Source organism: Mus musculus, chromosome 11, assembly GCF_000001635.26.
Source record: "Mus musculus strain C57BL/6J chromosome 11, GRCm38.p6 C57BL/6J".
NCBI lineage: Eukaryota > Metazoa > Chordata > Mammalia > Rodentia > Muridae > Mus > Mus musculus.
In genome coordinates this window covers 14042380-14330737 of record NC_000077.6, presented here as the reverse complement: position 1 = coordinate 14330737, position 288358 = coordinate 14042380, and the positions used below count along the sequence as shown (strand labels likewise).

The 288358-nt window shown below is 37.3% G+C and overlaps 1 long non-coding RNA gene across 1 annotated transcript; it reads left to right on the top strand.

The window, feature by feature from the left end:
* The first annotated feature begins 151696 nt into the window (after positions 1–151696).
* Positions 151697–258635, top strand: 4930554G24Rik (RIKEN cDNA 4930554G24 gene). The gene is made up of 4 exons (NR_131011.1): positions 151697–151829; positions 183089–183268; positions 253937–254097; positions 257507–258635. It is a non-coding gene; the product is annotated as an RIKEN cDNA 4930554G24 gene (long non-coding RNA).
* Positions 258636–288358: the final 29723 nt, after the last annotated feature.

Here is a 288358-nt window from a genome sequence, read left to right as displayed (position 1 = left end):
TCCCTCCATGACATTCCCCTATACTGGAGCATTGAATACTCTCAGGCCCAAGGGCCTCTCCTCCCACTGATGTGCAACAAGGCCATCCAGTGCCCCATATGTGGCCAGCGGCATGGGTCGCTCCATGTGTATTGTTTGGTTGCTCTGGTAGAGCTTCTCAAGAGACAGACAGATCAAGCTTCCACCAGCAAGCACTTCCAGGCATCCACAATAATGTGCAGGTTTGGTGGCTCTTTATGTGATGGATCCCCAGGTGGGGCAGTCTCTTATTGGCTTTTCCTTCAGTCTATGTTCTATTACATATTTCCTTCTGTGAGTAATTTGTTCACCTTTTTAAAAAGCACTGAAGCATCCATATTTTGATCTTCCTTCTTCTTAGGCTTTATTCATACAGTCTGTGAATTGAATCTTGGGATTTCCAAACTCCTGGACTAATAACCACTTATCTATCAATGAGTACGTACTGTGTTTGTCCCTTTGTGACTGAGTCACCTCACTCAGGTTAATATTCTCAAGTTCCATCCATTTGCCTAAGAAGTTCATGAAGCCATTGTTTTTAATATCTGAGTAGTTCTCCATTGTGTAAATGTACCACATTTTCTGTATCCATTCCTCTGTTGAGGAATATCTGGACTGTTTCCAACTTCTGGTTATTATAAGTGTGGCTGCTATGAACATAGTGAAGCATGTGTCCTTATTACATGTTGAGTCATCTTCTAGGTATATACCCAGGAGTATTATAGCTTGTCCTTAGGTAGTACTATTTCCAGTTTTCTGAGGAACTGTCAAACTGGTTTCCACAGTGGATGTACTAGTTTACAATCCCACCAGCAATGGAGGAGTGACCCTCTTTCTCCACATACTCAACAGCATCTGCTGTCACTTCAGTTTTTTTATCTTAGCCATTCTGACTAGTGTGAGATGGAATCTCAGGATCTTTTTGATTTGCATTTCCCTGATGACTAAGGGTGTTGAACATTTCTTTAGGTGTTTACTAGCTCTTTGTATTTCTTTCTTGAGAATTCTCTGTTAAGCACTGTTCCCCATTTTTAGTAGGGTTATTTGGTTCTCCTGAGTATATCTCCTTGAGTTCTTTTTATTTATTGGGTATTAGCCCTCTATCAGATGTAGGATTGGTAAAGATCCTTTCCTAATCTCTTGGTTGCCTTTTTGTCCTATTGACAGTGTCCTTTGCCTTACAGAAACTGCAATTTTATCAGGTCCCATTTGTCAATTCTTGATCTTAGAGCATAAGCCATTGTTGTTTTATCAGGAACTTTTCCCCTGGGTCTATTTTTTGAGACTTTTCTCTTCTATTAGATTCACTGTCTCTGGTTTTTTTTTAAGGACCTTAATCCACTTGGACTACAGCTTTGTACAGGGAGATAAGAATGAATTAATTTGCATTCTTCTACATGTTGACTGCCAGTTGAAGCAGCACCATTTGTTTAAAATGCTGTCTTTTTTTCACCTGACAGCTTTAGCTCCTTTGTCAGAGATCAAGTGACCATAGATGTGTGGGTTCATTTCTGGGTTTTCAATTCTATTCCATTGATTTTAATGTGTGTCACTGTACCAATAACATGCAGTTTTTAATCTCCATGCTCTAAAGTATATTGAGGCAAGGATGTTGATTCCCCCAGAAGTTCTTTTATTGTTGAGAATAGTTTTTGCTGTCCTGTTTTTTTTTTTTTATTCCAAATGAATTTGAAAATTGCTCTTTCTAACTCTATGAAGAACTGAGTTGGAATTTTAATAGGGATTGCATTGAATATTCAGATTGCTTTTGGCAAGATGACCATTTTTACTATATTAATCCTGCCAATCCACGAGCATGGGAGATATTTCCATCTTCTGAGGTCTTCTTTGATTTCTATTTTCAGAGACTTGAAGTTCTTGTCATACCGTTCATTCACTTGTTTGGTTAGAATCAAAGCAATATATTTTATATTGTTTGTGACTATTGTGAAGGGTTTCATTTTACTAATTTCCTTCTCAGAATGTTTATCCTTTGAGTATAGGAATGGTACTGATTTCCTTGGGTTAATTTTATATCCAGCCACTTTGCTGAAGTTGTTTACCAGCAGTAGGAGTTTTGGGATCATTTAATTATACTATCCTAGCTTCTGCCAATAGTGATACTTTGACTTCTTCCTTTCCAATTTGTATCCCTTTGACCTTCTTTTCTTGTCCAATTGCTCTGGCTAGAACTTCAAGAATTATACTGAATAGATAGGGAGAAAGTGGGCAGTCTTGTCTAGTCCCTGATTTTAGTGGGACTGATTCAAGTTTCCCTTTTAGTTTTATGTTGACTACTGGTTTGCTGTATATTGCTTTTACTATGTTTAGGTATGGACCTTGAATTTCTAAGCTTTTCAATACTTTTTACATGAAGGGATATTGAATTTTGTCAAATTATTTTTCAGCATCTAATGAAATGATAATGCTTTTTCCTTTGAGTTTGTTTATGTTGTGGATGACACTAATGGCTTTCTGTATATTGAACTATCCCTGCATCCCTGGGATGTATCTTACTTGATTGTGGTAAGTGATCATTTTTATGTTGTTTTGGATTTGGTTTGTGAAAATTTTGTTGAATATTTTTTCATTGATATTCATAAGGGAAATTTGTATGAAGTTCTCTTTGTTGTGTACTTGTGAGGTTTTGCTATCAACATAACTGTGGCTTCAGAGAAAGAATTGGGTAGTATTCCTTTTGTTTCTATTTTGTGGAATATTTTAAAGAGTATTGGTATTAGGTGTTCTTTGAAAGTGTGATAGAATTCTGATAGACTAAACCCATATTAATATTCTGAAATTCTATAATTCTGATAGATTAAACCCATCTGGTCCTCGGCAGTTTTTGGTTAGAATTTTAATGTCTGCTTCTATTTCTTTAGTGGTTATGGAACTGTTTAGATGATTTATCTAATCCCGATTCAACTTTTGTATTTGGTATCTGTATAGAAAATTGTTTATTTTATCCAGATTTTGCAGTTGTGATAGGCTTTTGTACTAGGATCTGATGATTTATTTTTTAGTTTCCTCCATTTCTTTTGTTATGGCTACCTTTTCTTTTCTGATTTTATCAATTTGGATACTGTCTCTGTGCCCTCTGGTTAGTGTGGATAAGAATCAACAAAACCAAGATCTGGTTCTTTGAGAAAAACAGTAAGATAAACAAAACCTTAGTCAAACTATCTAAAAGGCAGAGACAAGATATCCAAATTAACAATAACAGAAAGGAAAAGGCAGACATAACAACAGATCCTGAGGAAATCCAAAGAATTACTATGTCTTACTTCAAAAGCCTATCACCCACAAAATTGTAAAATCTAAATAAAAAGGATGATGTTAAGAAAATCTAAACCCACTATCACCTGCATTCCCAAATCCTTAATGTCCCACAAAACACTATATACCTGAAGTGATTCATGAACTAGAGCCTCTTATTCTAGCATTCCCCACTTACTTCATTTTTAAACCCCCCAAAACTCGTTTATTAAAAATTCATCATAAAAGGAGAGCTAAAGAAATGGCTCAGCAGTTCAGAGTTTTGGCTGCTCTTTCAGAAGACCTTTTTATTCCCAAGATCCACGTGGTGGCTCTCAACAGCCTGTAAATCTTGATCCATGGTATATGACACCATCTTCTGGCCTCTGTGGGCACCAAGCATGTAAGTGGTGAAGAGACATACATGCATGTCAAACACCCATACATGTAAAGTAAAAATTCAAATAATTAAAAAGGGTGGGCAATGCTTACAGTTTTCCCTTACCAGAGTTAAAGCAAGTTCATGCAAACAATCTAAACAACACTATAACCCCTAAGGAAATAGAAACAGTCACTAAAAGTCTCCCAAACAACAATAATAACAACAACAACAACAACAACAAAAAGCCAACAACCAGATGGTTTTAGTGCAGAATTCTACCACACTTCAATGAAGAGTTAATACCAATACTACTCAAACAAATTCCACAAAATACAAACAGAAGAAACATCGCCAAACTCATTCTATGATGTCACAGTCATGCTGATACCTAAAGAGCACAAAGGCTCAACAAAGAACAAGCATTTCAAGCCAATTTTTCTTATGAACATTGATCCAAAAATACTCTATAAAATACTCCCAAACAGAATCCAAAAAAACAGCAAAAACATCATTCACCATGATCAAGCAGGGTTCGTTCCAAGGACTCAGGGATAGTTCAATACATGAAAATCTGTCAACATAATCCACCATATAAAACAACTGAAAGAAAAAAAATATCACATTATCACCTTATTAGATACTGAGGAAGCCTTTGACAAAAATCTAACACCTATTCATGTTAAAGGTCTTAGAGAGATCAGGGATACAAGGCACAAAGTAAACATACTAAACACAATGAACAGCGAACCAATGGACAACATCAAATTAGATGGAGACAAACTTAAAGCAATTCCATTAAAACCAGGAATAGGACAAGGCTATCCATTCTCTCCCTATCTCATCAATATAGTACTTGAAGCTCTGGATAGAGCAATAAGACAACTATAGGAGACCAAGAGGAATCAAACTGGAAAAGAAGTCAGAGTATTGCTACTTATGAGGATATAATAGTATACATAAGTGACCCAAAAAATTTTACCAGAGCACTTCTACAGCTTGAAAACACATTCTTCAAAGTGGCTAAATACAAAGTCAACTAAAAATAAAAATCAGTAGCCCTTCTTTATGAAAAAAAGGTAAATGGGCTGGAAAAGAAGCTAGGCAGAAAATACCTTTCACAATAGACACAAATAATATAAAATGTCTTATGCAACTCTTACCAAGCAAGTAAAAACCTTTATGAGAAGAATGTCAAGTCTCTACAGGAAGACTTAAAGAAGCTATCAGGAGATGGAGTGGTCACCCATGATCATGGATCTGTAGGATTAACATAGTGTAAATCGACATCTTGCCAAAAGCAATTCACATATTCAATGTAATTCCTATCAAAATTCTAACAAAACTCTTTACAGACTGTGAAAAGCAATTCTCAACTTCATATGGAAAAACAAAATCTCAGGATAGCTAAAATAATCCCTTATAATAGAAGAACTTCTGGAATTATCACCATCCCTGATTTCAAGCTACGCTACAAAGCAATAGTAATAAAAACTGTATGGTACTGCTATAAAAGCAGACAGGTTGATCAATATAAATGAATCAACAACCCATAAATATACCCACAAACCTATGGACATCTGATTTTTGACAAAGAAACCAAAACCATAGATAGAAAAAAGGAAAGCATTTTCAACAATGGTGCTGGTCTAACTGGATGTCTGCAGGAAGAAGAATGCAAATAGATCCATGTTTGCAAATGGAACAAAGTCCAAGTGGATCAAAGACCTTAATATAAATCCATAATATTAATTCTAATGAATGAGAAAGTAGGGAATAGGCCTAATCAATTGGTGTCAGATACCACTTCCTGAATATATCGCTTAGATCAACAATTAATAAATGAAACATCATGTAACTGAAAAGTTTCTGCATGACAAAGGACACCTTTAATAGAAAACAAACAAACAAACAAACAAACAAACAAACAATAGCTTAAGAATGGATAAAGATCTTCACCAACCCTACATCTGACAGAGGGTCAAAATCCAAAATATATAAAAGACTTAAGAAGCTAGACAACAACAAATGATATAACCAAATTTTTAAAATGGGGTACAGAGCTAAACAGAGAATTCTCAACACAGGAATTTCAAACGGCAAAGAAGCACACAAAGAAATGTTCAAAGTCTTTAGTCATAAGAGAAAGGCAGTCAATGACTCTGAGGTTCTAACTTCCAATATGGTTAAGATTAAAAACAAACAAACAAACAAAAACTAAAACTAAAACCATGGAACGGCACATGCTGGTGAGGATGTAGAGCAAGGGAACACTCCTCCATTGCTAGTGGTAGGGCAGACTGCTACAGTTACTCTGGAAGTCAATCTGGCATTTCTCAGAAAAGTATGAATAGTTCTAGCTGAAGACCTGATATACTACTCCTGGGTATATACCGAAAAGATGCTCCACCAATCCACAAGGACACTTGTTCAACTATGTTCATTGCAACTTTATTTATAATATCCAGAAACTGGAAACAACACAGATGTCCCTGAAACAAATAATGGAAAAAAAGGCCGAAAAGCATGCAATTCATTTGCAAAATAGAACACTACCTAGCTATTAAAAAACAAAAAGCTGGGCGATGGTGGTACACACCTTTAATCCCAGCACTTGGAAGGCAGAGGCAGGCAGATTTCTGAGTTGCTACACAGAGAAATCCTGTCTCAAAAAAAACCAAAAAACAAAAAAACAAACAAAAAACAAACAAAACAAAACAAACAAACAAACAAAAAACCCCAAAACAAAAACATAAAAACAAGAGGGGGATCATGAAACTTGTAGGCAAATGGAAAGAACAAAAATATCATCCTGAGACAGGTAACTTAGACCCAAAAGGACATGCATGGTATATACTCATAAGTGGATATTAGCCATGAAGTACTACAACAGACCCAAAGAAGCTAAGTAGCAAGAAAAGTACAAATGACAATGCTTGAATCTCATGCAGAAAAGGAAAATAAAGTAGGCATTAGATGTGTTAGGCTGAATGGAACAGTGGTAGAGAGGGGATGATGAGGGGAACAAAGGAGGAGATCAGGTATAGGCAGAGCTTGGAAGAGAGTGATGGGAGAGTGACTGGATATCAACTGTGGACTTGAGGGGAGTGCATAGAAGTGCGTATATCTATGACATGCCAGAAACCTGTGATTGGGGAGGCTCCAGGGAGTCTATGACCATGACTCTAGCAAATACTCTTAGCAGTAGGTGATATGGAGTCTGAAATGGCCACCTCCTGTAGCCAGGGAGGACTCCATATGGAAGGATAAGGACAGAACCCCCGTTGCAAACTTTCTATGAAAAATATGTCCTGAGTACAAGAAGGACAAACCCAGATGGTGCAGAGACTGAGTAAATGGCCAACCAATGACTTGCCCAACTTGAGACTCATGATCAGGCATCAATCTCTGACATTTTTAATAATACTTTATTATGCCTGAAAATATGAATCTAGCATAACTGAATTCTGAGAGGCTTTACACAGCAGCCGAATGAAACAGATGCAGAAACGCACAACCAATCATTTAAAGAAAATTGGGAAGAGCTGGTGGAAGGATTGAAGGACTAGGATGAAGTATGGGTGCTACAAGATGACCAACAGAGTCAAATAATCTGGACACTTGTGGACTCCCAGAAACTGATCCACCAGGAAAATAGGCTGAACCTATGCTGCCCACACATATACAGCAGATGTGTAGCTTGGACTTCATCCCGGTCCTCCAAATACTAGACTGAGTATTTACCCTTAATCTGTTGTCTGCATGTAGATCCAGTTCCCCTAACTGGGCTGCCTTATCTGGCCTCAATGGGAGAGTATTTCCAAGTCCTGCCATGACTTGAGGTGCCAGAGTGGGTTAGAACCCAGAGGGACCTCCCTCTTCTCAGAGGAGAAAGGGAGGAGAGATGAGGGAAGTGACTGTATAAAGAAAGTACTAGGAGGAGAGGGTACTGCAATCTGGATGAAAAGTGAATACATACAGTAGTGGAAGAAAACTGTAGTGTAACTCTTTTCTTCTCAGTGATGCAGAGCTGGTATCCCAGCTTCCAATGGAAACAAGGATTCAATAGTGCATTCATTACAGTTCTTTCTCAAGCATACCATTTAATGGATTATGTTTAAAATACTGAAGACAAGTCAAGATGGATGTCTTTTGTCGATCCATACTCTTTTGCACAAACAAACTTCAATTTGCCACCCAATTAACTTCTTTCATGTACACAGCTTCTCCTGTGTTTCTTATAATAAATTATCTGTCCCATGCCTATATAGTTGTCTATGTATTTAAACATCTATTGTTTTATAAATACATGAATGTCAAAACATTACAGTGCACGTTAATCTATGTGAAAAGAATGAGAACATTCTTGAAAACTATATATATATATTATATTATTAATTAATAATGCAAATTGTAGTTATACTTTGGCAATTGTAGGTGAATTGGTTTAATAACCTTTGGATGCTAAAATCTATAAATGTTCAGTTGGCTTGTATAAAATTGTGTAATGTTTGCACAGAGCCTGAAAATATCATCTCTCATATTTAAACTCATTGCTATAATCTTACAATTCTTAATATATACAACATGTACATTTTTCTTATCACTATATTGTTGAGAGCATATTAAAAGTAAAATTATAATTCTCTTTAATATAACTATTTTTTTTAAGTATCTTCCTCTTGACGAGGTTGGATTTGCAGATGTGTAACCTACAGATCCGAAGTTTAGCAAGGTTCACACCATCAGCCTGATCCTCACCTCTCTCCTGCAATGCAATACTCTACATGTCCCTGGGTTCTTAGGGATATATCTTTTTCAAAACATACATCTTTATCTGTCTCAGTTTTCTCTTTTCATCATAATGTCCTCAATAAAACTCTGGCACATGAATTTCCCACAGATGCTGGTGAATTCTCACAATTTTTTTCTCTATTATTTCTTTCAAAATTACCTAGCAAGTGTTGATTTTAACAAAACATTAAAAATAAAACACAGAAAAGTAGAAGAGGGTGGACTTCATTAAAGGAGGTTGTGTAGCAATGGCTGGTTAACAGAGACTGTTCTGTAGCTTCTGAGGACAGAGATCTGTGTAACATTGAGGTAAGTGAAGCCAGCAAGGCATGAAGCCCATAGTACACAAGAAAGCAGAGTGATTTAGATAAATGTTTTAGGTACAATTGCAGTCAAGTGATATATAGTCAACAAGAAATATTTGAATATTCATAGAAGGAATAGGTCACTTTAAAGGACAGAATAATGTCCTGGAAGAAAAATAAATAAATAAATTCTAGAAGCACCAAAATGATTTTGAGCTGGGATCCAAGAGGAATAAACAGAAGAAAGTACTTTGCTAATAAATAAACAGCTGGTGGAGCACATAAGAAATAGAAAAGGGCCATTCTGCATATGACATAATGAGGAAGAAACATGTTGACAGTCCAAGATGAGTTTCCAGTGGAGAGTCTACACTTTAGGCTGAGAAAACACTCTGCATTTGTCAGCATAGAGGGACAGAAGCCTTTGAAGATGAGGGTAACATGGGCAGAGTAGTGTTATAGTTCTCCAGACTATGTTAGAGCTTCACAATGTGTGTGAAAATATTGAGTGCAATATGCCAAATGCTGCCTCCATAGTAAATTCAAGTTAAAAATTTCACAACATACCAGTGACAAAGAGAATAGAAAAGAAACCAACTGGTACTTTTCCATGAAACTTTGATTTTATGACACTCAAAATAATTTATAGGCATTAATATGCATTATGAACACAGGTACATAGAATGCCCTCAGTAGAATTATTCTCAAGTAAATCTAAACTTAATGACAAAATTTCCAGAAAAAATATCCTTTGTGTATTTCCTCTTGCAGACAGAGAAAATAGCAAATTGTAGCCATTGATCACCACAGAACAAGTGCTGAAAAATGAATTGGCTTTTTGAGGAGCTATTTATTCCTTGACAAATATGGGACATAGAAAGAAAGAATAAGTTTCCACAATGACTCCAAAAGTTAAGATTCTCATTATATTCCACAAGAGGAATAGTAGAAATGGGCATAATGTTATCTTTTCGAATTGTAGAGCCACAATAACAAAAGACACCCGCCTCCACACCCCCCCCCGCAAAAATTCTTGTATGTTTTTTGTTAGATTTTCAGAGATGACTAAAACCTTAACTTTTGTGTAGAACATCATTAAAATAGAAGAAATTAAAAAGTGGCATAACCTTAGTAGATACCAGTTTGTTGTATGTGCTTTTTCCTCTTCTGTATATATGAGAATGAAATTGGGATGAAGTTGTATCATGCACATACTTGTGTAGGCTTATTCACTTTTACATACATTTGCAGGCCACAGGTTGATGGCTAGTGTCTTCTTCAATTGATTCTCCACCTTATCTTCTGAAATAGGCCCTCCCAATGAACCTGGAGCTCATCCAGTTGTCAGGACTGACTCTCAGCCTGCCGAAAATCCTCCTGTCTCTGCTTCTCCAGTATGGGGTTACAGATTACACAGTCTTTCCCAGCATTTTTTCATGGTTATTGGGGATCTATAACCTCATGTTCTCTTTTCCCACTGAGCCATCTTTTTAGCTGTATTTTTCCTGTTCATAGTTGTTAGAACAATATGGTGTCATTTTCTTTGCAAGTAAGAGCAATAGGAGGTCAGAAATGTCTCTTCTCATTTTTTGATACAAAACTCTCTTAGTTGTTTTTTATTGAGCAAGTTTGAAATTTGAGCCAGAGGGCCTGAGGATATCATATGGAAGTGTCCCACAGAATAAACTAAGCGGGGTTTGTATGGCTCACAGAGACTGAAACAACATCCATAGCACCTATATGGGTTTCAGTTAGGTCTCTGCATACATGTTATGGTTGTATAGCTTGGTCTTCTTATAGGACTCCTAAAAGTGGTAGTAGAGGCTGTCTTTGACTCTTTTGCCTTGTCTTGGGACTCTTTCCTTACTATTCAGTTACCTTGTCCAGCCTTGATATAAGGATATGTGTTTACTCTTACTGTAACTTGTGCTGTGTTCAGTATATATCCCTGGAAGCTTGCTCTTTTCAGAATGGAAACTGAGGAGGAGGAGAAGGAAGAGGAAAAGGAGGAAGAGAAGGAGGATAAGGAGAGAATCTGGGGGAGAGGGAAAGTTGAGGAAAACTATGACAAGTGAAGGGAGGAGAAACTGTTTCAGTATGAGAGAAAAAAAAGGAAAAAAAGCTTTTTAAAGTACTTTTTAATACTTTGAGAAATTCATACAGTCTGTTTAATTATATTTACACACACACTGCAACTCCTCTCAAACCCACTCTTTCTACTTTAACTCTCCTACCCATCAAGATTTGGGTTTTCTTTCTTTCCTTTTTCTTTTCCTTTTTCTTTTTCTTTTTTCTTTTTTTTCTTTTTCTTTTTCTTTTTCTTTTTCTTGTTTTCTTTTTCTTTTTTCTTTTTCTTTTCATTTTTTCTTTTTCTTCTTTTTCTTTTTTTCATTTTCTTTTTATTTTTCTTTTTTTCTTCACATTAAGTATAATATGGGTTGTGCAAATATTCTTGGGAGAGGGGCCTGTCTTCTAGAGTAGTTGACCTGTTAGGGAGCTATTCATGAAACTTCATGCTCATATTTCCAACTCCTTCATGCAGATATTTTGTCTGGCTTCATATTCTCATTGTATGTGTTTTCCAGTCTGTGTGATTTCAAGTGTTTAGTTGTTTATCTTGTCTATCTTGAAGTCAACCTCCATTTCTTGATCTCCCAGGCTTTCTTCCAAGTCAAATACGAAAGCACATGCACATCAGAATAAAAGTTCTCAATAGAAACCTTGAAACCCAGAAGGCTCTGGATTAATATTTTATAAGTTCTGAATGACCACAGGCACCAGGCCAAAACTAGTATACCCAACAAAACTATCACTAAGGGAAAGAACAAGATTCAATTATTAAAAAAAGGAAGAATTCGTGCCCACAAAGCCAACTCTACACAGGAGAGTAAACAATCCTGTAGGTCTCATGTTGTCACACAGCCAAAGGAATGACACCTAGTGAACAATGCCTTGGGGAACGAAGTGCTTTACATCAAGTGCATTTTGTTCCTTGGATTATTTTTGGAAGTGATTATGTGACTCCTGTGTTAAACATTTACATTCAAATTATATGCTATGTTTATTCTTATTGGATATCAGAACATAGCTATAACAAAACACCCATGGAAGGAGGTACAGAGACAAAATTTGGAGCTGTGACGAAAGGATGGACCATCTTGTGATTGCCATATCCAGGCATCCATCTCATAATCAGCTTCCAAACGCTGACACCATTGCATACACTAGCAAGATTTTGCTGAAAGGACCCAGATAGAGCTGTCTCTTGTGAGACTATATCAGGGCCTAGCAAGAAGTGGATGCTCACAGTCAGCTATTGGATGGATCACAGGACCCCCAATGGAGGAGCTAGAGAAAGTACCCAAGGAGCTGAAGAGATCTGCAACCCTATAGGTGGAACAACATTATGAACTAACCAGTACCCCAGAGCTCTTGTCTCTAGCTGCATATGTATCAAAAGATGGCCTAGTTGGCCATCACTGGAAAGAGAGGCCCATTGGACTTGCAAACTTTATATGCCCCAGGACAGGGGAACACCATGGCCAAAAAGGGGGAGTGGGTGGGTATGGGGGACTTTTGGGATAGCATTGGGAAATGTAATGAGGAAAATACCTAATTAAAAAAAGAACTCAATCTGATGAAAGAATATTCTAAATACTGTCCAAATTGTAACCTAAAATTGGATATGACCTTCTGCCTTGCTTTTATACTTTCTCAGATATATTTTATAGTATGTTCCATGAAATATTGTTGAAATTGGTCTGTCTTGTGAATGTTCTGTTTAATAGATGTTTACTGTTGTTTATCTGATCTTTTTTTTTCTGAAATCAAGAAACCTTCCTTGGATCATTGCTTTATTTGTTTAATTTACATATAACTATAAGACATAAAAAATTATGTAAAATTATCTACTGCATTTACACTTTAGTCTACCTCTTTCTTTAAGGTATTCAAATGCAAGGTCTCACAGGTATATCTGCCTAGGTTGATGAAAATCAATAGACTCAAAACAATGTAAAATTTCACCCCCTAAAGGTATAGGGGAAAGGGTAAGGATCTTTTACTTCTGTGGTTTCAGACTTTGTATGGGAGGAAGCACCTAACCAGTTGCTTCTGAATTACCCAAAGCCAGGTTATCCATGGGAAACTACACTTTCAAGTGAGTCTTTACCCCATTAATCATTTTCACTTTACTTCCTGATAACAACACCCTTTTCCTCCCAGTCCCCCCTCACTTAGACTCCCCCTTACCCCCTATTCCTACCCTTTCTCCTCTGAGATCAGGTAGTCACACACTGGGAATAAACCCACCTTGGCACCTCAAGTCACTGCAGGACCAGGCATATTCTCCCCCACTGAGGCCAGACAACGCAGTTTGGTTAGGGAAATGGGATCCCCAGGCAGGCAACAGAGTTAGGGACAGCCACTCCAGTTGTTAGGTAACCAACTTAAAGACCAAAATGAAAAGATATCTCTTTCCATTGGTTAGTGAGTGGTCACTTTCAGAGGACGGTGATGCTAGGGTCTTGCCTGCAAGCATAGCAGAGTATCATTGATAGTGTAAGGGTTTAGTTCTTGGGCATGTGATGTTTCTCAAGTTGGGACAATCATCCGTTGGACATTTGTCTATACTTCAGCTTTGTCTCTGAATTTCTGATAGGCAAGACAAATTTTGGGTAAAAGCATGGGTTGTTTTCCTTATCCTCTAGTGGGAGTCATGCCTGGCTACAGAAGGTAGCCACTTCAGAATCCATAACTCCCACTAATAGAAGTATCAGTTACAGTCATCCTCACAGACTCCCTGGGGCCTCTTTCATCCCAGGTCTCTGAATATTTATCTTAAAAATAAATTTACTCTTTTCCTCAGGTCTGAAACTTAATGTAGCAGAGGTTCTCTGTTTCTACCTTAAAGAATCTCATATGCTCTAGAGCCAAAAGAATTAATTCTGCCAAACTTACATAAAGTTGGAAACAGTTCCTGAGGCACAACAAAGGTTGTAACCCCTCTATTGTCCTTCATAATATTCCAATAAGCCTTATTTAGATGACTGTGAAAGCAAGGTATTCTCTGGTCCTGATACAATAAAAGAAACATAATGTAAGTATCTTTTATATCTTTTGTTTAAACCTCTAAGCTATCAAAATTAGTTTCCTGGGAGAAAAAAAAAAAAAAAAAAACAGAAGAGTTTCTCCTGTTTCTTCCAAATTAAGAATTCTTAGTAGAATTAAATTTCTTAGAATTGAAATGATAAGAGATATTTTACAGGAGCAGAAATGAATGGGTAATTATTAGCACAAGATTTCATTAATTCCAAAATACTTTCTCTACTGATGAAACTGTCTTCTTTGACTCTTTTACTTGATGGAATATATGTTCTACTGCAGAGTAACATCACCTGAAGCCCATGTTTCCTTTTAACAATACCATGTACTGGCAGGCTGGCCACACTATTCGCTCACAGAGCAGCCAGGAAAAGCTTTCTACTTTGGAAACCCAACAATTAGACAGGTATAAGAAACAAATGTCAATCGCTGTAGCTTATCGAATTTGCATATGCCATGAGGTAAGGGTTCATACTCTTTTCCTTAATTGACAGGAAATGGCTGGAGAGGAATTCACAAGTTCCCTGTTTTAGATCCTCTGGACACAGCAAAATTTGTTATTTGTGTTATGTATACTAGGCCTGTCGGAATCAAACATTTCATAGAAATAATTTTATTTCTGAAAAGGCACATACTGATAGGTCTAAAAAAAAAAGATTTTACCCCATTTTTCTTTAAAGCATCATATTAAAGCATATTTTTATCTAAGTGACATTTTAAATCACATGCCCTCTAATCACTTTTTATGCTTTTTTATTTCTTATGTTTCTTAAATATTCTAAGGGTGTGCTATCTCTTGTCATTTGCCTCATTGTAGTTGAAATTTTTCTGCCAACATACATTTCATTCTAATCTTATCTTTTCAAAATAAACTACCATTAGGAACAGAGTGCATCTCCTATTTTCCATTTGGAGATGTGTTCTTGCTGGGAAAGCAGTAATAAAATAATTTGCTGCCAAGCAGAACTGTGTTTGACTCCTGCAGGGCTTGACACTTAACCAGAGACTTGACTCTCAGCATATAATCCTATTCCTCAGTCTAACTTTTATCCTGTCTAAAGTGAGATAACAACTATCCTGCAGTGTGGATGCAGGATGAAAAGACATTAATGTAAGATTCATCTGGTTCTGTTGATGCTTCATTTGTTCAAATGGAAATTTTGAAAGATACTGTCCTATCATCATTTTCAGTGCCCAGTGTTCAAAGGCTATTGCATAAATAAATGGGGAAATGACAAGTCTTAGGATGTCAAGCTTCTTTTCCAGCACATTTAGGTAAATTGCAATAAGAAACATCTCTGCCTTCATTATGCCATAGTCCAAACATGCTCTCCCTGGCCTATACTTTTACATTTCACAAATTCTTCTCAGGTGTTTTGTAAGTATTATCTCATATGTATCGTGAATAAGAATTCCTGCACTTTCCCTATCACTGGGCATTATGACTGTGGACTTTGTCACCCCTGCCTGCACATGAGGGCTAGGCAGCAATTTCTACTGTTCTGTTGTCCATTTCTTCTGTGAATACAGCCCAGAGAGTACTACTTCAATAACTGAACATATTCAATTTCTTTCTGTTGTGAGGCTACTCAGCACTGAAAAATGGAACATAAATGAAAAGTAGTTTAATTGTAAGTGCATAACTAATGGATGAAATCCTTTAAAGAAAGTAATTGTTGTGTAATGATCCCCTTTTCCATTTTAAATATACATTTTTGTTTTATTAATTAAATTTATTTGATAAATGTAAACATGTTAAGTATTAACATATCGTTCAAAATGTACTCACAGATTATACTATTGAATTAGAGAAATTAAAGCCATCTCCTCAAACATCATTCTTTAACCTGAAGCCTGAAGCCTTCAACCTTGCTTTTGCAATAGCCATCACTCACTGCTGTCCTCTATGTCATATTTACACTCCCTGTGTAAAGCACAGCATAACTTCTCACTGTCGTTTAATGGAGCTTTACTACCTACTGTTCCACTTTACCCATCTCTATCTTCTTGTCTCTCCCTTCCACTACAAGTCTAATCTCAATTTCTATGAGACGATTTCTTTCTGCATTATTCAATGAGATCATATGCTTGACTATATCATTCCATTTTACGTATTAATCTCTAGTTTCATCCTTGTTACCACAAATGACAGGATGGTATCCTTTGATATGGTTGGAAAATGTTGTATCATGTATCTATTCCACTATTTTAATTCATTCATCAGTAGATACAAAGTAGACTTCATGCCTTTGCCAATGTGAATTGCTATACTACAGTATGCATGAAGTATGCATGGAAGTGCAGATAGTTTTTAAAGTGTCAGTATTTATATTGGGCATGCATATGGAGGTCAGAGGAAAACTCTGAAGACTCCGTTTTTTCTTTCATCCATGTTGATTTTAGGAATCAAATACAGATCATTGGGTTTACTTATGATCACATTATCCACTGAACCGTATGGGCAGCCCCAGAGACATTTTGACTGATTTCAATTCCTTTCATGTTTTTAAATTTAATTCAATTTTATTTTTGACTGAAATTGCATTTGTTCATATAATATATTCTGATTTGTTCCCTCCTCCAACTCTTCCAAATTTTCCCCACTTACAAATCCACCCAAATCCACATCATCTCCCCTCTCTCTCATAGAACAAAATCTAAATAATAATAATAGTTATTATTATTATCTAAAAAAAAGAAAAAAGATCTGGCTCAAAAACCACATACAGGCATTTAGTCACCCACATTCACACAAAGAAAAAAAAAAGCCCAAAGACATATTTGAAATTCATACTATATAAGGAAAAGATCTGCAACATGAAGGCTGAGGGGGAAAGAAGTAGGAGAAGGGAAAGGAGAAGAAAGGGGAGGAGGAAGAGAATAAGAAGAGGAGAAGGAGGAGGAAATGCTCAAATCATTATAAGCATTATGTCCTTACAAAGTATTATAAGACAAATATTTCTCCCCAAATACCAAGGAGATTGTTTTATGTTGACCATCTACTATTAGGCATGAAACCTGGCCTTCAGTGTGGTTTACATACCCAATAAGACTATTTTGCAGCTGATTTTCCATTTGTTAGCAGATATCAACTGGGAATAGCTTCTTGATTAGAAATGGAAGCTTGTATCTACTTCCCCTCTCACCACTGAGACCCCATCTGATGTAGACCTGTGCAGCTACTGTACAGGACCTGTGGATGATGCCACAGCCTTTTTGATTTCACAAATGTATCATTCATGTTGTGTCTAAAAGTCCTTAATGTCTTCCATCCCCATGATTCAAACAATCTAACTTCTCTTCTGCTGAGTTGCCAGAGTACTGAGAGGAGAGCTTTGATGAAGGCATCCCTTTACTGCCGAGTATTATAAGGCAGTAATACTATTTGTACATTTGTACAGTTGTGTGTTGTTGCTTTTGTTCCCATTCTATTGTTGTGAAATGACAACATGAGCAAGACAACTGTTAAAAATGACAGAATTTCATTGGGAGTTGCTTATAATCTCAGAGGTTTAGTCCATTATTCATAATAGTAGGGAACATGGTGGGAAACAATAAAGAAGAGCTATATGTTGATTCATAGGCAAAGAAATAAAGACAGAGGGCTTGGCATTGGCTTTTAAAACCTACAATAACAAGGCCTTCCTTCAACAAAGCCATACTTTATACTACCAATCCTTTAAAATAGCAAACACCACTTATTGGTGACTAGGTATTCAAGTCTATGAGCCTATGTGGTCCATTCTTACTCAAACCAACAAAATTAGTATAGAAGAATTCTGCTAGGAGCCACAGCAATATTTGTTGTCTCTGAGGTACATGGCTCATCTAGTTTGCGGTTCTTGAACACCTGAGCAGTGCCAGGCATGATTTTCATGTCATTGAGTGGGTTTTAATTCCAACCATATGGTGACTGATTTCTCTCACATCCTTTTTGCTGTGATTTCACCAGTGTTGCTTGTAAGTAGGTCACCATTGAAGATCACAGGTTTTGTAGCTGGGTTTCTTTTTACATTTGTTTTCTGGTAGCAAACAGAGTACCTTCCAGTGCCATGAATGCTCATCTGTAGGGTAAGGGCTCTAGGTAGAAACCAACTACACTTCTCTTGGAGGCTCTGGGTTAAGGGCTCAAAGAAAATTGATTATTAAGGTACTGAAAAGAGAAAGTTGACATTGAGTGATACAATTTTATTTTGTTTCTGATTAATTTGAAAACTGAAAGATCAATTTTTACATATGATGAGTTTAACATATTTATTAGACATAGAAAGTGAGTCCATGAGTTTAGCAAATTGTATCTTATATCTTGGGTATCCTAAGTTTCTGGGCTAATATCCACTTATCAGTGAGTACATATTGTGCGAGTTCCTTTGTGATTGGGTTACATCACTCAGGATGATGCCCTCCAGGTCCATCCATTTGCCTAGGAATTTCCTAAATTCATTTTTTTAATAGCTGAGTAGTACTCCATTGTGTAAATGTACCACATTTTCTGTATCCATTCCTCTGTTGAGGGGCATCTGGGTTCTTTCCAGCTTCTGACTATTATAAATAAGGCTGCTATGAACATAGTGGAGCATGTGTCCTTCTTACTGGTTGGGACATCTTCTGGCTATATGCCCAGGAGAGGTATTGCGGGATCCTCCAGTAGTACTATGTCCAATTTTCTGAGGAAATGCCAGACTGATTTCCAGAGTGGTTGTACAAGCTTGCAATCCCACCAACAATGGAGGAGTGTTCTTCTTTCTCCACATCCTCGCCAGTATCTGCTGTCACCTGAATTTTTGATCTTAGCCATTCTGATTGGAGTGAAGTGGAATCTCAGGGTTGTTTTGATTTGCATTTCCCTGATGATTAAGGATGTTGAACATTTTTTCAGTTGCTTCTCAGCCATTCGGTATTCCTCAGGTGAGAATTCTTTGTTCAGCTCTGAGCCCCATTTTTTAACGGGGTTATTTGATTTTCTGGAGTCCACCTTCTTGAGTTCTTTATATATATTGGATATTAGTCCTCGATCTGATTTAGGATAGGTAAAAATCCTTTCCCAATCGGTTGGTGGTCTTTTTGTCTTATTGACGGTGTCTTTTGCTTTGCAGAAGCTTTACATTTTCATGGGTTCCCATTTGTCAATTCTCGATCTTATAGTGCAAGCCATTGCTGTTCTATTCAGGAATTTTTTCCCAGTGCCCATATCTTCGAGTCTTTTCCCCACTTTCTCCTCTATAAATTTCAGTGTCTCTGGTTTTATGTGAAGTTCCTTGATCCACTTAGATTTGACCTTAGTACAAGGAGATAGGAATGGATCCATTCCTATTCTTCTACATGATAACAACCAGTTGTGCCAACACCATTTGTTGAAAATGCTGTCTTTCTTCCACTGAATGGTTTTAGCTCCCTTGTCGAAGATCAAGTGACCATAGGTGTGTGGGTTCATTTCTGAGTCTTCAATTTTATTCCATTGGTCTACTTGTCTGTCACTATACCGGTACCATGCAGTTTTTATCACAGTTGCTCTGTAGTAAAGCTTTAGGTCAGGCATGGTGATTCCACCAGAGGTTCTTTTATCATTTAGAAGAGTTTTTGCTATCCTAGGTTTTTTGTTATTCCAGATGGATTTGGAGATTTCTCTTTCTAATTCATTGAAGAATTGAGTTGGAATTTTGATGGGGATTGCATTGAATCTGTAGATTGCTTTTGGCAAGATAGCCATATTTACAATGTTGATCCTGCCAATCCATGAGCATGGGAGATCTTTCCATCTTCTGAGATCTTCTTTAATTTCTTTCTTCAGAGACTTTAAGTTTTTATCATACAGATCTTTCACTTCCTTAGTTAGAGTCACGCCAAGGTATTTTATATTATTTGTGACTATTGAGAAGGGTGTTGTTTCCCTAATTTCTTTCTCAGCCTGTTTATCCTTTGTGTACAGGAGGGCCATTGACTTGTTTGAGTTAATTTTATATCCAGCTACTTCATTGAAGCTGTTTATCAAGCTTAAGAGTTCTTTGGTGGAATTTTTAGGGTCACTTATATATACTATCATATCATCTGCAAAAAGTGATATTTTGACTTCTTCCTTTCCAATTTGTATTCCCTTGATCTCCTTTTGTTGTCTAATTGCTCTGGCTAGGACTTCAAGTACAATGTTGAATAGGTACGGCGAGAGTGGACAGCCTTGTCTAGTCCCTGATTTTAGTGGGATTGCTTCCAGCTTCTCACCAGATACAATTTGCTAAACGCATGAAATTCAAGAAGAACGAAAACCAAAGTGTGGACACTTTGCCCCTTCTTAGAAATGGGAACAAAACACCCATGGAAGGAGTTACAGAGACAAAATTTGGAGCTGTGACAAAAGGATGGACCATCCATCTAGTGATTGTCATATGCAGGGATCCATCCCATAATCAGCTTCCAAACGCTGACACCATTGCATACACTAGCAAGATTTTGCTGAAAGGACCCAGATATAGCTGTCTCTTGTGAGACTATGCCAGGGCCTAGCAAACACAGAAGTGGATGATCACAGTCAGCTATTGGATGGATCACAAGGCCCCCAATGGAGGAGCTAGAGAAATTACCCAAGGAGCTAAAAGGAACTGCAACCCTATAGGTGGAACAACAATATGAACTAACCAGTACCCGGGAGCTCTTGTCTTTAGCTGCATATATATCAAAAGATGGCCTAGTCGGCCATCACTGCAAAGAGAGGCCCATTGGACTTGCAAACTTTATATGCCCCAGTACAGGGGAACCCCAGGGCCAAAAAGGGGGAGTGGCTGGGTAGGGGATTGGGGGGGTGGGTATGGGGGAATTTTGGGATAGCATTGAAAATGTAAACGAGGAAAATACCTAATAAAAAATAAGTTAAAAAAAAAAAAAGAAAGTGAGTCCAATTTCTATGGAAATGGTCTACTAGACCATTTGATATACAGAATTAGAATTTAGAGACAGAAATATTGCGTCAAGATACAAAAGTAAGAATCATTTTCAAACAAATTGAAGCCATGAGATTAAAGACCAATGAAGTAATATGGAGCTGGGTTCAGAGAGCTCAGATCCTTATAGGTCAGATACAAGCATTCTTAAACCACTGAACCATTTCTCTGTTTCAAAATATGGTACTATAATTGGAAATAATGCAAATCTTTTCACTTTATTTTTATTTCTATTCATAAAATAGCAACAATATTTTATATATTACCTAATTTTAGATTTGAGCAAATGTTTTATGTTTCAAAATTTACTTAAACAGAAAGGGATTTTTAAATTATCAGCAATACTTATGAGAAGAACATGTCTAGTCGTTACATGCAAATTGCATGAAAACACCACCCCTTTTATCTAGTAAGCTATTGAAGCAAGCATAATCAGATATCTATTCAGGAGTAGAATTAGAGGGTCATGTTTGTAGTAGCTCTATTTCTAGTTTTCTGTGTAATGTTTTCTCTACTTGCTCTAGTGGCTGTGTCGGTACATTCCCACTAACTGTGTCTCAGTGTCCTTTTCTGTTCATTCTATCCAGTATTGGTCTCTTGTCTTGGAGTGACTGAATATAACTAAGGGGGTAACTCCCATTCATTTACGAGTAATGTAGTCTCAAGTTTTCCACAGACCATTGCAATTTGAGTGTCTTCCTATTGAAAATATCTTTTCCTTTTGGCTTTTGTTTTGAAACAGGATCTCATGATTGGAGAATGGTCCACTGCCTCAGTTGAACCAGGGCTAGTAACTCTAGCAAAACTGGCAACAAAGTTGATAAAATAAGTACTGCTATAACTTAAACCATAAACTGGACTTCACATGGAGTTAGTGGGTGAATCCAATATACCACTCTCAACAATTCATAGGTCATCCTGGAAAAAAAAAACTAAACAGAGTAAAGTTGGAAGTAGCTGATACCCTTAACCAAATCGACATATCATGTTTACAGAATATTGCACACAAACACAAAAGAAGAAAAGAATACACTTCTGACTTAGTTTGGGTTTTACTTGTGTGAAGAGGTAGCATGCCCAAACCATCTCTTATAAGGACAACATTTAATTTGGGCTGGCTTACAGGTTCAGAGGTTCATTCCATTACCATAATGGCAGGAACATGGCAACATCCAGGCAGGCATGGTGCATAAGGAGTTCTACATCTTCATCTGAATGCTGCTATCAGAGTACTGACTTTCAGGCAGCTAGAACTAGGTTATCAAAGCCAACACCCACAGTGCCACACCTATTCTAACAATGATACACCTCCTAATATTGCCACTCCCTAGGCCAAACATATGTAAACCATCACAACTTTCTTCTCAGCAACTCCTGAAACGTTCTCTAAAATTGACCACATCCTTGAATATAAAGCTAGTCTTAAGAGACACAAGAATATTATAATCAATATGTTGCATCCTATTTGACTTCCATGGATTAAAACTGGATATCAGCAGCAACAGGGACAACAGAAAGCTTATAAAAGTATGGAAAGTGAACAACTTATCACTGATACAAAAATGGATCAAGACAGATATTAGGGAAGAAATTAAATATTTTCTGCAACTGAATTAAAATTAATACATAACATCCCAAATGTATGGGACACAAAGAAGTTAGCTCTAAGAGGTCAGTTCATAACAGCAAGTACCTACATATTATGGACAGGAAGAAGAGAAGGAGGAGGAGGAGGAGGAGGAGGAGGAGGAGGAGAAGGAGGAGGAGGAGGATCTAGCTAGTATTTTAATAGCACACTTGAAATGTCTATTACAAAAAAGATAATAGCATTTAAATTGAGTAGATGACAAGGAATTAATCAAACTCTGGACTTGAGGAAGAGAGAGAGAGAGAGAGAGAGAGAGAGAGAGAGAGAGAGAGAGAGAGAGAAACAAAAATAAAGAAATTAATAAAGGCTTGATTCTCTGAGAAAAATTAACCAGACTGAAAAATCCATAGATAAGATAAAGGACATAGATAGAAGTTCCAAGCTAACAAAATTAGAGGCTCTGAAGACAGACATAACAACAGATACCAAAAAAAATCCATGAAATCATAAGAACAAACTTTTAAAACCTATATTCCACCAAATTAGAAATTATGAAGGAAATGCTATTTTTTCAATATATAACACATACCTATATGTTATATAACACAGATAAGTACGTCAAACATACCTATAACCACTCGGGAATATACCCAAAGGATGTTTCATTCTCCTAAGAGACACTGGCTCAACTATATTCTTTGCTGTGTTTTTTCATTATAGCCAGATACTGGAAGCAACCTTCAATTTTCATCATTTGATGAATGGATAAAGAAAATGTGGTATATTAATACAATGGAATATTACTCAGCCATTAAAAAGAAAAAATTATAAAATTCACACAAAAATAGATAAAACTAGAAAAAAAAAAAAAACAACCCATACACAGTGATGCAACCTAGACCCTGAAGGACTAATTCAGCAAGCATTTTCTTGTGTGAAGTTTAGCTGCTAAGTAATTGATAAATAAAGTACAAATCTGTTTAATCCATAGGTTAGGTAAAGAGTAAGGGACTAGCAGTGATAAATGGATCTTCCTAGAAAGGGAAAAATAAACGTGAGTATCACTGCAAATTGGGAATCAGGTGGCAAAGGAAGGTATAAGGAAAGGGACATCTAAAAGTAAAGCTTGCTTCCTGATAAATGTACATATGTTAAGGCAATCAGACAAAAACTATAAGTAGTCAGGAAGACAGATCCCTAACTGGTCATCTCTCATCACCCAGTGAATAACTTGAAATACTAAGAATGTGTTAACACAAATACGGTTGTATCCAAAGGCCATGGACACCCACAAGCAGTACAGGCTATGACCAAGTGTATAGGTTGCTCTACAGAAATTGACAATAATGCCCTATTGTTAAAGACAACGCCTACAGAACTCACTGAGTGGATGATACATGTGGTACCTTCCTAGATCTTTCACCTATAAAGATGACTGTTCATGGTTTTGTAAGGTACCCTAACAAACAAACAAATAAACAATGTAAACACCAATCTACAATGGTGACCTTACTGCAAGATATACTACTTGCAATAGTGGCACAAAGGCTGTGGGTGGAATGGAACAAGAGCTGATTGGATTTCTGGCCTACTCCATGAGATGGGACTCACACCTGACACTTCTTTTGGGTAAATAAAGCCATTTTAAGTTACACCTTGTCTTAGTTAGGGATTGACTGCTGTGAACAGACACCATGACCAAGGCAACTCTTATAAAAACAACTTTTAATTGGGTCTAGCTTACAGGTTCAGAGGTTCAGTCCATTATCATCATGGCAGTATCCAGGCAGGAATGGCGCAGGCAGAGCTGAGAGTTCCACATCTTCATCCAAAGGCTGCTAGTGGAAGACTGACTTCCAGGCAACTAGGGTGAGGATCTTATGCCCACACCCACAATGACACACCTACTCCAAGAGGTCACACCTATTCCAACAAGGCTACACCTCTAAATGGTGCCACTCCCTGATCCAAGAATATACAAACCATCACACACCTTGATATAGTAGAGCTTAGCCAAAGCCTAAGAATCAATTAATTTGAGAATATAAACATTTAGAATGGCATTAATAATAACTGGTTACTAAAATGAGAGACGAAGTTACAATATCTAGGACCACAGAAACCTTACCTACCGGTGTCTTCTCTGTTACATGAGCGACCTCAGGCTATTGTATCAATGCTCCACAGGGTGGTCCTGCTATGTCACATACACTTGCAGATCTGAACACATCTCTATATCCTTTAGAAACAGCACTTGGCACCAAATTGCCACTCCCACAAACATTACTTCTTTGACTATTTGAAGATGGTGTTCATTTTCTGATCACCTACCATAGGCTAGGTCATTTCACTGTCCAAAAGACAAAGTCACTAGTGGACACAGGCTCATATTACTTAGGACAGAAGTTTCTATCACATTTTTAGTGAGAAGCCTGAGCAAGGATTTAATTAGTCACCTATACCTGTCTGCTGTGTCTTTCCTGTACTCTCGTATGCTCATGGATGCAATATCTTAATCCAACAGACTCTTGCTAGATTCCCAGGCATGACAGACAGTACATTTTAGCTATGGAGAGTGAGTGCCACTTTGTGTAAGTGACTACCACACTTGAAACACTCTTATAAAATACAGCATATACTTGTAAAACAAAATTGGTAGCAACTTTTTATCAGATTAGATGAAGAAAATCACATTTTAAGACATTTTATAGACCCATGCAGTTTTTGGTTAATACTGAAGTTAAAATTTTTATTTTCAGGCTTTAATGACTCCAAGATGATATTTCTCCTGCTGTATGATAGTAATGAGCCTTTTAGAAATCACTCACACATCCAATTAATGTATAAAACTCACAGCACAGCTACTAAAGGAGATAATTCTCACAACTAGAGTATGACTCAATCTTTTTTAACATGATTTCAATTGTTGATCTTAACCCAGAAGCTATACAAATACAAAAGTTGGATTTTATCTCTCTTTGTCCACTCCATCCTCCTGCCTGGATAATTATAAAGCTGTATAGTTTATAAGAACTGGACCAATCAATATATTTACTTTTAGAAATATTAAAATAATCATTTAGTTCACTTTCTTGTCTTTCACAAAACCATTGTTCTACTCAAATTTTCTATGATAGGGCAAAGTAAACAAGAACGCCTCTAAACAAAGACATGTGAATTCCTTTTGTCACAATGAAAAATTACAAGTGGCTCAACTTCCAGGGAATTTATCTGTCAGATTTTTCCTTAGTATTCTATGATTTCATAAAGTCTAAAATGAAACAAACAAATAATTTTTTAGCTTTGGTGGACAGGTTTCTTGTTTACTGACTACATGTAGCACAATGTAAATGCTATTACCCTCTATTGTTGCCTGGGAGTACCTGACCTGACTTTATAGATTTCCTGAAAAGGTTCATTATTTCTGCCTCTAATCATTTTTGCACAGAGAATCTCATTTGTACATCTCAAATTTAGATAAAATGGAGATTGCATTCATTGCTAATTTGAATGAAAGTTCTTTGTATGAGTTGCTACAATATTTAAGTACAATGATTTTATAATGGTATTATAGTTTATTAATGTATACCTGTAATATAATAAGCTCTAAATATTTAATATATTAAGTAGATAGTGTGTTTACATGAATTTTCATTCAGGGAAATAACAAGCATATCTGTTATTTAGAACATTTCCTTATTCCTTTTAACTTGTTTTTTCCTGCTCCATCACATGGTCACTGTATTAGTGATCATGGCTTATAGGTGGTGGTTCAGCTAATCCAAACAATGACTATCAACCAATGCAATGTCCAAGAAACATGTCCACAAGTTTGTATGTCTCAGCTGGTCTTCAATATACATCAGAGTAATAAAAGTGTAAGCTCTAATGCTACTTAAGGAATAAAATTGCCAGAAAGTGTAAGAAAGGCAGGGAAAGAGCTAGCTTCCTTTTTCCATGTTCTTCATATAAGCTGCCAGCAGAAGTTGTGACTAAGACTAAAGGTGGATCTTCCACATTAGAATATTAAAATTTAGGGATGAACTTCCCACTTCATATCATTTAATCAAGAGAAAACCCTCACAAGTGTATCTAGCTGCTTGGGTTTTAGTTAACTGCAGATGTAGCCATACCGATAACCAAAAATAGCTATTACAGTCATCACCAATAAGTTATTTCATCTCTGTTACTATGTTGTTAGCTGGAATTTTCTTGAACATCTTATACATATATTAGTTAAGTACATTTGGTATTCTACTCTGTGTATACTATCTCAATATGTTGTCATGTTTTCATATTAATTATATTTAGTGTTGTTTACATGGTTCCCCAGTGTGCTTAATGCTGATGTGAACACTTTTGTACAAATCAGTTAGCTAATCTGTGCTTTCTTATATCTTGAATGAATATCTAGGAGGCAAATACGTAGATCACTTTCTTTATTAATAAGTAATGTTTTAAGAAATAAACTATTTTCCTAAGCTTTTCAGGTTTCTGCTATATTCACCAATCTGTTTTTAAAATTTTAGTTATTCCATAGGGTGTATGACGTCATTTCTCTGAACCTTTAGTTAACAGTTGCAGAAGAACCAGTGATTATTTCAGGTTCTCAGATGCCATTTTTTTTTCAGATCCTTTGACAACTTTTCTTTTAACTATTTTTGAATTTTGAAAAATTTTCTTTGTGTTTTAAGTACAGTCTCTGTCAAATACTTGGCTTGCAAATTTTTCTCCTTTACGGCAATTTTATTTTCTCCAATTCCTTAATCTATGCTTTTAGAGATCAAAAGATTTTAATTTTGATTCATTCCACATATATATCTATCATCTAGAATCATGCTTCAACTATTATTGCATGCAATTCTTTACTTAATATGTGATTAGAGAGATTTTATTCTTGAAATTTTATAGTTTTAGTTTTTACAATTAAATTTGTGACATTTATTAAGTTAATGTTTCTTCACGGTGCAAAGCATATATCACTTTTTTTCCAAATGCATATGAAATTTTACACATAACTTTTACAAAAAAGATTTTCATCTCTGTAAGAATTTACTTTGTAACTTTGTGAAATATAGTTTTGCCTGTGTACACTTATTTTTGCATTTTCTCTTTCATTGATTTATGTTTATGTTTTTAATGCTATGTAGTTGTATAATTATATTTTGTTTTTTTAATCAAACGAATGTCTTTCTTCAAATTTGCTCATTATTTCACAAGTTTTTCTCATAACTTGAGTTATTTTCCATATCTTTTTATTTATTAATGACTTTTATGTCTTTAATATTTGTATTAATTTTTCTCTAATATATTCCATCCCAACCACAGTTTTCCCTCTGTTCTCTCTTCACAGACTCTCTTACCCTTCCTCACCTACTCCTACTCTGTTTCCCTTTAGAAAAGAGTGGGCCTACCAGGGATATCATTCAAATATGGCATGTCAAGTTGCAATAAGACTAGGCACATTCCCTCATATTAAGGCTGTATAAGTCAGCACGGTAGGCAGACAGGGTTCCCAAGGCAGGTAAAGACATAAGAAAAAGCCCCCCCTTCCTTTATTAGGAGTCTCACAAAAACACCATGCTTCATAACTATAATATATATCCAGAGGGCCTCTGGATAGATCCATGCAAGCTTCCTTGGATTTAGTGCAGTCTCAATCAGTCCATGTTTGTGGATTCTGTGAGTTTTCTTATGATGTCTTGGGCATTTGCGTGGAATTCTGAGAACTAAATTTTGTTGCTTTATGTATTGTGAATGCTTTTAATTCTTTTTGAGGGCATTTATAAGTTAATGGCTCTGAACTTGTAACTTGCCGGCATGAACTTCTGTGTCATTTATGACTTGTCTCCTTCATTGCAGTTATTTCCTTCTTGACTTTTTAGTTTCTGTATTACAGTGCTTGTACATCTCATGTTAGTACTTCTAAGAATTTCATAGTGAAATGAAATATTCAGTAGCCAATTATTAAGCATAAGAGTATAAAGGCCTTTAAAGGAGAAATCTCAAAGACTCCTAGCTCTAGAAAAAGCACTTGATGGAAGTAATAACTACTGAGAGTGATACAATGAATTATTCCAGGAAATTAACCCCTTATTTAGCTCTGTAATATCAGTTTGCCAGCCCTGAAATTATTTACACACAAGTAACACTAAATGAATTCAGGAGGTTGTATAAATATATTTGTGTTTGTGCATAGATATTTGCGTGTGTGCTTGTGTGTAACAATGACAATTTCAAAAAATTAATTTATCGGGAAGAAAGGAGGAAAAAGGAGGAATTTGAAGGGAGAAATCACATATTTATATTTAATTATAAGTATTTTTGTGGACTTTAACATATTTAACTTTAATCATAGAACCTCAGAAGCAATATATCTTTGAAAAACAAAGTTATTTCTCATTTTCCAATAGGGCTAAGGATAAAAAAGGGATATATATGTTTGCATTCCAATTTTCTTACAATGCTAAGATAAATGCAAATTTAAGAACTATCTTTAATCAACCATAAAACAAAATTTTGAAGCCTATTGTTTTAGTTACTTGCAAAACATTCCACCACTCCCTAAAGCTTTTCAATAATTCACTCGACCTTACTGATTTGAGCAGATCAATGTTAGACCTGAGTATGCAATGTTTTAGCTTTGTTTTCAGAGTATTTGAAATATGTCCAAGAGTACCCCTATATATTGCATCTTAGAATTTCCCATCACAAAACCCCAAAGCCATTCACTTATTATCTAGACCCAACATCCTGGATAGGTAACCCAGATGAGCTTGTGCTAGTATGTTCATCCCTCAAATGGGCATTGAGCATTCTCAGTCCTAACTAATAGGTTCCTCTTGAGATTAATATATGATTGAGATAACAACATATAATAACAGTGCTCAATAAGGATCTTCTGTTTCAGGATTTTAAGAGCAGAGAACCTGTGATCAAGAATAAACGTGGACTTTTTTTGTATAGCTAAGGCTAAAGTACAGATTCTCATTTAAATTCAAGGCACAACATTTAGCTACTGCCAAGCATAAAATAATCTTTTAAAAAAGGAAAGAAAAGCATCATAAATATAGCACCAAAAGATTGGTTATTGCCAGCATGAAAAGCTGAAAAGCAGCTCCTGAGAGTCATAAACAAAAGCTCGCATCCAAGGTCGTGAGTACTTCAGGCTGTATTTTGTGTGTACTTGGTGCCACAATTCAGAAGCCGGCAGCCACCCTCACTCCTATTTTTATTATGGCTCCTTTCATCTTCTTGTTCAGTCACTTCTATTTTTTAATACAAGAAGGAAAAGTATCCAGAAACATTGGTAAATTACTTTTACTCTGAGATATCAAGCTAAAACAAAAGTTTGTTTTATCAGCATATATTGATTAGAGTGTCCTTATGTTTAAGTTTTTCACAAGTAAAGTTGTTTACCATTAGTCATACCAAGTCATACTGAAATATTTGTTTTCCTTTGTTTATCTCACACTTCAAGAAAGGACTAAAATAACTAAAGTTAAAAACTACTTTTATTTCTCCCGTTTCCAATGCATCTATAATGTTCAAAAGTAGACTCACAGCATTGTTATTATCCACCACGCAGATTTTTTAGAAAAAAATGTACATTTTGGAATTAAATGTTGTCTAAGTTTACTTTAGAACAAGGCACCTTAAATTAATTTGATAAAATGAAAATATTTTTAGAAATCCCATTTTCAAGACATAGTTATAAAATTACTATAACTAAATGCCTATATGGAAGCACATATATGTGTATAAGCTGATTTGTGTTCATATTAATGTTTGTCACTGCATAATAAGTTAATGGTATTTATAATGTCATCTTATGTTTCATGCATTACATCATTCTGTAGCCATACTATTATATTAACAATGTATATAAAAATGTATTCCATTTACACAATGCCTTAACTTGCTAACAGTTTCTATACAATTTGATATTAGTATAATATTAGTGTAGTTATGAATTATGACTATATATTCTTGATATTTTAAACATAAATCCATTGAGTGTGAAATTATTAGATTATATTACATTTGTTGGCAAATTTAATTTTCAGCTATGTTTGTTTTTATTAATGTCTGTAAGCAAATGAGAGTAATACTATCAGACCTCATAATGACTCATCCTCTGAAGAGCATAGAATAGAAAAATGAATGGAAAGTGCTTATAACCTGTGTCACTGAATTATTCTGACTTATCTGCATGGCATGGTATAGATTAGTAAGCATGGTTTATGACAAAAAATATCATCAACCATGGGACATCAGGAAAAGACTCGAGGCTGAGGAATCACAATGTTAAGTTTCAAATAGCTTCAATTATTGGCAAAGCCTCTTCTGGCTTGCTGACACCAGGAATCTCTTTTCTCAATAATAAAAAAGAAAATTCTCATCCAATTTCATTTTCTGAAGATTCCACTCTTAGAGCTTCATTGATTTTATTTTGTTCTTTGTGTATATGTTGTATATTTTACATTGCATATGGCTATTGGATATAATATAATTTTACACTGATATACTTTGCCATAATTTAGATGGCTTCTAAGAGGCCAGGGACAGCAATTCTTAATATCTCTTAGACTCTTGAAGTAAGATAAATCTTGTATTTTTACTAATCCTGCTAGGAATGGCCTTGAAAAGGTCCATGACCATTAATGTTACAGTGATAGACATCCAATAAATTCACCATTGTTGGCTATCTATATATACCCAAACAAAAACAAAATCAACAAAACAAAACAACAAAAACCTTAACTATTGTTTGGGAAAATATAGCCCTTTCAGAATGAAAAAGATTCTTTTGGCTAAAATGGAACTCCAAAGTCCTACAGAATAGATTTCATTACTCCTAAAAATACATATTCATGTCTTAAAAAAAGAATGTTGCTTTTATGCTAAACAGTTACTCAGTAATAGTAAGAGCAAAGCCAAAATGTTAAAAAAAAAAAGGTTACAGGTACAAAAAAGAGCAATGGAGTAAGATGAAGACAGTATAGCAGGGTTAGTAACTCATTTTTTTTTTATTACGTATTTTCCTCAATTACATTTCCAATATTATCCCAAAAGTCCCCCATACCCTCCCCCCCAATTCCCTACCCACCCATTCCCACCCCTTTTTTTTTTTTTTGGCCCTGGCGTTCCCCTGTACAAGGGCATATAAAGTTTGTGTGTCCAATGGGCCTCTCTTTCCAGTGATGGCCGACTAGGCCATCTTTTGATACATATGCAGCTAGAGTCCAGAGCTCCAGGGTACTGGTTAGTTCATAATGTTGTTCCACCTATAGGGTTATAGATCCCTTTAGCTCCTTGGGTACTTTCTCTAGCTCCTCCATTGGGAGCCTTGTGATCCATCCAATAGCTGACTGTGAGCATTCACTTCTGCGTTTGCTAGGCCCAAGCATAGTCTCACATGAGAAAGCTATATCTGAGTCCTTTCAGCAAAATCTTGCTAGTGTATGCAATGGTGTCAGCATTTGGAAGCTGATTATGGGGTGGATCCCTCTAGTTTGTGTGACAAATTGAATAGCACTTGTAAGACTAGCAAGCATACCCCTTTCTAAATTTAGAAACAAACACAGTGAAATACAGAAAGATCAATGATGTCATTTAATGACACTGTTAAGACCTAGGTATAATGGTAATGCTTAGGTAAAATGTTAAGGCATGAATAAATGTTACCTGTCTAACCTGCCATTTTGTGCTGTTACTAAGAAATCTTTCTCATATGTGGTTACTGCTATTACGATGATGTTCTCTGCTTTGGTATTCTTGGAAAACAATCATGATAGTAGTCAATTAGAACTGCTTTGTACATCTAGAAATAATAAACTTACACCCAATCCAACTTACAGGCAGAACTTCCTCCAACTATGTATGAGCTTTTATGGTTTTTGCTTTCATATGCTGCCGCTAGGATGGACCCCAACATATGAGAGATACCTGCACCAACATAAAAACAGCTATTTTGAATAAGACTTCCATTCTGAGTAGGAGTTGAATAAAGTTTAAATTCCTAAGGCCTCTCTGGGAATTGACATCTTACTTGACAGAAAGAGACAGCTAAATGAGTAACTGGCATCCTGGTTGGCAAATTAAGACAGGAATGTTAGGCAAGACAAGTCCCCTGCCACAGTTGAATAAATCATCAATTGAAACATATTAAGTGTATAATACTGACATGTCCTTAAAGAAATCCCTAATCCCTAAATCATGGTTGGTGGAATAACAACACAGATGTTTGTAGATTTCCATCTTAAAGCCCTATAGGACTCAACATCTTGAATCAATGTCACAATCAACTCCTGCGTCTGGTCTAGGACACTAATCAGTAAGTCCTGAGAAGAATGCTCAACAAACTACCCCTGTCTGAACTGAGATTGGTGATCTTATGGTTTGTGAGACAACTCCAGGACCCCAACATTATCTTTAATGCTACTTAAGGTTTAAACATCATAAATTATTTAAAATATGTTTAAAATAATTAATTTATTTATTTAAATCAGTAATATGTTTGGTAATAGAAGAGAAAATTCTGGATCCTGAGATATAGTTGCCATGTGTAATGTAATCTCTGATTTTAGAGAAGTCTTACCTTAATAGCATGTTGTTTATAGGTTCTCAACAAAAGATGTCAAAGATAATGATGAGGCTTACAGGGGGTAAAATGCTCATATAGAGTTTTTTAGGAAGCTTCATGGAGGATTAACAAAGATTAATATCTTAGTTAAGGTTCTATTGCTGCAAGAAAACATTAGGACCAAAGCAATTTGGGGAGGAAATTGTGTATTTGTCTTACACTACCACAAAACTTTCTTCATTGAAGGAAGCTCAGACAGTAATCCAAACAGTGCAGAAACATAGATGCAGGAGCTGATTCAAAGCCATAAATGTGTACTGCCTACTGTCTTGTTCCCCATGGTTTTTTCAGACTACATTGTTATAGAAGCAAGGACTACCCCAGCTTAAGGTTGTCACTAACATAATAGAATGGACTCTGCCCCATCAATCACCAATTTAAAAAATGCTCTATAGGCTTGCCTACTGCCTGATTTTATGGAGGATTTTTTACTAGGAATTCCCTAATCTTAAGTGACTTTAGCCAGTTCAAGTTAATAAAAATCTATCTAGCATATTTAGAAAGACTCAGAATTGTGTGAGAATTTCTACTACTGACTGACAGGATGTCATGTGGAATGAGAAGTATGTGGGAAAGTTCATGGCCTATGCAGAACTTCTTAAGTCATAAAAAAAATCACAGAGAACTAAAATTAAATTACATACCTAATTCATTTACACTAATCAACATCTTCTGCCAAATACACCACCTAGATGGTATTCATAGTCCTATGGGTCAGCAACAAGGCTCAGCTTGGCAATAGAGCACACCTCTGCACTCCTTGTTAGCTAAAATGCCATCCCTAAACTCCCTAAACTCCCCTTCATCTTTTTCATCTATGGACTACAGACCAGACTAACATTTTGAGGGGACAGTGGAAGAAGCTGAATGCAAGTGTCCACTGGGCTGTTGCCATCAGATGACAGAGCTATTAAAGGAAACAAGACAGAGAAATCCATATCTACAGGCATTTTATGGCTTTCCTAACTCACACTGGATTATTTTTCATTAAGTAAAATAAATCATTTGTCCGAGCCCAGGTGCAGCAAGAAAGGAACCTATTTAAGTTCCAGAGTCATAGGTAGAGATCACAGGAAGGTAGCGGTGAATGTTTTGGTGATTCATATTAATAGTCCAGTGAACTATGTTGACTATGATACATGTGTGATTTCCTTACAATTTCTCATAATCATAATGTCAAGAATAGATTCTCCACTGAGTGTGCACTTGGTAAATTAATAGAAATTATGATAAATTTGCATGAAAGCATTAACTGATTAAAATGTAATATTGCTCATTAGTCCTATTGTTAGTCTCCCTTGGTTTCAGAAGGCAGTAAGAAAGAAGGGACAAAAACAGAAGAGAAGATAAGGGTAGGGCATGAAAGGGAAGGTGAGAAAAAAGAAGAAGGAAGGAGAGATGAGAGCAAGAAAGAGCAGTCAAACTTTCTTGGACTCTATATGATTAGATAGGAAATTGATGTGAAGAAGGTAAAGTCTAATGGTGTCTGGAAATGAACTGATGAACAATAAGTTTGCAGACAGAACAGTGGAATATGACCCTAAATTTTAATTTTTCAAGATGAAAACAGAATATTGTTCTTCAGGTATGCACCTACATTTATACCTGTGGCATATCAGAGAGTCAATTCCCCTACCAAATATCCCTACCTATACCCAGGAGACTGATCTAAACAAGAACACAACAGATTAGCATGCCTGTTCCCACACTCCACAGTCCTGCCTGGCTCTCAGGATGTCTGCTCTAGCCAGGAACACAGGTGAGACTCGCACAACAGACAAGGGTTTCATCCCACCTTGTCATATCCCTAATATCTCCCATGTACTTGGTGCAGTAACCAACCCCCACCTACACTCCACAATTCTGCCTCTACCAGGAGACCTGCTCTAACTAGAGTTATAGGAGGCTTGTTCTAACCAGAGACACAGCACTGCATTCCTCCCAGGAGGCCTGCTTTAACCCTGGACATACCTGCCTATGGGGAGGACTGGTCCAACCCAGGACACCACAGCCAGTTAATACCAGAGAAAAACAGATGGTGAAAAGCAAGCTCAAGAACATAATCAATAGAAGCCAATGCATTCTGACACCATGATAACATTTCTCTTCTTCTACAGTAAGCACCGTATACCCTAATACACCTAAACAGCAAAATTCAGACCTTAAATCTCATCTTATGAAGATGATAGTGGCCTTTAAAGAGGATATAAATAATTCCCATGATAAATACAGAAAAACAGAATCAAATTGGTAGAAGCCTTTAAAGAGTAAACACATGAATCACTTAAAAAATATAGGAAAATTATATGGAATATTAATATGTAGGAATATATAGGGAAAGATCTATGAAACAAATGCAGGGGCAGCTACATTCATAAAAAAAACAAAACAAAAACAAAAACAAAAAGCAAACAAATAAAAAAGCATTACTTCCTGGCCCTGGCATTCCCCTATACTGGGGTATAGAACCTTCATAAGACCAAAGGCCTCTCATTCCATTGATGACCTACTAGGACATTCTCTACTATAGATGAAGCTAGAACTATGAGTCCAACCATGTGTTTTCTTTGGTTGGTAGTTTAGTCCCAAGGAGCTCTGGGGGTACTGGTTAGCTCATATTGTTGTTCCTCCTATGGGGCTGCAAGCTCCTTCAGCTCCTTGAGTACTTTCTCTAGATATTTCATTGAGGACCCTGTGCTCTATCCAATGGATGGGTGTGAGCATCCACTTCTGTAGTTTTCAGGCACTGACAGAACCTCTCAGGAGACAGCTATATCATGCTCCTGTCAGCAAGCTCTTGTTGGCATTCACAATAGTGTCTGGGTTTGGTGGTTGTATGTGGGATGGATCCCCAGGTGTGGCAGTCTCTGGATGGTCCTTCCTTAAGTCTCTCCTCCACACTTTGTCTCTGTATCTCCTCCCATCGGTATTTTGTTCCCCCTTCTAAGAAGGATCAAAGTATTCACACTTTGGTCTTTCTTCTTCTTGAGTTTCATGTATTTTGCAAATTGTATCTTGGGTATTCTAAGCTTCTGGGCTAATATCCTCTTATCAGTGACTGAATATCATGTGTGTTCTTTTGTGGAAGTGGGATTGGGTGTGTTGGTGAGCAGTGGGAGAGGGAAGGGGCCTTTTGGAGGGGAAACCAGGAAATAACATTTGAAATGTAAATAAAGAAAATATCTAATTTTAAAAAAGAAACATTACTAAAGCTCAAATCACACAATGAACCTCACACAATAATAGTTGGAGATTTCAACAGCCTACTCTCACCAGTGGACAGGTCATTGAAACAGAAACTGAAAAGAGACAAACAGAAACTAACAGAAGTAATGAACCAAATGGATTTAACAGATATCTACAGAATCTTCCACCCATATACAAATAATAATAATAATAATAATAATAATAATAATAATAATCAACGTCTTCTCAGCATCTCACAGAATCTTTTCCAAAATTTACAATATAGTTGGACACAAAACACGCCTCAATACCTACAAGAAGATTGAAATAGCCCCTTAATTTTTATTAGATAACCACAAACTAAGGCTGCAGTTCAACAACAAGAGAAACATCAGAAATCCCATGTACTCATGGGAATTAAACAACTCTCTACTCAATGATAACTTGGTCAGGGAAGAAGTAAGAAAAAAATTAAAGACTTTCTAGAATTTAATGAAAATGAAGCTACAACAGACCTAAACTTATGGGACACAATTAAATCACCTTTAAGAGGATAATTCATAACATAGAGTGACACCATAAAGAAATTGGAGATATCCTATACTAGCAACTTAACAGCACACCTGAAAACTCTAAAACAAAAAGAAGTAAACACCTAAGAGGGGTAGAAGCCCAGAAATAGAAAGGCTCATGGCTGAAATCAACCACTTAGAATCAAAGACAAGACAAAAAATATCAATAAAAATGAAAAGATGCTTCTTTGAGAAAATCAACAAGTTAGATAAACATTTAGCCAAACTAATTAAAAGCTTCAGGGATATTATCCAATTTGCAAAATCAGAAATGAATAGGGACGCATAACAACAGAAACTGAGGAAACTCAAAAAGTATCTGGTCTTACTATAAAAGTCTATACTCAAAACAACAGGAAAACCTAGATGAAATGGATGATTTTCTAGAGAGGTACCACTTACAAAAGTTAAGTCAAGATTAGGTAAACTAGGCCTATAACCACTAAAGAAAAAGAAGCAGTCATAAGAAGAAAGAAAGAAAGAGACGGGGGGGAAGAGAAAGAAAGAAAGAAAGAGAGAGAGAGAGAGAGAGAGAGAGAGAGAGAGAGAGAGAGAGAGAGAAAGAAAGAAAGAAAGAAAGAAAGAAAGAAAGAAAGAAAGAAAGAAAGAAAGAAAGAAAGAAAGACAGGGAGGGAGGGAGGGAGAGAGAGAGAGAGAGAGAGAGAGAGAGAGAGAGAGAGAGAGAGAGAGAGAGAGAGAGTCAGGCCAGGTGTTTTAGTATAGAATTCTACCATACTTTCAAAGAAGAAAGGATCCCCACACTCCTCAAACTATTGCACAAAATAGTAACAGAAAGAATAGTATCTAATCCATCTTACGAGACTACAGTTACTCTGATACCTAAACCACACAAAATCCCAACATAGAAAGAGAACTTCAGAATAACTTATGAACATTGATGCAAAAATACTCAATAAAATTCTCTCTAACAAAATCCAAGGCCACTTCAAAACATTATTCACTGCAATCAAGTGATCCAGTAGGTTTTATTCCAGGGATAGAGGGATGGTTCAATATAGGTAAATGTATCAATGTAATTTACTATATAAATAAATTTAAAGAAAAAAAATAACGTAATCATTTCCTTAGGTGTTGAAAACCTTTGACAAAATTCAGCTTACTATCCTCTTACAAGTCTCAGAGATATCAGGAGTTCAAGCAATACCTAAACATAGTAAATCAAAAGACAGCAATGTAATAGCCAAAATCAAATTGAATGGAGAAAAATTTGAATCAATCGCTAAAATCAGGGACATGATAAGGCTGCCCAGTCTCTCTGTATGTTCAATATAGTACCTGAAGTTATAGCTAGAGAAATAAAACAAGAAAAGCAGATCAATTGGATATGAATTGAAAAGGAAGAAGTCAGGGTATCTCTAATAGCAGATGATATGATAGTATACACAAGAAATCCTGAAAAAAATCTACCAGAGAACTCCTATAGATGATAAACAGCTTCCACAACGTGCCTGCTTATAAAATTAACTCAAAGAAATCAGTAGCCCTCCTTTAGAAAAATAATAAATGGACAGAGAAAGAAATTAGGAAAAACAATGCCCTTCACTATAGCCACAAATAATAACAAATAATAATAAAATATCTTGTTGTAACTCTAACCAAAAAGTGAAAGATCTGTATGACAAGAACTTAGAGTCCCTGAAAAAAAGAAATTAAAAAAGACCCCAGAAAATGGAAAGATCTCCCATGCTCATGGATTGGTAGGATTAACATAGTAAAAACTTACCAAAAGCATTCTACAGATTCAATGCAATTCCCATCAAAATTTCAACAAAATTCTTCACAAATATTGAACAGACATTTCTTAAGTTCATATACAAAAACAACAACAATAATGATATTCAAAAAATTCTCAACTATAAAATAATTTTGGGAGGAATTACCATCCCTGACCTCAATCAAGCTGTACTACAGAATAATAGGGATAACAACCTCATGGTGTTGATATAGAGACAGAGAAGTTGATCAATGGACTTGAGTCAAAGACCTAGAACTAAACCCATACACCTATGGACATTTGAACTTTGACAGTGAAGCCAAAACCATACACTGGCAGGGAAACGCATTCAACAAATGACACTGGGAGGACTGGCAGCCTGAATGTAGAAGAACAAAAATAGATCCATAATTGTCACCTTGCACAAAGCTCAAGACAAAGTGGATCAAGGACCTCAACATAATGCCAGATACACTTAATCTAATAGAAGAGAATGTAGGAAATAATCTTGAATAAATAGGCACAGGCAAAAATTGCTTGAACAGAACACCAATAGCTCAGGGTTTAAGCTCAACAATTCATAAATAGGACCCCTTGAAACTGAAAAGCTTCTGTAATGCAAAGGACAAGTTAATAATACAAAATGGCAACCAATAGATTAGGAAAACATCTTCACTAACTGATATATACAAAAAGGGATAATATACAAAATATTAAAACACTCAGGAAGTTAGAGTCCAAAAAAACCAAATAACCAAATTTAAAAATGAGTACAGAGCTAAACAGAGAATTCCCAACAGAAGAATCCCAAAACACCGAGATGCACTTTACAAATGTTCAACATCTTTAGTCATCAGGGAACGGAAATCAAAACGATCTTGAAAATCTACTTTTTGCCAATAAGATTAGCTAAGATTCAAAACTCAAGACACAGAACATGCTGTCAAGGATGTAGAGAAAGGGGAACATTGTTCCTTTGATAGCTGGATTGCAAACTTGTACACACACTCTGGAAATCAATCTGGCAGTTTTTTTCAGAAAACTGGAAATAGTTTTATCTGAAGACCCAGCTACATTGCTCATGGACATATATACAAAAGATTTTATACTATATCCGAATGACACATGTTCCACTATGTTCATAACATGCTAATTCATAATAGCCAGAAACTGGAAGCAACCCAGATGTCCCTCAACATAAGAATGAATACAGAAAATGTGGTTCATTTTCACAATGGAATATTATTCAACTATTAAAAACAAAGACATTATAAATTTTGCAGGCAAATGGATGGAGGTAGAGAATATCATCCCCCCCCCAAAAAAAAAACAAAAAAAAAACAAAAAAAAAAAAACACAGAATGCCCATGATGCATCACAAAGACTGTAAGAAGTTAAACAAGAAGGAAGGTCCAAGTGAGGATTCTAAAAATTTCACTTAGAACTGGAAATAAAGTAATCATGGGAGGCAGAAAGAAGGAGGGACATACTGGTAGAGAGAAGTGGGGGGGGGGTGGAGATGAGGACAGGATCATGTATGGAGGGAGATAGGAGAGAGGCCCAGATGGAAAACCCAGGAGAATGAATGGAAATATGCAGCAGACTGGGTGGAGGGTAGGGGAATCCTCTAGAAAGTCCCAGACATCCAGGATGTGGGAAGCTCCCAGGACTCAATGTAGGTAAGTTTAGCCTAAATACACTTCAGTGGGGAATATAGAATCTGAAGTTGCCACCTCCACTAGTCTAACAGAATCCCCAGTGGAAATTTGGGTATATCAACACACCAGAAAATTGTGGACCCAAAATTGTTCTTGTCTAGAAGAAATACAGTAAGAAAATGGAGCAGAGTCTGATCATACAGTGACAGGCCCAACTTGGGATCAATCCCTTGGGCAGGTACCAATCCCAGATAATATTACTGATGCCATGATATCCAGACAGTAGCCTAGCATGCCTGTCCTCTGAGAGGCTCTACTTGCAGCTGATTTAAAAAGATGAAGATACTCAGAATGAAGGAATCTTTAGCAATCCTAAATCTGATGGAGGGCTAATATCCAATATATACAAAGAACTCAAGAAGTTAGATTCCCAAAAACCAAATAACCCTATTAAAAATGGAGTACGGAGCTAAACAAAGATTTCTTAACTGAGAAATAACAAATGGTTGAGAAGCACCTAAAAAAAAAAAAAAATGTTCAACATCCTTAATCATCAGGGAAATGCAAATCAAAACAACCCTGAGATTCCACCTCACACCAGTCAGAATGGCTCAGATCAAAAACTCAGGTGACAGCAGATGCTGGCAAGAATGTGGACAAAGAGGAACACTTCTCCATTGCTGGTGGTTTTGCAAGGTGGAACAACCACTCTGGAAATCAGTTTGGTGGTTCCTCAGAAAATTGGACATAGTACTACCAGAAGGTCCAGCAATACCACTCCTGGGCATATACCCAAAAGATGCTCCAACTTGTAGTAAGGAGACATGCTCTACTATGTTCATAGAAGCCTTATTTATAATATCCAGAACCTGGAAAGAACCCAGATGTAGGAATGGATATAGAAAATGTGATGCATTTAAACAACGGAGTACTACCCAGCAATTAAAAACAATAAATTTATGAAATTCTTAGACAAATGGATGGATCTGGAGGATGTCATCCTGAGTGAGGTAACCCAATCACAGAAGAACACACATTATATGCACTCACTGATAAGTGGATATTAGCCCAGAAGCTCAGAATACTCAAGATACAATTTGCAAAACATATGAATCTCAAGAAGAAGGAAGACCAAAGTGTGGATACTTCAATACTTCTTAGAATGGGGAACAAAACTCCTACTCATGGAAGGAGATACATAGACAAAGTTCGGAGCAGAGACTGAAGGAATGACCATCCAGAGACTGCTCCACTTTGGGATCTATCCCATAAAGAATCACCAAACCCAGACACTATTGTGGATGCCAACAAGAGCTTGCTGACAGGAGCATGATATAGCTGTGTCCTGAGAGGCTCTGCCAGTGCCTGACAAATAAGTGACAAATAATTGGTACTTACAGTCTTCCATTGGACGGAGATCAGGGTCCCCAATGAAGGAAGTAGAGAAAGTACCCAAGGAGCTGAAGGGGTTTGCAGCCCCATAGGAGGAACAACAATATGTGCCAACCAGTACTCCCAGAATTCCATGGGACTAAACCACCAATCAAAGAAAACACATGGAGGGACTCATGGCTCTAGCTGCATATGTAGCAGAGGATGGCCTCATTGGTAATCAATGGGAGAAGAGGCCCTTGGTCCTGTGAAGGTTCTATGCCCCAGTACTGGGAAATGTCAGGGCCAGGAAGTGGGACTGGTTTGGTTGGGGAGCAGAGGGAGGGAGGGATGGGACAGGGGATTTTCAGAGAAGAAACTAGGAAAGGAGATAACATTTGAAATGTAAATAAAGACAACATCTAGTTTTAAAAAAGAAAAGAAAAAAAAAAGAAAAAAGAAATTATATAGAGACAAAAAATAAAAAAATTAAAAAAAAAAATTAAAAAGGAACTGAAGGGATAGCAAAGCCATAGGAAGCCCAAGAGTGTCAACTAACTTAGATCACTGGGAGCTCCCTGAGGCTGAATCACCAGCCAAAGGGCATACACAGAGTTGTGTGAGGCCAGTCTCCACTCATTGGGAGAGGATGTACCTAGTCCTGTAGAGAGGTGCTTCCTCAGAGTGGAGGGATGCCCACCTGTTCATTGAAGAAGCAGATGGGGAAAGAACTCTGCAAAGGGGGACTGGGATGGACACCATTTAGGATATAAATAAAAAACAATTAATTTTTAAAGAGATTTATTTCCTTGTTACTATTGCCCTCTATTACTTTAAGCTATTTCATACTCATAAAGAAATAAAATAATGCATTTCATGAAAAAAGAAAACAGAATAGAAATCTGTGACCAAAATTTTAAAATCAGTGTTTCACTGATTCCAAATTATATTCACCTTTGTTTCTGTGTGCTAAGTAAATTTAATAACCCTCTTGAAGAGTTGGATTATCAGTGTGTGTATGTGTGTTTGTGTGTGTACTTGTGATAACACACACACCTGTTGAGAGTAATTTCAGTCCAACTCATTTATGCTTCAGATGAGATTGTAAAATGAATACATTGATACATTATCAGAAGCACAGAATGCTTGTTGTATAATTTTCATATAAAGTTGGGAGCTGCTGAGTAGCTACAATTAAAATAGTAAGACCAGAGCAAACAAACCTGAGTTGCCCAATGTATCTTGCAGTGTGCCCAGGATGGCATAATTTCTCACACTGTGTGCTGGGAACTACACATCACATCAGAAAATTTCAACTTCTAATTATCTTTGTCTAAATTATTCAAGAGGAAGAAACAACTTTGCTAAATAATCAGTATGTGTAGATGATACTTATGACACAAAGGACTCAGCAACAAGTGTGAATGTGGAAGTGGTGGGTATGATGATTTATTTGCTAATCATCCATAGTTGATTACTGCCTGTGCCCTAGACAGCTCTTGGGCGAGTTGGCTCATAGTCAAGGACACAGACTGCGGAACAGGTGAGAAATGCTGCAGCAAGCGCATCTGAGCACTGCTGAAAGCTCCTTTCATACCCTCCATCGATGGCCCCCATTGGTTCCAAGAAAATATCTATTCTACACAGCCGTTTCTGATTGCCTGGCATTATTTGCACCAACAATCCTTGTTCTTCCAGGCATTACTCAGTTAGGTCCTTCTACAGGAATTCTGGTGTCACAGGCAGTCCTCAGTTAGGTCCTTCTGCAGTAGATTCTTTTGCAAATGCAAGGCCCCTACCATTTGCATAGTGGGAGCCCCTATGTTCCTGCTACAGTGGTAACACAAGTACAATTTTCCTTCCTCAGAATGAATCCACAGAACACAGCATTGAAGAGGTATCTCCACTCTTGATACCACACGTAGAATGCCAATGGGAAGCATATTGTCTCTAGTTATATCTGCTTTACTTTTAAAAAGTTAAAACCAAGAATTTATCTCACTGTAATAATCGGAAAATTAAATAAGAGATGCTTGGACTGTACAGTGACTTAACATCAGAAAAATCTTATAAAAGCTGGCCAAAATAAATTCAGTTATTTATGTTGTTGTATGAATTTGGAACATGGGCCCTTTGAATAGGTGGGCATTATCAAAAATATTTTAAGTGGCAACATTTACAGAAAAGTCATGCTCATTGTAAGAGCACACTTTCAAAATTCTGCCCTCCAATAAAACCACTGCAGTGCTTTAAGTCAAAGCAAAAGTATCAACTCCTACATACTTTATTGGATACTTTTGGTCCTGCACATAGACAGCCACGTTTGTTACTGTACTGTAGATTTACTTTCTGCCTTTCCCTTTTGTTTGTTTGTTTGCTTGTTTTGCTTTTGTTTGTCTTTTGTTTGTTTATTTTTATTAGATATTTTCTTTATGTTTCAAATGTTATTCTCTTTTCCAGTTTCCCCTCAGAAAATCACCTATCCCCTCCCTCCAACTCCCTGCTCCCCAACCCACTCACTCCCTCTTCCTCCCTCTGGCAGAACCCTATGCTGGGACATAGAACTTTCACAGGACCAAGGGCCTCCCCTCCCTTCCTCTACTACATATGAAGCTAGAGCCATGAGTCCCATCATGTGTTTTCTTTGATTGGTGGTTTAATCCCTGGGAACTCTGGGGGGTACTAGTTAGCTCATATTGTTGTGCCTCTTGGGGGCTGCAAAGTCCTTCAGCAACTTGGGTACATTCTCTACCTCCTTCATTTGGGACCCTGTTCTCTGTCCAATGGATGGCTGTGAGCATCCACCAAGCTGCCGATCTTGGTGTAAGGATTTCAAAATAAAGGAATGCTTCTTCAGATGTTTACATAACTGAGCCTACAAGAAAGCAAGAAACTTGGCCTTGTTCTGTGAATATGCTTTTACAACTAAACTTTTTATGTGGCCTGAATTTGTTTTTCCTTCTTTCTGAGAAGATAAAATTCCATTTGTCTTCCATTTTGAATTACAAACAACACTGCTTTCTTTCACATGCATTTTTGAGTAAAATGAATTACATATCTCAATCAAGTCTGTAAGTTTTATGGGAGTTTTGGCCACACAATATTATATAACCTGTCCTTTAAATATCCACGTGCAGACATTCAAGCCTCAATGATAGGATCTAGAAAAGTGAGTTTTCTTTCTTTCATCTTTCCTTCTCTCCCTTCCCTCCTATAGACATTGTGTAACTATTTATTTAATGCTGTTGGTCTTTCCTCCTATTCTTACAATTTTATGTTGATAATTTGATCAGATTTCCTTTTTCATGCACTTTCATTTGAGTGGTTGTTTCTTTTGAGCCTTAGTTTTAAAAACTACAATAGTGAACCAATATACTGGGAACTCAAACTTAAGCTGTCAAGGTAGTATTTCATGCCATTTTCAGAATGCTTTGGAAACAGGCATACACACACACACACACACACACACACACACACACACACACACACTTCTCACAGATATACTTCTACAATATGATAAAACCAAGCCTCTATTTTATACTTATCACTATGACTGTGAGATAAACTACAGTCTAGAATAGCATCTATGAGCTGGTTCCTTTCTTTCTTCTTCCCTCTACCTATCCTTGCATAGGGCTAATGCTTCTCAGAGAATTATAATGATGTTCAGACAGTGCATTTTGATCAGCATCTCTCTGGGTGGCTAAGGAGACCCGACAACCAGGTCTTGACCCCTAAAAATTGGTAGTTTAGGTCCATCTAATCACCATGCAAAAGAATCTACAGTCTTTTTCTTCTACCTCATTTGCTACCTTAGATTTATATGGAAAACCTGTTTCATTTAAAAGTGTCCTAAAATTCAAGAAAACCTTGGGTATAATTCTAATCACTTGTTTGTTAATGTTATGCAAAGCTATGTGAATTTTGAGCTTGAATTTGAAATACCAAACAAGCACAGTGTTCCATACCTATAATGTCATCATTTGGAAGGTGGAGGCAGAAGTGTCACAAGTTTGAAGGCATCTGGCTCCAGTCTTAAAACTGATACATTTAAGTAAACTAACAAATGAAAATAAAGTTGACATATTTACAGAATACATAGTGATAATTTAGTAACCATAGCAACAGAACACTTATTTGAGGTCAGAATTCAACTAGTAATCTGTATTGTTACTTTACCACAGAAATACCTTGAATTTTCATGCCTTTCCCAGATGACTGATTATAGTATTAACTCACCTTTTTCAAAAATGCTAATGGGCATTAATCAAGTAGTAATATAGTCTGTTAAACTAGTAATCAACTTGATCATCAAAGTAGAATGACCTTTTTTTGATGCTATATTTGACTAACTATAGAGATTTGAAAGAACTTAAAGGCAATAGTCTTTGAAAACCACATGAACAAAATATTATTTAAGAGAATACCCAAGGACCCTCAAATGTAAAGGTACAGAGATTTCCTCAGTTACTAAAGGTTACTCTAAACTCACACAGTGTACTTTAGGTAGTTCCTGATTTTATTGGTTGTACAAACCCAGGAGCCAATTATTCACAGCAGGTTGGTTACCCAAATCACAGGGAAGCTGACCAAGGTGGAAGGTTCTTTGCACAGGAGCAAAAATGAACCTCTGGGACAACATGATATAGGACATCTTATTCAATAATAGACAGGAAGAATTCAGCAAATTCATTTCTGGTCCTCATCATTCTAGCACATTTCATTTCTAGCACATTCTAAAGTTATCCATGAGAACTAAAAATAAGAAGTGAAGAATTGCTCCAGTCAAAGTTGCTCAGGTACCTACTAATTAATACACATACATCTGGTCCTTATTTCTAATGTTCTTTTTCATAGATATTCTTTGTTCTTGTTTGTCATCTTTGAGTTATTTGATATTTATATTGTTTTATTCATTTTATTAATTAACTGTTCTGAATTTTGATGTGATATTTTTGCATAATTTCTAGAATATTTTTTCTTGAGTTACATCATTAGCTACACACACACATACATACATACATACATACATACATACACACACATTCTCAAGAGTTTTGTATAACATTTTTTGACCGTATTCATCTTCTTCCCCAACTCTTCAGAAATCTATCCTCCTACCCTCTATCCATCCATCTTTGTGTACTTTTTCTGAAATTATACTACAATCGCAACATTTCTTGCCTCCAAACACTCCCATGTACACCCTTTTGCCCTCTTTCAAGGTCATGACTTGATTCTCATTTTTATTGCATACATATTCATATATATTACTGCATATTAACCTTTTCAGTCTGTATAAAGTTACTTACATGTGTGTTTTCATGGATGACCATTTGGTAATAGAAAATGAAAGGGTATGCTCTTTCCTATGAAAAACTAGTATTCTGGCTCTCAGCAGTCTTTAGTTTCCTGTAGTTCTTTGTGTAGGGTAGACAACTCATAGACATTCATCCATCTATTTTGACATGGCTATCATTGTTTTTGCTCAACTCATATTTAGGCAATAACACAAATGAGGTGTTATGGGTGTAGATTCAGGTTTTATTAGGAGACACAGCCTCATAATTCCCTTGCTCTATTGTTCTTCCAATTTTTAACCCCCACTTCCACAATATTCCTTGAGCTTTAAGTGTCAGAGAAGTTATTTCAGATGGGCCCATTGGGACTGTTTTTTTTTCAACTCTGCATTTTGATTGATTGTGGGTTTCCTGCAGTTGTCTTTGTATGATGCAGATAGAAGTTGTTTTGACAAAGGATTAGGACTCCATATTTGGACAAATATATTTGGACAAATGTTTAGAATGTAGTCATGGGTTATGTTGATTTAGTAAAATGGTGGTGATTTGGTAAAGAATTTTCCAAGACAATTTTATCTATTCCTTCCTTCATTCAATGTTTTCTCAAAAGTTTTAACCCTTAAACTGTGTTTTCTCAAAATTCATAGATATAGTTTAGTCTATGAATAGTCAATTTTATAATTCTTAAAACTTTAAATTTCAATTAAAATACTCCAAGATTCTTAAGATTATGATTAAATACAACCTCTTAGAAAATATATAATCACAAACAATTTAGTTTAATATTAGATAATCAGTATGCATCTCGAAACAAAGAAATCTGAAATTATTTTAAAAGATTTAAGTAAATTCTTAGAAAAGTATGTTTTAAGAGATGATTATATATGTCATCATATTGTTTCTTGGTTTGCTTTTATTGGAGTCACAACTTCTGCTTTATCCACAGCTATCTTCTTTTATAACTACAAGCTACTTGCCAATTCATTGCTTGGTCACACAAAAATCATGGCCTTCTGAAACTGATGAAAAAAAAAAAAAAACACTGCTAAATATATAACAAGATGAGAGACAGAAATAGTTATTTTTACCCTTTGTCAGTGGAATTCTTACAAAGGTCTATATAAATTATTCAACAGTACAGCTTTTAAAAGATGGAGATGATACTGAAGATGTGGATCACTTTAACATATTCTCATATCATGTAAGGAGCAACGGCTACTATTCATTTTCAGCTCAACTGGATCTAGATTCACTGTAGAGATAGGTCTCTGGACACATCATCCCAGCAGTCAAAATTTTTATTTATATTAATTTTGAGAGAAGGCCTGTAAATTGTGTGTGGCACCATTGCATAAGCAGAGGATTCTTGACTTTCTGAGATTGGAGAAATTAAACTGAGCTCTTTTTTTTTTCCTTTCCATTTTTTATTAGGTATTTAGCTCATTTACATTTCCAATGCTATACCAAAAGTCCCCCATACCCACCCACCCCCACTCCCCTACCCGCCCACCCCCCCTTTTTGGCCCTGGCGTTCCCCTGTTTTGGGGCATATAAAGTTTGTGTGTCCAATGGGCCTCTCTTTCCAGTGATGGCCGACTAGGTCATCTTTTGATACATATGCAGCTAGAGTCAAGAGCTCCGGGGTACTGGTTAGTTCATAATGTTGATCCACCTATAGGGTTGCAGATCCCTTTAGCTCCTTGGGTACTTTCTCTAGCTCCTCCATTGGGAGCCCTGTGATCCATCCATTAGCTGACTGTGAGCATCCACTTCTGTGTTTGCTAGGCCCCGGCATAGTCTCACAAGAGAGAGCTACCTCTGGGTCCTTTCGATAAAATCTTGCTAGTGTATGCAATGGTGTCAGCGTTTGGATGCTGATTATGGGGTGGATCCCTGGATAAGGCAGTCTCTACATGGTCCATCCTTTCATCTCAGCTCCAAACTTTGTCTCTGTAACTCCTTCCAAGGGTGTTTTGTTCCCACTTCTAAGGAGGGGCATAGTGTCCACACTTCAGTCTTCATTTTTCTTGAGTTTCATGTGTTTAGGAAATTGTATCTTATATCTTGGGTATCCTAGGTTTTGGGCTAATATCCACTTATCAGTGAGTACATATTGTGTGAGTTCCTTTGTGAATGTGTTACCTCACTCAGGATGATGCCCTCCAGGTCCATCCATTTGGCTAGGAATTTCATAAATTCATTCTTTTTAATAGCTGAGTAGTACTCCATTGTGTAGATGTACCACATTTTCTGTATCCATTCCTCTGTTGAGGGGCATCTGGGTTCTTTCCAGCTTCTGGCTATTATAAATAAGGCTGCTATGAACATAGTGGAGCATGTGTCCTTCTTACCAATCGGGGCATCTTCTGGATATATGCCCAGGAGAGGTATTGCTGGATCCTCCGGTAGTACTATGTCCAATTTTCTGAGGAACCGCCAGACTGATTTCCAGAGTGGTTGTACAAGCCTGCAATGCCACCAACAATGGAAGAGTGTTCCTCTTTCTCCACATCCTCGCCAGCATCTGCTGTCACCTGAATTTTTGATCTTACACATTCTGACTGGTGTGAGGTAGAATCTCAGGGTTGTTTTGATTTGCATTTCCCTGATGATTAAGGATGTTGAACATTTTTTCAGGTGCTTCTCTGCCATTCGGTATTCCTCAGGTGAGAATTCTTTGTTCAGTTCTGAGCCCCATTTTTTAATGGGGTTATTTGATTTTCTGAAGTCCACCTTCTTGAGTTCTTTATATATGTTGGATATTAGTCCCCTATCTGATTTAGGATAGGTAAAGATCCTTTCCCAATCTGTTGGTGGTCTCTTTGTCTTATTGACGGTGTCTTTTGCCTTGCAGAAACTTTGGAGTTTCATTAGGTCCCATTTGTCAATTCTCGATCTTACAGCACAAGCCATTGCTGTTCTGTTCAGGAATTTTTCCCCTGTGCCCATATCTTCAAGACCCATTGCTGTTCTGTTCAGGAATTTTTCCCCTGTGCCCATATCTTCAAGACCCTTCTCAATAGTCACAAATAATATAAAATATCTCGGCGTGACTCTAACTAAGGAAGTGAAAGATCTGTATGATAAAAACTTCAAGTCTCTGAAGAAAGAAATTAAAGAAGATCTCAGAAGATGGAAAGATCTCCCATGCTCATGGATTGGCAGGATCAACATTGTAAAAATGGCTATCTTGCCAAAAGCAATCTACAGATTCAATGCAATCCCCATCAAAATTCCAACTCAATTCTTCAATGAATTAGAAGGAGCAATTTGCAAATTCATCTGGAATAACAAAAAACGTAGGATAGCAAAAACTCTTCTCAAGGATAAAAGAACCTCTGGTGGAATCACCATGCCTGACCTAAAGCTTTACTACAGAGCAATTGTGGTAAAAACTGCATGGTACTGGTATAGAGACAGACAAGTAGACCAATGGAATAGAATTGAAGACCCAGAAATGAACCCACACACCTATGGTCACTTGATCTTCGACAAGGGAGCTAAAACCATCCAGTGGAAGAAAGACAGCATTTTCAACAATTGGTGCTGGCACAACTGGTTGTTATCATGTAGAAGAATGCGAATTGATCCATACTTATTTCCTTGTACTAAGGTCAAATCTAAATGGATCAAAGAACTTCACATAAAACCAGAGACACTGAAACTTATAGAGGAGAAAGTGGGGAAAAGCCTTAAACTGAGCTCTTGCAGACCCTCAGTTGAGTGCTCTGTGCTCTTCGCAGTAGGTGTAAGGTGGTCAGTATTCTCAAACATCTGTGACTATGCTTTTTCTTCCACTATATAATATGACCTGGAATTATGAGTCAAATAAACCTTTTCTCCCAGTAATTACTTTTTATTTTCTAGAGCATTTTATTTCAGCATCAGAGAGCAGCAGTAACAACAACACAAAACTAGGATACATGGCATTTAGGAATCTAACCTTTACTACTTCAAATTTGACATTCTCAATGATGAGAATTTCTCTTGCCCACACTAAATCATTACATAAAGTCTTTTTTTGGGGGGTGGGGTGCTCAAAACATCTCCAAAATAATGAAAAAGAAAAAAGTAGCCTTTCTACACTATATTTGTCCTCGTAGATATGTTGCTGTAATTGCAGAAACAAGATTAACATGAGGATTTCTAAAACATTTTTTGCTGTTGTTTTTGTTTTTGTTTGTTTGTTTGTTTTTTGACACAAGGTTTCTCTGTATAGCCCTGGCTGTCCTGGAACTCACTATGTAGAACAGGCTGGCCTCAATCTCAGAAATCACCTGCCCCTGCCTCTCAAATGCTGGGATTAAAGACATGTGTCACCACTGCCCAACAAAACCTTTTTTTTTTTTAACCTATCATAAAGGAGAGAATTTTCTCTCTCAGATCTTTCATCCCTTGGCAACTGCTATGGACCATGTGATGTTAGATATAATTTGTCCTTCTTACAACAACCCTCTCTGGTCTCCTTTTTTTTACCTGAAGTTCATGCCTCAGAAAATTCACTGTCTTGAAATCAACCCATGAGGTCATACAACATGTTGTGATTCAGAACTCATGTACTTCTCAGTTCTCAAAATAACTTCTTAAACTTAGTTGCTCATGTTGAAAATAAAAATCCCTGAGACAGTATTAGGTGATTTTGGTAAAGGAATATTTGCAATCTTTTGCCCAGTAGTAGCAAAGCCAACTCAGCTAGTTTTCCTCAACACAGTTTTCTTCACTCCTCTGCTCCTTGGGAGGAAAATAACAAAGTTTTCTAATCAGGAGCATGCAGTTCGTGGAATTGGTTCGTGTTGACACCATGCCAAGCTACGAAGACCTGGGAAAGAACCTTCTCTTTTTATTGGAGGTTCCAGGGTTAGAGATGTACTCTTCAATGATAAAGAATTTGAATGACTTGTATTTATATTTACTTTGATAGAAAAATATTAATACATGTTCAGATTGTAATTTATTGATGATGGTTACCAAATCACTCGTCCCATGGGATTTCAACCTGCTGATTTCCTTTTTTAGCTTGTGTTTCAGTCTGTGAATAAGAAGTGACACCACTCGTGCGATAGAGTCATCTAATGGAAGCTCCAATGACAGCTTCAACATAGGAAAAGGCAGAAGGCTCAAGTCATCCTGTAGCAAATAATTCTAGGCATACATTGCTAACTTGATTTAATAGAAATAATCAATTTTCTATTAGCCACAGTAGGATTCTGAGAGCACATTGAACAGTTTTGAGTATGTGAAATAGGTGATTTTCAATATCAGGTTTTGAAATAAAGAATGAAAACAATCCACATGATACTGGAATTCCAGTACAAAGGTAATTGCTAGCTAAGAATAAAAGAATATTAATAACAATAATGATTTAGCTTCTAATAGTGACAGTAATATTTTTAAAAGTGAAAAGCAAAACATAGAATACATTTGCATTTTTATACTGATAGATAATATCAACATATTACTATCAGAAAACTTAGGAAGCTCCTTAGCTTCAAGGAATTGAGTTCTTATAGGATTGTAAAGACGGAATTATACAATGTTCATCAGCAACCATCATGTTTCCTTCTATAAATCATCCATTTGTGGTCACACCTTAAACTAATTTTAGAAAATCCTTGACCTTGTAAGGCATGGTTTGCTTTATTTTGTTTTGTTTTTATTACTATCCTTATCCAACTATAAATGACAAGAAACACAAAGACAAGATTTCTCACTGAAAATGGGGTGACTTTGAGAGCAGATTTGAATCCATACCACTTTCACTGTAAACTCTGTTTTAGTATCAGTGTGAACTTACTTCATTTCAAGTTCTCCTTTTGGCTAAGGTTTATACTGAAACCATTTCCTACTAAAGCCAGTATGCACATAAAATGACTTAACTATATCACTCATAAATAAAGTGAATTTTCAATTGAAATATAGTATTGCTTTTTATCCTCTTTAATGAGCCTGAACAATAAAATGTTCATTTGCAAAGAAAGTACAATTCTTTTTTGTTTGTTTGTTTCTTTAAAAAATATGCTTTATTTTCCTTTCTAAATGCTTTCTAAAGACTCCACTCCAGTCACGTTCACTATAAGTATTGTCCCACGCTTTTGTAAGTTTTTGTTATCTGGAAATATTTTGTCTTTTTTTACATTTGCATTTTTAAAACAATTTTTGTTAGATATTTTCTTCATTTACATTTCAAATCCTAACCTGAAAGTCCCCTATACCCTTCTCCTGCCCTGCTTGCTAACCCATCCACTCCCATGTCCTGGGCCAGGCATTCCCCTGAACTGGGGCAAATAATGTTTGCCAGACCAAGGACCTCTCCTCCAAATGATGGCGCACTAGGCCATATTCTGTTACATATGCAGCTAGAGACAGGAGCTTATGGGGTACTGGTTAGTTCATATTGTTGTTCATACTATTGGGTTACAGGCCCCTTCAGCTCCTTGGGTACTTTCTCTAGCTCCTTCATTGGGAGCCCTGTGTTCCATCCAATATATGACTGTGAGCATCCACTTCTGTATTTGCCAGGCACTAGCATAGCCTCACAAGAGACCGCTTTATCAGGGTCCTTTCAGCAAAATCTTGCAGGCATATGCAATAGTGTGTGGGTTTGGTTGATGATTATGGGATGGATCGCCATGTGAGGCAGTCTCTGGATGGTCTTTCATTCCACCTCGGCTCCAAACTTTGCCTCTGTAACTCCTTCCCCATTCTAAGGAGGAAAATAAGTATCCACACTTTGGTCTTCCTTCTTCTTGAGTTTCATGTGTTTTGCAAATTGTATCTAGGTTATTCTAAGTTTCTGGGCTAATATCCAATTATCAGTAAGTGCATATCATATGAGTTCTTTTGTGATTGGGTTACCTCACTCAGGATGATATCTCACAGATCCATTCATTTGCTTAGTAACTTCATAAATTCATTGTTTTTAATTGCTGAGTAGTACTCCATTGTGCAAATGTACAACATTTTCTGAATCCATTCCTCTGTTGAGGGACATCTGGGGTTTTTTGTTTGTTTGTTTGTTTTGTTTTTTTTTTTGTTTGTTTTGTTTTGTTTAGCTTCTAGCTATTATAAACATGGCTGCTATGATCATAGTGGAGCATGTGTCCTTATTAAAAGTTGGAACATCCTCTGGGTATATGCCCAGGAGAAGTATTGCTGAATCTTCCAGTATTACTATGTCCAGTTTTCTGAGGAACCACAAGACTGATTTCCAGAGTGGTTGTACCAGCTTGAAATCCTACCAGCAATGGAGGAGTGTTCTTCTTTCTCCACATCATCACCAGCATTGGCTGTAACCTGAATTTTTTATCTTAGCCATTCTGACAGGTATGAGGTGGACTGCCAGGGTTGTTTTGATTTGCATTTCCTGATTAAGGATGTTGAAAATTTTTTCAGATGCTTCTCAGCCATTTGGTATTGCTCAGTTGAGAATTCTTTGTTTAGCTCTGTGCCTGATTTTTTAATGGAGTTATTTGATTTTCTGGAGTCCAGATTTTTGAGTTCTTTCTATACATTGGATATTAGTCCCCTATCAGATTTAGGATTGTAAAAATTCCTTTCCCAATCTGTTAGTGACGTTTTTATCTTATTTACAGTGTCTTACAGAAGCTTTGCAATTTTAAGAGTCCCCGTTTGTCCATTCCAGATCTTAAAGCACAAGCCATTGCTGTTCTGTTCAGGAATATTTCCCCTGTGCCCATATATTCGAGGCTTTTTGCCACTTTATCCTTTATGTGTTTTAGTGGCTCTGGTTTTATGTGACGTTCCTAGATCCACTTTGACTTGAGCTTTGTTCAAGGAGATAAGAATGGAGCAATTCGAATTCTTCTACATGATAACTGCCAGTTAAGCCAGCACCATTTGTTGAAAATGCTGTAGTTTTTCTACTGGTTGGTTCTAGCTCCTTTGTCAAAGATCAAGTGACCATAGGTGTGTGGGTTCATTTCTGGGTCTTCAGTTCTATTCCATTGATCTACTTGTCTGCCATTGTACCAGTACCCTGCAGTTTTTATCACAATTGCTCTGTATTAAAGCTTGAGGTCAGGCATGGTGATTCCACCAGAGGGTTTTTTTTTTATTGCTGAGAATAGCTTTTGCTATTCTAGGTTTTTTGTTATTCCAGATGAATTTGCAAATTGCCCTTTCTAACTAGATGAAGAATTAAGTTAGAATTTTGATGGGGATTGCATTGATTCTGCAGATTGCTTTTGGCAAGATAGCCATTTTGACTATATTAATCCTATCAATCCATGAGCACGAGAGATCTTTCTATCTTCTTAGATCATCTTCAATTTCTTTCTTCAGAGACTTGAAGTTCTTATCATACAGATCTTTCACATCCTTAGTTAGAGTCACACGAAGGTATTTTATATTATTTGTGACTATTGTGAAGGGTGTTGTTTCCCTAATTTCTTTCTCAGACTGTTTATCCTTTGTGTAGATAAAGGCCACTGATTTGTTTGAGTCAATTTAATATCCAGCTACTGCACTGAAGTTTTTATCAGGTTTAGGGGTTCTTTGGTGGAATTTTAGAGTCACTTATATATACTATCATATCATCTACATATGGTGATATTTTGACTTCTTCCTTTCCAATTTGTATCCCCTTTATTTCCTTTTGTTGTCCAAGTGCTCTGGCTAGGGCTTCAAGTACTACATTGAATAGGTAGGGAGAAAGTGTGCATCCTTGTCTGATTTTAGTGGGATTGCTTCAAGTTTCTCTCCATTTAGTTTGATGTTGGATGCTGGTTTGCCTTATACTGCTTTTATTATGTTTAGGTATGGGCCTTGAATTCCTGATGTTTTTCAAGACTTTTATCATGAAGGGGTAATGGATTTTGTCAAATGCTTTCTCAGCATCTAAAGAGATGATCATGTGGTTTTTGTCTTTCAGTTTTTTATGTAGTGGATTACATTGATGAATTTCCATATATTAAACCATCCCTGCCTCCCTGAGATGAAGCCTACTTGATCATTATGGATGATCGTTTTGATGGATTCAGTTAGCGAGAATTTTATTGAATATTTTTGCATTGATATTCATAGGGGACATTGGTCTGAAGTTCTCTTTCTTTGTTGGGTCTTTATGTGGTTTAGGTATCAGAGTAATTGTCGTTTCATAGAATGAATTGGGTAGAGTACCTTCTGCTTTTATTTTGTGGAATACTTTGAGGAGAATTGGAATTAGATCTTCTTTGAAAATCTGATAGAAATCTGCACTAAATCCATCTGGTCCTGGGCTTTTTTGGTTGGGAGACTATTAATGACTTTTGCTATTTATTTAGGGGATATGGGACTGTTTAGATCATTAATCTGATCCTGATTTAACTTTGGTATCTGGTATCTGTCTAGAAAATTGTCCATTTCATCCAGGTTTTGCAGTTTTATTGAGTATAGACTTTTGTAGTAGGATCTGATGATACTTTTGATTTCCTCAGGTTCTGTTGTTATGTTTACTTTTTCACTTCTGATTTTGTTAATTAGGATACTGCCCTGGTGCCCTCTAGTGAATCTGACTAAGGGTTTATCTATCTTGTTGATTTTCTCAAAAATCCAGCTACTGGTTTGGTTGATTCTTTGTATAGTTCTTTTTGTTTCCATTTCAGTCCTATGTTTGATTATATCCTGCTGTCTACACCTCTTGGTTGAAATTTTTCCTTTTGTTCTAGAGCTTTTAGTTGTGCTCTCATGCTGCTAATGTATGCTCTCTCTAGTTTCTTTTTGGAAGCACTCAGAGCTTTTCCTCTTAGGAGTGCTTTCATTGTGTCCCATAAATTTGGGTATGTTGTGGCTTTGTTTTCATGAAACTCTTAAAAAGTCTTTAATTTCTTTCTTTCTTTATTTCTTGACCAAGGTATCATTGAGTAGAGTGTTGTTCAGCTTCCATGTGATTGTTGGCTGTCTATTATTTACATTGTTATTGAAGATCAGTGTTGGTCCACGGTGATCTGATAGGCTGCATGGGATAAGTTCAATATATTTATCTGTTGAGGCCTGTTTTATGACCAATTATATGGTCAATTTTGGAGAAGGTTCCATGAGATGCTGAGAAGAAGGTGCATCCTTTTGTTTTAGGATAAAATGTTTTGTAGATACCTATTAAATCTATTTGTTTCATAACTTCTGTTAGTTTCAATGTGTTTCTCTTTAGTTTCTTTTTCCAGGATATGTCCAATGATGAGAGTGGGGTTTTGAAGTCTCCCACTATGATTGTGTGAGGTGCAATGTGTGCTTTGAGCTTTAGTAACATTTTCTTAATGAATGTGGGTGCTCTTGCATTTGGAGCTTAGATATTCAGAATTGAGAGTTCATAGTGGAAGATTTTACCTTTGTTGAGTATGAAATCTCCCTCCTTTTCTTTTTAGATAGCTCTGGATTGGAAGTTGATATTAGAATGACTACTCCAGCTTGTTTCTTTGGACTGTTTGCTTGGAAAATTATTTTCCAGCCTTTTACTCTGAGGTAGTCTCTGTCTCTGTCCCTTAGGTGTGTTTCCTATATGCAGCAAAATGTTGGGTCCTGTTTGTGTAGCCAGTCTGTGTAATGTCTATGTCATTTTATTGGAGAATTGAGTTCATTGATATTAAAAGATATTAAGGAAAACTAATGATTGCTTCCTGTTATTATTATTTTTTTGTTAGCCTTGGTTTTCTGTTCTTGTGGCTGTCTTCTTAAGTTTGTTGAAGGATTTCTTTCTTGCTTTTTCTAGGGCATAATTTCCATCCTCTTGTTGGAGTTTTCTCTTTATTATCCTTTGAAGGACTTGATTTGTGGAAAGATATTGTGTGAATTTGGTTTTGTCATGGAATACCTTGGTTATTCCATCTATTAGTTTTGCTGGGTATAGTAGCCTGGGCTGACATTTGTGTTTTCTTAGGGTCTATTTGACAGCTGCCCAGGATCTTCTGGCTTTCATAGTCTCTGTGAGAAGTCCAATGTGATTCTAATAGGTCTGCCGTAATATGTTATTTGACCTTTTTCCCTTACTGCTTTTAATATTCTGTCTCTATTTAGTGCATGTGTTGTTCTTATTATTATGTGTCGGGAGGAATTTCTTTTCTGGTCCAGTCTATTTGGGGTTCTGTAGGCATCCTGTAAGTTCATGGTCATCTCTTTCTTTAGGTATGGGAAGTTTTCTTCTATAATTTTATTGAAGATATTTACTGACCCTTTAATTTGAAAATCTTCATTCTCATCTACTCCTATTATCCGTAGGTTTGGTCTTCTCATTGTATCCTGGATTTCCTCGATGTTTTGAGTTTGTATCTTTTTGGATTTTGCATTTTTGATTGTTGTGTCCATGTTTTCTTTGGAATCTTCTGCACCTGAGATTCTCTCTTCCATCTCTTGTATTCTGTTGCTAATGCTTACTTCTATGATTCCTGATTTCTTTTCTAGGATTTCTATCTCCAGAGTTGTTTCTCTTTGGGTTATTTTTATTGTTTTTATTGTTTCTACTTCTATCTTTAGATCTTGGATGGTTTTATTCAATTCCATTATCTGTTTGGCTGTGTTTTCTTGTAATTCTTTAAGAGATTTTTGTGTTTCCTCTTTAAGGACTTCTACCTGTTTAGCAGTGTACTCCTGTATTTCTTTAAGTGAGTTATTAATGCCCTTCTTAAAATCCTCCAACAGCATCATGAGATATGATTTTAAATCCCAGTCTTGCTTTTCAGGTGTGTTGGGGTATCCAGGACTTGTTGTGCTGGGTGTACTGGGGTCTGATGATGCTGACCCTAAGGAGAGATGGTTCCCTAGACCCTGAGATGAGAGATATAATGAAGACATCCCATTTATGGCTGGTTGTTCCAGGTCTAAGAGGCCTTAAAACGGATTAAGATTTTTTTGTATGTTTGCCTTTTGCCATCTGGTAATCTCTGGTGTTAGATGTTCTAGGTGTCTCTTTCTAGAGCTTGTTTCTCCTGTGATTCTGTTAGCTTTTAATAGTACTCCAGGGAGTCCAACTCTCTCCTGAGTCCCAGTGGTCAGAGCACTCTCTGCAGGCAAACTCTCCTCTTTCATGGAAGATCCCCAGAAGTCTGGAGCTCATATGTACCTCCTGAGTCCCGGGGTCAGAGCCCTCCCTGGAGGCCAACTCACCTCTGGTAAGGAAGGTGTCCAGGAGTCTGTGCCTCAGCTCTGCCTCCTGGCTGAGGATGTAGGCCCGAAGGAACCCTGTCTAATAATCTCTGTTGTTTTTGCTGCCCACATGCTCTCCTGAGTAGACTGGTCTCAGGGATCCCAAGATCCTGGGTGTGTTAGGGCCTGTCAATTTGGCTGGACCACCAGAAGGAATTCCAGGCTCTGGTTAGGCAGGTTTCCTTTGTCCCTGTTCCTGATGACCCTCTGCAACTCTTTGGAACAGATGTTGGGTTCCACTCACCAGTGATCTCAAGATCCTGGGAGTGCTAGGGCGCCTGCTGTGTGGAGAATCCTCTGGGGACCTTGGGACCCTCCACAGGGTTCAAGCCGAAGATCGAAAGTACACTTCTTTCAAACCAGATATAACTCAGAGCACAAAGTTGTGAATAACTAGTGAGAATCTGAGCCATAGTTGTGTAGAACAGTTTTGTAGCATTCTTGAAGTGCTTGGATCAATCAGGAAAGAGAGAAAAAGAAAGGAAATTGGGGGAGTAAGAAAGAAAAAGATGAAGAGGACAATGAGGATGAAGAGGGCTGAGAATTGGAATATGGGAGAAATAGGAAAATGTGAAGTAGTATCTCAGGTGACACTGTGAACGTTGATGCAATGGTGCTGCCAAACAAAAGAATGAGAAGTGAGAAAAGAGAAGCTGTTGGCAGAATGGAGGGCCACAGAGGCCAAAAGAGATATCCTTAGAGGACCTTTTGTGTTTGACCATGGCTGGAGCTCAGGAACAAAATTCAGAACTGTTTGTGTTTTTATTAGAACAGAAAAGAATGGGTTGTGACAGATAATTGTGTCAGATATGTGATTAGAAAATAGTTTATGAGTCTTATCAGCATATGTGGAGTGTGGAATGGGACACAGCTCCACACTGCTTCTTGAAGAATAATCAGACATCCACTTAAGCAAGAGAGTTTTTTTTCTTGCTTTGCCACATAAAAGAGTTTCAAAACATATCGGTATGAATCAATTCATTAAAAATGGAATTTATTAAAAAAGGGATTCTATTTAAAAATAATACTACTAATAATAAATAAGAAAAAACAAACCTAACACATTAAAATTAGACAAAACAAAAAAACCACAAGAGAAGGCACAATAATCACAGACCCCCACTCAGGATTCCCATAAAACTAATAAACAAATCCATAACATATATGCAGAGGACCTACTGCATACCCATGAAAACCTAGGCATGCTACCTCAATCTCTGTGAGTTCCTATGAGCTTTGATCATGTTGATTTATAACAGCTTGTTCCTTGGTGTCCTCCATCCCCTCTGGCTCTTTTACTCTCTCTTCTCCATATTCCACAATGTTGGTTGGACCCTAAGGAGAGATGGCTCCCTAGACCCTGAGATGAGAAATATAATGAAGACATCCCATTTATGGCTGGTTGTTCCAGGTCTAAGAGACCTTAAAACAGATTTAGTAACAATATTGAATAGAAAGAAAGCGTCATTTGAGGGAAAGGATAAAGAAGACCCTTAGGTGTAGCTGTCTTTTTCTTATGAAAAAGTTATGTTTAAGTATCTTTATAATAGCTGCATATAGGATTTTAAAGTCTTCTGAATTTGGATCTCAAATGATTGCTAGAAAACCTTTTTATTTTAAGGAATGAAACCATAGCATATTTCTTGGGAGGCATTTGATAAGATCACAGATGATAGCTCATAAGGAAAAACCCTAAGTTAGAAGATTACATGGGGGAAATGAGATGTTTTCATTGTAAACAAAGCTTAATAGGCTTGTTTAGGATACTTCCAAGAATATGTCCAAAAGACTAGGTCCATACTCAACAACATTTGTATTCAAGCTTTAGGAATGTGGTACTGCTGTTCTAAAATTATTATTTGAACTATGTCAGTGTAAACAGAATTTGTGTACATAGTCAACCTTCACAGTAAATGGTAATTGAGATGGAAGTTTTTAGTTTTGACTACTAGCTGATAGAAGATTTCATGCATACCAAAGAAGTTCCTTTGCTGTTCATATCTCCTTAATTTTTCTGATATTTTATACTGCCTCAGTCTTCTGAAACAACTGTTATAGGCATGGCATATTCCCTGGAAAGGATCAAGAACAGGGTGTTTTTTACATGTTTAAGAAGAGCAGAGGCAGAGAAGACATGGTGAAAGGGCATAGAGGAGAATTGGAAATGAGGTCTGAAGTATGTAGGAGTGTAGATTACCTGAGACCTAGTAACTGGTCTTTGGCATCTTTGTTGTTTCTTCTTTCTACTCTCATCTTCAAGCCCGATTCTTCCACCCCTAACACCAAACAGAAAACAAAATCAAGGATAGAAGGCAAAGGGGGTAACCTTATCCTTAGACTACTTCCTACTGATTACTGGTATCCAGTTCCTTGGACCAAGTTTGATCCTCACTGACAGTGTATCTAATTTCTTCTTTCTTCTTTCTTCTTTGTCCATCACTATTTAAAAAAACAGCATCTAGCCAACAACTCACCACCAAGAAACTACCAATGAACCAACCAATCCAACCCACCTCCTGGAACCCTAGCATTTATATACTCCTCTGAAAAGTTTCCAGAATCCCAAATGACACACAATCAAAGAAAATATCTGTATAATCAACATCTGTTAGAGCATGAGACAAGTCATACCCAGCTACCAAAGACAGTTAGAAGCAGCACCATATTCCACACTTGGAATTGAAAAAAAAAATGTGTTCTTATATTTCTGTGTTTTTCAGATACAAAATTCTCACAGAGTCTCCATCTTGCTAAATGTTGCAGGCTGACCTTGAAATCACCAGACATCAAACCTGGATAAATTGTCACTATACTTATGTCAGTGTCTTTCAGAAAATTGATAGGGTTAAGGAACAAATCAGCTACATTCAATAAGCAGTTAGTCAACGTTACAAAAGGCAAGGAAAAAAATGTCTACATGTCCCATAGTCACTTCTTAGAGCACTGAGTGCAGGCAGAAAACTTCAACAACACCGAATCATCAAGCTATCTGCCAAACCTAAACTGTTCTTTTAACTGTATGGCCATATCCCTCCTTGGAATTTATAATTGAGCCTTTTTATTTCTTCAGTGATATTGCGACTGGTAAGAAGTCCACACTTCTGTAAATAATTCCTTACCTAAGACTCTGTAAGAAACCTTTAGCAAAAGAATTTATGTTCACTCATATATACATATATTTGTGTGTGTGTGTGTGTATATATATATATATATATATATATATATATATATGCACCTGTGCATGCCATGGCAAAACTCATAACTGTTCATAATTTACATACAATAATAAAAAATAAATTTGAGATATGTAAACATAATCACTACTGGAAAAACTAAAATTAAACTCATAATCATTAATTCATTATTCATTAACATCAATGGGCTTTCTTAGAACTGTACACTTTCACTTCAGCGACAAACAAGTCAGAATTCCCATATAGTCATCAAAATTTATCTTAATTTCATACCTTTTTCACACTGAGGAGGTATCAGATGAGTCTATTTCCAGGGTAGACCCCACAACTCACTCTTACACACCTACTCTTTAGTCCAGTCTTTGCTCTAGGGGCTGGTTTTTACACCCTAATAAACTTTGTCTCCTTGTCATTCTATTGTCCTCACTCAAACTCATTTCTATCTGGGAGACCAAAAAAAAAAAAAAATCAATTGCAAAGTAACTCATACAAATGAACTTTTACTTTTTGTTAATTCCACTATTATTATTAATGATATCTTTACTATTAGAAAGTTTTATCATGTGTGTAAAATATTTTTGTAAGTCCAGGTCATGAAGAATGCTTCATAGTTATTGATGTCTTTTATTTTTATTTTAAATTTAGTTTCAGTTTGTAGGATAGAAAGTTTAATTTGAAGCTTATTGTTCAGCATATAAATATTCAGTTGAGCCTATGTCATATTAAGAAGAAATGTGTTTCCTCCCATATTTACTTCTGCATATTTGTCAAACAATGTTTGACCATCACTAAGTGAGAGACAGAATCATTAAACATGTAGCTACTAGTAATGAGCCCATGTTCCTATAATAATCACTTATGCAAGACTCTGTAAACAACCTTAGCAAAAGAATTGGTGTTCAGCCAGGGCCAAGAAGTGGGAGTGGGAGGGTAGGGGAGTGGGGGGGGAGGATATGGGGGACTTTTGGGATGGCATTTGAAATGTAAATGAAGAAAATACCTAATTTAAAAAAAAAAGAATTGGTGTTCAGTCTCTCTATCTCTCTCTCCCTCTCTCTCTCTGTTTGTGCGTGAATATATATGTGTGTGTGTGTGTGTGTGTGTATACATATATATATGTATATATATATATATATATATATATATATATACATATATATATATATATATATATATATATATTGCACGCGCTCAACTGGCCAAGAAGAACGACACTGCAACAGGATCCTTCTGCACACGTTTATTGGGAGAGCATTGATTGCATAGGCGAAAGAAGAAGAACAAACAAGGAAAATGATGCTGCTTATATACCCCTTCATGTGACATGTCAGCTCCTGATTAGCTGCTCACTCATCACCCCACAACTACGCCCCGGGATGGGCAGTGACTTGGCACAAATTTACTCTTGCACCTGCACACATTACTTGTTTACCAGTTAGGCACAGCAGAGGCTCATGATGGCAATTGCTCACGGCTCTCCACATCTCCCCCTTTTTATTTTATTAAAACGCAAGCCACTCTTTAATGGATGAAGATAGAGGTCGAATCCCTAGTGTGCAGAAATAGGGGCCATGTACAGGATTAGCTCTTAGGCTCACAGGCTTTTACCCAGAGCAACCCTGACCTGCTCCCGTGCCGTTTTTTCCTAGGGGAGGGACACTTGGACACTCAACCCTCATGCAAATCGACTTGTCTTCTAGGAGTGCCCAAACCTCTGAGCGACTCCTATGCGGTGCTTAGCCCAACAATCCATAAGAGTCAATGACCTACTCACTCGTCCCTGTGCAATGAGTCTAGCCTCTAGGGGTGCAAGAGCTGAGTATGGCCTAAGGCGAGCTTTAATTGTTGAGTCTTTCTCATTTTCCACAGAACCGAGGAGCGCAAGAGCAGAGAACTCAGATGTCAATTAATTCTTAAGCATGGATAGCCAAATTTCAGGGGAGGCCCCTTGTTCAATGGCTGCAAGTGCTTGAGTGTTAACGACCTTGTCACGGTTTTGTTTTGTTTTGGGTTCTGAGCTTGCAGACCAACCAGAGCATGGACACAAGCCCACAGCAGCAAACAAAATTGCCCCCACCCATTACTTAAAGTAAGAAAAAGCAGAGGTAAAATTGCCAACAATGATGGATGCTATTCGAGTTCCATTAAGGCTTAAAATCTGGCGTTAGATGTAAAGAATTGAGGAAACACCCGAATTCGTCAATGGCATAGGTTTCAGGAACACAGAGCTCTTCAGTTTTCACTAGCAGGAGCACCTCCAGCCACAGGAACATCCATGTTCTCACAGCTCCACCTGCCCTGAATTGCTCTGGTCAGCCTCTCTGGGACCTGCAGCTGTTGTCGATGATCCTGAGGAAACACAAACAGACTCTCTCTCCCAAACCAATTGAGAGCGCTCCTCTCTCACCTGATTCAGTGCCTCATTGTCTCTCTGGAGTTCTACAACACTGTCAACACCGGTGGGCATTGATTTCCACACCCTTATGGCAATCTGATTCACCTGCTCAAATACCTGCACTGGATATCCTGTCTGTTGTTGTGAAAATCAACCTTGATCAAGCAGCATATCTCTATCCCATGCAAATTCAGCTTGATCAGTGAAAATAGGACATCCCAGCAAGGAGACTCTAATCTCTCTCCAAATCCCTGAACAGAAGGTCCGTCTATATGCGGCTGCCTGCCCCTTTAAGAGCTCCATTTGCAATCGGCCCTCAGCAGGGCTTTTTCAGCTGTACCTGACTCCCAGCCACAGTGTTTTTATCACTTTCTACTGTGCAAATTGAGGCTGCTTTTCAAACAAGTTAAAGGATGGACAGCCAGCAGATAAAGTTTTAACCAATTATATTTTTCAACATAAAACACAAAACAATAATCATACACCAAAAACAGACAATAGACAGACAGGGAATAAAACTTGGGGTCTCAAAGGGACACAAATATCCTATCCAAAGCTAAAAATATCTCCATAGGAGCCAGAGCAGGACGTCTCCCGTTTTTATTCTGTCCCTCGGAGAGCTCTAAAATAACTTTTTTTTTTTTACTTATTTTTCTGCGCGTGCCTTCTTTTTCATTTCTCTCTGTTTCTGATATGCTTCCCTGGTGCTCCTGCAAAAGTCATTGCCCTTCCTTAACAGCTAGCTCACATTTCTTGTCCTGGATAAAGCATCCTTGAGGTACTCACTTATCTATGTGAGGTTCTTAGCCCCAAGGTCGATCCACAAGTTTATCTACACTTGCTTTATGATCTTATGTGTCTGCCGAGCTACCCCCAGCAGATACACTCGTGGCCAGGGTGATGAAAAATTAAGGCAATAGCATAATATCAAGGCTAAGAAAGAAAGCAAGCAACACAACCCCAACGAAAATTACCGGATACTACTGCATAAGAAAGCATACCTCTCAGAGACTCACATTATTTTCTTTTTACTTACAGGTACCCCTGTTCCCCAGCTGAAGAGTTCTGAATCCACGCAGTTGAATCCTTCTCAACAGTCTGTGTTGTGGGAACACTTCATTACCACCGTTCCCCAGCTGAAGAGTTCTGAATCCACACCGGATCCTTCTCAGCAGTCTGTTTTACAGGAACCTTTATCAACCACTCCTTCCCCGCGATGCAGTTCTGAATCCTCCCTGTAGCAGGGGGTCTTCACTCGTGCCTGAAGATGTTTCTCGTCCCGGGTTTCGGCACCATTTCTTGCACGCGCTCAACTGGCCAGGAAGAACAACGCTGCAACAGGATCCTTCTGCACACGTTTATTGGGAGAGCATTGATTGCATAGGCGAAAGAAGAAGAACGAACAAGGAAAATGATGCTGCTTATATACCCCTCCATGTGACGTGTCAGCTCCTGATTAGCTGCTCACTCATCACCCACTACTACACCCCGGGATGGGCAGTGACTTGGCACGAATTTACTCTTGCACCTGCGCACATTACTTGTTTACCAGTTAGGCACAGAGGAGGCTCATGATGGCAATTGCTCACGGCTCTCCATATATATATATATATATATATATAATTTTATGACATGAGAAATCTCATTATTGTACATAATTTTCATATGCTGATAAAAATAAATTTTAGTATATGAAACCATAGTCATTATTGGACTTAAAATGATTAAAATGATTAATAATATCACTATTATATTTTACTGTTCTATAAATATGCTTTTATTAATAGGATGTTTTCTTAGTTATCATCGTGTTGCCATTCCTTCAATACTCTCTTATCACAGATCTATTTGTTTTTCAAAATAATTTAAGTCTTCTATTTAATTTCTATTTAATAACAAATCTAGAATTAACTTATAAGTATCTATTTTCAATATTAAAATGGGAAAAATGGAATAGATATTGTACCAAACATTTTAATATAGAATTTTGAAGATGAAAAAGTTTTTAGAATCATAAGTCATTTGAAACATGTAAATTAATAACATAAAATCTTTTGTCACACATGAATGGGCATGAAAAGAGACAGAATTAGCAATTAGAAAATGTTTTGGATTTGATTTAATGCTTGTGTTATATTAATTGAGTTCCCCCAAAACTATATGAGAATCCTACATATAAGACATTATGTATCTCTGCCTTCTATTGGTTCTAATTTGAATATAAAATTGCTGGCAGCCAATGGCTGGGCAGGGAGACAGAGGAGGATGTTTAGATTTCTCAGATAAGGGAACCAAAGGAAAAAGAAGGATTTAGTACTGCCATGCTAGGGAAACAGAAAGGTAATTCTTGAGAGCTGCAGAAGAACATGTAAGAGCTGGGGAAGAGCTGCTCCAGCCTCCCCCCCGCCCCCCGCCATTTGGTCTAGGGTAGCACAGATGGAATATATATTTTAGCACGTAATAACTCAGGTGCATCGGAGTCGAGGTATAAGAAACATGGAAGTTTGGGAGTGGCCCAGACATTGAGCTAATTAAGGCATATTAAATATAAGGCTGTATGTATCTGTGTGCATCTTTCATTTGAGAATTCAGACCTATAAGGCAGGTTGTGAGAAACTCATGGCTCAATCACCACCAAGGAGAGTATAACAGATTAACCTCTGCAGCAACAGCATGGGAATCAAACTCACTATTAAGAATTAATTAAAGATTCTTGAATAGAAAACATACTGTGGTGTGAGATTGGGAGGTGAGGAGAATTTGTTTCTTAGCAGAGCTGTGGGTATTGCCCAAACCATGTGGTTCCTCCCCAAGCAGTGCAGGTTTAGGACTAAGACAAAAGACATGCTAAATTGGCACACATAATTCTGGGGGTGATGGCGTGAACTAGGACACAGCTAAGTCCCCCAAGCCAACCCAGACAAAGCTAGTTGGTTGGAATTTATTATGGGGCCTTCTCAAAGGCTTCAAAGCTGTCTTGAGAGTTTGAGCTTAGAGGTGCTGGGAACCACAGCTATAAAAAGAGACACACTATTCTGAATGCAGAGAGAGACAGGTTGTAGAGGTTACTTGCCCCCTAAAGTCAGATAAATAAAAGATAGAGATAAATAAATAAAATTAACTTAATTGTGTTTAAGGATAGAAAGGAGATAAAGTGATAATTGTTAAGTGTTTTTAAGTATACATGGAATTAAGAAATCCAGGTCTTTGATCTCAAATCTAGGGAAAAAAAGGAATGAAGATAGAGAGAAACCCTATCTTAACAAATAATAAAGAGATATAAATCTCCATAGAAAGTAGAATGAATGAAAACTGATTTAATTGTTTGTAAGGATAGAAGGAAGAAGAAGGCTTTAAAGGAAATGTGGAAACATGCTTGCCCTAATAGTTGGAGAAAAGATTTTCATACCAACACTAAATCTATTGTCTCATAGTATAAAGCAATTAAAATATCCACAATATCAGATGGATGAACAAAACGATAAATACAATGAAGATATATATATATATATATATATATATATATATATATATATATCCTTATTTTATTCTATGTGTGGGTGTCTTAAGCTTGTGTGTGCACATTAGAAAATTAACAAACATTCTGAAAGCAAAGAAAGCTAAACAAAATGTTCTGTTTCCCAAAAAAATCATATTTGAAAAGATCATATTTGAAAAACAAACTCAGTTTATCATCATGTGCCATTAACCAAACTATAGAAGGACTGGGCTCCAGAAAAAAATTTGCCAACATCTACCCAAGAAGAGAACTCAAATACCATGACTGGGCACCTGGAACTCATGCTGGTACCCAGTACTACACTGACAAGCTGAACTCTCCAGTGAACTTGGATGATTCGCCCACCCCATCTTTATGTATTTAGAGCTGTTACAGGAAAAATATATCTCCTTTTCCAAAGAAAAGATGAAATAATTCATTGCAGTGTCTAATGTGATAGACAATAATTCTCATTAAGTATTAGCTTTGTGAACTTTTTTCTGTTAGCAACAAAACGCGGGAAGTATAAGTCTGTCAAAATGTTAACATACCATTTCTAAGATTCTGAAGCATTAGCAGAAAATGGTAAAGGCTTACGTCTCAGAAACATGTAAACTTCCAGAGGTGAATTGTCCACACACATACAGTTATGGTTGGTGTCTATTCTGTTCTAGGTCTATGTAAATCTTTCATTAAAGACAAAGACTTTATGGAGGTCATGAAGAACTAAACATAAATGATTTATGTCCATTTATATGTCTTTCACAGAAATGCATTAATTGACATGCATGCTGCCATTTTGAGCAGCCATCTTTGTAACATTCAATTTGCCTTGGAACCAAGAAGTGTTACAATAAAATATGACGCAATATTCCCAAGGTTTTCTGGCAGAACACAAGGGCAATTCATGGTCGTCTGCTATGGAAAGGAAAAGAGGAAAGGGATAATCATTGATATGATTTTCCTACAACCGGGCATTGTGATGAGAGGAAGGGAGGAAGGGAGAGAGAAGGGGAGCAAGGTGAAGATAAAGATCCCAGTGACATTTCACTTTAGAGCCACTGCGTTGAAAACTGCATATACCTCATGACATAACATTTATTTTATTTAATTGGCTATCCTTGTCAAATACGTTGCCAGTGTTCCCTGACTAGACTGAAGATGTATATCTAGATTCTTGGTTCTTGTTTTAAAAGAAGGTTAAAGAAGTACATATAAATAGCAAAATAGTGAAATATTTTATTGAGAAGTAAATGAAAGTACATATAATATACGCTGCAAGAGAGCAATTGGCTCTGGGTGAGAGTTCTTCAAGGGTCCCAGGCTACTCTTTTGATGTTTGTCATGGATGTAAGAGAAGAAGTTGGTTTATAAGCAGAGAGGCATGCCTGGATTTCTGGTGTGTTGATAGGCTTGAGTTCTCTTAGTCTTTTTTCGTGGTGTATATCACTTCCAAGATGCATCTGGTTTTAATGATATGTACACGCAATCATTCATAGGCAGATGGTAGCAAATAAGACTCTTCTCCCTAAAAGATTACTCAGACTTACTTTGTATGCATCCCAAACTGGGGAAAATTGGATCATCCAGTTTTCCTATGTCCTTGGATATATTCTTGGAAATATTTGAATAGAAAGTACAACTATAGGAACTTACTAAGAGTTTCTAAGGGACTGCAGTTAGAAGTAACTATGACCTTTTGTTTGTAGAAGGGTGGTCATCAAGTGAGTGCAGATAGGGTTGCTAGGGTGCTAAGTGATATTTCGGTAACAAGCTGTATAGCTCAGGTCAGTGGAATCCCAGGTGGCTACATGATTCTATGTTTGTGTACCTCAAGAAGGTTGAATAAATGTTTCAACTAGAACTACAATACAGTTTTATTTCAGGTATTGGCTCATGTTTTCATTTTCTTATTTCATTTTTATTAAATTTTATTATCAAAAGAAAACTAATTTACTTCTACCTACCCATTTGATCACATTAAGAAATAGTTTTTAAGGATTTCCCACTTGTAATACTGTGTCACTGTTTTAAGTATACTGTGTATGCATATCTAGGATGCAAATAATAAAACAAAATGGTCACAGAGGTTAAGAATTAAGACCATCAACAGAAACAGTAGAAACAAAGTCATGGAGCAACAAAGATAAATTGGGTAGTGATAAATAATTTCTTCCCATAGGAAAAGAAGGCATGCACATACCGTACCTCATTAGTGACTACAGTGATAAGGGAGAGACTTGAAGTTCACAAGTGAATGACACATGTGCTTTATATATTAGTACAGACATGAAGTTTCTATAGATTGATATTGGAGTTATCTCTATTGAAGTTTTTAAATTGACAAATACTGTTGAATGTTTTATACTACAAAACATTGTTTTGAAGTAGGCATACGTTGTACAATGGCTAAATCAAGCCAACTGACATATTATAATACTCATTCAGTAATTCTTAATTATATAAAGATTATTGCTAGCTTCACTCATTTTACTATGCCATAGTCTCTTAAATTTACTTCTTCAGGACAGTCTCATTATATGGCATAGTCTTTTCTTGAACTACTGTCTTTCTGTTTTAGCTTCTAGAGTACAATATTCACCAGAGTATATGACCACACCACACCCAAATTCTAATGGAAAAATGTATTCTTTTTTTCTCCTTCCTGAATGTGTAATCCACCACAAACCACCACTCTACCCCTAACTTGTGTAAATTAAACCTTTTCAAAATGAATCTGTGGATTGTTTGTATCTGGAATATTTCATTACCTGGAGATTGCTTGTATATGGCATATTTAATGTCATCTGGGGAGATTGTTGTTGTAAATGTCAGGCTTCCCTCCTTTTATGGGAAGAGAATTTCAGACATAAATGATATCCTTACCTTTTGTGTCATGATCACCAAGATACAGACAAGAAACAACTTCATTACTTGGAGTTCATTTTGACTTATGGTTCACCATGAGACAAGGATGACAGTATTCATAACAACAGGAAAATGTAATGGTACTTCCTCACATTGCTGGGAGTCACCACAGTTATCATCTCCTAACTGGTCTGCACGATGAACATTAAAAGATCACTACAAATTGATGAATATGTATTCAAATGATGGCATTATTCAGGAGGACATTTTAGATTCAAACTATTCAAGTACTTTGGGTGTCAGATCAAAAAACTCATATCTTAAGCTAATGCTACAAGTACAGGTTTTATGGTCTTTTCTACTAATTTTGTCCCTTACAAGTTTTAAGTTTTTCCTATTTTTTTTTATTTGAGTTTTCAGTATTGTATGAAGTAATGATCTAATTTTAGTTTACCTATTGATATCCAAATTAAACGCTATTATTTATTTCAGAGACTATCTGAACATTATATATTCTTGGTAGCATTGTTGAAAATCTATTGGCTAGAAGTGTATGTACTTTTGAATGAAATTCTATTTAAACCACCTGTTTCTGGGTTTTATGTTAGTAATATATTGATTAAATATTTGTATTTTCACTACTCACATTTAAAAATTAGTGTTTGAAACACAATGTATTATAATATCATTATTAATTTTGTATGCCTATTATTTTAAAACACATTCACAGAAAACCTGCTCACATATGCTCTTGACAGATTTATTGTAGATTTGCAAGAATCTGCATACACAAATATTCATTACCAGACACCACCACACTCTGGTAATTTCAGAGGAGAGAAAAATATAGATGTAAAGGGTGGAAACGTTAGCATAAATATCCAGGTTAGATGGGTCTCAAAGACTGAATAGATGATTAAAGTCAGTGTTTAAAAAGAGGACATGGTTTATAGTTATTTAAATATTTCTTCATTCAATGTTTGTAGTTTTTATTCAACTAAGATGTCATTTTATACACAGTAGCATGTTTGAGGTGTTATTTATGTCACAGTATATTTTACATATTTATATCTAAGTCATCTGGACTCTAGGTGTGCACTATTTGCTGGCTCATATGTGTGTGTCACCTTTGAAAGACATTCATCATCTACTCAGCTTATGGGACAACTCTTGTTGGTAGTTATTTCTGTCAATTTCTGAGATTTGCTATTCTTCCTTTCAACTAATTTTATTTTTCATATCTAAGATAGATTCAGGCATTTGGTTGAGCTAAGGTTTGCTTCCATTTCTAGAAGCTCCTTTTATCTCCTTATATATAATTATTATAGTATAAAACTTCTTATCATCTATAGACATTCTCATTGAGGTTTTTATTATGTCCTTTTGGCCTATTATCAACTTATCAGTGAGTACGTACCATGTGTGTTCTTTTGTGACTGAGTTACATCACTCAGGATGATATTTTCTAGATTCATCCATTTGCTGTGAATTTCAAGAAGTCTTTGTTTTTAATAGCTGGCTAGTATTCCATTGTGTACCACAATTTTCTGTATCCATTACTCCTTTGAGGAACATCTGAGGTGTTTCAAGCTACTAGCTATTACAAATATGGCTGCTGTGAAGGTAGTGGAGTATGTGTCCTGACTACATGTTGGAGTATCTTCTGAATATATGTTCAGGAGTTGTAGCTGGGTACTCAGGTAGTACTATGTCCAATTTTATAAGGAAATACCTTAGAAATGGTTGTACCAGTTGAAATCTCACCAACAATGGAGGAGTATTCCACTTTCTCCACGTCCTTGTAAGTGTCTGCTGTCATGAGTAATGTATCTGGTTTTATGTGGAGGTCCTTGATCCACTTGGACTTGTGCTTTGTACAAGAGATAAGAGCTAAGAATGGATCACCTGTAGTCCAAGGCCTGTCTGCACTCCTGGGAGGCTCACTCTTTCCCAGCGCTATTTAGGTATGGAGCCCTGTGTTTGTTATATCTAAGTGTTTTCTGGTAACAGATTTAGGATTCTTTAAATATAGAATCATTGCTACCTGAAAGTAGGACTGATTTTAATTTCTTTATTTCATATGTGTGTGTGTGTGTGTGTGTGTGTGTGTGTGTGTGTGTGCAGGGGAGGTGCTGATGCTAATGTCTGGTTCCTTAATAAAATCTGGTTCCCTAATTGGTTCTAGACTGTTAGTAAGGAAGTCTTGAATCCAATTGCAGGGTGGAAGGACAGGTAGGATTTCTGGATTCCAACATGAAAAACAGAAGCAGGGAGAGCGGTGGGTGTTAGGCCTGGGTTTGGAATAAGAAGAGCTCAGCAATCATGAACCATACTTGACTTCTTGTGAGATCTTATGCAATCAGTCACAACAGGTGTGATATTATGCATGCTATCATATAGTCATATGCAGAAAACAAGGTTTCATGTTACTCTTCCCTGGCCCTGTATTTTACAGTTTTTCCATTCTTTCTTGACTGCTCTTGAGTCTTGGAGCTACAATGTGGAGTATAGATGTCCTTGTTACAGCTAGGTCTACAGAAGCTATTCTCTGATCAATAGTTTGCTTCTATTTAACCCCCACCAATTTCACAAAGAAACTTGTGTGATAAGTTCTTAATGTTTCACTAAACTATGGGAATTAAAAATAATAATATAGAAGACAATTGGCCTTGATCTCTACTAAAAAAAAAAAAAAACAAAAAAACAAAAAATAAAAAACAAAAGCCAGAACCATTCAGTGCAAAAAAGGCAGCATATTGAACAAATGATGCTGGTTCAAGTGGTGGTCAGCATGAAGAAGAATGCTAATTGATCCATTCTTATCTCTTTGTACAAAGCTCAAGTCCAAGTGGGTCAAGGACCTTCACATAAAACCAGATACTTTGAATTTAATAGAAGAGAAAATGGGAAAGAACCTCAAAACATTGGCATAAGGGAAAATTTCCTGAACAGAACACTAATTGCTCATGCTCTAAGATGAACAATTGACAAATGGGACCTCATAAAATTGCAAAGCTGTTGTAAGGCAAAGGACAAAACAGCAACTCACAGATTAAAAACAGATTTTTTTTTTACCAACCATACATCCCATAGAGGGTTAATATAAAAAATATACAAAAACTTAAGAAGTTATATTCCAGAGAACCAAAAGCCCTATTAAAAATGGGCTATGGAGCTAAACAAAGAATTCTCAACTGAGGGATATTGAATGGCTGAGAAGCAGTTAAAGAAATGTTCAACATCCTTACTCATCAGGGAAATTCACATCAAAATAACCTGACCTTGAGATTCTACCTCTTAGCAATCAGAATGGATAAGATCAAAAACTCAGGTGACAGTAGATGTTGGTGAGGATGTGGAGAAAGAGGAACATTCCTCCACCGGTGGTAGAACGGCAAGCTGGAAAAACCACTCTGGAAATCAATCTGGCAGTTCCTCAGAAAATTGGAAATAGTACTACCAGCTATTCCAGTCCTGGCCATATACCTAAAATATGCTCCAAAATATAGCAAGACTGCATGCTCCACTATGTTCATGGCAGACTTTATTTATAATAGCCAGAAGCTGGAAAGAACACAGACGTCCCTCAACAGAGGAATGGATACAGAGAATATGGTACATTTACACATTGGAGTACTACTCAGTACAGTGACTTCATGAAATTCTTAGGCAAATGGATAGAAATTGAAAAATGTAATACTGAGTGAGGTAACCCAGTCACAAAAGAACACACATGATATTGTGCTCACTGATAAGTATATATATATATATATATATATATATATATATATATATATATGTATATATATACATATATGTATATGTATATATATATATATGAGATTATCCATGACACAACTCACAGACAATATGAAACTCAAAGAGAAAGAAGATCACACTAAAGTGTGGATGGTACAGTCCTACTCAGAACGAGGAAGAAAATAATCTCGGGAGGTAGTAGGAGAGAGAGATCTGAGTGGGAGAGAGAAGTGGGAGGGAAAAAGAGAGGCCAGTTTACATAGGGGAAGAGATGGGGGAGAAATACAAAGTGTCAGGGATTTGAAAGGTGTGTAACAGTGGGTGATGAGGGGTAACTGGGCATAGCCGCTAGAAAGTTCCAGATGCCAGGGACCCAAGAGGCTCCAGGACCCAACAGAGAGGACATTAGCTGAAATATGCAACAAAGGTGAGATAAAACCTGTAAAGATGGTATCTAGTGGATAGGCACAGCCCAAGATTAAGGGATGAGGCCTCAAAAATAATAATCCAGAATTCCTCCTGTCTAAAGGAAATGCAGGGACAAAGAGTGGAGTAGAGTTGAAGAAAAGGCCATCCAGAGACTGCCCCACCTAAAAAAGCATCACAACTGCAGTTACCAAATCCAGACACTATTGCTGATGCCAAGAAGAATTTGCTGACAGGAGCCTGGTATAGCTGTCCTCTGAGATACTGTCCCAGAGCCTGACCAATACAGATATGTAGTAGAGGATTGCCTTATCTGACATCAGTGTGAGGGGAAGCCCTTGGTCCAGTGTAGGCTGGATAACCTAGAATAGGGAAATGATGCTAGAACTCTGAGGTGAGAGTGGTTTGGCAGGTGGCTGTGCTCCCACACAGATACGGGGCATGGAGGTGGTGATGAGGGTATGTGGAGGGAAACTGGGAAGGGGAATAACATCTGACATGTAAATAAGTAAAATAACCAATAAAAATTTGAAAAACAAATACAGAAAAAAAAGTTGTCATTTGATGAAAATTCTCATTTTGCTAAATAATAGTATTAAGTTTAAACCTAAGACCTATGAGATCACCAGCCACGTTTTTGTTTTTTGTTTTGTGTTCTTTTGATTGGTCATTTTTTATTTATTTTTCCCAGGTCTGTAATACTAGAATGTGTTTGTATGTATGTATTGTACCTTACGTTCAATTAGAAAGTGATTGGCTACTCATGTATCTTTTGTGCTTAATACCCTTGGGCATACTTTGTCATACAAGCCATTACTCTAGAGATTACAAAATCCACAGATGGCTAATAATGTTGAGAACAATTCTTGCCAAATAGTCTACACAGTATCTGTTGCTGTGATGAATACTTGTGAGCAAGGAAGAAGTTTGCTGACTAGTACAAAGTTGATTTCACTGTGTCCTGTGTTTGGTATCTTCAGCAATAGGGTTTCACACTAAGATCTGATCTACAACAAAGAGCAATCACAGGAGCATACATTTCTTTTGGGTTTCTGGGATGACATCTTTGACCAACAGCTCAATAAGCTGTGTTTGACACCTCCTCCACTGAAATGTTAACTTCACAACCTATGGCTTCTGGAAGAATTAGTAGTATTTCCTAACTCTAATAACTCTAATTAACTATTTTTAATTAATACATATAACATGTGCAATATTTTATACATAAAGAGTGAAACTTTCAAAATAAGCTCCCATAAGACTTTTTCAAGAAATGGTCCTGGAGGTTTTTTCATTTCCTATCTGCTCTCTATTCAGTCCTACTTCTGAAATTCTAGTTTAACCCGCTTATCCTTTTCCCCTTTTCCTATTCACATGTCCTGGGTCTATAGAGTCTTTTTTACTATGCTATTATACAGTTTGCAATGGATAATGGAGGTTTACAGCTTTTACTTTTGGTTATTTGACCATTGGTTTTAATAATAGGGTAATACTAGATTTGCAGAGGAAATTTAGCATTTGTTTCATTTCTGTTTCATAGAAAAGTTGGAGGAACAGTGGTGTTGGCTTTTCTTAACAAGTCTGGTAGAGTTTGACAATGATTCCATCCAACTCAAAGCTTTCCTTTTCTCACATTTTGCAGTTTTCTTGCTTTGATAAAAACTTCAACCCAGCCAGGCATTGGTGGTGCACGCCTTTAATCCCAGCACTTGGGAGGCAGAGGCAGGTGGATTTCTGAGTTCGAGGCCAGCCTGGTCTACAGAGTAAGTTCCAGGACAGCCAGGGCTACACAGAGAAACCCTGTCTTAGGGAAAAAAAAATTCAACCCCAGGTCTCTTCAGATTGTTTATATAATTTTAATTCCATTTTAGTAACTCATGTACTAGAAAATCATCCATTTCGTTGAGATTTCCAACTCATTGGCAAAAAAGCTGTCAAAATACTCCCTAATGATCCTCTGGAAACCACTCAATTCCATTGTAGTGTCACCTTTCCCTATTTAATTAATTTAGTGTTCTCCCCCACCCCAGTTTTATTTAGAGATGTTTTTGTTTGGGTGGGTACATTCCTACTTAATGCTCTTCATCTCCAGTACAACTTGGAGAAGAAAAAACAAGAATTTCTGGATCCATGCCTGCTTCCTTTTGCCCACAGGGGACCTGAAGGGACTGGGTCTTTGCGGGGCAGTGGGCATGGGGAAATAAAGGGAGTGGGAGAAAATCCACATCTCTCCAGAGTTCCTATGTTCTGGGCGGACTGACATAGAAGGACTGCTGCACACTTTCCATAGGCCCCAGGTTGGTGTCTACCTGTGGGAAGCCACAGAACCCAGCCTGCCAGGGGTGAACAAGGGGCATTCTGAGGTCTCTGGGCCTTGCTGAAGCCAGAGATAACAGGTTCTCAATCTTGGACATTCCAGAAGCAGCTGGATAGAGCTGAAGAGCTGAGAACAAAGAGCAGGCCCTGGGGGCGGCTCTGTCATCCCCTGGGACTAAGGGAGGAGAGGACAGGAGGACAGTGGTGCTGTGTGGTTCCTATGCAGGCAAGAGTCCTTGGTCCAATATGTGGCTGGAGCACAAAAAGTCCTTCCAGCGGGGTGTTAGATGCAGCTCTTTAAGGGAAAGAGCCTATCCCATCATTCAAGCACAGCGGATCTTGATGAGCAGAGGCAGTCTATGGTTTTAGAGCTTTGTTGTAGAAAGACAGAGAAAGAGAGAAGTTAGAAAGAAAGAGAGAAGCTGGCCATAGCCATTTGGGGAAAAGGGGGAAGGGAGGGAGAGAAGGAGGGCTAGAGATGAAAGTAAGAAAGGTGAGAGCTTAAAGAGAGAGAGGAGGGGCCAAGCAGCCCCTTGTATACTAGGCTAGGCTACCTTGCTGTTGCCAGGTAACTGTGGGGACAAGCATACCTGGCTATAGTCAGGTAACTGTGGGGGTAGAGTCTAGTCAGAATGTTAGAAGCTTGGGACATTGTCTGTGTGACTTATAGTGACAGAATTATTGAATTGGGGGCTCTGTGGTGTCAGGCACCTGTGTCTGAGAATGTGGCTTACTGTTCTGTCCCTTGTAGAATAATCTATTGGATCCCCAGAGCAAGCCTCATTCAATGTAAACAGCCTAACTTTCAAGGCCCCACAGGTCTTGGTTATTTGCTCCTTTCAGTGACATCAGTTATGTATTTCTATGAAGTTTTCTGCAGCTGTATCACACAGTTATGATTTTCAATGCTCTTCCACAATAGATTATTATCTATTATCCTGTATATTAAATACATTACAAAGGGTCAGCTTATAATGCATGATGTTTACATGTGATAGTAGATGAAAATATCCTTGATAAATTTCACTCAAGGTTAAGAATCAATGAATCATCAATATTGCTCTCAAAATAATAAGCAAATGCAATGTTTTTATACACTGATTAAGAACTATTTTATCACAGTAAGTTTTGACAAAAAATTATTTAATTCTATATAGATTCATGTTACAACAACAACTTAGATTAACAAAAACTTGGTAGTAGTATTTCGTAAAAATAAAGTGTGCACAATCGATGAAAAAGCTGCTGATTAATTTTTCTGATTTGTTGGAGATCGTTTTAAAAAAATAAAAGATACGTGAAATAGGTGAAGATGGCATAATTGATAAAGAACTGTTATCTGAAATCTGTACATAATGCACAGCACTCAAGTGTAAGAGAATACACAGCTCAATTAAAAAGTCAGTCAATGGCCCCAACAAATAATTCATCAGAAACAATATAAAGATTGCAAAGAGTTGTGTGGAAACATACTCCATAACAGACATTATCAAAAAGTATAAATGAATATAAGAAGATAGAACTACTTTCCAATCTCATTAACTAAATTCTAGAACATAGACAACAATAATTTTAAAGATGATTTGAAACCACAGAAACTTTCATTTATTGTTGGTGATTGGAAATCACCATATAGTCATTTTCAAATTGGTTTCTAATAGAAAACTAAGTAATTCTTATAATAGAGCATATAAAGAATTATTTTGCCAGTAAAATCCCTCTGGGGGCTAGAAGAGGCTGGAACCCTGACATCAAAAGATGGAATAGTCTAAGACTCGCATTACAGCTCTGATGAAATTGTATTATAGCTATATGTATGGATGTAGTTTTTAAAAGAAACAAATGTGAAAATATGAATGTTTGAACACACAACATTGCACAAAGGTAAAACAATGAGAACAGTAATGAAATAACTAAAGGTGAATTGATGTGAAGACTCAAAGGCAAGGTTGGAGCTCTAAAAACTATTTTTGTTGATATAATGGTGAAAACGTTTCACTATTTTCTGATCCAAACCTATAGAATTGTAGAGAAAAAGAATGAACCTTATTATAAACAAATAACTTTGTTTCTATTGTCTCAGGTACCTTCACTACCTGTAACATATGATCGCTCTGAAAGGGAATATTGATCACTGTGGAGACTTTGCATGCCTGAGGCAGGATGGACATGGGACATTTCTCTACGTTTACCTCCGTTGAACTCTGAGCTAAAATTACTCTGAGAAACACTCAAAAACAGAAACAGTTTGTAGGAAGGAAATATATTATAGTGACATATTCTCTATTTGTAATTATTCTACTTGATATTTGTATACCTGAAACTAAAAAACATTTTGTTACTTGATAAAAAGAAATGGAGACCACACCATGGCAATGGTATGGTCTTTGAGAGTTTCAAAAGCACTGCATTTGATAAAGCAAGAACAAGGGAAACTAGAAGTAACTATAAGCTGGAATCTACTTGAATATTCAAGAATTGTTAATAGGTAGTAGCAGGTCCTTTCATGTGACTTCATGAACACTGAACTGCATCTAGAAAGTCCTTTTTTTTTAAGCATATGTGCCCTCATCAGGTAGCTGTACATGTTTATATTTAGATTATTATTTTATAATGCAATACTTTTTCAGCATATCTTTATCCTGAAATTATTCATCAAGTAATTTTAAAGGCTTTCGGTAATGTATGCATAACAACATTATTCAGACAGTAATGTTAATACTTGCTTTTTTTCTTGTGCTAGTAGAGGTCAAGATAGTGATTGTAAATAATTTTTAAACAAAATTACTCAAGAAATAGAGGACAAAGGTCCCATTCTCCCTATAGAGTCTGATAGATTCAAAATAAATGAGACAAATAGAGACAGTGGGGCATGTCTTATACAAATTGGCACATGAAGCCCAATGGAATGAAAGATAAGAAAAAGGTTGTTTGCATAAGCATTTGTACTTTCAAAACCAAAACTCTCTGAGTCTATATTTTAAAAAGTGTAGAACTGGTTGGTATTAAAACATGCAGGGCCTATTGCTGAATAAGTCTGTTGACATTATTTCTCTGCCTGTGTCCTCAGTAGAACATTTTAGTGTCATTAAACCTAGCCAGAAGGAAAGAAGTCTCCCAGTCAATTTCAGATTAATTTCTCTGTGTCCTGAGACCATAGTGTGTGATGTTCTCAACAACAGAGTCTTAAAATCTAGTTATGATCGGCAACCAAGAGCAACGGCAATAGCTTCTGTTGTTTCAGCTGTGCCTGGAGCCTCCCTGACCAAATTTTCTAAGGAAGTATTCTATACTTTGCAATGAGAAGTTTATTTTTATAACCCATGTCTTCTGTGAATAGCATTGACACAAGAACCGCTCTTCAAACGGCACTCATAGCTGAGGAGCAGTTGACAGTGTCTAGGAGAGAGATAGTCATTTTTTTGGAATGGTATGGTGCTGTGATTCAGCTGATCTAGTACATAGCTGCAGTTATGTGCATATGGTCAGCAATAATTATATTCCGTGGGTTACAAAAATTAAGAAGTGATCATGTATCTGGAAAATTCTAAAAAGATAGAGGTGAGTGAGCGATTTTTATGTTAAAAACATATTACCTATATCTATGACATACCCCCAAATAAGAAACACTCGTTTTGTAAATGTATAGTTGTTGCAATGTCTTCTAGAACATACTTTCCTACATACAATCTACTGTTGTGTCCTCCACAAAAGAAAAGTCCCAGTGATAAAATGAAGACGTATTCAGAAAATAAAGAAGAAAGAAAAGATTGCCACAATGCTCTGTCTAGGTCGTTCGAGAACTGTGGACTATAGAGCCTTAACTCTATACTCTAAGGACTTGAGTCTGACCAGAAGGATATGCTAAGAAATCCCACAGTGCTACCTAAATAGGGGATTTAGTGAGATTATCTGCTTATATTCCATCACTGCACTGTGGGATCATTTAAGTAACAGTTCTGGGTCAGTAGTCTCTAGACCAAGAAGTACCACATCTAAATGTGATAAAGTCTAGTGATACCAAATGCAAGAATGTTTCTAGACATGACACGTTAGGATGACTGGTTATGACTGTAATTTGATGCTCTATTTCCGAAAGAATGAAGTAAATATTTGTCCATCAGAATTGCACATATTGACACATTGACACAATGCATCACACTTTAAATGTTGGGTAAAATAGCTCCTGAGCAACTTGAGGCCAAGTAATCAGATCTGGATAATGAAAACTGCCTAATTGACACCTATCACTGTAAGAGGCAAACACCTAGCTGCCATTGAAAGCCTGTAACAGTTCTTCTCTTCTGTTTTAGCCACTGGCAATATTTCAAAATGTGAATGTTCTGTCAATCTTAGATTGGAGAAATCCCTAGGCAACCTGATGTCATGTGCCATTATTGAAAAAACAAAACAAACAAACAAACAAAAAAACTATAATGTATTTTTCAACCCTGAGTGCCTTGTTTTTAGTACCTGGTTGTTTGTTGATTTATTTTCCCAATTAAGCTACAGAGTAGTACATGGATCCTCTATTTTCCCACCTATACTATATGCTTAAAATATTTTAAGAGACTGGGAGTCATACCACTATCTGATAGGCAGACAGACAGGCTTTTAGATTAACATAATATTTAAAATGGCTGACTTCCTGATTGTTCTCTAACTAAACACAAAGACTTGGTAGACATTATAGGTTTTACCCCACTGGAAAGAATTAGTTTGTAGGACTTAGGATTTCTCACCAGAAGGTTTCTTCATGCAGGAACCATTTCATTACACATTTGAACAGTAGACTTCTGTTGAATTTCTTCCAGTCATGAATAATAGGATTGTTAGAGTTTCATTTTGGGCTGGAGAAATGGCTATGTGGTTAAGAGCACTGACTGCTCTTCCAGATGTCCTGAGTTCAATTGCCAGCAACCATATGGTGGTTGACAACCATCTGCAATGGGGATCTGATGCTCTCTTCTGGTGCGTCTGAAGACAGAGACAGTGTACTCACATGCATGAAATAAATAAATAGATCATATTAAAAATAAGCTTAATTTCCTTATTAAGTCATCTTCATCATCTTTTCCTTCAGTGTCATGTCATATTCATGGGTATACAGACAGAGAGACTCTTCTTTCCTTTATCTTTTCTGAAAATCCAGCAGGGTGCTATATAAACTGGTCAAAAGTAATACCTGTGAGGTGAATATATGTATGCAGTTCACCTATGTTGCTTTGTTTGGCTATATTTGTTTGTAATCTCAGTCTAAGGAAATGTGGTACATGGTTGCATTTGTTGAAAAGAAATGGAGGATGCTTTACAGTTGTGAATTACAAAGTAATTTCCCCCTGATACAAGAAAAATTCCATAATGCTTCTGCCAAAATATATGCTAGTAATATATTAGTTAAGCTTGCTTTCCTTCTCTTATCCAATATACAGGAAAAGATTCTAATATAGAATTTTAACAAAATTGCTGTACATTCCTCAATTTGAACATTCCAAAATGAATTGGCTTTGTTTTATCTTTTGAGACGGGAAATAAGGCAAGAAACAACTATATAAATAAACAGATAGAAGAAATACACAACTAAAGAAATAGATGTGAAAATGGTTGTCTGACATAAAAAACACAGTACTGGGTACAGAATAAATGAAGACAGAGGGCACTTACCAACCTGACCTCCCTCTCCAGGAGATGGCACTTAACAGGAAAATCTCCTTTGTCTGTTGCACTGTAGTTCTCTGCATTCGTTTACCACCCACTTACAGTAGCAAGAGCAGGCACATCCATAAAGTATATGATTTAACACAATGTCACTTTTATTCCTTCTAAAATGCAAACATAAGGAAAGCGCAATAAACATTCTCTAAATTATGTGTGAATATATAAAAAATGGCTTGTAAACCTCTCAGCTTGCTGAGGAATGGTATTCAAATTTTCCATTCTCCAAACTTTAAAACCTACTTCTACCTTCCTTTATTAATCCATATTATTTACATGAATAAAATGTTAGGAACTTGGAACAAAACCTTCACAAAATAAAATTAGTCAGTTCATGTATATATAACTTCGTTCGTTGCTGCGAATTACAAAATAAAGTGTCAGCCCTTGGCTTCATCTCAGCTAGGCCTTTACTCATGTGAGGTTTGCCAAAGTGCTTGATCTCTGTAATCTCTTTTAAAGGAGCTGTAGATGGTGAAAGCCCCATAGGGTATTCCCTGTATATCATTTTTCTGTCATTCTTTTTATCACCTTGGTATTTCTTTCATCTTTTTGAAGGCTCTTTGTTCTTCCATTTTTTTACTCTCCTTGATTCATTTAAGTTATATAGGTGTGATGAAAGTTTCACATCAAATCTTTATTTTCATCTAAGCTTATCTAGATAATAAATTCTCACACTATAATATTATTTCTTTTTCTATTTTTGACATCTCATCCATGAATATTATATTTATATTATTTTAATCCTCTTTCTCTCTCTTCCAAGTTCTCTAGTACTACCTACTCCTGCCTGTCTTCATAATACCTTCTTTATTATTCTTAAACACACACAGAAAGGGAGAGAGAGTAAGAGAGAGACAGAAAGATAGACAGAGAGACAGAGACAGAGAGAGAGACAGAGAATGGTGTTTAAGTATTCAGGGCTGGCCTCTTGGGACAGGGTAGATAATTAGTGACTTTTTTCTATAGAAAAGGAAAATTGTTTATTTTTCATTAATTAATTACATCCCAATTGAAATTTCCCTTCTCTCTTCTCCTCCCAGTACTTTTGTCTTCCCCTCCCTTCCCCTATGTTCCTCCCTTCCTCCTCAGAGAAGGGGAGCTCTCTCATGTATATCAATACACCTTGGCAGAAAGATAGTAAGAGCTAGAGGACTAGGAAGCCAGGAAGTCTGTTCAACAGTGTGGTGAGCACAGGTAAGCACTGAATACCTGAAAGAGCAATAAGATGGTTGTCTAAACAAGACCTGAATAATGACAATAGCAGTTGACATGAGAACCTAATTATGAGAAACTTCACAAAGTTCCACCTCTAAAGGAAGAATTGTAGGTGACCAATGGCTGCTGAGAGAATCATATTTTTATTATTAACCTTGTATGTAGAACCTAACATTAAATTGGAAACTAGCACCTAATTGTTTTATGAAGATAAATGGATTTTCTTACATATCAATATTCAATAAAATACATAAATGACGTTTTCCCCCACAAAACATTTCTTCATTCTTTCATAAAAATCATACTTGAGTCCATGATTTTCTAGTACCTATTGACTTTCTGGAGATTGTTGATCATCTGTTTCTGGATTAAAGCTGGGGATAATTTTCACTGCCATGGGCTTATTCATTGCTAAGTTATCCTTTCACAGTGGCAAGACATTTATGACAGACTCAAGGATGGTTGTTTCCATTTGTGTCTAATTGTAAAACATTTAAAACACTCCTAGGAATTGAGTGAGAGGCCATTAGACTACAGGTGACCTGAAAGGAGAAAGGAGGCTATTGAAGCTTAGCAGTGTGGGAGAAAGTAGAGACAGGAAAATCAATAAAATGTTGTATTAAAAATTATATTCAGACACTCCCAGCTTGTCTTTTCTGCCAAGAGAAGAATGCTAGCTAGTTTGCACCTCTAAAGATACCACAGACGAAGGAATCACAATAGATCTACTGCACACATGACATTAGGTAAGGACCCTCCCAAAGTCCCACAGCTCCACTGGGAGGACAGTGAACTCTGGACCCATCAGCCCCCATAACCTGTGTCAGCAGAATTCCAATCCCTTTCTGGCTAGTGCTTTCTATGGAGGCAGGTTGCTAGCTATTCTGCTGTCATAAGACACCGCAGACTGGAGCATCCCAGGAGATCTGCTGCACACAGGGCAACTGACACCACAGCCTAAAGGCATCCCAGTAGATCTGCTGTACACAGGGCAACTGAACAACTGATCACTAGCTTGTCTGCTCCCCCGAAGATACCACAGCTTGAAGGCATCACAGGAATTTGTCTGTACACAGACTAACATGGACGGCAACTGATCCAATAGACTGAAAGCCTCTGTGGAGTTCTCCTGCACACAGGGAAACAGAAACAACAGTCTGTAGGTCACCCTGGAAAACAGCTTCAAACAGGACAACAGCTAGACTGCTTCTCTGAAGACTCAACAGTCTGAAGATCTCCCAGGAGATCTGCTGCAGCCAACAAAAAGATCAGCAGCTTTTCTGTCCCCCTGAAGACCCCACAGTCAGAAGGTCCCACAAGAAGTCTGCTACACCCATGGCTTCAGGCCGAACAGGAGACCTGAAGCAACCCAGGTACAAAAGATGCAGACTACCAACAGATTCACTGAGACAAAATAAATAAATAAATAAATAAATAAATAAATAAATAAAAAATAACACATGGCAAGAGGCCAGCATAAGACCATAAGCAACAGAAGCCAATGTACATGGACATCATCAGAACCCAGTACTTCCAACACAGCAAGCCCTGAATACATCAACTCACCTGAAAATCAGGAAGCTGACCTAAAATCCTATCTTGTGAGTCCTTTAAAGAGGATATTAATAACTCACTAAAGGACATACAGGAAAACACAGGTAAACAGATAGAAGCCCTTGAAGAGTAACAAATACATCCCTTAATGAAACACAGGAAAACACAATGAAACCAATGAAGGAATTGGATAAAGCAGTCCAATACTTAAAATTAGAAATAGCTACAATAAAGAAAACAAATATGGAGGCAACTCTGGAAGTGGAAAACCTAGGAAAGAGGCCAGAAATTACAGATGTAAGCATAGTCAACAGAATATAAGAAAATGAAGAGAGAATCTGATATGTAGAAGATACCATAGAAGAGACTGAAACAACTGTCAAAAAAATTCAAATCATAAATGACCTAATCCACATTCAGGAAATTCAGGACACAATGAAAAGACAAAATCTAAGCATAATTGGCATAGAGGAGAATGAAGATTCCCTGCTCAAACGACCTGAAAATATCTTCAACAAAATCATAGAAGAAATCTTCCCTAACTTAAAGAAAGAAATGGGCATAAAACTACAAGAAATCTATATAATACCAAATAAATGGGACTAGAAAGAAACCCCTCTGGTCACATAATAATCAAAACACTAAATGCACAGAACAAAGACAGAATATTAAAAGCTACAAGGGAAAATGGCCAAGTAACATATAAAGGTAGACCTATAGGAATTACACCAGATTTCTCAACAGAGACACTAAAAGCCAGAAGATCCTCGTCAGAGTTCAGGTAGACTCTAAGAGAACACAAATGCCAGCTCAGGCTAATATACCCAGAAAAACTCTCAATCAGCATAGATGGAAAACCAAATTTTCCAGAACAAACACCAAATTCAAACAGTATCTACCAATCTAGCCCTACAGAGGATCTTAGAAGGAAAATTGCAGCACAAGGAAGTTACCTACACCAAAGAAAGGACAAAAAAATTAAGCATCTCACAACAAAGCCAAAGAAGAGAACCACAACTCATAAAGTTACTGTTGTGTCCAGGTCATGGCAGGATCTCCAGGAGAACTCTAAGAACTGCTGGCCCAATGTAGTAAAAGAAGAGTCTTTTTAATTTATTCAAGTTAGACTCTGATCACAAACCTTCCCACTGTGCAGGACAGTAGTGCAACTCCTGTGTTGGGCTTGGCATTTTTATACAAGCATAAACAGGGATTCTTTGGATTTTAGGGTGAAATAAGGAGGTTACAAAGGAAGTTATCTTTCAAACATGATATCATTTTTTCAGAAAGAGGAGCCAAATCGTGCAGCTGGGAGCAGATAGTCTTCTGACCAGGGGAATACAATTCTGGTGCCATCAGGAATGAGTGTGTTTTTACAACTAGCCACAGCTGTCTGCCGAAACTTGACTACCCTGCTCTCATGGCCTAAATATGAGACATTCGTCTCGTCAAAGATGTTTGGTCTTTCTCTTCCCTAGGACAGGTGCCAGGTGCACTAGGAAGTACTTAGCCATCTATCAGTGAGAATGCCAGTCTGGGTGACACGGGGGCTGAGGGATGTTGCCATTTGTCTATTCTCAAGCTAGCATCTGTCGATCTGGTGGAGGATTGTTAGGGAGTGCCCACATGAAAAAGGGGATAGCAAAATTTCAGTGTCAGATTGGGCCCTATCTGAAAAGTCAGGGAGGAAAGTAGGAGCTCCATGCAAGAGATGAGAAAGAGTAGGGTAAGGCAGGGAGGGGAAACTCTCTGAACAGATAGAAAGCACAAAGGCAGGATGCCTATGCTTTTCCATCACCTACAAAAACAAATTATAAGAAGAACCAAAATTGTCATCTGTCTTTTATATCTCTCAATATCGATGGACTCAACTTGCCTATAAAAAGACATAAGCTAACTGACTGGATATGCAAACAAGATCCAGCATTTTGCTGCATACAAGAAACACAGCTCATTAACAAAGACAGGCACTATTTCAGAGTAAAAAGATGAAAAAAATTCTTCCAGTCAAATGCTTCCAGGAAACAAGCTGGAGTTGTCATCCTAATATCCAATAAAATAGACTTTCAACCAAAAGGTATCAAGCATGATGAGGTAGGAAACTTAATATTCATCAAAGGGAAAATCTACCAGGAGAAAGTCTCAGTTCTGAACATTTATGGCCCAAATGCAAGGATACCAACACTCATAAAAGAAACTTTACTAAAGCTCAAAACACACATGGAACCTCACACAACGATAGTGGAAGATTTCAATACACCACTCTCACTAATTGACAGGAAATTGGAACAGAAACTAAACACAGACACAGTGAAAGTAATAGAGGATATGAGTCAAATGGATTTAATAGTCTACAAAACATTTCACCCTAAAACAAAAGAATATACCTTCTTCTCAGCAACTCATGGTACTTTCTCCAATATTGACCATATAATGGGTCACAAAATTATCCTCAACAAAAACAAGACTGAGAAAATCCCATGCATCATATCAGATCACCATGGCCTAAGGCTAGTCTTCAATGACAACAACAATAACAAAACAAAACAAAAACAAACAAACAAACAAACAAACAAAAAACCCAAAACAGAAACCATGTATACACATGGGAACTGAACATTCTCTACTCAATGATAACTTGATAAAGGAAGGTAAATTAAAGACTTGTTGGAATTCAATGAAAATGTAGACAGAAAATACCTAAACTTATGGGATACATGAAAGTAATGCTAATAGGAAAATACATAGCATTAAGGGAACTGGTGAAGAAACTGGAGAGATCTTACACTAGCAACTTAACAGCACACCTCTGAGCTCTATAACAACAACAACAACAAAGCAAACTCACCCAAAAGGAGTAGACAGCAGGTAATATTCAAAATCAGGGCATAAATCAACCAAATAGAAACACAGAGACAATACAGAGAATTAACCAAACCAAAAGCTGGATCTCTGAATCTACAAAATAGATAAGCCCCTAGCCACACTAACTAAAGGACCCAGAGGCAGTATCCAAATTAATAAATTCAGAAGTGAAAACTGAGATGCAACAGAAATGGAAGAAATTTAAAAATTCATTAAATCCTACTACAACAGCCTATACTTAACAAAACTGGAAAATCTATATGAAATGGATGGTTTTCTAGACAGATACTACTTACCAAAGTTAAACCAAGCGTAGGTAAACTATCTAAACAGACCCATATCCAATAAGGATATAGATGGAATCATTAACACACACACATACCCAAAAAAGCCCAGGTCCAGATGGATTTAGTGCAGAATTCTACCAGACCTTGAATGAAGACCTAATACCAATATTCCTCAAACTATTCCATAAAATAGAAACAGAAGGAACACTACCTGATTCATTGTATGATGACACAATTACTCTGAAACCTAAACCACACAAAGACGTAACAGAGAACTTCAGACCAATTTTGCTTATGAATATTGATACAAAAATTCTCAATAAAATTCTTGCAAACTGAATCCAAGAACACATCAAAACCATCCAGTAAGCTTCATCCCGGGGATACAGGTTGTTTCAACACATGAAAATCCATTAAAATATTCCAAAATATAAACAAACTCAAAGAAAAAAAATCACATACTCACCTCCTTAGGTGGATAAAAAGCATTGGACAGTATATAACACCCCTTCATGATAAAAGTATTGAAGAGATCTGAAATTCAAGGCCCATAACTAAACATGATAAAAACAATTTACTGCAAACCAATAGCAAATATCAAATTAAATGAACATATTTGAATCACTTCCACTAAAACTGGGGACAAGACAAAGATGACCATACTCCCTATTTCTATTCAATATACTATTCAAAGTAGTAGCTAGAACAATCAGACAACACAAAGAGATTATGGGGATACAAACTGGCAAAGACTAAATAAAGATATCACTATTTGCAGATGATATGATAGAATACATAAGTGACCCTCAAAATTCTACCAAAGAACTTGTGCAGCAGATAAACAACTTCAGCAAAGTGACGAGATATAAAATTAATTCAAATAAATCAGTAGCCTCCCTTTATAGAAATGATAAACAGACTGAGAAAGAAATTAGAGAAATAGCTCCCTTCACAATAACCACAAATAATATAAAATATTTTGTGGTAACGCTAACCAAACAAGTGAAATATCTATATGATAATAACTTTAAGTTTCTCAGAAAAGAAATTGAAGATCTCAGAAAATGGAGAGAACTCCATGCTCATGAACTCACAGAATTAACACAGTAAAAATGGCCATCCTATGAAAGGCAATCTACAGATTCAATGCAATCCCCATCAAAATCCCAATACAGTTCTTCAAAGACATAGAAAGAGCAATTGTCAAAATCACTCGGAAAAGCAAAAAATCCAGAATAGTGAAAACAATTCTTCTTCTTTTTTTTTTAATCATTTTTTCTTTGGATATTTTCTTCAAAACTGTTTCCCAGTTTCCCTCCCTCCTGGAAACACCCTACCAACCCCCCCCCCCCTTTGCCTGCTTCTATGAGGGTGTTCTTCCACCCACGCACCTACTCCCACCTCCCCACCCTTGATTCTCCTACACTGGGGCATCTAGCCTTCATAGGACCAAGGACCTCTTCTCCCACTGATGCATGACAAGGCCATCCTCTGCTACATATATGCAGCTGGAGCCCTATGTACTCATTTTTTGATAGCTTACTCCCTGGGAGTTCTGGGGGATGTGGGTAGTTGATATTGTTGTTCTTCCTATGGGTGTGCAGACCCCTTCAATTCCTTCAATCCTTTTTCTAACTCCTCTATTAGGGACCCCATGCTCAGTCCAATGGTTGACTGTACATCCACCTCTGTATTTGTAAGGCTCTGTCAGGGCCTCTCAGAAGACAGCAATATCAGACTTCTTTCAGCATGCACTTCTTAGTATCCACAATAGAAAATATACTCCTGAGTGAGGTAACACAAGTACAAAAGAACACACATGCATATACCCAGAAGATGCTCCAACATGTAATAAGGACACATGTTCCTCTATGTTTATAGCAGCCATATTTTAATAGCCAGAAGCAGGAAAGGACCAAGATGTCCTTCGACAGAGGAATAGATAAGGAAAATGTGGTACACTTACAAAATAGAGTACTAAGCAGGTATTTAAAAGGATGCATTCATGAAATTCTTAAGCAAATGGATGGAACTAGAAAATATCATCTTGGTTGAGGTAACCCAATCACTAAAGAACACACATGGTATGCACAGACTGATAAGTGGATATTAGCCCACAAGCTCCAAATAACCAAGATACAATTCACAGACCTCATGAAGCTCAAGAAGAAGAAAGACCAAAGTGTGGGTGCTTCGGTCCTTCTTAGAAGGAGAAGAAAATACTCAGAGGAGCAAATATGGAGATAATGTGTAGAGCAGAGAAGGAAGGAAAGACCATCCAGAGACTATCCCAACTGGGGATTCATCCCATATACAGTTACCAAACCTAGACACTATTGTGAAAACAATTCTTAACAATAAAATAACTGCTGAGGGAATCACCATCCCAGAACTCAAGCTATACTACAGAGCAATAGTGATAAAAACTTCAAGATATTGGTACAGAGATAGACACATTGATCAATGGAATAGAACTGGGGATACAGAAATAAAACCACACACTCACAATCATTTGATCTTTGACAAAGAAGCCAAAAATATATGATGGAAAAATGAAAGCTTCTTCAATAAGTGATGCTGGTCAAACTGGCTGTCTATATGTAGAAAAATGAAAATAGACTCATATTTGTCTCCTTGCCCAAAGCTCAAGACAAGTTGATCGAGGACCTCAAGTTAAAGCCAGATACACTGAATATAATAGAAGAGAAAGTGGGAAAGAACCTTGAATTCATTTGAACAGGGGGAATTTCCTAAACAGAACTCCAATGGCTCATGCTCTAAGATCAAGAATTGATAAATGGTATATCATGAAACTGGCAAGTTTCTGTAAGGCAAATGACATAGTCAATAGGACCTACAGATTGGTAAAATTTCTTCACTAACCCCACATCCAATAGCTGGCTAATATCCAGAATATATACAGAACTCAGGAAGCTGATCACCAAAACCAAAACCAAAACAAACAAACAAAAAAAAAAAAACCAAAAAACCCAAACAACCCATTTAAAAAATGGGGTATAGAATTAAACAGAGAATTCACAACAGAGGAACATCAAATGTCTGAGGAACACCTAAAAAAAAGTTCAGTCCTAGTGATCAGAGAAATGCAAATCATAAGGACTCTGAGATTCCACCTTATGCCAATGAGAATGGCTAAGATCAAAAACCTCAGGTGACCGCACCTGTTGGGGAGGATTTGGAGAAAAAGGAGCACTCCTCCATTGCCGTTGGGATTGCAAACTGGTACAACCTCTTGGAAAATCCACCTGTAGGTTCCTCAAAAAAGTTGGAAATATATCTATCTACCTAAAGACCCAGCTATAACATTCTTAGGAATATACTAAAAAGATGCCCCACCATTCCACAGGGGCACATGTTCGACGATGTTCATAGTGGCCTTGTTTGTGACAGCCAGAAGCTGAAAACAACCCAGATGTCCCACAACAAAAGAATGGATAGAGAAAATTACCATTTATAGCTATTAAGAATAAGGACTTCCTGAGTTTTGCAGACAAATGGATAGAGCAAGAAACTATCATCTTGAGTAAGCTAACTCAGACCGAAAATGACATGCATGGTGTCTACTCGCTAATAAGTGTAAATTTAAAAAAAAAAGTACAGAATACCAAAGATATAGTCCATAACACTCAAAAAAAAAAAATCAACTAACTTAAGGGCCCAAGGGCATCAATCCTACTTGAGAGGGAGAAGAAAGCAATCATAAAGGAGGGAGGCACCTGGGTGGGAAAGGGGGTAAGGGGTGGGAGAGGGGAACATGATCACATATTGGATGGGGGAAAAGAACTGAAGAGGTCCAGCAGAAAGAATGGAAACAGGTAGGAGGTGGGGGGACCCTCCAGAATGTTCCAGAGATTTGGGAGGTGAAAGACTCTCAGGACTTCAAGGGAGGGACCCTAGATGAAATGCCCTATAGTGGGGAAAGAGTACTTGAAGAGCCCATCTCCAGCAAAAAGACAAGGAATCCAGTCAAACAGAGACAAAAATGATGAAGAGGCTGAGGAAAAGGAGGTCCAGCAACAGGCCCAAAGTAAGATCCAGCTCAAGAGGAGGACCCAAGGCCTAATTCTATTACTGAGCCGATGAAGCCCTCTATAAAGAGAAACCCTGTCTTGAAAAACCAAAAAAAAAAAAAAAAAAAAGGGGGGACCTATCATGACTACCCTCCAAAAGATCTAACACTCAGCTAAAAGAATCAGATGCAGATATTTACACCCAACCAAAGGACAGAAGCTTCTGACCATTGTGGGTGAGTTAGGTAAAAGCCGGAAGAAGCTGAGGAGGAGGACACTGTAGGAGGATCAGCAGTCTCGTTTTACCTGGACCTCTGAGATCTCTCAGACCCTGGACCACCAACCAGGCAATATACACAAGCTGATATGAGGCCCCCAACACATATAGAGCAGAGGACTGCTGGGTCTGTGTTCAGTCTGAGAAAATGCACCTAATTCTCAACAGACTGGACGATCCACGGATCTCAGAGTTCTCCTGTGTTGGGGGTAGGAAAGTGGGGACAACCTAGTGGAGACAAGGGGTTTGGAGGAGGTAGGGATGGGTAACATTTAGAGGGTAGACCAGGATGATAAGGACCAGGTAGATAAGGACCTTGATATAGCTGTCTCTTGTGAGACTACACTGGGGCCTAGCAAACACATAAGTGGATACTCACAGTCAGCTAGTGGATGGATCACAGGGCTCCCAATGGAGGAGCTAGAGAAAGTACCCAAGGAGCTAAAGGGATCTGCAACCCTATAGGTGGAACAACAATATGAACTAACCAGTACTCTGGAGCTCTTGACTCTAGCTGCATATGTATCAAAAGATGGCCTAGTCAGCCATCACTGGAAAGAGAGGCCCATTGGACACGCAAACTTTATATGCCCCAGTACAGGGGAACGCCAGGGCCAAAAAGTGGGAGCGGGTGGGTAGGGGAGTCGGGGGGGAGGGTATGGGGGACTTTTGGAAATGTAAATGAGGAAAATACCTAATAAAAATATTTTTAAAAAGAGTTAAAATTTTAAAAATTTATTTTCAAAAGTATTGTTTCATATCTTAAAAATAATAAATAATTGAATTGGGCCAAAGAGATGGGTCAGAGATTAAAAGAATGACTAATTTTCCAGAGGTTTAGGTTAAACTCCCAGCAACCACATGGTTAAACATCTTTAATGAAGTCTAATGCCTTCTTCTAGTGTGTCTGAAGACAGCAAAAGTATACTTATAAACATAAAATAAAGAAATAGTTAAAAGTAAATAAACAAAATCACTCAAAGAAAAGTAATGTCATGTATTCCTTACATCTTTCTTGTTCTGTAAATATAAACTTCTAGTTTGATTTTCAAAGAGGAATTTTAAATGTTGTCTTCAATTTGTACCTACTGATGTCATGTAAAGTTTTAGGCACAGTGGAAGCAGATATGAATTCATAATGCAACAACATCTGTCTAGCACTCTGCTGCCAAGTGGAACCATGAGAAATAGCAAAGAAAAACACAAATACAGGATAATAATAAAAGAATGCTAAACATATCAACTGCTGATCACCAACAAAGTCAGATAATTGGGATTTCAGATCATGCTGTGACTGGTAGGCATCTGCATGGCTTTTGCATTTTGGACAAAGGGAGACAATACCTTACACTGGACTTACTTGTTTCAAAGATCACTTTGGCTATCATGTTAAAGCAAGTTTGAAGGAGATAAGACAGAGTATCAGACAACCACTCTAAGAATTTCAAGATGTGCTGGGTGGTGGTGGCACATGCCTTTAATCCCAGCTCTTGGGAGGCAAAGGCAGGCAGATTTCTGAGTTCAAGGCCAGCCTGGTCTACAAAGTGAGCTCCAGGACAGCCAGGGCTATACAGTGAAACCCTGTCTCAAAAAAAAAAAAAAAAAAAAAAAAAAAAAACAAACAAAGATACAAAAAAAAAAAAGAATTTCAAGATGTACTAACATATTAAAAATTGCTGGATATGAGTGGATAGTTATTTAGAGTTGACTAGAGAACAGTAAAATAAATATGACAATAGCATGATAATGTAAAACTAGTATTTGGAATCAGTGCATGTGTAAGAATTTGGACATGGGATTGATATACTTTTCGTGGGCTTTATGTCCAGAGCAATTGATCCAAAATGTTTTATTTTTCTTCATTTTGAAAACTAGACTAATCAAGCCAGTGCTCATGGCACTAAGATTTCTTGTTTTGTAGAGGAATGGATTCAGGCATGTCAGTGGAGCAGTAACTGATCCCTCACCTCCTGATCCACAAGCATGAGGCAGGGGGGCGTGGGTTGTGGATACCTCAAAATCCACCCCCATTGGTACATGTTCTCCAACAAAGCCAAGCAGTTTTTCCAAACTTTCCAAACAGTTCTACCAACTAGGTACCAAGAATTCAAACACAGCAGCCAATGGGGACCATTCTCTGAAATTACCACAATTAACAAGATCAACTGAATGAACATCCTATGCAGTATATTGTACAGGCAGGAAAGGTTATATTTTCCAAACACTGTGAATCTGTGATGTGACTGAAAATTGGGCAAGTACAAGTTATATAATTGTTTCATCTGTGACATACTAGTAAAGAATTTTGGATTATTATATCTGACAATTGACAAAAACCTAGTTTTGGGTGGAAAAATATAAAATGTGGTTAGTGTTGGAAAATGTCTTAGTCAAGGTTTCTATTCCTGCACAAACATCATGACCAAGAAGCAAGTTGGGGAGAAAAGGGTTTATTCAGGTTACTCTTCCACATTGCTGTTCATCAAAGGATGTCAGGAATGGAACTCAAGCAGGACAGAAAGCAGGAACTGATGCAGAGGCCATGGAGGGATGTTCCTTACTGGCTTGCTTCCCCTGGCTTGCTCAGCCTGCTCTCTTATAGAACCAAGATTACCAGCCCAGAGATGGTCCCACCCACAAGGGGACTTTCCCCCTTGATCACTAATTGAGAAAATGCCTTACAGTTGGATCTCATGGAGGTATTTCCTCAACTGAAGCTCCTTTTTCTGTGATAACTCCAGCTGTGTCAAGTTAACACAAAATTAGCCAGTACAAAAAGTGTCTTACACATGGTTTTAGCGTCATGTTTTATCTTATATATCAATGGCCAGCCCCATTTACTAGCTCTGTGTGATTTGTCAAGATGTAATTATTAACTTTACCTCCACTGACTCAAGATCCTGCAGTAATTTTGCTAAGTCTTAGGTCTTCAGTCAGTATTACTCTTTGTCTTTCTCTTGGGCCTTCTACAATTTGAGTTATTATCTCTTTGGTAGTATAAACACATCTGTAGAAATGCTACCTTTATTGAGTGACATGTGCCAGAGTTGTTTCTGTCTTAATCAGGATGTATGTATCCTCTAGCAAGGGAGCTCAACCAGCATCCACTTAAATGTTTAGCTTTGAGTGGTGATTTAGCACAAATCCAGATCAAGCTACTAAATCCTGAAAAGTGTTACATTACTTTTCTAACAGGTCATTCCATTGCAGTCAGTCATTAAGCTGAGGCTGAACACAAAATTCTCACTGAAATGTAACTTGAAAACTATCAAATCCATCAAACTTTTAAAAAAAGAAATGTTTAAGAATACTCATTGAGTGGGTTTACATCTCCAACTAATAATCACTAAAGAAGGCATAGAGTTCCTCATACCAAATGGCAGTTGAACTATTAAAATAGTCCAGAATTAGAAAAAGTAGAGATAAATGGTGTAATAGTATATCCGTACGTAATTAATGTTGTCCAAGTTTATTGTGTGGGACCTAGATGGAAATAATTGATTTGTTATCAAAAGCACATCTACTGTATAGAAATGAGATAGAGCGCATGGCACTCACATTTATCTATTTATGTTTTTAATTCTTTTATTTTAAGATTTATTTACTTATTTCATGTATGTGAGTACACCATCATTGCCTTCAGACATAACAAAAGAGGGCATGGAATCCCATTACAGATGGTTGTAAGCCAAAATGTGGTTGTTGGGAATTGAACTCAGGACCCCTGAAGTAGTCAGTGCTCTTAACCACTGAGCCATCTCTCTAGACCCCATGATTTTAATTCTTGATACACATTGGCTTTTGTGTGTTATATGTGAAAATGCCCGTTCTCTTGTCTTGGCAAATGACCAAGTTGTGTTGGTTGCTCCACTGTGATTTTTCAAAGCAACTTGTTCAATTCTCAAACATTCAGTAAAGAAGCCTCATTGCACAGTCACTTCAGTTGCATTCTCACATGGCCATGAGGCTTTTGCACACCTTTTATACATGTAATCTGACTGCGTCTAGACATTTGAAATTTTGTAGCTGCTGTTCTTTGTGCCAAGAGTCACACCTCTCTGTCCCCTGGCCTGCTGTGGCCTCATTCAATTCTATTGAGCAGGACCAGGAAGCTGTGAGTGGATCTTAGCATGGCATAAAGCTTTCCAAGAAATGTTTGAGAGCAATTTTTCTTAAATAGATAGGTTACTACAGAATTACTGACAGATGTTTGAGCCATAAAAGTGCTCTATAAATCTTTGAATCAACTAACTTCTTTGTTTTCATTATATTGCTGGTTCAATATAATATGGGTAGTATAGAATAGAAACCCATAAATTATCAAAAGATATTACATTCTAACATCTCATCAAAATGTAATTCCATAGATGAACAATTTTAAAAACAAAGATATGATTATCAACACTAATGTAACATATTAGGGAACACATATGTACAAACGTTTACAAACATGCATATACACACATACATGCACACACATAGGCACACACATACAAATAAATATGAATGAATGGAGTACAATGAGTTGGGATTAATCCCAAAGCAAAGGATTAATGAGAGTTAAAAGGGGACAGAAAATATTAAATTGATGAATATGACAAAAAATGATACTTATAAGTATAATGTAATGAACCACATCATTCAGTACAATTAGTATGGTGGCTAATTTTTTCTCAGCTTGACACAATTGAGAGCAGTTGTTCTGAGCCTAGTCAGAAGACCATCAGAAAACAGATATTTAGAGTATGAGTCATAGCACTATTAAAATGATAGTTATAAAGTGCAATAAAATATTTTTATGATTGGGAAGTCACTGCAACATGAGGAACTGTACTAAAGGAAGTTAGCATTAAGAAGGTTCAAAACACCTGATCCAGAGCTGTGTGAAAGGAAGTAACTTCAGATAAGAATATGCCCCCATCAGACTATCTAGTACACTATAGAGCATTTACTTGACTGATAATTGATTATTGAAGATTGACATAGGAGGGCTCACACCAATGGAGCAATAAAACCTCTAGGCAACTGGTCCTAAGAAGCAAAAGAAAGCAACCTGACTGAGTCCAGGACCCGTATGAACCATTCCTCTATGGCTTCTGCTTCCGTTCCTTATTCAGGGTTTTGCCTTGAGTTCCTGTGTTGACTTCTCTCACTGATGGACTGTGACCACAGAGTTGTTCTATGAAATAAACACTACTTCATCAAGTTGCTTTTGGTCACGGAGTATATTGCAAGCAAGGGAATCCCTAACTAAGACAACTGGTATATTTCTAATAAAATGTTTAAATATTTCCTTGACCAAGAAACTTGGTTAAAAAGTTAGGAGAAGTTAAAAAGTTAAGAGAAGAATGAACAATAAGGAAAACAAAAGTGACCAAAATCAAGTCTTCTTTGCTTCCCTGGGTAAATTAAAGATAATGAGATACAAAGCAAAGAAGCTAAAAGCAAAAAAACCTTTTTCCCACTCATTTTAAGTCTCATGTCCTTGGTGTTAATATTCAGCCTCCTAGAGCCTTTAATTTCTCCTCTATGTAATGGGAACAGTTACATAATTTAGCAACATGCTTGTAGTGAGCAGGAAGTTCATAAGTATTCATAAAGTCTTTCAGTAGCTAGCTGTCACTGGGATGTGGCCTCAGCATCTAATTTTTGTTATTGCTTAATGGACAGCACCCTGGCAGTTCACAGTAATAAGTTACCATAATTGTGGTATTGCAGAACAATGGGAAAACATTTCAAAATTTTCTGAGAAGTACAAATAGATGAGAAAGTAACATAAACTTCAATAAGAGTTCATATTTATTCAGAACCTATTAACATATCTGGGATAATTGAAGTTTTGATACTGCAAAACTATATCTTTAAAGTAATTATGAGAAGTGTCAATGTAAGTGAGTATGATTGAAGGTGTCAGCAGGGATCAGAGACATCAGATTCCAATGAAGCTTGAGTTACAGTCAGCAGTGAGGGACAAGATGTGGGTGATGGAATCCTAACTCAGATCTTGGGTAATAGTACTATAGTATAGTATAGTATAGTATAGTATAGTATAGTATAGTATAGTACAGTACAGTACAGTACAGTGTAGTGTAGTGTAGTGTAGTGTAGTATAGTATAGTATAGTATAGTACAGTACTACACACTCTTAATTGCTGAGACATTACTCCCTTGTCAAGTTTATTATCAAGTATTCATTTTGAACTTCAGAGACCACACAGCTCTCAGCCTTGAAAACAGTGATCTTTGAAAAAAAAGTTTACAGTTACTCAGATTAATTTTATTTCCATTTTTTAAAGCATTCTATACTACTCACAGACAATTTTCATGTTGTTTCCCACCCTGTGTGGAGGTTGTGTTCTGGGTTCTAGGAAACAAGAACTGCACAGGAATAATCACTGTACCTACTCAGGTTAAGTTTAGTTAGTCATTATTTCTAAATAGGCATGGAGTAGTCAAGAGACTGCAGTCATATCTCATGCCATTTGAAAACATGCTCTTAATGTTAAATGCTGAAGGTACAGTTAAGTTCTTCCTACTATAACAGGAAATGATGAGTTTAAGAGAGGACTCATGCTGTGTATAACAGAAGCAGCCTGTAAAAGATCTGATCTCAATAGACCTTAGCTTCATTATGTCACTAGAGCTTCAATTTCAAGACAACACTCCGGTTTACAGACTCTTAAGGAAAAACGTGGGAAGGAATGCCCTAAATGTGAGATCTAGTTTACAATGATTTGGGAGAGTGAAAGAGGTCACCTACCTGATGACTATACTCCCACACTTATCGATATACATAAAACCAACTATAAACATAATGAAATGAAGGTTTCCTGCTGCTCCCTACTTCTCTCTTTAGCATCTATGGCTCCTTTTGGATTGTTCTTGGACTGTCCTTTCTGGTAACGGATCTGACTTGTCTTCCTGTCTGCATCTGCTAATTGAACTCTTTTATGCATAAATCCAGACTTTCTTGAACTCCTGCATCCAGTGATATGAATACCACAAATTAAAACCTTAATTTTACTTGGCAAATCTATATGTTCTTGTCCAGTCAGACTTTGATTATGATCTGTCTGTCAATCACCACTAGCATTCTGCAAAGCAAATAAAAAAGTAGAAGAATATTTATCAGGAAGTATTGTTTTAAGAGTTTCAGTAACTATTCATATTGATTATATTTTTCATAAAATACAAGTAATTTTTATTTGAACAAATTAACCACTAATTTAACTGTCTATATTTTTACCTCTCCTGGAGGTTACACAAAGTCTGCTGTGTAACAGAATATGAATATATATTATCATATGATATCAAAATCTAGTAGCATCATTCTGAACTCTGAAACCTGTGAGGAACTTATAAGACTTGAAGGTGTCTTTCAAAAACAGCCATGCTGCATTTTTTTTAGTTTATTTATTTCATTTATATGAGTACACTCTACCTGTCTGTAGAAACACCAGAGGACAGCATATGATATCCTATGATAATATATCTTTATATTATCAGAGCCTTGATAGCATTTCTTAGGTCATATTCATTGAAGCAGGGCACACAGTGAACATGTCCATCTTACTGCAGTGATATAGATGATTTCATGTGGAGACAGTCATTGAGAGGCAACATTTTATCTACTTAGGCATAATCATACCAAACGGCAGTTTGTTGTGTTTTCATAAATCCAAAGATTTAAAGTGCCTGATAAACACACAGAGCTAAAACTATTGATAAATCTATAATAATGGGAACTTACATTATAATAAAATTTCAAAATACATTATTTCAAATTACTTTTTCTCTTTCAAACTTAACCGTGAAACTTTAAATAGAAATAGTGCTTCCTACCTATAATTTTAGCTGTAAAAATAGCAATAACTACATGACACAACTATTCTTGACATCTTATTTTTCCAAGAACAATTTTGAAAGAAAAATGTTTGGAAATTAAGGATTGGGTAGGTCCATCCCACCAAAACTTATCTCCCACTTAAATTCATGTCTTTAAAAAAAACTGTCATTAATAACCCTGAGCCCAGTTAATGTTGCCCATGTATTGTTGGGTTTGTGACTTAAGCAACCTCCCAGCATCTGAGTCTCCAAAGGAGAGTGATTCTCCTTCAGAAGTCATTGACCCTCAATACTTTCTCTAATATAAAAGACAGTAGATCATAGAAGACATGAAGTAAGTGGATGAAAGACTCAAGATTAAAGGTGTAAATGTGATGGGGGAATTGGCAAAAGGAGAGTGTCAGGAGTGGATCAAACAAAATTAAAGATACATGAATAAACCTGATTTGTAAGATAGTTTTAAAAATACAGCACAGAGACTGGAGAGATGGCTCAGCAGTAAAGAGCACTGACTGCTCTTCTGGAGGTCCTGAGTTCAATTCCCAGCAACCACATGGTGACTTACAACTATCTGTGATGGGATCCAGTGCTGTCTTCTGGTGTTTCTACAGACCGGTACAGTGTACTCATATAAATGAAATAAATAATTAAAAAAGAATACAGCATGACTGTTTACCTTCAAGTCTTATAAGTTCCTGGCAGGTTTCCGAGGGCAGAATGCTGCTGCTAGATTTTGAGACTAATAGCTCATAAGTCCAGTGCATCTAGGTGAACCAATTCCCATTCACAATTTTGCAATGATTGCATCTTTGTCTTACAGATTTGAAACTGCTGCCTTGCCCTTTTCTTCACTGAAAACCACAGCAAAGAGATGCAGAGAAAAGAAAGGCTTCCCCATTGAGAAGTCAATCTACACTCTCCCTCTGTATTATTTTATGTCTTGCTCTAAGGGATGTGTCCAAACACAACCCTGTCAACTTCATGGATATAGGGAGAACTATAATGTGGTCTGCATAAAATTGTACATTCACTTAAACCATTATGAGTTTATGTTTTGAAAAATGTTTGTAACTTAATCATACTGTTCTTTAATAAAGTTTTACATTGCAATGTTGTGCCTCAATGTTAGAGGGTTTCACATTCTGCTATCCTATATATTTTTGCTTTTCTAGTAAGATTCTTATGCTTATGTCAAACATGAATCGTCAAATTTCATACATAACCCTATATGTCTTATATAAACAAAATTTACTGATGGCTCAGAACAGGTATATAAACATATACGTATACATATACACATACACACACACACAAGCACACACACACACACACACACACACACACATATATATATATATATAGTATATCCATATGACTGTTTTACTTTACCTAAAATTCAATATATTTACTATATATGAATAGCTCTAGACTCCCATAATAAATAGTGTGTATGTGTATCTCTTAGTACAATGTGACTGAGCATTGGTATGCTTGTATGAGTGTGTGTGTGTGTGTGTGTGTGTGTGTGTGTGTGTGTGTGTTAATATGAGTGAATTGTGCACACAGGCATGTGTGTGAGACAGAAAGAGACAGAGAGAGAGAGAGAGAGAGAGAGAGAGAGGGAGAGAGAGAGAGAGCATGCATGTTGGGAACATTTCAGGTGTTCATTTCCTTCACAAACACATAACATTGTGCACCCAGCTTTAGATTCTCATTCTTCAAGCTGTAATTGGATAACTTATAAAATCCTTACAGTCTTCATCCTGGTTATCTAAATATATTGGAAGAACCATTATTATTTTATTTCATATTTCAGTATCACCTCTGTACATATATATGGCTTTGTGACAAAAAAGTTCTATAACTGGGCTAAAAACATAAAACCTACTTTTAAGTATGAGGAAGTAAAAGTGAGATGGGAAGTTAATGAAAAGGAGAGAGCAGCAGAGATGAGGATGGAAGCAGCTCAGAGCTCCAGAGTGGCTCCTGCAGTGAAAGACTTTCATTCTTCTGGGACTGGAGCTCCAGAGCTGTTGAACTCACGATCTGAGAGATGACAGAAATAGTAATTCCATTATATTTCCAAGTTAATATCTTCAGCACAGTGTAATTATTACTATAATTATTCCTGCTAGAGTTGGCAGTTTTATATAATTTTTAATTTGATCATTTTCTAAATTAAAAGCTGTTAACAGTTTTTTTTTTCTTCCATACCAAATGCAATTCTTAACACATTCTTAGCCATACTTTAAAAACTCATTAAATATTTCATTTAAGCGATACTCTTTCATTATGCAGCAAGGTATAATATATTTCTTAACTTTTATGAACCTTACAAATTACATACTTTAGAGAACTCGATACAGTTTAGAAATTTTCCTGAATTACAACACAAATAATAAGGCATAGAGATGGATAGAGTGTATTCTGTTGTCTGTTCAGTGTATAATTTCATAGATAGCAAATAAAAATAAACTTTATTGGTTTAATTGACTTGCTGAATTCCCCATGATACTACATCTATAGGGTAGGTTTAAGAAAGAAAGAAAGAAAGAAAGAAAGAAAGAAAGAAAGAAAGGAAGGAAGGAAGGAAGGAAATTTTCTGCAAATGCTATTTATGAAGCAATCATAATTTCTAAGTTGCACAGTTAAAATGGGATGAGCCCAGAAGATGGTTTAGTAAGGATCAACTCTTGAATTCTAACCCTATTTACCAGAGTTACCAGGTACACAAGAGAAAATATTGTAATATATAAAACAGGATAACAGCAATGGGAGACTCCATGTGCACCACCATAGTAAAAACAAGACAGTACCTTTCTTAAAAAATAAAGTAAGAGGAGAGAATCAACATACGAAATGCCCTGTGATCTCTACACATATATCACGCATATGAGCATCTGCACAAGAAAAACTACATAATTACTAAAAAGAGAAAATCTAAAAGATAATGTTTTTCTCTCTTCCTTTAGGGAGAAATTCAACTTTTTCAGTTACTGAAGTTTGGCAGAAGGGAGTACTTTAACTGTAAAAGTTTGCTTCTGCCATGGGGTATGTGTATGCTAACATATATAGAAGGATGAATTCTACAGAGAAACTGAAGTCCTTAGAGTTCTCTAGATGAAGATGTACCATGCTGCAGAGTCTAGGCGTACAGAGGAGCAACAGCAAAGCTCGGGGGACAGAATGGTCAGAGAAACATGGAGAAACATACTGTGGGGAAGTATGGTAAAGTCACAGAGTGTAGTAAGAAATCTTGGGTAATTTCAAAATCTGTGAGATGCAGAACTTTTCACTGGGAGCCTTGACATCTGCCCTTGGAATGTTTCAGGAAAGAACTATACTGAATTGATGCAATGGAGTTAAAGAGAGGATAGAAGATCTCAGTGAACGATGAGAGTCTCTGTAGTGTCAATGTAGTCCATGTTGTCTATTATCTATGGGAATTACCTACATGACAGGGAGAGTTACTCCCTAGACACAAAGATAGTTGGCAAAGCTTAAAAGATAACCATTATGATGCATTACAAATAAAACTCCAGAGAAAGGAAGACATTTTGCACTAATTTCCTGTTTTGTGGGTTTATTTGCTTTATAACAAGCATAGCATTTACTCTTGTTCATTGTACATGGCATTTCAATCCTATTACCCTTATCTGAATAGTTATTTTACCAAACTTAGAAACTAAATGAGAAAGCAGTTAAACCTGCTCTATATCTAGGACTACTTCTCCTTTAAGAGTTACTTTTTAGAAGATACTCAGCACATTACTCTAGAAAGATGAGGAACACGGAGAGGGGAGGTCAGAAATACTTTAGAAATTAAGTAGCCTTTATATTCCAGACCACCACATGTTGAATTTAGAAGTCCTCATTCTTGCACCTATCTGACAAGGAAAAGAAAATAACACAGAAATCCATTGGTCTTCAAAATAGAAATCACTAAAATTCTCTCAAAGAACTGAAGAACCATTAGATGTATGTATGTATGTATGTATGTATGTATGTATGTATGTATGCATTTTGAAGTTGAGTCTGCAACCTCAAGCAATTCCTAATTCCAAAGACCAGTTAAAAGCATCTTTTTGGCTTTCCAACAGATGAAAGAAGAGAAAGAGGAAGATGAGGAGGAGGAAGAGTAAAGATGTGTTTTGAAATGTTCCAAGAATAACTCCTACCCATAAGAGATTTTGCTTTAAGAACTGAGCTGGCTTTGTAGAAAAGAACCATGCCACACCCAGCTCTAACAGAGAATGCACTGTGAAACACTCATGGATGCTAGTATCTGAGACACCGGTTTACTGTGAGTAAAACCAGGGCCTAGACATACCACAGAAACTCTCTAAAAAGGAGGGAGCTCCAAGACCAACAGGAGATAAGATGACATTCACAGGAGTGTATACACAAAAGAACAACTTAGCAAAGCAGAGACTTGGGATAAGTGAATACTCCAGATGATGAGACTATGAGCATGGGTTTCTTATCTTATAAATCATAAGATAAACAAATCAATTTCTTTATGAATCATCTAATGTTGAGTATTTTGGTACAGAGACCAAAAGTTAAACTAAGAAACACTTTCCAAACCCTTACAAAAACAAAAAGTATTCATAGTTGGAACCAGTTTGTTTCACCTCATTTAGCCTATGATGGCATGTTCAGCTTGCAAAAAGAAAATTATCAAAAAACTAAAATATCAAAATCAGTTTGAAGAGATAGGATAGCTAATAATGAGAAAGATAAGGAATATAAGCTTGAAACTATAAAACAGTTGTAAGTTATTTAGGTGAGACATGTAACACTAAAATGATTTATTGTGCATGATGTGAATTGTGAGTCGAAAAAATTATAGAAACAAGAAGCATATGGACCATCCAGAGACTGCCCCACCTGGGTACCCATCCCATAATCAGCCACCAAATGCAGACACTATTGCATATGCCAGCAAGATTATGCTGAATGGACCCTGATATAGCTGTCTCTTCTGAGGCTATGCCAGGGCCTGGCAAATACAGAAGTGGATGCTCACTGTCATCTATAATATGGAACTCAGGGCCCCCAGTGGAGGATCTAAGAAAGTACTCAAGGAGCTGAAGGGGTCTGCAACCCTATAGGTGGAACAACAATATGAACTAACCAGTACCCCCAGAGCTCGTGTCTCTAGTTGCATATGTAGTAGAGGATGGCCTATTTGGCCATCATTGGGAAGAGAGGCCCCTTGGTCTTGCAAACTTTATATGCCCCAGTAAATGGGAACACCAGGGCCAAGATGTGGGAGTGGGCGGATAATGAAGCAGGGTGGGGGGAGGGTATAGGGGACTTTGGGATTAGCATTTGAAATGTAAATGAAAAAATATCTAGTAAATTGTTTTTTAAAAAGAAGCATACAATGGTCCCCATGAAAGAATGTATACATCTTCAGGAACATTGTAGATGCAATGGTAAAAGAAAAAACAAACAGCAGAAAATAAATTTCAACACAGAATGTTTAAGAACCAAAGAAGAATAATAAAATATGTAGTATCCACATTATGAGCATATCGGAAGAAAAGATCACATGAGATACTGCAAGAATAAATCAAGAATAAATATATAGACTGTACTGTCTGATTTTGTCTGTCAACTTGACACAGGCTGAAGTTATCACAGAGAAAGGAGCTTCAGCTAGGGAAGTGCCTCCATGAGATCCAGCTGTAGGGCATTTTCTCAATTAGTGATCAAGGAGGGAGGGCCCCTTGTGGTTGGTGCCATCCCTGGGCTGGTAATCTTGGGTTCTATAAGAAAGCAAGCTGAACAAGCCAGGGAAAGCGAGCCAGTAAGTGACATCCCTCCATGGCCTCTGCATCAGCTCCTGCTTTCTGACCTGCTTGCATTCCAGTCCTGACATCCTTCAGTGATGAAAAGCAATGAGGATGTGTAAGCTGAATAAACCCTTTCCTCCCCAATTTGCTTCTTGGTCATGATATTTGTACAGGACTATAAACCCTGACTAATACAGACACCTACCTACATTTCTAAGAATCTTGAAAATAAATGGTTGGAGGGTGCCTTCTTTATGCAGAAGCAAGTCTAAGAATTATATTAGGTTTTGCTTTATGAACCAGGCAAGCATGAAGAGAACCAACTGAGATAAACTCTAGTAAGAAAGAATTTTCAGTGAAAAAAATTATGCAGTGAAATTATACGTTATGAATGAGGAAGAAATATTTTTCAAGGCTTGGGGAAACATGAGATTGTGCTTCTAGTAGACTGGCTGTTCCAGGAATTGGATTTTAGAAATAAGAAAAATGATGTACAGCAGATATTTGAATCTGTATAAAGGAAGAAACATTGAATGCACATAAAGGAAATAGAGGTGATAAAATAACATTTTACTCTTCTTATATTCAGTTGATTTAGCAGATAGTTGTTTTTAAAGTTAATTATAAAGACAATTTATTCTGTGATTATAGTTCATGGGACAGATGAGAAGAATCAGCAATCGTCTATTCTAAAGAACATCTACTAACTATTACCTAGCATCATTCTACCAGGAAGCAGATTTATATTAATTGTAAAGTGATATTATAAATCCATACACAACCAAGAGAAAAAATTTAAAAGTATTAGAGATATGCTATAAAGAAATAATTTGAATCATATAAATTAAATCTTATGAGATAACTAAAAGTAAAGGCAATAAAAGGCAGAAAGTAGGAGGCTGAGCACATAGCTCAGTCAGTAAGATGAATGTTGTGCAAACAAAGCCTGAATTTGAGTCCCAGAAACTATACAACAATTTGACTATAGCAGTACATACCTGTAAATCTTAATACGCAGGAGACAGAGACAAGAGACCACTTGGATCTAACTAGCCAGCACAGATGCACACACATTCACATAGAACATGTGTGAAAGTCAGATGACAACTTGGTGGAGTTGGCTCATTCCTACCACATGGGCCTCAGAGATCTAACTTAGTTCATCAGGCATGGTGGGAAGTATGTTTTCCCCCTGCGTCATATTATTACTTTACTATCTTACTCTCACTATCTTACAGTCTTCATTTCTTGAATAAAGTCTTCATCAACTAGTCGAGGTGATGGTTACCATTTGGTGTCATATGCAATTTGCCTAACATCATTCCCCAGTAATCTTAGCCTAGTATTTTGTTCCAGCTACATCAACAACTTCAAGGATGTTGAGTATACTCTGGGATCTAATATCTCCCAAACTCTCACATTTGCGGTGTGTTGTACCTTCCACTATTTGTGATATAGAATGGCAAGGCACTTCTTTTTGTACAAGGATAAATGTGTCCCCTCACAGCAAGTTATCCTATAATGAACATAATAAAAAAGATTCTCATGTGTTTCAGGCAAATCAACATAGAAAACAAACTGTATTGTAGACACCTCCTCTACCTCTTGACTGATAGTTGACATAGATCAGATAGTAATGACAAGGAATTAAAAAAGAAAGAAAGAAAAGAAAAGAAAGGAAAACTAAGAAGAACAGCCTGTAGTCAGGACATTGAAAAAATATCTCTTATAGCCCAAAGAAATGAAGTCAACACGTAGGCCCAATGGAATGAGTGAGTAAGAAGGGAGCTGATCACTTCAGTTATCGAGAGCTTGCTTATCAATGTATTTTTCCTCTCTTACAGTGGTTGCCAAGGGAGATGCAGTATCAATTAGGACATACATTGAAAACAACTGGTGAGGAATTAAATAGCAGACCAGTTTACTATATATTCAGCCTCTCCAGGGAAAGTTGTGTGTCAGCTCCTAACACAGTCTTGTCTTATTTTATTTCCCTCTGTGCCCTGTTTGTGAGTATGTTCTCACTCAGAGGATGTACTCACCACAAAGGACTGAAAGACAGTCACTGAAGATGGCTTACTCAGCAAATCACAAGGGAGCCCCTTGGTGAGCAGGAGACTTCTACTGTCATTCTGGACAGGTGATGGGAGCGCCCATGGTAACTCAGCTTTTCCCCATGATCGGGGAGTTTTCTCTGTTGCCAGGAAATCCTCTGCCTTGTGTTTATTTCAGAAATTTCTTCGAAATCTAATTTTCCATTTCTACAAATGAGGAATAATTCGAGTTTCACTATTGGAGTTATTTTGGAGGTTGGCGATGTGATTCAGGAACAAAGGAAATATGAAACCATTTGTATTTACTTATCTAAAGCAGCTTCCATCTGTTGCTGCAGCACTGAGGAATTATTCTTTACAGCTTGAAATGCTGCCATTCTTCATGGCATACACGATTATGTTCCATTATACACTGCATTTCTTATTTCTGAATTATTTCCCATAGAAAATGGCAGTGAAGCAGTGTAAAGCTAACATTTTATGATAAATATATCATACATCGAAGGTATTTAAGAGAAGTAATTGACTCATTGCAAGTGTATATTGATAATCTGTAACATAAAATTTCCAAAAAATACATTTTGTCACATGTATAACTCAGAAATTACTTAAGATTTTCAATATATCTTTGTATAGTTAAAAAAGGTATCGATAACCTGAAACTGAAGCCACATGATAAATGGTAAGATTTTATTGTTGTAAGACGTGATGAACCTAAGTTTCTAGTTAGATTTCCCAGTTATGTTTTGCTTAGGACTTTGTTCTATGAAATAAAAGGTGGAAAAGACACAGGATATTTATATGGAACTTCACATGTTTGTTTCTTTCTGTAAGCCCAATTAAAATAAGCTTTACACATGAAAAGGCTTCAAGTTTAATTATGATTGTAGAGAAATGTATGAAGATGGACATGTCTTTATTCCACATGTCAACACTACTTAATAATTTTATAAATAATTTTAGAATTAGGCAAAAGGTTAGTGAAGTGCTGCCAAACCTATGCCTTTTCAAAAATTCGAAATATCATTATGTAGTCCAAATGCTATCCAACAAAAACCATCCTGCATTTGCCTGAGTGTGTAAAACCATCATCATTTACTGTGATTGATCAAACTGACTTTTTTTTCTTTCCTTGTAATTGTTACTTTTGGACATGGGGTTTCCCTCTGTTGCCCAGCATAGATTTGTACTAGTGGCCAAGGACTGAGGTAAAATGTGTCATTATGCCAATTCCAATAACAATTTCTAATTGTGATATAAAATGTGTAACAGCAGAGCTTCTCTTGAGAATATTTTCCAGAATCTCATATTGTATGCAATGATTGAGTATCCTTAGGCAACTTTGGTGACATTTTGTAAGATTTTCTTCGTTTGGAGTAATCTTGACTGTTTTAAGATATGTTTTTAGGGTACTTTGTATTTGGCCTTCCGCTTGCATTTGACATGATTCTCATGCATGACTACATGTGATAGTGCAAAGAGTGTAGGAGAAGACAGGTTAGTAAAATCCTGTTTTCATTATGTCATATCAATGGTGCCTATATTCAATATCTCTTACCTTTCCAGTAGTAACTATGACAACTTGAGTGAGAAATAAAGTAGACTTTTCCACACTGTCCTCTTAGGAATGAAGTTACTGGGCAAAGTCTACAATCAAGAAAACCATAGCTTTTTCCTCCTGGATAAAATTTGTCTCCCTAAATCAGTAGGGGTATTGACAGATACAGTTATTGTTCTTCATGTATTTGTTTATCCCATCATTTACATCTAAGTTCTTGAGTTATAATCTGGACTATAATCTATGGGGTTTTTCAACCCAAATTAATGTAGATTAAACCACTGGAATGTTTTCTGTTTGTACCTGGTCTCCCTGCCACATACCAGTCCTTGTGATTGTAATGATTTTGTTTATTTGGGCTGATCCAAGGCCCCTGGCATACATGTATCAGAGAACTTTCTTGTCTTGCCTCAGTGGGAGAGGATGCAACTAATCCCATACAAACTTGGTGCCCCAAGAAATGGGGGAGTGCCCTCTTAGACTGAAGGGGGAGGGAGAATGGGGGAAGAATTCAGGGTAGGAGGACCAGGTGGAGGCAATATTTGCTATGTAAATAAATAAATATAATATTTTTTAAAGACTGTGTTTATTATTTGAGTTGCTTTGATCCCTTCATTTCTTTGCCACTATAAGATGCCCTAAACTCACTATGGACATATCCTACCCCAATCTTAGAATTAGATGTTTATCCAAAGATTCCTCCCTTGCTAACTATACTAAAGGTAAGGTCCGATTGGTAAATAATTATGTTGCTGAAGTATGTTTGATTCTGGACTCCAGTGCTATAAAAACCCAAAATTAGTGAATGGAGTAGTATAAGTATACAGATACACATAACTAAAAATATCTCTAAGACAACTAATCATACCTATCTGTGACTATATATGTGAAAAATATTATAGGATCCGGTTGAATTCTCCAGCAAAAAAATCTAAATAACACAACCTCCTGATCCATGGAATGACTTTGAAATGTTACTCACCACTTCTATTCCCAGAAAGACAATGCAGTCAGCATCATTATAATTCTGAATACCTGCTGCTATTCACAAATCAAGCCAAGGGTGATCTTGTACCTGTCTGAGAAAGCAATTCACTATCATCAGACCGACTCAGATCATAGATTTCTCTTTTCGTGATCCCTAATTGTGTCAGTGAATTTTGTCAGCTTCATCTGTCAACTTTGTGGGCAGTATACTTTCTAGTATTTTTTTTTGTTTGTTTGTTTGGTTTTTTTTTGTCAATAAACTTTTAATATTGGTGGGATGGAGAGAGACTACTGCTTTGTCTTTTTGCTCTTGATGATCTGGGTTCTGTGTATATTTTGGTGGTTAATGTAGGCAGAAGTCTATCAATTAATTAGTGGATAAATATCACTGAACAACCATTTGTCTGATTATCTTTCTGTAGATATGTGCTTATAGTTAGTTGTACAGACTTTTACTGTAATTTGTGGAAAAGCTTTTCACCTACTTGACAATGGCATAAATCATTCTCCTTTCTCTAGTTAGATGGTTTGAATTTGTTATGGAATTTGGGTTCTTCTTATGTAGCACAGCATTGACTACTCCAAAGTAGCCTCTAAATATTACCATCACTCAGTCCCACAAATGCTCTTAGGATATATTTCCACTTAATTCAGAATATTTCAGTTTTTTTGAGATTTTTTGACAAATGTAATATAAATAGAGAGATAGAGAGCAAGATAGAAAGATATAGACAGAGATAGATAGATGGATAGATAGATAGATAGATAGATAGATAGATAGATAGATAGATAGATAGATAGATAGAGTCATTTTTTAAAAAATGGCAATTTAATGGTCTGAAGCAATAGCTCAGAAGTTATGAGCACTGGCTACTCTTTCAGAGGTCCTGGATTCAACTCCCAACACCCACATGGCACATTTATAAGCTATAGTCTAATGGAATCTGATATTCTCTCTTAGCTTGCAGATATATGTAAACAAGAGATGCATATGCATAAAATATGTAACTACCTCTTTTAAAAGCTGGAAATTTTGAGATATTTCTTCTCTTCATTTCTACCTGAATTCTGATGTGATCTATAAACAGGCTTCCTACTAGTTTTGTCATTTCAATTTAGCTAAAATTTGTTTGATGTCCTCAAATATCATCTGTCCTGTTGCCCATTCAATGAAAGTTTAGAAAGAGTCTGTGTTCTAATTGGTAGCAAATGGAGTACTTGATAATGTCAGTTAAATGTAGTTGACTGATAGTACTGTTCACATCAGCTCTATTCTTCCTGATTTTTCCCTATGCTTTGTCCATCTACTACTAAAAAAGCAGTATGGTTGTCAGTGAGAACTTACTTCACCCTCTGCTACCTGTCTGTGATTTCTATAAAAAGAGTTCAGAATAGTCAGGTAGTTCAGAACATAGAGTATTTCACTGAATAAATTGGGATGCCTTCAGGGACAAAAACCAGACAATGGCCAACAAAATCTTTGGCTGATTTATATTCTCGGCAAGCTTTACACTATTTTAAAAGTATCTGATAACAGACAGCTGTCTTGAAGGGCCTTTTCTGTTCTGTCTAGGTGATTGACAGGTCTTTTGGATTGACTGTAACAGGAGTGGGCAACTGCATATGCAGATTCCTGCTTAATTGTAGCAATCTTAGGTGTCCTGAAAGTGGGTTTGGACAGTTATAAGGTAGTTATAAGGTTATCTGAGTAATTCAGAAAGTCTGAAGCCAAAGAAGAGACTCAGATGCCACCCTTCTGCTCAAGAGTTAGGCCTGCTGGTTCAGTCTTTGGATTTATAAGATGCTGATTAAGGAGGAAGAATCCAACTTGAGCATCATGTTCAGAACCCTCATGAGATATAGTTGACTCTAGCAAGACATTTTATTCCCTCATTGACTTTGGTTGGGTTCTCATATCTACTGACATGCTGTTTACACTCTCATACATATTTGGTGATCAGGTGGTGTGTGTGTGTGTGTGTGTGTGTGTGTGTGTGTGTGTGTGTGTGTGACAGCCAGCATCTGCTGTCACCTGAGTTTTTGATCTTAGCCATTCTGACTGGAGTGAAGTGGTTTTGATTTGCATTTCCCTGATGATTAAGGATGTTGAACATTTTTTCAGGTGTTTCTCTGCCATTTGGTATTCCTCAGGTGAGAATTCTTTGTTCAGCACTGAGCCCCATTTTTTAATGGGGTTATTTGATTTTCTGGAGTCCAGCTTCTTGAGTTCTTTATATATATTGGATATTAGTCCCCTATCCAATTTGGGATAGGTAAAGATACTTTCCCAATCTGTTGGTGGCCTTTTTGTCTTATTGACGGTGTCTTTTGCTTTGCAGAAGCTTTGTAATTTTATGAGGTCCCATTTATCGATTCCTGATCTTACAGCACAAGCCATTGCTATTCTATTCAGGAATTTTTCCCCTGTACCCATATCTTTGAGGCTTTTCCCTACTTTCTCCCCTATAAGTTTCAGTGTTACTGGTTTTATGTGGAGTTCCTTAATCCACTTAGATTTGACCTTAGTACAAGGAGATAGAAATGGATCAATTCTCATTCTTCTACATGATAACAGCCAGTTGTGCCAGCACCATTTGTTGAAAATGCTGTCTTCCATTGCATACACTAGCAAGATTTTATCGAAAGGACCCAGATGTAGCTGTCTCTTGTGAGACTATGCTGGGGCCTAGCAAACACAGAAGTGGATGCCCACAGTCAGCTAATGGATGGATCACAGGGCTCCCAATGGAGGAGCTAGAGAAAGTACCCAAGGAGCTAAAGGGATCTGCAACCCTATAGGTGGATCAACATTATGAACTAACCAGTACCCCGGAGCTCTTGACTCTAGCTGCATATGTATCAAAAGATGGCCTAGTCGGCCATCACTGGAAAGAGAGGCCCATTGGACACACAAACTTTATATGCCCCAGAACAGGGGAACGCCAGGGCCAAAAAGGGGGAGTGGGCGGGTAGGGGAGTGGGGGTGGGTGGGTATGGGGGACTTTTGGTATAGCATTGGAAATGTAAATGAGCTAAATACCTAATAAAAAATGGAAAGAAAGAAAAAAAGATGAGTTAAAGGTTAAAAAAAAAAAAAAGAAAAAAGAAAATGCTGTCTTTTTTCCACTGGATGGTTTTAGCTCCCTTGTCAAAGATCAGCTGATCATAGGTCTGTGGTTTCATCTCTGGGTCTTCAATTCTGTTCCATTGGTCTACTTGTCTGTCACTATACCAGTACCATGCAGTTTTTATCACAATTGCTCTGTAGTACACTTTTAGGTCCGGCATGGTGATTCCACCAGAGGTTCTTTTATCCTTGAGAAGAGTTTTTGCTATCCTCGGTTTTTTGTTATTCCAGATGAATCGGCCAAATGCCCTTTATAATTCGTTGCAGAATTGAGTTGGAATTTTGATGGGGATTGCATTGAATCTGTAGATTGCTTTTGGAAAGATAGCAATTTTTGCAATGTTGATCCTGCCAATCCATGAGCATGGGAGATCTTTCCATCTTCTGACATCTTCTTTAATTTCTTTCTTCAGAGACTTGAAGTTTTTATCATACAGATCTTTCACTTCCTTAGTTAGAGTCACGCCAAGGTATTTTATATTATTTAGGACTATTGAGAAGGGTGTTGTTTCCCTAATTTCTTTCTCAGCCTGTTTATCCTTTGTGTACAGAAAGGCCACTGATTTGTTTGAGTTAATTTTATATCAAGCTACTTCACTGAAGCTGTTTATCAGGCTTAGGAGTTCTCTGGTGGAATTTTTAGGGTCACTTATATATACTATCATATCATCTGCAAAAAGTGATAATTTGACTTCTACCTTTCCAATTTGTATCCCCTTGATCTCCTTTTGTTGTCTAATTGCTCTGGCTAGGACTTCAAGTACAATGTTGAATACGTAGGGAGAGAGTGGACAGCCTTGTCTAGTCCCTGATTTTAGTGGGATTGCTTCCAGCTTCTCACCATTTACTTTGATGTTGGCTATTGGTTTGCTGTAGATTGCTTTTATCATGTTTAGGTATGGGCCTTGAATTCCTGATCATTCCAAAACTTTTATCATGAATGGGTGTTGGATTTTGTCAAATGCTTTCTCAGCATTTAACGAGATGATCATGTGGTTTTTCTCTTTGAGTTTGTTTATATACTGGATTACGTTGATGGATTTCCGTATATTGAACCATCCCTGCATCTCTGGGATGAAACCTACTTGGTCAGGATGGATGATTGTTTTGATGTGTTCTTGGATTCGGTTAGCAAGAACTTTATTGAGGATTTTTGCATCGATATTCATAAGGGAAATTGGTCTGAAGTTCTCTATCTTTGTTGGGTCTTTTTGTGGTTTAGGTATCAGAGTAATTGTGGCTTTATAGAATGAGTTGGGTAGAGTACCTTCCGTTTCTATTTTGTGGAATAGTTTGAGAAGAACTGGATTTAGGTCTTCTTTGAAGGTCTGATAGAACTCTGCACTAAACCCGTCTGGTCCTGGGCTTTTTTTGGCTGGGAGACAATTAACGACTACTTCTATTTCTTTAGGGGATATAGGACTGTTGAGATCATTAACCTGATCTTGATTTAGCTTTGGTACCTGGTATCTGTCTAGAAACTTGTCCATTTCATCCAGGTTTTCCAGTTTTGTTGAGTATAGCCTTTTGTAGAATGATCTGATGGTGTTTTGGATTTCTTCAGGATCTATTGTTATGTCTCCCTTTTCATTTCTGATTTTGTTAATTAGGATGCTTTCCCTGTGCCCTCTAGTGAGTCTGGCTAAGGGTTTATCAATCTTGTTGATTTTCTCAAAAACCAGCTCCTTGATTGGTTGATTCTTTGAATAGTTCTTCTTGTTTCCACTTGGTTGATTTCACCCCTGAGTTTGATTATTTCCTGCCTTCTACTCCTCTTGGGTGAATTTGCTTCCTTTTGTTCTAGAGCTTTTAGGTGTGTTGTCAAGCTGCTAATGTGTGCTCTCTCTAGTTTCTTTTTGGAGGCACTCAAAGCTATGAGTTTTTCTCTTAGGAATGCTTTCATTGTGTCCCATAAGTTTGGGTATGTTGTGGCTTCATTTTCATTAAACTCCAAAAAGTCCTTAATTTCTTTCTTTATTCCTTCCTTGACCAAGGTATCATTGAGAAGAGTGTTGTTCAGTTTCCATGTGAATGTTGGCTTTCTATTATTTATTTTGTTATTGAAGATCAGCCTTAGTCAAGGGTGATCTGATAGGATGCATGGGAAAATTTCAATATTTTTGCATATGTTGAGGCTTGTTTTGTGACCAATTATGTGGTCAATTTTGGAGAAGGTACCATGAGGTGCTGAGAAGAAGGTATATCCTTTTGTTTTAGGATAAAATGTTCTGTAGATATTTATTAAGTCCATTTGTTTCATCACTTCTGTTAGTTTCACTGTGTCCCTGTTTAGTTTCTGTTTCCATGATCTGTCCATTGGTGAAAGTGGTGTGTTGAAGTCTCCCACTATTATTGTGTGAGGTGCAATGTGTGCTTTGAGCTTTACTAAAGTTTCTTTAATGAATGTGGCTGCCCTTGTATTTGGAGCATAGATATTCAGAATTGAGAGTTCCTCTTGGAGGATTTTACCTTTGATGAGTATGAAGTGCCCTTCCTTGTCTTTTTTGATTATTTTGGGTTGGAAGTCGATTTTGTTAAATATTAGAATGACTACTCCAGCTTGTTTCTTCATACCATTTGCTTGGAAAATTGTTTTCCAGCCTTTCATTCTGAGGTAGTGTCTATCTTTTTCTCTGAGATGAGTTTCCTGTAAGCAGCTACATGTTGGGTCTTGTGTGTGTAGCCAGTTTGTTAGTCTATGTCTTTTTATTGGGGAGTTGAGTCCATTGATACTAAGAGATATTAAGGAAAAGTAATTTTTGCTTCCTGTTATTTTTGTTGTTAAAGTTGGCATTCTGTTCTTGTGGCTGTGTTCTTTTAGTTTTGTTGAGGGATTACCTTCTTGTTTTTTCTAGGGCATGGTTCCCGTCCTTGTATTGGTTTTTTTCTGTTATTATCCTTTGAAGGGCTGGAATCGTGGAGAGATAATGGGTGAATTTAGTTTTGTCGTGGAAATCTTTGGTTTCTCCATCTATGGTAATTGAGAGTTTGGCTGGGTATAGTAACCTCGGCTGGAATTTGTGATCTCTTAGTGTCTGTATAACATCTGTCCAGGCTCTTCTGGCTTTCATATTCTCTGGTGAAAAATCTGGTGTAATTCTGATAGGCTTGCCTTTATATGTTACTTGACATTTTTCCCTTATTGCTTTTAGAATTCTATCTTTATTTAGTGCATTTGTTGTTCTGATTATTATGTGTTGGGAGGAATTTCTTTTCTGGTCCAGTCTATTTGGAGTTCTGTAAGCTTCTTGTATGTTCATGGGCATCTCTTTCTTTAGATTTGGGAATTTTTCTTCAATAATTTTGTTGAAGATGTTTGCTGGTCCTTTGAGTTGAAAATCTTCATTCTCATCCACTCCTATTATCCGTAGGTTTGGTCTTCTCATTGTGTCCTGGATTTCCTGGATGTTTTGAGGTAGGATCTTTTTGCATTTTCCATTTTCTTTGACTGTTGTGCCGATGTTCTCTATGGAATCTTCTGCACCTGAGATTCTCTCTTCCATCTCTTGTATTCTGTTGCTGATGCTCGCATCTATGGTTCCAGATTTCTTTCCTAGGGTTTCTATCTCCAGCGTTGCCTCACTTTGGGTTTTCTTTATTTTGTTTACTTCCCTTTTTAGGTCTAGTATGGTTTTGTTCATTTCTGTCATCTGTTTGGTTGTGTTTTCCTGTTTTTCTTTAAGGACTTGTAACTCTTTAGCAGTGTTCTCCTGTATTTCTTTAAGTGAGTTATTAAAGTCCTTCTTTATGTCCTCTACCATCATCATGAGATATGCTTTTGAATCCAGGTCTACCTTTTCAGGTGTGTTAGGGTGCCCTGGACTGGGCGAAGTGGGCGTTCTGGGTTCTGATGATGGTGAGTGCTCCTGGTTTCTGTTAGTAGGATTCTTACGTTTACCTTTCGCCATCTGGAGTTAGTTGTTGTAGTTGTGTTTGTTTAGAGATTGTTCCTCTGGTGATTTTGTTACCCTCTATCAGCAGATGTGGGAGACTAACTCTCTCCTCTGAGTTTCAGTGGTCAGAGCAGTCTCTGCAGGCAAGCTCTCCTCTTTCAGGGAAGGTGCACAGTTATCTGGTGTTTGGACCTCCTCCTGGTTGAAGATGAAGGCCCAAAACAGGATCTTTCCCAGAAGCTGTGTTGCTTTGGCCAGGAAGGTGGCCGGTTGTCTGGAGCCGAAAATGGCGCTGCCTCAGGAGGTCTCTGGCTCTCGCCTGTTCCAGAAACTGCTGGCCTCTGTATTCCACACCCTCACCCGTGCAGCCTGCCCTCCTCGGTGTTCCGGAACCAAGGTTGCTTCTGTGGAGCCTGAGGCAGAAACCTCTCAGGCCGGGCGGACCCCTGTGCTCTCACCAGGAAGGTGGCCAGTTGTCTCATTTTCCAAGTTTTGAATCATCAACTTTGAAAACAATGAAGAAGCTCATCTTCAGTATGATGATCAGCTGTATTTTAAGTCACCAACAAAAATCTATCTTGTACTACAGACAATAAAATGAACAATGATTAGAGTTTTACTAATTTTTTCCATAAATGCAGTTGTTTTCTGATGTAGCAATGCCCTTTATGCTCTTGGTTGACTTATTTGATTTTTAATTTGAAACTTAGTATGATTTCCTTTATCCCTACACTTAGTAGAGAGGTTGATTTTACTTCTTTAAAACAGTGGTGGGGGATGGGGGATGCTCCAATGTTTTAGGTAAATTTAAACTCAGATCTATCTTCAGATAATGTTTAAAGTTCAAAGTTGCTAATGCAGAGTTAGCAATCTGTGGAATTTATTCAATAACTTTATTTCTGATTCCCAACATTCTGTTTGCATGGTCATTGATGAAAACCTGGTGTACTTTATATCCTTATTTATCAATAGAAAACTTAAAAGAAATTTACAGGAAAACAAACCAGCCACAAACTATTTATATGCTTTTGTTTCCATTCTCTAGACAACCTCAGAGGTGTTCAGTTGACTCACTTTTGTCCAGAAAATGATTACATAACAGGGCAGCTACTTGTTTTTGTGTGCAATTATGTCTCCATTTTTTTAAATGTTAATTTTTATTAGATATTTTCTTCATTTACATTTCAAATGCTTTCTACTTTCTTAGTTTCCTCTCCAAAATTCCCCTATACTCTCCCTAACCCGGCTCCCCATCCCACCCACTCCTGCTTACTGGCCCTGGCATTCCCCTGTACTGGGGCATATAATCTTCAAAAGACCAAGGGCCTCTCCTTCCACTGATGGCTGACTAGGCCATCCTTTGCTACATATACAACTAGAGACACAAGCTATGGGGGGTACTGGTTAGATCATATTGTTGTTCCTCCTATAGAGTTGCAGACCACTTTAGCTCCTTGGATACTTTCTCTAGCTCCTTCATTGGGGGCCCTGTGTTCCATCCAAGAGATGACTGTGAGCATCCACTTTAGTATTTGCCAGGCATTGGCATAGGTTCACAAGAAATAGCTCTATCAGGATCCGGTTAGCAAAATCTTGCTGGCATAAGCAATAGTGTCTTGGATTGCTGGTTGTTTATAGGATGGATCCCGGGGTGGAACAGTCTCTGGATGGTCCTTCCTTCTGTCCCAGCTCTGAACTTTGTCTCTGTAACTCCTTCCATGGGTATTTTATTCCCCATCCTAAAAAGGAATTAAGTATCCACACTTTGGTCTTCCTTCTTGACTTTCATGTGTTTTGCAAGTTGTATCTTGAATATTCTAAGTTTCTGGACTACTACCCACTTTTTTTTTAAACTACGTATTTTCTTCATTTACATTTCCAATGCTATCCCAAAAGTCCCCCATACCCAACCCCCAATCCCCTCCCCGACCACTCCCACTTCTTGGCCCTGGAATTCCCCTGTACTGAGGCATATAAAGTTTGCAAGACCAATGGGCCTCTCTTTCCAATGATGGCCAACTAAGCCAACTTCTGATACATATGCAGATAGAGACATGAGCTCCAGGGGGTACTAGTAAGTTCATATTGTTGTTCCACCTATAGGGTTGCAGATCCCTTTAGCTCCTTGGGTACTTTCTCTAGCTCCTCCTTTGGGAGCCCTGTGATCCATCCAATAGCTGACTGTGAGCATCCACTTCTGTGTTTGCTAGGCCCCGGCATAGTCTCACAAGAGACAGCTACATCTGGGTCCTTTCGATAAAATCTTGCTAGTGTATGCAATGGTGTCAGTGTTTGGAGGCTGATTATGGATGGATCCCCAGGTATGGCAGTTTCTAGATGGTCCATCCTTTCGTCTCAGCTCCAAACTTTCATGTGTGTTCTTTTGTGACTGGGTTATCTCATTCAGGATGATATTCTACAGATCCATCCATTTGCCTAGGAATTTTATATATTCATTGTTTTTAATTGCTAAGTAGTAATCCATTGTGTAAATGTACCACATTTTCTGTATCCATTCCTCTGTTGAACGACATCTGGCTTCTTTCCAGCTTCTGGCTATCATAAAAAATAAGGCTGCTATGAAGCTACTGGAGCATGTGTCCTTATTACATATTGGAACATATTCTGGGTATATGTCCAGCAGGGGTATTGCTGGGTCTTCTCATAGAACTGTTGCCAATTTTCTAAGGAACTGACAAAATGATTTCTAGAGTAGTTGTACTAGCTAGCATTCCCAGGAGCAATGGAGGAATGTTCCTCTTTCTCAACATCCTCACCAGCATCTGCTGTCTCCTGGGTTTTTGATCTTAGCAAATCTGACTGGTGTGAGATGGAATCTCAGGGTTGTTTTGATTTGCATTTCCATGATGATTAAGGATGATGAACATTTTTAGGTGCTTCTCAGCCCTTCGGTATTCCTCAGTTGAGAATTCATTTTACAGCTTTGTACCCCATATTTTAATAGGGTTATTTGATTTTTTTCTGGAGTTCTTTGTATATATTGTAAATTAGTTCCCTATCAGAATTAGGATTGGTAAAAGTCCTTTCCCAATTCTTTGGTGGCCTTTTTGTCTTATTGACAGTGTTCTTTGCATTACAGAAGCTTTCCCGTTTTAAGAGGTGTCATTTGTCAATTCTTGATCTTACAGCACAAGAAATTGCTATTCTGTTCAGGAACTTTTCCCCTGTCCCCATATTTTCGAGTCTTTTTCCCACTTTCTCCTCTATAAGTTTCAGTGTCTTTGGTTTAATGTGAAGTTCCTTGATCCACTTAGACTTAAGCTTTGTACAAGGAAATCAGAATGGATCAATATTCATTCTTCTACAAGATAACTTCCAATTGAGCCAGCACCAGTTGTTGAAAATGCTGTCTTTTTTCCACTGGATGGTTTTAGCTCCCTTGTCAAAGATCAAGTGAGCATAGGTGTGTGGGTTCATTTCTGGGTCTTCAGTTCTATTCCACTGATCTACCTGTCTGTCACTGTACCAGTACCATGCAGTTTTTATCACAATTGCTTTGTAGTACAGCTTGAGGTCAGTCATGGTGATTTCACCAGAGGTTCTTTTATGGTTAGAAAAAGTTTTTGCTATCCTAGGTTTTTTGTTTTTCCAGATGAATTCGCAAATTGCCCTTTCTAATTTGTTGAAGAATTGAATTGGAATTTTGACGGGGATTGCATTGAATCTGTACACTGCTTTCAGCAAGATAGCAATTTTTACTATATTGATCCTGTCAATCCATGAGCATGGGAGATCTTTCTATCTTCTGAAATCTTCTTTGATTTCTTTCTTCAGAGGCTTGAAGATCTTATCATACAGATCTTTCACTTCCTTAGTTAGAGTCACGCCAAGGTATTTTATATTATTTGTGACTATTGTGAAGGGTGTTGTTTCCCTAATTTCTTTCTCAGCCTCTTTATCCTTTGTCTAGGGAAAGGCCACTGATTTGTTTGAGTTAATTTTATATCCAGATACTTCACTGAAGATTTTTATCAGGTTTAGGAGTTCTCTCCAGGAATTTTTAGGGTCACTTATATATACTATCATTTCATCTGCAAATAGTGATATTTTGACTTCTTCCTTTCCAATTTTTATCCCATTGATCACCTTTTGTTGTGTAATTTCTCTGGCTAGGACTTTGAGTACTTTTTGAATTGGTAGGGAGAAAGTGGGCATACTTGTCTAGTCCCTGATTTAGTGGGATTCCTCCCAGCTTCTCACCATTTAGTTTGATTTTGGCTACTGGCTTGCTCTGTATTGCTTTTATTATGTTTAGGTATGGACCTTGAATTCTTGATCTTTAAAAAGTTTTTTATCATGAATTGGTGTTATACTTTGTCAAATGCATTCTCAGCATCTAATGAGATTATCATGTGGTTTTTGTCCTTTAGTTTATTTATATAGTTGATTACATTGATGGATTTCCATATATTAAAGCATCCCTGCACCCCTGGGATGAAGCCTACTTGATGATTATGGGTGATCGTTTTGATGTGCTTTTGGATTCAGTTTGCGTGAATTTTATTGAGTATTTTTCTTCAATATTCATAAGAAAAATTGGTCTGAAGTCCTCCTTCTTTGTTGGGTCTTTGTGTGGTTTAGTTATCAGAGTAATTGTGGCTTCATAAATGAATTGGGTAGAGTACCTTCTGTTTCTATTTTGTGGAATAGTTTGAGGAGAATTGGAATTCTTTGACGGTCTGAAAGAACTCTACACTACACCCACCAGGTCCTGGGCTTTTTTTGGTTGGGAGACTATGAATGACTGCTTCTATTTCTTTAGAGGAAATGGGACTGTTTAAATCATTTTTCTGATTGTGATTTAACTTTGGTACTTGGTATCTGTCTAGAAAATTGTCCATTTCATCCAGGTTTTCCAATTTGGTTGATTATATGCTTTTGTACTAGGATCTGATGATGTTTTGAATTTCCTCAGGTTCTGTTGCTATGTCTCCCTTTTCATATGATATGGTTAATTAGGACACTGGCCTTGTGCCCTCTAGTTAATCTATCTAAGGGTTTATCTATCTTGCTCATTTTCTCAAAAAAAAAACAAAAAACAAAAAAACAAAAATACAAAAAAACAAAAAAAAAAAAACAAAAAAAAAACAAAAAAAAACAAAACAAAACAAAACAAAAACAAAAACATAAAACAAAAACTAAACAAAAAAAGTTCCTCCTTTGGTTGATTCTTTGTCTAGTTCTTTTTGTTTCCACTTGGTTGATTTCAACCCTAAGTTTGATTATTTTCTGCAGTCTACTCCTCTTGGGTGAATTTTTTCCTTTAGTTCTAGAGCTTTTAGGTGTGCTGTCAAGATGTGAGTGTATGCTCTCTATGGTTTCTTTTTGGCAGCACACAGAACTATGATTTTTCCTCTTAGGAGGGCTTCCATTGTGTTCCATAAGTTTTGGTATATTGTGACTTCATTTTCATTAGATCTAAAAAGCCTTTGATTTCTTTCTTTATTTCTTCCTTGACCAAGTTATCATTGAGTAGATTGTTGTTCAGCTTCCACATAAATGTTGGCTTTCTATTATTTATTTTGGTACTGATGATCAGCCTTAGTACATGGTGATCTGATAGGATACATGGGGTAATTTCAATATTTTTGTGTCTGTTGAGGCCTGATTTGTGACCAATTATATGGTCAATTTTTCAGAAGGTACCATGAGGTGCTGAGAAGGTGCATCTTTTTGTTTTAGGACAAAGTGTTCTGTAGATACCTGTTAAATCCATTTGTTTCATAACTTCTGTTAGTTTCAGTGGGACTCTGTTTAATTTCTATTTGCAGAATCTGTCCATTGATGAGAGTTGGGTGTTGAAGTCTCCCACTATTATTGTTTGAGGTTAGTGCGTGCTTTGAGCTTTACAATAATTTCTTTAAGAAATGTGTATGTCCTTGCATTTGGATATTCAGATAGATATTCAGAATTGAGAGTTCATCCTGGAATTTTTTAACTTTGATGTGTATGAAGTGCCCCTCCTTTTCTTTTTTGAAAACTTTGGGTTGAAATTCTATTTCATTTGATATTACAATGGCTACTCTAGCTTGTTTCTTTTGACCATTTGCTTGGAAAAATATTTTCTGGACTTTTACTCTGAGGTAGTGTCTGTCTATTTCCCTGAGGTGTGTTTTCTGTATACAGCAAAATGTTGGGTCCTGTTTATGTAGCCAGTCTGTTTTATTGAGAATTGAGTCCATTAAAATTAAGAGATATGAAGAAAAAGTAATTGTTGCATCCTGTTTTGTTGTTGTTGTTGTTGTTGTTGTTGTTGTTAGATATTGGATTCTGTTCTTGCTGCTATCTTCTCTTAGTTTTGTTGAAGATTTACTTTCTTGCTTTTTCTAGGGTGTCATTTCTCTCCTAGTGTTGTAATTTTCCCTTTATTATCCTTTGAAGGGCTGGATTCATGGAAAGATATTGTGTGATTTTGTTTTTGTCATGGAATACCTTGGTTTCTCCGTCTATGGTAATTGAGAGTTTTGCTTGGTATAGAAGCCTGGGCTGGCATTTGTGTTCTCTTAGGGTATGTATAACCTCTTTCCAGTATCTTCTGGCTTTCATTTTCTCTGGTGAGAAGTCTGGTGTAATTCTAATAGGCCTGACTTTATATGTTACTTGATCTTTTTCTCTTACTGGTTTTAATATTCTATATTTACTTAGTGCATTTGTTGTTCTGATTATTATGTGTCAGGAGGAATTTCTTTTCTGGTCCAGTTTATTTGGAGTTCTGTAAGCATCTTGTATGTTCATGGGCATCTCTTTCTTTATGTAAGGGACATTTTCTTCTATAATTTTGTTGAAAATATTACTGGCCATTTAAGCTGAAAATCTTCATTTTCATCTATACATATTATCATTAGGTTTGGTCTTCTCGTTGTGTCCTGGATTTCCTGGATGTTTTGAGTTAGGATCTTTTTACATTTTGCATTTTCTTTGATTGTTGTGTCCATGTTTTCTATGGAATCTTCTGCATCTGAGATTCTCTCTTCCATCTCTTGTATTGTGCTTGTGATGCTCACATCTATGGTTCCTGATTTCTTTTCTAGAATTTCTATCTCCAGAGTTGTCACCATTCCGGTTTTCTTTATTGTTTCTAGTTCCATTTTTAGATCTCAGATGGTTTTGGTCAATTTCATCACTTGTTTCATTGTGTTTTCCTGTAATTTTTAAAGGGATCTTGTGCTTCCTCTTTAAGGATTTCTACCTGCTTAGCAGTGTTCTTCTGTATTTCTTTAAGTGAGTTATTAATGCCCTTCTTAAAATCCTCTACTAGCATCATGAAATATGATTTTAAATCTGAATCTTGCTGTTCCTGTGTGTTGGGGTATCCAGGACTGACTGAGGTGGGAGTGCTGGGTTCTGATGATGGTGCGTGGTCTTGGTTTCTGTTAGTAAGATTCTTACATTTGCCTTTTGCCATCTGGTAATCTTTAGTGTTAGATGTTCTAGGCGTCTCTGGTTGGAGTTTGTTACTCCTGTGACTCTGTTAGCCTCTGTCAGCACTCCTGGGAGTCCAACTCTCTCCTGAGTAACAGTGGTCAGAGCACTTTCTGCAGGCAAGCTTCCCTCCTCTAGCAGGGAAGGTGCCCAGAGGTCTGGAGCTCAGGTCTGCTTCCTGACTGAAGATGAAGGCCCAAAGGAACCCTGACCAAGAAGCTCTCTTGCTTCAGTGGCCTGCTCGCTGTTCTGTGGGGACTGGTCTCTGAAAGACTGGAGATACAAGAAGGGGCTCCCACCTGAGTCCCGGGGTCAGAACCCACCCTGGTGGTTGAATTTCCTTTGGTGGTGAAGGTGCCCAGATGTCTGGGTCTCAGCTCTGCCTCCTGGCTGAAGATGAAGGCCCAAAGGGACCCTGTCTATGAAGTTCTGTTGCTTCTGCAGCCAGTGTGCACTCCTGTGCAGACTGGTCTCTGAGAGACCGTGGATATAAGATCTTTTCCTTCATTTTATATAGAATATTATATTACTGACTTATATCTCCCTTCATTACTGGCTTATGTTCTATCTTAATATATGGATTTTCTTTATACACACACACACACTCACACACACACACACACACACACACACACACACACACACACACATATATATATATATATATATATATATATATATTGAATACAATTCAGTCATACATAAAAAATATCTGTCATTTACAGGAAAATAGATGGAATTGAGCAGTACGATATGTGAACAGATTTGGTTCAGGACAAAAAGTAAGGAAAAAAAAAAGAAAAACCTAAGATGTCATGGAAGAAACATTAAAGTGTCATCCTCCCCAGAAGAGCTAACTGGTGATGAGCAAAAGCCAGGAAGAAGGGTTACAGTGCAGACTGCATGCTTTGAAAATATACTCTCAGTTAGCATTTTCCCCAGCAAATTATCAAATTCCCTTGGCCATATGTATTCATCCTACCTGAGGTCCTCCAAATCACAAATTGTGCAGGTTGAACATTTGTACGTCCATGGGGCAGCTTATTTTAATATTTTGACTATAATTCCTAAGTGTAAATCCATAACAAAATTTGTAGATTACTGGCTTGGCTCGGATTTATAAATCCAAGCAGAAACCACCAAGTAAAGCCAGAAAGAAATCTCACATTGGGTGAAAATGTTTCTGACAATCTTAATGAAAGAAGCACACAGCCTCTGATATTGTTTTCCACTAAACTCTCTTTTTTGAAATTGCTTTTATTTGTATGAAACCTTCATTTTACCCCTGTTTCCTTGTATTTTAATGCAGTTCCTTTACCTGTCAAGTTCAAGCCTGTCATGACAGAGAGTAACGTAACATCTATAATATCCAATTTCCTTGAGGTGTGCTCTTGAGGCAGAGATTTATTAAAGAACTATCAGATAGCATTTTAGATTAAAAAAAATTATCAAAGTGACCTTTCTGTCCTCTATTGCAGAAGTTTACTAACGAGTTTGGAGAGCCACAATTATGCACTGTAGATCACACAAATGTTAGAGTAGGAAATATTATAAATCAGAAGTGATGCATTACTTGTCAGTCAAAGGTCTTTTATTTATGTGTTTTCTTTTGCTATAAATAACATAATCATCAGCCCTCTGTTGAAAGCCTGCTACAGCAAAGCTGAGCTGGACACTGCATTTCGTTGCATGGAGGCTATTACTTCCCACCATGAAATTCTTAGGCTTTTTCCTATTCTTGTTTTTATTTATTTTTCTTCTCTTAGATTTTCCTCCCTCGTGCATCAGCTTAATTTAGTTTCTTTAGCTCTTCTGGTTTCTTGTACAATTCTCATGCCCTAATTTTCTTAAGAGTTGTGATTACTCAGTCATTAAAATTTCCTTATCAGTGGTACTTATCTCGTCTAGAATTTCAGTCACATGCCTCTTCACAGTGTGATATTGTCAGCACCAGAGACTTAATTATTATTTGTTGAGTAATGCCTGACTGATATTAGCCACTCTCTGGCCCTTCTCTGCCACTATGTTCTTTCATGACTCAGTCCCCAACATGGACAGTTTCTTGTCATGAAAATTCTCTGTCTGTCTTTGCTGGTTGGCCTTCAGCAGAGAAAGTGGAATAAGAAAGCACACTCTTTGTGTCAGAATAGCGGTGCTTTCTGAGTTTGTGGCATGATTTAAGTTGTCAGTTTTTATATTTGGTGCCTTTGTTGGATTCTTGGAATTTTCCCCTTAAATGTTAACCTTGTACAAAGTCTTTTAATCATATACAAATTGAAATGACAAAAATTCTTCCAACTTTTGTTCTCTTGTCCAAGAAATGATCATTTTATCACTGTCCAGATGAGATCACTGTATGTGATGGCTGCTGGACTTATGGGAACACACAGCCTCCTTACCTCACTAAATGCCTGTCTCCTCGGGGCTTTGAAAAATCCTGTAGTCTGTTTTTTTCCTTCCATGTAGACCAACACAACCACAGACTCCTTCCATATTCTTCCACCAAAAGAGTTAAAGCAAAACAAACCAGGCCTCAATTGTATCAGTGAGGGAATTGACTTTTTTTTTCAAGTCAATCCAATGCATGCCTCTGAAGATTATTTCTCTAAAGATGCTGTTTTTCTGCGTTCAGGATAGGAATTATCCAGAAACACTGCAGACAGTACTTCATCGACTTCCCATTGTGACAGAATTGTATTTATAAAGGACAAAGGATAATAAGGATACTGCATATAATGAAGTTTCGCAGGCTGTGCAGTTTGTGTTTAGTTTTAATGGCATGTATGTATATGTTCATATGTATGCATGTAACAGGAAAAAGAAAAAAGAGGAACTGAATTCGGAACAGTGCAAGGGAGGAAAGGAAGGACGGAGAGTTTGGATGAAAGAAAGGCAAAGAGAAATGACATAAACATTAGAATTTCAGACAACAACTTATTTTTAAAAAGAACTTTAAAAGAATTAGTTATATATTTTTGCTTCGTATACCTTATATGGGATTGATACATCAAGAAGTTTAACAATTTTTTATTTAATTTATTTTCCTTTTTATTTAGTCTTCTTTTATATGTTACATCCTGGCTGCAGTTTCCATGGTTACTCGTCTCCTCAGTCACTCTCCCCATGACCTCCCCTTTCCTCCTGATCTATCTCTCCCATCACCTCGCATCAGAAAAGAGGCAGGTCTTTCAGAGACAACAACCAAATATGACATAATAAGACTAGGTGCATATGTACACATTATGACTAGATGAGGCAGCCCAGTAGGAGGAAAAAACAAAAGCATCACAGCAAGATCTTCTCCTACTATTAGGAACCCCATAAGAACACAGAGATACAAACATAACATAGATGATGAAGATCTATGTCAGACCCCTCAAAGCTCCCTGACATCTGTGAGCCCCGATGATGTCCTGTCAGTACATTCTATTGACCATATTCTTGTAGTGTCCTTGATCCCTCTGGCTCTTTCAAGCTTTCCCTCTCCTCCTCCTCTTCCTCCTCCTCCTCCTCATCATCATCATCCTCATCCTCATTTTCCTCTGCAGGACTCCATGAACTCTCTCTAATATTTGTCTGTGAGACTCTTCATCTGCTTCCATCAGTTGCTGGATGGAGTCTCTCCCATAAAATATTTTAAATATCTATAGTTATATGTGTATATATATACTTATACATATTCACACACATGTAAAAGTATAGAGTATTTGTTTTGTTTTGAAGTTTGAGGATAGCATGACAGTGTCATTTTTGTGTTATTGTATCTAGAAAGTCTTGATTCCTTGGTGTTCTCTGTCCTTTCTTGCTCATCCACTCTTTCTGACTTTTCAGCAGAGTTTTCCGAGCTCTGAGGGGAGGAGCTTGATTGAGACACTTTTAGGGATGAGTGTTCCAAGGTCCCTCACTCTTCACATATTTTCTAGCCAGGAGATTCTGCACTTGTTCCTAACTGTTACAGGAATAATCTTCTCTGCTGTTGGCTGAGCGATCTCACAAGCTACTCAGCATTTGTGTATATTTGTTTGTTTTGAGGTTCTCTATGTGGTCCTCACTGCTGAGGAATTCATCCGGATTCTCCTGCTTCTGCCTCCCAAGTAAGTACCTCCATTCCTTGCCATGTGGTTATATTTTTAAAGTAGTCAGAAAATACATCCTTTGTCATAAATTATTTTCATAAAAGTTTAAGTATAGTATCTGAGATTTTAATAAAACATCATCAAAGTATATAGCACTTATTCAAATATCCTTTCTGCCTCTATATTGCACTAACTCTTCTGGGACTATTTAAACAAATATCTGGTCATTCAACATGGGTATCAATGAACAAAAGTACAATTTCATTAATGGCCAATTTGGTGGAACCAAGTTTATTGAACTTACTTACAGACCATGGATGAAGGTTTACTTACAGAAGTGTGGTGACACAAAAAGATCTACATCACCCCAAAGTCCACCTTATTGTGGATGCTGACCTCATTGAAGCTGCATCATGGAGCCCCACTGTCAGCTCACCTTCTACTTCACATATATGCTAGCATCTTCCGAGACTATGTGTAGCTGTGAGACAGGGAATCTCAACTGACAGTTTTCCTCTGCTGCATAGGAAATCAGATAAATCCAATACCATTACCATAGACCTGGTTATTACTTTAGTGCTCTGCTCTAGTTGTCATGACTACCAGTGGCAAAGCTCACAATAGTGTAATATTACATCCTGAGGGAAAAGTCTTCATATACACCCTTTTCTTATTCATTTTTTAATAGAAGAAGAGCCTAATTAATAATTATACAAACCTACCTGAGCTGTGTTCCATAAGTGACTTAGTGACTAAATGGTGTGACTCGTACTATTCCCTCAACTCTTCAATTTATATATGTTTCTGAACTCTGTCTGGAAACTATGTAATATTAAGGAAGATATATGTTTTATGATAAAACATTTTTGACAGAATAAGAATCCAGGATAATATCTATCTATCTATCTATCTATCTATCTATCTATCTACCTATCATCTATTATATATACTACACAGTCTTGCTAAGTTGAGTACTAGGATAATAAAAATACTTAGTCTAGAAAGCAATGGCAGCCTATGAATTCCTCTCTGGAATGGGGTTTATTAAAGTGAAAGGGTACCACAAGCTCAGATGGTCATTCTAGATGGGTGGGAGTAAAAGTATTACAAAACACCAATAAATATGGGTACCTAGACTTATAGATAAAAGTTATAGACAAGTCTCATTGAGAGTGGAAATGAGAGACACAAAGAGTAAGAACAAGATGGGGAGAGAGTGATGTATAAAGATAGTGGGAAAAAGAAGCCAGAGGAGCCACTGCAGAAAGCACCCTTTATTTCTGCACCAAACACTTGAGCAGTTTTCTTTGGGTGTTCTCAGACTAATCCCCAGAAAAAGGGAAAGGTTTGATTTCTATAGCCTTTTTGGTATGGTGGTCACATCATATTATTTAGTTCACCATAACATACATGACAAGGAGCATGGAGGAGCCAGGTATCACAAATTGAGAACTGTCAAGTCACAAAAAAAAAATTACTTCTTAACTTGGCCTCAAAGAGAATACAAAGAGGGATATCCCAATCCAGGCTATGGAAAAATGCTAAAGGTTTAGGCCCATAATATAACATAAAATACATATTTTTACTTGTCTGACAACATCAGATTTTACATTTTTAATTGATTTAAAACCAATTAAACATAAGATGCAATGTGATAAAATACTGTAGGATAAATGGTGTCAGTTCCAAAGTTGTTCAAATACAAAGCTTATTTTAATAGAAATAAAAGATTAATTTTTGAGAAATAGTCTAGAGTATCTGATCTGCCACGTATGCTGATGTCTCATGGTTTATAACGTGTATGAGCTTCTTCCCTTGAAACATACTCTAGGATGTGGGCCATTTATCATCATTATATGTGAATGAGTCATATCTATGTTTTCTATCCAGCTTTACTGACAGATGCATATGTCATGAGGTATGAATTAACATTTTCTACTTGCATAGAAATGTGAAGTCCATGGGCCTGAGAACAGTGTACATCTGCCGAATGGCCTGAGAGGTATTACCAGCAGAATGTAATATGCACTTAGCTTTATTGTATCAGAGGTCACCTTGCTGACCTTTATTTATGTCTATGCTCTGTCCATGCTCTCATCTTGCTGACTAATACATACCTCATGTGAGTACAAACAACAGGAGCAAGTAAATTGCTAACACTAGTGATTGTGTGATATTTTCAAGATTGACTGTGCTCCCACACCCCTCAGATCTAATGGCAAGCATGTATGTAGTAAACAGAATGCACATTATAATACAAATGATCTCAACTTCGAGCACCAGAGCTAAAGCAGGCACTTCAGGGGCCATAGGTCAAATGTTTGATTTGCCACAGTTGTAAAGTAATTCTGAAAAGCACAGAAAACTCATTACTATAAGAAGTTAAGATAGCCATCATTGTGTCTAACGATTATTCCTTCCTAACAAAACAATATAAATTTTAATAGTTTTTTAAGTGCTATGTAACATAAGAGAAAATTTTAATATGGAAAATATAGGAATAATGACACATAAAAATGAAACTTTTTTTCCAAATTAGAAATTTTAGCATCGAAAGAAAGAAAATAAAATTAAATATTTGGAGATGTGTTAAGAATATGTATTATTTAAATGTAAATTTTGTACAGCTAACCAAGTTTCTGTCTTTGAGAACTATGACTTACTTTATCAGTGGATTTCCTGTATAGGAGCATATTTTTTGTCTCAAATGTACTTCAGAGAATGTATCTAGGATCAAAACCATGACATTTGTGATAAAAACTACAAGAGTCCTACCACTGATCTGAGATGTATATATCAGAATACTAAGATGAGTTTTTGACATCCATTCCCTTAATGATGCCCTAGGGTCACTCCAAGGTTAGACTTTAAGGCCCTGTTGTGTGGACATTTTGAAATTCCATCTTTTCACTGTACAATGACCTGTCCACTCCTATATTCTAAGGGAATCATTTCAGTTTTTCCATATCTACCTCAGTGATTCTTAACTCCTCCATCTGTGATTAAATACCTCCACAATCCTCTGGTCCTTTTGTTCATGTTTTCCTCTTGTCACCCTTTCAAACAAATGACAGAAAGATTAGTGTTCTTGTGATTTGCATGTGACTACATCTGTACTTCTTTACTGTCAACAGATTTTCAATCCTCCTGGGATGAAGATAGAGATGATAATAGCCTGCCGGGCCCCAATCACAATGAACAAGCCATAATTATTTTGAGTCAATTTTTGCTTCCTTCAAGAGCATACCAAATTTTCTTCTGCATTCAGTAAGAGTTCTTGCCTCTGAGTCTTCTAACTGCACTTCTATCTCGGTGGTGTCTAGTTACTTAGTTAGTTTGTCTTTATTACAGTTCAATATCTCTATTCTTTTTTATTATTAACTAATTTATTTCTTTACACTCCATATTTTATTCCTGCCACACTGCAATTTACCCACCCAATGTTCCACATCCCATACCTCCTCAGCATCTACCTGTCTCCATGTGGATTTCCCAATACCCGACACCACCTGAACTCTAAATTCCCTGGGGTCTCCAGTCTCTTGAGGGTTAGGTGCATCATCTCTGAATGGACACAGACCCAGCAGTCCTCTAATGTATGTGTGTTGGAGACCTCATATTAGCTGGTGTATGCTGCCTTTTTGGTGGTAAAATATTTGAGAAATCTTGGAGGTCAATCCAGCCAAAATCCCTGATATTCTTGCATTTTAATATCGCATTTAATATTGGTCTGGCTCTGACCAACTAAATTGAGACTGCTGGTCCTCCTACAGGATCGCCCTTCTCCTCAGCTTCTTTCTGCTTTTCCTCATTCAATAACAGGGGTCAGCTGCTTCTGTCCATTGGTTGGGTGCTAATATCTGCATCTGACTCTTTCAGCTGCTTGTTGGGTCTTTTAGAGAACTCTATAGACTCAGTATTAGTGTCAGGCCTTGGGACCTCCCCTTGAGCTGGATCCCACTTTGGGCCTGTCCTGGATCTTCTTTTCCCCAGGTTCTTCTCCATTTTCATGCCTGTGATGATTTCAGACAGGAACAATTATGGGTCAGAGTTTTGACTGTGAGATGGCAACCCCATCCTTCACTTGATGCCCTGACTTCCTGCTGGATGTGGGCTCTATAAGTTCCCTCTCCCTACTGTTGTCCATTTCATCTAAGTCCCTCCCTTTGATTCCCGAATCTTTCAACTCCCAGGTCTCTGGTACATTTTGGATGGTCTCTCCAACCTCCTATCTCCCAAGGTTACCTGTTTCCATTCTTTGTGCTGGCCTTTAGGGCTTCAGTCATTTTCCTTCACCCGATAACAGATCAGGTTCCCCTCTCTCCTCAATTCCCGCCTCCCAATCCACTTTCCCTCCCAAATCCCTCCCTCCCTCCCCACTTACAATAGTTTTCTTCTCTCTCCCAAGTGGGACTGAGGCATCCTCACTTGATGACTTCAGCTTATTGACCTTTTTGAGTTCTGTGGACTGTTTCTTGAGTATTTTATACATTTTTATTTTTTATTTTTTGCTAATATTTTTCTTCTATTAAAACTAGATTTTTTTTCTTACATATATATCTTGCTAATGGTTTCCTCATCATGTACTCCATTCTGCTTCTCCCATCTTCCTCCTATCCAAATCAAACCATTTTTTTTGTCTCTCATTAGAAAACAAACAAGCTTCTAAGGGAATATCATATAATAATAATATAATATAATATAATATAATATAATATAATATACATCAGAGCTTGACAAGATAAATGGACATAAGGAAAAGAACCTAAAGAGAAGAGCACAAGAATCAGAGACCCACTCATTTCTCATTCACATACTCAGGAGGCTCATAACAACGCTGAACTGGAAACCATGCTATATGTACAAAGGACCTTTATGATTAAAAGAAGTGAAAAAAAATTAACAAAGCATTGGCACTGCATTATGATACAAGGAACTTCCAAAGGTTCCATTGCTTTTGTTTTCTGTTGGCTATCTACTGCTTGGCAAGTAGCCTACACTTAAGTGTATTTTTTTTTTTTGTCAGTGAACTCCTTTAGGGTTATCTTTTTCAAAACCTACTTTAAAAGGGGTTCCCAAACACTTGGACCTCCCTTGTAGCCCACTGTCCAAAGGTAGGGGAAAATGGTAAATAAAACAACAGGATGTGGACCTGTTTAGATGTAGCTCTTTTGGGGTGGTTCCAATCTTCATTTGTCAGTATACCAGCTGTCCAGTTCAATAGTGTCAGGATATCAACAGTACGTTTCAAAAGTGTCAGCAAATACAAATCAGCAATGGTTGCACAATCCAGCAGAAAGTGCCAGGAATCCATTGAATCTACACAAGTCAGCAGGGCAATCACTACCAGCGGGAATGCTAGGAGTTCTCTGCTATGCCTCTCAATGAAGTAAAGATCAGTGAAGATGCAAAACCAACATAGAATTGCACAGCTAGCTATGCAAGCATTATCAATTAGATAGAACTTCTAGGTTAGAAATGGAGGCATGTTTCCACTTCTCCTTTCAGCTCTAAAATTCCATCTGGTGAAGATCCATGTGTAACTTCTTCATATTTCTGTGGTCTCTATGAATCCCTATGTCCATGAATCCTGTCAATATAGAGGACATTGTTTCTTTCCTTGGTGTCCTCTATCTCCTTTGGCTCTTAGACTCTTTCTGCCTACTCCTCAGTAGGGTTGGATGAGCCCTGAGAGAAAAAAATTGATGGAGAAATGCTGCTTACTGCTGAGTATTCCAGGTCTCTCATCCTCTACATAATGTCAATAAATCCTTTTATGAGAAATGAGAATAGGAAAGTTTTTTTCTTTCTATACTGTTAGTGTAGCAGTGAAGGACCGTAAAAGGAAAATTTGTATAAGAACACAAAGTCTCTAGTCTGTATGAAGACCTACTATTCTAGTTGAACCTGACAAGTAATTGGCCAAGGGGCCCATCCCAGGAAAGTCAGGACATCTTAAGAAAACTAAAGAGATGAGCAGAATAATTGTATCTTTAATAGCATACCATACATTTCCTTCTCCAAATTTCCTACTTGAAGTGGAAACTTAAGGGTTCTTTAGAAAGTCAGTTGTTTTTGGATGGTGGTTTCTCATGTTGAGGCAAACATGAGAAGGAATGTTTCACTGAAGCAGACACAGGTGATAGGATGTTCTGCTAAAGCAATCAAGTGAAAAGACATGTGATGAAGGTTCTTCACTAACAGCACAAATGTATTGGTCCACCTTACATTGCATTTTTGAGCTCCATTTGTAGGAATGCCATAGAGAGAAACACAACAAAATACATCTGGTGGTAGGATATTTTTGTTGCTTCGTTGGACTGGGGCTGATTGACAGAGTAATGTCACTAATAAAGACTCAAGTGGAGTTGTACTAAGTCAGACTCATGGACTAAGGCAAGACACATGGTGAGTCAAGACCCTGGGAAAACACTTAATATTTAGACGGAATATAAATAGCACTCAACTGACTGAGGGAGGATTGGCTTGGTTAGGCTTGGATTGCTTGCTGGTAGAGCTAGCTGTGCAAAGCTTGTTGTTCTCCAGTCTTTCCTGATCTTTACTTTGATGAGAAAGGCAAAGCCAAGAACTTCTCCTGGCATTTCTATTGGCCTTGGGACCACCTGCTGATTCAATTCTGCAGATGCCTGGCTGTCTCTGCCACTTCATGCCACCTCTGTTAATTTGTGTTTGCTATCCTGCACAATCAATCTGGACTGCTGGTATATTCATGAAATATTTGTGAGTGGGCTGAGCTGCTGCTGCTAACCTATACACTGAAATGCTGATTTCCTGACAATGCATACTGAGGTTCGCTACAAAGAACCATTTCTAAAAGATCCACTTCCCTTGAATCCTTTCTTTTCCATTACCCTGGTGCATGGTGGGCTAGAAGGGAGGTTAAAGCACTTAAGAACCATCATTAAAAATAGGCCTTGAAAAAATTAGTTACACCAACTCATTGGCTTATTCGTTGAATTATTGGAAAATGTGTCTAAAATGAAATGAATTATGAAACAGGAAAAATGAGAAAATTTAAACTATAAGTAAGGCTAACATTGAGTAAGTTATAGGAGAAACAGTAGTTGAATCAAAGAAAGAGATGTCTTTCACATGTAAATGATATATTGGCTTGGTTTATATGAAAATATTGGAATCATCTTTAAGCATTTCATTGGATTTTGTAGTAGGCTCATATCAATATAGACACCACAATACTCAGAAGGGGCACTTTATGTCAAAGCACTGGTAATTTTTCTCCTGATGACAAATTGGTCAAATCTTATTCTTAGTCTGAAAGATATAAGAGAAACTAATATTGGTCTGTAAAATTAACCTGGAAGAGATTTTGAAAACTACTCTGAAAAATAAATTGATGCCAAAAGAAACATTTCAATGGCTAATACTTGTTTTAAATTCTCTCTAACAAGAACAATTACTGAACTATCTTTCTTTAGTTTCTGAAGAGCTCTGGGCTATAGGATAGTTCTATGAAGAGATGTGATATATGCAGGCATGCATAGTAACTGATATGAGATACAAAACAATTATGTATTAAATGATTTGTTATATGATATTTCAGGAAAAGCTAACCCAGATGCAAGGGAAAATACCAACAAATACCAGGGTGTGGAGGAGAAAAGGAAAGAAAGAATAAAGCACAGAGCATTTTTCAGATCATGGAACTATACTGAATAAAGCTAATAGTCACATATGTCACTGGACTTCTGTCAAGATTCATAGGATATATGACACCAGCAGAGAAACTTGGAGCAAACTGTAGAGTTAGTTACAGGAATGTCAGTTACAGTGTATCAATTACAAAAAATGTCCCATTATGTGAAGGATGTGAATCAGAGAGAAGACAGTCAAAGTACAGGAGGTCAGAAGAACTCAATTACATTTGTTGAGCCTTGTTTTGTATCTAAAATTGTTTTCTTAAAAAAAAAATCTATGAAAAACTCCATGTGACTATAAAAATGTAGGATTAGTATTATATATATTTTAGGTAATTAATAATGATCTTGTTATTACTTTCACACAGACCACATGGCTTAAACACATTTTCCATATTCCTTCCTAGCTAAGCACAATCATAAATACTGGAAGTAATAACAGAAAAATTGCCAAAGCAAAACTCTGAGATAGAAAGGGGTAAAATGAAATGTTCAGAGTATCATAATTGGGACAATGGAGAACATACTACTTAGTTTTTGCCAAATTGACATAAATTAAAGTTTACCAGGAATTTCCTCAACTGTGGGAACATTTTCTTAATTAATGATTGATGTGGAAAGGTCAGCTCATTGTGGCTATGATACTCTAGGCAATTGGTCCTTGTTTGTTTAAGAAAGTGAGCCAAACCAGCCTTGGGGGAAAATGCCAGTAAACTTTATTCCTTCACAGTTTCTACTTGAAGCTCTGGGTTTGAATTACCATCTTGGTTTTCCTCAAGTTGCTATTGTCATTGTGGCTTATCACAGCAGCATGAAGCAAACTAGGACAGTGGATGACAAGACAACTCACCTTTCTGTAGAAAGCACAAAACTCGCCCAGGCCCAGTACAGCCTTTCAAGGAAACAGAGGGAAGTTCTTTCCTTTTTAGTTAATGGATTTCCCACAAAGAACATAATGTAAGTTCAGCCTGGGAACACTTCCAGGAGAGAGCATCTATGTTCTAGGTAACAACATAAAGCAGCTGTTCCAAAGGAATTTTAACAACTTAAAGTTTAACAATTAAACTTTATAAGAATGATTAAAAGACAATCTGGCATCCAAGAGGGCATGGACTTCACCTAAATGGATAGTATATTTTGAATAAATTCTTCAGTTTGTCCGTACATTTCTTTATGATAAGTCTCAAACTGTTTTAAGGAGTGGTATTATATGGGAGTATAGATATTAATTTTTACTGTCATAAGATATTAAAAATTGATTCTGAAATGTTGTAAACTATTTCCTGTTACTGTCTCTAAGGGGTTTTACAGATGAGCAAAGAATATTTTCATGGATTGCTGCCTGCTTCTTTTTAGCCAGTATGGGCACTGTGTGAAGCAATAGATATTGCACACATATTAGTTCAGATTTAGTACAAGAAAGTGTAGAAATAGTTTTCCTGCCCCTCAACAGAGGAATGGATACAGAAAATGTGGTACATCTACACAATGGAGTACTACTCAGCTATTAAAAAGAATGAATTTATGAAATTCCTAGCCAAATGGATGGACCTGGAGGGCATCATCCTGAGTGAGGTAACACATTCACAAAGGAACTCACACAATATGTACTCACTGATAAGTGGATATTAGCCCAAAACCTAGGATACCCAAGATATAAGATACAATTTCCTAAACACATGAACTCAAGAAAAATGAAGACTGAAGTGTGGACACTATGCCCCTCCTTAGAAGTGGAAACAAAACACCCATGGAAGGAGTTACAGAGACAAAGTTTGGAGCTGAGATGAAAGGACGGACCATGTAGACACTGCCATATCCAGGGATCCACCCCATAATCAGCATCCAAACGCTGACACCATTGCATACACTAGCAAGATTTTATGGAAAGGACCCAGATGTAGCTGTCTCTTGTGAGACTATGCCGGGGCCTAGCAAACACAGAAGTGGATGCTCACAGTCAGCTAATGGATGGATCACAGGGCTCCCAATGGAGGAGCTAGAGAAAGTACCCAAGGAGCTAAAGCGATCTCCAACCCTATAGGTGGAACAACATTATGAACTAACCAGTACCCCGGAGCTCTTGACTCTAGCTGCATATGTATCAAAAGATGGCCTAGTCGGCCATCACTGGAAAGAGAGGCCCATTGGACACGCAAACTTTATATGCCCCAGTACAGGGGAACGCCAGGGCCAAAAAGGGGGAGTGGGTGGATAGGGGATTGGGGGTGGGTGGGTATGGGGGACTTTTGGTATAGCATTGGAAATGTAAATGAGCTAAATACCTAATAAAAAATGAAAAAAAAAAAAAGAAATAGTTTTCCTGAAGAGAAACATTTTGAAATATTTCTATGATACTACAACAATTGTTCGACATCCTGATAATCTCTAGTTCTTGGAGGGAACACTGCCTACCTAGGGTTTTCAATACTTATTTTGAGCAAGAGAAAGTTGACATTATCATTGTCCTATTAAATATCAAGTAAATAAAATATTAATGATGACCCCAATGTAGTAACAATTTTAACACCCAAACTTATTCCATGACCTAATTTGATAGATATGATGGTATCCATAGAGTAGGAAATGCTGGAAGAATATGAATTTCGTCACAAGAATCAATCATATCTTAAAGGATACACTGATAACTTGTCTGGATGACACACTAGTAACCTTCTTCCCAACTATGGTGTTTGAAACAAATAACCATCCAAGAAGGAGGAAACAATAACATTTGCATGAAGAAGAAAAACTGACCAAGGGCATAGTATTTAAATGTTATGCCACTGTTAATATTTATGATCATTATTTAAAATGTAATACTTTATTAACTTATTGGCTTTTAATTCATGCCATGGTAGAAAATACTTTCATGAATGCAATTATTTTTGGCAGACCTGTTTTTCTCTATATACAATAATGCCTCTACCAGACCTTCTTCCTGTAGCTCATATGTTTTGCCACTTTTAGTCCATTCTCACTTCCCCTCCTTCACATTCCTTCCTGATTTTAATGCATGAATACTGGTAATGTTACCTCTGAAAAAATTATAAACTTTTGTTTCCACAGCAAGTACCTTCATGTTGCTGTGTCTGTGTTCAGTTAAGAAGAAAGAGACCATTAGTACCCAAGTGTTTTGTAATGTAAATTAACACAGAGGCTTATTTTAGACTGAGAAATATGTTACTATAATTATCTTTTCCTAACTAGCAGGAGAAAACATGATTTCAAATTAAGACAGCTTGGAACACAAAAAACATAATGTAGAGAAATTAGGTAGAAATAAAACCTAAAAGCACACCCACCCCCACAAATGGACAATATACAGCAAAGAAAAACAAGAATATAAGAAAGCATCTGCTATGACACTTTCACAGTCTCACAACTCCCCAGTACTGGGTAATGAGAGAGAGGAAAGTTCAGAACATTCAGAGACCCACATTTTAAAAGGGTCAACCTGATAACTCAAGTGGAGAGATTAATGAATAACAACAGCGACGACAACAACAACAGCAAACACCCAAAGAGCTATAAAAAATATCTGACTGGAGTAGAAGAAACAGGAACTTGAAAAAAAATAAACTGGGAAGAAAGACTACCATATTTATTCTTCAAAATGAATTATACCTGAAATTAAATCTAGATATGTATACAACAAAGAAAACAATTAGCAAATCTGTGATGAACAGAGATGCAAATATTTTTACCTAAGTAGACACTGACTGAATTTAAGAGTACACTGGTACTATCATAAATCATCATTCAGGTGAACATTCCAGTTGTTTAAGTATATAGCAATTACTATTTTTATTTTTACATTTACTGCCATAGTCATGTGGCAGGAACCATATGACTGTCTCAGGATTTTCACTGTCCAATTAGATTAGTGCAGAGGAGGTCTGTGATTGGACAGGGAAAACGGGCCGAAGCTAAGAGTTTCAGAGAGAGGGCAAAGAAGAGAACCAAGATGACTTCTGACATGTACCTGGTAGCATTTACCAGCCACAAGTAGCTATGATTTCACAAGGTTAGAAATGTTGGGATGAAGCCTTTATCATTATCAATTGGCTCTGAAATTATTGTATTGACATCTCATAAACTCTGTTATTGATACATAAATCTGACTGGTTAGCTATAAGTTGAGCTGTTGTACCAGCTCTTGCACATCAATCACTAATTTGAAAAAAAAATTTTTCTTCTTCCAGGCTGCACTTCAGACATATTTTCAATTGTGGTTTCCTCTTGTCAGATAACCCTATCTTTTTTAAAGTTGACAGAAAATCAGCCAACACAAATTGACAAATGGGGTTTCATGAATTTCAATAGCTTCTCCACAGAAAGGAAGCCATTTTAGAAATAAAGAAAACCTGCAAAATGAGGAGAAATCTCTTAAACCAATATTTCACGCAGGAGAAGATATATAGAATATATAAAGAAGTAAAGAACCTGAACTCACAAACGAAAGAAGAAAGAAAAAAAAAGAAAGAAAGAGAAACACAAATGGTCCTTAAATAATTGGAAAAGTATTCAACAGTTTTTAGCCATTAAGGGTATGCAAATAAAAATGACTTAACATTCCATCTTCCCATAGTCATATAGTTATCATAAAAAGAAGCAAAATCAATTGCTGGTAAAGATTTGGGGACGTAGAAGCCTTATTCTCACCTAGTTGAATTATAAGTCTGCCATGAAAATTAGAAAGGAGGGTTCTCAAAACTATGAAAATACATCTGGCAGATTATACAGTCATAACTCTACTGCAATATACCCAAAAGATTCTATGTCACATAACAGAGGTACTCACACCATTATTTCTTTTCCAGTACTATTCACAAGAGACAGGAAATGGAACAACCCTAAATGTTCCCCAGTAAGTGAATATGTAAAAAGATTGTGATACACATAATGCTGGGGTTCAGGATTCCTTGGTATGGGTTCTTATCCTCACTGATAACATCATTTTTACATATACTCAAAAGGACACTGGGGGATCATTTTATTAATGTTGGAGAGAAAAACAAGAGGGCAGGCGAGCTGTAAATCTCGGAGGCTCCCAAGAGTAAGAGATGGAGAAAAGGATAATAGAATGCCTTGCCTTCTGAGTGAGGGTCAGCCAGGGCAGTCTGCAAGCAGCTGCAAAAGAGGCAGGAGTTCTCCAGAGAAAAAACTGAGAGGCCTGCCAGCTCCATATAAATTCAGTGTTAGTGCAAAATTCCTTGGAATTTTGGTTGTTAGCAAAAGAAAATGTAGAGAAAATAAAAAGTTGTACCTTTGCTGATAGAATTCAGAAAAATGAGCAGGCTTAACAATGAGGATCAAAAGCAACAGCAACTGCTTTAAGAGAGGGGCTCCTGGTGTGTGTTACCTCATTACCTCATCAATACCTGATAGGATGGGGGACATGGCTGAATCACAGGGAATGGGAAAGGAAATGAGGCAGGAGGTTTGATAAATTAAAGTAGGAATTAAAATGTTTTAATGAAGCTCATTGTTTTGCATCCTAATTAAAAATTATAAAAGTAATAACACTGCTTATATTTAAGGATCAATACATTTGTGGGGAGAAGGACACAAAAATGTGCTTTTTTGTAAAATGTGTTATTTAAACCATTTACTTTCAATTTTTAGTAAACATTATTTTGAAAAACACAACTGGTTGATTTGATAAAATTGTCTTCAACCTAATTGCCTATTCACTAATAGATTAATTGGCAGGCATAAAATATACCTTATTTTTTGACCAATTTTACAAAACACATGTTTTAAAATATACTTTGGTTACATAAATATATCATGCAAGGATCTGAATAGAAAAGGTAAAACCTGAATTGAAGTGTCTCTAATTTTTCTGTTTTAATAAATTCTCCACATTTATTTCATAGATGATCTTCATCGACTAGAATTTTATTGACCTTTAAGCACAATATAATCTAGCAGGCTTAATGACTTATCATTTTTGAATTACTAAAAGTAAGATATTTGCTACCTTTTCCTGAAAATATTGTATGCAGACTCTTTAATTTTGAGGGGAAGTGGTTACAATTTAACACCAATAAAATTTTCTCAGGATGAAATAGATATGGTTTCATGTTTAATTCATTCATATAGTTTTAGCCAAATGGGTATGCTTGTACATGAACTATTACCAAGGCTTCATGACGGGGAATTTAATTTTGCTCTCTGAGTGTGAAATCACATTTTTTGAATCAAATACATTAAATCAGCATCTAAACAGAGGAAGAATTTTGTTTGGCTTACAGTTTCAAAACATTCATCCATGGTAACTTTGCTCCATGCAGTTCAGCAAAATACCATGATGGAAGAGAAGAGTTATTTCAAGTATAAAATATTTGACAAAAAAAAAACAAAAAAAAATTATATGCACTATGCACAACAAAATTTGATTAAGAAATAGAAATTTCAAGAAATGAAATAAATTACGTAAAACCTGATACAATGTAAAGCAATAAAATTTGAAATTAAATTCTTATTATTTCCACTTTAAATTATATATACTGCACATATATACGTTAACTAACATTCCAAAGTTAATTATTACCTATTTCCAGTTATGCAAAGTACTGTGAGACTAATAATACACTTTTCTACTTCTTAAAATCTCAGAAGTTCAGATTCCAGTGAACAATGAATCAAGTTTTCAGTTCTATTTGCTCATCATGCAGATTTGAGAATTCCAGTGTGTGAACCTTTCTGTCTCAGCCACTCAGAGCTGTGTTGTCTGTCTTCCAGAGATTGCATGTTGTATATTACATGCACTACTTAGCATAATCAATGTGGTAATGTGAACTTTTCAATTTGATTTAACTTTAATCCTGGGTTTAGTGAAATACTGATTATCGATCAATAATTCAAAGTGAGTCCATTACAGGAGGGAGTAAAACCTGAATTTCTACTCTCATGATCTGCACCAGTCAGAAAAGCTTTGCAACTTTGCATTCTGAAAATAGCTTTTTATAAAGAAAAGCTTCTCTTTTTTGGGGTAACTCCAGGTAGAGCTCATTGTTGGGGTCAATGTACTCCAGGTAGATGAATTTGTTAGTGTCAGAAGCACTGGTGTTTCAGGGAATCATGTAGTATATCTGTTATATTTTTTTAAACATATATGAATAGAAGTGTGAAAACCTGGAAGGATTAGCTAATTCATATTTTATAAGGAATATGTTAATTAAAATTACAAAACCAGGGTCCACTAGTTAAAATAAAGATCCTGTAGACACTGACAGCACCCTTGCTCTGTAAGCAATTTTTCTTTTTCATAATTGGATATTTTATTTTTTACATTTCAAATGTTATCCCTTTCCTTGTTTCTTCTCTGTAATCCTCCTATCCCATCACCATCCTCCTGCTTCTATGAGGGTGCTTCCCCACCCCCCCACACACACACACACACATACCTGTCTCACCATCCTATCATTCCCCTACATTGAGACATTGGACCTTCAAAGGACCAAAGGCCTCCCCTCCCATTGATGCTGGATAAGGCCATCCTCTGCTACACATGCAGCTGGAGCCATGGATCCCTCCGTGTGTGTACTCTTTGGTTGGTGGGTTGGTCCCTAGGATCTCAGGGGGTGGGAAAAAGGTCTGGTTTGTTGATTTTGTTGTTCATCCTATATGGTTGCAATCCCCTTCAGTTTCTATAGTCCTTCCCCTAAATCTTCCATTGGGGTCTCTGTGCTCAGTCTGATGGTTGGCTGCAAGCATCTGCATCTTTATTGGTCAGCCTCTGGCAGAGAGGTCAGCGTCTGGCAGAGCCTCTCAGGAGATGCAGGCAAATGGATGGAACTAGAAAATATTTTCCTGAGTGAGGTAACCAAGTCACAAAAGAACACATTCTAGTTTTTGTCAAAATTAGTTGAAAGTCTGTGTACACTAGCATGTTAATGATACCATTATTCATTACAGGAGATTCTTAGAAGCAAACATGTCCTTCAGTAGGTGAATAAATTGCACTGTGCTCAGACACTAGGATATTAATTATTTGCTGATACAGAAAAATCTGTATGAGAACCCATGACTGTACGTTAACTACATCTTACTAGTAAAAGTAACCAATTTGAAAAAATCTTTATTTAGAAGGGAATCCAATTAAAGATATCCTGCAAAATGAGAGAAAAATATATCAGTAGTTTCCAGGAATGAAATAATTGAATTGATGGAAGCACAGAGAAACCCAGGGATTACCATTTTCATCAAAGTCACAGAATGCATTCATTCACAGTTGATTACACCCCAACTTACACCATGGCCTATGAACAATAGGAATTATGTATTAAAGTATGTTATCAGTTAGAACAAAATTACAGCCTCATTTTTAGTGCTCTAGCACCTGATGGTAAACTGGAACATATAGAAATTCTGTGTCCTCACTCAGGCTGAACAACACAACATTGTGACATGCATTTCATAAAATAAAATCATGCTTATGTTTGTAATTTGTGAACCTTTTTCAATTTATGATGCACACACATTTTGTTCTAAGCAATGCAGAATAGTCAAAATAGTTTAAATGACACATGTGGTGCTTCTATACTCTACATTTATTAAAACAGTACAAAAATAAGATATGAGTTTTACTGACAAGACTTCTATTTCTATCTTCACCATTCTTAGTTATACTCACTAATCAACAAATCTCCAAATATTATGATTAGCAGTGTCTTAGTCGGAGTTTTTATTCCTGGATAAAATGTCATGACCATAAGCAAGTTGGGGAGGAAAGGGTTTATTCAGCTTACACTTCCATGTTGCTGCTGTTCATCACCAAAGGGAGTCAGGACTGGAAATAAGTAAGTCAGGAAGCTGGAGCTGATGAAGATGTCATGGAAGGATGTTACTTACTGGCTTGCTTCCCCTGGCTTGATCAGCATGCTGTCTTATAGAAGCCAAGACTACCAGCCTAGGGATGAAACCATCCACCATGAACCCTCCCCCCTTGATCACCAACTGTGAAAATGCCCCACAGCTGGATCTCATGGGGGTACTTCCCCAACTGAATTTTCTTACTCTGTGATAGATCCAGCCTATGTCAAGTTGACACACAAAAACCAGCCAGTACAAGCAGAAAACAGTTCAAAGAGATATCACTAACAGGGACATGTATGGACCAATGTACCTTCCTCCCTCCCACCTTCCACTCCCATGTTTTTATTACTACTCTCTAATTTGGGCATGGTAGACTGGCAAAAATGTATTTACACATACACAGGGAAGTTGAGGTCTCTCATTTAGATGTAGGAGAGTGTTTAAGGACTCATATAACTTTTGTTATTTCTGATTTTGCTGGCAAAAATGTTTTGCTGGTCCTGATCAGCATAGCCACCCATATATTCATGAGCAATGCCTGAAAGCCTCTGCATTTGTTCTGTAGGAGAGAAGGGGAGCGTCTCTCTATTAATCATTCACTGTCCTGAAGAGAGCAGTCCAAGGGCTGAATTGCACAATGTAGCCCAGCCTCAGAGAAAAGCATTCTTCTTTCATTCTGTCTGCAGATAAATAAAGTGCAATTGCATAGAGCTTAAGGGATGCATATATTTGCATTAGGAAAGAGCCAAATCTCCATGACTCAAGTTCATAAACACAATTTCTGGCACCCATTCTTTCATGTTGATTCTCCTTGATGTAAATTTCAGAAATGTATGAACTAGCCCTCCTCCTGAATCTTGGTGTTTTAAACCTTATAAAAAGGTCTATTGCCCAGGGCATCAGTGAGCAAAAAATATAGTATATTTGTTAGAATGCAATTTTGCTTTGGTCATGTGGCATTTTGAATATTTAACAGGAAGATTAGTAGAGAGATAAGAAAAACCTTAGAATAATGACACTTGTTCTTAGCATCTTCTAAGCACTCAACAGTGGAAAGATTCATTAAGAAGGAGATGTTTATAATTGTCAAAGTTTAACACAAACAGCCACGTATGGGTGTCCAGCTACTGAATGACTCTGAGATTAAAATTGTAATATATCAATGGCAAAATAAAACAAAACAAAACAGTAAGACTCAGTGAGTAGCTCTGTAATGGGCAGAAGTTGAAAACTAGAGTGCCCATTGCACACTAAATCCACCCCCCCATGACTATATTCTTGATAAGAATCGACAAAGAGTAGACATTTAGATATGTTCCCTCATATCCGTTTTCTTTGTTAAAAGCTACTTCCTCTGCAGAGTGGCAGGAACTGTCCCTCTGCATTTGAATCACTCTCATGATTAATGACACATTCCTCAGAAGTCAAATGTCCCCAGTCCAATTGCCTCTCTCAAGGACATAGAGGCCAATTGCTTCTCCTTCTTCATAAATATCTAAGTCTAACAAAGACCATTTCTTGGACTTTATTTCCAAATGCCTTCAGAAAGATTAAGAGTTCCACAAAGAGCCGATGACTAATGACAACAATACATTTCTGAACTCATTACACAAGCAGAGCTCATACAGAAAAAGTACACATTCTGAAAAGACCAATGATGGGCTGTGGGATAGGGGTCCCTCAGGAGCTGTAGGTAAGAGGGATTTACAAGGAATCAGGAAGGAATAGAAAAGACTGCTGCCTTTGTGTGGTATTTGTTGATGGCTCTCTTAATATAAAGCACTGTGTTAGCCAAGGCTAATTGCAAAGCCTGCTGTGTCTTAACACAGTGAATGATTGATCTGGATTGTTACAGAGAACAATGGTGCAGGCAAGCAGGCATACCTCCTTTGTTCTCTAGTGGCTTTCTCTTCAAAATGCATAGCAAGCCCAGGCAGAAGACACAAAGTGCACTGTGTTCCACTGTAATTGTGATCATTTGTAACATGACATACCAAGTTTTTTCAAACAGGTTTCTATTATCTGTTTGTGACAGAGTACATACGTTCTCTTAGTCTGGGATTTAGGAAAATAGTGACATGTGTTACATAAATCTTTGAGGGCTCCAGAGGTTACGTGCTCTGTCTTTGAACGCTTTAAGTCTTCTTTTTGCTTGAGATGAGTCCAGAGTTAGTAATGGAAGCCAATAAACAGGGAGGAAATTTTACTCTCAGAGATTTAGGCAGAAGATAAATGTTTTGTTCGTTTATCATGATAATTTATTATTATGATATATAATGGAAATATAATTTAACATAACAATATAAACAATATAAATACAATATAATAATATTTCTTTTTTCATGAAGTTTATTTTCTTGAAGAGTTTGTTGTTTGTTTTCCCTTGACCATGTGTCATATTTGCTTATTGATTTTAGTTTACATTTATGTTTGGTTACCAGAAAAGTGTCAATTTTATTCATTTCTTCATTCTTCTGGTTGTTCCCCATGTCTTATCAGATACTAGAATATTGTATACAAGCTCACAAAAGAAATGGCAGTACTTAATATTTACGTTAGAGAAATATCACAGAATTAAAATTGTAACCAAGAGAAAAATTGTAACACAAGTGTTCTGACTATATTAATTTTCCTAGATGCAACACAAAAAGAATGCTGTTTGAGAGACATGATTCTAACAGAATCCATGTAGTGTAGCTTCATCTACATGCAAAGGACTAACAGTAAACTTTGGTGGCTACCTAGAAAAGCATGTGAAGGAACTTACCCAGCACCTGTATGCTGCCTAGGCTTGAATTACTCATATGAGGACAGGGGCAGCTAGCCTAACCATTCTGTCAGTCCCAGAGACAACTCATGTAAATTTATTTTTGTTGGTAATTCTGCTACTAGAAACTGTGGAAGCCATACTTGAGGTGTCTCATGTTACCAGGGAAATTAGTGTTCCCTTTTGGTTTTCTTGTTCTGACTAATAAAAGAATTTAAGAATGGACTGGTAAGAAGGGTCTAGGAGAGTTTTGCTAGCAAACAAAACAAAACAAAACAAAAACAAATGAAAAATCAACCAAACAAAAGCAAACAGATCAACAACAATGAAAAAAACAGGGCTGACAAACACAGCATTCTTTTTGTGTTATATCTAAGAAAATTAATAGAGTCAAAACACTTGTGCAGAGAAGGAAGATGGGTAAGAAGAGAAGAAAAAAATATGACACTGTAACTAGCCACATAGGAAATGAGGTCTGGGAAGTGATGTGTTTATAAAAACATGTGTTCTATGGATGGGTAGTGAGGTATAGAGGAAGGGGATGTCTCAGCAGGCCCATGCCAATGCATCTCTTCCTCCTGAGGGACCAGCCACACACGATAGTGTAATGTAGAATAGAGTTTATTTAGGGAATGCGGAAGGGAGTCAAGAGGGTAGTAGACCTCTTCGCAGAGAGAGAGAGAGAGAGAGAGAGAGAGAGAGAGAGGGAGTAGAAGAGTAGAGGCTGGCCGTGAGCACATGGAGAGAAGAGGGGAAAGGGAATGAGGTAGGGGTGAGGGGACAGGGACAAAGAAGAAAAGAGGAAAAGAACAAGAGATCAATAGAGACAGGAGGGGGCAACCAACCGCTTTTAGAGTGAGTCAGACCTACCTGACTGTTGTCAGGTAACTGTGGGGGTGGAGTTTAGACAGCATGCTAACAGGAAGAAACTTAGAAAAAGAGTAAGGAAACTTGGTGAGTCTGGAAAAGCATGTCAAGTTTTTGACAAATATCCAAAGTCATAAAAAAATAGTTAAAAAAAATTAACAAAAGAATAAGGAAAAAAGTAAGGACTCAGAAAAGCAAGGGGTGAGGGGTGCTTAACACAGTTACATGGTTGCTGTTCCACTTCCCAGAGAACAAGAATTCTGGGAAAGAAATGTATATCATCTCATTAAGGGAATACTTACCTTTTCCTCTTTTTATCATGGTATATGGTAAGTCAGACATTCTCATTGGTCTAACAGGATCAACCCTTAAGGGAAGAGACAAAGGCAAGCCTCTACAAGGGAGTAGATTGCATTTTGGCTGGAAGAAACTAGCTTTCCTTCAATTAGTTTCCAATGCTACTGTAACAAAACTTGTTTTTTACCCATTCTCTCTGTATTTTTTCAAATTCTGTAAAAACTGTAGTAAGGCCACGAGGCATATTGAACTTAAACAATGCTTCTCAGTAGACAAAAATACTAATTAAAGGAAATTTAATCTTGAAAATCACCCCAAAAATAGGTTGTGTTTAACACTGCTCTGTTAGAATCATATGTTTGGTAAGAAATTCATAATTAGTCATGACTATGAAAGCCATCAGCATAGCTACAGGTAAACCTTGAAGAACACCTGGAGGACATTCTATGATTTATTAATGATTATCCCCTTCAGGCCGACATAACATGTGAAAGAAAGCAAGAGTGTATTCATAGCTTCAGACCTACATAGAAACCTAAGGAGGTAAAGGAATTTAAATTCCTTCTGCTCACTTGGCAGGAAGGAATAGAGTGCTGTCCATCCCTCAGATCCCTTTCCTTCTGTCCTAGACCAGATCCCTCCATAGAGGTTAGCCAAATAGGAGGGACCATGCAGAGACAATGCAGCATAAAAATCTTTAACTTGGAGACAAAGTTATCAAGAATGTGGGTCAGATAACAAGTGAGAAGGAAATCTTTTGAATCTGTATATTGCCAGGACAAAGGTTGGTAGTGTTGTGATCTTTGCACGGCTTCAGAAGGACCACACCAGGCCAAACAGTGCCACGTGTGGTTTATTGAGAGAGAAAGGGGCAAGGTGACAGCAGAAAGAGAAGGGGATAGAGAAAGAGAGATCAGGGAGATGGGGGACATTTTATATGGATGGTGACATAGTCACAGGTAAAGGTAGGACGTGAGCCAAGTGGATTCTGTGAATATGTTGGCTGTTACCTTGGCAACAGGTGTTCAGGTCATGCCTATGTGATGTCACGGGTTTCAGAGGTCCTGATACCAACAGGTAGGAACCTCTCATTAGCATTCCCTGAATATGATGGCTATTCTCAGTTTTCAATTTGACTATATCTGGAATTAACTGAAACCCAAAAGTGGCTGGACACACTTGGAAAGGGATTTTGCTTAGATCATTTGAAGTTGGACGATTCATTTCAGGTTTGTATCTTTGAGGTGAGAAGACACAAGATTAATCCACATTGTTTAGGTTTAAGCTCTATCTCTAACCTGGGACACATCTGCCTTTATAAAGGGCATGGGAAAAGGAAGCTCTGCCTCTTTGTCTGCCTGTTCTTGCCTCCCTAGCAAGTACATTTCTTCACTGGCATTCGAGCCTACTTCTTCAGAGTTTAGGTGTATATGGGAGACCTGAGACATTCAGGCTCATGGAATGAACAACTACTGGATTCTTGGTATTTCTGTTCATATACCTTCAGTGTTGGATTACCGTAACCTCCACCTGTAAATCAGTCTAATAAATCCCATTACTATATATAAGAGAGATTCATTTCATATGTTCTGTTACCTTGTTTCATATACCACAGAAAGCAGGCTATCTGTAGGCAAACACAGGAATTTAGTCATAAGGCATTCTCAACTATCAGTGGAGGATGCTTATTCAGGAACCAATATGGGAATATAAATCTATCCAGTGATGACTGCAACAAGAATTATCTCCATCACACAACACAAAATTGTTCTAACTCCAGATGGATTTAGGAAGATGGTCATGTTGATTTTACTTGTGAAATATAAAGAAAATAACTGAAAAATTACAGGATACATTGTGATGTTTTAGTATATGTATATAGTTTGTTCTGTTCTAGTCAACATGGATTGATTGGAGGACAGAGTATTAAGTGATACAAGGCAGACACCAAATATTAAACACCATCCAATGTTTCTTCTGTGGAGGATGCAAATGTTCTGAAAGCAGGAATGTGTTCCTATACTGTAAAGATAGAGGATTGATTGTTAAGACCTAGGAAAAATGTTTTACTTATTTTTCCCCTTTTCTCAGTTATAGACAACTCAGTAGTTTTCAGACAAGGCTACCTCTTGGAGATATTCTCAGGTAAGCCTGGCCCAGGAATGCACAAAATCTTCCCACACACCAGCTTTTCACTAACGTAAAGGACTCCAGGATGTGTGTTAAATTCCCAGCATCTGGAAAGGAGACCCCAGCTTCAGGACTATGAACAACTACCTCTTTAGGAGTATATAAAGAAATAAACTTTCTTACTTTAATATAGACTAGAAATCATGCCCAGGCTTGTTTTCTGAAAGCAAAGCGTCCTGTCAGAGGGACTGTGTGTCCCTTGAACCACAAGCTGTGAATTGGAACAGCTGTTCCCATTTAAGATTCTTTTGCAATTCCGGGGCCACAGCAGTAGCCTTAGCCACAGCATCTTGACAGTACAGGGGATGATTTCCTCACAAGGGTCTTTGAGGGCTTACCTCACAATCTATATTTAGTTACATGTCACAGACTGCTGTGAAACTTCAAAATTGTTTGTGTGTGTGTGTGTGTGTGTGTGTGTGTGTGTGTGTGTGTGTGTGTGTGTCTGTGTGTCTGCATGTGTGTGTCTGTGTGTTTTTGTGTCTTTGTGTGTATATAAAAATGATGAAAAGTTAAAGTAAATTTTTTGGAATATTTTAGCCTAATAATGGTTCTACTGTTTCTGAGGTATTTATAGGAAAATGTGAAGTAAATCCAATGAGTAGGGTTCTGATTTTATCTCTCTGCATCTGTTCAACTGCTTATGTGGAAAACTCAGTCTTTAGAGCTGTCAATGTTATCTCCTTTCACTTGTGACTCCTTAACCACAATTCTATTCTCTTAGTATAATGTTCTGTCTGGAACATGTGACCAACCATGCTGTATAAAAGTCCAGGTCCATAGAATACCATCTCAGTCCTTTCTGTTTAATCTCTCACTGAGTTAGCTGGCCCTCAACATCTCAGAGATGTGTAGACTCATCCTGTGCTACTTTAGATTCAACAGTATTGCCTTTCCTTTTTTTTTTTTAAGAACCTGGGATTCTTATTTTCAAAAATCGTTTATTTCCACTTACAAGATTATATGTATGTGCTAGTCTTCTAAAAGAGATGCCAGAATGTACAATATATAGTATTATATCATTCTTGAGACTGTATCTTTACTTCACAAATAACTCAGCCTAAAGTATACATGTTACATATCCCAAGATGCTATAAAGAACTTCCAAACTTATTAAATTATTTCAATGACTATGTTGGATTAAAAGAGACTTGATTCAGCTGCTTTTGTAGATGCAAAATCACATCTCCAAGGAAGACATACAAACAGCCAACAGGTACATGAAAATATACTCAACCCCACAATGACAATGAAAATGTGAGTTAAAACTCTACTTAAAATACATCACAAACACACACACACACACACACACACACACACACACACACAAACACACACACAAACACACACAGCTTTGTTGGGTAAAAGAGAAATTGAGTCTTTGTCTTCCTTTTTTGTTGTTTGTGGGTATTGATAGTCACCTTGCCAGAATCAGATGTGACAGATCTTTGAGTTTAGGATAATTGAACTAAAAAGATCATCTTGACACATGGCACCATAGTGCAGCTTTGTGGGCTGGATCCTAAACTGATCAAATGGGAAAATAAGCCTGGCTTTGTAATCTCAAATTTCCAAACCATGCTTGACAGTATGCTCAATGACAACCATTTTCTTTAAATAGATTTTTTTCACATATATTATCTCACAGGGACAAGGAGAAGAAATTAATGTATCAGGAAGGCAGGTTTACTTGCTAAGAGAATCATTTGCCACTTTTTCATTAAGTCAAGCTTGTGAATAATATGACCAGTAATTCTACTCCTAGGTACATACACAAAAGAACTAAAGACAGAGTTAAGCAAATGTATTACTTAATATGTTTCAGTTAATATGTCTCTGTTCCAACACCTGAGAACTGAATTATTAAAATGATAACTGTTCACCATTATCCCAAGTTGCTGGTAGACACAAAAAAGGGATAAAGATTCGAATATTTATTTTATAACTACAATACAACAGTGTAAAGTATTCTACTTTAGTATCTTTTTTATATATTTTTGAGAGAGAATATCATGTATCCCAAACTGATGTCAAAATTTCCTATTCATCTAGGATGTTTTTTGGAACTCTGATCCCAATACATTCCTTACATTCTGTGAAGTACTGGTACTCAAAGCCATGGCTTCCTACATGTTAGTCAAGCACTTTACCAATTGAGCTATATACCTAGGTCCTAGACTTCTTATATCTTAAAATACACTCTTCATCTTTACAAAATAAACATTTCACATCTGTTATAATGGTGATACTGAATTTATGGGTAAGGGTGTTGTGCTTTAAAGAGAAGATCATATTAAGGATGATATTAATACTTACAGAAATTGCAAGGAAGGAAACAGGGAACTGGCCAAATAGACACAAACCCCATATTGCTGAAAGTGAGACACATTGTTTTCCTTCATTTTCTGTGACAAGGCTATGAAGGACATCTAGACTACTGTGAGTGGTCCTAAATGGTAAAAGCCGAAGCTGGAAACATGTATTGCAGGTTTACTTTTGGTTATAATTATGTATGTCTGGATGACATTCAGCTTGTAGATACAGAGATACAGTCCCTGCCTCCACATGCACTCAACGCTGACTGAGTTAATCACCCAGGAAATTCAATAAACCTTCAGAAATAAATTTTGGTCCTTATGTCATTCATCACAGCAAAAATGTGCAAAGTAATTTTGTAGTCATTGCTATGCTGGGAAAGCCCTTGTCTCAGATGTGTCTCTCTAAGGGAATTTCACAACGCACCACAGGCATCTATCTTAGAAGCACAGAACTTGATGCATGTTGGCAATACAAACTATGCATTAATTGATAATATTAATCAGTCAGCTGGTGAAAAATATATTAGAGTTCAAAAGTGAATTGCTGCTATTAATTTTACTTAAAACAACTGTCAAAAGTGAAATGGACTAATGCGACGCAAAATGACATCAAAGTCTAATGATATCCTTTCCTTGTATGTGTATGTTGATAAACCTTAGCCAGTTGTAAGAGAATTCCTGCAGTCAGTAACAAAGATAGCAATGAGTCAACACAGCTGTGCTCCTTCATCCACGAGCAATGACTTCCCAGACCCCCAGAGGATAATTGAAACTGCATATTGTAGTGAATTAAGAACAATGATTCTGGGGGCCAGTGAGGTGGCTCAGCTGGTAACTGCTCTTGCAGCCAGGCATAGGAGTCTGGGCTCAACCCTAGGGACCCATATGGTAGAGAGAGAACCAAGTCCTGAAGGTTATCCTCCTGTCTTCTTCTATGTGCATTGGGCTTATGGACACACTGAAACGGATGGATGATCAGGAGACTTTCATGAGTGAACTCCTAGTGAACATTTGCTGTTAACACAGGCATGACCAAATCAAAGACTTCAAAGCTTCACTCACAACTGTGGATGAATGCAAAAGCCATCCATCCTGGTCTGAGTATGAATGTTGACTATGTGTGGAGAAAAAATGTCCACTATAGATTTTGACCTTTTGACATCCATGGCATAGAGACTTTTTCCCCTACAGAAACTGTTCCAATCAAGATCAGCTAAACTTGTCTTCTTGATCCAGCTTTATACCATAAACTCTGCCTCCCTATTTATTTGTATGTAACAACCCCACATAGTATGCACTCACTGATAAATGGATATTAGCCCAAAAATTCATAATACCCAAGATACAATTCACAGACCCCACGAAGCTCAAGAAGAAGAAATACCAAAGTGTGGATTTTTGGGTCCTTCTTAGAAGGGGGAACAAAATACTTGAGAGGAAATATAGATACAAAGTGTAAAGCACAAACTGAAGGAAAGGCCATCCAGAGACTGCCCAATCTGGAGATCCATCCCATGTACAGACACCAAACCCAGACATTATTGTGGATGTCAGAAGTACTTGGCGTCAGGAGCCTGATATAGCTGTCTCCTGAGAGCCTCTGTCAGAGCCTGACAAATACAGAGGCAGATGCTTGAAGCTAACTATTGGACTGAGCACGGGGTCCCCAACGGAGGGGTTAGAGAAAGGACTAAAGGATCTGAGAGGGTTTACAACCCATATGAAGAACAACAATATCAACCAACCAGACCCCACAGAGCTCCCAGGGACTAAACCACCAACCAAAAATTACACATTGAGGGACCGATGGTGCCAGCCACATATGTAGTAGAGGATGATGTCCTTGTAGGCCTTGTCAGTCTTCAGTGAGAGGAGAGGCCCTTGTTCTTGTTAAGACTGGATGCCCCAGGGTAGGGAATGCTGGGGTGGGGAGGTGTGAGTGGGTGGGTGTGTGGGTAGGGGAACACCCTCATAAAGCAGGGGTAAGTGAGATGGGATATGGGACTTCGAGAAGGGGGCGGGGGACCAGGAAAGGGGATACCATTTGAAATGAAAATAAAGAAAATATCCAATAAAACTTACTGATGCTTAATTTATAGCTATTTCTCAGTTTTTTTTTTTCAATTTAATGTCCACAACTCTTTGCAAAATAATTTGGTCTGAGTTAAGATTCAGAATATACTATTTGGAATATAATTTTTATATATTTATTTAATATTGATGGTAATTATTTTTTCTTTCTTTCTTGAAACAGTATCTGAAAAACTATTTTAAGATTAGCACACATGCATTTTTACATGTACACATTAATACATATAAATATGCAGGTTCATATATACATACAGAGGTACATACATATATACATACATACATACATATGTACATATATATGTATGTTTGCGAAAATGTTAGCTTATCAGAACATCAACTGAATTACCTAAGGACTATTGCAATCAAATTAGTGTAAACAAGGATGGACTTTTGTAACTAAAAATGTTTGTAACTAAAAACTTTCTTTTTGTGGATATAGCAACTTTTAGAAGATACTATTATTAAAGTCATTGAATACCAGGGTCATTAAATAATAACATTTCCCATGTCTTATTTCAACTGTCTTTGCTCATACCCTTAAAGTTCAAACATAGGCATAAAGTATTTCTCAAAAAGAAAAACAAAACAAAACAAAAACAAACTATGGAGTACTTCATTTTTTCTTTTCTTTTCTGTTATCACAGTAAAGAAAGTATGAAGAGAATTCTCTATTAGATATGGATCATTCATTCTCTACAGCATCAGACATTTCTGTATAATTCTGTACAATCTTTTAGTTACTAAGACTAGTAACAAGGAAACTTGGTAGTCACAAAAAGAAAATAGCACTGAAGTTCAATCAGAAAAAGTACTGTCATGTTTCAAACAACAGCAAATCTGAGCTACACATGGGTAAGTTAGTGTTAAAAGAAGTTTTTTTCATTGAGTTCAAGATGACTTTGTTTTCTAGATATTTCGTCAAAAGTAAATGAAAAAGAAACAGAAGAGAATATATAACTTCCATATGTTGACTGAGAGGTGGAGAAGGCAAACACTTGTTTTGCAGTATTCACTACCATTTTGGTTTTATGTACTAAGGAAAGCACCACCCAGCACCACCAGAATTTTTTTCTTTCGTTTTGTGGATATAGGATCCTTATGCAGCTAGGTCAACAAATACATGGTTTTCTTGCCTGTACCTCCTAAGTGTAAATTTACAGCTATGTTATCACTACATTTGTTCCGTCCTTCCTCAGCCTAATCAGAAAAAAATCAGAACAAACTAAATTCTGTTAGGAACTTCCAGCCACCCAGTGCCTATGGGTAGAAATGAGAGTTTGAAGAAAAATGAGTTACTTAATAGGTTTTTTTTTTTGAGAAATACTTTATACTCGTGTTTAAACTTGAACTGTTTTAGCATAGTCTGTTAAAGTCAAACACAAGAAGTATTATAGCTATAAATGTAAATGTAGCTTGTATTTCGTCAGAGGAAGAGATTAGATGAGACCTGTACTCAAGCTTTACAAATAAATGGGCTGAGCCCAGACTGTTTCTATCTAACTATCCCTAGGCCTAGGCCTGGAAGCTACTCCATATAATCCAATCTTCTCCAAGCCCAGATCTTGAAGGTTCCAGCTTCCAGCCTCTGTTTGCTAATGTAAGCCTAGAATGTTTCAGCCTTGGAGACTTACTGCTAAATAAATTCACTCCTTTTATCTCTTCCTGAACTTTGGCTGTCTCACTCAGCTCACTACTCAAACTCGACTCCAAACTTACTATTTCAAATTGGCTTCTCTCAGCTTCTGACAGGATTGCTCTGTTTGAAAGACTGCCTCTGAACTCTATGAATTGAACTGCACCATCTGAATTCAACTGAGCTCAACTGAATCTAATTCTCTCTCCCTCGCTGCTCTTTAAGCAGCTGCTCATTCCTGTACTAATGAGGGGTGGGTCTATTCTATCTGACTCATTTTGTCAAACTTTTCTCTGTTTTATCACTTTGTCTGCTCCTCAGTTAAACATCATTGTTTGGGATTAAATGTATGTACTAGAGGAGTGTCTTATTCCAGCCAGAGGGATCAAGGCATATATTTCAGCTAGAGGGATTAAATGTGTGTGTGTTGTCTGCCTTCCAGCTGAATCTATCTTTGCATCAGATGCCTTGCCAGAGCAGCCAGGTTGCTGGATTTAAATTCCTTTACATATTACATATTGGCCCTGGGATTGGTGTAGTATAGCAGCAAAATGACAAGTGCAAATATTAGAGGATGATTTGCAATACTTATATTTTAATCTGAATGCTTTTTCTTATATAATTACATTTGTATGGTATTTTGTTTGCATGTTCCCTATGTACCACATATTGCCTGGTCCTGAAGGATGCCAAAGGAGGGTGCTTTCAGATCCTGGGGAACTGGAGTTACAAAGGATGATGAGTTAACATGTCGGTTCTTGGAACTAAACCTGGGTCCTCTGGAAGAACATCAAGTGCTTAAACACCAATTCATCTCTCTACTCGCATGTATTTTACTTTGAATGTAACAAGTCATTAAAGAACTCATTTATTTTAAAAAGAAGCAAACATTTCATCAGACTCATCAGATAAAAATAAAATAAAATGAATGAATTTTGTTCGGTAGTAACTTTTGCTAGATTAGCCCAAATACTTGAAATGACTATATTGTCTAGGCACTGTAGGACATGACCATAGTCCCAGAAGTTGAGTGGTAAGGCAAAAGGCTCAGGAGTTAAAGGTCATCCTTGGCTATAGGAGATTTGAATTCAACCTAAGACACAGTAAACCCTGTGTCCAAAAATAAAATAAAATAAAATAAAATAAAATAAAATAAAGACTAAAGCCTACATAACTAATCTACAAATAATTCCCTCTAATAGTTAAAAATGTAAACATAATATAACAAAAAGATAATCTCCAAACTCAGGTCATTTCTGAAATCCACTGTAAGATCCCATGTCTAGACAATTTAATCTATAAATACTTGTGTTTCAAGGTATAATTATCTCATAGATCAAACTAGCATGTAGAGGTATTTGAACTATTATTTGAAGCACAGTTACAAAAAAGTAGATATTTTATAAAATGCAAATGTTTTAGGTAATTTAACCAAACACAATTGGGCATATTAAAATTTAATCACAGAACAGATATACTGGCAGTTCTTTTAGCTTTTCATATGAACAGCTGAGTAAGTTAACATGAATGCCAGGTTGGAAATTTTTCTTCTTTTTCTTTAAACCACCAAATTAATATTCTTCTTTCACATTTTAGACTTAGAATGGAAAAGCCATAAGTGAAATTTCTTATGCAGCATCAAATATGAAAACTAGAGAAGAAAATAATATAATTGTCAATACAAAAATACTCAAGGTAATGTTATAATTCCATTTTCTCTTTTCCACATATTAGTCCACTGTCCACTATCATGCTGATATATAAATCACATTTCATAAGCTTGTTTTTTAAAAGGGAATAAGAAACTCGGAGATTTGAAAATTTGGGAAAACATCAACAATATCGAATATCAACAAACCATTACCTCATCATCATCAGTACTTGAATTAGTTAGTCATCCCTAAACTACCTTTTGGTTCAGTCCATAAGAACCACCGGCCTCCTTAGCTGTGGATGGGTCTATTTGGCACATCTCCCAGATGCTAAAATGAAAAACCTGTCTGTTTATCAATTACTCATTTCACTATTCTTGTTTTAGAATATATTTGTACCTCATTCTTTTTCACTGCAATGAAATTTCCTCACGTTTGAACATTTGGCAAATACCCTGGCTATCAGCCTCGTGTTTACAAGCCACACTCTGCTTCTGTCTGCAGAGCCCTGCTCCATGGACATCTTTACTCCTCCTTGCTTTCTTATAGCCCTTGACTCTGGGCCTTTATGGCGCATGTCTTTGGGAATGATTTACTGACCCACAAGAGCTGACACCTAGTGCGCAGCTGTTCCTCGTGGCTTAGCTCCTCTTCAGGAAAAGGGCCCACCTTAACTAATTTGTTTGTTTTGTTCGTGCTCTTGAATGGATAAGAGATTCTGTTTAATCTTAGCCTTCTACAAATCTGTTCCCACAGACACAGTTGCAGCTTTACATCTGGCCACTTTCCCAAATGTTGCTGCTAACGTCTTGATTTTAGGTTTTTAAAGATTTTACATGTTGAATCATTTCATCTAGAGATAAGGTTTTTAATCTAGCCATCTTTTTCCTATAATGTTCTTAAAATTATTCTTTTCTTTTCACTCTCTTTTTAAAAAAATATTGATTTTTCTGCGTTAGTCAAGATATGGCCTCATCTGCTTTGGGAACCTTAAACTGTCATATTTTTAGTTGACTTTTCTCTGTCTAATCTCTATTTTAACGACTTTAACTTAATCCTTTTATTTTTTTTTCTTCTTTGTTATGTGTGTGTGTGCATGTGTGTGTGTGTGTGTGTGTGTGTGTGTGTGTAATATAAATGTGTTTTATTTCATTGTTTCCTTCTTTGTACCAAGTAGAAGGTAAGGTTACTAATTTTTCCTTTTGCAGAACAGTCAATTGTAGCTGTAGATTTACCTTTACCCATTGATTTCAGTGTGGCCCAAATGCTTTGACACACTGTGCTTTTATTTATTTGTTTGTTTGCTTATTTATTTTAATTCTTTGCACTGGACCAAGGCAAGTCTTCTGTTACTGGTCATACCCTCAGCTTTTGTGTTCGGTCTCTCTAAAAGTATATTCTACATTCTCTTGTGATTTTTCTCATGAATATGCCTGCTTTTGCCTCATGTCTAAATTCTTATGGACCACTGAATTTGCTTAGTCTCTGCCTATTCACCTTCAGCTTCACTTCATTCTTTTTGGACAACATTCCTTGTATACTTTAATACTTTTAAAATTTGATGGAATTTTCCTTGTGGCCTAAACTCTTTTTGTGCAGTTGAGATGACGTTTCATCATGGTGTTGCACGGTATGTTGAGTCTTCCCTTAAATGGTCTGTCAATCTCTTCTGTGTCCTACATCTGTGTACAGAAGCTTCAACTATTATGGCTTTCTATTTTTCTCTTATATTTTGTCAGGTTTTGTACAGCTTAGTTTGGGTAAGGACCTTTGTTAGTTTAATTAGAAACTCTCTTCATAATTATTCTGCAACAGTGATGAAAGGCCCCTTCTACTCTAGCTCTTTCCAAGTCCTTTTGCCTCAGCCTGTCTTGTCTACAGGAAGAGGCACTCACTCTCTGTCAGTGGCTCTTGTTCCACCTCTATCCTGTTTGTAGATTTTAATATGAAATTAATTTAAACACAAAAATCTTGATAATCCTGAGAATTAAATGAAATAATTTTACAAAATTGCCTTTGGATTTATACCAAATGAAACTCCATTCCTGCTGTTCCTTCTTACATTATAATATAAATTACATAGTCATACATGACCCATGTCAGATCAGTCATAATGCTATTGTTCCATACAGTTATCCTTAAAATAAAATTGGAAAAGCTTTCAAACAAAAACAAAGTGTTTGATTATCATGCATATTTTACTGTCCAGGTCTTGTCCCAATTTATGCATGTGGAACAGTCTACTCAGTCTCATTTTTAACCTGAAGGAATTGCTTCAGTATTTACTGTACAGGAAATATACTAGTTGAAATGTATTTAAACTTCTATGCATCAACAAAATCTGATTTTTCTTTTTTGGTGATATTAAATTCTCAGTTTACTTTTTCTATGATCCTCCTTCCCATTGCCACATATTTAGTTTGAAAGTTCTGTTATTGAAAAATTTCAATTATATTTCTAGGACACAAAGTAACGTTATGATTTGTTTAAATCTTGTGTATTTGTTGTGTGTAGGGGAGAGCCCATGAATGTGCTTTGATGTCCAAGGGAAGATCTCAGAGTACCTGTGGGAGTTGTTTCTCTTCTTCCATCATGTGATCTATGTGGGGTTCCCTGCAAATTATATAATTTTGTAAACTTCTGCTGGCAGAGAAATGATCCATAAAAGGTAAAAAGAAAAGACAGTTCAGCACAATTTAGTTAGCTAAGTTGGCACAAACTTACTCTGACCTTCAGTGGATAGTTTTTGAGATGTTTGAGCACAGTACAACTTTGGAAACAAGTTTGTTAAGACAATTATCACAACAAAGTTTCAGGCATGACTGCCTTGAAATTCCTTTGTATAGTACAAGTCTTTTGCACAATGTCTATGAACTCTTCTGTAAGATTGGGTTCTATTGACTGAGAAACAATTCTCAGGATTAGGGTCCACAGAGGAAGTGTTTCTAATAAGCATAAGAGCAAACTCTTTTGCAAAGCACATGGGACCTCTTTAATAAGAATGGCTTCTATTGATTGAGAAACAATGCTGAGAAGTAGACTGGAGGATTCACTGAAGCCTGACTCTAGAACAGCAAAGATCACTGTGAGGAGCGGGTGTGGCCCCGGCCCCAAGATGGCGCCTGGGACTGCTGCCACGTCTTATGACTGGCACCTGACTTCCACATATCCCTCAAGATAGCCACGTACCTTGAGCTGTACGTGAGATCGGATGATGTGACGAATGTAGTACCGAGCCAATGAACTGTGCCTACGTGGACTGGGGTGATGGGGAGTGGACGAGAGGGCATAAAAGGGGGATGGCCAAGGGATTCGTTGCTTCTTTTCTGCTGGTCGGAGAGGTAGCAACAGATCACTGGGCTTTTAACAACATTCACTCCAAACTTGGAAAACAGGTGTAAATCACCTTGTTGAAGAGAAAAACCAAGTGAGTTTAGCATTCTTGGTTTCTGTAGAGACTATCTGTTAACACAATCTACAGATCTAATAAATCAAACTTAGGTTTTTAAGTTTGTTAGCAAATACATTTATAGTTTAGGCCCTCTTGCCAGCCCCTTTAGTATAATTTTTGACCATTGTGCAGAATAGTTAAATCAAACTACTAAATATGGATTAGTTTTAAGATTTAAGTTTCCTGTGTGTACATGATCATAACTTTGAAATTTTTCTTAGGGGAATTTTAAAGTACAATATTCAATTTTAGCTGTATCTACTATGATATGAAAGAGATCTTAGGGATAAAACAAAACAAAACAAAAACAAAAACATAAAAAACAGTCAGACCCATTCCTTTGGTTTAATTGAGACTTTGTTTCTTTAAATAACCAATACCCATTTCCTCATATGCAAAATATAATTTTCATTTTGGATGTATAAGCAAGAACCTAATCTTTAGCTTTCTAATTTAGACATAGTTCATTTAGCATGGGGGTTCTGTATTTTCATCCATTTTATTTCCACAAAAACCAATATTTTCTGCTTTTATAGAGGCTATGTACTATTTCATTGTATAGCTACACCAAGTTTTCCTCATCTGTTGACCTTTTAATGAATATTAAGCTTGACTCCAGATCTGAGTTTCTATAGATGATGGTTCAGTGAACAACATGCTTATCCAGCTGTCTTCTTGGCATACTTATTTAATTTATTTAGTTTCCTGCAGTAACTCTATGTCTTTTTTTTCTAGGAGTTTCATAACTCACATTTTCAACTACCATATCCAAGAGTCTCATTTTCCCTGGTCTGTATAAGTAATCAGTATGTATCATGTTTTAGCTATAAATGTACCAGGAAATATACATCTTCAACTTCCTAATGGTCCAAAATATTGAATTTTTTGGCATTTAACTATTGTCCATATGTAACATATACATTAGTGTCCATTTGGTTTTGAGAAATGTGTATTGGTTCATTTTTTAACTTAACTTAGTAATTTGCATACTTCACAGAGAGTTAATTAAGTTCCTTCTACATTTTAGGTAATAATGACTTAACAGATGTGTGTAATTTATATCCATGAATAGCATAATATCACTAGGAATCATTTTATCACGAAGTTTTCCTTGAGTTTTCCCATTTTTTTAGACTATTTCATTTTATTTTGCCCTAGGTCCTTGAACTATCTAGTCTCAAGGTCTTGGATACTCTAGCAGTGATAGTTATGTGTTTTTTCACCTGGAGTGGGACGTAAGTCAAATCAGACTTTGGTGGGTTACTCCCACAAGCTCTGTGCACCACTTACCTAGCATATTTTGAATGCAGGACACTGGACACCTGGGTTGTGTCTAAGTTGGTGCTTAACTTTCTCTTTTGGTAGCCTGCAGCATACCTTCCTGCACCAAAAAAATAAAACATAGGGAATCCATGTAGGGACCAGTTCAACTTGTTCATGTTCAATAAGTTGTGTGGATGTTGCCCTGGGCAGCTGTCACTTAGTGGAGAGCAATCTTTTGTCTTGGCATCAGGCAAGGTTGTTTTGGGATAACCACAGGATCTCCCTTGTCCAATTCCACAATTGAAAGCAACCTAGTCCCAACACTGGAAATCTTGCCTGGCTTGAAGACATAGCCACATGAGGTTTCATATCCCCAACACCAGAGTCTTCACTAGAATCCCCTTCATAGATGCCAGGCTGTTTCTGATGCACTGGATTTCCTTACTACATCTGACTTGCCTCTCAATTCTAGCTATATCTCAGTGCACAACCTTCCTCAACCCTCTCTGCTCTCCCCCTCCCTATCCTATCCTCCTACCTCTCCATGCTCAGTCCACCCACATAATTTTTTGTTAGCATAGGCACCAAGATCAATAATTAATAAGAGTCTGTGTAATTCAGTCATAGACTACTTTCCATCATGGATCCTACTGTGTGTTTGGGACCCATGACCACAAAAATAAATGAAATAGAGATATGGAATGGAGCTTAATTCTGCAGTCAGTGACTCTTCTAAATGATGCGGATTTGAAATAATTTTTAACAATTGTTTTGCAAAAGTCAGTTTTTACAAATCTCCACTGTGTCCATATGGCTTCTAAGGGAAGAGCTGATATTTCAGTTGCCTGACTCAGCAACTTTAAGTTATTCTTATTTCATAAAATTAAATGGAATAAAGATAGGTGAGAGAGCAATCACAGTCTGTACTGATCTGTCCCTACCAAGGTTAGCTCTGAACATTTTATTCTTTCCTCTAAACTTTATTACTGCTGCCAGGAAGCTGTACATGGCCCAGCAGATGCCTTAAAGGCAAGATTAGGAGATTCAGATCACACCCCTATTCCCACATTCTCACTTTACCTGGATCTCTGAATTTATTTTACTTGTTTTGACATACATTTCAATTTTCCATACACTTAATTTGTTCACTACTGTGTGTCATCTGAATCCTTCTTCCAGAATAAAATCTACATTATCGGGGTTCATGTCTACTGTGGTTCTGTGTATTTATACTCATCCCTGCAGCACAACAGCACATTAGAACACTTAATTTTCAGTGGATGAAGCCATGGCAGTTGGCTATGTTTTCGTCTTATACATTCTTAATGAAGAACACCATTGCATTCATCCTCCAGCCTTTAATTTTAAAAATCATTTATGACACCAATAAGACTCCACTGTTCTTTCCTGATAAAGGTACTGAAAAATAAAATTTCAGTAAAATTTATACTTTCATTAAAAGTTTAAACTTCTGACTTCAAGAATAAAGAAATACAAGTTTCTAAAGCAGTTTGTCAAATTTATATTAAATCAAAATAAAAAGGAATACAACTTTATAGTAAGATGAAAATGTATTGGTTTTGATGCATGATTAAAAATTCAATTTTTCCTTATTTTCTCAAATACTGTCTTCTTCTCTATACTGTATACTCTTACTACATTTAAATAAAGAATAATTTATCAGGTTCTCCATTAATAGACTTTAATTATTATTATAGTTGTTGTTGCCGTGCTTCCTCCTAAGTTCAGTGATGACATATTTGATCTGTGCCTGGCTTAGAATAATTTTTATTTATAAAAAAATTGCAAAATAACAAAATATATTGTGCATCTTTATTTTGGGGTAAAACTTTTTTCTAAAAATAAATAAATACTAATTGCCAAAATTTATACAGTGTTTTGAATATCTGTCTGTGACCCTTTGTTTCCAAAATGGCATTTTTATTCATCTCCTTAGTCTTAAAACACTGTAGTTGTAAATAAAGGTAATGGGTGTTGGGCTTATATTCTCTGGGTCACCAGTGCATTATTTGAAGCAGAAAAGGCTCCCAGAGAGCATCAGGTCACAGACCTACTAGAAGGTCCTGCTTAAAATTCACATGCATACATCAAACTGTGGGCACATCCCAGCTGCCTGGCAAGTGTGGGCTCTCACTGTAGAAGAAGAATGTAGATCAAAACAAACTGTTTCAAAAGCCATCTTGATGATAGCACTGCAAACCAGAATGGATTGTGAGAAAAACTGGGCAAGCACAGTGTAGAAATATCCCTTTTTCCTCTGTGCTGCTACCTGCGTGCAGAGGCATGTGAATCTGACCAGAAGCATATAATGGTCCACTCAATAAACAATGTTATGAGCATAATAATCATGAATAATCCAATTTCAAATGCCCTGTCTTGTAGCATTAGGTTTTATATAGGTTTTGGTCACAAAGACATGATTGTATTTTTCTTGCAGATATCAAATCCATTGAGCAGGGAAAGGGTCCCAGCAGGCACATGAACCACTCATGCCTACACCAGATGCAGCATTCAGGGAAAGCATTGTATGTGATGGAGCCGACATTGTCATAAGCATTCTAGCAGCCTCACTGGAAACCATGCAAATGGTATTTGCTAATCCACATCATCTAGACACCTCACTGTTTGAATTTGAGTCAGACAAGAAAGAGCATGGGACTAGTCTCTCCTCATTCCTCTCTGCTCATTCCTCTATGCTTTGCATCTGCTCATACTCTGTGCATTGTTAGTACAGCTTGGTACAAAGATCTCTAATTTGTGTTAATCCAACTTAACCATCTGATGTGTTGTCCTGCTTTATGGACTCTTGTGTTAACTTGATCAAATCTACTTCCCTATTTAACTCCTTAAAGCATTCCATAATTCTCCAAATGCAAATTACCAGCCTTCCATTTCATCACTGTTTACTAAAACATTTTTTTTAATTTGAGCAAATACTCCTACACTTCAACCAAATGATAACAATATTTACAAATATCAGAATTTTCTATGAAGTTTCTTTTTTTTGTTGTTCCTAAATTTTATTTATGAATTAATACAAAACATTGCAGACCAATGTGTCCTAATCTTCGTCCTCTTCTCATCCTGGTTAATCTGGAAGTAACGCAGCTCGTAACTCTCTTTGCTGTTGGCGACAACACGCAGCCAGTCTCCGAGGCTGTTCTTCTTCAAATATTTTTTGGTGAGATATTTCAAATACCTTTTGGAGAAAGGCACCTCCGAAGTGACAGTGATCTTGCTCTTGCTCTGTTCGATGGTCACAACTCCTCCGCCAAGATTGCCAGCTTTCCCATTCACCTTGATTCTCTCCTGGAGGCACTGCTCAAAATTGGCAGCATCCATGATTCCATCTTCTACAAGGTGAGTGCAGTCCAGGGTGAACTTCAAAACCTGCTTCTTTTTTTGCCCCCCTTCGGCACAAGCTTTTTCTCAGGCGCCATGGCAGCAGAGGAGGCAGAAAGGCTCTATGAAGTTTCTTAAATGATACCTATCTATATTGAAAATAAATGTTCATATAACAAACCAAAATGTATAATCTCACATTTTATTATTGATACTTTGAACCCTGTATAATATTATGATCTCCATGATGACTATTACATTATATGTCACAGGTTTAGATTTTTCAGAAGCTTCTATAAACAATACAAGTCAGCTATCAATAGGGCTAAATTGATGGATCAGAAAGTATACTCTCGCGTAAGACCTGACTTCAGTTCCCAGCACCCATATTAGGCTCACAAACTCCTGCAACTCTACTTACGGTGGATCCAATGTCCTTTCTGACCGTTGTGATCACTCACATGTGTGTACCCTCAAATAGAAATAAATGTAAACAAAGGCAAAATACAGCCCTCCATACAAAAAACAAAAACAAAAACTATGTCAAAAGCTAAAGGAAAACATGCCAAATCTAAACATGTTCAATGCCTGTGCCCGTACTTTTCTGCAGGATATATCAGGCAACTGTGTTCAAGGTGCTATAACTATGCAGAAAATGTCTCTAGAGCAGTTCATAATCCCTCAAATCTGCATGTGAGTCAATTTCTCAATAAGGTAAGATTACTAAATAGACATTCTTGCGTCTGTAAAATGCAGCCTCACAAAACCAAAGGTTAAGATGTGAGCATTACTAAACACACTGTGAATGATGTGTGCCATAGCACATCCTTGAGCAAAGCAATGCCTATGCTTATAGCTTCATTGATGTAGTCCAAATATAGCCCTGGGGAGAGGGGAAGAAAGAGAAATGTAAGTGATTCTTATTCTTTATTTTTATTGGCAAACTAAATAAGTATTAGGTTTTCTTATAGCATTTCTGAAAGTAATTTTAATTTTAACTTCTGCTCTTTCTGAGAAGAGACACCTATAAAGAGAGCATTTCTGTTGTCTACTCTGTTACTGACTGTATTGTACAGAAGAACATTGGCCTGGGTATCTTAACAAAGTCAAAATGATCATCTGTGTGCCTGAACCTAGAATAGTAGAAAAGGTATGTGATAGTGATTTCTGTGTCTTCATTATTGCTGTAGACTCTGGAGAAACATGGTTCAGAGTATGACTGTGAGATAAAAGGTTAGATATAGTGAGAAAATAGGTTATTGGAAAAGATGGGAGCAGGGAAGATAGAATATATAATATATATATATATTATATATTATATATTATATATTATATATATATGTATATATTGAAGCTACACTAACATTAAGAGGAAGTGGTCAGTGTATTCAGTAAGTAGATGGCAGAATTCCTATAACAACTTTTAAAATTGTGTATATATGTATGTATTTAAAGATTATATATAAGTGTATTATCTATCTATCTATCTATCTATCTATGTAGTTAGATTTAGAGATATGTATATATATAACTACATTATATATAAATATTAATACAAAACCCATAATGCATACCCTTATCTTTTTATTGATACTTTAATACATTGATAATATTGTTATCTCCATGATGACCATAACATTTTATAATAGCACAAGTTTAGAATTTCCAGAAGCATCTGTATACACACTCACTCATTCACACACATACACATGCACATGCGCGTACACACACACACACACACATAAACACACACTTGTATAAACTCACAATATAGGTCACAATTCACACTTTTTGAATTCATCATCAAGACGATGGCATAATAGCTGGGATCCTCCAGACCATGCTTGTGGGAGCTTGTGGTACAACTTGGTCAAGCTTGTTGGGTCAGGAAGCAAAGCATTTAAGAAGCAAGACTGACATCTATGTTTTAGGCTGCCAGCCTGGCCCCATCTCCAATTAGTACCACAACCTCCCAAAGTATCATCATCAACTGAGGGCTAAGTCTTCAATCATATGAGCATGAAAGGGTTATTTCAATTTCAAGTTTAAAGACCCTGTCATTCTGTGCTATGAGCACAGGACAAAACAGAGGAAGTGGGGACAACTCCATTCTGAGGGCATCACCTGATGTGTCTACAGCCACAATTCTTAGTTTAGTCAGGGCCTCAACTATTTGTTATAGTTACTCCTGCCTATATAATCCATGTCAATAGTGAGGTGTGAAGTCCTTGGTTAGGTCATAAGTTACACGAGACATTAACAAAGAGTGTTATCTTCTGTTATTTTCTTTTGCGATACGCATCAGATGAATGAGCGAGCCCCTAGGTGTTCCTGGAGAATAGGGACTCCAGAGAATTGGCAGCTAGTGCCTCCCCTTCCCATTTTAGGGATAACTATAATTGCTTGGGTTTAGCAGTTTAAAACAAAAGCAGCAACACTGTGAGGATAATGAGACAGTTTCTTATATCATCTGCTAAGGAGACTGAAATGTTAAGGCCAACGTGGATACAGAGCTCACTAAAAGCCAACTCCGGGCAACTTAGTGAGACTTTCAAACAAAACATAAAAGAGAGGGCTGGGAGGTACCATTGTGCAGTGGTAGAGTGCTTAGTTAGCATATGTGAGGCCTTCATTTCAGTTCAAAGGACCAAGAGGAAGAAAAGCAATAGTAAAGCAATAACAGTGTGGACAACAGCAGTGGTTAGCACAAGGGGAAGCCTAGCACAGTGCTCAGCTCTGAGTAGAAGCAGTGCGGAAATCTGAAAGAACAAACAGGCCAGATGAGATAGAGCAATACTGGACTCTCTTACCCAGGGCACTTCATACACATAGCTGCACAATGCAGCTTTAGTATCTCAAATGTTAAGTTTATTCATAGATCCAAAATGTCTCCAACATTTATTACTTAGCATTCACCTGGCTTCAGTAACTGCCTAAATAATGTTACTGCCATAGTCTAGCTAATTTTTCTAGGTAAAGTGGAACATAACATTTGATGTCTATGCTAATTTCTCAGTTTCTCAACTGAATCTAGAAGTATCAATATCCACTCTCTCTATTTCTGATTCTTCTCTTCCCTTCTCTTCCCTTCTCCTCCCTTCTCTTCCCTTCTCTTCCCTTCTCTTTCCTTCTCTTCCCTTCTCTTCCCTTCTCTTTCCTTCTCTCCTCTCCTCTCCTCTCCTCTCCTCTCCTCTCCTCTCCTCTCCTCTCCTCTCCTCTCCTCTCCTCTCCTCTCCTCTCCTCTCCTCTCCTCTCCTCTCCTCTCTCTCTCTCTCTCTCTCTCTCTCTCTCTCTCTCTCTCTCTCTCTCTTATCAGGAAAGTATTAATTAAATATAATGTGTGGTGAAAGCTACCAAGTTTCAGAAGCATTTATCTCTGTTAGATTAGATTCAGTCATGTCTAAATGTGATTTGTTCTGATATGGTTTTGCATCAGATCTTTGTGGGATAAATTATGCAACATTCTGTATCTCACATTCCTCATGTATAAAATAAAGGTGTTAATCTTGAAAAATGTTTGGTCTATAACTTTCAGGCTTTCAGAATCTTTCAGTTTGATATCTACTCACCTAGCAATTAGATATGATCATGCAGCTAACTGAGACTGAAAACAAATGAATCTGTAGTTAAACTTACCACGGTGTTCTTCAGTACATTTGAACTTTGCATCAATTTTGGCTCCTAAATAAAGAGTGCCAATGTTTTGAAATAAAAATCAGAAAATAGAAAATATCACACTCACACATCAGACTTTGCAGTTTTCAACGAAGTAGGTGGCTGAACAGTATGAATGGAGTTTGGACACATTTTGAAGAAAAAAAAATGAGCCAAATATGTGAAGGCAAGCATTTGTAGGATCAATTTATTACTATTTTGTTCAATGCACTTCCAGCTAAGCTTAGTATTTGGGGTAAATATGTATGTGGTTGATGGAAATGCTCCATCTGCTGTATACTCCTTCCTCACAACACAAGGGCATCACACAGAGCCAGCACACCCTCTAGTCTCTGCTGGGCCCTGGGCTACAGAGTGCTTCATCTTTTGAATATCATCAATTTTTAAGTTCTTACATATGGTGAATATCTGCAGATTTGAGATAAAGAAAGCTTCTTTAAAAGAAAACATTCTAGTCTATTTCTCCAGAGAGAACACAAGAGGCTGCAGAAATCCCCAGTACCCATACATGGCTACTTCAGCTTTAAACTAACAGGAAACATTAGTGACAGCCAAGTCCAATTTTCCTTCATGCTCAAGGACATTGCAAGGTTCAAAGGACCTTGAAGACTACTTGCTGTGATTAGGGGAAAATGGTATATTAAGGTGTAAAGAAGATGTGGAGAGAAGCATGTAATCTTCTAGAGGGAAAACGTAGCACATAAAGGTGCTCTTACTCCAGGGAGAAGAACGAAGGGAGGAAGGCACTGGCTGCAGAAGGACCATGTTGCACATCAAAAGCTGGTGTTTGTGTCCTTTAGTCTGTCCTTTCCTTCACAGATGTCATGGGAGATCACTGCAGAACTGGCAGCCTCTGGAAGCACTGTAGAGGCAGCCCTTAGATGTCAGGAGCTGTTCACTTCAGGTGACTAACATCATTATGGCCTCACTCCTGAGTTGCTCCCAACCTAACATCAGCATGATTCTATCTAATTTCTTTTTGAACATTGTTTCTCAGTTCAAATCATATTTTCTGTGGCTCAGGTTCTGACATCCCTTTTAAGCCTCCTTGAACAATGAGTAGCCCACACAGAACTCTCTCTTTTCTACACTCTGCTTCACAAATTCTCATAATCCCAGAATTACTCAGAAGCTTGTTCTCTTATGTGCAAGCCTTGCAAGTGGTACTCAAAAATGTTTGATGATTGAAGATCTGACAGCACTAACTTGAGTCTGCTCAAAAGTATGATATGGGGAAACAAAGTATAAAATGTTACAAGGTCAATGAGAAAGAACAATTTTTGTTTGGATTAGGCAAGTGGTGCTTACAGAGCTAAGCATTTGAGACAAGTATTTTAATATCTCTTTCTTTAGAAATGGAATACATTTATAAGTATACTGCTATATAAAAAATAACTAAAATAACCTAGCACATTTTTTTAATTCCAAAAGTAAAGACTAGCTTAAGAGTTATTCCACAGCCTTGTATCTAGTGGCAGAGTAACTATGCTAACTGATAAAACTGTGTTTGGTGATTTCTTAGTTCTCTAGTTTAACATCACTACCAGTATAAAGAACAAATGTTGAGAATTTGGCTATGAAAAGACAGGCTGGTCTCCAGTAGAGTTGAGGTCTGAATCCTGAAGGGTGATAGTTTATCTTCATGACATGGTAGGCATTCCCTCATGCTCCTGAAACACTGGCTCCTGCCTAAGTTACCACCCCCCACAGCCCACACAAGAGAAGCATGGCTAGAAGTCACATAGGCAATGGCCCAATCATCTGACCTTCAGGCTAAACTCCTCCCCAGTTACCTAGCAACAGTAAAGACCATAAAAAGGGCTGTTCAGCCCCACCTTGCTCTCTTACTTGTCTCTCTTACTTCTTGCTCTCTTACTTCTTACTCCTCACACTCACACCCTCTCTCCTCTCTTTGTCTTCTCTCCTCTTCCCATTATCTTTGTCTTCTCCTCTCCTCTCTCCCTCTTACTCTCTCTCTCTCTCTCTCTCTCTCTCTCTCTCTCTCTTCTACATTCTCTCTTTCTCCCTGCCTTTCTACAACAAAGCTAAAAGGCATAGAGAGTCTCTGCTCATCAAGTTTCCCTGCATTCACTCTCACGAGTGTTGGGAACCTCTCTTCCCTCATCCCTCTCTCTCATAACCCCCAGTGGCTTTAGCAAAGTAGCTCTGGGAATCCCAGTTAGGGCTGCCCCTTGACACCCCCCCTCCCCCAACGAGTGGGTCAGAGGCTTAGATGCCCACTTGTGGATGAGTAGAAGGTAGAGAGCAGCCCTCCCATGCATGACTGAACAGAGCATAGGTAAAATTCTGGTGGGGTATGGATTTTCCCCTTCCCCCTCTTCCCCAGGGCCCCCCTTTTTAGTTCCCAACAAACAAAGAAATTAGATTATGACATCTTGACTCAAGAAACCCACACTATTGAGTATTGTCTCATTAAATGCTCACATTTTGCCTTTCAATTCACACTACATGCCAAACCATGAGACAATACATATGAAAGTAAAATTGAAAAAAAAAATCTGCCTTCCTGTCATCCAAAGTGTTGCTCAAATCACAATACTGCTTAGGCTCTGAAAAGTATTTTTGGTTGATCTTGTCAGTCTACTCGGTAGAACCTAATGAATTAAATGGTTCATCTCCCCAGTATAGCTCCAACTTAAAGAGCGAATGTAGAGTATATTATCAATAGTTTTTCTAAGAGGCAATAAATATTGAGTTGCAGTGGTGACCCCAAGTTGGACTTGGCAGACACTGCTCAATGCTACCCTCAGGGTCTTTTACTCTTTGCTACTGAGTTACTTTGCTGTCACCATAATGTATTCAGGTATAGAAAGCAAATCTGCATTGGTCTAAAATATGAGTTCAGAATATGGTGACTTTAATATTAATAGAGTAAAAAGTATGATATATTTATAAAGAAAATATGTCCATGCAGCACACATATGGGCATGTAAAGCACAATGAGTTATATTCCATAATGTGCTGATTAAAAACGGTGAATCTGAAGTGCTTCATATAGAACAACAAAGAGACACTAATAAAGTATGCTGCATATGTGCTATATCTGATACCTAATCTTTGAGAAAGACTGACTTACAGCCAAGAAGGAAAAGGCAGGTGAATGTTGATAGTTCCCTACAAGTACAAATGTCTGGGTCTCTCAAATTCCATTTTAAATAATGTCTCATGGAAAAAAAAGTTCTAGAGCTACAGAGACCATTTTGTTACAAGAAGGAAAAGGACATAGTGACTGTGAAATAAGAGTCAACACTTGGACCTGAATTTATACCTGCTTGTATGGAGTTTCCTTTAGAATTATGTTTCCTCATGGTGTTACAACATAGTGCACTTCTAAGCTATACCAAATAGAGATTTGGACTTAATAATATGTCAAGTGACTTAGAGATGGAAAGTCCATGGCCAGATACTCTGTGTTGAGACTTTATACCCATTCACCCGTACAGCATTATTTCAGACTATAGAGTGTTTATTGGATAAAACATTAGCATGCCTAAGGAATAAAGAGAAAACAAATAAAAACCACAAAAATTAGCTTAAGAACCATCTCTCGTTTGCAGACCTAAATCTGCTACTGCATTCATCCTGGTGGGTCTAAAACAGATAGTTGTGCAGTTTGTTTCTTTCTTCCTAGAAGCCACTCAGCCCTAGACAGCTTGAATCATTTTATACTCGTGGACAATGTCTGCTTTCTACAGGGAATGATTAAGTCTCTCAGACCCTCTATGAAGAATATACAAAAGCCAGGAACCCAATAGAGGGAGAGTCTTGGGACAAATCCTACAGTGAATAGAGCTTGATACATGTCAAATGACCAGGTGTTCACCAAGACAAAGGTTCTATTGGTTCTAAGGGGATCTCTTCTGTCAATATTTTTGTAAGCAGGCCTGGAAGAGTAACTTCTATATTGTTATCACCTAAATCGCTGGCTCTTTTGCAGTGGAGGTATACTTTTCCACCCCTCCATAATACACCAGGAATATGGTTCCTAGCCAACACTTATAAATCTCTATCTTTGTATTATATGCTAAAGCCATCCTATCAGAGATGAACTGAATTGTGGTTTTCAAAGACAAGCCATGCTGAGCTTCTTTTAAATAGGAGCAGTGTGAATTTTAAATGATGCAAAAATTCTGGAAATGCCAAGTGTGGCCACATGTTGAAGTACTAAGTTAATAGGTAAGTTTATAAATGTCATGTTACGTATATTTTAATAAAGGAGCTGAGGGGGTTTGCAGCCCCATGTGGGGAACAACAGTGTCAAATGGTCAGAACCCCCAGAGCTCCCAGGGACTGGACCACCAACCAAAGAGTACACAAAAAGAAGAGAGACCCATGGCTTTGGCCACACATGTGACAAGCAGGCCTTCTTGGACATCATTGGGAGGAGTGGCCTTTGAGCCTGAAGGTGTTGGATGCCCCAGTGTAGGGGAATGACAGGGCAGGAAGGCAAGAGTGGGTGGGTAGGTGGGTATAGGCGGGGCAGGGCAGGATGGGATAGGGATTTCTGAAGGGGTGACCTGGAGAAAGAAAACCATTTGAAATGCAAATAAAAAATATCCAATAAAAAATTAGAAAATTAAGAAAAAAATGGAAAAAAAGGAGTGAAAGCAAGAAAGGAACTATGAATCATACATATTTTGATGTAGGAAAAAAAAACAACCTTGATAATATACTGGAAATATCCTAGCTGGAAGAAAGAAACTCAAAGGGACACCTGGAACTATGTACCCTTCCTATTTGACATTCAGAATGTTGAAACAATTGCTCTTAAGAAATGGTTATTTGCTTTCAGAATCTTATTCAGGATCCCATTCAAAAGGCTGAAACTTGAGCCAGAGAAAGAGTTTCTTGCGCAGAAAGAAAGTTTATAGAATTCTTTATTTTTCTTTCTTTTATCTCTTTCTTCTTCTTCTTTTTATTAGATATTTTCTTTATTTATATTTCAGGTGTTATCCCCTTTGCTGGTTTCCACTCTGAAACCCACCCCCTATCACCTACCCCTTTCCCCTGCTTACTAACATTTCAGACCACCTTTCAGGAGAGTGGAAGGATGGATCGCCCAGTGACTAGGACTACATATCTCTTGCTCTGTTTAAAGATAAACCTTATGTCAGGACTTTGGAAAAGGACTTGGGATAGAGTATAACTGGACATCCCCCCTTCCCCCCCATTCCAGATGTGGATCCACTGACTAAATACCTTTTCTTTTCACTTTCTTTTGTGTATTTAGTGGCCTATGGAAGACAGGAACAAGTATAGGTTATTAGTGCTGCCAGGGTTAAGGCTTGGTCCTAAAGTCTCTAGTTAACAACCCCAGGTCACGGAACTTTTGGTCTATACAATGTAGGGAAACTCTTCTCATTTAAAACTGAGTATGGGTTTTCTTGAATGTGGGAATAGAAAAATGCAAATGTAAACAGTTTACTTCATTAGGGAACATAATATCCAAGGATAGCGCTATAATCCAGCTATCTGTAAATGCAACAAAGGCTGGCTCAGGAGATTGGGAATTGCATGTTTACTTACTTGTTCTGAATGTATTTTCTATCTGTTACTCTAAAAATCTTCAGCAAAAGACTACAATAAGTGAATGTGTTAGGCAAACTACAGTGAATCAAATTCTTCTGTAACAAATTGACAAACTTATCCTTGTCAGATCAAGAAGGCCATTTCACAATGTTCCTAACCCCTGTGTTAGCATAGCATCTGTGGGTGACTGTTCTATATTTTGCATTTTCTTATGTGCATTGAAGAGTGGTTAAGGCATTTTGCAAAGTAAAGTACCTGAGAATACTGCAGTGCCTCAGCCTCTGAAAGCTGACCTTCAGAGAGTAATGAAAAAAGCTTAATAGAAATTCTTGACATTGTAAAATGATGAAGTTGAAAATAATGTACTTTAGTTATACTTTCAACACAAAATAAAACTGTAATACAGAAATATGACATTCCTTCACTTTTGGCCAAGAACTTCAGGTAGTTTTGTTATATGTTTTAATAGATTTAATTTCAACAGCAAATGTCCCCATTATCATATTGGTGGCCTATATAGAACAAAACCTATCCAGTCCCTAACTCTTGATTTTGTCCCAAGTTTCCTTATTCCTTGATATGCAGAGCCTTGATAACATACCTTGTACCTAACTATGTGACCATGCCTATGTGCACCAGAAAGCTAAATGAAGAATAGATCTGTTTTACCAGAAGCTTGATGAGATAATAACATTCAGATCATTACTTATGTATTAAGTGACACAACTAATTAGAACTGGGTCTTTCTTCAACATGAAAGATGAAGGAAAAGAAAACAGATTCAAGCGGTAAACATCAGGACCACCCTATTAAACAAAAGGTGCAACAATGAGATCTGAGAAGCTACAGTACCCAATATGGTAGCAGCTAGCTCTGTGATATCACAAAGTTGTGGAAAGCTCACTGTCTCTATTATTCTTTTCCATTCATAAGCATATATAAGATTTAAAAGAAAAAATTTTAATGATATCTCCATTATAATTTAATATTGATTGCATCTTAAAATAATATTTTGAGCATGCTGTAATACAATTTGATATAAATTTATTGATCATTTTCATTCTTCTATAATGCATCTATTATGAGACAAATTATAAATCTTAATTTACCGCAGATAATGGTGCTTTATAAAAGGTCACAATGGGAAATTCATCAAGGAACAACACCAGAATGGATTTCAAGAAAATCATTGTAAGCTTTCACAGCATTCTCCAATGGCATCATGGCTGTATTACATAATGTCGAATAGTGGCCAATTTGAGACTAAAGGCTGTTGCAACTATTCAGTCAGTAGTTACAGATTCCAATTGGAATTATAGGAAATGAAGACATATTTACATTCCCACAGAGATGCATACTGTAGACTGCATAGAGCCACAGGAATTTTGTCATGTTCTTATTTGCTCTTTCCTACAGTCCCTTCACACATGTTCTTCTACCCCCATGGAACACGTCATTGATGTTTATTTGTTTGGCTTATTTCATATCCACCAAACATCCTTTAGTTACTCTGTATAATTTAGTGTCTTTCCTTCAATATACTATATGGCAACAAGTACCCCTCCTTTGCAAAATCCATGTAAGTGTTCAGTTTTGTCTTCTCTTTTCAAATAAATAAAGTAGAATTCAGATCTGCTCACATCTACCCACAACCATGTATCTTTAGGCTGTACCATACACTGAGGGATGCTGTTTTAGAAAATGTATGTATGCATGTGTGAATGATGCTAATGTACCTGGTAAATAAAGAAATTTCTGAATACTCGATTATTCTTTCCTCATAATTATCATAGTACTTTCAATTTACTTTTTAAAAAATTTTCCTTAAATATTTTTATTTTACCTCATTTAAACTAACTTTTCTTCAGAATGAGCATTGATATAATTGTTATTATTTTAAAACATTAAAACTGGATTCATTATCCTTTACGGATTCTGTCTGAGATAATGCATGTTCATACATTGAGATTAAATAAATTCTCAAACTGTGGATTATTCTAGTTATGATCACTAAAATGAGAACCATCATAAGTAAAGAATGCCTCTAGATGTGCTCTGATTTGAGAGTGTACTCCAAAATTTGTGACCTTTAATTTCCACTGAGTAGCTTTTAGTGCATGATCTCTAGTGCTGGATGCCGAGGTCATGAGAAGGAACCTTCATGAAGGGATTGCTCTTTGTGTCTCTTCAATGACTTAAAAAGTGAGTTGCTCAAGGCATCATCACACCCACATGGCCTCTACTTTTCTCTTTGAGTTGGAGCAGAATAGGATTATCCCTGTTTTTGTTTGCCTAATCTTTGACTTGTCATTAAAAATAAACCTCTTGACAAATTACCCATTCACAGGTGTTCCATTACAGTAACAGGACAGAGATCAGGGCAATGTGCTTCTTCTTTTGGACTTAATCCATTAGAAACCAGATAAGACACAGAATAAAATACACTGAACACATTGCTTTGATAAGTTGTTCAAGTGAGATTTTTATTTTAAATAAGCTGCCCTGCTCCCTCACAAAGTGTTTCCATACTTTAATACTTCCTGGAATTATCTCAGAAAAAGAACATATTAACTAAGAAAAGAGTCACACAGATTAGAAGAATCTTACCTTCCAATTTACATTATTTTAAAAAGTAGATCCCTAGTGCCCTCTAAAGGGGTGAGTTTCCAGTAATGAAACAGGAATTGTCAGTTGCTCAAGAGGGATATTTGAAATGTTAAGTACATGCAAGGTTCACTAATTTTTTTTTTTCATTAGAAATTGGTTCTCACTCATCACAGAGGAAAGACTGGAACAGCACATGGATAATTAAAGAAGCTGTTGCCAAGTATATGATTTTTTTTCTTCATTATCAATCTTTAAAAGTTAGCAAACGTTCCTGATCTGGATAAAAATATATCAGTACCTAAGAAGTGATTGTTTTGATTTGTATTGTTTGAAATTTTTATATAGTGTGTTTTGATCACATCCATCCTCTACTCTTGTTTCTATGTAAAGAATTATGCACTTTTAATTCATATATGCAATTTCTCTGTTGTGCCTTTAAAATGGCTTTACTATAGCCAACCACTGTCTCAAGGTCTTATCTTTCTATCCTATTTTCCATAAAAATATCTAAGCTTTAGTTGAATGGGTATGATATAAATGTCTCCTTTAAGCTGACAAAGTTTCAGTCTCTTATTTTCAGGATGCTTACAGTTTTGGGTCTCTATGTTAATTGCTATCTACAGAATAGAGTTTCTCTGATGAAGTAGACATACACTAGTCTATTTGTATAAAGATTGGTGTCTGGAATCTAGCTCAATACTGCCAATTAAATAGAAAAATATGGTAGTAGATTTTTACCTCAGAACTATAACCTATTTAGTAACAGATTTTTGGCTTCCTTAAGAGTGGCTATTATGTCTCATGCCTTAGTTACAATCAAGAAGAGGTTGATCACTCCCATAATGCTCATGCCATTATTGTATCAATTGGCATGTATGTCTTGCCAAGCCAGTCATTTATGGAACTAGCAACATTTACTGAGTAAAAATGATTACTATTACAATGTTTCCAGAGTTCTGCAGAGGCCAAACATGTTTGTTTGGTTGGGCCCTAAGTGGAAGGCCTGAAAAACCACTGTGTGAGCTGAACCTCAGATTGTAATTAAGATCCCATAATATTGGAGAAGCCAGAACTGCTGAATGCTCATGGAAAAATCTACACATATGAAACAGACACAGAAACAAATTGTAAATTTATCCTTATTTTATAAATCCTGTCATTAGAGAAAGACATATACATATATGTTTGAATTATATCCCCCATAGGACAATAATGTAAAAAAAAAAAAGTAACAGCTTTCTTTCCTCACAAGTCATAAGTCTTATGGATAGTGAATATAAGAATAAATGCCATACTTGTGTTCAAAATTCTATAACTCTGATTGACTTTTAGAAGATCTATGGCTGAAAAGTTGGAATGATGCCAATAAAGACCTAACTTATATTAGGCTATTGTTAACGCCATTAATAACCACATATTTCACACTTTGTGTATCCTAACAAGCTTCTGACTATGAGGTAAATCTTTTTTTGAATGCAATAACTATTCACTATTTTCCTATAGCCCAAAGGCTAAGATTGTCATTAGATAACATCTGACGCATACAGCACGTTTCTGCTCTGCTGTAACTTGTGCAACTGCTGTTTCTACCAATATATTTTAAGATACCTTGATTTTTTTGGTTATGTTAGTATAAAAACTTCATAAAACTTCAAAAACTACAGTGGAACATATTTGAGTTTTCATGGCCACTCAAATTTTTCTTGAAATTAACTAGCTGTTCTTTTCTTTAAGTAGAGAGCAATATTTTGTATTGATAAGCCCTGACTTATAGCTATTATAAGTCAATGAGATATTCTTCCAAGTTTCTAGGTTAGCCTCTCTCATTCTCATTATTCTGCATTCATAATATTTCTTTCTTATAGCAAATGGTGAAATGTAACATGCTCAAATATACTTTAACATATAAGTAATTCTTTATTGTTAAATTATTGATGCTGACATTAAACAATATCTGTATCCTCAAGGGGAGTGATCCAAACACTGCAGGTTGTTCTGATTGGGTGGACAGTTCATTTAAAAATTACTTCAAGAGTGAATCTTGATACTTGGAGTGTATTCATGAAGTTAGAACAATTTTAAATGTATAATGTAATTACATCAATTTAATTTTATGTGCACCCTGTTGTTTTGGTGTCTTTTGAGTGCAGATCGACATGTAGATTTCAAGTACAACCTAACAAACTCAAATCTAGGCCTCGCTATCTTGCTAGAAGAGCAGCTTTCCCCAACTTTTGCCAAGCCATAGTCACATGCTGGCCCACTGTGTATCACTGCTACAGCCTGAATGGTAGACTTGTTTGCTCTTTCCAAGATACTTGAGTACAATAAACCATTTTATTCTTTTTGCTCAATGTTGGAGACTGACACAGAGCCATAAGTCAAAGTTCCCCTCCCTTCTTGAGAAACTTCTGACCTTTTGAAAGGACAGCTTACAGGACATCAAGATCAGATAATAGTAACTGCAAACTTTCTGGAATAAAAACACAGGATGTTCCCTGAGCTAAGAATAGATAGCGTGCTCCCAGGCAGTTATGCCGAACCACCCCCACCCCCGGGCTGAGGCATGAGCAAGTTTCTCCCGCTTTATTTCCTCCTTCTTACTGCTTATATTCTGTAACCATGCTCACAATGAACAGACATTGACAATCATTGCTTGGTCTCTTTCCTTCTTTCCCACCTGTTTTTCTTTCAGGCATGGTCTCCCTCGGACTCCCTGAAATAACTGAGTCCTGCGGGTCGGGACAAGTGGCATCCAAACGTGGGGCCCGAGGTACAGACCGTCACTGGACGGAGCCAATTTTCCTGAGAAGGTCACTCCGATGAAGTCGTTTTGAGGAGAGCTCTCACCGCTCATGAGAGAAAGTCATCCTCGGTGAGTTTACATTTCTCTGTCTTATAGAAATGAGCCAAAAAACGTTCTAAAGAGGCACACCTCATTAAGAATCTCAAAGTCTCTCTCAGGGAAAGAGGAGCTAGAGTTAAAAAGAAAGATTTGACAAAATTTTTTATATTTGTCCCCCAAGTCTGTCCATGGTTCATAATAGATGGACCAGAGATCCATCCCCTTAAATGGGAAAAGGTAGGACGTGATCTTAATGATCTTTTAAATAAAGAAGGACCAGATGCAGTGCCTACTCAGACCTTTAGTTATGGAGGTCTTATTAGAGATGTCATTAAGTCATCCTCAGCTGAGGCAGGAAAGGTTGTTTCATTGGCAGAGGATTTCCTTAAACCAATTTCTCGCTTAGCCTCTATGTCCTCTGTAAGATTGCACATCCACAGTTGCCACAACCTCCCTCACCATGCCCCTCAGTTATTATTGATATGTCCTCTTCAGAGGACTCAGCTCTTCACCCTAAAAAGCCTGTCCAACCCCTCTATCCTCAACTGCCCACAGATGCAGTTGCATCCAGTGAGCCAAAATTACAAGAATCAAAGCTTGCCTACTTCGTATAAAGTTATTATAGATTTAAAAGTTTGTTTTTTTCCGTTGCATCCTGGTAACTGTAAAGGGTTTGATTCTAGTGAACTGGTGATCACTGGAAAATTTTGCCTCTAGGTATGGCTAATATAGTTTTACATTATGTAAGAAATTTTTATTGTCTCTGCTTCAATACAAGAAGCTGAGAGTTTGAATCTTTCAGTGCCTATTGTTTCCTAAGTGGAAAGTATTTTATGAGCTAATGCCTCTAAAGGGAAGTTTACTTCAAATCTTTGCTTTCACACAATGAGCTTTAAAGTTCTGGGCAGTAGTTGTTGCTCCATAAGATTCAGAGGCAATATCTTTTTTAATATTTAGGGATTTAGTTATACTAGAAAATTGTGGTACAGAAAACTCTAAGAAAGAAAAATTGATTTGCTTCAAAATTTTATTTTCAAAAGCTTCCTGGAGAAGTTAATCGGCTAAGTCCCTCTGAGGAGAGGAGGAAGAGGCTGCCCGATATTGCAACCCTGATTGGCCACCCATTGCAAACACAGTGGCACATTCTAGGCCACCTCCTTACCCCTCCACTCCTGAATTTTGTGCACCTGTGGTCTTTCCACCGCCTCCACAAGGCCTTTTACAGGCCAAAATTCAGCTATCTAAACAAATTTCCGACCGTAAAGAGGTCCTAAATTTACAGAAACAGTTTGCCGATCTCCCCACAGAGCTCTCCTCTCTTCAGGAGACTGTGAGACAGACCATTTTCCCTGGTCCATTGATGGCTCTGGTCCCTTTCCCTGCCATCTCTGGTGGCCATTAGGCTTGCGGGACGGCCAGCTCTCAGCATTCTTACCCTAACACAGCCTCCCAAAAATCTCATTCTAACAAAAACTCCCAGAGAGTTAGTTCAAAAAAATCCTTGGCATTCCCTGTATTAACCCACCAGAGTGCCAACGAGGCTTCCTCCTCAGAGGAGGACCCCGCCACTGATACAAAAAATGGTGAGAAGGATGAAAAAGCAAGTGATAGTGAAACTTGAAAATGCGACCGGGGCTGCAGCTCCCAAGGCCCTGCTGCAAGAGATGACTGAGTATAGAAGATTAAAATTTAAGCCTCTTAAGGATCTTAATACTGCAGTCAAAAATTATGGTCCTAATGCACCCTTTACTGTTTCCATGCTTGAAGCCCTCTCCAGAGGGGGATACCTCACTCCCACTGAGTCGTTTAGAGTTACTCAGGTAGTTTTGACTCATGGACAGTTTTTGTCTTGGAAAGCTAATTTTCTAGATAGGTGCCAATCTCTTGCAAGGCAGAACCAGAGAGATCCCAAAGCGCCTGCAGCTGAGTGGACTCTTGATAAACTCAGCAGACAGGGGAAATATGTGTCTGAGAAGCACCAACTTAAATTCCCCACCAGACCCCTGTCACAGATTAATGAGGCTGCCCTTGAGGCATGGTGGACTGTCCCTTCTAAGGGCTCTATGACTACCCCATTGACCAAACTTATTCAGGGAGTTCAGGAGCCTTACAATGAGTTTGTGGGGAGACTCTTAGAAACTGCTGGAAAGGTCCTTGGCCCTGAGGAAAATGATAGCAAGTTTATAAAACAATTGGTCTATGAGAATGCCAATTCTGCCTGTAAGGCTGTTCTTCGAGGCCAGACTAAAAATAAGACTCTTGATTTCATGAGACTTTGCGGTGACATAGATACCTTCACCCATAGGATCTTGCAGAGCCTTTCTTAGAGTGTGAATTTGGCTGTGGGGGCTTCATTGCTAGCTGTTGGCCCTTCCAAAAGTTGTTTTAAACGTGGACAGCCTGGACATTTTGCCAAATAATGCCCTCTGAAACAGGGCGCTTGAATGCTCCTGTGCCCTGCTGCTGCTGTTGCCGCTTCCCCACATCAAATTTTTAATTATACCTGGGTGATGTTGAATGGCCTGGGAGATGTTACCAACTCCACCTCCCTTATTGCCGCAGAGGCCTTTTGGACCACCTTGGAGATAGATCTTTGCAGATTGGCATTCGGGGCCAGTCCTGTTTGGGGGACAGCTGATCATCTCCTCCCCCAGCCCAAGGCGCTTGAATTGAAGGATTCCAAAACTGACCCTGGTTGCAGTAATTCCGTCAGGAGAGCCGCCCTTGCCCTACTAAAGTGGGGACTTTGTGTGTGCCCCAGTTGACATAGAGATCTGTCCCTGGCCCAAGGGTGCTGATATGAAGAGGATTTTTATTGTGCCACCTGGGGGTATGAGACTACTAGAGATACCACCTGGAATCCAACTTCCTATTGGGATCTCATTACAGTTAAGAGGAGGTATCCAGTAAAGCAGCTTTACAGCTCAGGGGAGATGCCTTTAAATGCCAAGTGTGGGGCAGATTCAGACCTCCAGGGCTGTTGTAACCCTTTGTTAATTACTTTTACAGAGAAAGGAAAAGGGTTCGCTTGGGAAAATTCCAGGGGTGCAGAGTGGGGTCTCTGCCTTTATTAAGATGGTCCTGATTATGGGTTAACCTTTAAAATAAAATTGCTAAAAATCATTCCCAACATTCAAAAACAAATTACCATAGGACCTAATCCTATGCTTCATCCAGCAGCCCCTAAAGTGCCTGGGGCCCTTAAGGAGACTGTTTCATTTTATACCCATGTCCCTATTACCTTCTTTCAACCCACACTCCCTGCAGGCCCACCCTCCTCAGCAGAATTTATTCTTACCATGATTAATGCCTCACTACAAGACATTCATGAGTCCAATTCTACCCTTGCTATGTATTGTTGGATTTGTTATTCATCCCAGACTCCTTTTTATAAAGGAATAGCCCTTTTTGGAGAGGTGATTGCCACCAATGATACTTCCTTTCTGAGATGGCATCTGGAGTCTAAAAGAAAGGCTGACCCTTGGTCAAATATCTGGTATTGGTCTCTGTCTTTTGTGACCCCAGCTGGTTCCCCCTTCGCCCCTGTTTGAAGTGTGTAATCAAACCCTGGTTGTTAATAATACCTTTCAATATGTTATGGCCCCTAATAATATTTATTTTGCCTGCTCTTCAGGTTTAACTACCTTTATAGTTACTCCCACCTTTTTTTAAAGGCAGAAAATATTGTGTTTTGACTAAATTGCTTCCTTGATAGACAGTACATCTACCTGATGATTTTCTAAGATTCTGGGAAAGAGGGTCCACACTTCCATTGAGGCACAGGAGAGAGCCTATCACAGCTGTCACCCTCACGGTTCTCCTTGGATTAGGAGCTGTGGCGGCAGGAACAGGGATTGCTTCCTTAGTGACCTCCAATCAACAGTATACCCAACTTAGTATGGCTATAGATAGAGATCTTCAGGAGATGCAGGCTGGGTTAAAGAACCTTAAAGATTCTGCTACTTCACTTTCTGAGGTAGTGTTACAAAATAGAAGAGGGTTAGATTTGCTTTTCCTCCAACAAGGAGGACTGTGTGCTGCTTTAAAAGGGGAATGCTGTTTTTATACAGATAAGACAGGGTTAGTAGAAGATAGTCTGGAAAAGGTAAAACAGAGTTTAGAAAACAGAAAAAGAGAACAAGAAAAAAGTGAATCCTGGTACCAGAATTGGTTTTCCACTTCTTCATGGCTCTCTACTTTGTTGCCCAGTATTTTGAGTCCTGTGGTAGGATTACTTTTGCTGATATCCTTTGGACCCTGGGCATTTAGAAAGTCAAATTACAAGTAGATGCAGCCTTGAAGAAGCCAGTGTTGGTATACTATCATCGCCTTGAGGTCTGAGACATTGACCAAGATACTTATACTGATCCCCCAGATAACCCTTCGGTAGGCATAGATTTTACAGTCTTGGACCCAGGTCCTAACCAGGGATGTTTTGGTAAGTTATGGAGACATCAATGACGGGAATAGCATGATGCCACATACCAGAGACACACCCATGATAGGCTGTAGAGCACCCCAATGACGGGATTACCATGAGTCCATAATCCAGGGGCCCACTCTGAGATAATACTGCTGGATGTGGGGGCAACTCACATAGCCTAACACAGAGACTCTACCCTCAAAAATCAATCACTTTGGGTGTTGGTTGCGGATGCACATCACATAGCCTAAGACAAATGCTCCATCTACCATATGGCCAAAGGCTGAAAGTTCCATCTATAAAATAAAAGAGGGGGAGATGTTGGAGACCGACACTGAGCCATAAGCCAAAGTTCCCCTCCCTTCTTGAGAAACTTCTGACCTTTTGAAAGGACAGCTGACAGAACATCAAGATCAGATAATAGTATCTGCAAACTTCCTGTGAAAAACCACAGGATGTTCCCTGAGTTAAGAATAGATAGCATGCGCCCAGGCAGTTATGCAGAACCACCCCCCCCTCTACTCCCCCCCCCAGGGGGGGGGCTGAGGCACAGGCAAGTTTCTCCCTCTTTACTTCTTCCTTCTTACTGCTTATATTCTGTAACCTTGCTCACAATAAACAGACCTTGACAATCATTGCTTGATCTCACTACTTCTTTCCCACCCATTTTTTTTTTCAGGCAGGCATGTTCCCCCTCGGACTCTCTGAATAACTGAGTCTTGCAAGTTGGGACAGCTCAACTCTCTTATTTTTCCTTTATCTGCATTTCATTAGCTTCTCTGAAGAATATAAATATAAATATAAATATAAATATAAATATAAATATAAATATAAATATAAATGATTTACAATTTTGGTAGATATTGATATTTTTCTTTTACTGTCTAAAGACCTAAAATGTGCCCAGAACCAACGACCCCAATCCAAATACCCAAACCTGATTATATCTTGTGATAATAGCACTGTTGAAAGGGAGTAGATGTATGGATTATTTACCACTGATTAAATCTATAAACAAAAATGTGTGCTATTTATCAGACAAATTTAGTAACTTTGTTACTTGAGAAATGGGACACTTGATCGGCTGGAATGGAAAATGTTGATCATGATGAAAGCTTAAAAGAAGGAAGTCACAGTGTAGCTGACAATAATGTACAAATGTGTCCTGTTTAAGATAAGACCATATGTATTCTTTAATGTTTCCAGGATCTCACACAGTTTTATTTTTTAATGCCATGGCCATTATCACTGGTAGATAACTCAATGTCATTAAAATATTACTTTATAGAGCACCTCAATGTCAGGAGTACCCATAAATGGACTAGAATTTTTTTTCTTTTTCCTAGATTATCTTATTTACCATAATGTATTATAGTTGTAATCCTCTTCTGTGTTTAGGAATTAGAAGTGTTTCATTGTGCTGGTGCACACACACACATACACATTCAAACACACAAATTGGTATTCACATACCAATTTTTCTCCATACATCTATCCATAGATATTCACTTTATTTTATTTCTTTCTCTTTACTAGTATTTTTAAATAATGCTTAGAGTGCTGTGATTCAGAAAGTAATCTTGGATATTCTGATTTAATTTATTTGTGATATGTATCTAGAAACAGGTTAAAGAAATATTGAATTTGTGCTATTTTGTTTAAATAGCTCCCATGCTCCTCCCATGTTTTCATAAGTTCTATGTCATTTGACATTCTCAACAACAGTATAACAATTACTTTTTATCTTTTCAATAATAGCTATTTTAACTGGTATGAGGTAGAACTCCATTAATTCAAGATGTATTTAAAATGACAACTAAAAAGCAATCACTAGGTCCGTAGCCTAAGTTTGTTTTAATTGAATGATTGATTTCTAATAACTAAGCTGGTTTAGGTAACTCAAAAAGATAGAATGACAACATAATCAAAGGCTCCCACCCTGATAAATCTCACAGTTCACTTGCTTTCCCAAGACTCTGGCTTACAAGTATTCCCAATTCTGTCTACAATTTCTACTCATACTCCAAACTTGAATCTTCATAGAATTCTTTGCCTTAATCAAAATGACCCTGAGATTCCACCTCACACCAGTCAGAATGGCTAAGATCAAAAATTCAGGTGACAGCAAATGCTGGTGAGGCTGTGAAGAAAGAGGAACACTCCTCCATTGCAAGCTTGTACAACCACTCTGGAAATTAGACTGGCAGTTACTCAGAAAATTGGACATAGTAGTACCGGAAGATCCAGGAATACCTGTCCTGAACACAGAAGATGTCCCAACTGGTAATAAGGACATATTCCACTATGTTCTTAGCAACCTTATTTAAAATAGCCAGAAGCTGGAAAGAACCCAGATGCCCCTCAACAGAGGAATGGATACAGAAAATGTGGTTCATTTACACAATGGAATACTACTCAGCTATTAAAAACAATGAATTTATGATATTCTTGGACAAATGGATGGATCTGGAAGATATCATCCTGAGTGAGGTAACCCAATAAAAAACAAAAACAAAAACAAACAAACAAACAAACAAACAAAAAACAAACTATGATGTGCACTAACTGATAAGTGGATATTAGCCAAGAAACTTAGAATACCCAAGATACAATTTGCAAAACACAAGAAAATCAAGAAGAGGGAAGACCAATGTGTGGATACTTCATCCCTCCTTAGAATAGGGAACAAAATAGCCATGGAAGGAGTTCCAGAGACAAAGTTTGGAGCTAAGATGAAAGGATGGACCATCCAGAGACTGCCCCACCAGGTGGGGTCCATCTTATAAACAGCTACCAAACACAGACACTATTGCATATGCCAGCAAGATTTCCCTGAAAGGACTCTGATATAGCTGTCTCTTGTGAGGCTATGCCAGTGTCTGGCAAATACAGAAGTGGATGCTCACAGTCATCTATAAGATGAAACAAAGGGACCTCAATGGAGGAGCTACAGAAAGTACCCAAGGAGCTGAAGGGGGCTGCAACCCTATAGGTGTAACAACAATATGAACTAATCAGTACCCCCAGAGCTCGTGACTCTAGTTGTATATGTAGCAGAAGATGGCCTAGTTGGCCATGATTGGGAAGTGGGGCCCCTTGGTCTTGCAAACTTTATATGCCCCAGTACAGGGGAACGCCAGGGGCAAGAAGTGGAAGTGGGTGGGTAGGGGAGCAGGGCAGGGGAAGGGTATAGGGGACTTTCAGAATAGAATTTAAAATGTAAGTGAATAAAATATCTAATAAAAAAATTGAAGCCAGGCATGGTGGCACACACCTTTAATCCCAGCACTTGGGAGGCAAAGGCAGGCAGATTTCTGAGTTTGAGGTCAACCTGGTCTACAAAGTGAGTTCCAGGACAGCCAGAGCTATACAGAGAAACCCTGTCTCTAAATAAATAAACAAATAAATAAATAAATAAATAAATAAATATGTTGGGGCCAACCTGCGGCTCTCATGTCGGGGTTCAAGCCAGGAAGGCATCTTGGAATCTGGAAGAAAAGAGGGAATCTAGGCGGATAAAGAGAGAAATTGAGTCAAGACTGAATTCTGATCAAGACTCAACTTAAATGTCGGCAAACACGCTTTATAAAGAAGAGGGGAGGCCCATTCCCAATCATGCAAAGTTCCTTTGAAGTTGTCAGATCAGCCTTTTAGTAGGAACTCTTCGAAGATCACAGTTTGGTGCTAACTCTGGAAAATCTAGGAGAACAGTTTAGGCCTCAGGCAGGTCGCAGGTAGTGGCATATCAAAGGAGAGTGATGGGAAGCAAAACAGCAGGTGGCTCTGCCTAAGTGGCAGATGGTCACAGCCAGCCTTGCTAGGCTGGAAGGAGGTAACATTATTAATTAATTTAAAAAAAAAAGAATTCTTTGCCTTACATTATTGGCCTACCCTTGTTTCTGCTTTTCCAAACTGGGCAGTATTGATTGTACTTTAACAGCTAAGAGGCAAAAGTATTTCAGGTTGTCTGCTCTCATCTTCAGATAAGCACAAACTGGTTATGGATATGTATGTAACTGGGTTTAGTCTTCAATATTCTTTAGTGAATCAAATGTGTTTTGGATATAGATATATTAAAATGTTATTTCATGCTGTTCTACTCAACTGAGAAGGCTGACTCTAGAGTTGGATTTTGGCCTATCTGCCCTAGATCCATACATTTTGCTTGCTTAAAAATGTCCTTCAAAATATCCGTACTGGGTTAGTCTGGCCACACGAATCTGACAGCAAAGAGGAGAGATAAACAGACTAGCCCAGGAATAAACACTCTACTTGAGAAAAACTAAGAAATAAATTATTTCCCATAGAGGATACAAAAGGCAAGGTGTTTAACTCTCTACATTCTCCCCTCTTCCTTTCTTGATTTTGTTTACCATTTTTGAGTGATTTTTTAATTGGATATTTTATTTATTTACATTTCAAATATTATTCCCCCTCTAGTTTCTCCTCCAAAACCCCCTTATCCCCTCCATCTCCCCCTGCTTCTATGAGAGTGCTCCCCCACCCACCCAAACACTTCCACCTTACTGCCTTAGTATTTCCCTATGCTGAGGCATCAAGCCTTCACAGGACGGGGGCCTTTCCCCCAGCCCTTTGAATATCAGATAAGGCCATCCTCTGCTACATAAATGCAGCTGAAGCCATGGGTCCATCCATGTGTACTCTTTGGTTGATGGTTTAGTCCTTGGGAGTTCTGGGGTGTCTGGTTGGTTGATACTGTTGTTCTTCCCATGAGGTTGTAAACTCTTTCAACTCTTTCAGTCCTTCCCCTAACTCCTCCATTGGGGTCCCAGTGTTAAAGCTGCAAGCATCTGCATCTGTATTTGTCAGGCTCTGGCAGAGCCTCTCAGGAGACAGCTATATCAGGTTCCTGCTGGCAAGAGCTTTTTGGCATCAGCAATGATGTCTGGGTGTGGTGTCTGCATATAGGATAAATCACCAGGTGGGGCAGTTACTGGGTGGCCTTTTCTTCTGTCTCTGCTCTACTCTTTGTCCCTGCATTTCCTTTAAACAGGACCACTTCTGGGTTAATATTTTTGAGATGAGTGGGTGGCCCCATCCCTCAACTGGGGACCATGCCTAACCTCTGAATATGGTCTCTACAGGTTCTCTCTCCTCTTTGTTGTGTATTTCAGCTAATATCATCTATGCTGGGTCTTGAGAGCCTCTTGCTTTTCTGGCATCTGGGACTTTCTGGGGCCTACCCCCAGTTCCCCATCAGCTACTACTACACACCTCCTTTCAATTTACTGACCCTCTGTAATTCTGCCATCTCTCTCCTCCCATACCTTATCCTGACCACTTTTTTCCACTCTCTCTCCTCTCTCGCTCCCAAGTTCCTCCCTCCCTCCCTCCCTCCCTCTCTCCCTCTACCTCCTGCAATTATTTTGTTACCTCTTCTAAGTAGGATTGAAACATCCACAATTTTGTCTTCATATTTCTTGAGCTTCATATGGCCTGTGAGTTGTAATTTCTTTTTCTTTTTCCTTTTTTTATATGAGTATACTGTATCTGTCTTCAGACACACCATAAGAGGACAACAGATCCCATTACAGGTGGTTTTGAGCCTCCATGTAGTAGCCAGAAATTGAACTAAGGACCTCTGAAGAGCAGTCAGTGCTCTTAACTGCTGAGGCATTTCTCTAATCTTTGATTACCATCTCTAAAGCTTTTATTGAAAATTTAACTTTCTTTTTTTTTTTTTTTTAGAATTTGTAAATTCACTGAGTGTGATTTTAAAAGAATGTATAGATAATCTTAATCTGCTATAGCATGCTATGTACTTGAGTTGTATTCTATTCTTGTTTAGAAAGTCTATATGCCTGATGAGTTCATATTAGAATATCATATGGCTTGTTAATATTTTAACTATTGACCTAGGCCCACCTTGAAGTGTCTGGCTGCTATCATTAATAGCCATATGACCCAGATACATTTTTACTAACATTAATGAAGGAACATGTCATGTGATTACATTGCCATTCTAGTTAATGTGACCATGTAATATAAATCAGCTAAGACAGTACTCAAAGAACAATTTGATCGACTTAGCCCTCTTCTTACCACCTTATGTACCTCCCTTTTATTAGACTAAGGAGGCATCACCAGGCTTTCAAGATGGTTTATTTTGAAAGTGAGTCATATAAAAAAAAAAAAACCTGACATTTTGTTAAAGTTCATTATAAAAGGATCAGGAAAATGAGCTTATGAGTTTTTCTGTGACCTATATTTAGAGCTTAAAATTTACCTTAATATAAAAGGATATTTAATTCAAGAATTAAATTTTTAACATTCAAAGTTAAAAGGAATAAAGGTATAAAATCAGAATCTTATAAAAGAATTAGATAATAATTATGAACTGTTAAAGATAATTAAGATATAAATTTAATGATCGGGCATACTAAGTACAATGTAATTTATTTACAGAGACAAGCTTGGAGGGAGAGGACAATTCTTATCTTCTCCTGAATACTCTTCCATTATTCCTCCACCGTATAGTATGCTGTATATGTTGTCAAATTAAGCCTGAAACAATATGTCAAATGAGATTAAAGTAAACTTAAAGTTTGTTTAGTGTAAAACAATATTCAAAACATGCACATTTAGAATTGGTTATAAAAGATTGAATGCTTAAGTAAAATGGGCTAAATTTACAACACATTTGCATGGCACAAAACACCCAGGCTCAAGTAGTTCCTTTGGCAGGAGCCCAAGTTAACTTGGATGGAGCATCATTCTACCAGATGAAACTACATGTTAGACTCATTACAGGACAAGAATGGATTTTTAGTAAGACATACAAGAAGTCCATTGCTTCTGCCTCTGGCTGTGTAGGCCTGATGAATTCTGGCCATATAGCCAAACTAAAATAAACCTCCTCCTTATGTAAAGATGAATCATTCCTCATTTATAACATGGCAATCAGATGAATTCTCTTGTCTAATGGAAGTTCTAAGGTTGCCACTTATGTCCTAACTGTCACAAACAATAGAGAGACAAATAGAAATTATTCTATCCTCAATGTATCCCCAAATGACATATGAGGATGCTATGAACAAAGGAACCTTGCATCTAAGGCTACCACCTGACTGATATTGGACCTGCATGCCAGTCCAATTGGTAAAGTCCTTTATCCTGGCTTTCAGTTCTTCCTCTTAGCAGAAGATAAGTTCAGATTCTAATACCCTAATCTTACCACCAATGTTCCTTCATTAAAGGAAGATGCCAGATACTCTGCCATTAAACTCACAGGTTTGGAAAGTTATTCCTAACACGCAAGCTGTGTCTTTGGCAATTAATTTTATTTCTTTAGAATCAGCGAATGATTCTATTAATTGATATTCCCCAAATGACATATGAGGATGCTATGAAGGTTTGATATTCTAAACCTTCTGATTGATCTGAGGAAAATGACATAGATGATCGAAATTCTCTCTAACATGGGCTCAACATGGTGCTTTGAGTATCTAATTTAGTCTACCCATGTAGAGTGCTCCAGGGTCAGTGCCTGCACTCTAACTGTGAAGTCTACAACTGGTACACAATTCCTTGTAGAGCTGCTTGTTGATATTTTCTAAGAAATTTCAAAAGCCAGTATTTACTAAGGGTCTTTTATTTGGTTAGAAATAAATTTACAAATTATTTTACAATTATTCCTCTAAACAACCAATCAATTTTTTAAATAGAATGATGTTAAGAAAGATGCTTAGTGTTGTAGCTATGTGCTGACCTAGAGATTTGTTCAATGACAAAAGCAGTAAGGAGTTGGCTTTGGTCTTCTTTGTTAATTCAGTGTATGTTGTAAATTATTGATTACAGATTTCACCTGATAGATGGCTTTCAACTTTCATCTGTTGATTGAACTTATGGCAAGAAAATTTTTAAAAGGATATTGTTTATAGAGCTAATTTTAGAAAACTTTGTAAAGATAATCATTTACATTTGACAAGGCAGAAAATGCCTCTGGGAATACATTTTCAAGTTGAAAATTAAAAGGCATTTATTTTGGAGAAATAAAAATTTATAATTAAATTTTCTCTTGGAACGTAGAAATAAAATTTAAGTACCCTTTCAAATAGTAGATATTGTCATTTAAAATAATAGTTTTCATTTTAAGAACTTTATCTATTAAGTTGTTTCTAACCATAAATTTTATTTTACTTAAAATACTGGATTTTGTTTTATTATTATTATTATTATTATTAAAATAAAATCATGTATGCCCTTTCTACCAGTGCCTTCTTCTGGGGGCAGATCACCAGCTAGTCTTCCCTCCCTGGAGACAACATAGCTTGAGGGCATTCCTGGAGTTCTAGTGCACTCAGGACAGCTGATCATCTCCTTGTCTGCTCCCCTGAAGACACCACTGCCTGAAGGCATTCTTGGAGTTACTCTGCACACAAGGCAAATAAACAACTGACACCACAGTCTGAAGACCTCTCGGGCTCAGCAGTATACACAACAACTGTCCAAACAGTCTGAAAGCCTCCCTGGAGGTCTGCTGCACACAGGGAAACAGAAACCACAGTCCATAGGCCTCCCTAGAGAATATCTACACACATGGTAACAGCTTGGCAGCTCTTATGAAAACCCAGGAGTTAGAAGGCCTTCCAGGAGATCTGTAGCCAAGGAACCATATAAGTAGCTTCTCTGCCCCTATGAAGATGCCACAGTCAGAAAGCCCCACAGGAGGTCTGCTACAGTCCGGGCCACAGACCTACCAGGAGACCCAGGGACACATGAGGCAGGCTTCAGACAGAGACATCCAGGCCATCAAACACGAGTAATAACCAGACGGCAAGAGACAAGCACAAGACCATAAGCAACAGAAGCCAATGTACATGGGCATTAATAGAACCCAGTTCTCCCACCAAAGCAAGCACCGAACTCACCAACACAGCTGAAAGTCGGGAAGCTGACCTAAAATCCTATCTTATGAAGATAATAGAGTCCTTTAAGGAGGATATAAATAACTAACTGAAAGAAATACAGGAAAACACATGTAAACAGGTAGAAGCTCTAAAAGAAGAAACAAATAAATCCCTTAAAGAAATATGGGAAAACACAATAAAATGGGTGAAGGATTTGATTAAGCAGTCCAAGAACTAAAAGTGGAAGTAGACACAATAAAGAAAACGCAAATGGAAGCAAATACTGAACTGGAAAACGGAGGAAACAATTCAGGAAATACAGATGTAAGCATCATCAACAGAATACAAGAGATAGAAGAGAGAATCCCAGATGTAGAAGACACCTTAGAAGAGATTGACACAACTATGAAAGAAAATCCAAGATGTAAAACCCAAAACTCCTAACCCAAAACTTCCAGGAAATCCATAGAACAATCCAAAGAACAAATCTAAGAATGAATGGAATAGTGGAGAATGGAGGTTCCCAGCTCAAAAAAACTGAAAGTATCTTCAACAAAATCATAAAAGAAAACTTCCCCAACTTAAAGACAGAAATGGCCACAAATGTACAAGAAGCTTAAAGAACACTAAATTGGACCAGAAAAGAAAATCCTCTCCTGACTTAATAATTAAAACACTAAAGCACAGAACAAAGAAAGAATATTAAAAGCAGAAAGGGGACCACGTGCCATCTTGGGCATGATCTCAGAAGATGGCCTCAAGGTCCACAGAGGACTCTCCACAATGCAGGCACCCTAGCACACCTGGGATCTTGAGATAACTGGTGAGTGGAACACAACATCAGTTCCAAAAAAGCCAGAGCGTCTTGTGCTAGTAGAAACAGGGACAAAGGACACCTGTCTGACCAGAGGCTGGGGTTCATTTTGGTTGGTGCCACCTCCCATCCCTCACACCATCTTGGGTACAATCTCAGCAGAGGGCCCCAAGGTCGCCAGAGGACTCTCCATGCTCCAGGCACCTTAGCACACCCGGGATCTTGAAATTACTGGTGAGTGGAACACAAGCATCAGTTCTAAAAACCCAGAGGGTCTTGTGCTAGCAGCAAAAGTGTCAAAGTACGAAGGCAGGCCCTAGCACACCCAGAATCTTGGGAACACTGACACCAGTCTACCCAGGAGAACACATGGGCCACAGAAGCAACAGAGTTTCTTGGACAGGGTCCCTTCGGGCCTTCATACTAAGCCAGGAGACAGAACTGGGACCCAGACCCTTGGACACCTTCCCTGCCAGAGGAAAGTAGGCCTCCAGGGAGGGCTCTGAGTCCAGGAATAAGGAGGTAGATCTGAGCTCCATACTTCTTTCCTGCAAGAGGAGAGCTTGCCTTCAGAGAGTGCTCTGACCACTGGCATTCAGGAGAGAGTTGGTCTCCAGGGAGTGCTGACAGAGGCTAAAGAATCACAGGAGAAACAAGCTCCAGCCAGAGACAGCTAAAATATCTAACACCAGAGATTACCACATGGCAAAAGGCAAATGAGGAATCTTACTAACAGAAACCAAGACCACTGGGCATCATCAGAACCCAGTACACCCACCACAGGTAGTCCTCAATACCCCAACACACCCAAAAAGCAAGATTTGGATCTAAAATCATATCTCATGATGATGGTAAAGGATTTTAAGAATGGCATTAATAACTCACTTAAAGAAATACAGGAGAACACTGCTAAAGAGGTAGAAGCCCTTAAAGAAGAAGCAAAAAATCCCTCAAAGAATTACAGGAAAACACAACCAAACAGGTGACAGAATTGAACAAAGCCATCCAAGATCTAAAAATGGAAGTATAAACAATAAAGAAAACCAAAAGGGAGACAACTCTGGATATAGAAACCCTAGGGAAGAAATCAGGAGCCATAGATGTAAGCATCAGCAACAGAATACAAGAGATGGAAGAGAGAATCTCAGGTGCATAAGATTCCATAAAAAGCATGGACACAACAATCAAAGGAAATGCAAAACACAAAAGATTCTAACCCTGAACATCCAGGAAATCCAGGACACAATGAGAAGTCCAAACGTAAGGATAATAAGTATAGATGAGAATGAAGATTTTCAACTTAAAGGGCCAGTAAATATCTTCAACAAAATTATAGAAGAAAACTTCACTAACCTAAAGGAAGTGATGCCCATGAACATATAAAAAGCCTAAAGAACTCGAAATAGACTGGACCAGAAAAGAAATTCCTCCCAACACATCATAATCAGAACAACAAATGCACTAAATAAAGATAGAATATTAAAAGCAGTAAGAGAAAAAGGTAAAGTAATATCTAAAGGTAGACCGATCAGAATTACACCAGACTTCTCACCAGGAACTATGAAAGCCGAAAGATTCTGGACAGATGTTATACAGACCCTAAAAGAATAAAAATCCAGCTCAGGCTACTATACCCTGCAAAACTCTCAATTACCATAGGTGGAGAAACCTAAGTATTCCATGACAAAACCAAATTCACATAATATCTTTCCACTGATACAGCCCTTCAAAGGATAATAAAGGGAAAACACAAACACAAGGACAGAAATTACGCCCTAGAAAAAGGAAGAAAGTAATCCTTCAACAGACATAAAAGAGGACAGCTGCAAGAACAGAATCCCAACTCTAACAACAAAAATAACAGGAAGCAACAACCTTTTCTTAATATCTCTTAATATCAATGGACTCAATTCCCAAATAAAAAGACATAGACTAACAGACTGGCTATATAAATAGGACCCAACATTTTGCTACTTATAAGAAACCCACCTCAGGGAAAAAGACAGACACTACCTAAGGGTAAAAGGCTGGAAGACAATTTTCCAAACAGATGGTCTGAAGAATCAGGTTGGAGTAGGTATTCTAATCTCAAGTAAAATCAACTTCCAACCCAAAGTTATCAAAAAAAAAAAAAAAAAAAGACAAGGAGGGGCATTTCATACTCATCAAAGGTAAAATCTTACAAGATGAAGTCTCCATTCTGAATATATATGCTTCAAATGCAAGGACATCTGCATTCATTAAAGAAACTATAGTAAAGCTCAAAGCACATATTGCACCTCACACAATAATAGTGGGAGACTTCAACATCCCACTCTCATCAATGAACATATCCTACAAAGAGAAGCTTATCAGAGACATATTGAAAATAACAGAAGTTATGAAAGAAATGGATTTAACAGATATCTACAGAACACTTTATCCTAAAACAAAATGATTTACCTTCTTCTCAACACCTCATGGCTCCTTCTCCAAAATCGATGATATAATTGGTTAAAAAACAGGCCTCAATAGATATAAAAATATTGAAAGTATCCCATGCATCCTATCAGATAACCACAAACTAAGGCTGGTCTTCAATAACAGTATAAATAACAGAAAGCCATCATTCACGTTGAAGCTGAAGAATACTCTAATAAATGATACCTTGGTAAAGGAAGAAATAAATAAAGAAATTAAAGACTTTTTACAGTTTAATGAAAATGAAGCCATAACATACCCAAATTTATGGGACCCAATGAAAACATTCCTATGAGGAAAACTCATAAATCTGAGTGCCTCCAAACAGAAACTAGAGAGAGCACACACTAGCAGCTTGACAACACACCTAAAAGCTCTAGAAAAAAAGAAACAAATTCACCCAAGAGGAGTAGACAGCAGAAAATAATCAAATTCAGGGCTGAAATCAACCATGTGGAAACAAAAAGAACTATTCAAAAAATAAACCAAACCAGAAACTGGTTCTTTGCGAAAATCAAAAAGATAAATAAACCCTTAGCCAGACTCACTAGAGGGCACAGGAATAGCATCCTAATTAACAAAATCAGAAATGAAAAGGGAGACATAACAGAACCTGAGGAAATCCAAACACCATCAGATCCTACTACAAATGGCTATACTCAACAAAACAGGAAAACCTGGATGAAATGCACATTTTTCTAGACAGACACCAGATACCAAAGTTAAATTAGGATCCGATTAATGACCTAAACATTCCCATACACCCTGAAGAAATAGAAGCAGTCATTAATACCATATCAACCAAAAAAAAAAAAAAAAAATCCCAGGACCAGATGAATTTTGTGCAGAGTTCTATCAGACCTTCAAAGAAGACTTAATTCTAGTTCTCCTCAAACTATTCCACAAAATAGAAACAGAAGGTACTGTACCCAATTCATTCTATGAAGCCACAATTACTCAGACACCTAAACCACATAAAGACTCAACAAAGAGAACTTCAGACCAATTACCCTTATAAATATCGGTGCAAAAATACTCAATAAAATTGTTGCTAACAGAATTCAAGAATACATCAATACAATCATCCACCATAATCAAGTAGGCTTCATTCCAGGGATGCAGGGGTAGTTTAATGTATGGAAATCCACCAATGTAATCCACTATATAAACAAACTCAAAGACAAAAACCACATGATCATCTTGTTAGATGCTGAAAAAGCATTTGACAAGATCCAACACCCATTCATGATAAAAGTTCTGGAAAGATCAGGAATTCAAGGCCCATACCTAAACATGATAAAAGCAATCTACAGCAAACCAGTAGCCAACATCAAACTAAATGGAGATAAACTAGAAGCAAACCCACTAAAATCAGGGAATAGTCAAGGCTGCCTACTTTCTCCCTACCTATTCAATATAGTACTGGAAGTCCAAGCCAATTAGACAACAAAAGGAGGTCAAAGGAATACAAATTGGAAAGGAAGAAGTCAAAATATCACTATTTGAAGATGATTAGATAGTATATGTAAGAGACCCGAAAAATCCCTCCAGAGAACTTCTAATCTTGATAAACAATTTCAGTAAAGTAGCTGGATATAAAATTAACTCAAACAAATCAGTGGCCTTTCTTTACAGAAAGGATAAACAGGATGAGAAATAAATTAGGAAAACAACACCCTTCACAATAGTCACAAAAGATATAAAATACCTTGGTGTGACTCTCACTAAGGAAGTGAAAGATCTGTATGATAAAACCTTCAAGTCTCTGAAGAAAGAAATCAAAGATCATCTCAAAATGGAAAGATCTCCTGTGTTCATGGATTGGCAGGATTAATATAGTCAAAATCGGTCTCTTGCTGAAAGCAATCTACAGATTCTATACAAGCCCCATTAACATTCTAACTCAATTCTTCAACAAATTAGAAAGGTCAATTTGCACATTCATCTGGAATAACAAAAAACCTAGGATAGCAAAAACTCTTCTTAATGATAAAAGAATCTCTGGTGGAATCACCATGACTGACCCAAAGCTGTACTATAGAGCAATTGTGATAAAAAACTGCATGATACTGGTTCAGTGACAGACAAGTAAATCAATGGAATAAAATTAAAGACCCAGAAATGAACCCACACACTCATGGTCACATGATCTTTGATCAAAGAACTCCACATAAAACCAGATACACTCAAACTTATAGAGAATAACATGGGGTAAAGCCTGGAAGATATGGGCACAGGTGGAAAAAAATCCTGAACAGAACAGCAATGGCTTGTGCTGTAGGATCAAGAATCGACAAATGAGACTTCATAAAATTGCAAAGCTTATGTAAGGTTAAAGATACTGTCAATAAGACAAAACGCCCATCAACAGAGTAGGAAATGATTTTTACCAATCCTAAATCTGACAGGGGACTAATCCAATATATACAAAGTGCTCAAGAATCTGGACTCCAGAAATCCAAATAACCCCATTAAAAATGGGGTACAGAGCTAAAGAAAGGATTCACAACTGAGAAATACCAAATGGCTGAGAAGCACCTGAAAAAATGTTCAACATCCTTAATCATCAGGGATATGCAAATCAAAACAACCCGAGATTCCACCTTACACCAGTCAGAATAGCTAAGATCGAGCCTCAGCAGCAGCGGTCGCCATCTTGGTTCCGGGACTCAGCAGAACTTAGGAAATTAGTCTGAACAGGTTAGAGGGTGCGCCAGAGAACCGGACAGCTTCTGGGACGGGCAGAAGCACAGAGCCGCTGAGGCAGCACCCTTGGCGGGCTGCAGACAGCCGGCCACCATCCAGACCAGAGAACAGGTGTCTGCCTGGCGTAGGAGGCGGGCTCAGCCTCAGCAGCAGCAGTTGCCATCTGGGTTCTGGGACTCCGCGGGACCTAGGAAATTAGTCTGAACAGGTTAGAGGGTGCGCCAGAGAACCGGACAGCTTCTGGGACAGGCGGAAGCACAGAGCCGCTGAGGCAGTACCCTTTGCAGGCTGCAGACAGCCGGCCACCGTCCAGACCAGACGACAGGTGTCCGCCTGGCTCGGGAGGCGGCCTCAGCCTCAGGAGCAGCGGTCGCCATCTTGGTTCCAGGACTCCCTGGAACTTAGGAATTTAGTCTGCACAGGTGAGAGTCTGCACCACAGAAGCTGACAGCTTCTGGGAACTGCCAAAGCAACACAGCTTCTGAGAGAGGCCCTGTTTTGGGTCTTCTTCTTCGACCGGGAGGAGGTCCAAAAACAAGATATCTGCGCACCTTCCCTGTAAGAAAGCTTGCCAGCAGAGAGTGCTCTGAGCACTGAAACTCAGAGGAGAGAATCTGTCTCCCAGGTCTGCTGAGAGACGGTAACAGAATCACCAGAAGAACAATCTCTAAACAGAGTCAACTATAACTACTAACTCCAGAGATTACCAGATGGCGAAAGGTAAACGTAGGAATCCTACTAACAGGAACCAAGACCACTCACCATCATCAGAACCCAACACTCCCACTTCGCCCAGTCCAGGGCACCCCAACACACCCGAAAACCTAGACCTAGATTTAAAAGCATATCTCATGATGATGGTAGAGGACATCAATAAGGACTTTAATAAATCACTTAAAGAAATACAGGAGAACACTGCTAAAGAGTTACAAGTCCTTAAAGAAAAACAGGAAAACACAATCAAACAGGTAGAAGTCCTTACAGAAAAAGAGGAAAAAACATACAAACAGGTGATGGAAATGAACAAAACCATACTAGACCTAAAAAGGGAAGTAGAAACAATAAAGAAAACTCAAAGTGAGGCAACACTGGAGATAGAAACCCTAGGAAAGAAATCTGGAACCATAGATTTGAGCATCAGCAACAGAATACAAGAGATGGAAGAGAGAATCTCAGGTGCAGAAGATTCCATAGAGAACATTGGCACAACAATCAAAGAAAATGGAAAATGCAAAAAGATCCTAACTCAAAATATCCAGGAAATCCAGGACACAATGAGAAGACCAAACCTACAGATAATAGGAGTGGATGAGAATGAAGATTTTCAACTCAAAGGACCAGCAAACATCTTCAACAAAATTATTGAAGAAAACTTCCCAAATATAAAGAAAGAGATACCTATAAACATACAAGAAGCCTACAGAACTCCAAATAGACTGGACCAGAAAAGAAATTCCTCCCGACACATAATAATCAGAACAACAAATGCACTAAATAAAGATAGAATACTAAAAGCGGTAAGGGAAAAAGGTCAAGTAACATACAAAGGCAAGCCTATCAGAATTACACCAGATTTTTCACCAGAGACTATGAAAGCCAGAAGAGACTGGACAGATGTTATACAGACACTAAGAGAACACAAATTCCAGCCCAGGCAACTATACCCAGCCAAACTCTCAATTACCATAGATGGAGAAACCAAAGTATTCCACGACAAAACCAAATTCACACATTATCTCTCCACGAATCCAGCCCTTCAAAGGTTAATAACAGAAAAAAACCAATACAAGAACGGGAACAATGCCCTAGAAAAAACAAGAAGGTAATCCCTCAACAAACCTAAAAGAAGACAGCCACAAGAACAGAATGCCAACTTTAACAACAAAAATAACAGGAAGCAACAATTACTTTTCCTTAATATCTCTTAACATCAATGGTCTCAACTCCCCAATAAAAAGACATAGACTAACAAACTGGCTACACAAACAAGACCCAACATTTTGCTGTTTACAGGAGACACATCTCAGAGAAAAAGATAGACACTACCTCAGAATAAAAGGCTGGAAAACAATTTTCCAAGCATATGGTATGAAGAAACAAGCTGGAGTAGCCATCCTAATATCTGATAAGATTGACTTCCAACCCAAAGTCATCAAAAAAGACAAGGAGGGGCACTTCGTTCTCATCAAAGGTAAAATCCTCCAAGAGGAACTCTCAATTCTGAATATCTATGCTCCAAATACAAGGGCAGCCACATTCATTAAAGAAACTTTAGTAAAGCTCAAAGCACACATTGCACCTCACACAATAATAGTGGGAGACTTCAACACACCACTTTCACCAATGGACAGATCATAGAAACAGAAACTAAACAGGGACACACTGAAACTAACAGAAGTGATGAAACAAATGGACTTAATAAATATCTACAGAACATTTTATCCTAAAACAAAAGGATATACCTTCTTCTCAGCACCTCATGGTACCTTCTCCAAAATTGACCACATAATAGGTCACAAAACAGGCCTCAACAGATTAAAAAATATTGAAATTGTCCCATGTATCCTATCAGATCACCATGCACTAAGGCTGATCTTCAATAACAAAAAAAATAACAGAAAGCCAACACTCACGTGGAAACTGAACAACATTCTTCTCAATGATACCTTGGTCAAGGAAGGAATAAAGAAAGAAATTAAAGACTTTTTAGAGTTTGATGAAAATGAAGCCACAACGTACCCAAACCTTTGGGACACAATGAAAGCATTTCTAAGAGGGAAACTCATAGCTCTGAGTGCCTCCATGAAGAAACGGGAGAGAGCACATACTAGCAGCTTGACAACACATCTAAAAGCTCTAGAAAAAAAGGAAGCAAATTCACCCAAGAGGAGTAGAAGGCAGGAAATAATCAAACTCAGGGGTGAAATCAACCAAGTGGAAACAAGAAGAACTATTCAAAGAATTAACCAAACGAGGAGTTGGTTCTTTGAGAAAATCAACAAGATAGATAAACCCTTAGCTAGACTCACTAGAGGGCACAGAGACAAAATCCTAATTAACAACATCAGAACTGAAAAGGGAGACATAACAACAGATCCTGAAGAAATCCAAAACACCATCAGATCCTTCTATAAAAGGCTATACTCAACAAAACTGGAAAACCTGGACGAAATGGACAAATTTCTGGACAGATACCAGGTACCAAAGTTGAATCAGGATCAAGTTGACCTTCTAAACAGTCCCATATCCCCTCAAGAAATAGAAGCAGTTATAAATAGTCTCCCAGCCAAAAAAAGCCCAGGACCAGACGGGTTTAGTGCAGAGTTCTATCAGACCTTCAAAGAAGATGTAATTCCAGTTCTGCACAAACTTTTTCACAAGATAGAAGTAGAAAGTACTCTACCCAACTCATTTTATGAAGCCACTATTACTCTGATACCTAAACCACAGAAAGATCCAACAAAGATAGAGAACTTCAGACCAATTTCTCTTATGAATATCGATGCAAAAATCCTCAATAAAATTCTTGCTAACCGAATCCAAGAACACATTAAAGCAATCATCCAACCTGACCAAGTAGGTTTTATTCCAGGGATACAGGGATGGTTTAATATACGAAAATCCATCAATGTAATCCACTATATAAACAAACTCAAAGACAAAAACCACATGATCATCTCGTTAGATGCAGAAAAAGCATTTGACAAGATCTAACACCCATTCATGATAAAAGTTCTGGAAAGATCAGGAATTCAAGGCCCATACCTAAACATGATAAAAGCAATCTACAGCAAACCAGTAGCCAACATCAAAGTAAATGGAGAGAAGCTGGAAGCAATCCCACTAAAATCAGGGACTAGACAAGGCTGCCCACTTTCTCCCTACCTTTTCAACATAGTACTTGAAGTATTAGCCAGAGCAATTCGACAACAAAAGGAGATCAAGGGGATACAAATTGGAAGGGAGGAAGTCAAAATATCACTTTTTGCAGATGATATGATAGTATATATAAGTGACCCTAAAAATTCCACCAGAGAACTCCTAAACCTGATAAACAGCTTCGGTGAAGTAGCTGGATATAAAATTAACTCAAACAAGTCAATGGCCTTTCTCTACACAATGAATAAACAGGCTGAGAAAGAAATTAGGGAAACAACACCCTTCTCAATAGTCACAAATAATATAAAATATCTCGGCGTGACTCTAACTAAGGAAGTGAAAGATCTGTATGATAAAAACTTCAAGTCTGTGAAGAAAGAAATTAGGGAAGATCTCAGAAGATGGAAAGATCTCCCATGCTCATGGATTGGCAGGATCAACATTGTAAAAATGGCTATCTTGCCAAAAGCAATCTACAGATTCAATGCAATCCCCATCAAAATTCCAACTCAATTCTTCAACGAATTAGAAGGAGCAATTTGCAAATTCATCTGGAATAACAAAAAACCTAGGATAGCAAAAACTCTTCTCAAGGATAAAAGAACCTCTGGTGGAATCACCATGCCTGACCTAAAGCTTTACTACAGAGCAATTGTGGTAAAAACTGCATGGTACTGGTATAGAGACAGACAAGTAGACCAATGGAATAGAATTGAAGACCCAGAAATGAACCCACACACCTATGGTCACTTGATCTTCGACAAGAGAGCTAAAACCATCCAGTGGAAGAAAGACAGCATTTTCAACAATTGGTGCTGGCACAACTGGTTGTTATCATGTAGAAGAATGCGAATCGATCCATACTTATCTCCTTGTACTAAGGTCAAATCTAAATGGATCAAAGAACTTCACATAAAACCAGAGACACTGAAACTTATACAGGAGAAAGTGGGGAAAAGCCTAGAAGATATGGGCACAGGGGAAAAATTCCTGAACAGAACAGCAATGGCTTGTGCTGTAAGATCGAGAATTGACAAATGGGACCTAATGAAACTCCAAAGTTTCTGCAAGGCAAAAGACACCGTCAATAAGACAAAGAGACCACCAACAGATTGGGAAAGGATCTTTACCTATCCTAAATCAGATAGGGGACTAATATCCAACATATATAAAGAACTCAAGTAGGTGGACTTCAGAAAATCAAATAACCCCATTAAAAAATGGGGCTCAGAACTGAACAAAGAATTCTCACCTGAGGAATACCGAATGGCAGAGAAGCACCTGAAAAAATGTTCAACATCCTTAATCATCAGGGAAATGCAAATCAAAACAACGCTGAGATTCCACCTCACACCAGTCAGAATGGCTAAGATCAAAAATTCAGGTGACAGCAGATGCTGGCGAGGATGTGGAGAAAGAGGAACACTCCTCCATTGTTGGTGGGATTGCAGGCTTGTACAACCACTCTGGAAATCCGTCTGGCGGTTCCTCAGAAAATTGGACATAGTACTACCGGAGGATCCAGCAATACCTCTCCTGGGCATATATCCAGAAGATGCCCCAAATGGTAAGAAGGACACATGCTCCACTATGTTCATAGCAGCCTTATTTATAATAGCCAGAAGTTGGAAAGAACCCAGATGCCCCTCAACAGAGGAATGGATACAGAAAATGTGGTACATCTACACAATGGAGTACTACTCAGCTATTAAAAAGAATGAATTTATGAAATTCTTAGCCAAATGGATGGACCTGGAGGGCATCATCCTGAGTGAGGTAACACATTCACAAAGGAACTCACACAATATGTACTCACTGATAAGTGGATATTAGCTCAAAACCTAGGATACCCAAGATATAAGATACAATTTCCTAAACACATGAAACTCAAGAAAAATGAAGACTGAAGTGTGGACACTATGCCCCTCCTTAGAAGTAGGAACAAAACACCCTTGGAAGGAGTTACAGAGACTAAGTTTGGAGATGAGATGAAAGGATGGACCATGTAGAGGCTGCCTTATCCAGGGATCCACCCCATAATCAGCATCCAAACGCTGACACCATTGCATACACTAGCAAGATTTTATCAAAAGGACCCAGATGTAGCTGTCTCTTGTGAGACTATGCCGGGGCCTAGCAAACACAGAAGTGGATGCCCACAGTCAGCTAATGGATGGATCACAGGGCTCCCAATGGAGGAGCTAGAGAAAGTACCCAAGGAGCTAAAGTGATCTGCAACCCTATAGGTGGATCAACATTATGAACTAACCAGTACCCCGGAGCTCTTGACTCTAGCTGCATATGTATCAAAAGATGGCCTAGTCGGCCATCACTGGAAAGAGAGGCCCATTGGACACACAAACTTTATATGCCCCAGAACAGGGGAACGCCAGGGCCAAAAAGGGGGAGTGGGCAGGTAGGGGAGTGGGGGGTGGGTGCGTATGGAGGACTTTTGGTATAGCATTGGAAATGTAAATGAGCTAAATACCTAATAAAAAATGGAAAGAAAAAAAAAAGAATAGCTAAGATCAAAAATTCAGGTGACAGCAAATGCTGTGGAGGATGTGGAGAAAGAGGAACACCCCTCCATTGTTGATTGGATTGCAAGCTTATATAACCACTCTGGAAATCACTCTGGTGGTTCCTCAGAAAATTCGACATATACTACTGGAAGATCCAGCAATACCTCTTCTGGGTATATACCCAGAAGATGTTCCAACTGGTAATAAGGACACATGCTCCACTATGTTCATAGCAGCCTTATTTATAATAGCCAGAATATGGAAAGAACCCAGATGTCCCTCAACAGAGGAATGGATACAGAAAATGTGGTATATTTACACAATTGAGTACTACTCAGCAATTTAAAACAATGAATTCATGAAATTCTTAGGCAAATGGATATATCTGGAGGATATCATCCTGAGTGAGGTAACCCAATGACAAAAGAACGCATATGATATGCACTCATTGATAAGTGGATATTAACCCAGAAGCTTAGAATATCTAAGATAAAATTTGCAAAACACATGAAACTCAAAAAGAAGGAAGACCAAAGTATGGCTACTTCTCTCCTTCTTAGAATGGGGAACAAAATACCCATGGAAAGAGTTACAGAGACAAATTTCAGAGCTGAGACGAAAGGAAATACCATCCAGAGACTGCCCCACCCAGTGATCCATCCCATATACAACCACCAAACCCAGACTCTATTGCATATGCCGGAAAGATTTTGCTGACAGGACCCTAAAATAGCTCTTGTGGTTCTATGCCAATGCCTGGCAAATACAGAAGTGGATGCTCACAGTCATCTATTGGATTGAACACAGGTCCCCTAATGAAGGAGCTAGAGAAAGTATCCAATGAGCTAAAGGAGTATGCATCCCTATATGAGAAACAACGATATGAACTAACCAGTACCCCCCAGAGTTGTTTCTTTAGTTGCATATGTAGGAGAGGATGGCTTAGTTGGCCATCAATGGGAGGAGAGGCCCTTGGTATTGTGAAGATCATAGGACCCAGTACAGGGGAATGCCAGGGCCAGGAAGCAGGAGTGGGTGAGTTGGGGAGCAGGAGGGGGGGGAGTGTATAGGGGCTTTGTGGATAGCATTGAAATGTAAATGAAAAAAATATCTAATTAAAAAAAAGCTGAAAGGGAAATGTCCAAGTAACTACAAAGACAGACCTATCAGAATTACAACAGACTTCTCAACAAAAACACTAAAAGGCAGAAGAGCCTAGTCAGAGGTCATGCAGGCTCTAAGAGAACACACATGCCAGTCAAAACTACTATACCCAGCACAACTCTCAATCCACTTAGATGGAGAAACCAAAATATTCCAGGATGAAACCAAAATCAAATAGTATATATCTACCAATCCAACCCTACAGAGGATTCTAGAAAGAAAGTTCCAATATTAGGAGGGTAACTACACCCAAGAAAAGACAAGATACTAAGCATCTCACAACAAACCGTAAGGGAGAGAACCATATGTACATAAAGCCACCTACAAAACAAGCATATTAGGAACTAACAATAATCTGTCTTTAATATTGCTCAATATTTATGGACTCAACTCACCTATAAAAAGATATCACCTTATAGACTGGATACACAAACAGGATCCAGTTTGCTGCATAGAAGAAACACACCTCAAAAATGAAGACAGACACTACCTCAGAGTAAAAGGCTGGAAACAAAACAAAACAAATCAAAACAAAACAAAACAAAACAAAACAAAACAAAAACAAAAGACGTCCAAGCAAATGATCCCAAGAAAGAAGCTAGCATTGCCATCCTAAAATCCACTTAAATAGACTTTCAACAAAAAGTTAACAAAAAAATGAGAAAAGACACTTCATATACATTAAAGGAAAAAATCCAGCAAGAGAAAGTCTCAATTCTGAATATTTATGCCCCAATTGCAAGGCCACCCACATTCTTAAAAGAAACTTTGCTACAGCTCAAAACACAAATTGAGCCCCACAAAATAATAGTGGGAGACTTTAACACTCCATTCACACTAATGATCAGGTCATTGAAGTAACATATGCACATTGAAGCTATTAGATGTTATGAAACAAATGGATTTAACAGATATCTACAGAACATTTCACCCTAAAATTAAAAAAACAAAAAACAAAAAAACAAAAAAACCTTCTTCTCAGAATCTCATACTACCTTCTCCAAAATTAACTATATAATTGGTTACAAAATAAGCCTCAACCAATACAAGAAGATTGAAATGATATCATGTATCCTATTAGATCACTATGGTCTAAGGCTGATCTTCAATAACAACAAAAACAGCAGAAAAAACACGAACCATTGCAAGTGAACACATTTTTCAAAGATAACTTTAACAGAGAAAAACTTAAAGGAAGAAATTAAATATTCCTGGAATTCAATGAAAATGATGACACAACATACTGAAATTTATTGGACACAAGGAAAGCAGTGCTAAGAGGAAAATTCATAGCACTAAGTGCCATGGTAAAGAAATTGGAGGGATCCTACAGTAGCAACTTAACAACACACCTAAGAGCTCTAGAACAAAAAGAATCAAACTCACCCAAGCAGAGTAGAAGTCAGGAAATAAACTCAGGGTAGAAATCAACCAAATAGAAACAAAGGGAATGATACAAAGAATCAGCAAAACCAAGAGCTGGTTCTTTGAGAGAATCAACAAGATAGGTAAACCCCTAGCCAAACTAGCTAAAGGGCCCAGAGATGATTTGATCTGCATGGCTGTTACTTTGAGATTGGAGACTTTTGACTTTTTAGTGTACAGGCTCAGTGTACCATAGCCAGTTCAGTTGGCAGTCAGATAGCCTACAGAAACTGGACAATTTCATATTTATTTTTAATTGTCTTTCCTTCTGATGTGAGTAAACTACTGTTTATCTACCTGTGAACAAAAGCTGAGGCAAAGTCATTTTTGCTGCCTATTTAGATACACAATTTTTTTCTTATTTAGCCCATTTTATTTATTTTTTTGAATTTTTATTAGGTATTTACTTCATTTACATTTCCAACGCTATCCCAAAAGTCCCCCACATCCTCCCCCACCCACTCCTCCACTCACCCACTCCCACTTCTTGGCCCTGACGTTCCCCTGTACTGAGGCATATAAAGTTTGCACGACCAATGGGCCTGTCTTTCCATTGATGGCTGACTAGGCTATCTTCTGATACATATGCAGCTAAAGACACAAGCTCCGGGGGGTACTGGTTAATTCATATTGTTGTTCCACCTATAGGGTTGTAGATCCCCCCAGCTCCTTGGGTACTTTACCTAGCTCCTCCATTGGGGGCCCTGTGATCCATCCAATAGCTGATCGTGAGCATCCACTTCTGTATTTGCTAGGCCCTGGAATAGTCTCAGAAGTGACAGCTATATCAGGGTCCTTTCAGCAAAATCTTGCTAGTGTATGCAATGGTGTCAGCGTTTGGAGGCTGATTATGGGATGGATCTCCAGGTATGGCAATCTCTAGATGGTCCATCCTTTTGTCTCAGCTCCAAACTTTGTCTCTGTAACTCCTTCCATGGGTGTCTTGTTCCCAATTCTAAGAAGGGGCAACGTATTCACACCTTGGTCTTCGTTCTTCTTGAGTTTCATGTGTTTCACAAATTGTATCTTATATATTGGGTATTCTATGTTTCTGGTTTAGCCCATTTTAAAGCCTTTGTCAAGCAGTCATTTCTATTCTCTAAGTGGGTATTCCCCTGGGCAAGCTTCTGCCCAAATGGCATCCTTCTGGCTCATGTCCACTGTTGCTGTCCCCTCATATCTGCTTTTTTTTTTTTTTTTTTGAATAAAGCTTCTGCCATCTATCCAGAGTTCTGCACCTCTGATGATAAAAGAATGTCTGTAAGGTTGGATTGTGTACCTTGAATGATGTCTAGAATATCCAAACATTCATAGCTGGGCTCCTCAGCAGGGTAGTGGGATTGATGGCCAAGGATTTATCAATGGTCAGTCTGTCCTTATAGAAAAGAAGGCTTTGGTACTAAGTCAAACAAGTATTTGACATTCATGAGTTTGTGGTGTACACCAGTGTGGTTTCCACACCATGTGGAGCTGTTACAGTTAGGGCCTGTCCCAAAGTGAGCTTGTCAGCTTCTTTTACAAATTTGTGGTGGCTGTGATGACTATTTCAAAAAAGAGCCATCCAAAGAGATCCAGTCTCTTTGAAATAGATTTAAGCTATTGCCCCTTTCCAGGGACCCAGAGTATGAGTCACGACTCCTGTGGCAATGCCGTTTCTTTCATGGACAAAAAGATGAAAGGACTTGGAGCCAATAGAGGAACTTAAAGCAGGGCCTTTATAAGACCACCTTTTAAGTCCCCATAGGCCTAGTCACGTTCTGTAGGCCATTCCAAAGTGGTGTTACCTCCAGCTGTAGCAAAGTACAAGGTTTGACAATTTCAGCAAATCCAGGTATCCAAGGACAGCAATAATCAACAGCCTCCAGAAACTTCTTTTTTTTTAAATTAATTAATTTATTTATTTATTATATGTAAGTACACTGTTGCTGTCTTCAGACACTCCAGAAGAGGGAGTCAGATTTCATTACGGATGGTTGTGAGCCACCATGTGGTTGCTGGGATTTGAACTCCGGACCTTCGGAAGAGCAGTCGGGTGCTCTTACCCACTGAGCCATCTCACCAGCCCCTCCAGAAACTTCTTAACTTGTGTCTTGGTGGTTGTGGTTGGAATTTTCATTATAGCCATGGAGTCAGGAACAACAATCTTGATCCTTAACTTGGTTCATATCCCAAGTAGGTGACCTGGAATGAGCAAATCTGTTGCTTTCTTTTTTAGAAACTGTATAGCCTAGTAGATCTAGAGTATACAAAGGCCTCAAGTGACTGTAAGCACTCCTCTTCATCTGTTGAGGCCAATAATAGATCATTCATATACTAAAGCAAGGATATATCAGGGTACATATGGCAGAAAAGACTTACACTTTAGTTTGGCGTTTCATTGAAGAAATGGGAAAATTCTTGCTCCCTTGAGGGAGTCTAATCTAGTTTAGTTGTTCCAGTATAACTAGTTCAGGACTGTCCCATTAAAATACAAACATGGGGTGATAATAGATTGAGAAATGTGTAGGAAATTGTAGAGGATGGGGAATGGTTTCTACTTGCTTATTCACTTCCCTCAAGCCATGTACTGGTCTATCATCTTGAGTTCCAGGATTTTGGATATACAACACAGGGGTGTTCCAGACTGACTGACAAGGATTAAGTATGTTTGCTTCAAGAAAATATCTGATATGTACCTTGATCCATTCCCTGTCTACTGAACTAATGGACTATTTTTTAATTAAAATTTGCATAATACCAGTTATTAGTTCTACAATGTTGGAGAGATTATTTGGTCAAGCAATGAGTATTGTCTACTGACTAAACTGTAGGGATTTCCTGGAACAACAAAGTTTTACATTCTTTTTCTGGAGAAGGAGTTGGCTTCTGGAGGAGAAAAGAGTCTTCACTTATTGCTCAGGTTATAGGGAAAGGCCTCCATAGATGCTTGCCATTTTTTCCACAGCATGGCAGCTCACTCAGATAGTACATAAACCTTAAAGCATGCCAAGAAGAAATCTTAGAATGTCTCAACGTGTGTACCTCCTGAGTTGGTCCTTTCAGCTCCAGAGTCCTAGAGTAAATGTCTAACTTTGTTATAAAGAAAATGATGATTTCACTGGGTAAAAATAAGAGTGCTATCACAGTCTTTGAGACAAACTTGAAACAAGCTTGATATATATATATATTTGGTGTGTACTCCAGAAAGCTAGACAGTTACTGTCTCCTATGAGAGATTAGAGAGAGAGCAATGCTGAGTCCATTTATCAGAGCTCTTCTACTAGGTAGAGTAAAATCACTGATAGTCAGTGGTCACTGACTAAGGAGGATCACAGTGTTCTCAAAAGCAAAGCAAGGTCAGGGATTGGGGCAGATCAGGTTCCAGGAAATAGAAACTTAAAAGCAGGAACCCAGCTCTAACAGTAAATAGAACAATTCAACAAAATGACTTTTGCCTTCAAAATGGAGTCAGGAAAGTTCCTCAGAGGAGGTTTCTCTGATGATCACTGAGAAAGGCAAGTATATAGTATATACTATACTATGATTATAGAAGGATGTCATTAGGAGTCATTTTATTATTAGGTTTCTTTCACAAAACAGTAGTTTTTGGTTTTTACTCAAGTCTCTGGTCTACTGCATTTCAGGTTCTTAGCCTGTATAGATACAGAATCAGGAATGAGTTCTATCTTATGGAGTGGAACTTAATTTCAATGAAATATTGATTTAGTCCCAACAGTTTTGTGCCACTATTGTACTAGAATATCTTGGAGGAAGGTCATTATTACATATTGAAAGTTAGGGGGGCTTTTGTTTACCTTTTTATTTTGGTACTATACAGAGTTTTTTTCTAGTTCCCAAAACACTAGTAAGTGAGGGGTCTCCACAGGCACCTGTTTAACCTCTTCAGGTTCAATGAGTTATTTAGATATTATCTGTTTCAGGAGGATTTTACCACCCGTTTGTACAATGCAGTAATCTGAATTGGGTGGGAGGGTGGGGCTTCCATGAGGTCCCTTTGGCTAACACCTTGATTAGATACATTTCATTTCTAGTAGTAGAGGTTTCATTTGTTGGCAGGAGATACCTAGTCTGGACTTTGCTTCCTTATTATTTGGTATTTTACACACATACACACACACACACACACACACACACACACACACACACACACAAAACATACACACACACACCTATGTATATTAAGAATTATCTACTGTTTAAGTTCATGTATAGTACCCATCAAATGATCGCTAGTTTTAGATGTCTCTCCCATATTTGCTCCCTTATTGTCTATAGAATACATTTCCCCCATCTAGGTGTGCAGCTTATATCAATTGAGTTCTGAGTTCTTTGTGTGGGCACTTTGGGGTTTGAGAATTTACTATTATAAATTTGACTGATAAATTATATACCTCTACATTTTTCATTATAAGGGGCTAGAGGTTTAAAGCCAACAGCCACCAGTCTCAGCAGGTTAGCCAAAGGGGTTAGCAGAGGGTTGATGGCTTTGGAAGATATGAACAGCAAACCTCAGAAAATTTGGCAGACTGTCAGTTGGAACTAGCCTTGGGGGCGGGGAGACTCCGTTGCTGGTGCACAGCTGGCTTTAGTGTGGATTGTTTTTTAATAGTTACACACTACATCTGTCTTCTTTATCCTTTCTGTATTGTCCTCTAGTACTACTCTATCCTATCACTTCATAATGATATATTTTACTCCTGCTTCTAAGGGAGATCCTTTCCTCTCTACTAGTCCCTTACTCTATACCTAACCTCTGTGGTTATATTAATAGTAGCTGGCTTATTGGAGACTTAACAGCTGCCATTCACATACAAGGGTATGTGAGTATGGCTCTGGATTTCCTTACCGAGGGTGAATTTTCTGCTTCCATTCATTTAACTTCAAATTTCATATTTTCATTTTTTTTTGTTCTTACAGCTTGGCCCACTTTTAAATATTATTTAGTGCAGCTTATGTTTGCTATTGAGTTTAGTTCCTCCAGCATTTTGGATACTGAGTTCTTATAAGTTAGGCAGTGTAAAAATAATTTATCTATTTAGTAGGAGTTTTTTTCAACCTTATGTATACTATTATCTTTGCATAAAGTTTTTAGTTTCACACATATTGCATTTTTCAATTTTTGACTGGACAGACATGCTTCTGATATGATATTTAATATATTATTATTATAAACAAATTAATATTTCTGTCATGGTTTGAATAAGAATGGCCCACATAAACTCAAATATTGAATGCTTAGCCCATGTGGAGTGGCACTACTAGAGGGTGTGACCATGTTGGAATAGATACCATTTTGTCAGAGAAAGTTTGTCACTGTGGGGGTGAGCTTTAAGGTTTCTGCTAGTGTGTTATAGAATCTCCTTCTTCTTTCTGTAGATCAAGATAAAGAACTCTCAGCTCCTCTCTAGCATCATGTCTGCCTGCATGCCACTATGTGTCCTGCCATGATGATATTCCCCTAAATCTCTGAAACTGTAATCCAGCCCAAATTACATGTTTCCCTTTATAAGGGTTGCCATTGTCATAGAGTCTCTTCACAGCAATAAAAACCAAACTAAGACATTTTCCCTTTAGGATTTTTCAATTTCAAGTACAATAATTCTGGTGTTAATCGACTTTCAATTAACTTGTTGAAATGCTAAAAGTGCACTGGATGTGCCAGTATACATTTTAATTCTACCAATTTGTAGTCACACTTTGTTGCTGTAATAAATATCATGACTAAAATAACTTGAGGAACAAAGAGTTTATGTTATCCTATACTTCAGGTCATAGTCTGTCACAGAGCCAAGTCAGAGCAGACACTTCAGAAGACACATTGAAGGAATGATGCTGACCACCTTCCCCTCTGAGTCATACTCAATTAACTTTCTTTTACACCTTAGGCAAACATGCCAAGGGATGGTTCCACCCACAGTGTCCTGGACCTTCCCAAACCAGTCATTAAATAAGACACTCTTTCACAGATATGGTCTCAAGCCTGTATAATGAAGGCAATTTCTTAGTAGAGGTTCCAACTACCTAAGGGATAAAATTGACACTAAATACTAACCAGAGTACTTCATTCCTTATCAAGCTGACACACAAACACATCACTATTTAAACCATAGCCTTTTCTTTCTTTTTTAATCCCCCAAATCTCATGTTACTATCGTAATATAAAATACAATGTAATTTTGAAAGTTCTATAATCTTTAAGAAATTCCAATGTTTTAAAGATCTTTTAAAACCGAAGATCTCTTACCCTAAAAAAAAAAAATAAATAAAACTAAGTTACATGATTCCTATTCCAAAAGAATGAACCAGAGCAAGTCACAATCAAAGTAAACCCCCAAATGAAAGAATGGAAATAGTTTACTGTGACTGGAGGGATGGCTCAGATGTTAAGAGCACTGGCTACTTTTTCAGAGGTCTTGAGCCGAATTCCCAGCAACTACATAGTTCCCCACAACCATCTATAATGAAATCTAATGCCCTTTTCTGACCTGCAAACATACATGCAGGCAAAACACTATATACATAATGCATAAATAAATAAATAAATAAATAAATAAATAAATAAATCACACTTTCCAATAGCTAAGACTTACTACTGATATGTTCTCTAGAAGGCATGAGAAGTTCTCGTTATCTGGCTCTACCACCTACAATGTGCAGGTGTCTAAAAGGCTCATAGACATATGCCACTGTCTTTGGTGGATGTTACATCATCCTGGCTCCTCTAATACCCTAGTGTCTCCAAGGTGACAATACCTTCACCAATGACCTCCTCTGACTTCCTTTCTAGGACTCTGACCCTGCCACAGAGTGCCAGCTTTCTGTTTCTTTGGTTTCAGCTTCTCCAATTCTGTTCAGTCCTGAAGATTTCGTGCTGCTAAGTCCAGTACCATGTGGGAGAATCTTACGTGTTTAACAGACAGCTTGAAGTTCAGCCTTGTGCCCCCACATCATAGCTGCCCTGTACTGATCTCAAGGAAACACACTCCAAGAAGTCTTTACCTCAACTTTGCCATCCCTTATGAGTCACAGCTGATTCTTCTGCCCCAGCCAACCAGCATCCTTTGTCCCAGAGAAAGCACAGGTTGCACATTCACACATTTTTATTACACTTTAAAAGAAGTAGGGGAACGCCAGGGCCAAAAAATGGGAATGGGTGGGTAGGGGAGTGGGGAGGGCGCGGACTTTTGGGATAGCATTGGAAATGTAATTGAAGAAAATACGTAATAAAAAAAAGGAAGTAGGAAGAATTTTATATTAAAGACCTGATATTCATAGCATGTTCTAGCTCAGTATGCTCTGAGTCATTGTTTCAAACAAACAGAGAAACAAATACAGTATGCTAAAGGTCAGGTTTAGCTCCTTCTCATGAAGATTCTTAGGTAATAAGAAGAGTATATTGTTCTGATATTATGTAACTGACCCAAAGTAGACTAAATAAAATAGACTAAAATAAATTGTTCCTGTTAAAAATGGAACAATTTGATTCTTTGACTTAAATTTCCGAATTGCAGACCTCAAGTTGATTTAAATATGATATTTAAACATACAAAAATACTGTTTTAATATAATGTTTATGTTGACTTTCCTGAATTCAAGGCCATACACATACCCCATATTTGTAGGCAGATTAGAGAACCACATTTAAATGTATGCTGAAGATCTGTGTTCATAACAAAACAAACTATGCCAACCCGTATGTAAAGAAAGAACAAAGAGCCAGCTGCCTAAATCACTTTGATGCAAGACACACATGAATAGAAACATTTTAGTTAAAATTGTGCTAAAATAATTCAATTTTACTATAGCACCATAAGAGCATCCATGAATGTAAGAAGAATTTAATATGTTATCATACAGGTTAAACTTTACAATTTATATAAGTATATTGCATACATTAAAGTAATAAACAATATTAACAGAGAGAAGCTCTAAAGAAAATGTGAATTTGAGGTTAACATAGATGTGAGATAGGGTAACAAAGAATGAAATGGTATCACTAGTAAATCATGAAGTGGGACCTCTCTTTCTGATGACAGAACCCATTACCCTAAACCTTTTCATGTAAAATGAGGTTCATAGATTCATCTAAACACTTTATTTTAAAGTAAATGGATTTCAAAGATTGCCTGACTGTGCTCTGCTGACCACATACATACTTAAAACAAGATAACTTTCTTTGGGAGGTTTCAGTTGTGGCCGAAGGTGAAAGTAGTGAAACTCAGTGATAGAGAGGAAACAGATGACTGCCTCTTAGATTATAGGTTAGGGCCACATGAGAAGCATGTGAGGAAGTAAACACTTGAGAAATATTCTCTATGTCACAGTCTAGAAGGCAAAATCTCTTCCATAGTCGTTGGAGATGGACATACTCAATCTTAATAAGCTTATGTATTTGTTTCAGGGGTCCAGAAAGGAGTCTAGGACAAGAGTGAAAGAATCTGTAGTGTGAGACTCTGTAGGGACCATGCTTAAACTAGACTTCAGATGAGTTGAACTGTTGCTTATAATAGTCAGATGCTACATTTATAATAAAGCAGAGAGCAAATATCTGATGATGCTACACATCACCACTTACAACAAGAAGAGCGTTCAATCAGTGTTTCTAATCACAAAAAAAAAAAAAAAAAAAAAAAAAAATGAACATAGGTGAGTTTCATTCTGCTCAAGTTAAGATGGTCTACTCATGAAATGAAAAGACATAGATTGAAAGGAAATAATGGTATGCAGTGAAAGAGATAAAGAGCTAATGATGGAGTCTCACAAATCACTAAGGAAAGAAGTAGACGCAAAAGACTGTAAAAAAAAATCTTATGTAAAAATATCATCCAGCAATCAATAGCTGTTTGACACGGTGCTCAATCTCAGCTGTAATCAGGAAAAACTAAATCAAATCACATCCAGGTGTCAATATTTACCCCCTGGAATTTCTCAGGAAATATAAAGTATCAATCCAATGGTTAGAGAGAAAAATTGATTGTTATCTGCTGCAGGGGAGAATGGTAACTTATATATCATGTAGGAAGGAGTGGTTAACAGAATAAAGAATGAGCCCCACTGATATTGCTTCTAGATTTTTGCCAGGGTCAGGAATTCATGGGCGAAAGATTTGTCGCACTGTCTGTGTTGTATTTATTTACTTGGTTTGTGCTTACAAAATTTTTGTTCTCTGATGAATTCTTAATTGTTCCATTGTTGTTCTGTTATCTTCTCCACAGTCTTGTTCTATTTTATAATTAAACATCAAAAGCAGAACTGTCATGGTACATGAACTGTAAAAAACACTCAGAAGTTCATTTGTGTTAATTCCCCTTAAAACTTAAATTAACGAATGTGACATAAGTAAGAAGGTAGCATTATAAGGATCTCATCTCCAGCTGAGGGCCACTTTTTATTATTGGCATTTAGGGCCAGCTTTGTTCTGAAGTCAGTTGCTAATCGCTCTTCCAAAGGAAGCTGACCTGAAATGGGCAAGCTTCTGATGAGGTTTAGAGAAAGCCAATTAGGGTCCTACCTTCCTGGCTTGATTTCAGCTTCAATAAATTAATACAATTTAATCCACAATAACTTTTCCTTTCAGTTTCTAAGAGGACAGATAATTAGGGCTGGAACTTGCCCTGTCTGAACTGTGATATTGGTCAAGATAGTATTATGTTACATTGTTTATGGAGAATGTGGTCAATTGTAGCTTAATGAAATTTACTTTTGCAAGAACTTCTAGGATAAAGATGTGAACACTTGTGTTGTCAAAGGACACACTACAATTGATTTAACTGTTGTTTTAAAAACAAAATCCTCAAAGTTCTATTTACCTAATGAAGACTCCAGAGCCTGTCACCGTGATGCTGGAGGAACACTCAGTTGACTTTTCTACTCCCCTGATGTCCCCCAAAGAAAAAAAGATTTTTCTCCTTGTCCACACTGTTTTAGATACCCTTCAACTTAAAGATGCTCCTGTCTTTTTCTGGGTTTTCTTGTGTTTGCTCCCTATCAGTTGGTTGCTTGCTCTGCCTCTTAACCTATTGTTGACTTTATTTAACTCTTGTTTCTGGACAACTCCTGGGTTAAAGGTGTGTGCTAGGGATGAGCCACACTGTAGTAAGGTTTTTGCAGTTCACAATCTTGGAGTTCACAATGTGATCTATTATGCTGCAACATTTAGCTTCAGATTATTCATAACCTATGGGCCAGTGGCAGCCTCCACTCTATAAAACAAAACAGGATCTCTCATGAGGCAGCGGTACAGTGAGCCTGAGTAAAGAAACTTAACTCTCTTTGTGAATTACCCAGGCACAGGACAGATCCCACGCTGACATGAATCTTCCTGAAACGGTCAGGGATTCAATTGTAAGTCTCTTCCAGAAACTTTCTCATCGCTCTATGTAAAAATAACTTCATCGAAAGAATTAACTTGATCAAAATTGAACCAGACAAATTGACACCTACAATTAACAATCACAGATGTTATACCAACAAACAAGTTTACATCCCCTTCTGTTTCTTGGTATTGAACTAGAAATAAGTATTACCTCTCTGTATTTCACACAGTCCTCCCTTTCTCCTCTGTGTAATTCGCATCTACTTTATCTTATCTATCTAGTTCATTCATTTTCATGGCTGTATAATGTCTACATTATAATTTAATTATCCATATTAAAGTAATGTGAATATAATATTTTTCTAGCATGAAGAACTATATTGAAGACTGGTACTAAGAATCTTCTTATGTATGCATATTTTCTACACATAAACATACTGCAAGGCATAAATCCTGTGTTGGGATGTCTACACATAGCTTGGAGATGCCTTGAATCAATAAGCAATGACAGACTGTTTTTTAAAAGTGGTTGCAGTGATTTATTCTCCCAGCAGCAGTGCAATGGGGTTCCTGATTTTCTGAATCTTCCCCCTCCCTGATAATGCCTGATGTTAACAGATTCACCACTCTGAGGGTGATGGTGGTATTTATGATTTTACTTTGTAAATCTGTGATTAATGTGGTATTTATATGCTCATTAATCATCCTGGTCTCGTTTTTTGTGCAGTGTTTCTTAGTCTTTTTTATGTGGGTTGCACAAACCTTTTATACTGATTTGTGGAAATTCCCATTAAATTATCATTAGCTACATACATTGCAGATGTAGTTGCCAATAAATATACTATGTTCCCTTTACTTTTATTGTTTCAATCCAGTCATTCTTAAGTAGTTTTAATGTACCAGTAGTTTATTTTTAATAATTTATCCTTTAAAATGTTTCTAAGGCAGTCAGGTGATACACGGCCATCACCACAGCCACAGAGAGCTGGTGTTTGGAGATTAGCAGATCAAGGCCCAATTGAGGCCTACTTGGAAAATTTAGTGAGCTAGCTATAGAACTTACTGACATATTTTAGTATAAAAAGTAAAAAAAAAAAAAAAAAAGAAAGGAAAAGAAAAAGTAAAAAGACAGTTGGGGATACTGCTCAGCTATAGATATAGCTCAGCCTGGTAAGGAATAAGTTCTAGGTTCGGTCTACAGTAAGGTATTTAAAATGATAGAAAAAGGACGTAAATTAAAATATATTTTATTGAATTGTAAAGATTACATTCTTACATATTTCTCTAAATTTAATTTTTTAATGACTTCTTCATTCAGGAGTGTTATTTAAATGTAATCTGTTCTTGCTAGCAGGCATAGCATAATACCTTAGAAACTAGATGTTCAGTGTTGTAGCAGGGAGAAACAAATAGTAGATCTTATGACTTTAGGGACAAAAACAGGTAGGTGATCTTTCAGCTTCCCTTTATTTCATGGATCTCCAGCCAGAACTAACAAAGCCACACACTCAGTCACAGATGTAGGCCACACTGAACATGGTCTAACTCGACTTTGTATTCTGATAAAGGAGTAAGAATATACTTCAGTGCACAAATCTCTATCCAGATGAATGTCATAGGAATAATGTCCATGTGGTAGCCTAGCTGGACTGGGTATCAGGTTTCTTTTTGCAGTGCTCTAGTCTGGATGGTCAGAGTCTGAAAAGGGGATTTGGACTCCCTTTTTTGGTTAATCCACCAGATCATGGCCCCAGCCAGCAGTGAATTTCAAGACATCTGTAATTTTACCTTGCAAGAAATCGGTCAGGACTTTGTCCTGCCTGAATTTGACAACCTTCCACATATCTCTACTAGGAGCTCATGCATATCACAGAATAGCCACTACTAATGTGTATACTCTCTCTCTCTCTCACACACACACAGAGTTTATCATAAGCACTTATATAGACACACAAACACACATTCACACAAACTTAAGCATACATGCTTTTAACATAAATACTCACTAACACACAAAAAACACCTACATTGGCATAAACTCATTCATACATATTCACCACTTCACACTTCCCTATACCTCCCACTTCTCCATATACATACATGTGCACCAAGGCAAACACCCTATAACAGTTCACATCACTTTATTCTTCGTACCGAGGCTTTTACCCAAAGGCTTTTAGCCTTTAGCCTATCTGTCACAGGATAATAGGTCTGGTTAAATCATTATTTTAAAAATCATTAGACATTCTTTTTTTTTTTTTTTTTGGATATTTTCGTTACTTACATTTCAAAAGTTATCTCCTTTCCTGGTTTCCCTCTTTCCTGGAAACACCCTATCACATCCTCCCTCCCCAGGCTTCTGTGAGGGTGTTTCAAGTCCTTCAGTCCTTTCTCTAACTCCTCTATTGGGAATCTCATGCTCAGACCAATGGTTGTCTGAGAACAGAACATCCTCCTCTGTATTTGTAAGACTCTGGCAGGGCCTTTCAGGAGAGAGCCATATCAGACTCCTTTCAGCATGCACTTCTTGGCATCCACAATAATGTCTGGGTTTGGTAACTCTATGGGATAAATCCCCAGGTGGGACAACTCTGGATGGCCTTTCCTTCACTCTCTGCACTTCATCTTAGCCAAAAGGCTGACAAGTGATTCCTTCACTCACTGTTCAACACTTTATCTCCATATTTGCTCCTGTGAGTATTTTGTTCTCCTTCTAAGAAAAACCGAAGCACCCATACTTTGGTCTTCCTTCTTATTGAGCTTCATGTGGTCTATGAATTATATCATGGTTATTTGGAGCTTTTGTGCTAATGTCGACTTATCAGTGAGTGCATACCATGTGTGTTCTTTTGTGCCCACACACATATGGTCATCTGATCTTTGACAAAGGAGCTAAAACCATCCAGTAGAAAAAAGTTAGCATTTTTAACACACGTGGCTGATTCAATTGGATTCATGTAGGAAAATGTGAATTGACCCATTCTTATCTCCTTGTACAAAGTTCAAGTCCAAGTGGATCAAGGACCTCCACATGAAACACTGAAACTTATAGAAGAGAAAGTGGAGAAGATCCTCTTACACATGGGCACAGGAGAAAAATTCCTGAATAGAAAGAACACCAATGGCTTATACTGTAAGAACAAGAATGGACGAATGGGACCTCATAATATTGCAAAGCTTCTGTAAGGCAAAGGACATTGTTCAAAGGACAAAAAGGCAACCAACAAATTGGGAAAAGATTTTTACCAATTCTACATCTGGTAGAGGGCTAATATTCAAAATGTGAAAAGAACTCAAGAAGTTAGACTCCAGAGAACCAAATAACCCTAATAAAAATGGGGTACAGAGCTAAACAAAGAATTGTCAACTGAGGAATATTGAATGGCTGAGAAGAACCTAAAGAAATGTTCAATATCCTTAGTCTTCAGGGAAATGCAAATCAAAACAACCCTGAGTTTCCAACTCACACCAGTCAGAATGGCTACAATAAAAAACTCAGGTGACAGCAGATGCTGGCGAGGATGTGGAGAAAGAGGGACACTCCTCCATTGCCAGTGGGATTGCAAGCTGATGCAACCACTCTGTCTGTTGGTTACTCAGAAAACTGGACATAGGATCGGAGGACCCAGCTATACCACTCCTAGGCATATATCGAGAATATTCTCCAACATGTGATAAGGACACATTTTCCACTATGTTCATAGCAGTCTTATTTATAATATCCAGGAGCTTGAAAGAACTCAGATGTCCTTCAACAGAGGAATAGATAAAGATGGTATATAACATAACTCAGCTATTAAAGATGATGAATTCATAAAATTCTTAGGCAAATCCTGAGTGAGGTAACACAATCGTTAAATCATTAGAAATTCTTATTGTGTACTTCAAGTGAACCTGCTATGCCAAGTTCCCCTTGTTCCCATTTACCATCCCTCTCCTGGTTACAACCATAAAACATAGCTTTCATAGGCTTGAGCCTTGCTGATTATTTTCTTTCTTGTTTGCAGTGAACCACTTTAATTTTTCTTAAGCTGAAATAAACTTTTTCACTTTGGTGCCTTTGTTTAAACATATACTCAGCTGACTGACCCTACTTAGCAAAAATCAACACAGTTCCTGTTACTTTAATATTTACTTTCTGTTATTTCTATTAAACAGTGTAACTAACTTCTCCTTGATGATGTGTGCTTGAAGCTTTGGAAATATATATCAAATTAAGCAAAATGTCCTAATATGTATAACATCCTGGTTACATTTTATTTTTATATATACTATATAAGAAGAGTTTGTAAACTTTCTCTTTTCCTTTATTGGTGATAAAATTTCCAAACAATACGTTTTGGTTATGTTAGATCTTACTCTACTACTCCTAATGTATCCCCACCTCCCGTTTGTGTGCACAGTCTTTTGTGGTTTATTGTCCCAGCACACTCCCTTAGAGGAAAAAATACTTATTACCTATTAAGGTAATTATAGGTTGGGCTATGGGTTAGTTATGGGTTGGATATAGATTCTGAGTAGGGCTGTGTCTGAGTGTCCAATTCTCCTTTTATCTCTAGAACCCCACCTGGTGCAGACTCATGCAGAACCTATGGATGTTGCATCAGTCTCCATGTGTTCATATGTGTGTCAGCTCTGTTGGGTCTAAAAGGCTTTGATTCATTATTGTCCTTTATCCATTCTGGCTCCTAAAATATTTCCATCTCCTATTTCACAGAATTCTTCAAGTCCTGGAGGGAGTGATTTGGATATATCTCAATTATGGCTGATTATTTTAAGGTCTCTCATACTTTGTATGGTTTTGGGTCTCTGTACTTCTTATTGACTACAGAACTGAGCTTCTCTGATGATAGCTGAACAAGACAGTGATCTATGAGACTAGTAGAATTTCTTAGGAGTCATCTAACTCCTGTGTTCTTTTAACAGAACAGCATGTATTTGATGTTTTCATACATTTCTGACATATCTAGTTTCAGATTCTTGACCGCCCAAGCAATGTCGGATATGGGATCTATCTCATAGAGTTGACCTTATATAAAATCAGATATTGGTTGGTTATTTTAATAAATTACATGACACTACTATATCAGTGTATCTTGTAGATAAGCTACCACTGTAGATAGAAGATTTGTAGCTTGGCAGGTGTTTAACATTCTCATTGATATCATTCAGAGTGCCTTGCATTACCATGAACACCATTCTATATGGGTGAAGGCTGCAGATACAGACTAGTTTGATATCTTAATGTTAAATGGGTTGTACAGGTACGTCTTCAGCAATAGCCTGTGTTGTCTAATGTTTGCATAAGAATACTTTGGCTCTTATCTTGATTAGCTATAACCCATTTCTGGTACTGGATACTTCATTTGGTGACATGAGATGTGCATTTCGGGCTCTGTGTACCTGATATTTGATATATATTTAAACTGTTTTCACATGACTCTTCAAATGACCCATAGTTTTAGTTGGCAGGGTTCTCTCTCATTTTTTATTCTTTTTTTTTATTAGATATTTTCTTCACTTGCATTTTAAGTGCTATCCCCCCTCCCTGCTCCCCAACCCACCCACTCCTCTTTTTTGGCCCTGGCATTCCCCTGTACTGGGGCATATGATCTTCGCAAGACCAAGGGCCTCTCCTCACATTGATGGCTGACTAGGCCATCCTCTGCTACATATGCAACTTGATACACACCTCTGGGGGGGGGGGGGGAGTCAACGCCCTGTTTGAACTTCCTGTTACAGTCAACCCCTCATAAAGCCATATCTATTCACTTTTCTTTAACAAGGAATATCCATACCTCCCTATTTCCTTACTCTCCATGTAATTTCTGTGATTATGCAGATTGAAGCTTGCTTATTAACACTTTAAAAGACTGACTTTTTATTTTATTATTATTGTTATTTTACTTGATTATTATTAGCCACATATAAGTAAGTTTATCCCATATTTGTCTTTCTGTATCTCTGCTACCTCGCTTAAGATGATTGTTTTCTCGTTCCATCCATTTTCCTGTGAATTTCATAGTTGCAATTTTTAGCAACTGAGTAATATTCCATTGTTAAAAGTGTACTATATCCAATCATCCCTTGAGAGAAATCTGGGCTGCTTCCAATTTCTGACTACTATGAACAGAGCTTCACTGATATTGTTTGAGCAAGTGTTTCTATAGTAGGATAAAGTAGCATCTCTTGGTTTTATGCCCAAGACTAGTACAGCTGTATTTTGAATTAGACCCAATCCCTGCTTCCTGAATAACTGGAATAGTGATTTCCATAGTGACTATAAAAGTATTTACTCCTATTAGAATAGAAAAATGTTCCCTTACTGCACAATCTTGCCAGCATGAGTTATCTTTAGTTTTACAGATCTTGACCATTTGACTGTCAAAAGATAAAATCTCAAAGCAGTTTTGATTTGCATTTCCATGTTGGTTAACAATGCTGAATATTTTTTTTGAATTTCTTGTTTTTTAATTTATTAAGTATTTTCTTCATTTACATATCCAACGCTATCCCAAAAGTCTCCCATACCCTCCCTTTGATTCCCATACCCACCCACTCCCACTTCTTGGCCTTGGCGTTCCCCTGTACGGAGGCGTATAAAGTTTGCAAGACCAATGGGCCTCTCTTTCCAATGGGGACCTACTAGGCCATCTTCTGATACATATGCAGCTAGAGACAGAAGCTCCAGGGGGTACAGGTTAGTTCATATTGTTGTTCCACCTATAGGGTTGCAGATCCCTTTAGCTCCTTGGGTAATTTCTCTAGATTCTCCATTGGGGGCCCTATGATCCATCCAATAGCTGAGTGTGGGCATTGACTTCAGTGTTTGCTAGACCCTGGAGTAGCCTCACAAGAGACAGCTATATCTGGGTTCTTTCAGCAAAATCTTGCTAGTGTATGCAATGGTGTTAGCATTTGGTAGCTGATTATGGGATGGATCCCCAGGTATGGCAGTCTCTAGATGGTCCATCCTTTCATCTCAGCTCTAAACTTTGTCTCTGTAACTCCTTCCACGGGTGTTTTGTTCCCAATTCTAAGAAGGGGCTAAGTGTCTACACTTTGGTTTTCGTTCTCCTTGAGTTTCATGAGTTTTGCATATTGAATCTTATATCTTCGGTATTCTATTTCTGGGCTAATATCCACTTATCAGCGAGTACATATCATATGAGTTCTTTTGAGATTGGGTTACCTCACTCAGGATGATGCCCCCCAGGTCCATCCATTTGCCTAGAAATTTCATAAATTCATTATTTTTAATAGCTGAGTAGTACTCCATTGTGGAAATGTACCACATTTTCTGTATCCATTAATATTTTGAGGAAACGCTAGGTTCTTTCCAGTTTCTGGCTATTGTAAATAATACTGCTATCAACATAGTGGAGCATGTGTGCTTCTTATTGTGGGATCCCCCGGTAGTACAATGTTCAATTTTCTGAGGAACCGCCAGACTGATTTCCAGAGTGGTTGTACAAGCTTGCAATCCCACCAACAATGGAGGAGTCTTCCTAATTCTCCACATCCTCACCAGCATCTGCTGTCACCTGAATTTTTAATCTTAGACATTCTGACTGATGGGAGGTATAATCTCAGGGTTGTTTTGATTTGCATTTCCCTTATGATTAAGGATGCTGAACATTTTTTCAGGCGCTTCTCAACCATTCGGTATTCCTCAGGTGAAAATTCATTGTTTAGCTGTGAGCCCCATTTTTTAATGCGGTTATTTGATTTTCGGGAGTCCACCTTCTGGAGTTCTTTATATATATTGGATATTAGTCCTCTATCTGATTTAGAATAGGTAAAGATCCTTTCCCAATCTGTTGGTGACCTTTTTGTCTTACAGAAGCTTTGCAATTTTATGAGATCCCATTTGTCGATTCTCAATCTTACAGCACAAGCCATTGCTCTTCTATTCAGGAATTTTTCCCCTGTGCCCATATCTTTGAGGCTTTTCCCCAATTTCTCGTCTATAAGTTTTACTGTCTCTGGTTTTATGTGGAGTTCCTTAATCCAATTAGATTTGACCTTAGTACAAGGAGATAGGAATGGATCAATTCGCATCTTCTACATGATAACTGCCAGTTGTGCCAGCACCATTTGTTGAAAATGCTGTCTTTTTTCCACTGGATAGTTTTAGCTCCCTTGTCAAAGATCAAGTGACCATAGGTGTGTGGGTTCATCTCTGGGTCGTCAATTCTTTTTTCATTGGTCTACTTGTCTGTCGCTATACCAGTACCATGCAGTTTTTATCACAATTGCTCTGTAGTACAGCTTTAGGCCAGGCAAGTTGATTCCACCAGAGGTTCTTTTATCATTGAGAAGAGTTTTTGATATCCTAGGTTTTTTGTTATTCCAGATGAATTTGCAGATTGCCCTTTCTAATTCCTTGAAGAATTGAGTTGGAATTTTGATGGGGATTGCATTAAATCTGTAGATTGCTTTTGGCCAGAAGGCTATTTGTACTATATTGATCCTGCCAATCCATGAGCATGGGAGATCTTTCCATCTTCTGAGATCTTCTTTAATTTCTTTCTTCAGAGACTTGAATTTCTTATCATACAGATCTTTCACTTATTCAGTTAGAGTCACACCAAGGTATTTTATATTATTCGTGACTATTGTGAAGGGTGTTGTTTCCCTAATTTCTTTCTCAGCCTATTTATCCTTTGTGTAGAGAAAGGACATTGACTTGTTTGAGTTAATTTTATATCCAGGCAATTCACTGAAGCTGTTTATCAGGTTTAGGAGTTCTCTGGTGGTATTTTTAGGGTCACTTATATAAACTGTCATATCATCTGCAAATAGTGATATTTTGACTTTTTCCTTTCCAATTTGTATCCCCTTGATCTCTCTTTGTTGTTAAATTGCTCTGTCTAGGACTTCAAGTACTATGTTGAATAGGTAGGGAGAAAGTGGGCAGCCTTGTCTAGTCCCTGATTTTAGTGGGATTGTTTCCAGCTTCTCTCCATTAACTTTGATATTGGCTAATGGTTTGCTGTACATTGCTTTTATCATGTTGAGATATGGGCCTCGAATTCCTGATCTTTTGAAGACTTTTATCATGAATGGGTGCTGGATTTTGTCAAATGATTTCTTGGCAACTAACGAGATGATCATGTGGTTTTTTGTATTTGAGTTTGTTTATATAATGGATTACATTGATCGATTTCCATATATTAAACCATCCCTGCATCCCTGGAATGAAACCTACTTGGTCAAGATAGATGATTATTTTGATGTGTTCTTGGATTCGGTTAGAGAGAATTTTATTGAGTATTTTTGCATTGATATTCATAAGGGAAATTAGTTTAAAGGTCTCCACTTTTGTTGGGTCTTTTTGTGGTTTAGGTATCAGTAATTGTGGCTTCATAGAATGAATTGGGTAGAGTACCTTCTGCTTCTATTTTGTGGACTATTTGTGAAGAACTGGAATTAGATCTTCTTTGAAGGTCTGATAGAACTCTGCACTAAACCCATCTGTTCCTGTGATTTTTTTTTTGGTTGTTTGTGTTTGGGAGACAATTAATGACTACTTCTATTTCTTCAGGGGATATAGGACTGTTTAGATCATTAATCTGATCCTGATTTAACTTTGTTACCTGGTATCTGTCTAGAAATGTCTCCATTTCTACAGGTTCTCCAGTTTTGTTGAGTATATGTTTTGTAGAAGCATCTGATGGTGTTTTGGATTTCTTCAGGATCTGTTGTTATGTCTCCTTTTTCATTTATGATTTTGTTAATTAGGATGCTGTCCCTGTGCCCTCTAGTGAGTCTGGCTAAGGGTTTATCTATCTTGTTGATTTTCTCAAAGAACTGGCTCCTCATTTGGTTGATTGTTTGAATAGTTCTTCTTGTTTCCACTTGGTTGATTTCACCCCTGAGTTTGATTATTTCCTGCTGTCTACCCCTCTTGGGTGAATTTGCTTCCTTTTGTTCTAGAGCTTTTAGGTGTGCTGTCAAGCTGCTAGTGTGTTTTCTCTCCACTTTCTTTTTGGAGGCACTCAGAGCTATGAGTTTTCCTCTTAGAAATGTTTTTATTTGTCCCATAAGTTTGGGTGTGTTGTGGCTTTACTTTCATTAAACTCTAAAAAGTCTTTAATTTCCTTCTTAATTCCTTCCTTGACCAAGGTATTATAGAGTAGAGTGTTGTTCAGTTTCCACGTGAATGTTGGCTTTCTATTATTTATATTGTTAATGAAGATCAGCCTTAATCCATGGTGATCTGATAGGATGCATGGGGAAATTTCAATATTTTCGTATCCCCACACTTGGGAGGCAGAGGCAGCCGGATTTCTGAGTTCAAGGCAAGCCTGGTCTACAAAGTGAGTTCAAGGAGAGCCAGGGCTATACAGAGAAACCCTGTTTTGAAAAAAAAATTCCGTATCTGTTGAGGCTTATTTTGTGACCAATTATGTGGTCAATTTTGGAGAAGGCACAATGAGGTGCTGAGAACAAGGTATATCATTTTGTTTTAGGATAAAATGTTCTGGAGATATCAGTTAAATCTATTTGTTTCAAAAATTTTTTAGTGTTCCTATTTAGTTTCTGTTTCCATGATCTGTCCATTAATGAAAGTGGTGTGTTGAAGTCTCCCAATATTATTGTGTGAGGTGCAATGTGTGCTTTGAGCTTTACTAACGTTTCTTTAATGAATGTGTCTACCCTTGCATTTGGAGCATAGATATTCAGAATTGAGAGTTCCTCTTGGAAGATTTTACCTTTGATGAGTATGAAGTGTCCCTCCTGTCTTTTTTGGTAACTTTTTGTTGGAAGTCGATTTTATTTGATATTAGAATGGCTACTCCAGCTTGTTTCTTCAGACCATTTGCTTGGAAAAGTGTTTCCCAAGCTTTCACTCTGAGGTAGTGTCTGTCTTTTTCCCTGAGATGGGTTTGCTATAAGCAGCAATATGTTGGGTCCTGTTTGTGTAGCCAGTCTGTTAGTCCATGTCTCTTTATTGGGGATTTTAGTCCATTGATATTAAGAGATCTTAAGGAAAAGTAATTGTTGCTTCCTATTATTTTTGTTGTTAGATTTGGCATTATGTTCTTGTGGCTGTCTTCTTTTAGGTTTGTTGAAGGATTACTTTCTTGCTTTTTCTAGGGTGTGGTTTCAGTCCTTGTATTGTTTTTGTTTTTTTTTTTTTTTCTGTTATTATCCTTTGAAGGGCTGGATTCGTGGAAAGATAATGTGTGAATTTTGTTTTGTCATGGAATACTTTGTTTTCTCCATCTATGGTAATTGAAAGTTTGGCTGGGTATGGTACCCTGGGCTGACATTTGTGTTCTCTTAGTGTCTGTATAACATCTGTCCAAGATCTTCTTTCATAAACTTTCATAGTCTCTGGTGAAAATTCTGGAGTAATTCTGATAGGTCTGCCTTTATATGTTACTTGACCTTTTCCCCTTACTTCTTTTAATATTCTATCTTTATTTAGTGTATTTGTTGTTCTGATTATTATGTGTCAGGAGGAATTTCTTCTCTGGTCCAGTCTATTTGGAGTTCAGTGGGTTTCTTGTATGTTCATGGGCATCTCTTTCTTTAGGTTTGGGAGGTTTTCTTCTATAATTTTGTTGAAGACATTTGCTGGCTCTTTAAGTTGAAAATCTTCATTCTCATCTCTCCTATTATTCGTAGGTTTGGTCTTCTCATTGTGTCCTGGATTTCCTGGATGTTTTGAGTTAGGATCTTTTTGCATTTTGCATTTTCTTTGATTGTTGTGCCCATTTTCTCTATAGAATCTTGTGCACCTGAGATTCTCTCTTCTATCTCTTGTATTCTGTTGCTGATGCTCACATCTATGCTTCCAGATTTATTTCCCCGGGTTTCTATCTCCAGCGTTGCTTTACTTTGGGTTTTCTTTATTGTGTCTACTTCCCTTTTTAGGTCTAGTATGGTTTTGTTCATTTCCATAACCTTTTTGATGTGCTTTCCTGTTTTTCTTTAAGGACTTCTACCTGTTTGGTTGTGTTTTCCTGTTTTTCTTTTAGGGCTTGTAACTCTTTAGCAGTGTTATCCTGTATTTCTTTAAGTGACTTATTAAAATTCTTCCTGATGTCCTCTACCATCATTATGAGATATGCTTTTAAATCCGGGTCTAGCTTTTCGGATGTGTTGGGGTGCCCAGGACTGGTTGATGTGGGAGTGCTGCGTTTTGATAATGGTGAGTGGTCTTGGTTTCTGTTAGTAAGTTTCTTATGTTTGCCTTTCACCATTTGGTAATCTCTGGAGTTAGTTGTTATAGTTGTCTCTGATTAGAGCTTGTTCCTCTCATGATTCTGTTAGCCTCTATCAGCAGACCTGGGAAACTAGCTCTCTCCTGAGTTTCAGTGGTCTGAGCACTCTCTGCAGGCAAACTCTCCTCTTGCAGAGAAGGTGCACAGATATCTGGCATTCAGACCTATCTCCTGGCAGAAGATGAAGGCCGGAAACAGGGCCTGTCTCAGAAGCTCTTAGCTTCCGTAGTGTATACTCTCACCTGTGCAGACTAGTCTCAGAGGGATCTGGGAACCTAGATGGCTTCTCCAGGTGCTCTGGCAAAGCCCTCCTGGGTGGGGTGGACACCTCTCCTCTGGCAGGGAAGGTGCCTGGATGTCTGGAGCCTGAAAAGGGGCCTGCCTCAGAAGCTGTCCTCTAGGGACCTTGGGAATGTCTACTGACTCTGCACCCAAGTTGACCCGGTGCTGGCGCTGACCAGAAGGGATTTGTGACCCTGGTCAGGCCAAGTTTTCTGCTTCCCTAATGCTGTCTCAGGTCCTGCATGACTAGAATGGAACAGATATTGTGTGCTACTCACCAGTGGTCCTAAGATCGAGTGGAGAGTCCTCTAGGGACCTTGGGCATGTTGGCCGACTCTGTGCCCAAGGTGACCAGGTGCTAATGCCAACTGGAAGGGATTTGTGACCATGGTCAGCCTGTGTTTTCTGCTTCCCTCTGAATATGTCTTTAAATGTTTCTCAGCCATTTGAGTTTTCTTTTTGAGAATACATTGTTTAGATATTTATTGAATTTACATAAGGTTTTTTGTTTTGTTTTATTTATTTATTTATTTATTTATTTTTGAGACAGGGTTTCTCTGTATAGTCCTGGCTGATCCTGGAATTCACTCTGTATACCAGGCTGGCCTTGAACTCAGAAATCCACCCGCCTCTGCCTCCCGAGTGCTGGGATTAAAAGCATGCACCGCCACACCCAGCTGTTTTTTTTTTTTCCAGATGTCAAACTTTTGTTGTTTTTGTTGCTTTTTATATGTTTTGTTATCATGGTTTGTGGCTGTTAGATGTGTAGCTAGTAAAACTATTTTCCCACTATGTAGGTTACATCTTTGTCCAATAGATACTGTCCTTTACTATATAGAAGCTTTTCAGTTTTATTAGGTACCACTTAATAGCTATTGATTTCTTCACCTCTGTTAATGATATCAGAAAGACTTCTCTCTGTGCCAATGAGACTATTCCACACTTTCTCCTCTGGCTTTATTTTGAGCTTTCTGATCTATTTGGAATGGAGTTTTGTGAAGGTTGGTTAGCAGAGCTCTATATGGATTCTTCTACATGGAGCATCTTGTTTAACCAACACACTTTCGTGAATATGATATCTTTTCCCAATGTATTTTCCTGCCTTCTTTATAAAAAAATCAGATATTCATAGGTGTGAGTTCATTTGGGCCGTCCACTGATGAACATGTCTGGTTTTGTGTCAATACCATTAATTTTTGTTTGTTTGTTTGTTCATTTATTTGTTTCTATTTTTCTGTTGTTCTTAATTATAAGAGCTCTATGGTACAATTTATTATTATTATTATTATTATTATTATTATTATTCAGGATTCTTTAAGATACAATCTCTCTCTCTCTCTCTCTCTCTCTCTCTCTCTCTCTCTCTCTCTGTGTGTGTGTGTGTGTGTGTGTGTGTGTGTGTGTGGTGTGGTAAACCTCCAACCCAAATATGTCCCAGCAATAAAAACACAACTCAGTTAATATGAATACATGTTATACACCTAGATTAGGCAGATTTACACCTATACTACCATCTTCCACAGCTTATGAGACCCCTTAGAACTTGTGGTTTCTCCAGACCATGTGCTTCTGCTCTGCTTTTCTTCTTCTTTCTCCTCCTCTACATTCTCTCCCTCTTCCATTTTCTCCTTCTTCTCTGTCTCTCACCTTCTGCTCCACATTCCCTTTTATCTGCCCAATCATCAGCTGTCTTTTATTTTACAAATTAAGGTGGGGAGCAGGTTTACAGAAAATCATCCGAGTTCTGACTCATTCCTTTTTCGCAACCACTCACAGGAGAACGGAATTAACATCAAATATAATTAGCTACAGGGCTATCCAAAACATGTATGCGTGTGTTTCATTTGAAGCTCAAAATTTACCTTTCAAGATATGTGAAAAATTGTGTTGTAATTTTGATGGGGATTCCCTTAAATTTGTGGATTATCTTTCCTAGAATGGCAACTTTTACTATATTAATTCTACCAATCTATGAGCGTGTGAGATCTTTCTTACTTCTTTTATATTCTTCAGTTTCTTTCTCAATATCTTTATGGTTTCAGTCATATAAGGTTTTTATCACTTAGAATTTCATGATCATATTTTATATTATTTGAGACTATTGTGAAATGTGATATTTCCCTGATTTCTTTCCCAATCTATTTGTCATTTGGTGTATAAGAAGTCTACTGATATTTGTTTGAGTGTGTTAAATTTGTATCCTGCTACTTTCCTGAAAATATTTATTAGCTATAAGAGTTTTTTGGTTGAATTTTAGGGTCATTTTTACATACTGTTATGTTATCTGGAAATGATACTTTGACTTTTTCCCTTCCTATTTTTATTCCCATGATCTTTTTTAGTTGTGTTATTTTTCTAGTTAAAAGTTCAATGTTATACTGATTAGGAAGAGAAAGAGTGGACAGCCAGCTATTTTTGTTCCTGATTTTAGTAGAACTGCTTTGAATTTTTCTCTATTTAAGTTGGTGTTGACTATGTCATCACCATACATCACATTTATTGTGTTGAGGCACTTCTTGTATATTTGTTGTCTCCAGGACTTTTATCATGAAGGGATGTTCAATTTCTTCACTGGATTGTATGGTTTTTGTATTTCCATTTATCTGTTAGATTACATTTATCAATTCCTATATGTTGAACCTTTCCTACTTGATCAAGATGAATGATCTTTTTGATGTGTTCTTTGATTTTGTTTGAAAGCATTTTTTGAGAAATTTTACATCTATATTTATGAAGAGAATTGGACTATAATTTTCTTTCTTTATTGTGTCTTTGTGCAGTTTCAGAATAATGTTACCTCATAAATCAAATTTGGAAATGTTTCTTCTGTTTCTCTTTTGTGATATAATTTGAGGAGTATTAGCATCAATTCTTTGAAAGTTTGGTAGAATTTGGTACTAAAATCATTTGGCCTTTGACATTTTTGATTGAGAAACTTTTAAGCACTGTTTTTATTGAATTGATGTCTGTTGTTATATCTCACATTTCATTTCTAAATTTTTAATTTGGATCATCTCTCTGAAATGTCACTGGAGTTCTTGTAAGAAGGTGTTTCTAGATATTGGGAGCTGCTTCTTTGATTTGGAAATGGGCTAGATATGAGGATGTGTGTTGAGGACCTCCTGGGAAGGAGCAAAAGCAGAATGTACCACCATGAATTGCTTAGTCCCCTGGAAATGGGAGCAGAGCCAGAGGAGAACCCAAGTAGATGGTTTGCTATTGAGCTGGAACTAAGACTGAGGATATGCATTTAGAGGAGAGGAGGGTGACTCAAGCTCTAATGATCATCTACTGGCTTTATTGGCTTTCCTGCTTTCTTTGCCAGCTTGGCCCACCCCACAGTTTCTTAGGGAATGCTTTTGGAATTTGGCATTTATGACAAAGGGAAGGAGTAGAGAGAGATGGAAAATCCTGTAGGAGAAGATCTTAGAGATCTAATTGAGACAGGGAATGCAGAAAGAGATGGTAGACCACAGTAATTCATCATCTATAGAGCTGTAGATGAGACTAAGATATTGGATATGGAAGCAAGAAGGAAGAAGATCATCTACTTGCTTCTCTGTTCTTTTCAGCCATAGTGTTTCCAGGGAATATAAAATTGTCTTCTGGAAAATCCTTGAGCTGGTGGTAAATACACACAAACACACACACACACACACACACACACACACACACACACACAAACACACACAGACACTCACTCACTGATAACCTACACCCTTACCCATTTACACTTTGGTTGCAAACTTTGAAAGGCAAATATGTCCACACTAGGAAGCATCTATGTATCTCAGACACTGCTACCCTTTTTTTGGATATTTTAAGAGATACATTCGTTTCTTTTACAAAGGTGAAGGAAATAATTTCAGTTATATAAGGCTCAGAATGCATACCCTAGTCTTAGGAATGATATAATGGGACATAGTCTTCAGAAAGGCAGCATTAGTCTTGCGTTCAAACATTGTATGAGGATGCTTTTGTAAGCCTAGAAGGTTTAGAGATTTAGATAATCTTTTCTAATCCTATTGTACTATAAGTTAAGGTTCATTAAGAATGTCTGATAGGATATCCAAACTGGTGAATCCCCCAGCTTGTGAGGTCTTTAACTTAGCAAAACAGGCCTAAGTGATTCTTCAATACAGCTCTTCTGAGAATGCTGCAAGTAGGTAAAGGGATTCCTTTGTCTTTCTCTATAGAAATTGCAATTTGCTTGGAATTCTCTGTAAAGGGCATCTTTAAGACCTGGGATAAATTCAGTGCAGTAGGTTCATATGTATGATTGCTTATCTCCCCATTGGGGGCACTATTTTGGGAGGTTGTTGAACTTTTAGGATGTGGAACTTGCTGGAAGAAGTATCCTTAATGAACTTGTACAATAATCATTGTTGAATGAATTCTCAAAAGTCCAATGAATTACTATTATAAGCCCAGTCCTTGGGAATTTTTCTACCCATGGACTAATGACAAGATCTAACACAGGGTATCCTAACGTGAAAGTTAGAGGACAATCCTAGACTCATATTCTACTTTTCTAATGCAATTGTATCATGTGGATATCTAAAATGTTTATAAGCCATTGTAGGCATAGCTACGCTAATAATAGAAATTCTAATAACAAATAATAATAAATCCTGATAATAAAATTCCTTATGGATTCAGAGGGCACATAAAATTCAGTTGTTTCAAACAGAAAAATAGGAAATTGTGGAGTAGGATCAAATCACGGAACCTTTACAAATAGAAAAGATTTGTTTTCGTCACCAGTGCCTTTAGCAGAAGGGAAGAACTATAATGTTTACCATTAAAATAAATCAAAGCAATAATCTACTTTGACTTCATAAATTACAGTTGTGAGTGTAACAACAAAATAATTTTATGGTGGTGGGGGGGTTACCACAACATGAAGAACTGTATTAAAGAATCACAGCATTATGAAGGTGAGAATAAAACCTGTCCCTTCTAAGCCTCCACAATATCATAGCCTCTTCACTACAAGGGCCACTAACACTTGCAGGTCATCAAAACAAAGAGAAATCTTTTCCAACATGAAACCAAACTAAACCAACCATTCTACCAAACAAAACAAAACAACAAAAAAAACAAAACAACCCCCCCAAAACAATCAAAAAACAAAACAAACAGAAACAAAACAAAACAAAAAATCCGCTCACTGACTTCTGAAATTCAAAAATAAGTCTCTTTTATAAGTCTGAGTATTTGTAAATTTAACTAATGTGGCTGTATTCACTAGTTTAATTCTGGTGCTGTTGAAATAATATGTATTCAATGATTATAAATTTACATAGTATTTTTGTTTCTGTTTGTGTATATTATTTGGTTCCTTGTTACAAATGTTATATTGTGTTTTGTCACACTTTCAATATACAACCACAAGGATAATTTTGTCTGTTTTTTCAGTCCAAGGGAATACACTCACCACTGTAACCATCTACATAATTGTGGATCACCAGAAATAATATATAGTCATGGCTGTTCAGGTTTTTGCCTTTTGGCGATCTTTGGATGATGTAATCATAAAAAAAAAGTGTTATTACTGACTTGTTTCCACCTATTTGTGTTAGAATAGCTTGAGGAGCTATTACTCAGAGTAATTAACCCAGACAGTATGATAGGATACTGGGTACTTAAAAGTAGTTTATAAAATGAAAAAAAAAAAAAACTGTGAAACAATGTTCTCTTTAAAATAAGCTCTAAGGCATGTTTTATTTATTAGTCTTTACTTTCATTAAAATAAGATTAAATCATTTCTCTTCTCCCCTTCATCCAATATATTTCAACCCCATGGCCTCATTTTATTTGAGAATTATTACATATATATATATATCCATTTACTGATGCTTGTATGTATATGATTTTGGGTCTTACCACATGATATATGAAATCCAATTAAAACACTTATCTCTATGGAAGACTATTTCTCTCTCTTTCTTTGTAGGCACTAATTGCGTGTAGTCCTTTTTTCCTAGAGGTAGGGACCCATGAGATTTCTCTCTTCCAAGATAATATGTTGATCGGTGTTATCATTGTTCAGTTTTTATTTAGGCACCCATGCTGTTGAGGTTTCATGGATTTAGCTTCCCTGTGAGTCTTCTGATAATTCTAGCTTTTATAAGGTTTTGATATCTTTTGTGATTTTCCTATGATCATTAGGTGTAGGAGCTGTGTTGTACATGTATCATTTGGGGATGAACACCCCACAGTCTATTGCTCAGTCGTTTTGATCAATTATAGTTTCCTGTGATTGTCTCTTCTGCAAAGAGAAGTCAGAATATTAGCATATTAATTCTCTTGCTTTTTTCATTCCAGAATGCATATCTATGTATATATGTATGTATGTATGTATGTATGTATGTATGTATGTATCTATCTATCTATCTATCTATCTATCTATCTATCATCTATCTATCTATCATCTATCTATATCTATCGATAAATTATATATATATATTAATTATATATATATATATACACACACCAGAGATTTAAGACAAGAGAAAAGAGAAATAAGGAAAAACAAACAAACAAATAAACAAACAAACAAAAACCAAGGAAATTGCTTAGCTACATTTGCCTAAAGGAAACTTAGTTCATAAGTCACTTAAGAGAAGATTGAATTCTCTTGACTGAGTGAGAAAGTAAAAGATTACAGGTATAGGCATTTGAACCAGAAAATGCTATTGTCATGCTACCTTGTAGATAGGTTTGGGGTCAAGCTTTTCTATCCTGTTCTCTAGACAAATGCGTGTTGCAGGATTTTCCCTGTCCAATCACATTAGGGCAGTGGGAGGCAGAGCAAGGAGTTGAGGAGACAGAGAGAGAGGTCTGAGGAAGAGAGGGAGAACCAGAATGGAAGTTGACATGGTGTTATCAAAAGGTTAGAATAATTGTGTTAAATCTTTATCATTATCATTTGTCTCTGAAATTATTGGATTGGCATCTTGTAAATTGTGTTATTATTGATACAAAAAAAATTGATTGGCTAATTAAGCATTAAGAGTTTTGCTTCCACCGAGTAATTAGGTGTTGAGATGGCTAACCAGGGGTGTGTGGGGCATTGCATGAAAGCAAGAGGAACTCGGGGGCTTCATCTGAGAGATGGCCTGGTGGGAGCCATGTGGCCTAGCAGGGCTGGCAAGATGGCGGGCTAAGAGACCGAACCAGTGAGATCACGTGGCGCAGGGGCTAGCTGTAGATATTTCCTGCAACAAATGTGGATCAGCTCTTTTCAGTACAGAGATTTAATGTGAACCCTATGACCTACCATGAAGTTCAAGGGATGTGTGTGCTGTGTATCACTCCCTAGCAACTCACAGTCCATAAGGCCTGGCTTTGGTAATACTCATAGCTGCTCTCACAGACACAGTCCTCGTGCTTTTTTGTGCTTTTAAAGTCAATCACTTCACATTTTTTTTTTACATGGAAACATTACCTCATACCAAAATGAGACTGACTGGCCCAACCAGGAACATAAATTGTGCCTAATATGAATGAATCGGCCACACAATGCAGTATATTGATTTTAGTTCCTAGTGTCAGGAGCAGCAGATGGAGTACTTTCCATTTCAGTATTCATTGCAGCCTGCCACAGAAAATGAAGTTTATCTTCTTACAGTTTGTAAATCCATGTCTGTTTCCATAGTTGATGTGTGTAGTCTCGTGTAAATCCATGTCTGTTTCCATAGTTGATGTGTGTAGTCTCGTGAAAACAGGAAGACCGATCACAGAGAACTAGTCTCTCCAGCACTAATAATATCACTCTCTCTTATCAGGAAGTATAGCTTCTCTGCTTAATGTTTCATTATGAATTTTTATTATAATTGTTAAAGTAGGTGTACTATGTAGATGATTTAATTTCTATAAAAATTCAGAATAATCATTAACATCTTGCTTTAAATTTTTAATATTACTTTTATTTATTCATGTGTGTGTGTGCATATCTGTGTTTGTGTGTGTATGTGTGGTTACCTCAAGATTTAAGTGTTGGAAGTCAGAACATAAGTTGTTGGAACTGGTTCTCCCCCAAGGATCAAACTCAGTTCTTGAGGCTTGGTACCAAGCGCTATTATCCACTGAGCCATGTCAAGAGCCCTTTATGGTATATTTCAGAGAGTTTCTAATGTAGGCCAAGCTGTCTCAAACTCACACTACAATAGGAAATAATCATTATCCCCGGATTCTAGTGCCTCCATCTCCCATATCCAATGCATACAGGTGTATGTCTTGGTGCTGTACAATATCATTTCTATCTGGTCACTGCATTGTGTTTGCTGCTTTGGGGCTTCATTATTCCAGACTCTACAAGGGCATTTTGAGATGTAGTCACTCAAATAATGGAATTTGGGTCTTGGGTGTGCAATCAATTCTGCTTACAGGTTGTGCTGAGGTTATCCATCTTTGAAATATAAAGACCCTTGTATGCTTTCCTACCCTAATAAAATTGGGGACAGAACTAGGTAAAGCAATTCTTTTTTTCTTTTTTTAATTTCATCAGAACTCAGAAGAGAAATCCTTCGCAGCTTCTCTCCTATCCTGTGAATCAGTATGAAAATTACAAAGTGAAATATATACTGAAAAGTGTACAGATGGAGATTAGTCTGTGAAGTAAGTTATAAGGACTTGGAGATGACAACTCGTTTACTGGAGACAGCTTGTTTCCTGGTATGAGGGTTAACCACCAGGATTAAGTTTCCTGGAGAACTTTTAAATCTTTAATGGCAGATGGTTAGGGCTCTTGTGATACTGTTACACTGACAACGGAACATAATTCTTTACGGGCTCCAGTGACATACGAAGCATGCAATTCATCTGTTGAAAGATACCAACTGCTTTTCTTAACCTGCTAGTAATGAAAATGGTCACTTAAATATACCTTGTCTAGAAAAGCCCATGTTCTAGACATTTTTCTAGTAGCGTTAAATTTCCTACTGCCTCCTCTTAACTGATGTGAGTGTATTTGATTCAGATGGTTCTAATGTCACAGGATATTCAAAGGTGATTTATAAGCAACCTTTCTGCCATGTTCTGTGTCCCTACTTCTAAAACCTCTGGATGTTTGGAGCCACCTGTTGGTTTGTCTTACAGCCCTATTCTTCAGGTGGTCCACAAGAGTCATTACATACTGTGTCTCAGGATCCAATCTCAGTACAGAGCCTTCTGAATATACACTTAATTTTCTTATCTTTTATTTTATTCAGATCATGTAAATAAAATATATCCTGGCCTTTTGCACACTGTTCAACTTCCTTGTGTATATTATACCTGCCTTTAACAGAGTGGTTTTAAACCAGTGGGTCACAACCACTTTTGGGATCACATATTAGGCACCCTATATATCAGACATTTGCATTACAATTTATAACAGAAGCAAAATTATGATTTTGAAGTGGCAATAAAAGAGTTTTTTGGTTAGGAGGCACCACACATGAGGAACTCTATTAGAGGGTTGTAGTATTAGGAAGGTTGAGAGCCAGTGCTGTAAAGTAAAAACACAAAGCATATATTTATTTGTTGGACAGAACAGACTTTTATTTCAGTCTGCGTCGTTCCAAAGACTACCTTCTGATTTTCTCTCCATGCCTTTTTCTGTGGGGAGTGGGTGTGGCAGCAGTCCCAAGATGGCACCCGGGACTGCAGCCAAGTCTTATGGCTTGCACCTGACTTCCTCATACACCCTGATTAAGCCATGTCTACTGGGAGAACTGCGCAGGTGCACCATGATACAAGATTGGACCATATGACGAGTGATGATTCTGGCCAATGAACTGCTGTTATGTAGACTGGGCTGATGAGGCATGGTTGAGAGGTTATATAAGGGATTGCGATTAGGGGTGGAGAGAGATACACAAGAGACTATTCCTAGAGAGAGATTCATGCATGATGTTAAAAGGTTCCTAAATAAACTGCTTTGAGAAGAACATAGTGTCATCGTCGCTCTTTTCTGCTGGTCAGAGGCAACATTTTTCCAAGTAACAACATCAACAGATTTTTGTATTGAATAACACCTCATTTTGCTGGTATATTTATTATGACCAGACTCATTATATAATAGCACTATCTATAACTTTAAGAAAGCAGTTATGGAAGTTCTGACAAAAGAAAAAAGAAAAAAAAACAATGGTAATTATTAGTGCATATGAGAATATCAGAAGAACTATCAAATACAGTCCCACCCCTGCTCCAGCCACTGCCCATGTTCAGTTCCAGCTCCCTTTCTCACATCTGCCCATGTGTAACTTGGTTTTGTTTGTGTGGTCTGGGAAAGTGCATCTAGAAATTAATTTTTAATCTCGTCTTAAATGGCTGAAAAGTTTTTAAAGTCACCATGACATTCACCCCTTTGGACTTCTCCAGCCATTTGGGATCCTTTCTTAGGGATGCCCTTCAAATCAAAGTTCATCTCACCACCCAAGTACCATTCATATCTGAAACTCTCTATTGCCTCCTCATGGCTAATCAAATGAAAGAAAAGCAAGAGAAAATTTTTGATTTCACTTCACTATTTTAATTTTTAATTTGACAAATGAAATGCTCCTATTTAGCATGTACTATGTATATATTGTAGAATTTCTTTATCAAAGTAATCACCATAATTTATCTCTCTGTCTTTTTTTTTTGTAGTCAGAACAGTCATTTAGTACAGACACTCTGTTGTACAGTAGAGCTTTTATATTATTGAACTGAGACACTGTACATTTACACTAAGGGCTTTTTAATTCAGTCCCCACCCTTGGTCTTCGTTCTGCTTTCCATGTCACTATTTACAGATTCTACATGTAAGTGAAATTCTGTGGTGGTCATTTATCTGTGGTAGGCCTATTTACTGTTATATGAGAAATTATCTGTATTGAGAACTTGCACAATGCTGTCTATGTTCCACCACAGTTAGCATTACTCCTGGTTGTCATGATTACATGGGTTCTTTTCAAAGATTGTCTTTACATTGTTATTTTTAAAAAAGCTATTTTGAATACAACTCAGAACACTGAACTAGTACCAACTATGTTGTTTCAAAAATACACCCAGTGGTTTTAAAAACCTAAATTTCTAAACCTGAACTACATTCTGATTCCAATTAGTAGCTATCCTCAGTATGTCAAAAAGGATTATATGATATAGAAGCTACAACCCAACTTGGGTCTTAAACTTCCTGAAGCTTCCCAGGTATACAAACCCACAACTAACCATGTGTAATTACCATGTGAAGATACCATACCCCATACAGAATCTTTGCTGTAATACCTTCCATATAAGGTCTTTACCATGAAGTCTCCTCTCTCATTTGTCTCACCTTTGTATTTACACTTCAGACCACAAAAGCTTTAATTCACAAGGACTACTTTATGCTGTTTGAGGGACACCAGCTCGCTCATTGCAAATTGCTAAAAAGCACATGGACTTGTTATTTAGTATTCTTACTTGGTGTTTAGTTTTTAACTTCAGTGAAACTTCCCAAGCACTTTACTTGGAAACAATTCCACAATTATAGAATATTGACAATAAAAGGAATGATAGAAAGATTACCTTTTCATACTATGAACAAATATACCTAATGTTAACATTTAATCATTTGTGTATATAAGGTTTTGGTGAAACACTGGTAAAATATGCTGCACAACTCAAAGATCTTTGAGTGCATTCCTTAAGAATAAATACATTCAAGATCTGTATGATAAAAACTTCAAGTCTCTGAAGAAAGAAATTAAAGAAGATCTCAGAAGATGGAAAGATCTCCCATGCTCATGGATTGGCAGGATCAACATTGTAAAAATGGCTATCTTGCCAAAAGCAATCTACAGATTCAATGCAATCCCCATCAAAATTCCAACACAATTCTTCAACGAATTAGAAGGAGCAATTTGCAAATTCATCTGGAATAACAAAAAACCTAGGATAGCAAAAACTCTTCTCAAGGATAAAAGAACCTCTGGTGGAATCACCATGCCTGACCTAAAGCTTTACTACAGAGCAACTGTGATAAAAACTGCATGGTACTGGTATAGAGACAGACAAGTAGACCAATGGAATAGAATTGAAGACCCAGAAATGAACCCACACACCTATGGTCACTTGATCTTCGACAAGGGAGCTAAAACCATCCAGTGGAAGAAAGACAGCATTTTCAACAATTGGTGCTGGCACAACTGGTTGTTATCATGTAGAAGAATGCGAATCGATCCATACTTATCTCCTTGTACTAAGGTCAAATCTAAGTGGATCAAGGAACTTCACATAAAACAAGAGACACTGAAACTTATAGAGGAGAAAGTGGGGAAAAGCCTTGAAGATATGGGCACAGGGGAAAAATTCCTGAACAGAACAGCAATGGCTTGTGCTGTAAGATCGAGAATTGACAAATGGGACCTAATGAAACTCCAAAGTTTCTGCAAGGCAAAAGACACCGTCGATAAGACAAAAAGACCACCAACAGATTGGGAAAGGATCTTTACCTATCCTAAATCAGATAGGGGACTAATAGCCAACATATATAAAGAACTCAAGAAGGTGGACTTCAGAAAATCAAATAACCCCATTAAAAAATGGGGCTCAGAACTGAACAAAGAATTCTCACCTGAGGAATACCGAATGGCAGAGAAGCACCTGAAAAAATGTTCAACATCCTTAATCATCAGGGAAATGCAAATCAAAACAACCCTGAGATTCCACCTCACACCAGTCAGAATGGCTAAGATCAAAAATTCAGGTGACAGCAGATGCTGGCGTGGATGTGGAGAAAGAGGAACACTCCTCCATTGTTGGTGGGATTGCAGGCTTGTACAACCACTCTGGAAATCAGTCTGGCGGTTCCTTAGAAAACTGGATATAGTACTACCAGAGGATCCAGCAATACCTCTCCTGGGCATATATCCAGAAGATGCCCCAACTGGTAAGAAGGACACATGCTCTACTATGTTCATAGCAGCCTTATTTATAATAGCCAGAAGCTGGAAAGAACCCAGATGCCCCTCAACAGAGGAATGGATACAGAAAATGTGGTACATCTACACAATGGAGTACTACTCAGCTATTAAAAAGAATGAATTTATGAAATTTCTAGGCAAATGGATGGACCTGGAGGGCATCATCCTGAGTGAGGTAACACATTCACAAAGGAACTCACACAATATGTACTCACTGATAAGTGGATATTAGCCCAAAACCTAGGATATCCAAGATATAAGATACAATTTCCTAAACACATGAAACTCAAGAAAAATGAAGACTGAAGTGTGGACACTATGCCCCTCCTTAGAAGTGGGAACAAAACACCCTTGGAAGGAGGTACAGAGACAAAGTTTGGAGCTTAGATAAAAAGATGGACCATGTAGAGACTGCCATATCCGGGGATCCATCCCATAATCAGCTTCCAAATGCTGACACCATTGCATACACTAGCAAGATTATGCTGAAAGGACCCTGATATAGCTGTCTCTTGTCAGAGTATGCCTGGGCCTAGCAAACATAGAAGTGGATGCTCACAGTCGGCTATTGGATGGATCACATGGCCCCCAATGAAGGAGCTAGAGAAAGTACCCAAGAAGCTAAAGGGATCTGCAACCCTATAGGTGGAACAACATTATGAACTAACCAGTACCCCGGAGCTCTTGACTCTAGCTGCATATGTATCAAAAGATGGCCTAGGCGGCCATCACTGGAAAGAGAGGCCCATTGGTCAGGCAAATGTTATATGCCCCAGTACAGGGGAACGCCAGGGCCAAAAAAGGGGAGTGGGTGGGTAGGGGAGTGGGGTGGGTGGCTATGGGGGACTTTTGGTATAGCATTGGAAATGTAAATGAGCTAAATACCTAATAAAAAATGGAAAAAAAAAAGAATAAATACATTCTCTGATAGAACCACATTGACAGTGGCCTTTAGCATTGATACAGGACTGCTTTTAATTTAGCAATTGTGACAGTTATTTCTTACAATTTAATTTCCCTTTAGAACAGAATTGTTTTATGATTCAACATCGCTTTGGTTGTCATGTATATTTAATACCCTCTACAGTAAACCACCTTTCATTTCTCTTTCTTTCTTTACCTCTCAGTTGCTCATCTTTCCCCCTTTCCTGCCTTTCTGTCTCCCTTCAGTTTCTTTTCCATCCATTTCACTTCTCTTTTTTGACCTTTCATTTTCTTTCTTTTCCCACCTTCTTCCTCACTTCCTCCTTAACTTCCTCCCTTTCCTTCTTCTTAGTATTAATTATAAAGAAATTTTCAATAATAGAGGCACTAACTTTTCAATGAGCATACCTTATATTAAACTGTCCACAATCCTAATTAAACCATTGCATTTAGTGTAATAAGAATGTTTAGCATGAAGGCTTCTTTTCAACATGATCTATAGCCCTTAATTGTTTGATTAGTTATAATTGCTATATACCCTCAGTCAGTAGCTTTCAACTTTATTCTAAATAAAGGCAATCGAATCACTATTCCACAATCTCTCCCAGTATGTGTGGCTTAAAAGATGTCTTATAAGTAGAATGATATAACTTATTCTTCTCTGGTTGATTTACTTCACTCAGAAGGATGTCCTCAAGATCCATGCACGGTGCTGTACAGTGCAAGATTTCCCCCTTTAAGGCAGAAAGGTGATATACTACTGTGTGTAAACAGAGTCCACATGTTAGCTTTTGTGAACACTGCTGCAATATAGGAGTAAAAATGTCTCTTTAAATTTCTGATTTCTATTCTTTCATAATTAAGTATATAATCAAGTACACACACACACACACACACACATACACACAAAACCAAAAAACCTAGTAGTTACCTTCTCCTACCTTGGGCTACTTCTTATTCTTTTCCCCCTCTCCATCTCAATTTGATGCTCAATTTTTCTAATTATAATTTAATATAAACATGCCCACATATATGTTAATTAGTATATAAACAGGACCTGAAGAGACTACTTAGCAGTGTGTGTGTGTGTTGGGGGGACATGGTATGGGGATGTGGGCTTATGGGTGTGTGTGTTAAGGGCTGGCGAGTTGGTATTGGATAACCAATAATTGGGCTTGTCTATTGGAAAGACTAATTTTCCCTCTCTTTGCCATCATTATCTATAGCTTTTCATCTAAGAGGAGAGTCTTATGAGATTTTCCACATTCACTTTATCTGTTGTATACCGACCACGGCCTACTTGAACCAGGTAAACCTGGGAGGCAGGCTGGGGCTGAAAGAGACTAGACTGCAAGAGAAATTAATGGAGACCAAGACACAATTCTATTCAAGGCCTGCCAGTTTACTAAGAGAGTGTGCTTATAAGGGGAAAGGCCCATCCCCCACCAGTCCATTCTTGGTGTCTGGAGCCAGCCTGTAGGCGACTTGAAGAATAGGATGTTCCTCCTAGACTGTGAGAGAAATTAATGGAGACCAAAAACACGATTCTGTTCAACCCCGCCAGTTTACTAAGAGAGTGTGCTTATAAGGGGGAAGGCCCATCCCCCACCAGTCCATTCTTGGTGTCTGGAGCCAGCCTGTAGGCGACCTGCAGAATAGGATGTTCCTCCTGAATATCTCAGGGGCATCTCAGCAGGTAGCAGTGTCTTGGAGAGAGCAGTGGCAGGAGACAGAACAAAAGAGCCATCTAGGTCAGAAAGCTCCACCCTAGGTAATCTCTTTCTTAGTGGCAGCAAGGTCAAAGTCTGGATCAGCCTGCTTCAGGCTTTGGGAGATTACATTTATCATGTCTTCTGCTGTTGGCATTATTAATGTCCTGCTCATGTAACCTTAAGGTTTCATAAGTACAGCTTCCATGCTTAAATAGAAGATACAATCTTGTAGCAGATATTCTTGTTCTATGGTTCTTAAAATCTTTTACCCACTCTTCTGAAGTGTTGCCTAAGTCTTTGTTAAATGGCTAGACACGCACTTCAGGGTTGATTGTTCTCTGCATTTTGAAAGTTGTGGCTTTTTTAGTGGTCTTCCATCTGCTGTAAAAAGAAGCTAGTTTGTTGAGGGTTGAGAATTTTAATTACCTGTGGATATTAGAACAAGTATTTGGAATGTAGTTTGCTAGAAGGCTTTAAGTCCTATAGATCCAAGATATTACTTACTGATAAAATATAACTGAAACTATTTGCACTTTGGGGGGTATCCTGCCATTGTAGTTATTGTTATAACCAAAAGAGCATGGTAGTAGTACTGATTGCTTTTTGCACCTAGGCAGCTTGTTTATTACCTTTGGCATCCTCAGACACTTTAAAAACAGGATAAAAAGGATAAAAATTATAATTCTAATTGTCTTCATTAAGAAATCAGAGTAACCACAAACAAATAGCTTAATGATGCACCTCCACTAAGGAAAATTGGAATAAACTAAACAAAGATATTCCATAGATGGAAAAAGTAAAATCCAGGGTAAAAATAATATAATAGGACCATCAATCTAAAACAGACACAAAACAAAAATTCAATGAATCTATCAAGTTTTATATTGCCGATTTTTCTTTATGTTCAATTTGATTACCTACTTTTACCATTTTATTTCTGACATATAATAGAACATTCTCACATTTTAACTTTTGAGGAAATGTTTACTTCTCTTCCTCTTGAAGAACAATTCTGTCAGCTTTTTTGTGCTTCATTAGTTTTTATTCACCTTGAGTATACCATTGCATTTCTCTCTTGCCTACAGATTTTCTGCTGATAAATATGCTGACATCTTTAAGGATGCTACATTTTGTGTGACAAGTCATTTCTGTTCTTTTCTTCTAAAATCTCTCATCTTTGTTTATTGTATGATCTGCTATGATGGGCTTCAGAGTATTTTTGCTTAAGCTTATACTTGGAAGAGTCAACTATACTTTATAGACATTAATGTGCTTATCATCCCTGTGTCTTAGAAGGCTTTACTAGAAAATACTTTAAAGGACGTATCTGAGATTTAGTACTATCTTACTGACTTACTCCATTAACTTGAGTATTGATAGGATGCTATAAGTCCTTTAATATTTTTATTCAGTTTATTAAATCATATCTTTCTTCAATTTTGTTTGCTCTTTCTTATTGATAAAGTTTGTTATTAACATTGTAATGAATTTTTTAGTTTTCTAATTATGTTTTTCATAGCTTTGATTTCTTCTTATTCATTTACCTTATATGATTGTAGTGAATTTTGACAATGTCATACATATATGAATATATTTTCATCTATATTCTCTCTCTTTGTAAATTCTTCCAGTGTGCCTTTTTACTCTCCTAAAATTCTTGTCATTTTTCTCTGTAGTTACTTAACACATAGACACACACACACACACACACACACACACACACACACACACACACACACAAGGGGTGGGAGGGCATCCTTCTAGTACCATGGACAACATACAGTAGGGATTTCCATAAATTTTTGTTTAGTTCACAGTAAAAGGTAACATATTATTTAATGGAATAGACCTTAATTCAGTTGGAGAGCTGTTGAATACCTCTAAGTTATTAGTTACCATTGGATATATTCTTGGTGTACTGATCATTGTAATTCACAAGATTTATAGCTGGTAAGGCATGATACCTTCCCGTTCTCAAACCCTGCCATCCTTTAACATGTACAATATCTTCTAATATTACAAGAGGTGGACATGAAGAAGTCAGATTTCAACTCAATCCCAGTTTTATTTCTCCAAACCAATTTGAAACTGCAATCCTAATTTGCAATATGGTGTTACTTTCATTTTCTTGAAGGCGACCAACTAAGAGCAATGTCAGTATCTTGAATTGCTTTGGATCTCTCCTGTACTGCCTTGACCAATATATTCCCAGTTTGGCACTGGGCTTTTTCTTGAACAGTATAGTCTCTGGAGAGAAAAAAATAATTCTTCTTTTTGTGGTAAACCCAGTTGAATAAAAAAAAAAAAACCCAAACATATAAACATATCTATGTAACTATTTATAGTATATCATGTAAAGTGGATATATAGATATATAGATATATAGATATATGTGTGTGTGTGATATTTTGAAGAAACTAATAGATTTCTTTATGAGTTTTGCAAATATTCCTTTAGTTTTGATTATTTCTCTCAACTTCCTTTTGCTTTACCTCTCCTTCACCTCCCCAATTACGTCTACCCTTCATTTTTGTTCTTTCTGCCTTTATTGTACTTGTGCTCTACTCTCTCCCTTCTGTAGCATCTTTCTCCCCACTACAGCAATGTTTCTTTTCTACTTATCTTGACTCTTCAATTCCTGAAAGTTATGCAATGATGCCTTAAGATTTGGATAAAGCACCCACGTGGTGAGGAGATCCAGGGGTGTTAGTCATTCTGGGTCTTGGTAATTTCATTCAATGTAGTAATCTTCAGTTGCATTCACTTACCTGCAAATTTCATAATTTAATTTTTCTGTACAATTGTACAGAATTCCCTTGTATATTTGCACCAGATTTTCATTATCATTCATCAGCTGATGAACATCTAGGTTGACTCCATTTCCTAGAAATTGTGAATAGCTTGATAATGAGGCAATTGGCAAAGCCAAGAAAGTATCGCTGTAAATGGAGCTCTTTGCGTGTAAGCTGGGAAGTGTTCATATGGTGAATTTATATTTAGCTTTCTGGAGAATTTTCATACTTATTTCTAAAGTGGTAAATGGATGGAAATGAAATTGTAATACTGACAGACAAAATCCAAACTCAAAATGGAAAAAAAAAATCACATATTCTTTCTCATAGTTGAGTCCTAGCTTTAAACTTCTGGTTTGATGTTTTTGATTTGGAATACCTTCAGAAGCCAGAAAACTCTAAAAAGACTACATAGTGACTCCCTTAACTACAGTGTAAGGGATTTAGAATACAGGTAATAGGAAAATAGAAAAGGATAATGGTCATGGAAATACTTAAACAGTGGGATGGGCAGATAAAATAGGAGGAGAGAGGGGAAGAAGATAGTGTTAACCAATGGATAAGAAGAATTAATAAATTTTATTGATAATACAAATTAAAATGTATAATTACCATATATATGTGATTGAAACTCAATTGAAAATATGTAAGTTAAATATTGAATATATACACATACGTATATTTGATAGCTTATTAAACAAAAATCCCAATGTCAGGACTGTTATTCTTTCTTCTGAGTTATTGTTCAAAGAGGCCTCAAAAAACTTCCTAATAATATGGCCTTTTCTTATTCCTCCTGGTTAACAACTAGATCTAGATGCTAAAATCCCATTGCAGAAAATACCACATACCTTGATATTTATTATGTGAACTGAAAGCTTCCTCCATGTTGGCTGTTTTTCACAATGCACAAGGTGCTGTGCAGGCTTCTGGAAAAGGAATCCATAATCTCATCCATCTGTGAAGTCTATGAACTATAGCAGCAAACCAGCAACTGTGCCCAACTCTGCAACAATTTAGTAATTCTTAGGGTATGCCTTTTAGGAAATAACCATCTGTTCTTTGGTGAGACTTGAGGCCTGCTCCACAAGAGAAAAATCCATTTCTGGTACCATAAATTCTAGAGAAAAACCCATGCTTGGGGAAGTAGCAGGCATTATGCAGGAACCTGATAACACTTAGCTAAATTGTCATACGGTCAAACTAGCTACTAATTATTTATCCTTGTACTCATAGATAAATACTTCTCTCAGCCTTAACCAGAGAAGCTCCTCTGAGCTGTGAAAGGCTACGGATATAGAGGCATATAACCACACAAGGTGCTGAGAATAAGTGAAATATCCAGGTATAAAGGAGATATTTATGCTACCCCTAAAGCTCATGCAATATTGAAGAAGGTAAGTTTAAATAAAAGTAACAGAAAGGCTATAAAAGCCATTATTTAGGAATGATGAAGCCATCCTGATCCTGAACACATTGTAACTATGATTGCCTGTCTTGAACTTGCTCAAAAATGGGCCTGTCACCAGCTAGGATTTGAGGAGGGCTTCAAGATGCCCTGATTCTCCCATTGAGGTAGTTTTCAATAATAGAAGCTAGATTCCCTGAAATAAGACACTGATGTTAGTTGTGTATCCACTGGTGATCAAACCCAGCTTTAGTGAATGTTTCAAATCCAGAGTTTCATAGATGGCCCTGGTTAAACTCAGTGAGTTTCAAAGCAAAACAAAAACACACAAATATGGAAAAGGGACATTTAGGGAGGATAGAGAATTGATAGATGCAGGAAGGAACGACTGGAGGATGTCAGGATACAAATATTGAAAAGACATTGCATACATTCATTGTTTTTAATAACTGAGTAGTATCCATTGTGTAAATGTACCACATTTTCTGTATCCATTCCTCTGTTGAGGGACCTCTGGGTTCTTTCTAGCTTCTGGCTATTATAAATAGGGCTGCTATGAACATAGTGGAGCACGTGTCTTTATTACCAGTTGGAACATCTACTGGGTATATGTCCAGGAGAGGTATTGCTGGATCTTCTGGTAGTACTATGTTCAATTTTCTGAGGAACCACCAGACTGATTTCCAGAGTGGTTGTACAAGCTCACAATCCCACCAGCAATGGAGGAGTGTTCCTCTTTCTCCACATCCTCGCCAGCATCATCTGCTGTCACCTGAATTTTTGATCCTAGCCATTCTGACTGGTGTGAGGTGGAATCTCAGGGTTGTTTTGATTTGCATTTCCCTGATGATTAAGGATGCTGAACATTTTTTCAGGTGCTTCTCAGCCCTTCGGTATTCCTCAGGTGAGAATTCTTTGTTTAGCTCTTTACCCCAGTTTTTAATGGGGTTATTTAAATTTCTGGAGTTCAGCTTCTTGAGCTCTTTGTATATATTGGATATTAGTCCCCTATCAAGTTCAGGATTGGTAAAAATTCTTTCCCAATTAGTTGGTGGCCTTTTTGTCTTATTGACAGTATCTTTTGCCCTACAGAAGCTTTGCAATTTTAAAATTCTTCGACAAATGGATATATCTGAAGGATATCATCCTGAGTGAGGTAACCCAATCACACAAGAAGTCACTGGATATGCACTCACTGATAAGTGGATATTAGCCCAGAAACCTAAAATATCCAAGATACATTTTGCAAAACACAAGAAAATCAAGAAGGACAACCAATGTGTGGATACTTCATTGCCCATTAGAACAGGGAATAAAATATCCATGGAAGGAGTTACAGAGACAAAGTTTGGAGCTAGGACAAAAGGATGGACCATCCAGAGACTGCCCCACCTGGGGGTCTCTCCCATAATTAGCTACCAAAAATAGACACTATTGCATATGCCAGCAAGATTTTGCTGAAAGGACCCTGATATAGCTGTCTCTTGTGAGGCTATGCCAGTGCCTGGGAAATACAAAAGTGCATGCTCAGAGTCATCTATAGGATGGGACGCAGGGCCCCCAATGGAGGAGCTAGAGAAAGTACCCAAGGAGCTGAAGGGGTCTGCAACCGTAGAGGTGGAACAACTAATTAATACCCCCAGAGCTTGTGTCTCTAGCTACATATGTAGCAGAGGATGGCCTAGTTGGCCATCATTGGGAAGATAGGACCCTTGGTCTTGCAATCTTTATATGTCCCAGTACTGGGGAACGTCAGGGCCAAGAAGTGGGAATGAGTGGGTAGAGGATCAGGGCAGGGGGAGGGTATAGGGTTTTTTGCAATAGCATTTGAAATGTAAATGAAGAATATATCTAATAATTTTTTAAAAAAAAAGAAAATGAATTTCTTTTGAGTATGCAAATGACACTGAGCAAACTTAATTTTAAGAACCAAATTTACATATACAGAAACAATTCCTTAATTTTAAAGATGTTGTACAGGTCACTGAAAGGTAAGAAATTCGGGCTGGTTTACTCATATCCGTGGGGCAAAGGATAGGAATACAGAAGATGTATCTGTATACAGATAGGAAAGGGAGAGGCAAGGACAATGGAAGAGTTGACAAACTGAAAGACAGAACAGGGAGTTTTAGGGGCTGGTGGGGTGCTACCACTAAAAAACTGATTGATTAGGTCACTGAGAGGCTCAGTAGGTAAAGGCTAAGGCTAATAACTGAGTTCCATGCCCAGCACATACATGGTGGAAGCAGAGAATTAATTTCATGATTGTTCTCTAACCTCATACACACACTGCAACATATATCCTCATGTACATAAAGAAATAAAAATATTTGGCTACAGTAAATGTATTTCTTGTCAGCAAAACCAGGCTATTTAATAACTAGAAAATAAGCTGATTAGTAAAGTGATTTCAATTCCACATAACCAGTAACTAACACAGTTCCAAATTTAATGTAAGATCTATCATTTTGTTTTGTTCACATGAGGGAGGCTCTTGCTGTGTGGGTGAGAGTGACCTTGTTATTACACCACAATCTCCTTTGTAATTAGGAATACAAGCAGGATAGCCAACCACGGTGTACTTATTTTAAATGTAGCATGCATTGCTGAACATCTTCAATGTAAGGTGGTGGTTCTACAAAACAAAAGGCTCAAAACAATAGGTTTCAAAAAATAAACAAAACAAAACACAACAAAAATTTGGGCCCGTCCTCCAATCTCAGGTCACACAGGATGAAAACATTCCTGATTTCTTAAAAGTCTGATATATTTCACAGTATTTTTCTCTTAACCTTTATAAAGATATATGTGATAAATTAATTCTACTATCACTATCCCATATTAAGAAACTGAGAAGAAATTCTAAGTGTTATGAGGTGACAAAGCTTTGTTTAAACTAGTAGTATATCTATTTCTATCCAATAGTTGCTTCTCCAAGGTGTTAAATTTAGTTGAATATTCATTTGTGAGATTAGTTAACAATATTATAGTTAGTTATTTCTGAGTAACCTCAGCTTCCTGGGAGAATGGCATAACAGCTTATCTGTTGTGAATAAGGAAGGTCACTTTTATTCTTGTGTTTCAGTCACACTTCTCAGGAAGATCTGAGTTTCAAACTGAATCAATTTTTAACATGCTTGTGTTAGAAGTGCTTGTCTGCTTTATTTTCATGTCAAATTAGATTCACACATGTGATTTCAAGGTAAATCAGGATAAACCACCATAGTATGTGGAATCCCAATTTGAGGGATAAATTATAAAGTAAACACGAGGGCAGTATTATTTTTTCTAAAACAAAAAAGAATTTCTAATGCCCATTGTAGGTTTCTTTGTTTCTTTTTTTTTTCAAACAATCATGAGTGTGCACAGTACTGCAGTCTTCTCTTTGTCCACTTTAGCAGCCAAATGCATCACCTCAACAAGTTCTCTGACTGATTGCATGGAGATTGCTTAAGACAGCCAAAAGAACCAATTTGGTCAAGTAAAATCAGCTTAATGGCCATAAAGTCTGACAGGAACTGATGAGAAGTTGTGAATGTAAGACTCCAGGGAACCTTAGCTTACCTAGGACCCCCTGAGTGAACCACGTGGATCCAGGATCGATGCAAAGAAGCAAGAGGAATTTATTGTTCCAGTGCACTGAGGTCTTCCCAGACCCGAAGAAGAGGCGGTGGGTGACCCCCAGCATCTGCCGAGTTTTCATATGGTTTCCAGGGACAGAATAGAGCATCAACAACTTGGCACAATATGATAGGTGGAACAGTGCACCCTTTAAACTGATTGAACTTTAGGGAATGAGGTGACAAGGACTTTACTTGTCTGAAGGTGGGCAACAATCGGTCCTGCAGAATGTGTCCCCACCAGCAGGTTGGTCCCCGCCCTGTGGTCTGAGAAATGGTAATTAGCCTCTCCCTTCTGGAGGTGCAAGTGTTCCATGACCTTCCCAAAGTTCCTAAGCTGATGTTTTCATGAGAAGTGCTGAGTTCCAAGGCCCTTTTTTATGTTTTGATGAAAGAACGCCATGTTGGTTTCTCTACAAAGATTAGTGATGACTGCATTGATCCAAGAAATAGCTAAAAGGTAACATACTACTATAATTATATAAAACAATACAGCGTTTACAGTTTTGTTTGTATTTGTCTTTTATTTATTTATTTGCTTATTTTTGGCATTTGAAAGATACCATGTTTTTGTATCTAACAATAAATCTGGGGAGAACTAAGGTGCAGGTTTCTTATGTTGATCCAACACCTAAAACAGGAGCTGCTCTCTTTCTTCATTATTCAGGGATTCCCTCATTATTATGGTAATGAGGTTAGCTCTGAGCTCCTTCCACAAGAACTCCTCTTTGCTAATCCTATAGAGTACTGGATTCCTGGGGCATTATTGGATAAAAGTTTCTATTCTTACTCCAACCACTGCAGTATTTTCACTAGCTCAGCATTATGTATTTTTCTGCATTCTTCCTTGCATATATACTAGTAAAAGGTAACTGTTTTCATAAATAAAAAAAAAACACCTTCCTGCATTTATTTGTATGTTCTATACCTCACTTATTAAATTGGATGTTTTGTCCCTTTCATTTTGTGAGTACTATTTCCTCAAGCCTACATTTTCTCACCCTATGTAGGCTATACTCAATATTTTGAGATTATTAATTTATGTAATTATTAAGTAACTAAATTATTAAATATTTTAATCTTCAAATACATAAGGCATAAAGAAGAAATAAAAATCTGACCAGTGTGAGAATTTTGAAGAAATATTTCTCTTTAGAATTAAATGTAAAAGAAATTTTTGAAAAATGGCAGCTTTGAATTCAATTCCCAGTGGAAATATTCTTTAATTATTATCTATAAAACAAAACAAATACTGAAACATTTGGCCTCAAAGTATTTTATATCAAATGTAATCTTCTAATCTTGATATTTAATTATAACAATTTGTTGTTATAAATAATAATTTCTACATACAAATTAATAACACTAGAAGTTTGATATGTATTTATTTATCTTTTTTTAAACCTGAAAAATCATAGAAATGAATCAGCTAAGAATATTTATGGATGATCTGAATTACCTCTTCCATACTTGGCCCATGGTTTTCATTATGTCATTTTTCATTTTTAACTTTACCAAAGAACAGATTTGTATCAGTAAATAGTCTTGAGCTATTCATTTTTTGTTACATACCTTGTGTTTTAAAGAGATTTAGAGTGTGTTAAACACATCTTAACTTTGTATGCAGGAAATTGAAGGTTAAAGTTCATATCTTAGTAAGGTATTAAAAGAAATATATCCAATTATCCAGTAGACTTATATGAAGAGGTCAGACAAAATTGTTAAATGATCTGTTTTATAAAAAATGTATTTTACATATGATTTTTACACATATTACATACTGAACATTTGGACTTATAATGTGTATGCATATATATACAATTATATATAGGATATCTCTATGTAATTAGAAAATTTAGAAAGAGCCATAAAAGGCAGACCCAGGAAAAGCCACCTTCATGACCAGGCAGAAGTTCTAACCTTATTCCAACATTGCGAATGGATCTTTTTCTGGATGATGGCTCCAATTTTGCCATCTTATGTTCTGTTCCATTCCTCTTTGCTGAAAGATCTGGGCATCAGATCATTTACTCCTGTAGTCATAGTTTACAGAGAAGTAAGATGACCACTTGAAGTGCTTCACTGGTCAAACAAGGTTCAGTGGGTTGTCCAAGAGTTAAAGGAAGTGAAAATTATAGTTAGGAGGAAAAATTCATTCTAGACGATAATCAGCTGATGAACTGATAAAAAAGTGCACATGCAACAGAATTGCATTCAACTGTAACAGAAAACAACATAAGTTATGGAAGTTATATGGAAATGGATGAAACTGAAGATCATTATATTGAATGAGGTAAAAAGAAAACAACCTAAATTATGAAAGTTGTATGGAAATGGATGAAATTCAAAACTATTACAATGAATGAGGTAAAGTTATAAATGTAAGTATTACATGTTTTGGCTCACGTATGGATTCATACCTCTATTCTTTCTATATCTATACTCAATTTGGAGTGAGTGTGTACATATAGTGATCATGAAACAAAAATGAGCTTCAGTGAGAGGAAAATAAGAGTCTTTAGGAATGAAGGATGGATAGAGATGGAGCTCATGTGATATAAAAGTAAAAGGTTTCATGCCAGTGGCAAGAAGGTTTAATAAGGCCAAAAGATAGGAAGATGTTGACATGGGGAGAAACATCCTAATTCTAAAATGTATAAAAATGTCATAAGCATGCCTGATACTTAATAAACTAATTTAAATAAGATATTTGAATATATTTTTTCTGAAGGTTGAACTTCATACTTTAGTAAGACATTAAAGGAAATATATCCATTTACGTACTATATACATTAACAACAGGGGTGTGCTACTATGTTATGATCTGTTGGAACAAATTCAGAATATTACCTGATTTTGTTACAAATTAGAGTGATACAATAAGATTTTATTACTGAAAACAACACATGCTCTTGGGTTAGGTAATGGAGAAATCAAACTGGAAGATCCTTCCACACTGGGTACCCAACACTGAGTATTTGCAGATTGCTGAAGAAGAGCGATCACCCACTTTCTTTCCCAGCTTTATACTCTGTGTGGTAGTCTATTGTCTGACCATGCAAAGTGTGCCCAGTTGGGTAAGCATGACATATGAGCATATCCAGTAAGTTTCTGTGGGTTTGAGTCATGCTGTACAGAAACGTACCATGAACCTGCCCAAAACCTTATGGCTCAAGAGGTCAAATAAATAGAACCTAGTGTAAAAGCTACAACCAAACTTCTGTTCTGTGCTGATGAATTGCCTTTTAAACATCTTAGTTTATGCTGTCAGCCTTAGTTTTGCACTCACCACTACAAGACACTAATTGTACATAGTGCTGAAAATACTGGCTGCTGAAAGAAGAGCCCTAAATTTCACGCCTATAGAATCCCTTCTAAGTCTCAGGGAATACTGCAGAAGAAGAAAATATTGTAAGAGCATGCTTGAGGTGACAGCTTCTCTGATTATTTGCCAAAAGATTTGCACAAGAATGGGTCATCAAGACCCTGTGATATAAAGGGGAGGGTCTCCTGGTTCCAAGTGCCCTGAGGCAATGAATGAAGAGAATGTTAGAAGAAAAAAATTTTTTTTTCAAAATCAACCCCTGTGCTAACACTGCTGCATTTAAACCCTCAGTCACGATCCTTTTAACAAGCCTAACTAAACTCCAAGTTTCCCAAAAACGTAGAGAAAGGAAGAGAAAAAAAGAGAGAGAAACAGAGAGACAGGGAGAGAGAGACAGAGACAGAGAGAGAAATTATGAGAACAATAAACTGGTTGATATACTCAGATTAGCAGAAGAAGGGGTACACAAAACTGGTATGGCATGAATATGATTAAAATACATTGTATACATGGTTTAAAATGTCATAATTCAAATTATTAGTTATAATTAACATGTGCTAAGGAAAAACTAAATAAAATCTAAACAGCTATAAACTGGAGTGAAATGATACATTTATCTAACAGTATCAGCTGATGCAATTTGGATGCAATATTTTTTCATAATGTCCATTCACTAATTCCATAAATGTCTAAATAACAATATTCCACTAAATTGAGTATTTAGTCTTTACTATGACACAGCTTATTTCCTTGTGTCACTAAGAATGGTTTGATAATAATATCTTAAAAATCAATTTTAATAATAGTTTCTTGAACATTTGATCCTTTCTCCATTTTGAAAAAAATAACATATACAATATAAACACCCCCTTTAATTATGTTTGGATAAATAACTATTGTCTTTCAAAGCTAAAGTAAATCAATTTATCAATCAAAGCCCAATATTATGGGTTCAATTCTCGACTCTTAGGTCTCAAAGGAAGGTTTGGCAGAACAGGCATAGAGTTGGAATTATGGTAAGATGTCACTAACCAGGGGAGTTGACTCAGAGTCTGAAAATGAACTAGTAAGACAGTAAACCAAAATTTCTAATATATATATATATATATATATATATATATATATATATATTAGAAAGCTTCAATAATCACATATGTCAAAGTATACCATGATGCAGAAACTTTATGAACCTAATTAGGTTTTAAAGATACAGGTGATAGTTATACATTTTAGAACTTGCTCTTCCCAATAAAGTTTTCTCCTCAGCTAATGAGCCTGATATCAAACTATGCCATACATCTTCTAATAATGTTTTGCTGTTAGTGTCATCTTCTTGATTCTCAGGAAGAAGCCATAACAATGTATTTATGTCTAAAATTTTTGGAGTATTAATTAAGTGGGACAACGTAATAAACTGTGAGACAAAGTTGTGAAGACACTGGGTATATATAGATCAATATGTTATGTTTATTATTATGCATCTGTCTTAGCAATATTTCATCTCACCACATAAGACACAGTAAAGAAACACAGAGTGAGCTGGGAAGTGGTGGCGCATGCCTTTAATCTCAGCACTTGGAGGTAGAGGCAGGTGGATTTCTGAATTCAAGGCCAGCCTGGTCTACAGCGTGAGATCCAGGACAGCCAGGACTGTACAGAGAAGCACTGTCTCGAAAAACCAAAATAAATAAATAAATAAATATGTACGTACATACATACATACATACATACATACATACATACATAAATAAAATAAAAGAAACACAGAGTGAGTTACAAAACAGTAGTTTTCATACTTGGGCAGTTTCTCCTATAGTGCTATCTATAAATATTCACTGGGCTAATTACTAGCTCAACACTTGCAAATATTAAGGAAGCTTTCATAATCACAACATAAATTTATAAAATCTGTATATAAAAATTTGTATAAAATATATATACAAAAAGCCTCCTGGATAGGAAGAAAAGAATAGTACATAAAATCCCCCTCCTTCCTCTTCACTTGTCTCTAGCATATATGAGAAGAAAGTCATTCCAAGTTATCCCCTGAAAACTTCTACTTCTCACTGGTTTAAAATGGAGTCTATATATACACATTTACACAATGGAGTATTGCTCAGCTATTAAAAACAATGACATCATGAAATTCATAGGCAAATGGATCGAAGTAGAAAATATCATCCGGAATGAGGTAACTCAGTCACAAAAGAACACATGTGGTGTGCACTCACTAATAAGTGGATATTAACCCAAAAGCTCAGAATAGCCAAAATACAATTCACAGATCATATGAAGCTCAAGAAGAAGGAAGACCAAAGTGTGGATGCTTCAATCCTTCTTAGAAGCGGGGACTAAATACTCATAGGAGGAAATATCGAGACAAAGTGTGGAGTACAGACTGAAGGAAAGGCCATCTAGAGACTGCCTCACTTGGGAATCCATCCCATATACAAATACCAAACCCAGACACTACTGCAGATGCCAAGAAGTGCTTGCTGACAGGAGCCTGATATAGTTGTCTCCTGACAGGCTCTGCCAGTACCTGACAAATTCAGATGTGGATGCTAGCAGCCAACCATTGGACTGAGCATAGGGACCCCAATGGAGGAGTTAGAAAAAGGACTGAAGGAGCTGAAGGGTTTTGCAACCCCATAGGAAGAACTTCAATATCAACCAACCAGATCCCCCAGAGCTCCCAGTGACTAAACCACCAACCAAAGAGTATGCATTGAGAGACCCATGACTCCAGCTGCATATGTAGCAAAGAATGGCATTATCTGGCATCGGTGGGTGGAGAGGCCCTTGGTCTTGTAAAGACTTGATGCTCCAGTATAAGAGAATGCCAGGGCAGTGAGGTGGCAGTGAGTATGTGGGTGGGGGAACACCCTCAGAGAAGCAGTGGGAGGGAGAGGGGATAGGGGGTTTGTAGAAGTGAAACTGGGAAGGGAGATAACAACTGAAATGTAAATAAATAAAATATCCAATAAAAAATGTATTTTAGCAAACCGTTTTCCTGGAATGGTAAAGACTGTCCCACTATGTTCATGAATTGATAGTAATAGGTTATATTAAGTTCATCATGCAATGGTTTTCACAATAAGACTCTTGAAGCTATATGCATTTTTATTGAATCCCTTAACCTGTGACCCTGTCCTTCTTCTTTCCCTTACTTTCATCTTAAGTCATGAGTGCTGGAGTCATTTATTTATTTATTTTTGAGTCATTTATTATGTCTGTTTTTGCTTGTTTCTATTGTATAAAATATTTTAATACATATAGTAAGCTCAATTTTTAAACCAGGCCAGGTGTCAGTTGGCAAGAATCAACTGAAATAATGTCCAAGTATATGCCCCTTCAGTGTACAGAGGTTTAAGCTTGAGAAAGAATGTCAAAATGGAAAATTCTTTGCCAAAGAATTAGGTAAATGTTCAGTAAATGTGAAAGGTTTGGGAAGAAAGTTTGTCTTGTATTTGGTTCAGGTTGAATAGGGAACAATCATTAATCCTTTTAAACAAGAAGGCAGAAACTAAATTATGCATAAGGAAATGCTTACTTTCATGTTGTTTCAAAGTCAGATTTTTTACGAAACAAAGCCCTCACATGTCTATTTTGCTTACAATTTTAAGACATAGTGGAGGCACAATAAGACTTCCTGAGTAAAATAATTTTGACAGAAAATTATTTTATTCAAGCTTCAAGCCAGGCATAATAGCAAATGCCCATAAATTAGGCTGAGGGGGAAGGGTGAGCTTGTGTCTAGCTTGAAACAAACAAACAAAAAGATACTGGATCAAAATATAAGTGAATAGAATGCAAATGTATGGAAGAAAGCAAGAACAGAGCTACAATTATCAACAATTAATAATGGTTCTATGAAGGAAGGGAGCCTGTGGTTGTTTTATGGTAGCATATGAAATACTCTATATATGTAATATCCAGAGATTATCCTTTAAAAGGCTACGTTCCTTTAACCAAATATTGCAAGTGGCTCTACATCAGAACTCCCTAGGTTGCTTTACAGTTTAGATATCACTTTAGAGAGCTATTGCTTGGTTAAATGAGGAAAAGTGAAAGACAGGGAAGGCAGAAGACATTGAAGTGGTGGTTTTGATTCTTTCTCTGTCACCAGACATCTTCTCTAAAGACTCTACCACCATAGGTGTCATGGTTTTGTGACAATACTGGTGGGCACTTATGCCTTCCCCTTGAATTTTCAAACTTTTCTAACAATGATTTCATGGAACTCAATACATTCTTTTTTTACAATCCAGACTTTACCCAACTCCTGATCCATGCTTTGGCTGTTCCACATCCTATATCTCCTCCCTCATTTACAACAGGATGTCCCCAACCCTCAACCCAACCACATCAGACCTCCCCAATCCATGGGGCCTCAAGTTTCTTGATGATTAGGTGCATGTTCTCTGACTGAGTCCAGAACTATTGGTACTCTGCTGTATATTGGAGGCCTCATATCAGCTGGTATATGCTGCCTGGTGCATGGCTCAGTGAGAGATCTTTGGGGTCCAGGTTAGTTAAGACTGCTGTTCTTCTTATAGGGTCGCCCTCCTCCTCAGCTTCTTCTGCCTTTTCCCTAATTCAACCATAGGGGCAACTAGTTTCTGTCTATGGGATGGGTATAAATATCTGCATCTGACTCTTTCAGCTGCTTAATTATGATAGGCCAGTTGGTAAAGACACCATAGCATCAATAATAGTGTCAGGCCTTTGGGTTTCCTCTTCAGCTGGATCCTTATTTGGGCCTCTCATTGGACCCCCATTTCCTCAGGCTCTTATCCATTTTTGTCTCCAAAGTTCTTTCAGACATGAACAATTCTGGGTCAGAGTTTTTGACAGTGGGATTGCAACCCTATCCCTCCACATGATGCCCTGTCTACTATTGGAGATGGACTCTAGAAGTTCCCTCTCCCCACTGTAGGGCATTTCATCTGAGGTCAAGCCCTTGGAGTTCTGAGAGTTTCTCATCTCCCAGGTCTCTGGTACATTCTAGAGATTCCCCTCCCACGTCCTACCTCCTGAGGTTGCCTGCTTCCATTCTTTCTGCTGGTCTTCAGGTTTCCAGTCCTGTACTCCCCCCCTCCATACCTAATCATGCTTCCCTCTTTCACTCCCTGTCCACTTTCCCACCCAAGTTCTTCCCTCTGTCCCCCACTATTGTGATTGCTTTCTATTGGTATCCTCACTTGGTCCCTTTGGGTTATTTACCTTCTTGAGTTCTTTGAATGTATCCTGGGTATTCTGTACTTTTTTTTGGTTAACATCCACTTATTACTGGTTACATATCATGCTTGTTCTTTTGGGTCTGGGTTGCCTCACACAGGATGATGTCTTCTAGTTCTATTCATTTGCCTGCAAAACTCATGATGTTCTCTGCCTTAATAACTCAGTAGTGTTCCATGTGTAAATGAGCCACATTTTCTGTATTCATTCTTCTGTCCTGGACATCGGGGTTGATTCCAGCTTCTGGTTATCACAAATAAGGCTGCTATGAACATAGTGGACCATGTGCCCCTGTGGCATTGTGGGACATCATTGAGGCATATGCCCAAGAGTGATATTGCTGGATCTTCAGGTTGAGCTATTTCCAATTTTCTGAGGAACCTCAAGAGTGATTTCCAGAGTGGTTGTACCAATTTGCAATCCCACTAGCAATGGAGGAGTGTTCATCTTTCTCCACATCCTCACCAACAGGTCCTGTTACCTGAGGTTTGGATCTTTCCCATTTTGATTAGTTTAAGGTAGCATCTCAGGGTCATTTTGATTTTCATTTTCCTGATGGTTAAGGACTTTGAACATTTCTTTAAGTGCTTCTCAGTCATTCAATATTCCTCTGTTGTGAATTTCTGTTCAGTTCTATACTCTATTTTTGATTGGGTTGTTTGTTTTCCTAGTGGTTAGCTTCTTGAGATCTTTATATATTTAGGATATTAACCCTCTATCTTATATGGGATTAGTGCAGATTTTCCCCCCCAATTTCTAGGTTGCCAGTTTTTCCTATTGGCTATCGTTTTGCCTTACAGAAGGTTTCCAGTTTCATGAGGTTCCATTTATCAGTTCTTTATCTTAGAGTCTGGACCATTGGTGTGCTATATAGGTAATTTCCCCCTATGTCAATGAGTTCCCATTTTCTCTTTTAATTGATTGCTTGTATCTGGTTTTATTTGGAGATCTTTGATCCACTTGGACTTGAGCTTTGTGAAGGTGACAAATATGTATCTATTTTCATTTTTCTTTATGAAGACTGCCAGATAGACCAGTACCATTTATTGAAGATGCTTTTTTTAATGTATATTTTTTACTTCATTGTCAAAGATCAAGTGTCTATAAGTGTATGGTTTTATTACTGGGTCTTTGATTCTGTTCCATTGATCAATGTGTCTGTCTCTGTACCAATACTATGAGGTTTTTAATCACTATTGCTCTGCATTACAGTTTGTGGTCAGGGATGGTGATTACCCTAGAAGTTCTTTGATTGTTAATAATTGTTTTTGCTATTTTGGGGTTTTTTTTTTTGATATTCAAGATGAATTTGAGAATTGCTCTTTGCATGTATTTGAAGAAATGTGTTGGGGTTTTGAAGGGGGTTGTGTTGAATCTTTATATCGCTTTTGGTAGGATTACCATCTTTACTATATTAATTCTGTCAATCCAGGACCATGGGAGATCTCTCCATTTTGTGAAATCTTCTTTGATTTCTTTCTTAAGAGACTGGAAGTTATTTTCATACAGATCTTTCATTTGTTTATTTAGAGTTACCCCAAGATATTTTATATTATTTGTGGCTTGTTAAGAGTTTTGTTTCAGCCGGGCATGGTGGCGCACGCCTTTAATCCCAGCACTTGGGAGGCAGAGGCAGGCGGATTTCTGAGTTCAAGGCCAGCCTGGTCTACAAAGTGAGTTCCAGGACAGCCAGGGCTACAAAGAGAAACCCTGTCTCGAAAAAAAAAAAAAAAAAGTTTTGTTTCATTAATTTCTTTCTCAGCCCATTTATCATTCATATAAAGGAAGGCTACTGATTTTTTTCCTTAATTTTAGTGGAATTGCTTCAAGTATCTTTTGATTTAATGTAATATTAGCTGTTGGTTTGCTGTAAATTGATTTTATTATGCTTAGGTATGGGCCTTGAATTCCTGATCTCTTCAATACCTTTAACATGAAGGGGTGCTGTATTTTGTCAAATGCTTTTTCACCATCTAAGGAGATGATTGTGTGTGTGTGTGTTTTTTTCCCTTTGAGTTTGTTTGCATAGTATATTACATTAATGGATTTTCATATATTGAACTAACCTTGCACATCTGGTATGAAGCCTACTTGATCATGGTAGATGGTGGTTTTAATGTGTTCTTAGTTTCAGTTTGCTAGAATTTTATTGCACATTTTTGCATTGATATTCATGAGTGAAATTGTTCTGAAGTACATTCTTTTTGTTGAGTCCTTTTGTGGTTTAGGTATCAGAGTAATTGTGGCTTCATAGAATGAATTAGGTGGTGTTCCTTCTGTTTCTATTTTATGGAAGGGTTTGAGTAATATTGATACTAGCTCTTCTGTGAAGGTGTGATGGAATTCTGCACTGAAGCCTTCTGGCCCTGGGATTTTTTTGTTTGTTTGAGAGGTTTGTAATGGCTTCCGCTATTTTCTTAGGTTATATGGGCCTGTTTAGATAGTTTACCTGTTTTTATTTAACTTTGGTATGAGTGATTCGTCTGGAAAATCATCCATTTCATCTAGATTTTCCAGTTTTGTTGAGAATAGGATTTTTTAGTAGGATCTGATGAATTTTTTTTAAATTTCCTCCATTTCTATTGTTATGTCTCCCCTTCCAGTTCTGAATTTGATAATTTGGATACTCTCTCTGGATCCTTTAGTTAGTTTGGCTAGGGGTTAATCTATCTCATTGATTCTCCCAAAGATCCAGATTTTAGTTTTGTTGATTCTGTGTATAGTTCTATTTATTTCTATACAGTTGAGTTCTGTCCTGAGTTTGACTATTTCCTGATTATTACTCTTCTTGGATGTATTTGCTTTTGTTCAAGAGTTCTCAGGTTTGCTGTTAAGTTGCTATTGGAGGATCTCTTCAATTTCTTTGCCAGGGCACTTAGTACTGGAATTTTCCTCTTAGCACTGCTTTTATTGTGCCTCATAAGTTTGGGTATGCTATGTACTCAATTTCATTGAATTCAAGGACGTCTTTAATTTTGTTCTTTCTTTTTTTGTTGTTTTGTTTTGTTTTGTTTCGAGACAGAGTTTCTCTGTATAGCACTGGCTGTCCTGGAACTCATTGTGTAGACCTGTAGACCAGGCTGGCCTTAAACTCAGAAATCTGCCTGTCTCTGCCACCCAAGTGCTGGGATTAAAGGTGTGTGCCACCACGCCCAGCAATTTCGTTCGTTCTTTATTCCCTGACCAATTTATCATTGAAGAGAGAGTTGTTCTGTTCCCATGGTTACGTAGGTTTTCTGTTGTTTTTGCTGTTATTGAAGACCAGGCTTAGGCCATGGTGATGTGATAGGATGCATGGGATTATTTCAGTCTTCTTGTACCAGGTGAGGCTTTTTCCAGTGACTGATTATATGGTCAGTTTTGGAGAAGTTATCATGAAGTGCTGAGAAGAATGTGTATTCTTTTGATTTAGAGTGAAATGTTCTATAGACATCTGCAAAAATCCGTTTGGTTCAAAACTTCTGTTAATTTCACTGTGCCTCTGTTTAGTTTCTGTTTTCATGATCTGTCCATTGTCAAGAATGGAGTATTAAAGTCTCTCCCACTTTTATTTTGTGGGGTTCAATATGTATTTTGAGCTTTAGTAAAGTTTCTTTTCTGAATGTGGATATCCTTGCATTTGGTACATAGGTGTTCAGAACTGAGACTTTCTGTTAGATTTTTCTTTTGTTGAATATGAAGTATTCTTTCTCATCTTGCTTGATAAAGTTTGGTTGATAGTCAGTTTTATTTGATATTAGCAAACTTCAAAAACTACTGGCTTATTTAGTGTCATGTTTCTTTTCTTTTACATTAGAATCATGGAAAATATATTGTATTTATTCTTTGAGAATGTCACACATATATACAATGATCCAATTTATCTGCCTCTCCTACTTTTCTTCCCAGGCCTTTCAAGACACTACTACCACTTCTCACTTTCAACTTGAACTCTTTATTTTAATATCAATTAGTCAATTTAGAACTACCTGCTTATTCATTGGCTTGTTTTTTGTTAATGTTTTTAATGAGACAATGAATTTGAACATTATCTTCTCTGTATTTTATGAACTATAATAACTTGTTATTCTTGCTTCAATGCTAGATATTACTCAAAGCATAACAAAAGTATTTTGACATATGGAAATAATGTCTAAATAACAGCAATAGACCATTTCCTTCATAATGACTGCCTAAGCTGATAAGACAGAAGGATGCAGTATATGCAGACAGTCCCAAAGTGGTTATATGGGACAATCTGGGAGCAATGCATTTTTCTCTCAGGCTATATGACATCCTAATTTTATGATTGTAACATGTTTGGCAGCATTCTTTCTACTATGCAAAATATTCATTCTAATTCACAAAAAAAAAATAATATCTGCATTGTCTATCCTTTTGTTATTTTCTGATAGAAACAAATATTGAACAAAGAGCTATCATGTAATGCATTTCAGAATTATACTTTCACAATGAGGTTGCTGAAATTGCTAAAGCCACTTGTTCTAAAGCTCTAAAACATGAGAGAGTGTCAGTGTAATAAGTACAAGCTTATCAAAAGCACCTGTTTGTAATAAATGCATCAACAGCAGGTTGGGGGCCCCCACTATAGACCATATCACTAACTTCTTGATAGCTATGAGGGGGTCAAGAATCCATAATAACATGCAACAAATTGGAATAAGGTTAAAAAAAAAAACAGAGAAACAGAATGTGATGGTTTGTATATTCTTGGGCCAGGGAGTAGCAGCATTTGGAGGTGTGGCTTTGCTGTAGTAGGTGTGACCTGGTTGGAATGGGTGGGTCACTGTGGGTGTGGGCATAAGATCCTCAACCTAGTTGCCTGGAAGTCAGTCTTCCACTAGCAGTCTTTGGATGAAGACATAGAACTCTCAGCTCAGCTCTGGCTGCACCATGCATGCCTGGTTACTGCCATGCTCCCACCTTGACGATAATGGACTGACCCTCTGAACCTGTAAATCAACCCCAATTAAATGTTGTTTTTTTATAAGACTTGCCTTGATCATGGTGTCTGTTCACAGCAGTAAAACCCTAACTAAGACACAGAACAAAAGAGAGTAGACGCTCATGCCTGATATGAGACATTCATTACTTTGTGGGAAGGCAGCCAACTGATTGATGCTCAGCACTGCACAGTGAGACCAGAGAGAATAAAGAGAAATGCCAGTGAAAGTCTGTGCAAGAGCACTCCTGAGCAGGGCGCAGAGAAAGAGGGCTTTGATTGAGATATTTCAAACAGACTATTTATGAATTAAGGTACTAAAAATGTATGTGATTTCACTTCTGAGGCAACAGCTGAATTTTTATTTTTAGAAGCAGTATTTGACTACTCATCACAGTATGATTGGGACAATATAACTTTATTGTGTAAACAATTTTTTTTTTTTTTGCCAACAATGTGGAAACTGAATATCAGAGTTTGCTTATAGGGAAAATGAAACTCATTTGCTACATTGATTACACTCTCTTAGCTTTTTAGCATTTAGAAACAAATCAGATAAAAACTATTTTTGTTATGTTTTGCCAAAAATATTATTAGTATGGAATATCACTCTCACGAAACTGCACATTTGATAATGGCTACATAGGCATACTATTTAAATTTAGTTCCTTTTTGTGTGAAAGAACAAACAGAAAACAGGACTATGTATCAAACACAGAGAAATGCCAGAATGCACAATTTTTATATTAATTTATATTTTAAGATTTTTATATTTACTTATATCTAGCTTAGCTCTAACATATACTTATTTATACAAATGAAAGATCTCTATGAAAATAATTTCGAGTCTCTCAATATATTCTACTTATATTAATGGGAGTAAGATCATCTGTGTTTGAGGTACTATTATTATGACTATGCCATGAATTTATTCTATATCAAATTTTATCTCATCACATTAAGAAAAAATAAAACCAAGTTGTGCTGTTCTCAAGCAAAATAGACATGCCTGTGATTTTGGCCTCAGAAGGGCAGTGAGAACTCTTTAAATAATTTTTTATATACTACAGGTATGGGTAGAAGCTTAACTTGAATTTCAGAACGTAATTTGGGATTGTACTTTGTAGTAATCTGAAACTAAATAGCCCAGGGACCTAGGTTAAGGCCAAATACTACTCTCTTAAAAACCAAACAAACAAAATGTAAATGAAATGATTCCTAATAACATTTCTCTATACTCATATATTAGTGTCTTGCTCATCCATCATCAGAGAAGTTTCCTTCTACAGCAAATGGAAACAAATACAGAGACTCGCACAGTCAGATACTCTCCAGAAAGTCAGAGACCTTGGAACACTCTCAGCCCCAAGTGGATTATCAGTATCTAATCCCTCCCTCAAGGCTCAGGGAACCATCCTGAAGAGTATCCAGAAAGAGTCTAGTCATCAGAGAAAATAGAGGACACCAAGAAAATTAGACCATCTAAATCAAAATGATCAAAGCTTATATGAACTCACAGAAGCATGCACAAGACCTGAATATATCTGAAACAGGTTCTCTGAGTATATTGGCTTCAAGTTTAGTGTTTTCAAAGGATTCCTGAGTGTATGAATAAGTGGGTATTTGTTTCTTCTGCCTTCATTTGGGATCTTTTCCTTCTGTTGTTTATTTTGTCCAAATTCTGATGTGCTAGTGTTTTTGTTTTATCACATTCTATTATATTATATTATACTATCATCTTTTAGGAGCCAGAATGTTTTCTAATGAGAGATAGAAATAAAGTGGATCTAAATGGGAGGGGAGCTAGAGAGAAACTCAGAGGAGCAGAGAGAGGGGAAACAATAATCAGAATTTTTAATAAAAAAGTTTAGAATCTACCAAAATGGGATTAATTTTGCATTGTGAGGACATGAGCCTTGGAGGGACAACATGAATTTTTTTAAACATGGCAGACACTTTTATTTCTTATTAGATATTTTCTTCATTTACATTTCAAATGCTACCCTGAAAGTCCCCTATACCCTCCCCCCACCCTGCTACCCTATCCTCTCACTCCCACTTCTTGGCTCTGGCATTCCCCTGTACTGAGGCATGTAAAGTTTTCAAGACCAAGAGGCCTCTCTTTCCAATGATGGTCGACTAAGCCATCATCTGCTACATATGCAGCTAGAGACACAAGCTCTGGGGTACTGATCAGTTCATATTGTTGTTCTACCTATAGGGTTACAGCCCCCTTCAGCTCCTTGGGTACTTTCTCTACCTCCTCCATTGGGGGCCCTGTGTTCCATCTTATAGATGACTGCGAGCATCCACTTCTGTATTTGCCAGGCACTTGCATAGCTTCACAAGAGACAGCTATTATCAGAGTCCTTTCAGCAAAATCTTGCTGGCATATGCAGTAGTGTCTGCTTTTGGTGGCTGATTATGGGATGGACCCCCAGGTGGGGCAGTCTCTGGATGGTCAATCTTTTCTTTTGTCTTAGCTCCAAACTTTTGTAACTCCTTCCATGGACATTTTATTCCGTATTCTAGGGAGGAATGAAGTATCCATGCGGACAAAATAAAATCTCATCATTTATTTTGCCACTTGAGATTTAAGTGTTAGAATCTTGGTCTTCTGTATATTGGTCCTCAACCACTGTAATATATATGACCTGGACTGTGGTTAATTCAAAGGCACAGAGACTTCAAAAGAAATTAGTGCTCTTCTGAGTCATCTACAAAATAGGGACTACAAAATAGTCTTCAGAGATATTCAGTCAATACTTTCATGTGAAGCATGTGGTCCCTGAAATGGTGAAAAGATATGCTGTTCTTTAACCTAGTCAGTCTGTAGTACTTGGTTCACAATTGTCCTGAAATCTAATGCTGTCAAGTGTCAAATTTCTGTAATTCAGCCATGGGTTAGAAAAATGCAGTCTTATCACATCTTCTAATGTTTAGAGTTTCAGTTAGGAACAGTAGAGCAAAATATTATATATTTCTAGAGTACAGGATGAACATATCACAAAAATGTTATCTAATTTCTTAAGAGAAAGTTAAAGCCAAAATAAAATTATACTCAAAATAATGAAGAAAAAAACATCCTCTCTGTAGAAATTGGTTTTGGAAACATTCAAACTAAAGGATTGTGACATTAAAACATTTTTAGGTCTATCAATTCCGTAAGGTCTTCTGGAAAAAATGACTTACCTTTTTTTTTTTTCAATAGGAGGAATATAACATAGGCTATACCTCTTAGCTTCATTGTCCTTGGCAAAAGTGAAGCTTTTTGGCAGCCTGTATTTTGAAGAATGTAAAGACTGTTAGATGTTGCTGAACAAGAGGACTATCAGTGCAGTGTTTAGAAGAGTTAGTGGAGTTAGTGAGTCATGTGCTGTCAGCATTAAGGAACAGAAGCAATCCCAGTCTGGTCCTGGTAGATGCAAGTTGTGGTCATATTCAAATATTTCCACTGACTGGATATTAGTTCTTCTCCAAGCTCGCTTTGTGAAATCTGCTTTCAAATATATTACTGGTTTAATGATCATTTTCGATTTTGAAATGCATATTTGTATCTTCAATGTTGTGTATTGGGGGGAAATCCGAAAGAGCATTGGGTAAAAGTAGGGAAGATCCATCAAATAGCTGGATAGATTACATAGGTTAATCCTTGGGCTTGAAACAGCAGGTAGCAGATAAGAGTATGTACTACAAGTCTGAGGACTGCACCAGGAGCAGCAACAGAGAATGCTGCTGTATACAGGTGTAGAGTCTTCTGTAGTCAAATAATCATGACAAATTGTAAACTATATACACAGAATCTTGAAAATACAAATTTTGTTTAAGAATTTTGACAATTGATTTCAACCAATTTTATATAGAAATAGTCTCAGAAAATACAAAATTAAATTCATAAACACAAAATATAAGAATTTTAAAACTATTTCTATTATTTTTGTATTCTTTTTTTGGATGTACTTACCATTATTATATGTTTGTGGGTACTTTGCTTAGGTTTACTTTATGCATTGTATGCAGTAACCATGCAGGCCAGAAGAACAGAAGAACAAGACTGAACTCATAGAACTGGGGATAAAGAAAGTTGTGAGCATCTATTTGGATGCTGAGATTTGAACCACATTTCCTTGAAAAAGTAGCAAATGCTCTTAATTGCAGTGATCCCCATTACCCCATTTTTCCTATCTTATGTGAACACCAAAAGCTACAGAGAATGCAGTATCAATATTAAAGTGTGACTTACAAACTTACTTTTATGCCAGTGACCAGCCCAGCAACCAAGTATACTGAGGCAGGGAGCAATGGGTTATGGAGTCAGTGATGCTGAGCTAAAGCTTACTTGACTTTGGCAATTCTTCTTTCTTTAACTCTTTGCTATTCTAAGATCAAAATCCATTGGTTTCTGGTAATTATCTCCTGATGGTAGCAGCAGGGGAATAATAAAATAAGTTGGTTACTCATTACTCAGATTCTTTGTTCTTTGACTGGCAGGGCCTCTGGCTGATCAGGTAAGAGCCTTAGAGTTCACTAACTGTTTGTGAGCTAGGGGAAAGAAGGAGGAGGAGAAGTAGGAGGAAGAGGAGGAGAAAGAGGAGGAAGAAGAAGAAGAAGGAGAAGGAGAAAGAAGAAGAAGAAGAAGAAGAAGAAGAAGAAGAAGAAGAAGAAGAAGAAGAAGAAGAAGAAGAAGAAGAAGAGTCCTTATTCATGCTGGATGAAAGAAAAAGGAGGCTCCATTCCAATATACATACAAATGTGTATATATATATATATATATATATATATATATATATATATATATATACACATACATATTTGGCATACAGAGGAAAGCTCTGACAAGCAAGCTCAACAATTTCATAATATAAAAATTTGATGTATAAAGCAAAGCACTAAGGAGCAAGCTTCAACAACTTTTATTTCCTTTCTCAGTATATATAACATATATCAGTATATGCATGTATATGCATATGTATATATGTATTTGCTATAAAAATTGTCTCATACGACCATCTTGTAGAACTGTTACAGAAGAATAATTTATTACATGATTTTCAAAATAATTTTACATTCCAATAAGTTCACAGTAAGTTTAAGGCAATAATTCATACCACAGATCAATATAGTTTAATGAGTTATAAGAGAATTGCTTACATGTCTTTCAATTAAGACTAGTATCTCACTAAATATTCATTATTTATTACTAGCCACCACCATCACCACCACCACCACCACCCCATGTAAATTCAAGTTTAAAGTGATAATTTTTATGTCACAATTAGGACTATTTTGTTCAGTGACAAATCATATGTCTGGTGTCTTACTAGATTTGAAGTTTTTTTATAGATGCAACTCAATATTTTCTTGTCCTTGCACCTACAATGAATTGTCCATTTCCAGTTTATAACTTTTAACTGCCTGGTAAAGATCTCATACTAAATCGTGCTGGACCTGAGACTGCATTAATTAAGGAAGCAGATTATTGAGCCTGAGCCGGGGCTCAAGTCCCTTCCGGCCCACTTCTGCACCGTGGTCCCTGGCCCGGGGAGTCTGCGGACACCCGCAAGACCCAAACAGGATCCGCCACAGGATGCTAAGACCTCTGGTGAGTGGAACACAACTTCTGCCAGGAGGCAGGTTCAAACACCAGATATCTGGGCACCTTCCCTGCAAGAGGAGAGCTTGCCTGCAGAGAGTACTCTGACCACTGAAACTAAGGATAGAGCTAGTCTCCCAGGTCTGCTGATAGAGGCTAACATAATCACCTGAGGAACAAGCTCTAACAAGCAACAACTATAACAACAAGCTCCAGAGAATACAAGATGGTAAAAGGCAAACGTAAGAATCCTACTAACCAAAATCAAGACCGCTCACCATCATCAGAATGCAGCACTCCCACGCCACCTAGTCCTGGGCACTCCAACACAACTGAAAAGCTAGACCCGAATTTAAAAGCATATCTCATGATGATGGTAGAGGACATCAAGAAGAACTTTAATAACTCATTTAAAGAAATACAAGAGAACACTGCTAAAGAGTTACAAGTCCTTAAAGAAAAACAGGAAAACACAATCAAACAAGTAGAAGTCCTTATAGAGAAACAGGAAAGCACATCCAAAAAGGTGATGGAATTGAACAAAACCATACTAGACCTAAAAAGGGAAGTAGACACAATAAAGAAAACCCAAAGTGAAGTGAGGCAACGCTGGAGATCGAAACCCTAGGAAAGAAATCTGGAACCATAGACGCGAGCATCAGCAACAGAATACAAGAGATGGAAGAGAGAATCTCAGGTGCAGAAGATTCCATAGAGAACATCAGCACAACAATAACAGATAATACAAAACGCAAAAAGACCCTAACTCAAAACATCCAGGAAATCCAGGACACAATGAGAAGACCAAACCTACGGATAATCGGAGTTGATGAGAATGAAGATTTTCAACTTAAAGGGACGGCAAATATCTTCAACAAAATTATAGAAGCAAACTTCCCAAACCTAATGATTGACATGCCCATGAACATACAAGAAGCCTACAGAACTCCAAATAGACTGGACCAGAAAATAAATTCCTCCCGACACATAATAATCAGAACAACAAATGCACTGAATAAAGAGAGAATATTAAAAGCAGTAAGGGAGAAAGGTCAAGTAACATATAAAGGAAGGCCTATCAGAATTAGAACCAGACTTTTCACCAGAGACTATGAAAGCCAGAAGAGCCTGGACAGATGTTATACAGACACTAAGAGAACAGAAATGCCAGCCCAGGCTACTATACCCAGCCAAACTCTCAATTACCATAGATGGAGAAACCAAAGTATTCCACGAAAAAACCAAATTCACACATTATCTTTACATGAATCCAGCCCTTCAAAGGATAATAACAGAAAAAAACCAATACAAGGACGGAAATCACGCGCTAGAACAAGCAAAAAAGTAATCCCTCAACAAACCAAAAGGAAGACAGCCACAAGAACAGAATGACAACTCTAACAACAAAAATAAAAGGAAGCAACAATTACTTTTCCTTAATATCTCTTAATATCAATGGCCTCAATTCCCCAGTAAAAATACATAGACTAACAGACTGGCTACACAAACAGGACCCAACATTCTGCTGCTTACAGGAAACCCATCTCAGGGAAAAAGACAGACACTACCTCAGAATGAAAGGCTGGAAAACAAATTTCCAAGCAAATGGTCTGAAGAAACAAGCTGGAGTAGCCATTCTAATATCAAATAAAATCGACTTCCAACCCAAAGTTATCAAAAAAGACAAGGAGGGACACTTCATACTCATCAAAGGTAAAATCCTCCAAGAGGAACTCTCAATTCTGAATATCTAAGCTCCAAATGCAAGGGCAGCCACATTAATTAAAGACACTTTAGTAAAGCTCAAAGCACACATTGCACCTCACACAATAATAGTGGGAGACTTCAACACACCACTTTCATCAATGGACAGATCGTGGAAACAGAAACTAAACAGGGACACAGTGAAACTAACAGAAGTTATGAAACAAATGGATCTGACAGATATCTACAGAACATTTTATCCTAAAACAAAAGGATATAACTTCTTCTCAGCACCTCACGGGACCTTCTCCAAAATTGACCATATAATTGGTCACAAAACAGGCCTCAACATATACAAAAATATTGAAATTGTCCCATGCATTCTATCAGATCACCACGGCCTAAGGCTGATCTTCAATAACAACATAAATAATGGAAAGCCAACATTCACGTGGAAACTGAACAACACTCTTCTCAATGATACCTTGGTCAAGGAAGGAATAAAGAAAGAAATTAAAGACATTTTAGAGTTTAATGAAAATGAAGCCATAACATACCCAAACCTATGGGACACAATGAAAGCATTTCTAAGAGGGAAAGTCATAGTTCTGAGTGCCTCCAAGAAGAAACTAGAGAGAGCACCCACTAGCAGCTTGAAAACACATCTAAAAGCTCTAGAAAAAAAGGAAAAAAATTCACCCAAGAGGAGTAGACGGAAGGAAATTATCAAACTCAGGGGTGAAATCAACCAAGTGGAAACAAGAAGAACTATTCAAAGAATTAACCAAACGAGGAGTTGGTTCTTTGAGTAAATCAACAAGATAGATAAACCCTTAGCTAGACTCACTAGAGGACACAGGGACAACATCCTAATTAACAAAATCAGAAATGAAAAGGGAGACATAACAACAGATCCTGAAGAAATCCAAAACACCATCAGATCCTTCTACAAAAGGCTATACTCAACAAAACTGGAAAACCTGGATGAAATGGACGAATTTCTAGACAGATACCAGGTACCAAAGCTTAATGAGGATCAAGTTAACTATCAAAACAGTCCCATATCCCCTAAAGAAATAGAAGCAGTCATTAATAGTCTCCCAGCCAAAAAAAGGCCAGGACCAGACAGGTTTAGTGCAGAGTTCTATCAGACCTTCAAAGAAGATCTAATTCCAGTTCTGCACAAACTATTTCACATAATAGAAGTAGAAGGTACTCTACCCAACTCATTTTATGAAGCCACAATTACTCTGATACCTAAATCACAGAAAGATCCAACAAAGTTAGAGAACTTCAGACCAATTTCTCTTATGAATATCGATGCAAAAATCCTCAATAAAATTCTTGCTAACCGAATCCAAGAACACATTAAAGCAATCATCCATCCTGACCAAGTAGGTTTTATTCCAGGCATGCAGGGATGGTTTAATATATGAAAATCCATCAATGTAATCCATTATATAAACAAACTCAAAGACAAAAAACACATGATCATCTCGTTAGATGCAGAAAAAGCATTCCACAAGATCCAACACCCATTCATGATAAAAGTCTTGGAAAGATCAGGAATTCAAGGCCCATATCTAAACATGATAAAAGCAATCTACAGCAAACCAGTAGCCAACATCAAAGTAAATGTTGAGAAGCTGGAAGCAATCCCACTAAAATCAGGGACTAGACAAGGCTGCCCACTTTCTGCCTACCTCTTCAACATAGTACTTGAAGTTTTAGCCAGAGCAATTCCACAAAAGGAGATCAAGGGGATACAAATTAGAAAAGATGAAGTCAAAATGTCACTTTTTGCAGATGATATGATACTATATATAAGTGACCCTAAAAATTCCACCAGAGAACTCCTAAGCCTGATCAACAGCTTCAATGAAGTAGCTGGATATAAAATTAACTCACACAAGTCAATGGCCTTTCTGTATACAAAGGATAAACAGGCTGAGAAAGAAATTAGGGAAACAACACCCTTCTCAATAGTCACAAATAATATAAAATACCTTGGCGTGACTCTAACTAAGGAAGTTAAAGATCTGTATGATAAAAACTTCAAGTCTCTGAAGAAAGAAATTAAAGAAGATCTCAGAAGATGGAAATATCTCCCATGCCCATTGATTGGCAGGATCAACATTGTAAAAATGGCTATCTTGCCAAAAGCAATCTACAGACTCAATGCAATCTCCATCAAAATCCCAACTCAATTCTTCAATGAATTAGAAAGAGCAATCTGCAAATTCATCTGGAATAACAAAAAAACCTAGGATAGCAAAAACTCTTCTCAAGGACAAAAGTGCCTCTGGTGGAATCACCATGCCTGACCTAAAGCTTTACTACAGAGCAATTGTGATAAAAACTGCATGGTACTGGTATACTGACAGACAAGTAGACCAATGGAATAGAATTGAAGACCCAGAAATGAACCCATACACATATGGTCACTTGATCTTCGACAAGGGAGTTAAAACCATCCAGTGGAAGAAAGACAGCATTTTCAACAAATGGTGCTGGCACAACTGGTTGTTATCATATAGAAGAATTCGAATCGATCCATTCCTATCTCCTTGTACTAAGGTCAAATCTAAGAGGATCAAGGAACTTCACATAAAACCAGAGACATTGAAATTTATAGAGGAGAAAGTGGGGAAAAGCCTTGAAATTATGGGCACAGGGGAAAAATTCCTGAATAGAACAGCAATGGCTTGTGCTTTAAGATCGAGAATTGACAAATGGGACCTCATGAAACTGCAAAGCTTCTGTAAGGCAAAAGACACTGTCAATAAGACAAAAAGACCACCAACAGATTGGGAAAGGATCTTTACTTATCCTAAATCAGAAAGGGGACTAATATCCAATATATATAAAGAACTCAAGAAGGTAGACTCCAGAAAATCAAATAACCCCATTAAAAAATGGGGCTCAGAATTGAACCAAGAATTCTCACCTGAGGAATACTGAATGGCAGAGAAGCACCTGAAAAAATGTTCAACATCCTTAATCATCAGGGACATGCAAATCAAAACAACCCTGAGATTCCACCTCACACCAGTCAGAATGGCTAAGATCAAAATTTCAGGTGACAGCAGATGCTGGCGAGGATGTGGAGAAAGAGGAACACTCCTCCATTGTTGGTGGGTTTGCAAGCTTGTACAACCACTCTGGAAATCAGTCTGGCGGTTCCTCAGAAAATTGGACATAGTACTACAGGAAGATCCAGCAATACCTCTCCTGGGCATATATCCAGAAGATGTCCCAACCGGTAAGAAGGACACATGCTCCACTATGTTCATAACAGCCTTATTTATAATAGCCAGATCCTGGAAAGATCCCAGATGCCCCTCAACAGAGGAATGGATACAAATAATGTGGTACATTTACACAATGGAGTATTACTCAGCTATTAAAAAGAATGAATTTATGAAATTTCTAGGCAAGTGGTTGGACCTGGAGGGCATCATCCTGAGTGAGGTAACACAATCACAAAAGAACTCAAAAAATATGTACTCACCGATAAGTGGATATTAGCCCAGGAACTTAGTATAGTGTGATATAAGGTTCAATTTGCAAAACACATGAAATTGAAGAAGAATGAAGACCAAAGTGTGGACACTTTGCCCCTTCTTAGAATTGGAAACAATCATCCATGGAAGGAGTTACAGAGACAAAGTTTGGAGCTGAGACAAAAGGATGGACCATCAATAGACTGCCATATCCAGGGATCCATCTGAGGATTAGCCTCCAAATGATGATACCATTGCATACACTAGCAAGCGTTTGGTACAAGGACCGTGATATAGCTGTCTCTTGTGAGACTAGGCCGGGGCCTAACAAACACAGATGTGGATGCTCACAGTCAGCTATTGGATGGATCACAGGGCCCCCAATGGAGGAGCTAGAGAAAGTACCCAAAGGAGCTAAAGAGATCTGCAACCCTGTAGGTGCAACAACATTATGAACTAACCAGTACCCCGGAGCTCTTGACTCTAGCTCCATATATATCAAAAGATGGCCTAGTCGGCCATCACTGGAAAGAGAGGCCCACTGGACAGGCAAACTTTATATGCCCCAGTACAGGGGAATGCCAGGGCCAGAAATGGGAATTTGGTGGTTATGGGAGTGGGGGGGGGGTGTGTGGGAGGCCTTTGGGATAGCATCGGAAATGTAATTGAGGAAAATACGTAATAAAAAAAAATAAGAGAGAGAAAAAAAAGAAAGAAAACAAAAACTTGAAAAAAAAAAAGATCTCATACCTAAACTAGAAGGAATTTTTCCTTGGCCATACATTTGTTCCATTTCTGCTTTCTTTTTACTAGTGCAATTAATCTGTTATAAACGAAGGTTTGCAGAATACTTATTTGTAGCTTTTATACTATAAAAGACTTGAAATTACTTGTATAAATTTAGAAATTCTATAAAATCAGTAGTAGGAAGAATGCAATCATCAATTTGTCTACACAGCAGTACTATATGTTGATATATCTTCATTTTGGTCTACCCAAAAGGGTGAGCTAATGCCAGGATTCATTAGGCTATGTAATAATGACAGGAAAAGGCATATGTACAGCAAGAAGCAATCCTGGGATGAAGTCTCTTGGGGCCTTGCCTCAAGGACCTCAGCATTAAAGGCCATGAAAATATTGGGCCATGTCCATAAAATTCACTCGCAGAAGCCATTGCTAAATTGCTTCTGACACTTTTAAATTAAGAATAGATTTTATGGACAGTTAAGACATTAAAAAAAGTGGTCCATAATACACATTAGTTCTAAATAAATTAAGATTAATCTGAAAAAATTGCAGTGTCATAATAGGCTATAATATTTTCTCTCTCACTGCAACAGTAAGTTAGCAGGAAAACATTTCTCAAAATTAAGTTTTCAAAATTTATGATCATTTTATATTTGTTTTAAAAAGTCCCTGATGCTCCTGTTTATAATTTTGGTAATAAATGAAGTTGTTATATAGTAAAATTTTGAGTTAAAAACTAATTTAAAGAAACTTATCAACATTATGACAAGTCAAAATGTCACATTAACAAGTAACATTATTTGTCAGTGTTTTAAAATGTTAATGCTAGAAACCTTACATTTCCTAATTTGCAAGTTTATCATCATTACCATTGTATGACTGCTATGTATTTTTACAAGTAACAAAAATCCTGTAAAGAAAAATATATATATTTTAATTCCATTTATGTGAGCTTTCATATTGTTACAAAAGGGCTTGAGTTTTCCTCTTCCACAGAAATTATAGCTCATATGCTAGCTTCCAAAGGAAATAAAGACCTAAGTAAACCAGATTCTCAACCACAAATTAATAATAAAGGCACAGATATACAATCGAAGACAGAAAAATTTAAACATTCTGTTTAATCACCAACATGAATTCCATCAGTGCTAGAAAGTACTGGTAAAGGAATTGGTGAGATTTTGGTAAAAATTTCTCTGCATTTTGAGTTTTCCTCCCTTACAAATTTTTCATTTTGATATACCTCACTTTGATCAAACCAAAAGTGAAAAACAAAACACACATAATAAAACACCATGTAACAGAAAGGATTAGACAAAACAGGAATTGAAGTGAGAAAATAGAAGCTATTGGGTGTGAAGATAATCACAATATATTGTATATATGTGAAATAGTAAAAAGGTAAATAAACAAAAAACATGTAAACAATTAAAAGTATACTCAACTTATTTGATTAACAAGAAGGTCATCTTGGAACCCAGGGATAGAGTGAAAGTTCAAGATATTCACATCCAAAACAAATATTAATCCAAAATAAGTCATTCAGAGTTTATTTATCATTATGTTTCACAATTGTTTTGTGAAATTTGTTTTTGCACATACAAGGCCTCAAACCTGTATCTTTCATTTCTACAAAAGTTCCTGAGTTTTATTAATGGATAACCAAGGGTCTTGAAGAATTCTTCAGCACAGAGGTCTTCCTTCAGCTCTGCATGGACTGTAGTGTTCTTTAAGTGCCAAGCTATATGGAGAAAATCATATTCATACCTAGTAAATGATTTTCTTGTTGCTATGACTCAGAGCTGATAGGAAATATCTTAAAAGAGATGATGGGAGTTTGGTGGCTTGTAGTCTGAGGGAACAGGATTTGTGGTGATGGGGAAATTATGGCAACAGAAGGAAACTGGATATTTTGCATTTACCGACTGGAAGTACAGATAAAGCAGGGAGTTGGTTCATGCAATAAAACCTCAGGCTTCATATTCTGTGTACCACTTTTCCAGTAAGGCTCAGCCAATTATAGTTTCTACAGGTTTCCAGAATAATGCAACCCTTTGGAAATGAAGCGTTTTAACATGAGATCCCACCAGAAGCATTTCACATTCAACACATAATAATAGAGCAAGTGGACATAACATATATTAATAGAGAATCAGACTATAGTATGAACTAAAGGAAACTATGGAAAAATATTTTCCTACATCCCAATAAAGACAAGAACAGGGAACTTCCCTTCAGAAAAAGGGAAGGAAAGTAAATAATAATCAATTACCTAAAACATTAAGACAACAACAACAACAACACACACACACAATCTATATCTAGTGAAATGTCCTTTAAAGGTAAGTAAATATGAAAATTTTCTCAAAATGAAAAAATTTACTGTCAGTACACAGTAATATTATATTGAATAATCATTGCATATGAATGACTGTAGTACTTGAAATCATTGCAATAAATAACACAAGGCAATAAGAACACCTATAAAGTTTCTATGCTGCATGGCACCAATAAAATGATATTTGAAAGAACTCAGATGATACAGAACATATCATTGGAATTCTGAGAACTCACTAACCTCTCATGAAGAAAAGGAAAAAGTCATATAAAAACTCAAATACAAGCAGACAGTGTAGAAAAGGAAAAAAAAATGAGTAAGGTATAAAATAAAATGTTTATGAATATGCTATACAGTATTTGATTACTGAGTAATTTATTGATGGTAGAGAGTAGCTAAACTTTAGATATCAACTTAGAAGAATATGTTAGAAGGGAATAAATATATAAAAAGCTACTATCAGAAGAATTTCTACAAGAAACTCATGTCATTATTTTTTTAAGAAACTCATATTAAATATAAACAAAAAGACTGGTATGTGGGAAAGGAAATTTATACCATGTTTACACTAATTAAAAGCAAAATGATTTTACTTTATACATTCAAATGAATAATGTTAAAAATCAGCAAGGATACAGGCAAGATGTTGCACAATTATGAAAATGTCAAAACTCAAGGATTATATGTGGCCCAAATAATTATTAGTGTAGTCATGACCACAATGTTTGGCAGAAATTGAGGCTAATTCCATTAAATGAAAGCAAAGTATAAAACTTGATCATTCTAATAGAGAAGAAGAGTCTTTTTTGGTTACTATACTCTTATATTTTAAATTGATAGTGGCTTTTTCTGCTCTCACTGTCAGCTAAGACCTCCAAATTGTGTGCCCAGTATACAGAAGTCTTACTACAGGCTTTCAAATGGACATATGATCTCTCTGGAAATAATTTAGTATTTAAATTTGGGACGACTAACTTTCCTCCATGCTGGCTAGCTTTCACAATGTGAAATTCTGCTATGCTTCCTACTATAAAAGAAAAGTCAGCAGCCATCTTATCCAATGAGAGGGCCTGTGTGCCCAGTCATCAAGGGCACATTCATGTCACTGCCTCCAAAGCTTAAGAAGCATCAGGAAGAGGGGCAGAAGGGATGTAAGAGCCAACGGATGGAGAAGGATGCAGTGTAAAGCTGTCTTCAGGACATGACATGGCCATTGCATGCAGGAACTCACAGCAACTGTGGTACTCACATAGTACCTATACAAAATTTGATGTGTCAACATTCTGTCATGGATAGGGGAGAACTCAGGAGGCTCTCTCTGTTCCTTCTTGGTTACTATGGGACAGGCACACATTTTCTTTAATGGTGTAGCTACTGCTATGTTGTTAATGTTCCAGTAAACCAATATCCTCTGTTCATGTTCATACAGACAATTCTATTTAAAATGAGTGCTCCAGAAAAAGAAAAAAAATACTCTACAGTAAGAGGAGGGATATTCGAAACAAATTCAGTTGGAGAGACACAAGAAGGGATAATGGTAGGTTTCATACATATATATGTATAAAACATAGACATTAACTCAAAGAAGATATAGAAATAAAGTAGGAAAACAAAAACATGATCAACTTCACTAATCAAATGAGAAAGTTAACACAAATTCATCATAACAAATATTTCATACTCACTAAAATGTCATTTATAAAACAAGACAAAATGAAAAAAATAGAGATGTTGTTCATGGAAGAAATTATGAACTGCTTTTGGCTCTATAAAATATTTTGGAAGGTATAGATTTAATAAACTAAAACAGAAATTATTATATTATTCAGTGATCTCATTTCTTTGTTTGTAATAAAGTGATTTGAAAACAAAATTTTGGAATGAAAATTCAGACCTATGTTTTATGTGACTACTCTTAGTAATCAAGTGGAGGAAGTCTATAAATTTTTTTTCTATTGCTTCTCTAAAATGCCTGTGTAAAGCAACTTAAAGAAGGATTTGTTTTAGCTCATAGCTTGAGAAGTTTATCTTGTCAGAGAGGAAGGATCATGAATAGTTGGTCACATGACAGTCACAGGTAGAGAGGAAAGAACAAAGAATGCTAGAGCTCAGTTTTCTTTCTTGTTCTTTCTTGCTTTCCTCTCTCTCTCTCTCTCTCTCTCTCTCTCTCTCTCTCTCTCTCTCTCTCTCTCTCTCTCTCTCTCTTTCTCTCTTCCCCCCAATCCCCCACCCCATCTTGTGGGCCTGAGTACCAGAGGTTTTCCGTGTAGATCTCTGGCCAGGGTCTCTGCTGTGACTTCCAGGTCACTGGGTAATTTCAAGCTGCTCTACACTGAGTTGGGTCAGGCTGAGCCATGAGAAGCCCTATCCAGTGAGGAGTGAGGCAGAACCTCAGGTGGCACTTCAGAAGAGCAGATCTCTTCTCAAGTGTTACAGCTCTTGGAACAAAAGGCTTAGATGATGCAGTAGTTCTCACACACCTTTAATTCCCTGGATAGGATTCTTATATACAGTTTTGGGGGTGATTCAGGGTTTGACAGCAGGTACCTCTCATTGGCTTGGACTGAGAACTTGGAGCAAACCTTATTTGCATGTGGGAAGGCTTGCTGCTGCTCCCATGTGACTGATAGCCACACGCCTCTCCTGCCAGAGGGTTTTGGGGACAGTAATTTTGACAGGAGCAAGGTGCCCAGAAGACATGATCTAATACCTTCTGTCCCATGTAGGTGGAAATCACCACCTATTGGGTCCCCAGGGTTCCAGACCTTTGTTCGACTGGAGACCAGGCTGTCTGTGTGCAGTCCACTGCTTCTCTGTCTCTGTCTTTGTCTCTCTCTCTCTCCCTCTCTTCTTAAAATTTAATATACCACTGCTGCCCTTAGGTTGATGGCATTCGTATATTGGATAAATCTTTCTAGAATATCCAGATAGATATAAACGGAGTTATACTTCCATGGCTACTCCAAATCTGGTCAAGATTATAATGAAGATTAAGTGAACAAAGGGACCCATTGATTTGCTTCAACATGGATGAGCCTCCAGGGAATTGATTTTTGTGAAATAAGCTAACTGCTAAAAAATGGATTTTTAGTTTTATTTTTTATAAATAAAATATTTTTATTTTTATTCACTCCATTGTAGAAAATATTGAAAAGTCACGGAAAACAAAAATTTAGATTATTTGTGGTCCAGGACTGCCTCCAGTTCAGGAGTAGAAATGAGAAGCACTGTTCATGT